The 235,763-nt window shown below is 58.3% G+C and overlaps 9 protein-coding genes across 43 annotated transcripts; 4 read left to right on the plus strand and 5 right to left on the minus strand.

Annotated features, from left to right (window-relative positions):
- Positions 1 to 15,290: 15,290 nt before the first annotated feature.
- ZFAND2A (zinc finger AN1-type containing 2A) lies at positions 15,291 to 23,391 on the plus strand. Of its 5 annotated transcripts, none has more exons than XR_011462658.1 (7): positions 15,291 to 15,703; positions 16,103 to 16,135; positions 16,726 to 16,824; positions 17,268 to 17,362; positions 18,900 to 19,031; positions 19,956 to 20,558; positions 21,152 to 21,288. XR_011462658.1 is itself a non-coding variant. In XM_070362845.1 (7 exons), the coding sequence occupies exons 2-7, from the start codon at positions 16,770 to 16,772 to the stop codon at positions 22,370 to 22,372; spliced, it is 519 nt and encodes a 172-aa protein (XP_070218946.1). In that variant the 5' UTR covers positions 15,301 to 15,703; positions 16,726 to 16,769; the 3' UTR covers positions 22,373 to 23,391. The 5 variants fall into 5 exon arrangements, 3 of the variants coding, with proteins under 3 accessions (XP_070218947.1, XP_070218946.1, XP_070218945.1); XM_070362845.1 differs by lacking the exons at positions 16,103 to 16,135; positions 19,956 to 20,558 and adding exons at positions 22,022 to 22,090; positions 22,357 to 23,391 and having other exon boundaries at positions 15,301 to 15,703; positions 21,152 to 21,303; XM_070362846.1 differs by lacking the exons at positions 16,103 to 16,135; positions 18,900 to 19,031; positions 19,956 to 20,558 and adding exons at positions 22,022 to 22,090; positions 22,357 to 23,391 and having other exon boundaries at positions 15,294 to 15,703; positions 21,152 to 21,303.
- A 5,366-nt stretch (positions 23,392 to 28,757) lies between these two features.
- CHLSN (cholesin) lies at positions 28,758 to 96,497 on the plus strand. Of its 6 annotated transcripts, none has more exons than XM_070362840.1 (5): positions 28,758 to 29,063; positions 40,335 to 40,478; positions 91,298 to 91,463; positions 94,392 to 94,473; positions 95,881 to 96,497. In XM_070362840.1, the coding sequence occupies exons 2-5, from the start codon at positions 40,439 to 40,441 to the stop codon at positions 96,058 to 96,060; spliced, it is 468 nt and encodes a 155-aa protein (XP_070218941.1). In that variant the 5' UTR covers positions 28,758 to 29,063; positions 40,335 to 40,438; the 3' UTR covers positions 96,061 to 96,497. The 6 variants fall into 6 exon arrangements, with proteins under 6 accessions (XP_070218941.1, XP_070218940.1, XP_070218939.1 ...); XM_070362839.1 differs by lacking the exon at positions 28,758 to 29,063 and adding an exon at positions 29,074 to 29,231; XM_070362838.1 differs by lacking the exon at positions 28,758 to 29,063 and adding an exon at positions 37,876 to 37,894.
- Positions 53,657 to 58,865, minus strand: GPER1 (G protein-coupled estrogen receptor 1). 3 transcript variants are annotated; one of them, XM_070363115.1, is made up of 4 exons: positions 57,257 to 58,865; positions 56,192 to 56,256; positions 55,771 to 55,823; positions 53,657 to 55,448 (listed from the first exon to the last, which is right to left on the minus strand). In XM_070363115.1, exon 4 carries the CDS (start codon positions 55,232 to 55,234, stop codon positions 54,170 to 54,172), a length of 1,065 nt encoding a protein of 354 aa, XP_070219216.1. In that variant the 5' UTR covers positions 55,235 to 55,448; positions 55,771 to 55,823; positions 56,192 to 56,256; positions 57,257 to 58,865; the 3' UTR covers positions 53,657 to 54,169. The 3 variants fall into 3 exon arrangements, with proteins under 3 accessions (XP_070219216.1, XP_070219218.1, XP_070219217.1); XM_070363117.1 differs by lacking the exon at positions 56,192 to 56,256; XM_070363116.1 differs by lacking the exon at positions 57,257 to 58,865 and having other exon boundaries at positions 56,192 to 57,239.
- Positions 66,284 to 76,299, minus strand: GPR146 (G protein-coupled receptor 146). Of its 6 annotated transcripts, XM_070363113.1 has the most exons (3): positions 76,164 to 76,299; positions 74,508 to 74,738; positions 66,284 to 67,633 (listed from the first exon to the last, which is right to left on the minus strand). In XM_070363113.1, exon 3 carries the CDS (start codon positions 67,625 to 67,627, stop codon positions 66,632 to 66,634), a length of 996 nt encoding a protein of 331 aa, XP_070219214.1. In that variant the 5' UTR covers positions 67,628 to 67,633; positions 74,508 to 74,738; positions 76,164 to 76,299; the 3' UTR covers positions 66,284 to 66,631. The 6 variants fall into 6 exon arrangements, with proteins under 6 accessions (XP_070219214.1, XP_070219212.1, XP_070219211.1 ...); XM_070363111.1 differs by lacking the exon at positions 74,508 to 74,738 and having other exon boundaries at positions 76,164 to 76,293; XM_070363110.1 differs by lacking the exons at positions 74,508 to 74,738; positions 76,164 to 76,299 and adding an exon at positions 74,942 to 76,063.
- A 1,573-nt stretch (positions 96,498 to 98,070) lies between the features above and the next one.
- CYP2W1 (cytochrome P450 family 2 subfamily W member 1) lies at positions 98,071 to 103,807 on the minus strand. Its single transcript, XM_070362634.1, has 9 exons — positions 103,634 to 103,807; positions 103,228 to 103,390; positions 102,814 to 102,963; positions 102,589 to 102,746; positions 101,050 to 101,223; positions 100,612 to 100,750; positions 100,304 to 100,488; positions 99,997 to 100,138; positions 98,071 to 99,882 (listed from the first exon to the last, which is right to left on the minus strand). The coding sequence occupies exons 1-9, from the start codon at positions 103,805 to 103,807 to the stop codon at positions 99,686 to 99,688; spliced, it is 1,482 nt and encodes a 493-aa protein (XP_070218735.1). The 3' UTR covers positions 98,071 to 99,685.
- A 5,852-nt stretch (positions 103,808 to 109,659) lies between these two features.
- Positions 109,660 to 113,155, plus strand: COX19 (cytochrome c oxidase assembly factor COX19). The gene is made up of 3 exons (XM_005910296.3): positions 109,660 to 109,805; positions 110,372 to 110,483; positions 112,865 to 113,155. Exons 1-3 carry the CDS (start codon positions 109,724 to 109,726, stop codon positions 112,938 to 112,940), a joined length of 270 nt encoding a protein of 89 aa, XP_005910358.1. The 5' UTR covers positions 109,660 to 109,723; the 3' UTR covers positions 112,941 to 113,155.
- A 9,576-nt stretch (positions 113,156 to 122,731) lies between these two features.
- On the plus strand, positions 122,732 to 157,623 carry ADAP1 (ArfGAP with dual PH domains 1). 2 transcript variants are annotated; one of them, XM_070363170.1, is made up of 11 exons: positions 122,732 to 123,063; positions 138,963 to 139,093; positions 145,496 to 145,587; positions 147,510 to 147,592; positions 151,998 to 152,110; positions 152,608 to 152,754; positions 154,587 to 154,670; positions 154,929 to 154,991; positions 155,327 to 155,395; positions 155,575 to 155,803; positions 155,884 to 157,623. In XM_070363170.1, exons 1-11 carry the CDS (start codon positions 122,982 to 122,984, stop codon positions 155,910 to 155,912), a joined length of 1,122 nt encoding a protein of 373 aa, XP_070219271.1. In that variant the 5' UTR covers positions 122,732 to 122,981; the 3' UTR covers positions 155,913 to 157,623. The 2 variants fall into 2 exon arrangements, with proteins under 2 accessions (XP_070219271.1, XP_070219270.1); XM_070363169.1 differs by having other exon boundaries at positions 122,734 to 123,063; positions 155,324 to 155,395.
- Positions 157,528 to 170,662, minus strand: GET4 (guided entry of tail-anchored proteins factor 4). Of its 3 annotated transcripts, none has more exons than XM_070363171.1 (9): positions 170,399 to 170,662; positions 166,728 to 166,806; positions 166,438 to 166,519; positions 165,959 to 166,108; positions 164,295 to 164,433; positions 162,992 to 163,132; positions 162,734 to 162,809; positions 162,404 to 162,476; positions 157,528 to 158,153 (listed from the first exon to the last, which is right to left on the minus strand). In XM_070363171.1, the coding sequence occupies exons 1-9, from the start codon at positions 170,548 to 170,550 to the stop codon at positions 158,068 to 158,070; spliced, it is 978 nt and encodes a 325-aa protein (XP_070219272.1). In that variant the 5' UTR covers positions 170,551 to 170,662; the 3' UTR covers positions 157,528 to 158,067. The 3 variants fall into 3 exon arrangements, with proteins under 3 accessions (XP_070219272.1, XP_070219273.1, XP_070219274.1); XM_070363172.1 differs by lacking the exon at positions 170,399 to 170,662 and adding an exon at positions 169,719 to 170,195; XM_070363173.1 differs by lacking the exon at positions 170,399 to 170,662 and adding an exon at positions 167,480 to 167,500.
- A 498-nt stretch (positions 170,663 to 171,160) lies between these two features.
- Positions 171,161 to 217,968, minus strand: SUN1 (Sad1 and UNC84 domain containing 1). Of its 16 annotated transcripts, none has more exons than XM_070363157.1 (24): positions 217,876 to 217,968; positions 208,513 to 208,649; positions 204,271 to 204,367; positions 200,658 to 200,807; positions 199,006 to 199,190; positions 196,071 to 196,097; positions 195,789 to 195,965; positions 189,787 to 189,966; positions 189,255 to 189,338; positions 188,921 to 189,067; positions 187,737 to 187,835; positions 187,130 to 187,223; positions 186,210 to 186,268; positions 185,913 to 186,058; positions 184,991 to 185,167; positions 184,185 to 184,271; positions 183,108 to 183,151; positions 181,327 to 181,462; positions 179,381 to 179,635; positions 178,762 to 178,846; positions 176,302 to 176,417; positions 175,043 to 175,210; positions 173,263 to 173,355; positions 171,161 to 172,909 (listed from the first exon to the last, which is right to left on the minus strand). In XM_070363157.1, the coding sequence occupies exons 3-24, from the start codon at positions 204,345 to 204,347 to the stop codon at positions 172,796 to 172,798; spliced, it is 2,700 nt and encodes an 899-aa protein (XP_070219258.1). In that variant the 5' UTR covers positions 204,348 to 204,367; positions 208,513 to 208,649; positions 217,876 to 217,968; the 3' UTR covers positions 171,161 to 172,795. The 16 variants fall into 16 exon arrangements, with proteins under 16 accessions (XP_070219258.1, XP_070219259.1, XP_070219254.1 ...); XM_070363158.1 differs by having other exon boundaries at positions 188,966 to 189,067; positions 189,787 to 189,969; XM_070363153.1 differs by having other exon boundaries at positions 189,787 to 189,969.
- Positions 217,969 to 235,763: the final 17,795 nt, after the last annotated feature.

Raw genomic sequence — 235,763 nt, forward strand, 5'->3', positions numbered from 1 at the left:
CTGTGCACCTATTAATCCACGAGCAAGGCCCTGCTCCAGGCGAGGCTCCGTGCGCGGCGAGGGGGACAATGAACGAGTCGTCTCGACTTTGCCGCCAGTGAGGCAGGCGTGAGCGTCCGCATGAAGACGCTGGGTTCTGGAGACTCGATATTGCTTCTCGTGTCTTTTCCCACTTCTCACCTTCAGAATAAATCTTTAAACAGAGCATTACCAGATTCTTCACAGAGGCAGGCTGCACAAAGCAGCCTCATCTTCTGCTGTGAGTACAACATCTTTTAAAATCTCCATCACAACTGCGGGCGTGTCTCCTCCCATAAATCTAGGCTGCCTGTCTCAGATCAAATTCCGGCTCTCAAGCAATTTCACAGCTAAATCCTCCCAAGTCATACGTAACAGTTTCTTTACAAAGGACATGAAACTGGCTGTGAGCCTTTACTGACTTACAAAGCATTTACCATTTTCCTGTTTTTAGAATCCTTATCCCTCTCAAGTGGGATTCTAAAAATACCAGTTTAAGCCATCCACTAATTTCTAATCCTTGCTTCTATTTCTATTGACATATGGACAGTTCAACTCCTAGCCTTTGTCCTTACTTGATTAAGCAATTCTAATCTTTTCCTGACAGTTTGATTATTGACAGTACGATCAAGTCTAACTGAATGCCAGGCAAGAAGGTATCCTTGCAAACAGAGGTCCCGAGACCAGCTTAGCAGCAGAGAGCCCTTTGGGTAACTCTTCTGTATTTTCTCCTCCCTTTCACTTTCTCTCCTTGGGCAAGAAATCACAATTCCTACCCTAATTGCTAGTTTAATATTTTTAAGTAAAAATTACTTCTCAGTTCTCCACTGCTACACCCTTCACGGTGCAGGTAAGGGTGTTCACATTTTGTTATTGTCTTTAAAGTTCTTCTAACAGCAGGTGGTCTGGGCGAACCACACAGGCTCCAGCCTCACCTGTAAACCAGTGTCTGAGACTCTGAGTTCACAATGTAGGGGGCCTGGGTTCAACCCCTGGCCAGGTAACTAGATCGCAATTCCACATGCCACAACAAAGACCCATGCATGCTGTGTCGCTTCAGTCGTGTCCTGTCCAACTCTTCGTGACCCCGCGGACTGTAGCCCACCAGGCTCCTCTGTCCATGGGATTCTCCAGGCAGGAATATTGGAGTGGGTTGCCTTTCCCTTTTCCAAGGGATCTTGCGGACCCAGAGATCAAAACTGCATCTCCTATGTCCTCTGCATTGACGGATGGGTTCTTTACCACTAGCGCCACCTGGGAAGCCCAGCTCAGCCAAATAAATAAAGATTTTAAAAAGAAAATGGTCCTTTGGAGCCAGATGACCTGCAGTGTGGGTGGTGATGAAGACCTTGCACTGAAGGTCGTGGGTTGAACTCTGAGCATCCCCGGCGTGTCCAGCGAGACAGCTGTTCCAGTTCTTAATGCTGTCTGCCTTCAAGACTCACTGCAAAGCTCCAGTAATCATGACAGGATGGCATTAGCAACATTAGACAAATAGGGCAATGGAGCAGAACAAGCACCCAAAACAGCCCCAGACAAGTATAGTCAGCTGGCCTTTGACAAAGGAGTGAAGGCAATTTAATGGTGGGAATGGTCTTCTCAACAAATGCAGCTGGAACAGTTGGATATCCACGTTAAAAAAAAATAAGAATCTAGGCATAGGCTTTATGCCTTTCACAAAATGAGCAAAGTCAATCAGCACTTAAAAGCACGTAATTGTAAAATGCAACACTAGAAACTTCTAGAATAGAAGAGAAAAATCTAGTGACTCTGGTCTGGTGATGATGGAGGGTTACTGTATTTTAAGCAGAGTGGATTCACAATGCTGTGTTGCGTTCAGGCGCACAGCTCCAGACTCTCTCCCGTTGTTTTATCATCAGGCGCGGACTGTGGCTGCCCGCGCTGCACGGCGAGCGCGCGCTGTCTGTCTGTCTGCGTGTGGCCGCGCGTGCGTGTGTGCACGGCGAGCGCGCGCTGTCTGTCTGTCTGCGTGTGGCCGCGGCGTGTGTGTGCACGGCGAGCGCGCGCTGTCTGTCTGTCTGCGTGTCTGTCTGTGTGTGTGCGCACGGCGCAGCGCTATCTGTCTGTCTGTCTGTACGGCGCGCGTGTGTGTGTGTGGCTGTCTGTCTGTCTGCGTATGGCCGCGTGTGTGTGTGTGCACGGCGAGTGCGCGCTGTCTGTCCGTCGCGTGTCTTTTTGTGTGTGGCACGGCGCGTGCTGTCTGTCTGTCTGCGATGGCAAGTGTGTGTGTGTGTCTGTCCGCTGTCTGTCCGTCTGCGTGTGGCCGCGCGTGCGTGTGTGACTCTCCCCCGGCCTCGTCGCGCCTCTGGGAGCCGTGTCTGTGTGCTGTGTCCGTGTGTCTGTGTCTGTTTTGTAAATAAAGTCATTTGTGGTGTTTTTTTTGGATTCCGCATATGAGCAATACCATACATTTGTCTTTCTCATTCTGACTTAGTTCGCTTAGTGTGATAACCTTTAGGTCCTCTGTGTTGCTGCAAGGGGCATTATTTCACTCTTGTATGTGGCTGAGGAACGCATATGTGTGTACACCACGTCTTCTTTATCCTTCCACCTGTACTGACTGTGGACATTGAGGCTGCTTCTGCGTCTTGGCCGTTGTGAGTAAGGCTGCTATGAGCACAGGTGTGTGTGCCCTTTCCAGTTATGGCTTTTCTCCTGACAGACGCCCAGGACAGGAGCTGCTGGATCATAGGGTGGCTCTAGTCTTAGCTTTTAGGGACACTTCATACTGTTCTCCAGAGTGGCCGCAGCAGGTGCAGGCCCATCGGCGTGTAGGAGGCTCCCTTTTCTCTACACCCTCTCAGCGCTTGTTGTTTGTGGACTTTTCTTTCTTCTTCCTTTTTCGGCCACGTCGTGGTTTGGGAGATCTTAGTTCCGGACCAGGGATTGAACCCGAGCCTCGTGCAGTGGAAGGGCAGAGTCTCAGCTACTGGACCCCCAGGGCACCCCTGCTCTTGTTTCTTGTGCCCCGGGAGGCTGATCTGAGGAAACACTACTCTGGTTTCATGTCCACAGGTGTTTACGTGTATTCTCTTCCAGGAGTTTTGTGACGTCGTGTCTTATATTTAGATCTTTAAGCCATTTCGAGTTTATTTTTATGTATGGAGAGAGGGTGTGTTCTAACTTCATTGATAATGTAGCTGTCAAGCTTTCCTAACACTGCTTGCTGAAGAGACTATCTTTTCTCCATTGTATATTCTTGTCTCTTTTGTCAAAGATTAATTGCCCAAAGGTGAGTTATTTCTGGGCTCTCTGTTCTGTTTATCTATGTCTATTTTTGTTGGCGATGACGTTTAAATACAACACCAAAAACCTGACCTATGAATGAAAATATTGATACATTGGGCTTTATTAAAATTAAAAACACGTGCTCTGTAAAAAACGCAGAAGGAAATGGCAACCCACTCCAGTGTTCTTGCCTGGAGAATCCCAGGGACGGGGGAGCCTGGTGGGTTGCCGTCTATGGGGTCGCACAGAGTCGTACACGACTGAAGTGACTTAGCAGCAGCAGCAGCAGCTCTGTAAAAAACATACTAAAGGGATGAAAAGACAAGTCACAGGCCAGGAGAAGATGTTCAGGAAGCAGTATCGTCTGATAAGGAATTTGCATGCAAAGGCTTCCCTGGTAGCTCAGTGGTAAAGAACCCACCTGCCAATGAAGGGGACGTGGGTTCAGCCCCCAGTCTGGGGGATCCCACATGCCTTGGAGCAACTAAGCCCGTGCACCACAGCCACTGAGCCCTGTGCCCTGGAGCCCGCGCTTCACAAGGGAGCAGCCCCGCACAGCCAGGAGTAAACAGTAATGATGATGGAGAACTTGCACCCACGCAGGATTCCTAAAGAGCAACCGGAAGGCAGCGAGCCCAACTTAAAGCCAGGTGGGAGATCTGAGCGGACTTCACCACGCAGACACGCCTGCGGCAAGTGAGTGTGTGACGAGACGCTCACGGCACACGTTTAGGGAAGTGAAAGCTCAAACGACCACGAGATACCCCTGCACACCTCTCAGGAAGGCGGAGATCTACACGGGCAGCACCAGACCCTGGGGACGACAGGGAGCAGCAGGAGCGGCAGCCGTGCTGGGGGAAGGGGCGGGTGGTCTCCCCACAGAAGCAAATGTACACCCACCACTCGACCCACCGGAACGGACAACACCTGCCCACACGGACGCCTGCACGTGAGCATTCACAGCCGCTCTAGTCGTTACTGCAAAACCCGAAAGTAACCCAGGCATCCTTCAGCAGGGGATGGAGAAGCAAACCGTGGTCCATGCAAACAGTGGAATGTCATTCAACGCTGAGAAGTAATGAGCCGTCAGACTGGAGGAGCCCTGAATGCACGTCGCTGAGGGGAGAAGCCAGTCTGAAAAGGCTACAGACCATGTGACTCCAACTCCATGGCCCTCCGGAGAAGGCAGAGCCATGGAGACCCTGAAACAGTGCTTGGCAGGAAGGACGAACAGGTGAGCACAGGGCTTCTGGGCAGTGAAGCAGCTCGGAATGATAACGCACTGGTGGACACAAGAGGTTGTCCTCTTTGTTAAAACCCACAGAACCGAGCCACACAGGGAGAGAGCTTGAACATAAACTATGGGTCTTAGTGAATACTGGTGTATAGATATTGGATCATCAATTGTAGCAAATCCACCTTGCCAAGGCCAGATGGTAATAATCGGGGAAATTGTACCAGGGGAGGGGGAGCCTAAAACTGTGTTGGAAAATGAAATTTGTAATTTAAAAAGACAACCCCTAACCGTGGTAAGCTTTGGGGGACCATGGGTGGTCTGGAAAGGTGGGCAGAGCTCCCCGTGGCTGGAGCCTCAGACACCATAGCTGTCTTTGGGGTCGCCGTCATCCACGGGGTGAAGGACAGTGGCCCCGGGCAGAAGTCAGTGACGTGGCCGTGCTCTTAGGGGCCGGGAAGGAGACTGGAGGGTCAGGTCAAGATCTATGCAGAGGCACATGGGCAGGCCGCGGGAGGAGGGCTCAGACGCAGGTCACACACGGTCCCCCCAGGTGGCATCCACCTCTAGGAGCAGAGCGGCTTGGCGGCCGGGGGCTCGAGGTGGGGCACGTGGGGCCGCCGGCACGGGCTCCCTCCCGCCACTGAGCCGGAGGCATCCGCTCCCCACGGGGCCCCGACCCCATGCCTCCTCAGAGAGGCTGCCCGCTGACCTCCGGAAGGGGCTGCACACGTGTTCCTGGTGGGGTTCGCCTTTCCAGCAGCAGAGCCTCGGCACCACTGCCCGAGCCACTGACACAGGCCCCCAGCGGCACCTCAGAGGAGGGTCCGTGGCAGCTATGGGGCCCGCGGGCCTGTCTGGAGGCCCATCACCTGCCCTGACGATGGAGGAATGGCCTGGCAATTAACCGCTACGATCAGTGTGTGTTTACAGCTTCAGCTGCTGGCAGAGAAGCACAGGAGCTCTTTCCAAAGGAATGTCTGGGGTTTGCTGGTGCTTCTGGGGCTTGGGGCTGGCAGGGGCTGCTGCCCAGGGGGTCCGCACCTGCTTCCCCTCCGCCTCCCGAGCACACGCGCTCGCCCGAGCCTCATGGCTTCTCCCCCTCTGGCAGAACTCCCAACCGCGTCACAGCGTCATGAAATGGCCACATCGACGCAATTCGGCTCGGTGCGGGCTTGGCCGTCAGCAATAGGCAGGACGATCCCTGACCTCGAAGGACAAAGTCTGCGAGTGTAAGTGGCACGGGGTTTGAACCCGAGTCCATCTGGGGAGGACCTTGAGGGCTGGGACCTTCCTTCAGATCCCAGACCATGAAAGCTTCCCCTCACGCCCTGTGACACCGGGGCACACGGACCCGCAGGCAGCGGCCACTGACCGCTGGCGTGGCTGAGCTCTGCCCCAGGAGTGTTGCCTGAGAGGAGGGGCTCCCTGGGAGGGTCCCCCACTCTCCCGCCGCCCACGTGCATCCGCAGCAGTGACCTCCCCCTTCTCTGCACCTTCATCAGCGTCCTGCGGCCCTCTCCAAGGCCTGCCCCAGCCCGCCGGCTCCCATGGCAGCTCCTGGGACGGCTCCAGCCAGGGACGTGCTCCCCTGGAGGATTCCCAGCCAGGTCACTGGCTTTGTGTCGTTCACTCTCTGCCCAGGCGCTGCTCTGGGTTGGACTCCTTTAAAAAAAATTATGTTTTCACTTTTGGCTGTGCTGGGTCTTCTCTGCTGCACGGGCTTCTCTTGTCGCAGAGCAGGGGCTCTGGGGCACACCAGCCTCAGAAGTTGTGGTTCCCGGGCTCCAGAGCACAGGCTCACGGGCTTAGCTGCTCTGCGGTTTGTGGGATCTTCCCGGATCAGGGATCGAACCCGTGTCTCCTGCATTGCCAGGCGGCTTCTTCACCACTGGGCCACCAGGGAAGCCCTCTTTCTATGGTTTAGTGTGCACGTTTTCACTCTCCCTGAAGCTTACAAACTCAAATCATATGCTCCGCCCACAACAGCACCCAGCAAAGCATGCTGTTTGACCGAGTCTTCATCAGACCCCTGGCTGGGTGGCCTGAACACCCCCTAGACTAAAGGGTGAGGCACAGACCTCCCTGAGGCATGGCAACCAGAACAAAGGAGAACCCTCCTTTTCCTCTAGGCTGCAGTGGGAAACTGGGTCCCTCTCAATTTCAGGCTAATGTTTGTGGATTAAAGAAACAGCGTTGCAGTCCCAGCCAATATGCATGGATTCAAATAATGAACAAGCGGAGCAGCCAGCCGCCACACACACTCCACCCCGTCTTCAGAACGGAGCTGCCAGGGTACAGGCAGCTTTAATATTTCAGGTGGCGATTTGGGGCCAGCCGAGGGGCCAGCCTGGGAAGGAATGCTGCATCATGGGAAGCCAGGCTGGTCGCCAGTGACTCAGAACCCCCTCAGGAACCAACACGGGGGAGACGAAAGGGTGGCTTTGCATCGTTGCTGCTGTTGGCCCTGGACTGTGCCCTGAGTTCTTGTGGATTTCAGGCCAGGGATCCCGAGGCTGGAGGGACTGGAGGCGGCTCAGATCAGAGCAGCAGTTAAAAACCAAGAACACTGTTGATACAGGAATGCTATCAACTGTCAGTGATAAATTAATCAATAGGTTTTAAACAAATATTTAATTATTTGGCCACACTGGGTCTGAGTTGTGGCAACTGGGATCCTCACTGTGGCATGTGGGATCTAGTTTTCTGACCGGGGATCGAACCCGGGCCCTTGCACTGGGAGCATGGAGTCATAGCTACTGAATCACCAGGGAAGCCCCAGGAGTGATTTAAGAAATGGAAAATTGGGGGGATCCTGGTCAGAGAAGTAAAATTAAAAAAATTTTTTAACTGATCACTTTATGTTTTCTACTGAAAGATTAATGACAGAAAGGGTAAATTAGTGAAGTCACTGTTGTGTAATACGATAGAAATGAACATTTTCTCGGCCCCTTCGGCCCCCCGCCCACTAGAGTGTGTGCTGTGCATCGCCTGACCAGCCTCCTAGGAGACAGCATTCCGCTCTTGTTTGGCTGTGCCTGGAGGCCTGTGGGATCTTGGTGCCCCGACCAGGGGCTGAACCTGGGCCATGGCAGTGAACGCGCGAGTCTTAACCCCTGGACTGCCAGGAAACTCCCCCGATTTCCTGTTTCTTAAATGAACTGTTGGGACTTCCCTAGCAGTCCAGTAGCTGAGACTGTGCTCCCAGGGCAGGGGCCTGGGTTCAGTCTCTGGCCCGGGGACTAGATCTCCCAGCAGCGGAGACCTGGTGCACCCAAGAAAATGAGCAAGAAATATTTAGAAAACGTGTCAACTCTACTTACAAAGGTACAACTTACGAAATTGCCTTAAGTCACAATTATCTTGAGGGGAAGGGTTTTCTTACAGCTGGGAAACATAGATTAAAACCCAGTAAATATTTCACACAAACATCAAAAGGTTATGACCATATTAATCACTTCAGTCCTATGTGACTAATTCTTGATTTTAATCTTCTGGTAACAGTTTTATGAAGCCATCAGGTTTTCCATTAGAATTCTTTAATTTCTTACCCAGTTCAGCAATATGATCTGAAAGTTATTGGAAATTTGTACTTGTCAAAAGGGTTTCCCAAGTGTCAATAGTGGTAAAAAACCCACCTGCCAATGCAGGAGATACAAGAGACGCAGGTTTGATCCCTGGGTTGGGAAGATCCCCTGGATAAGGAAATGGCTAACCCACTCTAGTATTCCTGCCTGGAGAATCTCATGGATGGAGGAGCCTGGTGGCCTACAGTCCACAGGGTTGCAAAGAGTCAGACTCAACTGAAGCGACTTAGCTTGCACGCCCATACTTATAAGTCCTTTCTATGAATCTTTTTGAAGTGTTTTTTTTTTTTGCAAAAGCATCAAAGTGCTCGTCTAGATTTGCGATCAAGATGTTTTAGCTGCAGTTACAAAGGTTGCAGCACGGTGGAGTTTCGGGTTAGTGCAGTTCACGAGGTGCTTTCCTGTCCCCCCAGAAGTCATGAGGGAAAAGTTTCACTTCCCACCCAGCAGAGAGGGTGGCTGCCCCTCCTGTTCTGCTCAGGATACAGCAATCGGGTGCCTTTTCAACAGGCAGGCTTGCAAAAAGAGCAGAAGCTTTGTTATCTGCAGACAGACACAGCTTCATTTTCAACTTTTCGCACTGAAATCATTTCAGATCCCGGGAATGTTGTGCAGACAGCTCAGAGGACCCCGAGCCCCCCACGGCTTCCCCAGACCCGCACGTCTGGAAACCAGGGGAGGAGGGTTGGTAACGCCGCTAAAGGAACTGCAGGTCCGTCTGGGTTCCAGGTGTCCTTCCAGGTGTGCTGGGGGCTCCCCTGCCTGTCTTCCATGGGCAGTGAGTGAGGAGACACACACAGCCCACAGCAGGGTCTGCAGGGAGCGGGACTGGGCCAAAGACTTGTCTCGCTGGGAGGAGGAGCATTTTGATCTACTCCCATCATGTGAGCGACCACAGACCCCAGAGGATGGGACCCCTAGGGTGAAGGGGGATCACGCACAGCCTTGGCCGCTCAGTCAGTGGAGGACTGACTCTGAAAGGAGGCTTAAAATGTCCTCACAGAAAGAAAAGGAAAAGAGGGGCTTCCCTGCTGGTCCCGTGGTTTGGAATCCACCTTGCAAACCTTGCAGTGCAGGGGACGCAGGTTCTATCCCTGGTCAGAGAACTGAGGTGCCCTGTGCTGCAGAGCAACTAAGGCCCAGAGCCGCAACCACCGAGCCCCCGCGCTCCGGAGCCGGCGCGCCCCTGCAGGGTCCATGCGTCACAAGTACTGAGTCCACGCGCTCCGGAGCCGGCGCGCCCCTGCAGGGTCCGTGCACCACAACCACCCAGCCGGCGCGCCCCTGCAGGGTCCATGCATCACAAGTACTGAGTCCACGCGCTCCGTAGCTGGCGCGCCCCTAGAGGGTCCATGCATCACAACCGAAGACCCTGCAGGACACAAGGAAGACGTGTGCAGGAACTAAGACCCGACGGTCAAATAAATAATTGAAAAGAAATACCTCACGTCTTTTTTAAAGGCTTATAATTATAGATATTTATAACCATTGTTTGTGTTTACATGTTGAGAAAAGAAAAAAATTTAAATGTGGAAAAGGAAAAGTCCTTACATGGGTGTTTTCAGCCCACTCTCACTGCATCACCTCTTCTAACGTTGCATGTGCACCTCCAGGCCTCCAGGCACAGACAGAACTTTACATGCACAGTTACCACCCAGCAGCCACTCAGCCCGGACTTGCCGGGCAGTGAACAAAGCACTCTGCCAGGGGGTCCTTCTGACAATACATGGAGGATATTGGAACTGAAGCGCTTGCTCGGGCTTATTGTCAGAAGCTGGAGCAGACAGGAGTCACGTGACCCAGATTCCAGGATCAGAGGGGTCTCCTAAGTGAGATGATATCGCATCTCAAAATTACGGGATGGGAGGAGAAGATGTGAGGTCATCTCTGCTGCATGCAGCTGCTTCCCGCTTGCTGTGGAGTAGGACAGGCTCCTGCTGGCAGAGCGGCCTCCCTCGGGTTACGGTCGTCCCCATCTCTTGCCCAAGGGTGTGATAGGCAGATGCACATGTGCATTCCGGACTGAGAGAGCCCTGCCTTTCTGGGGAGGGCCTCTTCCCACTGTGTGTGAGCCTGGGGGGTGTCTGCCGCGGTGGGAGCAGCCCCACACGTACATGACTAGGGTGACCTTGTCTCCTGCTTTTGCTGACGGAGTCCCTGCATGTGCCTGCTGTCCCAACAGAATTACCAGGAGCAGCCCGTTTTCACTCTCAGAAGCGTCTCAGCATCACATTCGTCACCTCGAGTGTCACCCATGAGAGCACGTCAGCATGCCCCCGCCTCTGTCTCAGACGCTGGGGGGCTGGCGCTCCTTCCCCTAGCAGCCCCACCCACCTCACAAAGCAGACGGCCCATCTGAGTTCCTGGACCCCGGCACATCTCCAAGCAGGAGCCAAGACGCTCTCCTTTGGGGAGCCCCCGTTTTGAGGGGGTTCCTGTCGCCCACAGTCATGAGTCCTGCTGACACAGCCTTGGCGTGGGCAGCCCTCCCTGCCCCCAGCCCGCTGCCCGCCTTCAGGTCCTGCGGGAGCCTGCCCTCCCCGCGGGCCCCACCTCCCCCGTGAGGCTTTCCTAGACACCCGGCCGCACTTCCCCAGGCTGGCTCTGGGAGAGTGTCCTCTGAACCCCAGTGATTATAGCCTCTGGCCTGCACGCTCACAAGCACAGTGTCTACACTTGATGCCCCGTTGTCTCGGGGTGGAGTGGGGGAGCTTTTTTCCTCCAAGATCCTGACTCTAAGCCCCTGGGAAGGGACAGGGACCCAGGTGAATCTTTTATTTTCTTGAGGCCAAACAGGATGCTGTGCACACAGCAGGCATCCCATCGATATTTGCTGAGGATATGAATTATAAACGTCAGGATCACGTTGACTGCGTGCCCGGTCAAGGAGATCGTGTCCTGAGGGAAACGGGCGGCCCAGAGTTGCCCGTGTGAGCAGCTGGACGGGCAGGCGGGCGGGGCAGCAGGTCTTGCCGCCTCCTCAGGCACAAAGGCTTCTCCGGCCTGTGCCCCGAGGCCTCCTCCCGATGCCATGCATGCCCCTGCCCTTCGCCCCCCGCCCCGTCCTCTGAGGGCAGCAGGGGCGGTGTGTCACAGCGTGTGAGAGGCCTGCGACCCACGGGCCCTCCCGGACCCTCCCCCTCCCTGGCTCCTCCCTCTCGCTCCCTCTCAGCCTGGCCTGTGTCTCCCTCCAATCTGTAGACACTGGGCGCCTGGCCCTCTCCTCCACGTGTGTCCTTTCCTGAGGCAGCCCGCACTTGTGGGTTTAATGGCCATCTTTACACTGATGATTTCCAGCCGCCTTTTTCCAGGCCGACGTCTTCTCGGGGTTCCAGACTCACACACCCACGTGCTTATGTGCCAACTTTTCTCTCTTGCCCACAGCATAGTGGATATATTCTAGACTGATTCCATGTGTCAGAACGCTTTGGCTCAAAAAAAAAAAAAAAAGCGAGCAGCACCTTGCAGAATGAGGATGTACACTGTTGTCCTGAGGCCAGGAAACTGACCGTGGGCTCAACAACGTAACCATCGACCCGGGCTCTCCGCCTTTTGCTAGGCCGCCCCCAGTGCTTGGCTCGGTCCTTAAGCTTTGCCCTACAAATTAGTGAGAAGGCTACTTTCAAGCACCACAAAATCATCTTCTAGCAGCGGGCTATGTCCTGATGAGTATCTCTTTCAATAGGGAGGAATGTTTTCCAGGAGCCCCTCCCCTGGACCACACGCTCACGCCCTGCCTACGAGGGGAGTGGCGGAGGCGGGTAAAGCCCTGCATTTCCAAGGCGTCTGTGGTCACTGTCATCTCAGTCCCCTGGGCCTCAGCCACAGCCTCGTAGCTGCCCTCCAGCTTCTGCTGCAGCCTCTCCTCCACCAGTCTGTCTTCCACAAACTGCGGCCGCACGCTTGCTTCCAAGTGCAAGGTGCACGGCACGCACGGCGCCAGGGTTTCCTCTCCTCCCTCACCGAGACGCCTTCCACCGTCATTTGGGGTGACGGTCACGCTCCATGAAAGCATCTGTCTAGCCACGAGAAGCCGCTACTCAAACGAAGACCCGACATGGCCAAAAATAAAAACACAAAATATGTTTTTTAAAGTTGTTGTTCAGATTTAAGTTTTAACCTAATCTTTTAAGAGCTCGTAGCAAGCCACAGTCTTAACAGAGAGGCTTTCAAGCAGAGGAAAGGGAATCATGAAGCCAAGATTGTGAGATTCACCTGTAGAGCAAGAAAGCAAAGGTAATGACGCGAGAGAAACGCCCGCGGCGCAAGGAGAGCGCGACTGCCAGGGCTGGGGTGGCTTGCTGAGCTTTCCTTTCTCTTCGCAGTCTGTCTTGGCTGCACTGGGTCTTTGTTCCGGGCCCGCGGGCTCAGCAGCTGCGGTGCACAGAGGATCCTCTTGTGGCGGCTTCTCTCGTTGGGGGCACAGGCTCCGGGCCCGCGGGCTCAGCAGCCGAGGCGCACAGAGGATCCTCTCGTGACGGCTCCTCTTGCTGTGGGGCACAGGCTCCGGGCCCACGGGCTCAGCAGCCACAGCACACAGACTTGGTTGCCCTGCGGCATGTGGGATCCTCCCAGACCAGGGATCGAATCCCACGTCCCTGCATTGGCAGGCGGGTTCCCAACCACTGGACCACCTGAGAAGTCCCTTGGAGCTTCAACAGGGAGGACACGGAACCTGTGCTGCTGCCTGGATCCCTGAGAACCAATCCCCTGCACAAACTGCAGCCCTCAGACGGTACACGGCTGGCGAGGAGGGGGATAACCTGAAGGCAAGCGGGCTCCACGCTTGCTCTCCCACCCGACCTCTATGCTGGTGCAGGGAGAGCGCGGTGCAGGACGCCTGGGGTGTGGCCAGGCAGGACAGGGCCTCAACTGGTGCCCTAGAGCCACGCCCCCCCTACCCCGCACATATGCTACAGGCGCTCCCCAGCCCCACACACTCCAGTGTGGAGGGCAGAGAGGGTCACTGAACCCGAAACCCGGGGTCAGGACAGGCTGACGTGAACTCCTGATCAGAGGTCACGACGGAAGTCCTGATGCCAGCAGGGGGCGCTCGCACGTGACCAGAGGCTGTGGCCAGGCTTCCCCTCCCTGCACTGCCATGGGGTCAGCCATGCTTCCCTGAACCCCGGTGCCACTGAAGGAGACAAGAACGAGGGGTTACAGGAAGAAGCCTTGAAATGACGGAGGTCACGAGAGGAACTGGATCTCAACAGACTGGACACTCAGTGATGGGAAAGGACACGTGTCTGCCTGGGGCAGGCGTCTGGGGCTCCAAAGAAAAGTGGAGTTCAATTTTAGAAAATCAAGAAAGTTGAAATTATTTTTCATTCAGTTGCATAAAATATATATTTTATAAGTGTTCCCTGCCCACCCCTCAAGGTCTTGTTTAAAAGTTTTCAGCACTACCTCTCTGTACTCAAAAGTCTGAAATCTTTTCATGGCCCTCGGGGTCCTGATGACCTGGCTCCCAGCTGCCCCTCCATCCTCACCCCCAGCCGGTGCAGGCAGCACAAGGGGGTCAGGAATGTGGACTCCGAGGTGAGTCTGAATCCTGGCTCCTCCTGAGTGTGTCCCTTGTCAGCTCTGCACCTGTCTCTGCAGGTAAAACGGGCCACAACAGAGAGCTGGCGGCAAAGGACGCTGCTCCCTTGATAGATGGCAGTGTGTCTAGACATGCACTCGAACTTCTGGAGGGCTGTTGACTCGGGCTCTGAGGTCTGCCTCCCCTCCCATCCGCCGTTGTCACAGCACTCAAGGCCCTTTGTCCCCAGCTGACTCTCAGAGGACACCTCAGGAAGCCCTTAATTGTGATGTGTGACTAACTCAGGTGTACAGTGGTCACCTAACTACACTTGGTGGCATCTGTATTTTAAAAAAAAAACAACTTTATTTTTGGCTGCACTGGGTCTTCATTGCAGTGCCTGGCCTGCTCCAGCTGCAGTGACCGGGGCTGCTCTCCACTGTGGAGTGCAGGCCTCTCATCGCAGCGGCTTCTCTTATTGCGAGCACAGGCTCTAGGGCGTGTGGGCTCCAGTCGCTGTGGCACATGGGCTCAGTAGAGCCCAGGCTCAATCGTTGTGGCACACGGGCTTAGTGGCTCCGCGCAGTGAGATCTTCCCGGACCACGGATGGAACCCACGTCTCCTCCATCGGCAGGTGGATTCTTCCCCACTGAGCCACCAGGGAAGCCCAGCATCTCTTTTTAGCAATGCAGGTGTTCAGTTAATGACCAAACAGCTGTATCTGAAACCTGACTTGATGGCCTTGTTTTCAGGATAGTGTGGTGTGGTCTTGGCCAGATCAGGGCCAGGAAGGGCTGAGGTGGGCCAGACGCTCACCTGTTACACCCTCAGGTGTCCACTCACGTCTTCTCCAGACCTTCCCTGAAGTTGAGGTGAATTCTGATTCTTCCTTAAAAACTAAATGGACAAGGGAAATTGTTCACAAATGAAAAAGTGGAGAAACTTGGCAAACGTGAGGCCTGGGTAGTCAAAATGAACATCTCCCGGGGTAGGATGGGGTGCGATCCTGCGCTGGTAATGAGCGCAGCACCATCCTGTGGTCACCACCAAGGAAACGGGACCTGCCAGTCCTGAGAGTCACGTTATACTAACGAGAGTCTGTGACTTTTAATAAAACCCGCTGGGGACAGGACGAGACTGACAGTGTAACAGCAGATGAGCTCCTGGAGCAGAGACGAAACAGACACGACAAAAAGCCAAGCGGGGTCTGCGCGTGGGACCTTAACGTGGGGTCACCACCGATTCCGCGCCTGAGTGGCCGGAGCGGTCACGGAGGGAAAACAAGCGGGCGACAGGAGTGGGGTGACGGGGCGCCACGGCGACAGGTGCAGGCTCTCCAGTGGCCCAGAGCAAGGCTGGGGAGACGGCGCACACGGAGAAACGCGCGGGCAGGCCACCCTGTGGTCTCCCCGTCTGTGAACTTGCCCTCTTGCTCAAGTTCACCTCTGACTCCAAAATCAGCGCCTAGCTGCTCTCGCCGCCGCCCGTACGGACAGCTCTGCGGCTCGGGCGCCCCGCGCGGGGAAACGCCCCGCCGGGCCCAGTGCGCCCCCGCGGACTCGCCTGGCCGTGACTCGGCAGGTCCGAGAAGCCGCTCGACCGTTCGAGAAGAGGCGAGGTGTGGGCGGGCATCAGAGGGCGCGATTGGCCGGCCCGTGGTGACGTGTCGGCGCGCGCCGGGAACGCCTCGCTGCGGCAGGGCGCGATTGGCCCGGCAGGCGTGACGTATCGGGGGCGCGCCGGGAACGCCCGGACGGCGGGAGCGCTCGGGCCGGGCGGCTGCGGATAAATGGCCCGGAGGCCGGGCGCCGCGATGCTGCTCCTCGGTGGGTTCGGGCGGGCCGCGGTCGTCGCTCGGGTTCTGGTCTCCGCGTCCCTTGGCCTCGTTGGCCGCGGCCGACGGCGGACGGGAGGCTCAAGCTCTCGGCCTCCGCCGCCTTCTACTCTCCTCGGCGGCTGCCTGGGCGTCTTGCAGGGGCCGGCCGGGGGTCCGGCTGCAGACCTCGGACGGCAGGGCGCCCGTGTCCCAGCACACCGGGGCTCTTGCTCCACGGACGCAGCGCCAACAGCGCGACCACGGCGGGACTGAGGTGGGTCTCTGGTCGGTCCTCGATGGAGCGGTTCCCGCACACCCGCTCGGTGTCGCTGACCCCTGGAGCCCAGAGGCGCGTGCGAAGCTGCAGGGGGAAGCCGAGCGAGCGGGTCCTGGGGAAGGAACTCCAGAAGAGGAAATGAGGGGCGGGCGGGGTGAGGCCGGTGTTAGTGACGCTCTAACCCGAGGCCTGAGGGCAGGAGCGGGCGTGAGCCGTGGCCAGAGTGTCCCAGGCACCGCGGACACCCCTGGGAGCGGAGAGAGCTGCCGGGCGAGCCCGGAGAAGGCCCTGGGGACGTGGACTCTGGGAGGGACCAGAGTCCGAGAGTGGGTGCCTGATGGGAGGGGAGCCTGTGAGGCGTCCCGGGGACTGACTGCAGCTTTCTTTCAAGTGCAGTGGCCTCGCCGTTTCTATACGTGTTTTCCACTGGTGAGTTAACTTCTTGCCCTTCCCCCGGTCAACTCCAGGTTGATGGTCATTAAGGAATAAATTCTAAGTAAGACTCAATGCATCAGGGAGTTAGAGAGCAAGAGGGGACTGAGTCGAATCTCTCCGGGTTAGTGCAGTTAATTAATGTGATTTAGCACCTGGTAACGGAGTTTAGTTTATGTCAACAAGTATATTCAGTAGATGAAATTGGGATTTAAAGTTCACCAAGGCTGTAACTTTCTTTGGCAACTGTGCAAATTGAATATGAGATGTGCTTATCAATATGAATCAAAATATGGATTAATGAAAACCTAAATTCGGGTTGAGCTTCATAAACTAGAAATTAGAAGGACTGAAAAACACCCTGTCTTTTAATGGGGTTAATTCTGAAGGAGCTGGTACTTATCCGAAGACGCCTATTTTCTTTTTGCTACAAGACAAGAGTTGTGAGGCTTTAGTCCCCTGTGGGAGCCCAGCTGACTTGGGCGTCTACAGTGTGTGTTTACTTTGATCAGCGGTACGGTATAAATCCTGGTGACTGAAATTCAGGCCGTTGTTGCTTTTCTCCTAAGTTTTTCTAATTCTCTCAGGTCACGTTTCGCTCTGCTGTCTGTGTTTTGGACACATTCTCACAATGGAGTTCCCTGATTTGGGGAAGCACTGTTCAGAAAAAACATGCAAGCAGCTAGGTAAGCACTTTTAAGAGAACCTCAACAGAAATTGGGCGTTTTGTCATCTGCTTGCCGGGAGAACTGGCCGTTGTCTTCGTTGGCTGATGTTCTTTGGGTCTTGGCCTTTGTGGCTCTTCAGTGATGAGATGCTGGCCTGAGGTTGAGGTTCTGTAGAGCCAGGTAGGAGGCTGGCTGCCTGCGCTGGGTAGACGGAAGAGCGCTGCTTAAACACTCAGGTGCCACCTGAGCTGGGATCTCTCTGGAAAGGGCAGCTGTACGGTTCCGCAGTGCTGCTGGCATTGTGGAGGTCACGGATCCCGATTATTTTATTCTCTTATGACACCTTGAGGATGTTTGGTAGGCGTTACATGAACTCAGGGAAGGTAAATACTTGTTTAATAACGATGTATGATTCTTTCTAGTCTTTAAAGCACTCTACTGTTTTTTGTTTTTTGTTTTAGATTTCCTTCCGTTAAAATGTGATGCGTGTAAACAAGATTTCTGTAAAGATCATTTTACCTATGCTGCACATAAGTGTCCCCTTGCATTCACCAAGGTAATCGATCATACTTCTTTCTGAAGATTCTGATCCTCCCTCTCCAAAGCCGCGCTGCCCGAGGTAGTGGACGCGAGCCACACGTAGTGGAAGCTCAGCTGGAGTGAAAGGAGCCGTGAAGGCCTATTGCTCAGTCACACCAGCCTCGTTTCTGGCCCTCGGTGACCGTGTGCGGACAGGGCAGGGAGGAGCGTCCACCGTCCCAGGAAGCTCGGGCTGCGCAGCTCGAAAACCACAGATTATTCTCGGGGGTTCCTGGAATCAGTCGTTGTAGCCAGACCTTCAAAGCTTACTTAACATGTTAGAACATTTAGTTCCTTAACACACCAAGGGAAAAGTGCTCTGTCTTCCTGGGCCCTTCCCAGTGCAGGGCTTGACGGGGGATCCATTTGGGGGGAACTGTGCACACTCTATTTCGGAGTCACTTCGCAGCCTTGGCCTCCTGCCTCAGTGATTCAGACGGGACCTGGTGGAAACTGGACTGTGACTGAGGGAAGCAGACCTGCCTAAGCCCAGAGGTGTGAGACCTGGGTTGTTGACATTTCAGGAGGTCCCAGCCTGAGCTCACTTGTTTCGGGTGCTTCCGAGAGCGGTTTTCTGAGGTCTTTGGCCAGCACTCTACTGGCTCCCCATGGCGGCAGTTCAGAGGTGCAGATGATGCATTTCAGGCTTTGCCCAGTGTCCGCTGTGGTCTGGGCCCTCACTGATTCATGGGGCTGGGGGAGGGTGACTCATGTTCGCCCAGCACCAAGGATCAGGCAAAGCTGTGGTTTTGTTGACTTGACCTTCATGTTGCCCTGGATGGGGTGAGTCTGCCTAGAGATGACTCAGCGTTGCTTGCTTCTTAACTCGCCCACGGGCCAGCTGCGGGAGCGCCCCTGGGTGGCGTTCCAGCTCCACTCCCAGGCACTCGGGGGTTACCTGTCACCCGCCCACGTCAGCGTCACCTCAGAGCGCTCCTGCGTGAAGCCAGCTCAGCCTGCCCTGAGGGATGCTAACGGTGCTAGGCGCTCCGCTGGGCGCCTGCTGCATCCTTCCAGAGCCCCCGTCCTGGGCTTGGCGGGTGACCACGCCTGCCCGTGTGGGCAGGGCGGAAGCCCCTGCTGCATCCTTCCAGAGCCCCCGTCCTGGGCTTGGCGGGTGACCACGCCTGCCCGTGTGGGCAGGGTGGAAGCCCCGTGAGCATCAGGAGGGCCGCTGGCAGGCGTGGCCGGGGCTCCTCTCCACCGGCATTTGCTCCCGGCAGCCCCGCCCGCCTTGCAGGCATCAGGGCAGCTTCTCCGCTCACTCCTGGTGCTGGACAGATGGCCCTGCCATCCCAAGACTGGCTATCCAGACTGCCCGCCCGCTTCCCTCCTGGGTGGCCTCACCAGCTCTCCTCGGGTCGTCTCTGCGGGCGGGTGATAGTCCGTGGTGCGTTGGCTCCCCTGGGGTCCTCCTGTGAGGGCGACCCCGTGTGGCGGTGCCGCGGGCCTTTCGTTGTGTGCCTGAGCTTTGGTTCCTGATCAGCCCTGTCATCTTACGTTTGTTGCTTTAGGATGTCCGGGTCCCGGTGTGCCCACTCTGTAACAGCCCCGTCCCAGTGAAACGGGGGGAGATCCCCGATGTGGTGGTAGGTGCGCACATGGATGGAGACTGTCGGCGTCCCCCTGGGCAGGAGACGGCGAAGGTGAGGCAGGGCTGCGGGTGCCGCTTCCTCCTCCAGGGAGACGTTAAACCCTAACGATTGTTGAAGGACAGGGAGGCCTGGCGTGCTGTGGTCCACGGGTCGCAAGGAGTTGGACACGACTGAGCGACTGAACAATTGTTTTTCCTGGATTGTGAGCGGCGTGGGTTTCCACAGTTCTACAAGCGTATTTCCTCAATATCAGGGTCTACATTAGGATTTGCTCTCGTTACAAGAGTCTTACTGTTTCTCCGAAGGTGGAAAGTTAGCGCGGTTTCTAGGAATCCCTGCCCTTGTGCGCTTTTTTCCTGAGCTCCCCAGGAGACAGCGTAGCATGTACTGATGACATGCAGACCCCAGTGTGCGTCTGTCCATCCATAGCGGGCACGGGGCCGCCTGCCTTCCCCGCAGGCTGAGCGCAGCCTGTGTGCCGCGGGCGCCTGTCCCGTGGGGCTGCTGCGGGGCCCTGGCGCCCTTGCTCCAGCGGTGTTCCTGGCGCTCATGGGCGCTGGCGGTTTTCCCGCTTCTGCTGCTGCTCGGGGGCGCCCGTGAGCAACCGCCCTCCTTGTCCCGTGTGGCAGCCTCACGCTGGCTGAGCCTCACAGACTGGGAGCCCTGGGCCCGCACCCACTCTGGACCGCACTCCTCCTTGCTGGCCCTGCTGGGCTGGCCTGTTCTCCCCTAAGTTCCCTTCTCTGTGTCCCCCGTGTGGGTGCTCGGTCCTGGGTCCTGGTCAGTCTCAGGCTCACGGCGGTCAGGGCAGCTCTGCTGTGGGGAGGGGGTCTCCCGGAGGCACAGCTGCCTCCTGGCCACCCGCCCCCCCCCAAGCCTCCACACTGGCTCGCAGGGTTTCACGTCTGCTGAGTGCGTCCTGCATGTCCGTGAGCTTTCCCTAAAGTCGGGGCTGTTCCCGTTCATCTTTTGCAGTTTTGCGTTAATCCCTTTTCAGAACATCTCTTGGCGGTCACTGTAGAACTTCAGGCGGAGTCTGAGCCGCCACCGGTGATCACCTCCATGTCTGAGGAGCCCCGGGCTGGCCGAGGCCCTCAGCAGACAGTGCGTGGCAGCCTGTCCCGCCCTCAGAGGGGAGGCTCTCCGGCCTCCTGCACGTCCCCGAGCTGCGTGCTCCCCGGGCCAACCCAGGTGGTCCTCTGGGATGCGGGCCGTGTGGCCCCCTCTCTCGGCCTCCAGCACAACTCCAGGCCCCACTCCTGTGAGGCTGAGTCACCGTCTGCAGCCGCGGGTTCTGGTTTCTGACCTCAGCCGTCTCCAGCCTCGGGTTCTGGTCTCCGGTCCTCGGCCGTCTGCAGCTGCGGGTTCTGGTTTCCGGTCCTCAGCCGACTGGAGCCGCGGGTTCTGGTCTCCGGTCCTCGGCCGACTGGAGCCGCAGGTTCTGGTCTCCGGTCCTCGGCCGACTGGAGTCGCGGGTTCTGGTTTCTGGTCCGTGTCCATCTCCATGTGCTCCAGCCGCTCCCTGCTTCCTGCGCTCAGTGCAGGACAAAATCGATTGACAGCCTGGAACAGGAGAAGGTGAAGCCTGCCCTGAGCCTCCGCCCCAGGCCCTCTGATCGGGCCTCCCCTCCGCCCCGTGCCCCCCCAGCCCCCACATCCGCGGCCCCTGCTCGGTCCCCGCCGGCTGCTCCTTGCTGCCCCCTGTGCTCAGCCACTGCTTGCCTCGGCGGAGGGCCGCCCCCGGCTGCTGGCCCTGCCTCCTCCGTTGCACCTGCACAGTTGGGAGTGCCTGGCAGCTTACGTCACCCAGAGGCCCCCCGATGGAGCACAGCCCCTGCTGGCCCCGGGGCCCTGCTGGCTCCCCTCGCGCTGCGTGGCCTCTCCCCGTGACCCGTCTGCCCCACCCCCATCTCATTTCTCACTGGGAGCATCCCCAGGCATCCCACGAGTCCCCAACACGAAGTGCTGGCTTTGTATTTGTCGTCTGTTAAAAGTTTGCTGCGTGCTTAGTTAGTATTGTTTACCTGACAAATCTCAGTGAAAGCCTGGCGCCTGCATACTGTTGCGCTAAGAACTGTTTCTGGTTTGAGGGTTAAGGGTCTTATTCGGGGCTTGCTGAGTGATCGCTCAGCGAGGCGGTTGGGACACTGAAGTGACTTGTGCTTCCGCAGGTGTTTACGTTCCGCTGCTCCAGGGAGGGCTGCAGGAGGAGAGAGATGCTGCGGGTGGCGTGTGAGGAGTGCCGCGGCAGCTTCTGCCTCCAGCACAGACACCCTCTGGACCACGGCTGCACCCGCAGGGGCCCCCCCGGCAGCTTAGCCGGGTGAGGACGGCCTCACTCACCCTACGTGTTGGGACCACCTGGACCTGGAATTGAGTCCCATGCTCGGCTGTGGGGCTGGAATATTCACTGTGGGGTTTGGATGAATATGATCTAAATTAAAAGTGGACTCAGAATTGAAGCTGGAATCTAGTCGTCTGCTGGGACCCTAGTTCTGAAGCTAGAAGCTGTGCTCATGGTGCGGGGGGCGGGTGTGGGCTCCTTTTCGGGGCCATGGGGAGGGTCTGCCCAGGAGCCCCTTTCGTGGAGGGTGATCCCCGTCTCCCTGGGGCCCCCGGCCTGCAGACACATCACCCTGATCTCTGCCTCCCGTGGCGTTCTCTCTGTGCGGTGGTCTCCAAGTGTTCCCTTGGCAGCCCAGCAGTCTGTGCGGCCAGACAGTGACCCCCTCCCTGCACTGTGAGCCCAGCTTCACACACCACCAGCCGCCTGCCCTCCCCGTGGGCCTGGGTTGCCACACTCCGGCCGCCTCCTGATGGCAGCCCAGCCCCTCTGCTGGCTGGCAGCCAGGAAGCGCCCTCGGGAACGTGGACCATCCGCCCCACCTGCTGCAGGAGGAGTGGGAGTCCCCTGCCGCCTCCTGTGACGTCTCTTGTGGCGTCTGCCTGAACCAGGCGGAGGGTCCCCTCATCCCTGTGCATGTGGCCTCCGTGCTAGAGATGAGGAGTTGGTGGAACGCTGACCTGAGCCTTCCCCACAGGTGCTTGGAACCCAGGCCGTCGGGGGCTTCCCGCGAGGGGCTGGGCAGCTGGCTGGCCCGGCACTTCAGGTACGGCCCGGGACAGGTCGGGGGGACGGCCACGCTGAGCGCTCACGGTGCGGCTCCTGCCTGGCCTCTGGGGCTCTGCGCCCGGTCCTGGCCAGACGGGGGAGGGGGTGTGCGCCAGCCTGCAGGCTCCTCAGCCCCGGGCGACCCCGAGAGACGCTTCACCGCTGGGGTCTGCAGCCCTGTGGGTGGTGGATGTTTTGTACGTGACCACCCACTTCCAGTTAATCCAGACAGACTTAAAAACGAGCTGTTTTCTTCTCTTTCAGGTTCAAAGTAAAGTGATGGTGTGACTGATCCTGCCCAGACTGGCCTGTTCTCTTGTGCTACCTGCACTTTATGCTCTAGCAGGCCCCTGCTTCCCACGCGAGCAGCTCTGGCCTGGGTGTCAGTCAAGGGGCTTCCGTCACTCAAACCACCCGCAGCGGGTCACACGACGTCTTCCCATGTGGCTCCTGTGGTCGGTCCTCCGAGCCCAGTGGAGGGGCGCCGCCCCCCGTTGGGGTCCTTGTCCAGGTGGCCCCTGCTCCCCGCTCCTGCTCCACTGAGAGGACAGCCGTGACCCTCTGACTGCAGGCGTTGAGGTGACGCCAGGAGAGTCCTCGTCTCCTGGGACCTCGGGCACCAGGAAACTGGAGGAAGAGAAATGCTGTCCGGTTGGGTCCCCAGTGTAACCCACAGGGCACGCTCCCACACGGTTACCCTTTGTCTGCTAGGTTCAGAGCCTCGGTACGCTGGAGGGCGGTGTGCTGGGTGCCCGTCTGCAGGCGGGTGATGCTGCTGTCTGTGGCCCTCCTCTGGTTAGCAGTGGCAGGTCTAGGCCGCTGGCTCTCCAGATGTGCCAGGATGGCCCGGGGGCCTGTGAGGAGCGCAGCCCCGGCCCTGCCCGAGTCCTGATGCCGTGGGGCTCGGGGCCACGTGCGAGGAGCGCTTCCTGGGCTCCGGCTCTACTCCGCGGTCACTAGCGGGACGGGGGAGCCTGGTGGGCTGCCGTCTGTGGGGTCGCACGGAGTCGGACATGACTGAAGCGACTGAGCAGCAGCAGCAGCCGGTGTGAGGAAGAAGGGTTGATGTCGGGAGCTTGAGTGTGTATCTTCTCAGCTGCAAGTTTTATGACATCTATACACAGATCACGTCTTTCTCAGGAGAGGTTAATGTCCAAACTGAGGCTCTGTAGAGCTGGGTTTTGAAGATAATACCAAAAAAGAAAAAAATCTCGTTACAAATATTTACAGGTTGAAATAGTGTTTTGGATATAATGGGTTAAATAAAGTGTTAAAGTGAATTTTACTTGGTTTTGTTCTGTGTTTTAATTGTGGCTACTGGGAATTTTAAAGGTAGGTGAGGCTTGCGTCATGCTTCCGTTAGCACTGTTCTTGATCATCCAAACTAAAGGACAAAAATGTGCTGCACTATCAGTGATCACCAACTCACACAAGTGCACTCGTGTTTCTCAGCTTAAACGTGGAATGTTTACGTGTATTTAAGACCTTTCTGAGAAGTTAGCGTTTTCTTGAAGGCCCTGTGTGAAGAGACGTTGCGATGGTGCAGAGGTCGAAGGTCAGGACGGCAGTCGTCGCCGGGCAGTCCCTGCCGCTGTTGACGGAGGTCAACGTCCCCCGGGACCTGGGTATGTCGCTGCCCTCATGCTTTGCTCCTTAGGGAGCGTTGCTGTGCTGGGGGGCGTGTTTCAGAGATCGGTGAGAGGTCCCAGGTTGGCATCCAGGAAGTTACACCAATTTCCTCCCCATCGGTTTCCCTACACCGCCATCAGCTGTTTCATGGGCTCAGTGTTCTCCTAATGTGGTGAAAACGTGGTGTCGTCAGCGGGTCTGCCTTGATGAGCAGAGTTGAGCATTAGTTCTGAGAATTCCTTGTGGACACGACCACGTCCCACAGGATGGGAAAGCCACAAGTGCATTTTAAGTTTTTGTAGGAAGCACTGATGTCGAGAGTTCTATGACCGCGTCCCAAAGGATGGGGACGCCATAGGAGCATTTTAAGTTTTGTAGGAAGCGCTGATGTCGAGAGGTCCGAGTGCCGCTTTCTAAGTGTCGCAGGTCTGCGTGCGTCTTTGAGAGAAGGCTGTGCTCACTGCCTCAGCTGCTCAGAGTGACCTTGAGCGCGCTGTGATCTTGGCCGTGGTTCCTTCACCTGTGAGTGGCAGCCATCTGGGATGGGGCAAGGCTGGCGCTCAGCCTCAGAGGTGCCCGAGGCACAGGGCTCGCCAGGTGTGCAGTTTCTACCTGGGCCTCCGTGCCCGGTGCTGGGCACACCACCGCCCGGCTGCAGGAGGAGGGTCAGGCTGGCCTCAGCAACTCCACGTGTCTCTCGAGAGGGTCTGGCCCATGTGGGGCAAGGGAGAGCCTTGGGGCAGCTGAGTGTGTTCTCCCGCCACCTGGGGTCTTCAGCACGTGCAGCCACACCCTCCCTGCCGCTGTTGTCCTGCCTCTGCGTTACGAGCAGCACGCAGGGCCAGGCTGCCTGCCCAGTGCTCTGTGTCCAGTGACCAGTCCTGGCGGCCAAGCTGGTGCAAGGCTGCAGTATCAGACGTGCCCACAAGGTGTCACCAGAGGGTCTCTGAGAACCAGGGAGCCGGTGACTAGACCTCTTTCCTGCGGGCAGCCACGTCGGGCGACAGGAGGGGCACGACCAGTCCACCAGCCCCAAGTCAGTCTCTCAGGTCGTCCGTGTTCAGAGGGATTGGGGTTTTGTAAGTGTATTTTTAAACTAATTCCTGTTGGCTTTACCTGCTTTACAGTGTTGTGTTTCTACTGCACAGCAAAGTGGGCGGCTGTGTGCACACATACAGCCTCTGTTTTGGATTCCTTCCCAGGTGGGTTACCACGGCGCCCTCAGTAGCACTTCCCGCGCTGCCCAGGAGGTTGCCATCAGTCACGGGTGTCGTGCGTCGTGTTGATGGTGCCTGCACGTCAGTCCCCATCTCCCAGTCCTTGCCCACCCCTTCCCCCTCAGTATCCATGTTTGTTCTTGATCAGGCTTCCATATTCATTGTTTGCTCAATGCCACGGCCTAGTCTGGAAGGTGTGTTCTGAAGAGAGTTTCTGAAGCGGTCTCCGTTTTCCAGGTTTGAAGCTGCACAGCGAGGACTGTGGACGTGGGCCCAGCCCTGCAGCTGTCCTGAGACGGGGGTGTCGCAAAGGCGGCGGGAGGGAGTTGAGTGTGAACGTCTGAGGGTAAGTGCTGACTTACTGCTTTATTTCACTGCAAGGCTGCAGTCAGCCACCGCGGTGTGCTGCGCAAGGGGAGCGGGTGCTGTGGAAGAGCGGAGGGGAGCGGGGAGGGGCTGTGAGGGCACCGGGGGCCGCGGTGGGGGTGCGTGCAGGCGGGTGGTCTTCAGTCCTCCCAGCGGCCAGGTGAGTGAGCTCGGAAGTGACCGTGCCCCAGCCAGCCTTCCCGTGAGACTCCAGCCCTGGTGCCACCTCGGCCCGGCCTGTGGGAGCCCCTGAGGCCAAGCACGGAGCTAAGTCACACCCATGTGCCCACCGTGCAGATACTGTGAGATCATAAATGTGTGCAGTTTTCAGCTGCAGAATTGTGTTGAAACAGTGCTGTTGAAAACTGCACAGAAATGGTGCTGTGCAGAAACAGCCCACCACCGGAGGGGCCACGATGGAGCCGCTTTGCTGCTGTCGCTCGGTCCCCTTGCGCTGGGAGGCGGCGTGGGCCACGTTTAACATGGCCGTCACTCATTTACAGGGTGACGTGGAAGTCGCTGGTTTTGAGTGGGGCCCAAAGGAAGAGGTCAATTTGTAGTACAGATGGTCCTGCACTTGGGTTACGAAACTCGGAAGACCTGAGGATCACACGCCCGGCTGAGCAGCTCCGGATGTACTGTGGGCACGGCAGAAGCGCAGTTGAGGCTGAGCCCCTGACGGGGGCACCGTGTCAGCCCGTGACTGTGGGACCCTGGGCCAGATCCATTTCACCTGCACCATTAATCAAAGTCGTTTTAAGACTTTCTCTTCCTCGAGGCCTCACGGGGCCTGGATGATGAGATGCTCACCTGAGTTGTTCCCCAGGAGCTTGGAGTCAGCTGGGCCGGGTTCCAGCTGAGCTGGTTAAGAGTGGACAGGACTTCCGAGCCTCCAGGGGGCAAGCACGAATCTCCTCTCCACGACCTTTGACATCAGAGCTGAGAACTTCACCTTTAGTCTCTAAGTGCCTCCACTTTTGAACATGCAGAGGCCTGTGGCGAGGTTAACACCTTCATGGACCGAGATTATCCCAGCTTTTTCCCATCTCCCTGCACTCCCCACCCATCCGACTTCAGGCCGCCCTGCTGCTTTATCCTGTAAGTACTCTGGGCCCCTTGCCTTCGAGGAGGTGGAGCTAAGGTTTGTTCTTCCGTCTCCTTACTTGGCTGATTTCCTGCAGACTTCAGCATTTTGGCTAGCTGTGCTTCCGGCAGAGTGAGCCTGGTCCGGCAGCGGCTGGAGCAGTCCATTTTCAGATCCACGAGGCTCTTTTGGGCGGGTGTGTCAGCAGCCCAGTGCACACTGACGGTGCTGATTTTTTCTTGGTTTTCTATCCCATTGTTTGTCTCCTGTGTATGTAGCTATTTTCTGTTGACTAGCGGTCATGCTATATGAGCAATTACAGTTTGGGGTGTGAGACTTGGTGGTCTTCTAAACTTGACCTTTTCTTCTTTCAGCCCACAAGTGGCACCAGCAATGAATCCCGAATCACTTAAATGCAGTTTCAGAAACTGAGATGGAGTCCAGGTGGATTTTATGCACTGCCTGAAAGAGCTGGGCTCTCTGTATATTCACGCCTATAGTGTAGCCTTTCAGGATTTCAACCCAAAGGTGGGACGCTTACAAGAATCCTTCCTCTTGGCAGCCCTAAGCCTGCAAAGCTGACAACATCTTTGTTCACCTTCTCAGCCTTTCCAGCTGTTTTCTTCCGGAATTGAGTGAAAAACGGTCCTAACTGAAAGGCTTACTTCTCTAGGTTTCCCCTCTTCCCCTTTATTGGCCTCATGTCATCTATCTATCTATATATATATATGTCTTGTTTTGTATATATGTTTTTTTAAATCATTTTTTCAGCTATTTTCAGTGGGAGGCTTTCTGGAAATCACCTCTCCCTGTTTCCAAACCAAGCTCTACTGCTTCGGGCGGCAGTAAAGCCGATCTGCTGACACTGGGTCGCAGTGAAGGAAAATGCAGCGATTGCTGCAGGTGCCGAGCAAGGAGTCCCAGCAGCTGGTGCTCAAAAGACCTGCATTCCTGAAGGCTCTCGGGAAAGGTTGATAAAGACATTGAGGGAGAGGGCTGTGGGGTGCGTGATCAGCTCGTGGACAGTCTTCTAATTGGTTGGTGGTGACATAACCAGGACTCAGCATCGTCAGTACCCCAACCAGTGGGGGTCTGCATGCTTGTGGGCAGCACACAGCTTGATGCCCTCAACTGCCACGGCTTTCAGCAGCTACAGAACAGCTAAAAGGACATGGCTCAGAACATCACCTAGAGCTCTTGAGGGCACTAAGGGTCCTCGACTGTGTTTAACGGCCATTATTTCATCTTGCTTGAATGTTTTCCTTTCTGCATTTTCTGACTTCTCAGATTATTCATTTTTAAAGTTTTCTACAGACAAAGTGGAGGCAGTGGACATGGAACGGGGGAGTCCTGTACTGGGAAGGTCCTGTAGGGTCCTGCTCGCTGACAGACCTAGGAGGCTGAGGCTTTTCTACAGACAGAAGCCCGTGGAGGACACGGAGTGGGTAAGTGGGTGGAGTCTCTTCCCTTCCAGAAAGGCTACATAGGGTCCTGTTGGGTTACAATACACGATAACCATATTTGTATTTTATACTCTATATTGTTTAAGCTTGTATGTGAATGAGAACTTCATTTTTCAGTGATCGTGAAGCCAGTTGAAGTAGCTTGAAAACAGAATGGTTCTTCCTGGAGTCAGTAAATTTGAACATGCTTACCGGTGGCCCAGTCTCCTTATGTGCGTGAGAGGCAAGCAAGGTGTCTTATACAATTAGAAACAAGTTAGTTGTCCGTAGAGAGTGAAACTAGAAAGTCCTGGCTTGCTGCCCTATCTTCCACCCCAGGAAGCTCCCTTGATGGCACAACCCCGTCCAGCTGTCCCCACCTCACTGTCCCCAGCTTATAAATCCTCCCAACCAGCGGTGGGCGAGACAGTTCAATATTTCTAAGAGCCGAAAAATAATTTAACTCGTGGTTTCATCGGCATAGCGCCGCCTCAGACTTCAGACGCCCGGGCGGTTGGGCCCGCGTCCACGTTTATCCTCTCTCCAGGGACCTAACCTGGGTTTACAGGTGTCTGCAGACACACCGCTGCACCGGCAACTTCGCGAGCAGGCGCAACGCTGTGAGCGGGGAAGTGGAGGTGGTCTCAGCAGAGACGACAGGACGGGGTGTTCCCCTGCCCCACGTTCTGCTCTGTGGACACATCGGGCGCGGTGACACACCACATCCCGAATAAGCACCCTCGAGCAAAGCTCCCTCAAGTTTCAAAACCCCCAGTTCACACACGGCCGGGGCGGGGGGGGGGGGGGCGGTCAAGATGACGTCCAAGTTCAGGAAGTGACTGTAGCCCCTTCCCAAAACCCGGGCATGGCAGATCCCAGGAGACCAGGCCCCGGGGCGAGGGTAGGGGACAACCTCTCAATCCTGCGCCCACTCTTTAAGTGACAGCTTAAGACTAATTCTCGTGGACCGACCTGCGCTATCCGCTTTGAGCTGGGGAACCGGCGGGCGCCACCCGCGAAACCGGAACGCGGAGGGTTGCCGGGCAACCGGCGGCTCCCGGCGCCCAACAGTGACGCCATCGGCCCCGCCCCACCCCACGCGGCCGCCCCGCTCCATTGGCCAGAGGGGAGACGGAGGCATCCCTCGACCAATAGGCGGCGCCGCCCCGGGGGTGGGACCGCGTTACCTGGGCGTCGCGTCTGCCGGAAGCCGGCGTCGACGGCCACGCGCAGGTAGGCGAGTGTGGCGCGCTGAGTGGGTGAGGCGGGGGGGGGTCCCCGCGTGGGCGCGGGGCCTCCGCGGCCGTTGGGAATGCGCGGGGGACCTGGCCGTCTTCCTTTCGGCGGCCTGCCGAGGGCGCGGGGACCAGGGCGCCGGCCTGGGGTCCCCTCAGCCCCCTGGTGAGTCCCGCGTGTCCGCGCGGCTCTAGTCAGAAACAGCCCAGAGCCAGGGAGGTCGCCTGAGGTGGGTGGGACGCCGGTGCTTGTGACGGTGCTTGCGATGGCGCGCGACGCGGCGGGGAGACGTGGGGCGGGGCGCGGGGCTGAGGAGGGGAGGCAAGCCCCGGGGAGGGTCCCGGCGGAGGTGGGCCGAACCCGGCCTAGGTATTTCACGCACCCTGCCGAAGGCGGCGTCGGAAACGGCCTGGAGGGGCAGGGGCGGAGAACGGTCGGAGACTTTTGAATGATCCGGGAGGAGGGGCGGCGCAGGTCCACTTCTGGGTGTGCTTCGGGAATGGGGTCAGCGGCGTTCACCGTGGGACGGCCGGGTGTTTGCGAAAGAGGATCTGTGGGTGACACCAGGGTTTTTGGCTTGAGCTGAAATCTTCATTTTACCGGATGGCCTTTGGGGGGACAGACCTTGCCAGGGAGATCAGGCTTGCGGAGGGTGATGGGCAGTGTGGATTTGACACGTCTCCTGTGAGACAGTGTGTGTGTCGGTGATCCACAAGGTTGGCAGCGTGGTAGTGCGGCTCAGTGAGAAGCGTGGGCGTCATCAGCCCCCGGCTGGTATTTAAAGCCGCAGGGCTAGGTGAGATGAGGGGAGTGAGACTCAGTAGAGAAGAAAGGAGGCCTGAGCCAGGTGCCCTCGTGCATCCTCGGGCAGGGAGGTGAAGAGGTGGGAGGAAGGCCAGAGAGTGTGGGGGGGGCGGGGGCGGGGGTGGGGAACGGGGAGGAAAGGGCCGTTGGGAAGAGGGGCAGGTGTGTGGCAGATGCTGCTGTGAGGTCTGGTGCCTGCAGTCAGGGACGAACAAAGCCGTGCTGGACTTGGCCTAATCGATGAGGCCCCATTTTAATCGACGGTAACTACTGCACAGGCGGAAGTCCTGCGAACTGAACTCGTCTTGGATTTGTGCAGGGAGAGGGTGTTTTAAAGGGAGGGTGGGGGGTGCAGAGGCGGCACCCGGAAGAGAGGCATGGAGCTGGAGAATTGCAGTGAGCAGACGCCTGCCCTCCCGCTCCCCACACACAGGTCCTGCCTTCAGATGTTGGTAGCCTCTAGTTTTCTCAGGCAGGAGCTTGTCAGGGGGGCAGAGTCACTGTAAGTAGTCACTGGTGGCCCAGCTGGTAAGAATCCGCCTGCAGTGCGGGAGACCTAGCTTCGATCCCTGGGTGGGGAAGATCGCCTGGAGAAGGGAAAGGCAACCCACTCCAGTGTTCTTGCCTGGAGAATTCCATGGGCAGAGGAGACTGGCGGGCTACAGTCCGTGGGGTTGCAAATAGTCAGACACAACTGAGTGACTAAGCACAACATAGCCCAGAGTCACTGTAAAGATGCGGCCCTGAGCTGCTAGAAACTGTTTTCAAGTCTTTACAGGCCCAAGTTGAGGCCCGATGAAGGGAGGGCTCAGAGGAGGCTGGCCAGTTTGGTCGGGAGAGGCTCTTAGCAGACGGGTGTCATTACTGGTCTCAGTTAGAGCCTCTGGCCAAGCCAGGCAGCCGCCCGATGAGGGAGTGGCTGGGAGAAGAAAGCAGCGCTGCCAGTGGGCAGCTCCTGAGGGTTTTCTTGTAGAAAACAGCAGAAACAGGGTGGGGAGCGTGTGGAATCAGAGTTTTCAGATGTGAGACCTCGTCGTTGACTCTACAAGAGAGAAGGTCAGCCCATGGGGGAGGGAATTGCTTAGTGCCAGGAGGCCCCTGGAGTCAGAGCCTGTAGAGGCTCAGGTTCTCCACTGTAGAAGGGAGAAGAGAGAGTCCGTGTGGAACTTCTGTAAGCTCAGTGAGCCATTGGGAATCAGCAGAGGAGGGGAGGGTGGGTTGGAGGACTGAGAGCCAGTGAGTTGAGAGGATGAACTGGTCATCTGGGTGCCTGGCCGCAGTCAGAAAGCAGGCTTTGCTGGGCATCCTTGGGGGCGGGTGTTTCGAATGTAACGGGAGACCGATCGGCTTGGTCCTGGGGCGTCTCTGGCCAGGCAGCAGCAGGAACTGGAGTTGGGGTTCACTGGGCAGGGAGCTGAGTGTGTCTAGAGAGGCACGATTGTAATGAGGTAGGAGCGGGCACGAGAGGGGCGAGGGGCCTTAGCACATGTAGGGACGTGTCGAGGCAGTGGACTGCAGGTCCTGCGAGGCTAGAGGGTCCCTGAGCCCCAGGGCACCCAGAGGTCCTGGCTGGCAAGAGGCAAGGTGGGCTTGCAGGGGAGATGCTCAGTTACAGGCTTTAGGTCACAGGAGCGGGGGAGTGGGTTCAGGGAGCAGAAGCTGGAGGCTGTTCGTCCTAGCGGGGCTTGGCATGGTCCGGGTCAGGTGGGTGGGAGCATGGCCGTGTCCTGGCTGCAGGAGCTGGGGCTCCGGGCGCTGGTTCCTGTGGTTCCGTCCCAGGGACCTCCCTGGGTCTGCCGGCTCCCATCAGAGGTGACTTAGACGCGCCAGGTGAGCGGGACGTCGGGGGCTATGAGTGATGCTTGCAGATCTTGAAAAGGGTTTTGCCTTGAGGCGGGTTTATTTTTCCAGGCCCCTGGGTCTTCTCTTCGGCGCAGCCAGGCGGCCTCAGCCTGTTGTCACTGCCCTGTCTCGTGGGTGACCACGGCCCACCAGCGCTTCGCCGTCTGCCTCCTGTTGGTCTGACCTGGCTTATCGCCTTCTGTTGGTGGGCTATTTGCTTGTTTCACTAAACACTTTTGAGCTGATATCTTAAAATGTCTTTTTTTTTTTTTGGCTACTCCGAGTGTCTTGTGGGATTTTTTCTCTGACCAGGGATTGAACCCGGACCCTCAGCAGCGAAAGTGCAGAGTGCTAACCAGTGGGTCACCAGGGAATTCCCCCAAATCTCTTTTCTTTTATTGTAGAAATCGCTGGAAAAAAAAAAAGGAAAAATAAGTCTTTTAATTCTATCCCCTAAAGTGCTACTGTCTGAACATATTATCTTCTGTTTTTCTCTTTTGTGCACATCTGTGCACAGTGGTTCTCATGGATGAGGGTCGTGTTGTGCACACTCTGGTTTGTGGCCTGTCCTTCCACTCTGTGTTGTGTGGTGAGCACCCCTCGAGGGAGGAAGCAGCGGATCGCGGGCGAGTTCCGTGGCTGCCAGCATCATCCGGTTCATAGTCTGCCGTTGGACACTTACCGTGTTGTCCGCTTTTTAGTGTTAGAGGTGGTATCATCCTTTATGTCGGGTCATTCTCATCCTTATATAAATCTCTGTCCATGATTATTTCATTAGGGTAAGTTCTTTTACGTGGAATTACTGGGCCAAAGCATTTGATTAAATGTTGCCAAAGATGATCAAATTACCTTGAGGATGGCTGTACCAATTTACTCCCCATCCGCAGGGCGTGGTTCATGTCCTTTTCATCATCCTCCAGCTAACACTGAGTAATATAATTTTAAAAATCTTTGTAAAAGACATTTAATCTGTCAGATTAAGTCAGTGATGTGTGCGTATGGCCCAGCAACTCGGTGGTCCTGGGCCTTCGCATAAACCGGAGGCAGCTGCTGCTCAGAGGCAAGCGGTGCCGGCTCCCCTTGCTTCTCCTGGATTTTCTGCAGGGCGGGCAGGCTGGGTGCCTTTCTTCTTCTGTGGACTCACTGATTGTCGGCCAGGCCTGTTGATCTCCCCTGAGAGGCGCGCCTCAGCGTCCTCACACGCCTGTCCTGCAGGCACAGGGCGACAGGGCTCCACACGCGTGAAGCACCTGGAGCGGGACCCAGCACGTGGGGAGCTCTGCGTCAGCGCTGGTTTTAGTGGTGACCACAAGGACGATCAGCTTTAACACCGCCCCCCCGCCCAGACCCTCCCCACCACCAGGTACAGGACATCTTACATTGGTGTTGCTCGTAGAAATTAACCCGAGTCACGGGGAGTTTTGCAGAAAGGCCTGTAAGGAGAGAACACACAATGCAGGGTCCTGGCGCGGTGGCACGGCGCCGCCAGGCCACCCACGAAGGACCTTGGCGTGGTGGCACAGCGCCGCCAGGCCACCCGCGAAGGGTCCTGGCGAGGTGGCACAGCACAGCCAGGCCACCCGTGAAGGGTCTTGGCGCAGTGGCATAGCAACACTAGGCCACCCGTGACAGTTGGTGGACAGAGTCAGGGCCAGGAGGTCCCACCTGGCGGGAGATGCGAGGAGCACCCTTGACGCTGCAGAAATGTTTGCTGGCGTGGTGGAGTGGGAGACGGGTTTTCCCCTTCATTTCAGTTCAGTCACTCAGTCGTGTCTGACTCTTTGTGACCCCATGAATCGCAGCACGCCAGGCCTCCTTGTCCATCACCAACTCCCGGAGTTCACTCAGACTCACGTCCATCGAATCAGTGATGCCATCCAGCCATCTCATCCTCTGTCGTCCCTTTCTCCTCCTGCCCCCAATCCCTGCCAGCATCAGAGTCTTTTCCAATGAGTCAACTCTTTGCATGAGGTGGCCAAATCACTGGAGTTTCAGCTTCAGCATCATTCCTTCCAAAGAAATCCCAGGTCTGATGTCCTTTAGAATGGACTGATTGGATCACCTTGCAGTCCAAGGGACTCTCAAGAGTCTTCTCCAACACCACAGTTCAAAAGCATCAATTCTTCGGCGCTCAGCTTTCTTCACAGTCCAACTCTCACATCCATACATGACCACAGGAAAAACCATAGCCTTGACTAGACGGACCTTTGTTGGTAAAGTAATGTCTCTGCTTTGGAATATGCTATCTAGGTTGGTCATAACTTTCCTTCCAAGGAGTAAGCATCTTTTAATTTCATGGCTGCAGTCACCGTCTGCAGTGATTTTGGAGCCCAAATAAATAAAGTCTGACGCTGTTTCCCCATCTATTTCCCATGAAGTGGTGGGACCAGATGCCATGATCTTCGTTTTCTGAATGTTGAGCTCTAAGCCATCTTTTTCACTCTCCACTTTCACTGTCATCAAGAGGCTTTTTAGTTCCTCTTCACTTTCTGCCGTTAGATGACTTTCTGTCGTCTGCATATCTGAGGTGATTGACATTTCTTCCGGCAATTTTGATTCCAGCTTGTGCTTCTTCCAGCCCAGCGTTTCTCATGATGTACTCTGCATATAAGTTAAATAAGCAGGGTGACAATATACAGCCTTGACGTACTCCTTTTCCTATTTGGAAGCAGTCTGTTGTTCCATGTCCAGTCTAACTGTTGCTTCCTGACTTGCATATAGGTTTCTCAAGAGGCAGGTCAGGTGGTCTGGTATTCCCATCTGTTGAAGAATTTCCCACAGTTTACTGTGATCCACACAGTCAAAGGCTTTGGCATAGTCAATAAAGCAGAAATAGGTGTTTTTCCGGAACTCTCTTGCCTTTTCCCTGATCCAGCAGATGTTGGCAATTTGATCTCTGGTTCCTCTGCCTTTTCAAAAACCAGCTTGAACATCTGGAAGTTCACGGTTCACATATTGCTGAAGCCTGGCTTGGAGAATTTTGAGCATTACTTTACTAGCGTGTGAGATGAGTGCAATTGTGCGGTAGTTTGAGCATTCTTTGGCATTGCCTTTCTTTGGGATTGGAATGAAAACTGACCTTCTCCAGTCCCGTGGCCACTGCTGAGTGTTCCAAATTCGCTGGCATATTGAGTGCAGCACTTTCACAGCATCATCTTTCAGGATTTGAAATAGCTCAACTGGAATTCCATCACCTCCACTAGCTCTGTTCGTAGTGATGCTTTCTAAGGCCCACTTGACTTCACATTCTAGGATATCTGGCTCTAGGTGAGTGATCACACCATTGTGATTATCTTGGCTGTGAAGATCTTTTTTGTACAGTTCTTCTGTGTATTCTTGTCACCTCTTCTTAATATCTTCTGCTTCTGTTAGGTCCATACCATTTCTGTCCTTTATCGAGCCCATCTTTGCATGAAACGTTCCGTTGATATCTCTAATTTTCTTAAAGAGATCTCTAGTCTTTCCCATTCTGTTGTTTTCCTCTATTTCTTTGCATTGATTGCTGAGGAAGGCTTTCTTATGTCTTCTTTATTCCCCTACAGATAGCACTGAGGCTTTATGTCTTTTCACTTACAGCAAATAACTTGGGATTAGCAGGTTTTTTAAAGTATATTCCCAGGGTGTGTGACCATTACCACAGGCTGATTTTAGGACATGTTTCTTCTCCGGACGAAGCCTGGTATCAGTGGTCACCCCCCCTGCGCCCCTCGCCCAGCCCCAAGCCCCCGTCAGTCTCTCTGTCATTTGCTTACTCTGGACACTTCACGTGCACAGAATTACGCCGTCTGGTTTTCCACGACAGGCTTCCTGCCCACGAGCCTTTCACGCTTCGTCCATGGAGCGGGTGTCCGTGCTTCTGTTCTGCTGAATCATAGCTCATCCGCCAGTTAATGGGCCATCTCGGTCGCTTCCCCGTTACGGATACTGTGACTTGGCGCTGTGGACAGCTGTGTTCAGAGTTCACGTGGGTCTGCTCGTTTCCCGGATTACGTCTGTCTGTATGTCGTCCTGGGCCCCGTGACTGTGTGACTTTTGAGGCACCGGCAGGCTGCCCCACAGAGTGGCCACGCCGCGTTCTGTGCACCAGCAGTGGCGCGGGCCGGTCTCTCATCATCACCGACACTCCCGGGTCGTCTGATGCCGGCCGGCGTCGTGCTTATGAGGGCTGTCTTTGGATTTGGGCTTCCCTAATGAGGACCAGTGCTGAGCTCCTTCATGGCTCCCTGTCCAGTTGTGTCTCTTCTTTGGGGAATTATCTGTTCCAGTGCTTTGTCCATTTTTAAAGTGGGTTGTCAGCCTTTTTTATGGAGTTATGAGTTTTTCATTCATTCTGGATACAAGTCTCTTGTCAGATATGAATTGCAAACATCTTCAGTTCTGTTGGTTGTCTTTTTACTTTCTGGCTGACATCATTTATAGCACAAAATTTTCAATTCTGACACATTCGGTTTATCTTTTTTCTTCTGCTGTGTTTTTGGTGTCACGATGAAGAAACTGTTGCCTAATCCAAGGTTAACTTTGGCGTGTGTGTGTGCTAAGTCACTTTAGTCGTGTCTGATTCTTTTCGACCCCATGGACTGTAGCCCACCAGGCAGGAACACTGGAATGGGTTATCATGCCCTCCTCCCGGGGATCTTCCTGACCTAGTCATCGAACCTGTGTCTCTTACGTCTCCTGCAGCGGCCGGTGGGGTCTTTACCAGTAGTGCCACCCGTGAAGTTTTACTTCTGTGTTTTCTGAGAGTTTTGTAGTTTTAGCTCTACATTTAGGTTTTGATCCATTGTGAGTAATGATTTCTATATGGCGTGAGGTAGGGGTCCCGTTTCATTCTACATGTGGCTGTCCAGAAGTCCCAGTGCCCCTTGTGGAAGAGATTGTTCTTCCCACTGAATCATTGTGGCCCCTTGTTGACCATAAATGTAAGAAAATGTCATTTCCTACAGCAAATATTCCTTGTCTCAAAGGTCTGCATCACCATCTCTTGGGACTATTAAAAGAAACCTTTATATAGTATGGAAAAGACTTTTCTCCCCATTTTTAGCAAGTAGACTTAGTGATTAAGCTTTTTAATGATAGCTCAGAATGAATGCAGATCTAACGTAGCTTACATGGTAACCGGCGTGTAAACATTTGCTAAACTTCTCTTGCTTCTCCAGCAAGGTAATTGGCTGGCAGAGCCCTTTGTCTTTTCAAAACCCTGGGTCAACAGTCTCATTCTTTCGTGGTTTCTTCTTACACTAATGGGAGCTTGTAGCCTCTGGCTTGGGGCACTTTCCTAAGATAAGGGTGAGCGTTGCGCCTGCAGTTTTCGACTGCACGGGGGTGAGATCCTCTTGGTGTGCTGGAGCCATCGTGGGCCCCAGGGGGCAGAGGGCCCGCTGCCCTGGCTCCGCGTTCTCTCGCCTGTGGCCTCTGATTGTCTGGCTTGGTTGTGGGTGCAGCTTGGTACCATGGTTCACCTCTCACTTTCCTCTCCAGACGTGGAATCTTAAGGTGCTCTGGCTGTTTTTTAGAGAGAGTGGTTTCTGGGTCCTTTCTGTTACAGTCACCCTTTTCGTAATCGCCACTTTCTGTAGCCCTTTCCTTCATCCTCGTTTCCTGACCTGTTTGTCTCTCCATGAGAACGTGAGCGCTCAGGAGCGGGTCCTCTGGGCCGCATGGTCCAGTCTGGAGCAGCCCCTGCACCTGGTCGGCACCTGTGTGGGGAGACAGTGACTGGCCAGCAGCGGGGGGCGGCACCTGCCCGGGGGGCTGCTGGTGACCTGGGCGCGTCCTCCCTGCTGACATCCTGGTGGCATCTGTCCATCCGCGCCGCGCTGAGTCTGCAGTGAGACTTATGCCTTGGGCGGGGCAGGGCAGGCAGGTGGCCCCTCGGGTGGCGCCTGGCCCCGGGCCTGGGCATGTTGCAAGTGCCCCCTCTGTCCATGTGGCCCCTCAGAGAGGCCCCTGCCGCCATCTGAGTCTGCTGCCTTTCCTGGCACCTGCTCACCCCACCCGCTGTGCTTTCTTTGCAGCGTTTGTCTCTGTAAAAGCATTGACTCGTTCACTCCAGTGGGCCTGGACTTCACACTCGAAGGGAAGCTTCTCGATCAAGGCTCTTACTTCCCTTGCTCTTTGCTCTGTGTTCAGCCTCCAGCAGCGCCTGGCACAGAACCAGCCCTCGATAAACACTTGTGGAATGAGTGAGTTACGTGTTTGAGCCCCCGTGCGGGAGTCCAAAGTGTATTCTGGTGTCCGAGGGAGAAGGCGATGGTTTGCATCTGTTCCGTGCAGGTAGATGTCCGCAATGAGCGTACCTCTATTACAGAGACACGGTGTACGCGTCGTGTGTGTAAGATGTACATGTCACGTGCACGTCTATGTAATAACACACACACACGTAAAGATACACATATAAATGAAGCCAGGGGTGAGTTTAGAATGAATAATACAAAATACATTCTTGTAGTTTGTTAGAATAAAAGTTGATTCTAGTGGGACTTGTAGATAGAGTTTTAAAGGACTGGTATTTTTTTTTTAGATGAAGTTTTTCAAGTGTAAAACCTTGATAAAAAGCAAAATAAAACTGAGCTGCAGGGGTCCGGGAAAGCCCCTTGCAGCCCACCCCAGGTATAAAGGTGGAGGTTGGTGTATGCGTCAGGCATTTGCCTGTGAGTCCGTGTGTGGTTTTCCCTGTTGTTTTCTCAAACACGTGATTAGACCGTCCTGGCGTTCTGTCCCACTTGCGTCTGTAGCACTGCTGATGGGCTTCGGTTATTGGGAGGGAATTCCCTCTCCTGGTTTCTGCTGAACTACTCATCCCTGCTTGATCAGTGTGTGAGGAGGAGCGTGTGTGTGTGTGTGTGTGTGTGTGTGTGTGTGTGGTGTGTGTGCTTTGCACCAGGTCTGTGTGTGTGTGTGTGTCTGTGTGTGTGTGTCTCTGTGTGTGTGGTTTGCACCAGCTCTGTGTGTGTGTGTGTATCTGTGTGTGTGTGTCTGTATGTGTGGTTTGCACCAGCTCTGTGTGTGTGTGTCTGTGTGTGTGTGTCTGTGTGTGTCTGCATTTGTGTCTGTGTGTGTGTGTGTCTGTGTGTCTGTGTGTGTCTGTGTGTGTGTGGTTTGCACCAGCTCTGTGTGTGTGTGTGTCTGTGTGTGTGTGTCTGCGTGTGTGTGTGTCTGTGTGTGTGGTTTGCACCAGCTCTGTGTGTGGGTGTGTATCTGTGTGTGTGTATCTGTGTGTGGTTTGCACCAGCTCTGTGTGTGTCTGTGTGTGTGTCTCTGTGTGTGTGTCTGCCTGTGTGTGTGGTTTGCACCAGCTCTGTGTATGTATGTGTGTCTGTGTGTGTGTCTCTCTGTGTGGTTTGCACCAGCTCTGTGTGTGGGTATCTGTGTGTGTGTATCTGTGTGTGGTTTGCACCAGCTCTGTGTGTGTATGTGTGTCTGTGTGTGTGGTTTGCACCAGCTCTGTGTGTGTGTGTGTCTGTGTGTGTGTGGTTTGCACCAGCTGCCCGAGGCCTCCACCCCAGCACCTTGTAGCCTGCACGGCAGGATGCTCACGGCGTAGCTGCTGCAGCTCAGAGACCGTCCTGTTTCCAGCTCCTGTTGGGCACCACCTGCAGGGGCAGCAGGTAGGGTGGGGGTGGGAGGAGCAGGTCATTTTCTGCGTCTGGCCCGGGGTGGGCTGGGCCTTGTGGAAGGCCTTCTAGACCCCGCCCCTCGGAGGTCCCTGCAGCCGACGCCCCTCAGGTGGGAGGTGCTCCCTGCGCCTGCCCCACTCCTCCAGGCTCTGGCACCTCCGTGGTCTTCCTCGCTCTCTCAGTGTCTGGTCCCACAAGGAAAGCTGGTTCTGGAGTTCACGGGCGTTCTTCTGTCCGTACGAGGAGCTTGAGGTAGCCCTGCACTCGAGGAGACAGAGCAGACCTTCTCAGACCCATGTTGGTCCTTCACAGAGGCCCGTTGGGGCTGCTTCCACCGCCATGGAGGTCACCCTGAGTCGTCCGGCCACCTCCAGCCGCGGGTGACCGAGGCCCGAGGGGCTGCCCGACGGCCACCTCCAGCCGTGGGTGACCGAGGCCCAAGGGGCTGCCCGACGGCCACCTCCAGCCGCGGGTGACCGAGGCCCGACGGTCGCCGCCAGCCTGTGGGGCAGCAGCTTCCCCTGGGGGAGTGTGAGCTGACCTTGACAGTAGAAAGCGGGAGTGACGCGAAGGTCATTAATTAGCGAATAGACCAGTGTTCGCAAGTTTTGGAAAATTGGCATCCTGCCACTAAAAAGGATATTTCTTTTCCTATTTTGGGGGGTGGGGGCGGCACTGCATGGCTTGAGGGCTCTTAGTTTGCCGACCAGGGATCAAACCTGTGCCCCAGAGCGGAAGCATGCATGGCGTCTCAGCCACCGCACACCAGGGATGTCCCTTCGTTTACTCTTAGAAGCCTGCGTTCATGCTGTGACGGGAGCTGTGTTACATAAACACTCAGAAAAACTGGACACACTGTAAGCTGTCCACAGGCGATGGAGAGGGGGGGTTGGGCTTTGTAAAAATGACGGCGTATTTCCCATACTTCCTGAACTAGCTCCGTATTTCTTTTATAACACCCTGTTCTCTCTGTTAATGAGAATTTTTATTTCCTGTGTCTTTACAGTTTGTCTGTTGCAAGATGGCAAAACAGAAGAGAAAAGAGAGCGAAGTGGCAGAGAAGAAGAGCAAAAAACTGAAGAAGGTGTCGGCTGTAGAGGTGCCAGCGGCATGCGCGGCCCTGCCGGGCACCGGGACTGCCCCTGCCGAGGTAGGTGAGGTGGGCACGCTGGCCTCGCCTGTCTCCGGACCTGGGAGGGCACTTGGTGGTCACGTGGCTGGTGTCGGGGTGGACAGTCCCCGGCAGACATGCACAGTGCAGACGCAGCCATGGGATAGGTCAGAGCCGCAGGAAACCGCAGGTTAGAGCCACAGAGCTGCCCTTTTCAGCCTCTAGACCTTGGGGTGCTGGGGGTGCCGGTGTGATGGGGTTCCAGTGGCCCCGCGGGGTACCGGGTGGTGAGGCTGCATGCAGCTGGGCCTTGAGGCCCTCGCACGGGGAGGGGCCCTGGCCTGGGGGGTCTGTGTTTGTTTAGAGGTTACATCTAAACGTGTTCTGAATCCGGTCAGGAACGTGTCTTGTCTAAAGCTGCTGCCGCCGCCACCAGGCTCTGAGTGTAACTTTTCTCTGTGCCGAGCTGACTCTGACCCAGTGTGTTGTTGATCAGACGGCATCAGTTGTCACAGGTCCTGAGGAGTCATTCGACAGCAAGTGACAGTTGATGGACACACCTCTCTCTCGCCCGCGTGGCAGGTGAACGTGCCTACCGGGGCGGGCCTGAGCAGCCTCCGGCCCTTGGGTCACCCGCGAGAGCGCCCAGGGACCACAAGGAGGGCAGCGTCGTCGGCGCCGCCCCACGACGTGTTGGGTGATTTGGGGCCGTGGTCAGACCTCCCTGTGAGGATCTGCTCTTAATCAGCCACTTGAGTGGGGCTAGTCTGGTCTTTCTGGGAGAACGCGATGGAAGCCCGACCTGGCGGGTGGGGGGCTTGCTGGGCTTGCTCACTCTGGGGAGCTGTGTCTCCAGCTCTGTCTCTGTTTCGAGCCTGGGCCATGTGCAAGGCTGGAAGTCTGGGCGCGCAGCTGGCCTGCGTGTGCAGTGAGGCCGGCAGCGCCGTGTGGGGCGGGGCTCATGCAGGACTGTCGGGACCCCAGGGCGCTGTCCTCTGGGCAGCTCTGTGTCCTGGGGAGGCACGCCCGCGCCCCCCTCCACGGTGGGTGGGCAGGCGCAGGTGCTGAGGGAGGGACCCCTGGGTCGGGGTCGTCTCAGCTGTCGCTGCCCTGAGTCAAGGTGAAAGCCAGGCCAGCCCTGGGGACCCACCGTCCCGGGTGCCCCTTTCCTGCCTTCTCCTTGGTGCCCACCTGGCCAGGCGCCCCCGTGCCCACAGGCTGTGCTGAGCTGGCGGGCCGCGTCCCCGGCCCTGTGTGTGCTCCTGCCTGGGCTCGCGGCCAGCCGTGTCCCCAGGCCCGTCCTTGTCGTCCTCGCCTTCTCTGCCGCTGGGGCCCAGTTTCGTCAGTGCTTCTTGGTGTCCAGACCCCCGATGGAGACTGGGCTTTTCCAGCTATTCCAGCTCCCGTTCAGGGTCCGGCCCCGAATCCCTGCAGAAACTCAGGACACGTGGATTTCTCCGGCCTGTTCCAGGATACAGTGCTGCTGTTTCTAGTCTCTGAAATGAGCACCACACTGTCGTGCTTGTGACGTGTGACTGTGTTGAGATTTCCCGCTCTTGGTGTCTCTGCTTGCCGGCTGCTCGTCCCTAGCAGCACCGCGGAGCCGCCCGGGTTTGTGGTGAATATGCATGTGTGGTACATCGCTCAGTCGCGTCCAGCTCTGCGGCCCCGTGGACTGCAGCCCGCCGTGGGATTCTCCAGGCAAGAACACTGGCGTGGGTTGCCGTGCCCTCCTCCAGGGGATCTTCTCACCCAGGGATCAAACCTGCATTTCTTGCACTTCCTGTATTGGCAGACAGGTTCTTTACCGCTAAGTATGGCACAGTTTACAAGTTCTGCCTAAGACCAATAATGATCCTTAAATTCAGGTGATTTTTTAAAAAGTGATCATTTTTTTGTTATTTAAGTGCTTGTTGATTGAAAGATTTGGAAAACAAAAGCAGGGAGAAGCTGGCGTTTCCCTCCCCGCAGCTGAGTGCGGTCCCATGGGGCCGTGCTCTGCAGCTTCCTCGTTGGCCCCGGGGGCGCTGGGGAGGGGGTGTCTCCGGCAGCCCCTCGCCCCGCCCCGCCCGGCTCCGGGCTGGTCTCCAGGGTCATCCTCTGAGGAGACGGATGCTGCTTCCATGAGACCACATCCTGGTTCTGCTCATCAAAATGCTTCTTCACCCGCTGGGCCTCTGGTTCTCGTGGGAAGCCGGGGAGCCGCCGGGCCCCGCCTTTTTAAAGGAGGGACCCCTCCATCTGCGTGGGGTGGGTGATGGGAGCCTGTGGAAAAGTACTGCCCCGCCCGCCCCTGCTGGGAGCCCGAGGAGCTGCTGTGCTCCCGAAAGTGCCTTCCGGGGACCCACAGGTGCCTGTGCAGTCACTTCCCACAGCATGGCCCCTGAGCTCCCGCCGGGAGGGCTGAGGGTCCCCAGGGGGGTGCCCCGCAGCAGGGCCAGGGGTACCTGGCTCGGGCTGTCCCTGGCGCGTCCCTTTCTCTGTCCCCACTGCCCTGCTGTGTCGGTCCACAGTGCGTGGCGTCTCTGCAGCTGGGCCCGTCCGCTTCTCAGTCCCGGTCGGCACAGGTCACCATATTGACCCAGGGCATAGGGGAGCAGGGCCCATGGCCACGAGTGCCCCCCACCCCTGTGCTGGGTCTGCCAGCCATGTGGCTGGCTGCTTCTGTCGGGTGGGGCCCTGCCCCGCCCTGCCCCGCCCTGCCCTGTCCTGTCCCAGCCACTTCCTGGTCCTCCTGGAGGGGCTCATGATGTAGATGCTTCGCGGGTCTTTCTGTTTCAAGGGTGGTGCTTGAGTCATGGGTCCTGGGGTTGGTCCATCTGCCCTTCTCATAGCTTCTTAACTCTCCCTGTGAGCTGGGCGGATAGCCCCTTCCAGACGGTGCTCCGGCTTGACAGGCAGGAGGACGTGTCCAGGCAGCATGACATGCGTGGAGGTGAGGGGTCTCCAGGCCACGGCTCCCCCACCCTGGGGAGATACCAGCGCAGACACTGAGCCACATGGCTGGGGCGAGACGCCCCAGGGCAGCTGTCGCCCTGGAGCCAGTACCGGCCTGCCACCAGGGTCGCGGGCACCTAAGCTGAGCTGGCCGCCTCGCGCCACTGTCTCGACAGGCTGCCTGGGGATGGGGTCAGGGGCCCTGTGGGCTGTCAGCCCAGCCCTCTGCTCTTATCTCACTAAGACTAGTTCTTTATGTTTGCAAAGCCTGTTTCCATTGACAGAAGCGCCTTGACCTTGGGTTCTTGGGGCCTGAGGTGCCAGGGCAGAGGTGTGAGGCGTTGCTGGTCTCACAAGGGGGCTGGCCGGAGAGGCTGGGTCCTGGGTACGGTCCCCAGGTGGCTGGGGCGGGGAGAGGCCTCACCGGGGTCCCCGACTGAAGCGGCACTGCGCCCCACCCCCACCCCCGCTCCGGGCAGTGCCGTGTGGGTGGTGTATTGACCCGCTGGCCCTCTGCCCGCGTGACCGTCGGGGGTGGGGAGGCCCACCTGTGCTCCGAGCACGGTCCATGTGCCCCCAAGCCCGGGCCCCCGTGTCCTCACGGGCCCCGCTGACCGGTGATGGGGCAGCGGGCTCCTGTGACCTCCCGTGTGCCTGGGGGGACGGAGGCAAAGCGGGGCCTCTTGGCTCCTTCCTTTTAACCTGGAAGAATCAGATAGGAATTCTGTGGGCATGAAGCCCACATGTGCTTCATAAAACCATCAAGTGAGGCTGTGAACTTCCTGGCCTTGAGAATTTGCTCAGTAAAGTGACTTCATACCAATGGTATTTGCCTCAAGAAACGTCACTGGTCTGGCAGCGGACTTGTGGTGGTTGTCAAGTGCGGGTGAGGGGTTGCCGGTCTGTTTTCTTAGCAGCAGCTCCCTCTCCCACTGTTCTCGTCTCCTGCTCTGTGAGCACAGAGCGCTCGGTGGTCAGCCGCGGGGGGCTGCGAACCGTGGGCTTCCAGAGCTGAGAGGGTTGCGGGCCTCGGATCCTGAGGGCAGAGACCCTGAGGGCGGCCCCTGCCCCGGCCCCCTTGCCCCTGAACTCACCGCACACTGTGTGACTGCTTCACACCGAGGTCTCGACACTTGGACTGTGGCCAGTTCGGGGCTGTTCTGGATGTGCTGTGTGCAGGGGCCTCTGTTTCTGTTTTTCCTGGTGGATTCGTAGGACTGGGAGCATCTCCGGAAGCGTGTGTTACGAGTCTGTGCGGCTGCCAGTCGTGGGAGAGTCTCCGAGTGCTGTGTGCTCGCCAGTGCTTGCCGTGTCCACCGCGTTTGCAGTCTTGGCCTCTCTTGGGGGTGTGGTTGTGTCTTACTGTGTGTGTAGGCTTTTTTTAAAGCAGCTTTATTGGGGTATTGACAGAGTAGACTGCAGATTTCTTTATTTTTGAATCTTACTGAGGTATGGTTCATTTACAGTGTATTCAGTTCTGCTTTACAGCGAAGTGGCTGAGTTGGGCGTACACATGTCTCCCCTCTCCCCTCCTTCCCCATCGTGGTTTATCGCAGGACAGTGACTGGGGCTCCCGTGCTGCCTGTGCATCGGGGTCCTGTTGTCTGTCCAGCCCCGTGGGAGCCTGCAGGCCCCAGCCCGGCCGGCCCTCCCGCCAGCCCCTTGGCGCCGCAGGTCTGCTCTCTCTGTCTGTGAGTCTCTCTGTTTCACAGCGAAGTCTGTGTCGTGTTTTAGGCCCACGTGGGAGTGATGCGTGTGGTGCTTGTCTCTCTGACCTCACTGGATACGGTGATGTCTACGCCCAGCCGTGTTACTGCCAGTGGGTTCGTTCATTCTTTTATGGCTGAGTGGTATTCCACTGTGGCGCCCGTGGTAAAGAATATGCCTGCCAGTGCAGGTTCTATCCCTGGGTTGGGAAAGTCCCCTGGAGAAGGAAACGGCAGCCCACTCCAGTATTCTTGCCTGGAGAATCCCATGGACAGAGGAGCCTGGCGGGCTGCAGCCCGTGGGGTCGCAGAGCCGGACGCGCCTGAGTGAGGACGCAGTGTCCGTGTGCGTCCGTGCCGCGCCGTCTCTGTCCGTTCATCTTCTGGTGGACGTTAAAGTCAGCTCCTTGTCTTGGCTGCTGTGAACAGCGCTGCAGTGGACACTGGGGTGCCTGTATCTTTTCAGATTAGTTTTTTCCAGGCACACGCCCAGGCGTGGACTTGCTGGATCAAACCACAGCTCTGAGTTTAGTGTAAGGACCCTCCACGCTGTTCTCTGTGGGGGCTGCTCCAGGCTACACTCGCGCCATGTAGGAGGGTTCCCTCTTGTCCACACCCGCTCCAGCATTTGCTGTTCCTGGACTTGTCGACGGCAGCCGTTCTGACCAGTGTGCGCTGGTGCCTCAGCCGTCTGAGGTCGCGTCGGAAGCTGCAGACACTGGGGGCACGAGTGCTCTGTACCCAGTGCCCCTGTTGATAACGGGCTGTGGCGTCACACCCAGGAGTGGCGTCAGTGCCGCCCATGAGCGTGCTCAGACACCACCAGCTGTGCACGCGCGTGTGAGTGTGTTTCTGCGCAATGTGACCGCAGGTGTCACAACCCAGCCCTGCTGTGACCAGCGGCTCCCAGGGCCACAGGGAAGCTTGTCTGGAGTCCTGGCTTTCACTGGTGCAGTGCTGGGAGCATCCACGGGTGCGTGTTCCTGTCTCGGGGGAAACAGCTGGATGTTACCGCCGGTCGTGCGGGTCACGCGTGTGCAGCTGTTCAGGCCGCCGCCCCCTCCACGCCCCTGTCGTCCATCGTTGGCGGGGGGCTTGGGCCGGCTTCTCCGCGTCTTCCAGCGTTTGCCGTCTCGCGGTGCTCACGTTGATGAGGACGGCCTGACTTGTCCCAGGAACGGGCAGACTCTTGCTTTTCCAGGCTTGGAGAAACGAGTGCTGTTGTCTTTATTAACCCTTGGAACTGCCGGGCAGGTGTGTGACGCACCTTCCTGGCCTGCTGGCAGCGCCATCTGCTGCGTCCACGCTAGACGCGGCCCTTGCCCCGCCTGCAGTGTGATTGCGGGCCCTTTTCCAGGACGTCTTCGGGGCTGCGCCCAGGGCCCGCGGTCTGTTGGGCTGGCTGTGAGCTGTGGGCCTGCGTCTCTGAATGGGCTCTCTCGGTCTGTTGTTGCCTCTGGGCCTTGGGGTGGAGCTGGAAGCCGCCCAGTGCCCCCAGCCCCGGGCCCTCTGCCCTTCTTCCCAGCCCCACGCCCGCCATCCCCACGTGGTGTCTAAAGCTCGAATTGCCGCCCCGTCAGCAGAGCTGTGTGTGTGAGCTCTGCTTCCTCGTGGTCAACAGAAAATAACTCAGCAAAATGTAATTTAAAAAAGCAGTGTTTATTATTTTTCCTGAGTTATACATGGACAAATGGATAAAACAGAAAAAGGAAATAGGACCATGCAGAAGCAGCCAGGCAGGAGCCGTGCCAGCCCAGGGGGACTGCGGCTGGCACCGGGGTGGGCACGACGCCCTGCGTGGATGCTCTATCTTTTCCGTGTGTGAGGCGCCACGCCAGCCCTGGGCGGTACCACACCTTCCAGGTTTCCTAGTGCGATTAGGTGAGAAGGTCACGCGTGGTTGTTGCAATTTCACTTCCTCTGCTTCCTGCCTTGAGCGGCTCCTGGCTTCTTTCTTGCGAGCTGCCTGGGTGTTTTTACCGGCTCTGTTGCACAGCTCACCGTCTCCGTATAGATTTGAGAAAACATCTCTGCTGAGAGTGCTTTGTCCTAACAGTTCAGATATTTTTCCAGCTAAGTTATTTGTATGGCTTTGAGCCTTAGACAGCTCTGCGGCCAGCTGCCCAGCCTCCCCGACGTGTGCTGGCCCTCTGGTGCCCGGGTCAGTATGGGAAGGGGGTTCTCCCGTGAGCACTGGCTGTCGCTTGCTGTAAGACCTGGAGGACCCCGATCCCCAGCCCCAGCACCGGACCATGGCCTGTTCTGTCCCCTCCAGCAGCCTGTGTCCGGGACCAGTGTACCTGAGACCCGGCTCCTCACCACTGCTGTTCACTGGGTTCAGCTTCCCGCAGACCAGGCTGGGGGCTGCCTGGAGAGGCTTCGCGGGGGCGCCTGAGTGAGCAGCTTGGCCTCCGGGCCTGTTCCCTTCTCCCCAGAGCAGCCTCTCTGCCGCCGCCACACCATCTTCCCTGCGGTGGAGGGCGTCCTGGGTCTGGCCACTCCCACCCAGCCTGTGCATCCGCCGCCTTTCCCACTGACCACACGGCTCCCGACTTTGGTCCGTCCGCGGTCCCAGCCCTGCTCCCTGCAGTGTGAGCAGAACCCAGCCTGAGCCTAAAAGGTTCCAGCCTCCGTCTGCCTGCCCCTCCAGCCGCGGGTGGCCAAGACTGGGCCCAGAGCTGTCCCCTCCCCCAGCTCAGACCTGGGACACAGAGGGGCTCGAGGGACCTGGGGGCTTCTCCTGGGGGGTCCAGATCACCCGCTGGTGCCCAGAGGCGCCTCAGGGCCTGGCCCCATCCGTCCCTGCAGGCCCACTTCCCCCTCATCACCCCTGCGTCTCAGGACGTGGGGAGCAGAGCCCCTCGTCCCAGGAGGGGCTGCTGTGTCTGCCTTCTGAATAAACAACATCAGAATCATCAAGGGAAGTTTCAAAGGGCCCAGTTCTGCCCTTCTGCCCCTACGCGTCCCCTCTCGGTCCCTCCGAGGTGTATCTGACAGGCTGTGTATCCTGTCCTTTCTGACATCGCCCTTGATGTAACCTTTAAAGGCAAAGCCCCCCCCGCTTTATCGGCCCACTGGGCCTGGCCCGCTCCCATCCCCGTGCGGACGCTGTGGCCGTGAGGCGTGCAGAACGCACACCGGCTACCTTGCCTCAGGAGGGCCCCTCCCTGTGCCACGCTCCTGGAGGCCCCGGCCTGTCCCCCACCCTCAGCCCGGGGCCCACTTTCCTGGGGTCTGCCGTGCCCGGGCTTTGGGAGGGGGCCGCAGTCCCTTCCTGAACTTGGACGTCACCATGACCCCCGGCCATCTGTGAACTGGGGTTTTTAAAGCTTCAGGGGAGCTGTGCTCAAGGGTGCTTGTTTGGGACGTGGTGTGTCACCACACCTGCCCCCGGTGTGTGCAGAGCAGAACGTGGGGGCAGGGGAACACCCCATCCTGTTGTCTCTGCCAAGACCACCTCCACGTCCCCGCTCGTGGGAGCCCCTTGGCTTATTGTTCTCGAGAGTTGACGCCACGTTTGTTTCAGGAAGCTAGCTCCATCAGAAGGGTCACTCCTAACTGTAGAATGTTACTCAGTGGCCCATCAGATAATGCACTCGAGAAAGTTCTCTAATTTTGGGTCTGAAATGCCAGAATGGACAGATGAGGCCCAATATTTGTTCAGTCTTTCAAAAGTATTTTTGCAGTGGAATGAAAAGAGCTCCCAGGACGGAGTGCTCACAGCTGGGAAAACAGTTGCTGCTTTGAAGACGGTTTTCCCAGGCACAGGGCTCACGTCTCCTGCTGCGAGGGGCAGAGATGGCGTCTGGTGTCAGCGGAGGGCTCCTGGCCAGGGCCAGACCGTCTGAGCTGGGCCGCCCCGGGGAGCACGCCTTGAGGAACTTGGAGGAGCTCATCCCACAGATGCACACCTGAGGCAGCAGGACGCACCTGCACGTCCCCGAGGCCCCAGCCTCCAGGTGTCAGCCCACTGAGCTTTTGCTCAGAAGCCACATGTTAGAAGGCAAGTGGGGTTGAGGTCTTGGCTCCCAGTGACCTCTGCCTCTGCCTTTGAGTCCCAAGCCTTTCCTGGCCCGGCCTGTTCTTCAGGGCTGAGCACGGTGGCCACCAAAGTCGGACACCTCCACCCAGCAGCCCTCCTGGCCTGGAGGCGCAGGGCAGCCGGAGCCAGGCTCCACCTGCTGCAGGGCAGGGGCAGAAGTGCGTGATGGGCGTTCCTGGGCCTGGGGTGTGTGTCTCAGTGCCAGGACCTGGGGCTCAGCACGCAGGACACAGACTAAGGCTAAGGACAGACGTGTGTCAGGGTACAGGCCGACTGCTGTGACCCAGAGCCCCCACAACACAGAGCCTGAACTAGAAGCGGGCTCTCATAGCAGAGGGGACGGCTCCGGGACGCCTGCAGTGGCTCCCCCGGCTGCTCAGGCCGGAAGGCTGTCCCTTTTGGCATCTTGACCTGGTTCTCCCTCCCCAACCCCGGCCCCTGGCTGCTGCTTTTTTTTTTTTAAGATTTTTTTGGATGGGGACCACTTTATTTTTCGGAGAAGGCAATGGCACCCCACTCCAGCACTCTTGCCTGGAAAATCCCATGGACGGAGGAGCCTGGTAGGCTGCAGTCCATGGGGTCGCTAAGAGTCGGGCACGACTGAGCGACTTTACTTTCACTTTTCACTTTCATGCATTGGAGAAGGAAATGGCAACCCACTCCAGTGTTCTTGCCTGGAGAATCCCAGGGACGGGAGAGCCTGGTGGGCTGCTGTCTATGGGGTCGCACAGAGTCAGACACGACTGAAGCGACTTAGCAGCACTTTATTTTTAAGTCTTTATTGAATTTGTTATGATGGTGCTTCTGCTTCTGTTTTTTTGGCCACGAGGCATGCAGGGTGATAGTTCCCCAACCAGGGATCGAACCTGACCCTCCAGCCCCCATCAGGAGCACAGAGTCTTAACCACTGGGCGGCCAGGGAAGTCTCCTCCCGCTTCCCACCACTGCTTTTGGAAAACTATTCATGGGCGTTTCCCAGCCAGACCCTGGGTTGGCGAGGACCCTGGCGGATCCCGCTCTGTCACTCTCCTCCGCTCCCTCAGGCTTCTGGGGACATTGGTCTGGAAGGCCTGTTCTTCCCGATGTTCCCCGTTTTTGAGGGGCCGATTTTTGCAGGTATTGCTCCAGGCAGAGGTTGTCAGGCTGTCCGGCAGGGTGGCGGCCTCCTGGGCAACCTCACTGACTTCCTCAGCTGTGTGTGTGGGCGCTCGACCCTCCTGCTGACTCCGCGGATAAGTGGGTTCAGCGGGTGGCGGGGCGGGGGTGAAACCTGTGAGTGGAGACAGTGGCCGCCATGGTCTTCCTCTTCTCTGGGTGGTTTGCACTGTGGAGTCAGCAGAGAAAACTGTCCCGTCAGCTGCAGAGGGAGTGTTCTGAGCAGGGCTGAACCTCCTGTCTGGTTGGCTGTGGGAGCTGATCGTGCCCTCCATGAGAGAGCCCGAGGCTCCTGGGGCGGGGGGCCTGTGGGGGCCCACATGCCTCCCGGGTGGCAGCGCGACCAGTCCCTGGGCTGACGGGGACGGCGCCCTTGTGGTGACTGGACTCTCCAGGACTCCCTTGCAGCTGATCTCGTGATAAGTTTTAGAGTGACTTCACCCACTGACGAGGCTTGGAGTCGCAGTCAGGGTTCCCTCCTCTTTTGTTCTGTGTTTCTTTAGCCTGTAAAACCCTTGCTCCTGGATGAGATCCCCGCCCTCTGGACAATGGCAAAATCCAGACCCACTCAGAGCCGCTGGCTCTCTGACGGCACCGAATTGGGTGTTTCAGGTGAGGCTGCAGTGGGGCCCATAGGCGCGGGGACCGCCCAGGACGGAAGGGCCTTTCCTGGGCTCTCCAGCCGCGTGGAGCCGTGTCGGCCTCGGCGCTGGTGTTGAGGTGCTGGGGCGGGTCCTGCTCTGATGGCTGGTGCCCCCGCTTCCTTGAGACACCCCCCTCCCCCGTCTTCTGGCCCCACAGCCCTTCCCTGCGGGCTTGCTGGTGGGTGCAGGCCTTAGAACGTGCCACAGGGCACGGTGGGCTCAGGGACTCACATGCCCTTGACCCGGAGGCTGGTGGGCACTCAGTGGGGAGCAGGGCTGGGCCAGCGACTCTGCCTTCCTCCTGCCCTCCACTGTCCTTGATGTGGTGTTCAGAGGCCTTAGAGACCTGAGCGGAGGCGCTTCTGTGCAGCTGCCCTGCTGTCTCAGGTGCCCACACTGCGCACACACATGCACTCCACACCCATCAGGTGCCCACACCCAGCACATACACTCCACACCACACGCCCCGTGCTCAGCCCCAGTGTGCACAGCACAGCACACACCCCGTGCTCACCCCCAGCACGCACAGCACACGCCCCGTGCTCACCCCCAGTATGCACACCACACCACACACCCTGTGCTCACACCCCGTGTGCACATACCACACGCCCTGTGTTCACACCAAGCGCGCACACACCACACGCCCTGTGCTCATACCAAGCACGCACTCCACACCACACGCCCCGTGCTTACCCCCAGCATGCACACCACACCACATGCCCTGTGCTCACCCCCAGTACGCATACCACACACCCTGTGCTCACACCCAGCGTGCATACCACAGCACACGCCCCGTGCTCACCCCCAGCATGCACACCACACCACATGCCCCATGCTCACCCCCAACACGCACACACCACACACCCCGTGTTCACACCCAGTGTGCATACCACAGCACACACCCCATGCTCACACCCAGCACGCACACACCATATGCCCCGTGCTCACCCCCAGCACGCACACCACACCACACACCCCGTGCTCACACCCAGCATGACATCACACCACACCCTCTCTGCTCACCCCCAGTAGGCACAGCACACCACACGCCCCATGCTCACACCCAGCATGACATCACACTACATGCCCTATCCTCACCCCCAGTATGCATACCACACACCCCGTGCTCACACCCAGCGTGTACACCACAGCACACACCCTGTGCTCACCCCCAGAATGCACATCACACCACACCCCCTGTGCTCACCCCCAGTGTGCATAGCACACCACACGCCCCGTGCTCACCCCCAGCATGCACACACCACACACCCCGTGCTCATACCAAGCATGCACTCTACACCACACGCCCCGTGCTCACCCCCAGCATGCACATCACACCACACATCCCGTGCTCACCCCCAGCATGCACACCACACCACATGCCCTGTGCTCACCCCCAGTACGCATACCACACACCCTGTGCTCACACCCAGCGTGCATACTACAGCACACGCCCCGTGCTCACCCCCAGCATGCACACCACACCACACACCCGTGCTCACACCCAGCACGCACATCACACCACACCCCGTGCTCACACCCAGTATGCACAGCACACCACACGCCCCAAGCTCATTGCCACCACAGATGCTGGGCCAAAGTCCAGCCCCAGTTCCCACCCCCGTGGCTGCTCCGCGCCCGCCCTTCCTTCCCCGCCATGTCTGCTTCTGCCGCAGCAGCTCTGCCTTGGGAATCAGCGCTTCATTAATGTGCTCGATTCCTAATGGTTGAGGATCATCTCAGGGTTTCTCCCCCACACCCATGGGGTAAAGGGCCAGCCAGGGGGTGCTTTAGGTCCCCCGCTTTCCCTCCGATGGGGTGGGTGCACAGCCCAGCTTCTGCTGACATGAGTGCTACCCTCCTGCCACAGGGGCGCGGGCCTGGGTTGGGGGTAGGTTAGGGAGCCCCAGGCCTCTGGGAGGTCACACTGGGTGCTGAACCGGCCTTTGTGCCAGCTGCTCCCCGCTGCTGGGCTCCTTTCCGCCTGGGAGAGCAGTGGTGCCAGGAAACAGCAAAGCCATCGAACGCCTTGATTTTATCTTGTGCCTCTCCTGCCAGAATGCTTAGATCAGCCTCCGCTGTCAGACAAACGCTCTGAGAGGGCGGGTATGAGCACCAGGCTCTTGGGTGAAAAGGGGCTCGAGAGCACCAGTCCGGGAAGAGCCCTTTGGCTAAGTCGGAGTCTCTGCCTGTACCTGCCCGTCAGACTGTCCAGGCTGCCTGTGCACCTCCTGGGTTTGCTGGAGGGGCCGGGACAGGCCTGGTTCTCTAACACACTGTCTCCCCGCCCCCGCCCACCCCCCCAGCTGGGACCAGAGCAGGTAAGCACGCCACGCCGGGGCTCCTCCTGCACCGGGGACTCGCCAGGGTTGGGGGCTCGATACGAGCGCTCAGCTCCTCAGATGGGCGTTCACAGGGGAAGCGAGCCTCAGTGAGGCGCCTGGTGAATGCAGGTACTTGCTTGGAACAAAGACACTTTTTGGAGGTTTGCACCCGTGAAGAACTGTTAGAATTAAAACGGGCTCATCTCCTGTCACCTCAACGTTGTCCAGCATTCCCGTGAAGGCCCCTCCGAGAAGCTTATCCTGGTGCCCGGAGTGTGCAGCGTACGAGGGGTGCCCTCCACATGCTGGGGGCATCCAGGGCTCAGACAGCGTCGTCTGGCAGGGGGCTGGCCCCCTGACACAGGGTGTTTCTCTTGTGAGGAAGGGGTGGCTCTGCGGCTGAGTCTGAGTGCCCCCTCCCCCGCAGGGAACCCGTTAGATGGAGAATTCAGAGGCGTTGGCGACAGTTTTATTGACAAAAGGCTGAGCTTTCAGGTTTTCTTTCTTGTACTTTAGCAAACAGGGTCTGTCTCCGTCACCACTGTCACCTCCGTGTCTCAGAGGCAGGCTCTTCACATGCCTGCCGCGCCCCACCCTTCAGGAGGTGCGGAGATGCTGTGCACAGAGTGCCCCCAGGTGTGGAGGGAGGCGCAGGGCCGTGGTGCACACCCGCGGTGGAGCGCGCCCCACGCCTCCAGCTCACCTCAGCCCTGAGTTCCGTCCCGAGATGGCGGGTTTACGGCACGTCCGCCTGGAAACAGGGCTGCCTCATCCCAGCGCCCTTCTTTCTGCTCTCCTTAGGGGCTTCAGAACCGTCTGCCCTGGGCCCAGCGTGTGCCAGAGGCAGGGGGCGGCTCTGTGGGAGCGGCCGGCGGACAATGCCCCAGGGCCGCGTGGGGCACGCCGTCCACCCCTGCGGCCCCTACACGGTGCTGCTGAGCTTCACCTCGGCCTGCTCCGTGCTGTCCGGGACCACGGCCTTCAGGGCCGCGTGGCAGAGGCGGTTCAAGGCCGACAGGCCGGTTTGCTGCTCTAGGTAGAGCCGCAGCTTGTCGCGGAAGGTCTCCCCGAGGAAGCTGTAGATGAGCGGGTTGAGGCAGCTGTTGGAGAAGGCGGCCAGGTTGACCACGTGGCCGGCCAGCGGGTGGGCGTGGCGGGGGGAGCGCTGGCAGGGCGCGGCCCCTGGCGGCACGCGCCGGAGCAGGTGCACGCTGATGAAGACGTTCTCGGGCAGCCAGCACACGAAGAAGACCAGCACCACGGCCAGGATCATGCGCAGTGCCTTCTGCCTCCGCGGGCGCAGGCCGCGGTGCCGCTGCGCGCTCACCAGCACGCGCACGATGAGCGAGTAGCAGAGGCCGATGACAGCGAAGGGCAGCAGGAAGCCCAGCGTGACCTCCAGCCACTGCACCTCCCGCACGTCCGCGAAGCAGAAGCACGCGTCCTCGCTGTGCTGCAGGTGGACGGCCGTGAAGGGCACCAGCGTGGCGGACACGGAGGCCATCCAGATGAGGCCGCAGCTTAGCCGCGCGCGCGGCTTGGTGCGGAACGGGCCGCAGCGCACGGCCTTGGCCAGGGCCAGGTAGCGGTCGAAGCTCATCCAGGTGAGGAAGAAGACGCTGCTGTACATGTTGACCTGCAGGAAGAGAGACATGAATGTGCAGAGCGCGGCGATGTCATAGTACTGCTCGTCCAGGTTGAACACCTCGATGAGTGAGTCCGCCACCAGGATGAGGTCTGCGGCCGCCAGGTTGATGAAGTACAGGTCAGGGATGGTCATCTTCTCCCGGAAGCGGATGTTCACCACCAGGATGAGCAGGTTGCCCACGAAGCCGATGGGGAAGAGGAAGATGGTGTACAGGCAGGAGAGGAAGAGCCCGATGGCGTACTGCTGCCGCTCCGAGAGCGCCGCCGAGCCGTTGGCCAGCGCTCCCGGCAGCTCCAGCCCCGCGGCCGTGCTGTTGTAGGCGCCCGGCAGCAGCTCCATGTCCAGCCGGGGCCCCCAGAGGTGGCTGGCCTCTCAGGATGAGCTATGCGTCTCCCAGAAGCCCGTGCTGAGCAGGAAATGCATCTTGAGAAAGAGGTGGCGCTCCTGGAAGTGAGCCAGGCAACCGTGAGGCCAGAGTGGGTCCCCGGGCACCTGTGCAGCCAGAGGCTGTGGTCCGTGTCCGCGCCAAGCCCACGCCCTCACTCTGGGGCACCTGGGAAGCGAGAGCAGAGGGTCAGCGGGCACCAGGGCGCGCCGGCACAGGAGAGCACACGCGCTTGCGGGCTGGATGTGTCCCCTTGGCCTGGAAGGTGGCTGGCCCTGAGCTGGAGCAGGGGAGTCACACGCAGAAAACACTCGGGTTCTCCCGAGGCTCCAGGGCCCTGGGCCTGAGGCCCGCCAGAGACGGCTCGGGAGGGAGCGGGGCGGGGTGTCGGGGTTGGTGGGGAGCCTTAGGAGGATGAGAGGGGAAAGGTGACTCTCTGGAAGAGAGTGGACCCAGCACACGCCAAAGGTGCAGCCGGGTTTGCTCTTACAGTTGCACAGGTGGAAGGAATCCAGTGGTTCTGGCCAATCCTGAGTTCGGGTGCTGAACACGAAGTTGTTTTCATAACATGAAATGAAAAAAAAAGGTCATTGTTTCAGGACCTAAAATTTAAAATTTGTCTTACTGTTTTGTCAGTTATTGTAAAACCAAAGGTATCTCCTTACTGCTCCTTGCAGCCTAGAAGCACTGAGACCTGGAGGCTGGGAGAGAAACCCTCCCGGACCTCTGCTTCTGCCAGTCCTGCCCTGGTGGCCGCCAGCGCCCAGCTGGACACGGGCTCTGCTCATGTACTCCCTGAGCCTCTGGGCAGGGCCTGGGGTACCGGGGCATCCCGGGCTGGGGGGGGCGGCCAGGCAGCAGGGTGGGAGGGAGGAGCCCTAGCAACCCGGCCTGGAGAGTTTCCGCCTCACCTGCGAGATGGTTGGGAATCGTTTCCAAAGTGTTGCCAAAGCAACAGACACTTCCTGAGCGAGCGCTTGAAAACACCATTAAAAACAAGGAAAGGAAAGAGAAATCAGGACCCCGGAGTCAGTTATTTTAAAGAGACTCAGTAACCTCTGCTTCTGGGGTTGATAAACTGGATCTTACTGGTGGTTCTGTGTTCTCTATTCCTCTTTGGTCGGTAATCCCAATTTGAACCAGATAAACGCCATTGTTCTCGGATCCCATCTGTAGTGTTTAAAGCCCTTGTTTTTAAATTTCTTTGTCCAAGCTGCTTAGACTATTTGCTTTGTTCTTTTAATGTGGGAATTTGGGAAGCTTGGGGCTGATCTCCAGAAGTTGAAGGCGAGCAGAGCCCGTGGGGCACGCCCGGCCTCTCCCCGGTGCTCCCTGCTCTCCTCTTTCCCGAGTGAGTGCTCGTCCACCCTTGACTGTTGCTCCTGTTTCTGTGCTAGTCTTGAGAAAAGACCGGCGTGAGTCTTAACTGCTGACACACTTTCCTCATGAAAGCTGGCCATGAATTTACAGACAGAAAGGTGAGTGTTAAACAATGGGGCCTTGTCTTGTTTCAGATTGCCACCGCTTGTCCAGATCTAGAAAAATTAGCCATGTTCTTGTGAGATCTGTTGTGCTAAGTGGCTCAGTCATGTCTGACTCTTTGCGACCCCGTGGACTGTAGCCCGCCAGACTCCTCTGTTCATGGGATTTTCCAGGCAAGAACGATGGAGTGGGTTGCCATTTCCTTTTCCAGGGAGATCTATTAGCTATGTGTCTACATATTAAATTAACCTCAGGCTGGTGGGCAACCTCACTGAAGGAGAAAGGAAAGTGCCAGCCGTCAGAGGACAAAAACCGTTCACCATCCCCGCTGTCCTGTGATACAAAAGAACCTTCCCGCTGAACCTCCGTATTGAAGTCCCAGGGTGGGTGCCCGGATTGTCCACATCGGCCCGGCCGCTGTTCACCACCCCAGGCGAGCGCGCCCAACCCAGCCGCCTGGCCCCTGTCCACCCCGGCGCCTGGGACCCCCTTACCTGTGCCGCCTCTGGCCACCCGACGTGCGTTGCTCTGAGCAGGCCTGCCCCGTCCCTGGTCCCTGGGAGTGGGGCTCAGCCGGCCTCCCGAGGGCTCCCTGCGGGGGAGCAGCAGTGACTCTGGACTTGGGGTGGGGTCAGGGCCTTGGCGGGGCTCCAGCGGGGGGCGGGGAGGAGCAGGAAGCCGCAGCGCCCGGCCCTCGGCCGCCCGCCGCCTCCGCCGCCTCCGGCCAGGCTTGCCCCTGGCGGCCACAGGCTTTATAGATGGCCGCGGCCTCCCGCAAGTCCGCCTGTAACCCCTTTGGTGCCGGTCTTTTCCTTGCCCTGCGGCACTGAGCTGGGTCCCACCAGCCGTGTGCCTGGAAGTTTGCAGTTGACTGGCTTTTCTTCACCTGCTGATACAAACTTTCTTTTTAACTTTGAAGGGACTGTAAGTGGGTCTTGTTTATCTTTCAGAGAATAACTATTATTCTTTGTCGAAGTTTACATATTGTTGCTTGTTTTAGCAAGAGACTGCCTTTAAGACTAACCACTAAATTTCCTAAGTTTAGAGAATAGTGTGTGAATTATGCATAGAGAATTTAACCTACGAATCTCTCAAGATATTTGTAGACAGAAATGCAAACCCAGCGAGCAGTGAGGAGGCAGGTGAGTTCCAGGCTGGGTAGCATTTCCTACTGGAGAGGAGCCAGCTCAGCTTCCCCGCTACCGCCCACCCCCCCCCCCGGCCCCGCCTCCTCCGAAGCCCCTGGAGGGCTGGTCCTGCAGCTGCTGCGTAAGACCCCTCTTCCTGACCCGTCCCAGTGCCGACCGAGCACGCGCTCCACCTGCTGGCGGCTGGGAGAGGCTGGCAGAGCCGCCCCAGCGTCTGGGTGCGCAGCTCTGGGCCAAGGATCTGCGGGCGGGCGTGAGTTCCGTGGTTTTCATCAACACTGCATTCTAACCCATCTCATGTCTTCCTCTTGGTGTCTTTTTTTTTTTTTTTATCTTTTGGGATTTTTTTTGAAGCTGTATGACTGAAGTCTGAGTGGTCTTTGGATGACGGACAAATGAGGCAGACTGCTGCAGTGTGAGCCTGGGGGCGGCGCGCGTGCCTCCCCCAATCGGAGGGCTGCTGAGGAGCGGGAGTATGGATGCGGGCGGGCTCCCAGCCCCGCGCTGCGCGCTGCATCCTGTGAGTGAGCTCCAAGGCGTTAGAGTGATGCTGACTTGACATCCTTCAGGTGTATGTTTTAGGACAGGTTCCCATTTCAGCAGCTTCCCAGGTGGCGCTAATGTTGAAGAACCCGCCTGCCAATACAGTGGATATGGGTTCGATTCCTGGGTCGGGAAGATCCCCTGGAGGAGGGCATGGTGACCCACTCCAGTGTTCTTGCCTGGAGAATCTCATGGACAGAGGAGCCTGGCGGGCTACAGTCCACGGGGTCACAAAGAATTGGACATGACTGAAGCAACTTAGCAGGCACGCACCTATTTTCAGCAGAATACTGTGTTGAATTTTTTATGGAAAAATCCTGATATTCAGGGTTCTTCCCAGCTGTGCTTCTGATAGGCTCGCCTGTTAAAGGATGGCCCAATAACATAAATGGGGTTGATCTGATCTTAGACCTATTTTTGGCCAGCTGCACACAGGATGGTTTCCACACTAGAAATGCTGGAGACGCCATCTTGAGAGAAATGAGTCATGAGAAAGTACAATTTCCTCTCGAGTTAAATAAATAAAGCACAAATTCAGGCCCTGAAATAGCCGAGCCGCGTCACTACCGCACAGCCGCTCCCTCCTGGCGGGAACACAGCCTTCAGCCCCACCTTTGCGACCTGAGCACGATACCCTGACACCCGGTGTGTCCCGAGCTCACCGGGGCCCCTGGGCCGGGGCTTCGGGCTCACCATCGGGACTGAGCTGGGGCTGCCAGGCCACAGGCCCCGTGTTCCTGTGGCTGCGAATGGGTAGGCGTCTCCCCTCCTGCCGCTGCTGAGTGTGAGGGCCCGGCCCCGCGTGAGAGGCCTCAGGCCGTCGAGCCCCGTCGGTATTCTGCGGGCAGGCCTCCTGTGAGGCGTGGGGAGCGTCTGTAACCGTGAACACCCAGCCTTGAACGGGCGCTTCCTCAGTGCTCGCGGCGCGGCCGACCCGCTGCCGGGGGCAGAGCTGCACAGCTGAGCGCGCACCTGGACGCGATGAGGGCGGTGCGCGCGCGCTGGGCGGGGGAGGGCCGGGCTGCCCTGAGTTAGGCAGGCTTCTGGGCCCTACCCGGTTCTCGAGGTGGCTGGGCGGGCCTGGGAAGTGATGAGTCCCGGGAAGAGTCAAGCCAGGTAGCACTGGAGCGGGGTGGGTACAGGGACCCCCAGGCCTCCACCGCCAGCATCCTCTCCACCTCCTGCCCCGCCCCCCGCGCTGACGTTTGGACAGATGGACAAGTGCCTTTGAGTCCCGCCCTGCCGCGGGTGCGCCGGGGAGGGGTCCGCGGAAGGTTTCCAGGGTGGGGCTCGAGCACGTCGGTTTCCAGCCCGATCGAGCGTCCTGCTGGTCTCACCCGGCCTCTGCCTTTGGGGACCGGCGGCCGGAGCGCGAGTGGCTTGGGGCAGGGCGTCACCGCCTTTGGACCCAGAAATTCTGACCCTGCGGCCTCTCTGCGGGGTGGGGGCTCTGCTCGAGTCCTGGAGGGAGGACTTTAAATAACTGCACAGGCGTAGGCCGTCCCGCCGGAAAATCACCTTATTTCCGTGTAAATGTCCCGGCTTCTCAGGCTTTAAGTGGGGAGAGAACACTGCTGTGTGTTTAGAGGAAACTGAAGGCAATAAAGTTGGAAATTGTTTCCACCGAAGGCCAAAAGGCAGGTGGGGCAGAGGCGCGCGGTGACCACAGGCCGCGCGTCAGGCCGCGTTCTCCTCTGCGCCCGTGGGTTTGCCGTGGCTCTCCTCCTCGCTGTCTGTAGCTCTGGCGTGTGCCTGTCACACGTGCCCGCACACGCGTGGGTGACGCCGACGCCCTGTGTGCACTTTGCGTGGTGTGTGTGTGCGTCGACGTGCTGGCTTTATTCTGGCCCACAGCGAGCCGCGCCCGCGTCCTGACGCCGCTCTGCACCCCGCGCGTGGGAGCCGGTGGTCTGCACCCGTTGGCTCCCTTGGGCCAAGGCCACGAGCGATCGCCCCGGTGCTGAGGAACGCCAGAATTAAGACGGACCACCAGACTGTGAGGAAGCGAGCTGGCCCGTCTCTAAGGCAAATCGGAGAAAAGGCCTCGTGAACGTCAAGGCCAGGTCGTCGCACAGCAGTCGGTGTTTCTGGCCCCGGGGCCTGCCGTGGTCTCTGCTGGTGGTGTGGGCAGGGCCCCGCGACTGCGGCTGTCGGCTGTCACGCGGCCGAACCTGGCCGCACAGCGCCTCCCGGCTCCGGCCTCGGACCTGATGGGACAGCCGAGGCCTGCTGCTTTCCGCGTCCCGGCTTCGAGTTTGGAAGGGTAACAGGAGACGCTAAGATGCTTTCAGGAAACCGCCCACAGTTCCCTGCGCCCCCTCCCACCTGTTCACTCCCCGCCCCCCAACTCCCACCCGCTCACACCCTGGGCTCCACTGCCCCGCCCCGCCCCCCAGGAGAACCCGGGCAGACAGGGGCGTGACTCTCTGGAGTTGGGCGCCCCAGCAGGCAGACGCCTTGGCCACACTTTCTCCATAGATTTACTCAGCTGAGGGGGCTTCCCTGTGGCTCAGCTGGTAAAAGAATCCGCCTGCAATGCAGGAGACCCCGGTTTGATTCCTGGGTTGGGAAGATCCTCTGGAAAAGAGATAAGCAACCCACTCCAGTATTGGGTTTCCATTATGGCTTGACTACTAAAGAATCCACCTGCAATGCGGGAGACCTGGGTTCCATCCCTGGGTTGGGAAAATCCCTGGAGAAGAGAAAAGCTACCCACTCCAGTATCCTGGCCTGGAGAATCCAATGGACTGTATAGTCCCTGGGGTCACAAAGAGTCAGGCACGACGCAGTGACTTTCACTGAGTTGGCTGCACGCTGGTGCAGGCCTGACCCCCCCCATGCTGAGCTATGAGTCCCCGACGGCGCCGGGTCACTGGTGTTTCAATGTGAAACACACCTCACCGGTGTGCCCACGGTGAGGTCTGTGGTCGGAGGGCATCCACCCTGTAAGTGCGACCCTCCTGGGATGCGCGGCATCCTGGCTGCTGGGGGACGTGCCCCGCAGGACTCCCAGTGTGGACGCTCGGCTGGCTGGGTGCTGTTGGGTCCTCTCTGGGTTTGTTTTCTAGAGGCAGAGCTGCTATCAGAACCTGCAGGTGGGTTTTTCACTTGAACATGAGTTTCCTCTTCTTGGCTGAGTTTTTAAGGGCGGGCTGGCCGGTTCTCAGGGAAGCGTTGTCAGTGTGTGAAGCCTCCAGTGCCCTCCCACGTGCTGTCCACCGGTCCACCTGCCCGAACCCTCGCTCGGAGGCTCTCACGTGAGGCTCAGAATTTCCTGAGGAGACGGCCCGCCTGGCTTATTCTGGTGCCAGTTTCAGGCCAAGGACTGGGCCTTCTGGGGCCCCTCCCTCAGCCTTGCAAAAGGGCTGCCAAGGTCCAGCCTCAGGGTCCCCTGAGGGCTTCGGCAGCCCGGGCCCTGCGTGGCTCTCCACTGCGGCTCCTGAAATAGCCCTGAGAGGGTCTAGGAAGCCGGCCCTGCTCACCAGGACTGCTTCCTGGGGCTAGAAGGCTGGTGGTCTGTGTGGGGCGTGGGTGGGCTGCGTCCCGGCTTGCTGAGTCTTCTCCAGCTTCTTGGGGCCTGCCCTGCTTCCTTCCAGACCCGCGTCTGCGCGGGGGAGGCTCGTGTCCGGCCGGGGGCGCCCCCGAGTGCTGCGGACATTTTCGTGGGCGCTAGCTACCCACCACCCCTCCCGTGGGCTCTTGTCTCTGGGTTTTGTCTGACAGTCCTGAGCACGAACCTTTGCTGTCCGCTTGTCCCGGTGGTTCTGCGTCCCCTCTGCTTGCCTATAGGGGGCGCCCCCTCTCCTGCGAGTGCTTTTTCACCGCGCTGCCCTTTGGCCTCCGCCAGCTCAGATTCTACTGCCGTCGCCGGCTGTGTGTTCTGACGGGCCTCAGCAATCGGGGGTGTAACCTTGAGCCCAGCGCTTGTCCCACCAGCCTGCTGGCGTGGGGGAGCACCCGGCGGCCTAGCCCTTTGCTCTTGGCTGGCCCCTTGCCCCTTTTGTGCCCGCCGGCAGAACTGGCTTTTTAGGGCCTTGCTGCCTGCAGGTGTGTCCATTGCGGGCCCCTGTGGGGGCTGAGGGCCCGGGTGAGGCACGTGTCCCCGTCCAACTGCACGGCGGCGGCAGAGCGGAGGGCGGCGGTCGGAGGGTCGGGACGCGGCCCTGCACCCCCCGGGCGGGCCGGGCCCTGGGGCTGCGGAGGCGGCAGGGCGGGCCGTGCGGTGCACACGGCGCGGCCCTTGCAGGCCCCTCCTGGGTGGGATAACGCCCGCGGTTGCCTTCCTGGCCTTCCTGACGGGCTCTGCTCCTCTGCCCAGCGAGCGGTGCGCTGCGTTACTGAGGCGACTGGGGGTCAGAGACCGCGCGGAGCCGGCTGCCTCCTGAGAGCCGCACCGTCTGTGGGTTCAGTGCCCCTGGGCTGTGCATGTGCATGCCGGGCGCGCCTCCACGGCCCGCCCTGGGGGCCTGTCTTATAAAGGCAGGATTTGCTGTGGTCTCCGAGGCCCTGAGGATCCTGGGCCAGGGCGTCCGCGCAACTCGGCTTCTGAAGGAAACCCCTGGACGGGACGTGTGAGCGGCGAGGCCTCCTCGGGAGTCGGCGCCGCGCGCTGGCAGCCGCCGCCTTGCGCGCAGGTGGAGGGCCGCGGCGGCCACCGGAGGGCGCCGCGCGAACACGCCCGCTCCGCGCCCGCGGTCACTGAGCCGCCCGTTAGCCCGCTTGGAATCGGAATCCCATCGGCTTCCTGCCTCGTGGCTCTCGGGGCGGCGGGTGCCGGCGGTTTGGCAGTGCCCCCCCCCCTCCCCCATGGAACAGCTGGGAAACCTACACGTGGAAAGGAAGTGCCCAGTTTTGTGTCCCGCACGAGCAGTGTTGACGGAAGGCACGGCTGTGTGAGCAGACACCCGCCTCCCGGAGCCCTGGCCCCCGCGGGTGTGTGGGACCCACCCACCACCAGCCCCGTGGACACACCATGGGCCCTCGGACAGCTCGGGGTTTATCTGCGTCGGACTTAAGACCTGCGTGGTGCAGGGTCAGCCCTGACCAGTACAGAGGAGCCACGGTGTAACCAAGAAGGCTGGAGTTTGTTTAACTCATGAGGGGAAAGACTTGTTTTGTTATACCTCTATGTGCTGTTTAGCTGACATGTGACACACCCCAAGAAACACACATTAGAATCCAGAAATTGGCTAATAAGTATCAAGTAATTTAATCTTCAAACGTGTGGGTTTTCTTCCCCAGTTTCTAAGACACACCTGCAGTAAATTCAAGCCATCTGGGCAGATGTAACGGGTTAGAAATGAGAAGGCCCCCACATTTCCCAACTGATTTTAATTTCAAGAACTTGTAATTTAGCACCTTAATGACTTATTCCTGGTTTGTCCTTTGTCAGGTCCTTTTTATAAAGAAACAAATGTTTGAGTTTTTTAATTAAAAAATTATTTAAGTCTTGGCTGCGCTGGGCCTTCGCTGCTGCACACAGGTTTGTTCCTAGTGTTGGTGAGCAGGGCCACTCCCTGGTTGCAGTGCACGGGCCCCTCACGTGGGGCCTTCCCTTGTCGCTGAGCACGGGCTGCAGGCGCACAGGCTTCAGCAGGCGCAGCACGAGGCTCGGGAATCCCGGCTCGCCGGTCGCAGAGCAGGCGCTCAGTAGTTGTGGCCGCGGACTCGGGCTCCGCAGCACGTGCGATCGTCCCGACCAGGGATCGAACCCATGTCTCCTGCATTGCCAGGAGGATTCCTACCCACTGTGCTACCAGCGAAGTCCTGACTTCTTGATAACATTTGCCACAATTAGTAAAAGACCCAGTTTCTTACATTAAGTTTTATAACCTTCATGAAATAAACCCAAGGTTAAATTCACCTTTGGGGATCCTGAGTAATGAAGCATGGCAAGGTAGGTGTTTGTCTGTTGACAAAAATAATATCATTAAAACCACATTCAGGGACTTCCTGGTGGTCCAGTGGTTAAGACTCTGTGTTTCCAATGCAGGGGCTGTGGGTTTAATCCCTGGTCGGGAACTAAGATCCCACATGCCACACAGTCAAAATATATACATACTAACAGCAGTCAAAATATATACATACTAACAGAGTTGTGTTTTTTTGTTTTTGGTTTTTGCTTTTTAAAAGGACAGAGTGCAGGGTCTACCTTGACATTTTCCAAATAGCTCCTCATTCTCTTCTAAATGCCTCAAGTCTATGTACGGCCATACAACCCGGAACCTGCCTGATCTCATTGAAATGGTTCAAAATTCATTCAACTTTTTTAGCAACTGTGGCAGGAGTACTAGGAATCAAACATACTCGGGCAGCAGGAAGTGACCGAAGTTCAGCACGAGATCGTCAAGCCAGCGTCCATGGAAGTAGACTGTTGTGGTGCCAGTGGCTGAGGCGGAGGTGGGCTTGCTCCTTGATTGGGGGCAGAGGGGGGTCAGGACGCAGCAGCAGCAGTGGCGGGGTCTGCACCTGAGCCCCCGGCTCACCCTCTGTCATCAGTAGAGGTGGACGCGGGACAGAAACCTGTGGCTGCTACCGTATGACACCCTTCCCCCAGAGGTCCCCAGAGACCAGCCAGCTTTCAAGCAAAGCCACTGAGAAAGCGAAATAAAAAGTGATTTTAGGCCCCCTGCGCTGTGGGGAGCCAGCTGGGCTGGGGGTGGGGCAGTGGACAGAGAGCTGCGCCCTGGGCTCCCCTCCTCCAAGGAGCCCCTGGTGCGGGGGAGAGCCGCTTCTCTCTACTGGCTCCGGGACCCTGAGGAGGGCACCCATCACCCCTCAGCACGGCTGCTGCTGTCTTGGGATCCCTATGGGGGGACATGCTGGGGGAGCGGGGGGCATCCGCCTGAGGCCCTGGGAATTTGAGGAGAGCTCCCACCAGGCCCTGGGGCCCTGGAGCAGCTGGTGGGCATCTGTGCTCGTCACTGCCAGGAGGGCCCAGAGACCACCGATTCCTGCTGCTCCGTCCCCCAAGGCTTACTGCAGCCCCAGAGTCCAGCGTGTCTGTAGTTCTGTACGGGCCATCAGCCTGGAGGGAAGTCAGTCTGCAGGTAGAAAAGCACGCACCTGACTCTTGGCTTGACTTCCCAAGAGACTGGGGCCACGTGGGGCCGTTCCCCCAACAGACATCGCCGAGAAGAGCAGCTTGGCCCTGGGGCAGCTGGCGGTCAGTGAGCACACCTCGAGTGTTTACGGCAGCAGCCGGGCGGGGGCGGCGCCCAGCATCGTGTATGTCTTTTGTCTGAAAGACGTCCTACAGGGACTGCAGCCTTCAGAAACAGACCTTTGCTTTTAGGGCGTTTAGGGTTCACAACAGGGTTGGGGTGAGGGGCTGTGATTTCTTTGTGAAGACATGGGGAGTGGAAAGGGAGGCGCCCCGGCGTCCCTAACAGCTGACACTGACAGAAGGCGGGGTGTGGGAGAGGGCGAAGGGTGGCGGGTGGGCTCTGCAGCCCCGTGAGCCTTCCTGCCCAGATCCGTGTTTCCTGTGGGCAGGCCCGTCGGCTTTGGGGTTAGAAATCCTAAGAGCATTTTCCTCCCTTCGCCTTATTGACACTCAACTTTTGTGCACACTTTCGGGAGTCATTCAGGACAGACCCTCACTGGACCAGCGCCAGCAGGGGCACACCTGGCGGCCGCAGACGCCCCATCCGGCCCCTCCCGCCATGCCTGCGTGTCCCCGGAAGCCTGCAGCCCTGTTTTGCCCCGTGGCCGCGAGGCTCGCCACCTGAGTGGGTTTGCGTTTCCTTCATTTTAATACCTTCTGACTTTCCTATCAAACGTCTCCTCATAAACAGAAGGGGGGAGGGCTAGTATTTTAACAGTACAAAGTTATAAATACTGGTGTTAGGTTTTCATTACTTTGTTTGAGGCCGAGGGGAAGCAGGCTGTTGCGGGCGCGGACCTGAAAGGTGGGTGCGGGAGGCAAGCACACCCAAGGGCGGCCGGGCACCAAGGACACGGCTCATCCTCACACTGGGCCCCTGGGGAACTCCAAGGGGCTGCATCCGTTTCTGCCTCGTCTCCAGGGGCAAGGGAGCAGGGGCTGGAGTCAGCATCGTCGCCTGGATGCCTGACCTGGGAGGAGGGAGCAAGCCTCGGGCACCGGACTGGTCACTGCGCGTTGTGCTTCCGGCCAGTGCGGCTCGCCCCACCCCGGCGGTGCCCGTGGAGCAGCGTCTATGCCGTCACCGGCTGCGCCCCTGCTTGGTCTGGGGAGCAGTTCTGGTGCCCACGGCGCAGCTTCTTCACCAGCCGCCGCAGCTTGCCGGGGAAGTTCCTGTCGATGTGGCGGTACAGAAGCGGCACCACGGCGCTGCTGGCGAAGGCCAGGAGCCTGCACAGGCCCTTGGCGAGGAGCAGCGTCCCCACGTGCTGCCCGGCCAGTGGCTTCCCCCGCGCCGCCAGGACCGTGCGCCCCAGGAGCATCAGGTAATGGGGCGTCCAGAGCCCGAACTGCGTGCACGTGGTGGCCACCAGCAGCCTGTGCGCCGAGGGGTCCGGGCGGCCCGCGTCCCGGTCGAGCGGCGTGTCCTCCTTGCGGACCCGCACCAGGAGCGCGAGCGCATAGAGTGCGGCCAGGCCAGGCACCAGGTAGCCGACGAGCAGCATGATGGCGTCGGCCGCCGCCGCGTCCCGCATCCGCGAGCACTCCACCAGCCGCGCGGCCACGTGGCTGCAGATGTGGAAGAGCAGGGAGGAGAAGCCGGCGAGCAGGGCGCCGCCCCAGACGAAGCCGCACACGTGCCGGGTGTTGTAGACGCTGGACATGTAGGTGCGCGGCAGCGCGCGCTCGATGTAGCAGTCCAGGCCCAGCAGGGCCGTGGAGTACAGCGTCACTAGCGCCGCCACGTTGAACAGCACCAGCAGCGAGACGTGCACCTCGCTGCCCAGGTCCCAGGCGGCTCCGCCAGCTGCGCCAGGGCCCAGCAGGTGCGCAGGCGCCAGGGCGCAGAGCAGCAGCCCGGCCGCCGCCATGTTGGCAAAGTAGACGTCGGGCATGGTCATGCTGCCTGGGTCGTGCAGGTTGGCCAGCAGCAGAAGCGCGTTGTAGCCCAGGCCGAGGGGGACGCCGCCCAGCAGGTAGAGCAGCGACAGCGCGGACAGCGCTCTCTGGACGTGCAGGCAGGGCAGCGGGTCCTCGCCGTCCGTGCCGTTGAGCGGGCAGCTCCACATGGCGGGCTGTGGGAAGAGCAGTGCGTGAGTCCTTGGCGACCACAGCCCGTCCCCCGGCCCCGAGGCCGGCGGAAACGGGGCTGTGCGTGTTTTCTGCGGCCGAAGGCGTCATTGCTGGAAGCTGTGAGGGCTTTAAAAGCCTCGCGCCTCCTTGACCCTGTTTGCCGGGAAACCCACAGCCCTGGAACCATAAGGCGCCTGCTGCCACCTTGTGGCGCCTGGGCCACGTGAGAAAGGCCTGTAGAGGAGAGCTGGGGGCCTGGGGGTGGACCCAAGGCCTGGCCCGGCGGCCCCCCTCGCGGGAACCTCAGCCTTCCTGAGGCTGCGGCAGCCCTGCTGGGCGCATCCTTCCTTACCTGCACTGACTGCGGAATCCTATGACACCGCCCTCCACCCCACCGCCGTCTGTGCCCAGCAACCCGCCTCCCTCGCGCCGCCTGGGCAGCGCTGGTGTGCCGTGCCAGGGCACTGGGACACCTGTCCTGAAGACCAGCTGCCGCTGGAGCCCTGGGAGGGGCCGGAGGTGGTGGGAGGTGGTGTGCACGTGCGCCTGGCGTCCTTCCGGTCCTCTGCCTCCCGGCCTGGCAGGGTCGGGGCAGGCGGGCGCTAAGGTCTGGGTGGGCCTTGGCGGGTGGAGGCGTCTTGGTGGTGAGGGAAGGACAGACTCTTGAGAAACGCGAGTCCCGTGGGGGGGAACTCTCCACGCCATGTGTCCTGAGCTCACTGGGCCTCCTGGTCTCAGAGCGAGGCCAGCAACCCTCTGGGGCAGACCTTGGCCTCCCAGGTCCAGGGGCGAGGGAGGCCCCACCTGCCCTTAAGTGGCCAGGCCCCAATCCCGCGGGAGCGAGCCTAGCGTGGGGGGCACAGGGGGAATGACATGTGACCTCCCCAGGTGATTGTTTGCCAGCCATCGAGACGGAGCAGGCACCCGCCTACAGGGTGTATGCCTGCGACTCCCCCCACCTCCCCGCCAGACTCGAAGGGGTCAGGCAGGAGCCTCGAGGGGCGGGGGCGTCTGTATCTTAACGAGCCACTGAGGCAGCGGCCGAAGGCCGGGGACAGGACTGCTGAGCACCGGCTGCCTGCCGGCTTCATCACCTCCAGGGAGGGCGTCTACTCTCAGCCGCCGCAGGGACTCGGGTCCCTCTCCGACCTGGGGTCCAGGGTGTGGGAAGGAGCCCCAGGCAGGGCCGGGCCTGAGGGGTCCTCGGAGCCCTTGTCCATCCTCTTCTAGCCGATCCGCTGCCCATTTCCCTCCCGAAGGCCAGCGGGCTCCTGCGCGCTGAGCAGAGGCCTGGGCAGTGCTGGGCCGGGACGCTGGTCCACAGAGCATCCTGTCGGTGCCTGACCAGCCCGAGACCCAGCCCCCGCGCGGCCGCCTCGCCCGGCTCCCGCCCCGGGCCTCAGTCCCTCCGCTTCTGCCGGCTGTCCCCACTCTCTCCGGTACTGTTTGCCGGCGCGGTGTGCTCCTCCGCGAGGCGTGGGTGCGCACGCGCCGCCGCCTGGTTCTCGTGGTGCCCGTCCTCTGCAGGCAGCAGCTGCGCCTCCTGTTTACAGCCAGTTCGGAGCCTTGAGAGTTGTGTCGGGAAGGGCCGGCACACGGGAAGGGCACCCTGCCCACGGGCTCCCCGGAGGCCCGACAGGGGGGTCTCCTGGTGCGTCTGCCCCTCGTGGGGGTCTCCATACACTGGAGGGCAGGTTCGGCCAGGGTAGGCTGAGGACGGAAGGGTGGCCCTCTGCGATGTCGGGTGGGCAGTGGAAAGGGCCCCACGGGCTCCTGGGCCGAGGGAAGCGGGGGACGTGCTGGCAGGGGCCCTGCCCCGCTGGAGACTTGCGCAGTCCTTGGGAGGCGGTCACGCGGAGCAAATCAGCTCAGAACTTTTTTCAAGAGCTCAGGTGCTTAAATGGCCAGCTTGGTTGACCCGAGAGGGGCTGTGCGTGTCTCAGCGGTCAGCGCTGAGTTTAGATTAAAAACCCACCCGAGCTGCTGTGTCCTGGCAGCTCATACACACAGAATTTGGAAACCCTGCCCACAAACTAGACAGCTCTGTGTGCGTCCTGTCGGCCTCCGCGGCGAGGACACGGCTGAGTTCAGATGCAGCTCACGCACTAAAGGTGGCGGTTTCCTTGCTTTCAGCCTGTCTTAGCTTTTTGTCCCCGTGTTCTTCCCAGAGGCCCCTCGCCTCTAGGTGTCACGCCTGGGGGTGCGGGTGAGAAGGGCAGGAGGCAGACTGCCGACGTGGAGGGGACGAGGCACTGAGATGCTTGCTGGGGTGTGTGGCGCCCATGGGCTCTTGGGAACCCGGAGCAGCAGCTGCGCCCAGCACCCCCAGACTTGCCGTCAGCAGCGGTCACTTTGGGACGGTCTGCCCATCCCGGCTGTGGGGCAGCTGGTCAAAGCGCGAGGCCTCTAGCTGGTGTCCCTGCATGTCCGGGTCCCTGTGCTGCCCCTGTGGATCCCCACCCCCACTTCCCTTTGTGCTCTGGCTCTGCGAGTGCAGGAGTCTGGGAACAGGCTCCCCTCCCACTAGGCCCCGTGAGGAGGGGGCCTGAGAACAAAGGTGGCCCCACCCTCCACACTGGCTTAGGCTGGGCTGGGCTGGGCTGTCTTTCCAGTTACCAGCTCTGTTCACTTCCTTCCTGAGAAAGGGGAAGTTGGATGGTGGCCAGAGACCAGGATTCCAGGCAGGGCCCTCTGTGGTCCTGGCCCTCCCAGGGGCGGGAGGCAAGGCCAGGTGGGCCCTCAGTGGCTGGGCCCTGCCCCCTGGCACCACGGGCCCTCACTGTCCCTGCGTAGCAGGGCTGACGACACCGCCTGTGGCTGCCCGTCACCCGCTGCAGCTCTGACCGGTGTCGTCAGTAGGGCCCCAGGGGCAGGAGGGGCCAGGGGCCCAGTGGCCTTGTCCATTCTGGTCCTGTCACCCTGCCCTGGGGCCGTCCTGATGACACCAGAGCTGCGCACTGCCGCACGCGGGCCTCCTGGCTCCCCGCCTGCCCTCTAATGCACCCCGCCTGCCTCTCCCACCAGCACCCCTGCCCACTGCCCACCCACTGGACACGCACCTCTGCAGACCTGCCTGCAGGCGCCCCGGCCGGCGTGGCCGCCTTCCTGCCATGCTTGGTGGAGCCTCCCGGACCTCTGGGCCCTCCTCCACGCCTCCCTACAGCAGCACCCACCAGGTGCTGTCCAGGGCCTCATCATCCGACAGGGCGTCGGGGGGCCTTGACCTCCCGCCCACCCTCAGCCCTGCCTCTGCCCGGCCAGGTCCGCGCCTCCCCCCAGGCCTTCTGTCCCCCTCTGCCCGGCCCAGGGAACATACAGGTGTGCGCGTCTGGCTGAAGACATATCCCCTCACTCTCGGACCCTCACCTGTGGGCACCCCTCTTCTGTGGCGGGCGTGCCCAGCCAGGCCTGCAACCAGCCTTTGTCCACGGAGCAGGGGCGCGCCTGGCACGTGCAGGCCTGTGGCCGTGGTCTTGCAGCAATGCCAGCAGCAGGACTGCCCAGCCCTGACGTCGTGTGGCCTGGGGTGGGAGGGCTGGTGGGCTCCAGCATCCTGGCTTGCTCCTTGGTCGTTGAGGTAGTCCGGCGGTCACCACATCCGGTCTCTCCCAAGGGGATTAACTTGACCTGAAGGTGATTTGCACCCCCCACTCTTTGAGAGTTCTGTCTGTTCTCTCTGATCATGCTCCTGGGGCAGTGGCCCTGCCTGGCCCCGGGTGACTGCCACGCGGCCAACTTCCGGATGGTCCTGTTCCAGGGAGTGGAGATGTCTTCACAGCCTCGCGCCAGGGTGGTTCCTGCCTAGGGCCAGCAGTGGACTGAAGAGGGGAGCACGGCCAGCCTGGCAGAGCAGAGGGTGCCCCGCCCGGGGAGGGCACCTGACTCCCAGGTGGACCCTGACGTGAGTGCAGGCTAGCGGCACTGCTGTGGCATCGGGGAGGGGCCCCTGCTCCGCTCTGGACTTAACCAGGAGCTCCCGAGACGCGACATGTCCTCCGTGGTGCCTGCATGGGCGCCGGCCACGCTGACCCAAGCCGGCACGCTGGGCAGACAGGGCCGTGCAGCACACGGCCTGGAGAGGGGTCTGGCGGGCGGCTGGGCCACGGGGCAGATGAGCCGACGGGCCAGCCTCTGCTCGGTGCCCGGGACTCTGAGCTGGGTGCTAGGGCGGCAGTGAGGCAGCCCCCGCCCCCTCAACCCCCCGCGCGTTGGTGATGGGGACAGGGGACACGGTGGGGGCTGGTGGCAGGCCCCAGGGAGGGGGTGGCATGCAGGCTGGGTGCCCGTGGGGGATATTGGGCCACGGGGCGCGTGTCTAAGCCCCGCTGCACTGAGGGCCGCCTGCTCTTACGCTCTTGTCCTCTGGGGAAGCAGCTCGATCGTGTCCCCTGGCCCGACTCAGACCTCCCCTTGGGAGGGGCGCACGCTGCCTGGTGAGGGCTCCCATCCGCGGGCCGCGGACTGAGGACCAGCCTCCCCGGGCGCCCTGCCCACAGCTGCCTGGCTTGGGTCCCCGGTCAGGCTGTCGGGAGGACGGAGTGAGGGGGTGAGCGTCCCTCCCTGGTGCTGGGCATGGAACGGCGGGTCCTCGCCTCCCACACATTTGCGCTGCTGTGCTGCCTCCCTCAGACTCTGCCAGCTGCCGTGTGGGGAGAGGAGACGGGGGAGGGAGGGCAGAGTGCGTGAGCAGGCCCAGGCCAAGGGCAGATTCTCACGGGGATGGGGGGCGGGGGGTCCTGCCACAGCTCAGCAGCCCCAGGCCCCCAAGGCTGCTGTAGGAACAGACAGCGAGTCTCTGGAGCTGTGCTTGCTGAGCTGGGCTCCCAGCCCCTCGGGGTCCGGGCAGGTCCTCCCTGATGGCGCCCTGCTTACAGGCGCCCTGTCTTTCATTCCTTGCCGGCAAGGACCGCACGCCTGGGTTAGCTGCTGGAAGTATTTTGAGGCCAGATGTCAGCATCTTTTCTCCTTGGGCCTTTTTAAAAAAAAAAAAGCCTAGAACTGCATAAACTAACCCTTCAAAAGTGAATGTCCACAGGCAATGAAAAGCCTTCCCCAAACGCAGGGTTACAGCCCTGTGATCTCCACGGAAAGAGGGGGGCCAGGAGCTCAGCAGAGCAATGGCGGGCGGGGGCCATGATGGGCAGGGGCTCCCCAGTGGCCCTGTGTGCACACAGCCTGCCCAACTGAAGCACCAGCTAACTCCCCTCCAAGGTCGCTGACCTCATCCCACTGCACCCCGTCTGTTCCCGCCTGCCCAGAGCACCCCAAAGAGGGAGCTCTGTGACCGGTGTCCCGCAGCCTGTGAGATGGCCTCAAAGGCCTTTCCCCAAGGCAAACATGAGGACCCACCGGGCAGAAGGGCTGGCAGAGCCCAGACCGGGAGCTGGGCACAGGGCCCCGAGGCCACGGCAGTGTGTCCTGGTGGGCACCGGCCTGGCCTGCCTGCCTGACATCCTGGAGACCCACTGTATACTTTGCCTGGACTTCAACTGAGTGCTCTGGAGCCATCATAACGCTTTGAAAATGACTCCTGAGTGTTTATTTCCTTTTGCAATAATGGGCAGAGGCTCTAGCTACAATTAACATCCAGCTAGAGGAGCCAGACACTCCGGAAAAGCTGATATTTTCATCGGTTTTCAACGTAGAGCGCTTACGCATACTGATTGGTATCACAGACGCTGCGCCTTCCTGGGCTGCGATAAGCAACGGTTCATTATACACTTGGGGTGTCTTGGTTTTTGTAGCCTGTTGCTTTTTAAGGTTCTGAATTAGAGAGCAGTGAGCGTGAAGCAGGTGGCGTCTCCGGTTCTCCCGGGAAGAGAACGGGCTCACCCGCCGGTGGGGAAGGGCTGCGGGCAGGGGAGCAGCCGGCCGGGTCCTGGCCTGCCCGTGGCCCCAGGCTCTCCCTGGAAGGATTTGAGACCGTGTTCTCTGCTTGTGGAGCACTAGTTCCTTGGCTTTTTTCTCTTATTGTCCCCTGACTAATATTTTGAGGTTACCGCTCCTTCCAGTACTCTCGATCAGGGGAAAACAGACTAAGAACAGACCCGTCTCCGCTGGCACCCAGTCGGGCCCCTGCCCAGCCTGAAACTGGTGTGCTCTTACCTGGGGGAGCACTGGGAGCAGAGCCGCAGATCTTATCGCTGCCTGTGGTTCTTTCCAAGGGAGGAACCAGCAGTTATTTTTGCTCCTTACACTTGGTCTAATAGTAACAGTTGCTTCCTTGGCTCTAATTAAAACTGGGAAACTCCTGTGTGCTCTCTGCCCTCCCACCACGTGTGTGGGAGGAAGGAGACCCCTGTGGGACTGCACAGGACACCTGGCCCTTTGCACCCTGTCCTGCTGCTTACTCGTAGGGGGTTCTGTCCACAGGTCCCTGGGGGGTGGAGTAGGGACCTGAACTCTGCCCCTTGACAGCACTGTATTTTTAGCATCTCAAATTAGAGTGAAAATTCACTTTTTACGCCTTACACTGAGGCCCCCTGTTCTGCAGCACCTGTGAGACCCCACGGACACCTGCTGCCGCCCAAGCGCCAGAGAGGCTGCAGCCTGGAGAGAGCTGAGGAGGCGGCAGCCCCACCCCCAGGACTCGGCCTGGTGGGCAGCAAGTTGTTTGCTGAGGTTCCCAGATGACATCCCAGGGCCTGGAGGGTGTGGCTGCCGCCTCCCCAAGGAGCGCCTTCCTCTCAGGCCCTGGAAAGTGGCTGGCCCCTCGTCCCACCTGGAGTCACGCATGCGTATTTGCTGGCAGGGACCTTGGAGGTTTGTCCCTCTTTCACTATATAATAGGTTTAAGCATTATAATAGGTTTAGGGCTAGTGATGCTAAAGCTGAAACTCCAGTACTTTGGCCACCTCATGTGAAGAGTTGACTCACTGGAAAAGACTGATGCCGGGAGGGATTGGGGGCAGGAGGAGAAGGGGACGACAGAGGATGAGATGGCTGGATGGCACCACCGACTCGATGGACGTGAGTCTGAGTGAATCCGGGAGCTGGTGATGGACTGAGCGACTGAACTGACTGCGGGCTCTCCTGACGGCTCAGCGGTAAAGAACCTGCCTGTCAAGGCAGGAGATGCAGGTTTGATCCCTGGGTTGAGAAGGTCTCCTGGAGAAGGAAATGGATACCCACTCCAGGATTCTTGCCTGGGAAACCCCATGGACAGAGGGAGCCTGGCAGGTTGTAGCCAGGGGGTCGCGAAGAGTGGGATACGACTTGGTGACTAAACACTGATAAGCAGTTCTACGTCCTAGCCTAAAACCCCACCACTCATACCCAATGGACATACGTGCCTTTCTCCCGTCACCCACCTGCCAGGGGCTTCTGAGTTCCATGGGCCCCAAGTCAATGCAGGACTAATGCTGGGCTCGTCTCTCCTCTGGGTGTTTCTGTGCCCCCCACGGCGGCAGGACAGCAGTGGTCAAGGGCAGGGCCTGGCCCCAGCTTCCTGTCCATGACTCGGCACAGTATGCGTGCACCAGATGGGAGCTATGATGTTTAAAAGCCTGTTATCTCTAGAGGCTTTCTTCATTTAGCAAGATAGCAGAGGTTCCAGTTTGGAGCGCCAGACCCGGCAGGCCAGGGAGCCTGTGGCTGTCCCCAGGGCATAGTTATTGCCAGGGCCTCTGTCTCCTCTCAGTGGCGACCGGTGCCCCAGTGAAGACCCAGCTGAAACGGCAGAGTGTCTGGTCCCCCTTATGTGTGAGCAGCCCAGAAGCGTGGTCAGTTATTGTGTCCACACTCTGGCTTCTGCAGAGGCCTGGCCAGCAGGTGCTGGCCGCTTGGGGACTCGAGGCCAGCCTCACTAGGTGCCGCAGACACAGTGGGGAGGAGGGAGCCGCTGCTCTGCCAAGATTTGGAACTGGTTGTTGGCAGGTGGCCTGGGGCTGCCAAGCGAGTGTGCATCCAGCAATGAAGGGACAGCCCGTCAGGTCCCGACTCACCCTCTGTCCCCCCAAACCTTGGTTAGATGGCCGGGACCAGTGCCCCACTGAGAGAACCCAGCCACCGTGCTCCTGTCCTTAGCTTGGTGTTAGGTTTCTTGTCTCAGGTCAATGGGCGCTCTGAGGCTGGGGCACTGCCTTCTCAAGTTTTGAAGGAGCCTCCAGGCGCAGGGGTTTTTATCAAGTGTCCTAGGACACTTGATATCTCCATTTAAATGCTGTTCCAGAAATTCCCAAGATTTTGTAATCATAAAAAGGACGAAAGTTACAGCCACCGAGACCCAGAAGCAGGCGGTCAGCCCCCCGCAGGACATGTGAGGAGCCTGTGGTGCTGCCGAGCCGCCTACGCGGCTAGCGGCTCTCAGCGGCCCGGACAGGTGAATGACCGCAGGGCAGCGGCCCGGCCGGCCGGGCGCCGCGCGGCTGGAGGGCAGCCACGGGAGGGGACAGCGCCCGGGCGGGGCCGAGGGGACTCGGGAGTCGGAGCGGAGAACCAGCCCCCGGCCGCCGCGTCCCCGCGCCGCTCCCCGCGCGGGCCGAGCCCCCGAGTGTGCCCACCGCCCCCACCCCGAGTTCGGCGCCCACTCACCGGCTCGCTGGGCCGCGGGCCGCGCAGTCGCCGCGGGAGCGGGGAGCTCCGGGCTCCGGGAGGCGGCGGGGCTCACGGCGCGCACGCCGCGCGGGCCTGTGTACACACGTGACCGCGCCGCGCCCGCCCCGCCCCCGAGCCCGCCCCGGGCCCCGTTCTCGCCCCGGCTCCGCTCTGGCCCCGCCCCGCCCACCCCGGGCTCCACCCTGGCCCCGCCCCCGAACCCGCCCACCCCAGGCTCTGCTCTGGCTCTGCTCTGGCTCTGAACCCGCCCTGCCCCGGGCCCCGCCCGGAGTCCCCCCACCCCGACAGCCTCCCGGGCCGCCGAAGGTCCGGCGCGCTCTCGGCTGAGATCCGCAGGCGGGCCGGCTCGCTGAGTCAGACGCGCTCTAATCTGCAGGGGACAGACACCCCGCCCTCGAAGGTTGTAATCGGGGCCTGCCAGGCGCACCTGCTCCTCTGCCCCAAGTGTGTTTGCTGGCTCCACGCTCACCCCTTACTTCCTGGCTTGAGGAATTTCTTCATAAACAACTGGCCACAGGAAAACCATTTAAAGAGACAGTGCACTGTTTGCAGCCTAATTAATTCCGTAGCTGCTGCTCTAATTAGGTGTTGGAAAAGCGACAAGAACAAGGTCGTTTCCTCTGCTATAAGGCTTGTGCTGTAACTGCTCCTAGCAACGCGTTCTGGCTCCGGCGGTAAGAACATTGGTTTTGGACAACCCAGGTGTGCGGGTTGCAGCGCTAACGCAGGTTCTCTGTGGGACCAGGGGCTGACGGAGCAGGGAAATGAGCATCGCGGCTGAGGCTGGCCCTGGGTGGCGTCAGGGTCCTGCCTGCCGGGCTCAGGCCCCCTCCTCAGATTACCCGGCTTCACAGGACAGCTTCCTGACCACGGATCAGAGAGGGAAGCTGGGGGTCAGCTAGGGGACCAGATCGCCTCTCCCTCTGTCACAGCCGCTTGTAGAACCCTGGGGCCCCCACCCTCCCCTTGGCCCTGTTGCCATTACAGTAACCTGCTTCTCACCCCAGCGCCGTCCTTGTGGCAGTGGGTCGCCAGCTGTGGAGGACCGGCGGCGCAGGTTTCTGTTCTGCGCCCTCAGAGCAGCCTTTCAAGGTGTATGAGCCACGTTTCACCAAGTCTGAAACTCCATCAGTGCTGCGTATACCAGAACTTTATGGACCATTACAAGGAAACAGTCTGATGCTGTCCATTGTAAGAAGCATGTTGATCTTAGAGTTGTTAAAGTGAGGAGCCATGCCTTACTGTGATGGAAGACAGTGCTCTCCTCTTTTTAAATCATACTGAGGCTCAGAACTTAGGCAGGGTGCCCAAGGTCACACAGCAGAGAAGAGCCAGAATTTGCAGCCAGGTGGTCTTTGCTTTCTTAGGCCTTTGGATCCTTCTAGCAATGCGATTAAGGAATGTTGTTACCTCCTTTTCTGAAAAGCCTTGGAGCCCAGAATTCCAAGCCAGAGACCCTAGGATGCCAGGGGTGCTCTGCACCTGGCAGAACTGTGATCCTAACTGGGGAGAGCAGGCCCTCTAAGCCTTGGGTCGCCCCACTGCCTTATCTGCAGAGAAAGACTTCCTTCCTCCACCACGCAGGCTCCTGGCCAGGGAGAATGGCAGAGTTTGTGCATGTCTGAAGATCTCTGACACGACATGATCTCCAGCCAGGCTCAGATCAGCGTTCTGTAGCTGGGAATATCAACGCGCTCCGTGGGGCTCAGCTCTGTGGCCTGCTGCCTGTTGCTCCTGGGGCTCAGGCACGCCTGGGCTGCTGCACCATCCTGGGGGCAGAGCTGCGGGAAGCTGGTCCTGCTCCCGGGGTTTCCAGCTACATATCTAGGGTTGACTTTTGAGAACCACGTGGAGTCGGCCTCCCCACTGTTTCTGGTGATGCCTGGGAGGAGCTGTCCTGTGCTCCTAGACCCCAGGCCTCTGCCATTGTAGCCTCACAGGCCGCACTTACAAGGCTGGTGCCCTGAGTGTGCGCCACACGGTGGATGAAGGGAGACTGCAGCCTGGCGCTCTGCTGTGGGATGGGAGGCGCAGCCGGCCCTCCCGCTTGTCCTGCAGCAGCAGTGACCATGGGGGGCTGCACACCGGGGGCTCCGGGCTGCTGGTCAGGGGCTTGAGGGCCACCTGATGCCAGGGCCACCCCCTCTGTTGAGGCAGGAGGGTCTTCCTTTTGAAGATGCACCTTTTCAGAAATGGCACACCGATGGGGAAGTGTGATTCTCTGTGACATGTGAGTCAAGGGCAAGGAGTGTGTAAGTTCACCGGTTAGTTCTGAGTGTGACTTATGGAAAGGTCACGTGTTTTGACATCTCTGTGGCTCTGTTGCTGTAATGTCTTGTTGCTCAGGCCTGGGTCATTGTAGTCGACTTCGATGAGGAAGCCGGGGCGGGGGAGCCTGGAGGGACTGGGGTAAACGTGAGTGAACGGCTGGGCCCGAGGAGTCTGTGTGGCCGTCCTGGGTCATCCCCCTGTCTGTGCAGCTGCCTCACTACTCCTGGTCTGCATGACCTGCCGCCACCCCCTCACCCAAGTCCAGTCCCATTCGGCCTCTGTCGGCACCTCTCTGTCCTCCTTGGAAGCAGATCTCCCCATTCCTAACACGGGAAGCGCCGAGGGTGGGCCCACGCTGCACCTCTCCCTCTGTCACAGCTGCTGTAGACCCCTGGATCCCCCACCCTCCCCTTGGCCCTGTTGCCATTACAGTAACCTGCTTCTCACCCCAGCGCCGTCCTTGTGGCAGTGGGTCGCCAGCCATGGGGAAGACCTGGGTGGGGAGACGAGCAGCTCTGACAGGTCAGTGCGCTGACCAGGCCCGGCCCCTGGGGGCCCCTGGCTGGCCCGAAGCAGGCGCTGAGCCGAGGCTCTGGGGGCGCCCAGGAGTCAGCAGCGGCTCCTGGCCCCTGCGCTCTGTCTGGCCTGAGGCTGATGGGCACCCTGCATGCCCAGCAGCCCTGGCATGGCCTTTGTGGCTTCTTAGGTCTGGAAGACACGGCCCCTCCCAGGAGCCCCAGGACCACCTAGTGGCGGCCGGGTGGGAGTGGGGGGCCTCTCTGGCTCTTAGGTGTTCCCGTCTGCGCGTCCAGAGGACCTTCCCCCGGTAGGTGGGCCCCCACAAGGACCCTGCTGGAGAGAGCCTGGCTTCCCGTGGGAAAGGCAGTCCTCCCCACGCCAGGATCCTGACTGAGGCCTTAGGGGACAGTGGGTGGGGGTCTTCGTTTTTGCCCCCTAGGACCTGTCGAAATGAAGGTGGTTGGGGGAGGGGAGCTGGCAGACTCCCCTGCACAGGAAAACTTGGGCTCAGGACTGAGGCTGGGTGCCGGGCATCTGTACAGGCTGGCTGCCCACGCATTGGCCCCACTCCTTCTGCCCAGGATGGACGGCCGTCCGTCACTGAGCTGCGCACTGGATTTCAGGATGCAAGGCAACGTACAAAGTCAGCTGTGTTTCTGTGCATTAGCCGTGAGCGCTCGGGGACTGACAGTGACCATGGCAGTGCAGCGCTGTTCCCACCCGCCCGGCGCTGGGCTGGTTTCCCTCTCCTTGGTCCAGTGGTAACGTTGGGGTTTTCCAGGGAGCCCTCCTTGGTGCCTGTTCCTCCTCATTCTCTTTCCTAACCCCACGTAAGCAGCTCTGCCTGCCATCATCCAGGAGGCCAGAGGGCCGCCAGCCTGGCTCTTGGGCCCAGGGGTAATGCCTCCTAGAGGGAGAGTGCCCCCTGGTGCTCTGGCAGGGTCTGAAGGGTGGGTGTGCATGCTTGGTGGGCAGCAGGGGGAGGTGACGGGGAAGGGTGCGGGCGCCTGTTGTGGCCCCTGGGAGCTTGGTAAGGATGGTGCCCCTAAGGTTGCCCCTAAGGCTTGGCAAGTGCCACTCTGGCAGGTTTAGAAATTTCCAAATGAATCTTTATTAGTGGTAAACAAAAAAGCAGTGACAGTGTGGTTTGATGGAGGGAGAGATATGTATCTGAATAGCGACCCAGAAGCTACCCTGTAGCAGCAACTTGATGTTTGACAGAGGTGCAAGAGTAAGTTAAAGGAGGAAAAAGGAGCTTCAGTGGAGAGTCCTGATGACAAATGGCGCTTCGGTAATAGGACATGCGGAGAGGAAGAGGTTCAGGCTCCTTGGGTCCTCCGTGTTGGCCGTCGTCCTGCCTGCAGCAGTAATAGGACATGCGGAGAGAAAGAGGTTCAGGCTCCTTGGGTCCTCCGTGTTGGCCGTCGTCCTGCCTGTAGACAGGCAGTTGTGTTTCTTCCTTTCCAGTCTGAGCGCCTTTGATGACTTCACTTCCTTGCTTTATCGCACAGGCTAGAACTTGCAGAGCTGTGTCGAATAGGGCCAGGAAGAATGGTCTCCTCACCCTGTTCCCAGCCTGCCAGGGGAGGGGGCCAGTCTGCGTGTTACTTGCCACGTCGAGGAAGCTCCCCTCGTTACTGGTTTTCTGAGAATGCACGTCAAGAGCGGGTTTCGCACTGTGTCATGTGCTTTCCCGTGTCAGTGGACACGGTCATGTGATCCGTCTTCTTTAGCTTTATAGATTGATTCTTGGATATTAAACCAGCCTGCATTCTCTGGAATAAGCCCCACTTGGTAACCGTGTATAATTCTTTTTATATTTTGCCGAATACAGTTTTTGCATTTGTATGTATGAGATTTTCATCTATATTTTTCTTTCCCTTTTTTTTTTTTGGTACTATTTTTGTCTGATTTGGTATCAAGGGAACATTGGCCTCATAGAGCAAATTGGGAAGTGGTTTCTTTGCTTCCATTTTCTGGAAGAGATTGTGTAATTGGTGTTGACGCTTCTTTAAATGTCTCATAGAATTCCAGGGACCCATCTGGGCTTGGACACAGGTTTCTGGAGTCAGGCCTGCCATCACTTGTCACTTTAGTGACGGCCAGGGCTAGTGGGCGGCTGCACAGAAGCCTCCAGAAGTACTTTGCTTCCTCCTCTCGCAGACTCTGCTCCCCTCCCCCTACCCCACCGGGGGCTGGGGCTCCCCTCACACCCACACTCACAGTTCCCACCCGCCACCTGCCTCCGCGCAGGCCTGTGGAAGCTTGTGGGCGTCCCGGTGGGTGTTCCAACCCCCCTATAGCATTTCCTGTGGATTCCACCGGGGCTTGGTTCTGGGAGGCAGTGAGGTGGCGTGCCCGGGAAATCGCAGTCAGGTCAGCCAGATGGTCTGCTTGGTGATGTCTGTGTCAGACGTGTTTATTCTTTCCTTAATGACTCAGAATGAGCCCCATGATCTTGGGGCACTGGCACCCTGGTTTTGAAAGCTTACTCTTACTGCCTCGAGGGAAGGGTTTGGTTGCACCTTCACGCTTCTAGAACTCCAGCCTGGCAGAGTTGTTCTGCCCCCGCTCCCCATGCCCCTAGCCATCCTGACTTTTCCTCTGCCTCCCGTGGGACCCTGTGCGCTACCCCTGCCAGGATATGGGCTTGCTGCACCCCTGGCCTGGGCCACCTCTCCCCCAAATATCCACACACTGTGCCCTCACCTCCGAGTCTTGAGTGTCACCTTCCTGACGCCGTTTTCCTTGACCTGTGTCCTCCTATAACTGCTTTAAATTACAGAACGAAGATAAACCCGCTCCCTGTCTGTTGCACCTAATTTTCCTTCTTAACGTTATAGCCTTCCAGTGCAGCCTCCCTGCAGCCAGGTGTCTTGGTTCAGGCCGTCACAGAATACCATAGGCTGGGTGGCTCAGAAATAGCAGGTTTATTTCTCACACTTCTGGAGGCTGGAGGTCCAAGATCAGGGCACTGGCGGGTTTGGCGTCTGGTGGGCTCTCGTCCCAGATCTCCTCGCTGTGTACTCACTCTTATGGCGGGGAGCGGGGAGGAGCTCCATGGGTCTCTCTCATGAGGGCACCCATCCCGTTCAGGAGGCCCCCACCCTCACCATCTGATCACCCCCCCAAAGGCCCCACCCCCTGGTGCCATCACGGGGGGTTGGGGTGGGTAGGAGTATAATACGGGGGTTCTAGGGGACTGGAGCTTGGTCTGAGGTAACAGGCATTTTCATCTGTTCTGGTCCCCACAGTAACCTTAGCACTTAGACTATCTGCTGTGAAGATGTTGCTTAACAAGTATTTGTGGAATGCTTCCAGGCCTGCGTGTACCCACGCTTCCTGACTGGGATCTGCTGGGCCAAGTTGGAGGGGTGGTTCGAGGGTAGACCCTCAGGGTAGACCCAGTGCTTCTGCCAGAGTCACACGGTAGGCAGGCCTCTCGGCCATGCCATCCCACTCCACCAGCTGGACCTGGTCCACACAGGCCCCTTTCTCTCAGGGTTCCTACAGTGAGCCCCGGGGTGGTGAGTGTTGCCACACCTGTGCTGTCTGATGCAGGCTCGGGGTGGGCAACCGGGGGCAGCTCGACCGGGAGCACCTGCTGGGGATGAGTTTCACCTGCTCTCTGCGAGGCCCTGCAGGGACCCTGGGCAGAGGAGGGCCTGCGAAGGGGCTGGACAGGGAGCAGGCAGACGTGGCCCACAGCACACCCTTGACCTGTGTGCACGTGGAGGTGACGGGGGGCGCGAGATGAGGGGTGGGCACAGAGCTCCTCCTAGACCGCACGTCCCCGGGGGCAGTGTCCTCGGTGGCCTCGGCCAGCTCCTCCTCCCCACCCCAGGCCAGCTCTCTGCTCTTCCCGTTCTGTTCTCGTCTTTTCCCAGTCTCCCACGGTGGCCCATTCGCATCACCAGGACAAGCCCATGGGAGGAGGAGACCAGATCAGGGGTTCTCGGGTCAGAGGACTGACACAGGAAGTGCAGAAGACCCCAAATGGAGTCCATTCCACGAAATCGGAGATCGTGAAAACTGGTGGTTTACATTTCCAAGCCTCAGTTTCCTTCTCCGTAAAGCGAGAGTACCGATGCACGCATCCAGGGATTGAACAGGATCACAGAGGTGAGACCTCCTAACACCGAGGCGAGACCTCCTAACACCAAGGCTGGGCTAGCGGCAAGCCCAGTCCTCTGTTCTGCTCCCCCGACCCAGCTCTGGCCCAGCCCTCTGTGATCCTGCCCCCACCGGCACCACCGAGCCCGCCTGTGTGTGGACCCGCCTTGGGTGGTGAGGAAACGGCCCAGAGGAAGAGCACAGAAAACGCAGTCTTGGCTCTGGACCTTGGAGATCCTTATCAGGCCGGGAAGCTGGGATACCTACGCCCAAAGCGGGAAGCCCACACCCGCCAGCGCACAGCGAGGGAAATGAAGAAAGGCTGCCAGCACCCTCAGCAGCCAGGGCCAGCGTGTCCTCAGGCCAGGGGGTCCCCGAGCAGCCCCTGGACCCAGCCCCGCCTCCAGAGCGCACGCGGGCAACTAGGAAGGCTGGCCTGCGGTGTTGTCTCGGGGGCAGGGTTCCTGCATGCATCGACTCTGCAAGCCTCCACTGAGCACCTGCTTTTTGTCAGTCCCGGTGGTGGGCAGACACATCCCCACCCCCGGGCAGCTCACAGTGTGGGGGTCGAGACACTGATCAGAGGACTCCAGGGTGAGTTCAGTGGGTGAGGCAAGAAGGCCTCCCTGAAGTTGGGGGCTGAAGTGGCGCTCCAGTCCGCGGGCAGGACCCAGCCTGTGGTCGGCGCGCGTGCGTCCGAGGTGACTGCACCGCGTGGTCTACCTGCTCCCCTGTGCGCCCCGCCAGGGGGCCGGGCCCCTGTGCACTGAGGGGAGCTGGCCTCTAGACTGTTGCTCCGGGCCTGTGGCCCTCGGCCTCGCCAGCCGGTGTAGACCGGCCCCGCCCGCCCGCGGCCCCGCCCACGCGCCCCGCCGCGCTTGCGTCACCGCCCACGCGCCAGCAGCCCCGCCTTCGCGCCCCGCCGCGCCTGCGTCACCGCCCAGCCGGCTGGATCTGGTTCCAGCCGAGCCCGGCCGGCCTGACATGCGCAGTGCGCGGGCGCTGCGGCGGCCAGGAGGCGCCGCGCTCTCGGCTACACTTGGCGGCCGGGGAGCCGGAGGTCAGTGCTCGGGGCCGGGAGGGGGCCGTGGGGGGTTCGGGGGCTCGTCCCGCGGGGCGGGGGCGGCGCCCTGCGGACCGCGGACTCGGGGCGGAGGCCCAGCCGGCCTGGGCGCGCTCGTCGCGGAGCGGGCCCGGGCCCTGAGCTGCGCCTCGGCCCGTACCCCTGCCGCCGAGGCCTAGGGCCCGCTGCCCCCGCGCGAGTTCCGGGACCCCGCGCGTCTTCTCGCTCTGCCGGCAGGCGGCGTCTGCACCGCGCCCCCCGGGCTGTCCCCTCGTGGGGCCCCGCACTCGGGCCTCCGTAGCCGGAGGCCTCCGTGGCCCCGCGAGGCCCGCCCCCGCAGCGTTAAATGTCAGGGCCTGGGGGCGGAACCCGCCGGAGCATTTACCGCTTTGCTTGCGAAATCGCTTGGGTATGAGTAACTGGTTACTTGGCTCTGTGACGTTTTTTTAATTCATTGTTACACTCAAGAATTCTTGGAAAGTGAGAAAAAAGCCAGCCAGTAGTTCCCTAGTGTTTTGAAGTGATGGGGGAAATTACATTTAACAAGCGAAGTGATGAGGTAGTAACGTGCTTTCTTTTGTCTTTTTCCCCGAACAGTCCTCATTCTGGTGCCTGGAGGGCCACCGGGCCCCCCAGAGGCCCGGGTGGAGGGGTCCGCACTCGGCCCTGGTCGTGCAGGCTTCTCTCCGAAGGGCCCGGGGCTCGGGAGCCGCTGAGGAGGACTGTCCAGAGCCTGCTGGGTCGCCGCGGGGCGAAAACGTGATCGAAGATCCTGTGCAGAAACGTGGGGCTTTGCTTTGAGGGAAGCAGTGTCGCAGTGGGAACCTGGTGCTCGGGCCCACCTCGACTGCGCGGGCAAGAGGTCTTGTACGCATTTCTTAAAATGAGTCTGGTTTTCCTTTAAACGACAAGATCAGGGCTGCCAAACTAGGAACAACTTGGCCGATTTTTCGGGAGTAGCTGGGAATGACGCTTGACGTTTCACCCAGCTCTACCGGTGCTGATTGTTCTGCCGGAACAGTGTTTCCAGGTTAAACGCAAAATGCAGCCTGAACCCCTCGCGGGCCTCACGTCTACAAAGATGAAAGGGCAGCAGACTCTGTAGGGCCGAGGCGGGCGGAGCCGTGGCCAGCGGAGCGCAGCGGCTTCTTTGAACACTGGCAGTGGAGCCCCGGTGACCTTTGCCTTCCGATAGCTGGGATGGCCCACGTTAGTTAGGCTGTTGACTGAGCAGAGGGCAGCGGGGCTGCAAGCCTGTGTGGGCCTCCCAGTAGTGAAGGTTTCAGGGAGGGTTGTACATTACCCTCGTTCCTAAAAGCCGAGGAAGGCCCACGGGGCAATGCACTGCATGGACATCAAAGCTCCTGCAGAGGACGGCTGATGCCGGCGTGCTCCCTGGATATGGGTGAGATCAGCCTAGAAGCCTGGCCGAGATTCTGGGAAGCGATGACGTTTGGGGGTTCATGAGGATGCCTGCCCCCTGTAGCTGGGAGGGGCTGTGGGGGAGGAAGGGGGGCAGGCAGCCTCTCCTGTCCTTAAAAAGCCCTGAAGCCTGGGTGAGGAGCCAGGTTTCCCCCGTGAGTCAGTGGACGCAGGCGGCTCCTGCTAAACCCTGTGAGAGGACTCGCTGGCCCAGCTCACCGGGGAGCCCGTGGCCTCTGGAGGCGGAGTTGCCCCCAGACTTGGAGCTGACGATGGGGCCTCGCCTCAGCCCTGCCTGGGAGGGCTGGGGGTCTTCCCGACACTGCGTGTTGTGTGCTCTGCGGCACCTCTGCCGAATCCCCGGGGACCATGTGGGCCTGCACGCAGCGCCCTGGGGGGCAGGTGCTGGGTGCAGCAGGTGACCCGTGTCCAGGCCCTGGGCCTCGCGGGGTGGTGCTGCCTGTCTATGTGCCTGCCAGCGGGCATGCTGCTCACTGCCCCCACTGGCTGACCGGTGGGGGGAGGGGGGACTTGTTTGCATTTTCGTTGCACTTGGCTCTCCTGTGACAAGTCCCGGAGGGCTCCCCCATCCCCCACGGCTCCTCCCCAGCGTGGGGGGCGGGGGGTCCTGCCTCCCAGCCCTCCCCCAAAGCTCTAGCCTGGCTTTGCTCCCTTGTCCATTCACGGGCAGGAGCAGATGGACGGCCTTTGGAAAGGTAGAGTGAGTGAAGTAGCATTTGCAGCATTTTAGGATTTTCTGTTTCCGGAAATCGAATCTGATCTTTATAAACAGGGTTTCCGTCTCAGGGGGTTCATACCAGGCCTCCCCTTGGACACGGGTTGGGGTTCACAGTCTGTTCTGGCTGGGACACCACCACCACCACCCCACTCCTGGCCAGAGGAAACCAGAAGGTGGTCCCAGCACAGCCTTGGGAGGTCCCTCCCCCCACCGCCGCCCCACCCCCAGCTCATGCAGGCTGAAGCTCTGGGGGCCTTGAAAGGACTTGTCCGGCTGGTCACCGGCTCCCTGGCTTCGGCACCCTGGTCTGTGTATCCTGTGTCTTCTGGCTTTTCTCGTGCATGTGGACATAAACGTTCATTTTAATTTTGGGGTCACAAGAGAAGCAGAATGAAAGTTAAGTCTGTGATCCCTGGTGCCCCCAGCCCGCTGAGTGTGCCTCCAGGCTCAGAGCCTTGGTTCCGAAGCTGGTCTCTGACAAGGGCCAGTGTCTCCCACCCAGGTGGAGAGCAGGTCCTGCTTTCGGCGAAGGCCGCAGGGTTTGAAAAGTTTAATGTGAAAGACCCTCCCCAGAGCCCTGGCTTGTCTGGGAGGGCCGTCAGTCCATGGCTATGTTGAGACCCCCGAAACCCTCCCCTGTTCCTCTAACTGAGGAGCTGGTCTTGTGCAGGATTTGTGTGTGTGTGTAAAGAGGATCTGATGTGTTTGTCTTACTGTCCGAGCCCTGTGCAGAAGAGGCTGGAAGGGCAGGGGTGGGCTTGGGAAGGGGACACCCTTCCTAGGGAGAGCCCAGGGCCCTGTGAGGTGTCAGAGCTGCAGACTTGGGCTGGGCCTGGCGGGGTCTGAGTGCGGGCTCCGTCTCGCCGGTTCGGGGCTGACTGGGTCTTAGCGTTTCCTTCCACTGTACATGTTGCCAGTCGATGAGAGCGGCCCCGGGGTAGGGGGCTGCGGGGCGGGGGGCAGGGACGTCTCACTGTGTCCCCTCGTGTTCCTGCGCCGGATGGGTTGATGACGCAGGGAGGCCGTGTGCTGTAATCTGGTCTGGTTCCCTCCTCTGAAGGCCCTGCAGCGTCCGGATGGAGGGCCCAGCTCCGAGGGCCGCCCAGCCGGGGCAGCCGCTGTCCCTGTCCTCCAGGAGCTCACTTGGTCCGGCCGTGCGCTCCTCGAGGCCAGAGCCCGCGTCTGCTTCCCGCCAGCACCAGCGCCTCTGCAGGGCCAGGACCCACGGCAGCCCTGCGTCCTGTGCTTCCTAAAGTTGTTTGGAATTGTTTTAACCAGGGCACTGCAAATAAAAGAAGGGCAAACAGCACTTTCTGAATCAGCAAAGGTCACTCAGCATCATGCTTTGGGGGAATGAGCCCGTAAAGAACCCAACGGTTTGTACCAGCATTTTGTATTTTTAGGGGTAACTGAAATATCTGTATCTCCCGTGTTTCTGCTGTGAGTGTGTAGGGAGGCTGGGTGGAGGGCTCGTGGCGTTTGTTGCCGTGCAGGTTTTATAATTTCAAAATACAAAGTTTTATTAAAGTACCGTAGGAAACACTCTTTCTTGTTCTTTATTTTCGGAAAAGGAAAGTAATTGGCTACTGCGAGTAGCGCTCGGTCGCTCAGTCGTGTCTGACTTGGTGAGGCCCCGCGGACTGTGGCCCACCGGGCTCCTCTGTCCCCGGGATTTCCCAGGCAAGGACACAAGTGGGTTACCATTTCCTCCTCTACATTGCGAGTTACCCTTTTGAGTTTTAATAATTGCAGTAACGCATCTGGTGAAAGTTCAGTTCTCAGAGTGGAGCAGTGTCCCCTGGGAGCTGCAGACAGGGACCGGGCTTCCTGCCCGGGATGCCCGGCTTCAGACCGGAAGGAAGAGTGGGCTGTATGGCCTGGGGAGGCCCCCGGCCTGCAGCCCTGAGCTCTGCGAGAGGAGGCAGGGCTCCTGGCCTTGGCGATTGTTGGACAGAGAGAGACCTGTGGTTGAGGAGCACTCTGGGCTCTGAGCAGTTCTGGAGAGTTGTGCCCTTTGGGGTGCTGTCCGGCCTGTGGGCAGACAGCCGAGCAGAGGACTGGACTCTGCCGCCCACACACACAAACACACCAGGGTCACTGTGACTGTGACCCCAGCCTTCACACCGGGGCGAGGTCTCGCCTTACAGCTCAGACCTGGTTCACGCTCATATGTTACTGACAAGGACTTTTAACACACCTTTCCAGTTTACTGATTGTGTGGGGTTGGTTGAGAGGTTTCATCCAGACACAGCATGTGGGTTATGGGCTGGTGGGTGGGGGTGCTGCCTTGCAGCTGGCCGGCCCCCACCCCAGCCTCCCCTGCCCCTATATCAGTGGTCAGCCAGGAGCAGCCCCCTTCCCCCCGAAATCCCACTTGGGGGGCATGTCCTGCTGGCCCAGCCGAGTCCAGGCACCTGCGGGTGCTGGCGGGGCAGGGGAGCTGGACCCCTGGGCTGTGCTGTTTACAGCACGAGGCTTCTGGGGCCCATGTGGGTGATGGGCACTGCCGTCCCCCGACCGGGTCGGCCCACCCCAGGGCCCCCCAGCTCCTGAGAGTTGCTGGAGAGATCTCACCCCCACTCCCAGTGGGGCCACAGCCCCACCGTGAGGCCTGGGGGGTGGCTTGAGACCAGAGGCGGGCCCAGGCAGCTTGGGATCTCTTGAGAGTCTAAGGAAGAAGAGCCCGCCAGGCCCGTGCCAATCCGAAGCCATGGTGTAACCCATCAGCATGACATGGTGAGGGCCCACAGCACAACCCCCACTCAGGCCTTCCCAGCTGACCCTTGCTTGGCCCCTCTTCAGACCCGGGACCCTCAGGGTGGAGAGGCAGACTCCCTACCCCCTTCCCAAACATCAGCGCCTCTGGACGAGAGCCGACAGAGGGTCCAGGCTCCGGTGGGAACCCCTGTGTGTGGTCTGGGAGGCTGAGGTGGTCCAGGCACCCCACATGGTGGGACCTGAGAGGCCCCAGGGAGCTACACTGACTGGCTATCTCCACATGCACACGGAACTCTGGAAAGCCTCCCCTGAGCGTGGCACGGGATCAGGGTGCAGGAGGGCCACAGAGAAGGGACCCTGACCCAGCTAGCAGACCCCTCTGCCCTCCTGGATCTGTGCTGGGCCTGCCAGCCTCCTTGTGGCTGAAGACTCTGCTCCCCGAGGTGGAGGGAAGGGAAGAATGGCTGGAAGAAGCCTATTTGTAACCAGGACCCTTGGCCACCTGAGTGTGGGCAGCGTGCCAGCCTTCCGTGTGTACTGATGGAGGAGCAGTTGGACCCTTCAGGCCCCCCACTGCCCCGGCCTCCCAGGAGTGCCTGGGTCCATGTCCCGCCCTCCCAGATCCATGCTGGCTCACATCCTGCTGCTGCTCTGCAGTGGGGGCCAAGTCCCCTGCCAGCCTCCTTCCTGCGCCCTCCATAGGGACAGCGGCACCTCGGGCCATCATGGGGCCCACGGGGCTCCCCACGAGCCCTCGGGGATGGGCACCCAGCTCCATTCCTGCCAGGTCTCTGATGAGGGCGTCTCCTCTGGCCTGGGGGCAGCAGCCAGCACCCCGTGAGATCAGATGGGTGGCCGGGGCCCCCATGTCCTAGGAGACCTCCTCCTGTCCCTTCCCTGACCTGCCCGACCTGCTGGCCTCCCTCGGGGCTGAGTGTTGGCCCGTCCCCAGGACCTTCCCCGGGACTTGGGGCTCAGTGGCCAGTGTGATGCCCCCTATGTGGCTCAGAGGGGCCAGGCTTCCTGTGTCCTTCAGTGTGGGCTTCTCCATGAGCCTGGGGGTATCTCCTAGACCCCAGCCTGCTGCACTTTGGATCTGTGACAGCATAGATGGGCCTGGAGCCCATAGTGCTGGAATAAATCTCTGTGATTTCACACACGTGGGATCTGCGACACAAGCAGGCAAGCAGGAGGATGCAGAGGGCAGGGTGGTGGCTACAGACTGGGGAGGCAGGGGTAGGGTGGGGCGGTAGGAGGGTCAATCCCAGGGGGCAGATGGAAGCCAGAGGGCCAGTGGTGAGTGCTTCCCAGGCGGCGCTAGTGGTAAAGAACCAACCTGCCAATGCATGAGTCCCTGGGTCGGGAAGATCTCCTGGAGGAGGGCATGGCAGACCACTCCATTGCTCTTGCCCAAGAATCCCATGGACAGAGGAGCCTGGCCGCGTATACAGGCCATAGGGTTGCAGAGTCAAGACACTACTGAAGCAACTTAGGGTCCTCAGAAGCAGGAACTCACATAGTGTTACAAGCCAGTGTTACTCCAGCAAAGAATGTGCTGTTGTAAAAATCTGATTTTATTCCGTCAGCAGGAATCTGGCCGTGACTGGTGTTGGTGTTTTAGGCACGGATGTGATTCTTAAAGCGCGCACGCGCCCTGGGGCAGCCAGGTCGGGGCCCTGCTGTCCTGTCCTCCGGCTGTTCTGGAACCTGCCCCCACCCCAGGGAAGGCGCCTCCTGTGCCGGTGGGCGGCGTGTCTCACGTCAGGGCTGCCGGGAGTTACAGGGTGCAGCCCTGAAGCTCCACACAGGCGGGTAAACCCCAGCTGATTCCAGGAGAAGGCGGGAGCAGCTGGGGAGAGCATCTCTCTTGTTTTAGAAGATTCCGGAAGGAGCGGGTGTGGCGTGGGAGCAGAAAGGGTGTCAGGGGTTGGCATCTAGGAGGACCCTGCCTGCCAGAGGCCCCACTGCGCCTCACTTTCTGGGGTGCAGGCTCTAAACATGGGGGTGTGCGGGGGCAGCGCCCAGGGCTCCGAGCCTGCACCCCACTGAAGTCGCCGAGTCAGCTTCCGGGGAGGTCCGGCAGTGCGGGGTGGGGCGGGTTGCATCACAGCCCTGGCGCCCCCGCCCCTCCTGCTGTCCTCAGGCCTGGGGGCGGTCCTTGCAGGCACGTGCAGCTCCCCCAGGTCCGGGGCAAAGGGGCCTTGGGGGTCCCAGATGCTGTGCTGCCCCCTCCGGACGCCCTCACGGCGGTTCCTGCGCTTTTAGGGGTCCGCGTCCCCGTCCCGGAGGAGCAGAGGGTCCTGGAGAGGAAGCTGAAGAAGGAGCGGAAGAAAGAAGCACGGAGGCGGCTGCGGGAGGCGGGCATCGCTGCGGCTCCAAGCCCAGCAGTCAAGCGCTCAGGGGCCGCTCTGGCCCTGGAGTACCTGTGCAGGTGAGTGGGGTCGGGGCGCTGGGCCTGCATCTCATCAAGAAAACGAGGTCAAGCGAGCACCGGACAAGATGGTGGTCTCAGGGTTTCCTTGAAAGGCTCAGGGGCACATGGTGGAGGTGGCGTCTCAGTGCCACCATCGGCCATCACCCCATCACCACCCCGTCACCCCATCACCACCCCTGTCACCACCATGTCAGCCATCTCTGTCCTTCGGTGTTCCCACCCTCAGCATCGTTACCACCCCCACCGTCACACACACTGCACGCTTCCCTCCAGGAACTGTTCTTTCGTGGGATCCTGGACACCCAGCCAGGAACTGGGGTTGGTGGCCCGGAGCCAGTTCAGGAGCAGGGCTGCTGGGGGCCCTTGGGGCGGTCTGGGAGGGCAGACAGGCCTGTGCATGTGTGCAGAGTGAACCCAGAGGTTGGCCAGGAAGGGCGCCGTGCAGACAGTGGGATTCTGGAGCCGCCTTCTTAGAAGGAGCTGCTTTGCCCAGGCTCCCTGGGGCTTGGTATAGGGCAGAATCCTCCCCATCCCTAGACAGGGCTGAGCCCTGGGAGTCAGTTGCAGGGCAGCCATTCCGTTCAACTCCGCTCCCCTCCCCTCTCCTTCCCTTTCTTTTCCCCTCCTTTGGGGAAATGCTAGAGCCTGGGGACCCCGCCCTGGGCCTGGGCAGGGCTCACATGGCCCTGTTGGACAGATTGGGGCCTGCCTTCCCCCCAGCCCATCAGAGCCGGGCACAAAGTGGGGGCAGGGAGCCTTGGCCCTGCTGGGATTCCTCGCGGGGCGGGGGCACGCTCCCCACTGAGACTTGCCTGCTGCCTGTAGGAAATCCACCTTCAGCCACCAGTCCTCGCCCTGCAGTGACCACCCTTGACCGTGTGGAGCCCAGGGGGCAGGAGCCACCTGGTGGAGCAGCCTTCCCTGACCCTGGGCCTGGGCTGTTCTCTGCGAGGTGGAGGGTGCCATTGGGACCGGGCCCCTCCTTTACACCTGGTCCCATCCAGGCGCTTCCACCTGCAGCAGCAGCCACAGACTCGGGGCCCACTGGCACTTGGGGGCAGCTCTGAAGATGGTGGTCCCAGGGAGCAGGCGGTGGACCCACCCTCGATCCCTGGAGGACCAGCTTCCAGTGGTCGCAGGAGACTCCTCACTCCTGGGCCCTGCCCCATGGGTGGCACCTGAACTGGCCTCTGCTCGTCTGGGAAGAAAGAGCATCCTCGTGCGGGCTGCTCACGGGGCGGCAGCCCCTCTGGGAGGTCGGGCTCAGCCCTTACTGCCCCCCCCACATGCACACAAGAGCCAGTACTTCCTCCCTGCTGACCTCTGACCTCACTGCAATCACACAGATCCTTCATCTGCAGGTCCTCCCCCACTGGGGGCCCCGGGTCACTGGGGCGATGTTCACGTGGCCCTGGTGTGTCTGCGAGCTGCCTCTGGGTTTCTTTGGGGCCCCACACTCCCAAGGCCCCAGCCCAGTGCCCAGTGCTCCCCGAGGACAGGGCATCTGGAGCCAGTTCAATGCCCCCAGACCCTGGAGCCACCTCTGGGGCCCCGCTGACCACACGGGCATTGAGTTGACTGTCAGGGAGGAGGCATTGCTTTGGGCAGACACCCTGCTTGTCCACGCCAGCAGTGAGGGGACAGGGCCGGTGGAACCCCAAACCCTCTGACTTCTCAGGAGGGACCCTGAGACGCGGAGGGAAGTGAGGTTTTCAGGGGAGGTGAATGGGCCAGGGCGCAATGGGGGTGGAACCACAGTTGGGGGCGGGGTGGGTGTTTCTTTTTCTTAAAGACCTATCAGCTGTAGTAGGAGGCAAACCCCTCCGGGAGGAGAACTCTGTAGAGTGGGGGATGCAAGGGGCTGGGCCCCCACAGCGGGTGCGGCCAGCGGGCTGGCGGGCGGGGAGGGCGGGCAGCCTTCCCGCGGACCTGCTGGGAAGGCGGCTCACGGGGGCCCCGCCAGAGGGCGCTACGCCGCGGGGACCTTGCCCTCCACCCGAGAGTCGCGTGTCTCTGTGTGACTGTGTCCCCCTGGGAGGGAAGCGCAGGGGAGGGCCCTCCACTGCCCCAGGTGGACGATGAGAGGTGGCTCCCTGATCACCACCATCGGAGAGGTCCCAGGGCAGCGGGGCCCCCTCTGGGTGGCCCACACGGGCCTTCCCCCACCCCCGGTCGTGCCAGCAGAGGAGTGCGAGGGGATGGTGGGGGACCGCTGAGTCCCTGGTCTGGTGGCCCTTCCTTGGGCCGCTTCTAGGCCGCAGCCGGGCCCGCGCGCCCCTGTGGGTGCGGAAGGCTGAGCGGGGCCCTGTCTCGGGTGCACGCGTTACGGGGTCCTGCAGCCAGGGAGTCGCCCTCCGCCCCTCCCACGCAGCGGGCAGCACCGCGCCCCAGACCTCCATCCGCCTCGGGGCCTCCGTCCCAGCGTTCGGGCCTCCCCTGGGCTCTGGGTCGGCCTAGGGTCTGCCCAGTGTCCTGGTCACCCGGGGGCGAGCGCATCCAAGGCCACGGGGACCCCCGCATGGCCCTCGAGGTCGAGGGGTCCTGGCTGCTCCCTGTCTCCCCTTTCCCATCCTTCAGGTCAGGAAGGCTGTGCCTGCCCCCCTGGTAATCCGGGTGACCCTGCCTCATCCGTGTGTCTAGAAGAAGGACCGAGTTTGTTAAATTCAGTGTATTCCCGTTAGAATCATAAAACAGTGGCCACGCAGAGCTGAAAGTGGCCTTGTGCCCCCCTGGGCCTGATATCCCGGCCGAGGGCCCCCAGCAGGCAAGCAGAAACCTGGCGGACACCTCTGCGATTCCGCGCCCCCACCCCCACCCCGGCTGCCCTCCCTGGCAGGATCCTCTGCAGACGCCCTGGCCCTCATCAGGGAGAGGCCGCCGGCGTTTCCCCTTCGGGACCTGAGCCGCCCTGTCCTTGCTCCCCAGCTGGGCCCAGAAGCGCGAGGACTGGAGGTTCCAGAAGACGAGGCAGACCTGGCTGTTGCTGCATATGTATGACCGCGATCAGGTGTGTGTGGCTCCTCCCCCCGGAGGTGGGGAGGCCTGTACACAGTCGGGGGCCAGGGGACGCTGGTGCACACCCAGGAGGCTGAGGTGCGGTCAGGCCTCTCCGTGATGGAGGGGAAGGACCGGCTGGCAGCGCCTGCTTGGGCCACACTGGGCTCGGCCTCCCTCCAGGGGTGGGGAAGTCCTCCCCTTCCCGTGGCCTGTCTGTGTTAGGAGGACAAGGAATCATGGAGCTCATGGAGGCCGCGTGGGAGAACCCCGCTGAGCCCTCCGTCTTCCAGAGATGAAACTGGGCTCAGAGTGAGGGACCCCTGGGGGTCGGGGACAGAAGGCTGCCGGCTTTGCCCAGCAGCCGGACTGAGCCATGGGGCTCCAGGCTCCCAGCGCGGGAAGCGGCTGCCACTCCAGGAAGGCCGCGGTCTGTGTGCTTGGAGGTCCGGTCCCCTCTGCCCCGCCACGGCTCCTCTGCGGTGCGCATCTCCGACGATGGGGCATCCACCAGGCAACGGTCCTGCCATCTCTGCAGAACCGCGCTGGCCCGGGACCTGCCCTCGTCTCTTCTCTGACCTGACCCGCCCGGCCCCGCGTGCTCACAGAGGGCAGCTGCGTGGCACTTGTGTGCCCGGCATGGTGGGCCGGGCGTGGCCAGTCCACGGTGGCTTGACCCCTGATTCCTTCAGTGACGGGCGCGTGCCTGGGGGCTGCTTTGAGCTGGGGCAGCTGCCGCATGTCTCGCGCTCCCTGCCCCTCAGTGACCCTGTCCGGAGCCTCTCTGTCTCCTGACACCTCCCCGCCCCACCGCAGCCCCGCCGTGGACTGAGAGCTCCGCATCAGCCTAGACCCCCCCGAATTTGGACAGGCTGTAATCCGTTTCTGTGGAGCTGTCGTATCCACCGTGACGAGCATCAGAGTCATCCCGGTTATGAGGGGCTCCACCGGTGGGGACGTCGAGGGCCGCCTCTGCGTGCAGGGGACGGGGTGGAGACTTCCGTGGAGGAGTTCTGAAGTCTGTGGGGCGCCAGCCGCTTCTCAGGTGGACCCCAGCCCCTGTTTCAGCCCCGCCCTTGTTCCTGCTTCTAGAAGAGCCGCGCAGCGGCTAGGGGTCGGAAGGGGCTGAGCAGGACTCCTGGGTCTCAGCCTAAACTTCCTCTTCCTGAGACCGGGCACCCTCATCCATCTCCACCCCAGAACGCTGTCAGCTTTTCCCTGGATTCTCTTTGTCCCAAGAGAGTTCTCTCTCTAAAAATGATCTGCCTACTGTTAGCAGCGTTTCAGAGGGCCGACGTCTGCCAGCCCCTGGAGCGTAAGGAGAGCCTGTGCGGGGAATGGGGCCGCCGTCTGGGAGCCTGGACACCCAGTGTCTCCGAGCTCCACCCGCCGGCCCTGACGACATTCCCGCCCCTTCCAGGTCCCTGACGAGCACTTCCCCGCCCTGCTGGCCTACCTGGAGGGGCTCAGGGGCCGCGCCCGCGAGCTGACGGTGCAGAAGGCGGAGGCGCTGATGCGGGAGCTGGATGAGGCGGGCGCCGGCGCCCTGCCGCCCGGGGGGACCCAGCGCGCCCGGCAGGTGCTGCAGCTGCTCTCCTAGCGGGTGGCTTGTGGGCACCTGGGCCCAGTGGACCCCAGCGAGGGCAAGGGCCCTGCGCCCTGGAGGGCCCGCCTCTCTCTCTCTCGATTCCTCGACCAGGGACTCTTTAGAGGGGATGACGAATTACCTCCTCCACGGTAGAACGAGGTCACTCTGAAATGACCTGGTCTCCTGGTGGCCCGCAGGCTCCCACGGACGGTGCTTTTTGCGGGAAACGTCTTATCTTTCTACCAGGACTATCCTAGAGGTCAGAGCTGGCCTTTCCTGTCAGCTGCGGCCCATCCGCGTGGGGGCGTGGCCCCCTCCTACATCTGATGGTCCCTCCTGTGCCTCTGCTTGGCCACCTGCCTGCCTTCGCTGACGGCTGGGCTGGGGTCCGTCGTGCCTACCCCTGGCTGTATTTCAATAAAAACAGGCCCCTGGGGGCCATGGCTCATCATGTGACTTGTTTTCTGCCCAGGGTCGTGAGTGTGGGCTCTGTGGCCTCCCTGGGGTGATGTCTGGGGGAGCCCCTCGGGTGGAGCTTCTGACCGTGGGGCTGACATCTGCTCTGCAGCCCGAATTTCCAGGCGCCGGCAGGGACCTAGCACTGCCCAGTCCTTGGTCCCCAGTGGAGCGCCCGTGTTCAGGGAGCGGCCGGGCCGCCTCAGACAGTTGGATGGATGTTGGTCCACCGGGTCTGGTGCTCTGCCCGTGGGTGGTCGGCGTCCAGCGATTGCGGACATGCTGCTGGGGCCGGGGGTGAGGTGACTGAGGACACGAAGCTGTGGTGCTCTGAGCCCTGGGAACCAAGCCTCCAAGATGGGCCACGGGGCATGGAGGTCACAGGTGGAGCTCCCACCTGTTCCCCACAAAGATTCATGCCTACTAGAGCTTCAGCCCAGAAACGGGGTTCCCAACTCTACCACACAAGGACACCCCTGGGGTCACCGTGGTTCCCAGTCACGTCCGGGGCCTCTGCCCACCCACCCCCCAATCTCTCCGCTGTGCCCAGGGCGAGGCATGTTCTCTCAGCCCCGAATCCAACGCCTAGGTGTTTCAGACCGACAGGAAGAGGACACAGGACTGCCCTGGTGGGCCAGTGGTGAAGCATCCACCCCGCAATGCGGGGGACGAGGCTGCAGTCCCTGGCCAGGGAAACTAAGATCCCACCTGCCTCGCAGCAATTAAGCCCTTGAGCGCTGGAGCCACTGACGAAGCAGTCAGTGCACCACCACAAGTTTCCTCCTGACGGGATGGAGGCCCCGCGAGCTGTAAGTGAAGCCGCCCTGGAAGTCACTGACTTCGCTGAGTTATTCGGGGGGGAAAAAAGGGAAATTGCCAACTTAAAGCTTCAGCTCAGGATGCCGTGAGCCGGGGGTCACAGCACAGCCTGACCTGCACGGTTGTCAGCTGCCCTCTGCACACGCTGTCCCCCGGGACCTGGCCATCGCTCAGGGTGCAGGTATGGGAGGCCACGGGACATTCTGTCTCCCTGGAGCCCCTGACCCTCCAGCCTCGGGCCTGCTGGAGCCCCCTGGTGGGACTTGGCCAGGGTACTTTCGGCAGGAAGTCCGATGTTCCTGAGTCTGAGGCTCCGCCAGCCTCGGGGGGTGACTAGGATCAGGACCAAAGCCAGCAGCCTCCGCCTCACACCCAGAGCCTCAGGTCCTGGAGAGATGGGGCTGGAAAGTACACGTGAGCCCCATGCCACCAGACACACGTGCCCCGCCCCCACCTGGGCACGCGTGCCCGAGCAAGTTAAGAGTTAAAACCAGTCATGGTGCCTACAAATTAGGAACGCTTTAAGTTAGTGGTTCAGTTGGTGAGGAATCTGCCTGCAATGCAGGCGACCCGGGTTCTATCCCTGGGTCAGGAAGATCCCCTGGACAAGGGAACGGCACCCACTCCAGTATTCTTGCCTGGAGAATTCCACGGACAGAGGACCAGGCGGGCTACAGTCTGTGAGATCGCACAGAGTCGGACACCACTGCGCGCCCGACTTCCTTTATTTTTAAGTTCTGGGGAAAAACGAGATGCACGCAGTCGTGGGGTTTGGAAATCAGAGCCGGTCCTCACGATTCCTGACCCTGGAGGAGGTTCAGGGACTGGGGGAACCAAGCCCCATTTCCGAGAGGAACCGCCCAGGGCCCCCCCCCCCCGCACTGGTGAGCAGTGCGCCTATTACTGATTTGACGGCGGGCAGGTGGGGACCGCTGCCCTCGGCTCCCCTGGTTTCCAGGAGCACAGGGCACTGGCCTGGGGTCAGTGGGGCAACGAAAGCCTAACCCAGCCAAGTAAAGAGACAAATCCAGAGAAGAGAAGGACTTGGCGGCCCCCCCACCCTGCCCTCCCCAGGCCCACTGCCACCACGGCGCCCACAGCCCCGCCCAGATTCTCAGGAAGCTTCTCCCTCCCCGCCTCTCCCCCCAAGATGTGTGTGCTGACCGCTGTGTCCTGGGTCGTTCCATTTGAACCTCTGGAGGGAAACGCGCCTTGTCACCCAGTTCCTCACCCCGCCCCTGTCCTGCTCACCAGCTCACGCCCCGAGGGCAGCCTCCCCGTGTGGTCACCGACACTCAGCACGGGGAGGCCCTACGGCCCCAGCCGGGAACCAGGACCCCATGCCTCCCTTGGTCCTGTCGGTTCAGTCGGCGAGCTCTGAGCTCCAGGAGGGCGGAAACCATGCCTTGATTGCCTGTGTCCCGCTCGCAGAGGTGGTGTTGGGCCGGCAAGGCTGTGATCTCAGCTGACCTCCTGCATGCCGCCCCCTGCCCCTTGACCCTCAGAGTGCGGCCTCCACAGAGATCAAGAGCTGGCTCGTGGGGAGGGTCCTGGGGGATTGTAGGTCAGGAGCTCTCAGAGGAGGCCTCCCTGCAGACTCCTACGACCTGCCCCACCCCAGCCTGGCTGACCCACTCTGGGCAGCGGCTCTCCCTCGACTGGCCCATGGCCCACAGGGCACCCAGGAGCCCTGAGAACAGGGTAGGGCCTGCAGGGGTCCTGGTGGGCCCAGGGCCTGGTGCAATGCAGAGCAAGCCGGGAACGCTGGTCCGAGGTTGGCCTCTGGGTGGACGTCGCCATGGGGCCCAGCAGCCCTGGCTATCTCCCTGCACCCCAAGTTCAGGCAGGTGACACCCCTGTGCCTGGCACGTGTTGGCTGGTGACGCAGGCCCTGCTGGGGAACCGGATGAGGGCCAGTGGGGAGGGGAATATGGGAGAGGGTGCAGCAGGAAGCCCGAGGTGCCTGTGGGAATGTGGGGGTGTGGCACCTGTTGAGGGGTTCCTGGAGGGCTGGCAGGGGACCTGGTGTAGACAGAGGCAGCAGCAATGCCCAGGGTCTGGGGGCGGAGCGGGAGGGGACCCAGCTCTGCCCTGGGCTATGGGGCCTGGGAGCTGGAGAGGAGAGCCAGGCTGGGAGGGGCCCTCGGGCTGTGGGGGGGGGGCACCCCATCCCCCATGGTGCCCAGATGAGGCTCCCTGGCCCGGGACACACAGCCCGTGGTGGCTGCAGAGAGGCTGGTGAGGGCCTGCGTGTCTGTCCGTCCGTCCTGTCTCCATCACCCACAAGCCAGAGCAACTCAGCTTCCCCCCGACCCCAACCCCAGGGCCCTGGGAGTGTGTCACACAGCCCAGGCCTCTGCGGTCAGCGCCCCTGCAGCCTGGGCATGGCGCACAGCACCTGAGCGGATGGCCGCGCGGTGAAGGCAGGGGCAGGCGTGGTGTCCAGGGCGGCGACGCTGAGGCCAGGCGGGGGCAGCAGGCGGTACCTCTGCAGGAGGCCCGCGAACAGGAGGAACAGCTCCGACCTGGCCAGGCTCTCCCCCACGCAGACGCGGCGGCCTGCGGGGAGACGGGGCGCCGGTGGGTCCCGGAGGCCGTGGGGAAGCCCCGAGGGCGGGGCCCTGAGCTCCGAGGCCCCGGGGACCAGGCCACCGCTGGCAGGGGCTGCAGTACCTGCGGAGAAAGGCAGGAAGGCCGGCCGCTTGACGAAGCGCCCGTTGGCGTCCAGGAAGTGGCCCGGGTTGAACTGGCGGGGCGTCTTCCACTGCGTCTCGTCCAGGAGCACGGAGTTCAGTAGGGCCAGCACGGGTGTGCCCTGTGGGGGCGCCAGGTGAGCGGCGGGGCTGGCTGCTCTCCGCAGACCGGGAGCACGGGAAGCCCTGCTCAACGTCTGTGTCCCTGCGACCCCGTCCCAGCCCCATCTACCGCGGCCGAGAGCAGAGGAGGCAGGGTCTGGGGCGGCGGGGCCTGGCCCTCGCACCTTGGGGAGCAGGTAGGGGCCCAGCTGGGTGTTGGCGACCGTGCACCGCGGCGCGTGGGGCAGCAGCGTGATGAAGCGCTGCACTTCGTGCAGCACGGCGTTAGTATAGGGCAGGGCGTGCACGTCCTCTGGCCGCGGGAGCCGCGCGGGCCCCAGCACGCGGTCCAGCTCCTCCTGCACACGGCCTGCGGGCGAGACAGACGGCCAGCATGCCGGGGCCCCGCCCTGCGCCCCGGGCCCCGCCCCGCTGCGACCCCGGCCCCGCCCCCCTGCGCCCAGGGCCCCGCGGAGACGCGCCCCCGGCTCACTCTGCACGCGCGGGTGCTTGCCCATCAGGAGGGCGGCCCACTGCAGCGTGGCGGCGGTGGTCTCCGTGCCGGCCATGACCATGTCCAGGACACAGGCCACCACGTTGGCCTCGGTAAACAGGCCCTCGGGGTCTTTCTCCTGCAGAAGTGGGCGGGGCCGCGCTCAGCTGGAGGCAGGCTCCATGGAACCCCCAAGAAGCCAGCCCCCAGCTCGAGAAAGTCGTCGAAGACAGGAGCCTCCTACGTCGCGGGCTCACGCGGCCTCGCAGCCGCCCCGCTTCTCAGGTGAGGTGACCGAGGTTCAGAGGGGCCCGGCCAGGGGATGGAGGGGCATGGCCCAGGATCGGTCGGCTCCATCCCCAGCCCCTCTCCTTGAGGCGGGGCCCCAAGATTCCCCCCTCCCGCGGCCTCTTGGGCGGGGGCGGGTCTCGCCCACACCTGGCCCTGCTGGATCAGGGCGTCCAGGTAGCTCTGCTGTGGCCCTCGCGGGGGTGTGCGGTGCCGCCTCGCCTCCAGGAGGGCCCTCAGGATGGCCCGCACCTCCTCGATCTTGCGCAGGACCGGCCGGTGCAGCTGGAGGAGGGCCCCGAGCCGCGGGTAGAGGTTGAAGAGCTGGGGGCGGGCAGGGCCGCGTGGTGAGGGCTGAGGGCGGGCCATCCGCCCGGAGGTGAGGCCACCTGTGCGGACCGGCAGCGCCCCAGGCTCCTGGCAGAGGTGCCACCCTCCCTCTCCCTCCCCATGGGACCGGCAGCCCTTGGGCGCGGAGGAAAGCCTCCACCTGGGTGCGCAGAGGAGGGGCCAACTGACAGGTAACACACCCGGGGTCCTTGCAAGTCACAGCAGGCGGCTGTCACCATGACCCCCCCTCCACACCCCCCAGAGAGGGGGAGAGGGAGGCAGGGCTGGCTGCTGCCTTGGAAGTCACTGACTTCGCTGAGTTATTCGGGGGGGAAAAAAGGGAAATTGCCAACTTAAAGCTTCAGCTCAGGACGCCGTGAGCCGGGGGTCACAGCACAGCCTGACCTGCACGGTTGTCAGCTGCCCTCTGCACACGCTGTCCCCCGGGACCTGGCCATCGCTCAGGGTGCAGGTATGGGAGGCCACGGGACATTCTGTCTCCCTGGAGCCCCTGACCCTCCAGCCTCAGGCCTGCTGGGGCCCCCTGGTGGGACTTGGCCAGGGTACTTTCGGCAGGAAGTCCAATGTTCCTGAGTCTGAGGTTCCGCCAGCCTCGGGGGGTGACTAGGATCAGGACCGAAGCCAGCAGCCTCCACCCCACGCCCAGGGCCTCAGGTCCTGGAGAGATGGGGCTGGAAAGTACACGTGAGCCCCATGCCACCAGACACACGTGCCCCGCCCCCACCCGGGCACGCGTGCCCGAGCAAGTTAAGAGTTAAAACCAGTCATGGTGCCTACAAATTAGGAACGCTTTAAGTTAGTGGCTCAGTTGGTGAGGAATCTGCCTGCAATGCAGGCGACCCGGGTTCTATCCCTGGGTCAGGAAGATCCCCTGGACAAGGGAACGGCACCCACTCCAGTATTCTTGCCTGGAGAATTCCACGGACAGAGGACCAGGCGGGCTACAGTCTGTGAGATCGCACAGAGTCGGACACCACTGCGCGCCCGACTTCCTTTATTTTTAAGTTCTGGGGAAAAACGAGATGCACGCAGTCGTGGGGTTTGGAAATCAGCCGGTCCTCACGATTCCTGACCCTGGAGGAGGTTCAGGGACTGGGGGGAACCAAGCCCCATTTCCGAGAGGAACCGCCCAGGGCCCCCCCCCGCCCCGCACTGGTGAGCAATGCGTCTATTACTGATTTGACAGTGGTCAGGTGGGGACCGCTGCCCTCGGCTCCCCTGGTTTCCAGGAGCACAGGGCACTGGCCTGGAGTCACGTGGCAGGTGAAGCTTGGAGCCTCTCCTTGCTGCCACCTCGCTCCCTGCACCCCCCCCAAGGCCAGAACATCGACCTCTCACCTGCACACTCGGCTTCCCCAGGAGGACCATGACCTCATCAACGAGGCCCAGCAGGGACAGGAACACAGGATCCCGGTAGTCGAACCGCTGGCCGAAGAGGAGCGTGAAGGTGATGTTGGAGGGAGCCCAGCGGAGCAGGGCCAGCGGGAAGGGCCGGCCTGCGGGTGGAGAGCGGCTTCAGGGCTGCGGGACGCACGGGGCAGAGGCGCCCAGGCCCCCACTCACCTTCGTAGCTGTCCAGCTGCGCCGTGAGGCACCTCAGCTCCTGCAAGACCTTGTTGGCCACGGGCGCCCTCCCCACACCCAGGCCGTGGAGGGCACGTACGGTGAGCTGGCGGGCGGCCCGCCAGCGTGGGCCTGAGGAGAAGAAGACGCCTGCGGGCCGCACATGCCCGACGGTGAGCGGCCCTGGGGCAGGGTCCCGGCGGACCCTCAGGCCCCCCCAAGACCCCAGCCCCCACCTCCAGCTGCCTGGCCAGGCCTGCCCGTCGGTGTGCCCTGCCTCCGTTGCTCTGGGCCTGCCAGGCGGGCACCCTGGCGCTCCCCCTGGGCCTCCCAGGAGCACTCACCCGTGCCGCAGACAGGGACAGGCCCTGCGGGCCCCACGCATGCGGGCACCCTCTTCCCGCACACACCTACCCCCGCCTCCATTGATGAGCTGGAAGATGGCAATGGGGGGCCGGCCAGCCAGCTCCTGCCCGGTGCCCACCAGGGCCTCCTTCACCGCCTCGTAGCCGGTCAGCACCACCGTCTTCTGGTGCCCAAGATGCACAGTGAACACCGGCCCATACTGTTTGCCGAGCTGGTGGGGAGAGGCAGAGTCCATCCGCTGTCCCACCCCCAGGTCTCTGGGGTCCCTCACGCCCCTCCGGTCCCCTCTGTCCTCACCACTCCCCTGCCCATTCTGCAGATGGGCAGACTGAGGCCTGGGGGTGGGCAGTGAGTCTCTGTGGATCACACGGTGGAGTAGGGCCAGCTGCTGCTGTCTGCTGGCAGCTCTGGCCCCAGCCCGCGGACGGCGGCCTCCAGAGCCCCGTGGACCCACCTGCATCAGCGCCTTGTCCTGCTGTGCCCCCCGCAGCAAGTGGAGGTTCCCGACGAGGGGCAGGGGGCGCGGCCCCGGGGGCCAGCGGGGGGCTGGGCCTGGGGTACCGGCCCTGGCGCAGAGCAGCCCCCAGAGCGCCAGCAGCGCCAGCAGCGCCAGGAGCAGCAGGGCCATGAGTCTGGCGGGTGGCGGGCAGCTCCCCTCCCGGTGCCGCCTGCCCTGCACCTTATGGGCCTCACGGGAGGGCGTGCCGGCACCCCACCCTCCCGCCACCCCACCACCCCGAGAATGTGGAAGGAGCAGTTTGCAGGGACAGCCAGGCGCTTAAAGCGACAGGCGCGCGAGGATCGTGGGGGCCAGCCTGTGCCAGGGGTGGGGGACCGTCCGGGGGACCGGCGTCCAGTTGGGCCCTCGGGGCCTCCTCGGCCCTCGCCTTGTTGGGAGGACACAGCGCGGTGACCATCTGCCCCCCACAGGATCTGCTTCTGTCCCGTCTCCCCACCAGAACCAGGGGTCCAGGGCCTTGGGCCCCACCCTCCCCAGGCTCTGAGCCTCCCTCCCCGGGAGCCCTGTGGCCCCCCAAGCCCACCAGCGCCTGCGTCCATCCAGCACCTCTGTGTCTGGGCCAGGGCGGGCATCAGGTCTACATGGCCAGCGCCCCGAATGCCAGGGCTCCAGAGCCTGACAGCAAGCTTGCCAGAGTGGCGGTGTGCCCCTTGGGGGCTATTGGAGCCCGGCCCCCGAGCAGACGTCACTGGCCTCCCGGGACAGGGGGGCGTGAGGGCATGTTGGCTGCACAGAGAAGCCCAGCCTGCAGGCAAGGTCGCTGGGGCAGCAGGTGCTGGGTTTATGAGCCCTGTCTGTCTGGGCTGCACTCTGCTCCAAAGCCTGGAGGCCCAGCTGGGAGGGAGGAGGCGCCCTTTGGAATTGAGCTCCCAGGGGCCGCAGGGCCTGTGGCCCCAGAAGCAGCTGGGCTTGCGCTGGGCCTCCTGCCCCAACGCAAGGCAGGGGGATCCGCCTCCCCGCCGCTGGGCCCGGGGACAGGCCTGGGTGACATCAGCGCCCCGACACCCACCCCAGAGCCAAGGCAGCCTGCGGGCCCTTTCCCCTCCCAGCCTCCATTTGCACACCTGCTGTGATGGGTGCTCACTACCTCAAGGCAGCCTGTCCAGATGCACAGCCCCGGGGCTGTCAGGAGGGTAACTGTTCTCTGACCACTCAGTCTCTGGGTCTTTTGGGCTGAGGAGCTGTTCCCAAGGTCCCTACCGGGTGCAGAGGCTGAGGGCCTGTCTGCCCAGGACAGTTCAGGTGGTTAATTCAGCGTGTGTGTATTGAGTTCCTGTGTATTACCAGGCTCTCTAGGAGCTAGGGCTGCAGGAATGGGTGCTACAGGGATCCTGAAGTCCTCGCAGCCCAGTGGGGGCGGGCGGGGGGCATGTGGCCGTGACTTTGCGCACAAATCCCCTCGGGCGTTGGAGCTGGAGTGTGGGTCTCAGGAGGACGGGCGTTCGTGAGGAGGGGACAGCTTGTGCGGACCTGCAGGGGCGGCGTGGGGCGGGGGCCCTGGCAGCCCTGGGTCATGGCCGCGGAGCTGCACCGGGGGCCCAGGCTCGTGGGATGCGCAGTGTGGCTGCGGGACTGGAGGGGACCACGCATCCCTGTCGGGGGCTCCGCTCCGGGTTGGTGAAGCCCGTGCCCAGGGGCCTGCTGGGCGGGAGCCAGGTCTTGGTGCTGCTGCTGTGCACAGGGAGCAGGCGTGGCCCCGGAGCTGGACTGAGCTGCGGGGAGGCCGTCTCAAGACCCATCCTGACGGAGCCACCCCTGGCATCTGGGAGTGGGCTCAGTTGGGTGGCGCAGTGGTCCGCGCCCCAGGGGTGACCTGCTGAGTGACCTGCTGCTATGCCTGTGTCCCGTCCAGTGAGGGGGGCACCGCGGGGAAGGTCCTGGGAAAACCCAAACTGGCTGGAGCAGGGTGCTGGATCTAAGGATGTTCCTCCGACATTCACGTGCACCCAGAGCCTCAGAACGGGGGCCTCTTTGGAGGGCGGCTCTTTAACCCAGTCACCTTGCCCCTCGTTCGGTGACAGAGGCAAGGGTGGGGGCCACGGCCACAGGCCAAGGACCCGGGAACCGCAGAAGCCAGCGGAGGCAGGAAGGACCCCCCTGGAGCCATCTTCGGCAGGTGCCCTGCCCTCTGGCCTCGGGAGCTGACTGGGTGGTGGTGGCATTTCCCACGCCCCCGGGCTATGTCCGTTGTGGGGGCAGCCCCGGGAGGCCTTGGGAGCCTTGGGATAGTTCAGAACATCAGCCCACTCCAGAAACACGGCAGACGGGTCACACGGGTCCTTTTTGGGGTCGCCATCTAACTGCCTGCTGGGCGTCACTTAGTCCCCCAGGAAATGGGGGTTCTCTCTATTTGTGGTCTGTGATCGACTGGGCCCAGAGGCCACCAAGCCGGCCAAGAACAGGACAAATGCAGGTGACCCCCCGTAAACACACAGAGGACTTCTGTCTCATGGAGGAGGTCGCCCCAGAGGCTCGGCTCTGCTGTCCCGTCAGACGTTAGCGCGTCCTGAGCCTGCTCGGTGGGCTTGCCCGGTGCTCTCTCCTCTGACTGGATGTGCTTGTTGGCGTTTGCACGTTTCTCTCTGAAGCAGCCTTGCGGTCTCATCCTGTTCCCTCGTTAACAGGCAAGATAAAGCTCGGCCGTGTGCTCCGTGCCTGTTAGTCTGAGAGCCTTTTGAAAACTATGCTTAGACAGCAGAATTTATTAACGTCAAAACACCAGCAAGATCTAGGTTCAGGCCAGGGTTGATTCAGGGGCCCGGTGACGTCATCAGGACTCCGATGAATTCTCCTCTCCCTTGGGTCTGCTGGTGGCGTTCTGGGCTGGGGGGGGAGTGCGGGTTGTCAGGCAAGTGGCGTTCCTGTGTCTGCTCCTGGCGGCCAGGCGACCGCCTGCACCGAGGCTCACCTCCTCCCAGCTGCAGTCCAGGGGGCAGTTCTGCCAGCCCCGTACTGGTGCTCGAGCAGAAGCCTGGGAACTGTGTGGTCAGAACCGAGTGGCCGGGGTCACCTGGGGCTCAGGTCACACCTGGCCTGACGCCTGAGGTGCAGGTTGTTCCCTAGAGGGCTCTGGAGTTGCACACACCACACTTGGCCCCTCCATCTACTCCTCGGCTGAGATGGCATCTTCCAGTGGCAGCTCCCAGCCCACAAGCTCTCCATCTACTTGGCCCTCAGCCATGGCAAGCCGGGGACTGTGCCCTTGAATCTGGGTAGGGGATAGTGCCCGTGGTGGAGGCAATGTTCTGAGACTTTTGAGGTAGACCATGGAAGCCGTACGGCTTCCACCTGTTGCTTCTGGGATCCTTTGTGCAGGACGCAGTCAGCATCCTGGGAGGAAGCCCTAGGAGGTGGGTGGAGGGCCACAGGGGCGGGAGCCAAGGCCCCCAAGACCCAGGCCCAGCATCCAGCCACGCGTGCTCAGTCCTGAAGGGCTTCTCTATTCTGAGGTGTGGTGGCCCCAGCTGATAGCCCGTGGGGCCGTCTCCACGCAGCCTGCCTTCTCCCCGCGTTTCGGAGCACAGTGGATCACTGCTGTTTCACAGTGGTGAGTCTGGGCTGTTCGTTACACAGTGGAAGAAAACTCACACGGGGGCTGTGTAACCCTGGGCAAGCGGCTTGCCCTCCGTGTGTCTCTATGTGTGACATGAAGATAGTAATACCTGAAAACTGCATTCATTCGTCAAAAATCATTTGTAACTTCATTTCGCAGTTTATTTTTGGCCGCACCAAGTCTGTCCCACGCACAGGCTCCCTCTGGTGAGCAGCGGGCTTACTCTTCGCTGCAGCGCTCGTGTTTCTCTCTCAGGGGCTCCTTGTGGTCCGGGGGCTGTAGCCGCGCCGGCCTCCGTAGTTGCAGTTCTCAGGCTTTCGAGCGTGGGCTCAGGGGCTCCAAGGCACGTGGAGCCTTTCCCGACCGGGGATCGAAGCCATGTTCCCTGCGTTGGCAGGGGGATTCTTACCCGCTGGACCACCAAAGAAGTCTCCCCAAATATTTTTAATTAACTAATTAATTAAATTTTTGGCTATGTTGCATGGCTTATGGGATCTTAGTTCCTCAAGCAGGAATCGAAGCCAGGCCCCAGGCAGTGAAAACATCAAATCCTGACTACTGGACTGCCAGGGAATTCCCTCTTCAAAAGATACTAACTGAGCAGCTGCTGTGTGCCAGTCACTGTGAGCCCAAGTAAAGCAGCCCAGCATGTAAGAGGGTTTCCAAAAGCAGTATTCCCTGCTTTTTGACCTAAACATCTAATGAACTGCTAAACATCTCCTATGAAGCAATAACTGCTTGGCAGGCTGACACCTCCTGGTCACTGGGCCTCGGGGCTTCAGGGGTCTCCCAGGGCCGCCTCACAGAGAGGAGAGGTGTGGCAGCCTGGGTGGGGAGGAGCTGTCCCTCCCACCACTACGTGGTGGATCTAGTCGCAGGGAAAGGTGCTATTTTCGAGGTAATAAACGCTTCTATTGTTCACAGCCCTGGAACATTAATGAGTAACCCCGGGGCCCCTGGCTGCTGTGGTGTCAACAGTTGATATGACGGATCGAGGAACAGGCACAGCTTCCTCCTGCATTTGCTGTGGGCCCAGAGCCCCAGGCCAGCCCAGGCCCAGGCGACAGGGCTGGGCTTTCCCTGCGCCGCCATGGGCCCGCCCTGCGGGGCCCTCCTGTTGGTCTGCTGACTTTGGTGGAGCTCTGGGCGGGCTCCCGACAAACAGGGTGGAATCCCGCCTCAGGAGTGCAGTGCGCCACGGGGGGCCTTGCGAGTGGCTGAGGGCATACTGGATGCCTTCTGCAGAAGGGGCATCCGACCCAGGCCCTGTGGGGATGGAGTGCTGCTGGGACTGGTGGGCAAGCCCCCGACATTGCAGGGGGCAGTGGTGCTGGGCCTGGGGGGAGACTGCTTGTCCAGGGGGCCAGCTGGTGACTCTGTGGTCCTGAGCCCCCTGTGTGCTTATGACTAGGGTCTGGCAGCACGTGGCTGGCGACAGGGACCGCTACGTGGGTGGAGTGGATGCGTGAATGGGGGTTGGAGCTCAGGGAAGAATCACAACCGGGTGGAGGGCGGGCGGGCAGCCACCCACCTCCATCAGCTCTGCCCAGGGTACAAGGTTGGGAGGAGCCCTGCTGCAGGGAGCTGGTGGCCCCCGACCCAGCCCTTTCCCCGTTTTCACTGTTGCTGTTTTTAGTTTTTACTGTTTACAATAATAAGTTAAATAATATATTTAATTATCTTATCTGCTGAATTGTGTCCCCGGATTCACATGTTTAAGTCCTAGCTGCCCCTACCTTAGAATGTGACCTTTCTGGGAACAGGGTCACGGCATATGTAATTAGCTAAGGTGAGGTCATGGGGGTGGGTCCTAACCCAATAAGGGTACATCCTCATGGAAGGATGAAGTGTGGACACAGACACACAGGGAGAGGCCCCGTGGTGAGGCAGAGGGGGTGATGCGTCCACAAGCCAGGCGGCACCCAGAGTTGCCGGCAATCCACCAGCAGGGAGCAGACACGCGGCTCTCGGATGACTGGCCCCCAGAACTGTGAGAGGAGGAATTTCTGTTGCTCTAAGCTGCCCAGACCTCTGCAGCCTCACGGGGATGCAAAGACCCCCCTCACCCCTGCCAGGGGCAGCCTTCCAGGAGCGTCCGCCTGCCCTCTGGGCTTCTTGTGGATTGAAGCTGTGTGTCCTTGGGCAAGTTGCTGACCCTCTCTGAACTTCGTTTCCTCGTCCTAAATAGATGACGGCTGAACCCTCTGCCATTGTGTTGCCTCGAGGATAATAAGAAACCCGCCGCGGAGCAAGTGCCTGAGGGTCCCGGCCTTTCGGAGCCCGGGGGCGGGGCCTGGGTACGAGGGGCGGGGTCTCGCTGCTGAGGGCGGGCCCTGTACCCCCAAGTCCAGGCCCATCAGGGGTGGCTCGCCGCTCGACGTGCTCGGCGCTCCCGCGGGGCCTGCTCCGCGATCGGCCGGCCGTCCTGCGTACGGCGCGCGTCGCGCTGGGAGAGTCTGGGTGCCGCCATCATGTCGACAGCTATGAACTTCGGGTCCAAGAGTTTCCAGCCGCGTCCCCCGGACAAGGGCAGCTTCCCGCTCGATCACTTCGGTGAGTGCGGGCGGCCCGGACTGCCCGGCCGGGCCCGCACAGCGCTGGGCCGGACGGTGGTGCCTCGCGGCGCGGGCGGGGCCTCTGAGGCTCGGCGCGGCCCGGCGCCTCCCGCCGCGGCCCGGGGCAGCAGCGGCCGGCGAGAGGGCACGGAGGCGCCTGCGGTCGGGCCGACGTGCCGGCAGCCGCATCCTCGGCGGTGTGGGGCCCGCGGCCCGGTTCCGCGGGCGTCTGGTGCGGAAGCGGAGGGCGCTCCTGGTCGCCGCAGCTCCGCGGAAGCTAAGGCTTGGAAAATGGGTTTCGAGTGGTTCTTCATATGCCCGTCTTTTACCGAGAGGTTCCAGACAAAGGGCAACGTCGGCGGGGAGCTCCCGGCGCCGCCGCTTGGACGCCCCCCTTTTCCTGCCCTCGCTCTTCCCCCGGGAAGTCTTTTCTCCTGTGTTTCCAGAGTGTTTCTGAAGGAAACTGGTTTCCCGAGGAGGAGGAGGAGGGCCGCCTGTAAGGTTGCTGGGCGGGCACGTCCTGTTTTCACTTTAAAAAGAAAATACTTTTCTGTTTCGTTCCAGGTGAATGTAAAAGCTTTAAAGAGAAATTCATGAAGTGTCTCCGGGACAATAATTTTGAAAATGCTTTGTGCAGAAATGAATCAAAAGAGTATCTGGAGTGCAGGATGGAAAGGCAAGTACCTGCCAGCCGTGATTTATGTCTTCTCCGCCCACCGTGTCTCCAGCTGAGATGTTTGTCCCAGGAGGCCTCACCCAGGCCTGGCTTCTCCTTGTGTTTGGACCCGAAGGGCTGCCTGCCTGTGAAATTGAGGCATTTCGGAGATGAGTTGTACTCAGAGTTGTTGGCAGCCGTGGGAACCTTTTCTCCAGTGATAGCCTTGGACGTGATTGCATTCCTCACAGTTTTCTCTTTCCAAATGTGTGATGTGTCATTCAGGTTTCACAGTCGTACATCATAAAAACGCTGACTGAGTCAAAAGATTTGTGGGTACAGAGCTTATTTCTTTAAACATTCTCAGAACATAAAAATACGTCCTGTTTTGTTCGACGTCCGCTCAGAGCTGTTTGTAGCGTTGACAGGCAAGACAGTGGGCCCGAGAAACGGTGAAAGACAAGTGAGTCTTCCCGTCTCACCCGGAGTTCACAAGACCCACCTTTAAGCAAAACAAAAACTCTTCTAACTGATCCGTTGAGATTTTACTGCAGAAGTACCATTGTAAAGCTTCATCAGGAAAACATGTAACCCGTTATTGTGTGCTTGGGTGGAAACTTTCATTTCTGCCTTTTGAGCCCGTTGTTTGCTCACGAAGGAACCCAGGCCGTCAGAGGCCTTGTCTGAAGACAGGCTGACCAAAAGCAGTCCACTCTGGGCCTGTTTTCAGTATTGCCTTAACAGACTCAGATGTTCCCCTCCCGGCAAGCTCCGCTGTGCTTCTTGGACCCCAGGTGTGTGGAGGGTCTGCAGACATTTGGGATTTTGAGGGAGATGGGCCTTCTTGGTGCTTGGCCCAGGTGGCACCCTTCTCCTGCCTCGTGAGTCACACAGGCTCACAGGTGTTGTGGGTTAACGATGGGCCGGCTCTGACATCTCTACATGGTGTGTTGGCCGGATCTGCATGCTTCCCTCACTCTTAAATCGAAACACTGAACTCAGTGAGTCTCTTCTTGGCACTGCTGAGCCTTGGTGACAGAGTTTGGAGCTCGTCTCTGCCCTGTGCCTCCCCAAAGCTGGGGTCACCATCCCCAAGTCGGTCATCCCTAGGCCGGCACAGGGATGCCTGGAGTGTTCAGCTGCTTTGGTTCCAGAGCCACTCCTGCTGTGAGAGAGGCCCTCCTGGCAGGGCCCGCAGAAGGGCTGTCTTTTTCCTGTTTGCCTCTGGGCCTCTGAGGAAGGCCCGCAGATGGGAATGCATCAGCTGCTCTGTGGGTTCCATGATTCAGGCGGCATCACTGGTTGGTCAGGCTGCATTTGGTTGTGAGGGGTGTATGTGTTTCTGACTTGGTCCGTATCTTGCCCACTTTCGTCTGCATCACTCTTTTAAAAAGCTTCTTCCCTTCCACTTTTTTCCTTTTTGCTGATACCCACACCTTACTTTTGTGTACTTCACACGCGTCTTTTTAAGAACTGGACCTCGGTAGAATTTGTCAGTTGGCTCACACGGGCCCCGTTGGCCTGGAGTGGATGTGTCTGCTGCTGAGGACGGGGCTCCGCTTCCTCACGGCAGCTTCTGTTAACATTGGGCTTGCACGGTCAGCAGAGACACAGCGAATCCACGTGGGATCCAAGACCTCACGTCGGCCGGGCCTCCTGACCTGGTGCGGAGTGTAGAGCATCTGGTTCTGGGAAAGCGCCGGGCCTGACCAGGTGCGGCCCAGGCGCTTCCCCCAGGAGGGCCCGTCCTGACCTTGCCGCTCCCGGGCTGCTTGTCCTCGGCCTGTGGCCTGTCCTCTGCCCTCGCGGTCCACAGTGCTGCATCTTCAGGTCCTCCCGTCTCTTTTCATCTTTTCTTTCTGAGCAGAGGCAGCCAAGGGTCTCTGATTTTAAGGATCCTGGGATTAGGTTGGGTCCCCTTGGATAATCCAAGGTGGTCTCTCTGAGTTGGCTGATGGGCAGCCTTGTTTGCTCAGCAGCCTTAATACCAACCCCCTGTCGCGCTGGAATCAGATCTCACTCAGATTCTAGGGGTCAGGGCGTCACCTGGGGACCCTGGCCCTGTCAACCACGTTGTGTTTGAGTGGCCGATTCTAAGAACCGTGTCCTGACAAGGTGTAGTGGGAGTTCGTCGTTATTTGCCTCCTCGGGTTTCAGGAGCGTCTCATGCATTCCGTGACTGGGGGGTTAGTGTAATCTGTTGCCAGGTAGGTTCCGTGAACTGGTGTTTGTGACTCTGGGGAAGTTGTCCTAAGGCCTGTTGCCAAGCCTCTGGGTTTGTGGGTGTGGCGGGCAGGGGCCCAGGGGCCTGCACACGGGAGCACGGCAGGGTGGGGGTCTGAGGGTGCTGTTCCAGGAGGGAGCGGCGCGTGGACCCTGACAGCTCTCACTTTTCCTTTCAGGCAACTGATGGCACAGGAACCCCTGGAAAAGCTGGGATTTGGAGATTTGATTGATGGGAAGTCAGACAAAAACTGAGCTGTGCCAGGGGGAAGCCCGCAGCTGTGTGGGGTTGTCTGGACTCCTGCCGCCCCAGCAGCGTGTTCATAGGTACCGTGGCTCAGAAGGGGACTGTGGGGGTGCCCGCGAGATGCCGCTCGGAACCATGCCAGACGCCCCTCCCTGGTGGATGTGCCTTGAGGCTAGGAAATGGGTCGTCTTCTGAAGCTCCCGAAAGGATTTTGGAAAAGCGGTGTCCCTTTTGGATCCCTGTTTCCCTCAGGCTTGTGAAGGTTTACCCTAAGTTCGCGTGGGTGGCAGGGCCCCCGGCGAGGTGAGGTGCCAGGTGGCGTCTGCCCACCGAGAGGGCACTGTGGGCGCCAGTGAGCTGCTGGGTTCACGTCACAGGCTGTGTGTGTCCTTTCTGTGCTGGTAGCGTTCAGCCCAGCTCATTACGGAGAAGCGACGTAGGCGTCAGGAAGCCGTTCCTAGCAAGTGGGCTGCTCTTTGTACTCACAGCATATACTCTGTTCATCTCCTTTTCTTTTCCTTTTTTTTTTAAACAAAAACAGCGGATAAGCCTGGAAGGGGAAACTGGCTTTTGACGTATCTGACTTCTTGATTTTTTTCTGGTGATGCCTGAACACCACGTGTCTTTCTGAACCGTATTGGGTGACACTTGTACAGTCAGATGTTTAGTTTCAAGAAGTCATCTGCTGTAACCGAGGAGCGGGCCGTCTGCCCTTGTCAGGCGGGCACACAGCGCCCTCTGGCGCCTTTCCTCTGAGGAGCGGCCGAGCCTACAGCCAGCCCCGCTTCTTGGCCGTGAGGGGTCAGGGCAGCGTGGGCCCGAGTGCTGTCAGACCCCAGGGTGCAGACCCCAGGGCAGTGTTTCTGGGGCGCCTTGTCGTAGGTTCAGAACCTCAGTGGAGACCCTGGACCTGCCCTGTGACTGCCTCCCTGGCCCCCAGTCAGCTGAGTTTTGTCCCGGTGTGGCCAGTGGGAGGGGGTGCCAGGAATACCCAGGTGAGTGCCCTGACCCCCTCCTGCCTGGTGGCCCAGGCCAGCTGTGGGGAGCCCTCTTGCCTCCCCGGCCACGTCCAGTTGTCTGCATGGCGTCCCTTCCTCGGTCCTGCGGGCAGCCGTGCTCGCTCAGGCCCTGCCCTCGCTCCCTCCAAGGCCGGCCGTCTGCCGGGGGCTCTGGCCCCGCTGGCCCTATGGGGGTCCAGCCCCGGCGCTCCGTCTGTGCTTTGTCACTGTGCAGCATCGTCTCTGTCTACGCTTCCAGCTAGTTTATGAAAACCCTTGCTTTTTATCACCAAAGCGAGCCATGGAAGTATCCAGTGTGGCGTTTCACATGTACAGGGTTACTCATTGCAGCATTGTTTGTAATTGTAAAGCTTTGGGGTGACCTGGCCACCTGTGCTTATTCCCGACGCAGGGCCCTGGGTGGCTGCAGGAAGGGCTGGGGGAGACCACGGTGTGCCCTGCATGGCCCTGCAGGTGGTGTGAGAGGGAACTCGGGGCCCAGAAGGCAGCGTGGCGGGAGAGGGCCGTGGGTAGAGAAGCAGATGTACGGAAGTGTATGCAGAAGCGTGTGCATGCACTCATCTGTGTTCATACGGACATCCCTTTGCTCTGGGGCCTGGGGGCCTGGGGGACCCCTGGCAGTGAGGGGCTTGCCTAATGGCTGACTGATTTGAGCCTCTCTCCAGCAGGAAGACCCAGGGCCAGAAAGTCCATTTGACCCTGGGTCTTCTTGTGTCAGACAGTAAGGAGTTGCCGAAGCCTTGGTGGACTTGTCGGGAGCGTGCAACAGGGCTCCCAGTGGCCTGGTTGGCAGCAGCAGGAACGACTGTTAGGGTTTGGCCACAGCATCAGTTCCTGCCTGGGAGTCCCTGCTGAGGGAGTCACGAGTGGAGCAAACGTTCCAGCACAGGAAGGGGACAGCCCTCCTCCCAGCCCTGGCCCGTGTGGAAGGACGGGCCATCCGGGCATCGGTGTGTCTGGAGGTGGGTGGGCAGTGTTAGGTGGAACGGGTTTGCCTGTTCTGGAGGACGCCCCAGAAAGCACTCAACCAACAGCCGAAACCTCTGGGATGTTGCCCGTGGCACCTGCCCTGATCTGCCCCAAGGAGGAGGCATCACTGCTGTTTTCTCTGAGCGCATCACCTCCGTCTCTGAGGACACACCGATGTGCCCGGCCTGAGGGCCAAGCCTGGTGTGAGGACCCACGGTGCCCTCCCCGAGGACGGGCGAAGGGCTGCTGGTTGGGGCTGCAGGTCGGTCACAGCGTATCATGTCTGTGCACACAGGGTGTCCTCGGGAGAAGCGGGCAAACTCTGGCCTGCTTCTGCAACTTTTGGAAGTCCGGAGTTATTTCAAAATAAAGAATTAAAAAAATGTTCAGTGCTCATTTCTTTGTAGTTGAACTTTGTACATGTATGACTGGGTGAATTTGCATTTTGAAACACATTTGGAAATCCCACAGAGAATGCAGCTGTGGTGGCGTCGGGAGGGGGCTCCGGGCCGGAGGACACCGCACGTGGACCATGGGCTCCTCACGGAGGAGCGGCAGCTCCCGCAACCGTTGCTAAGAATACGAGGCTTCCTCTGGTCCTGCCGAAGCTCCCGTGAGGTGTTTTTGGTTGCCTGTCATTTGTCAAGTAAAGAATGCCTTTTACTTGTTGTGTGTACTTGTCTCGATGAGCCAGTGATGTTACTAGAGGGCCCCTGAGACAACGGGCAGAACGTCTTCCAAGCGCCTTCCTTAGGATGATGTCAGGGCAGCCTGACGGCCACCGTCAGCCCGGGCCTGCAGCCACCTTCCTGAAAAGCGATGCTGATGGAGCTCCTGGGACGGGAGCTGGGGGCGCAGGGCCGGGCCCCCCACCTTAAGGAGCAAGCCAGCTCCCTGTAACAGCTCTGGAAACTCGAGTGGAGGAAAACAGGTGGGTGGAATACATTTTACTCTGTTTAGGGAGGCAGTGCTTTTGTTAAAAAAAAGCAAGTTAGGTTCCTTCCCCACTAACAGATCAGCACGGACTCGGTGGCTTAAACAACACAGTCATGCTGCAGACTGGAGGCCTCATGTTCAGTAGCTCCTGCGAGCTGGCTCCTTACGAAGGTGCTGGGCAGAGTCCACTTCCTCCTCTCCCAGCTCCTGGAGGCGCTGCGCTCTGTGGCCCGTCTTCGTCCTGAACTGGTGGCTTCTCCCTCCCAGACTGCCTCCTCCCCCGTCCTCTCTCTGACCCGGGGCCCCCAGCTCCCTCCCGGAGGGTCCTTCGTGATGACGTCGGGCCCCCCAGGCACGGGCAGCTTAGAACCAGGGGACACAACAGAGAACCCTGCTTGTTTTATATCCGTGAACTGCTTAAACCGGGGGACACAGAGAACCTCGTTTGTTTCATATACATGAAGTGCTTAAACTGGGGGACACAGAACCCTGCCTGTTTTACACGCGTGGCTCACGTGTGATTGTGTGCGGCGCTTTGCGGTGCGCGGTGGTTTTGATTACTCAGTAGACGGCCTTCAAAGGAAACTGAAGGGTGTGCGCGTTGACCTCACTCCTGCTGCAGAGAAGCCGTGGCCTCTGCCCTCCCTGCGTCCTGGACAGCGCGCCCCAGGCGCTCAGGAGGAGCGGGGGTCTTAGGTGGCTGCTCTCTGTCCTTGGGAAGCACGTGGCGGCAGCAGGACCCCAGAGCAGGACAGCCCCCACCATACCCGGGGTCTGGGAGAGCTTCCGGGACCGTGTAGAGTAGGCTCCAAGCCGGCCCTCAGCGAACAGGGCTGTCTCCGCGCGGTGCACAGCGCGTGGCTGTTTTTCTTTGTGTTTATAACAAGCATCTATCATTTTTATAGAAACAATAGGAACATCAACCAGGGGAACAGTCTTCTGAAGGTGCCAGGCCGTGTTACCAGGCTCCGGCTTACCACGTCGTGGGGGTGGGGTCAGGGTTGGCGTGTGGAGGGGGCCGGCCGCCCCGTGACAAGCTGGGGTTGGGAAGGGCCTCTCCCTCCGGAGGCCGCGGGGCACAGACTGTGGTGGCGTGGCGGCCCCTGCTGGCCGGTGGTGGAGCTGCAGTGCCTGAGGTCACCTGCGGGAGGGCCGTCCTCTGGGGCCCCCAAGGGCTCAGCGAACATGCAGTGGCCTCCACACTCTGGGAGTAACACATCAGGCCAGGGCTGTGCGTCTTTGAGGCCCTGGATACTCCTGATGCGGGGGCCAAGCTGGAGGCCCCAGCTGAGGTCCAGCCCCCCTAGCCCCTGCGCCCCTGCTCACCCCGGGCTCAGGGACCAGTGAGGGGCTGCGGGGGCTCTCCGTCCACACCTGCGAGCTCTGTGCCCAGGGGGCAGTGAAGCCCCTGCAGAGGAGACCACCCTGGGGCAGAGGGCGCTGGGGGAGGGTCAGGGCCGGGCTTTTGCCCAGCTCTGTGAAGAGTCCTGGGCGTGATGATGGGGGCAGGGTTCCGGAGAGGAGACCCCCTGTGCACGCGCTGGTGGCAGCTCCCCAGGTTTGGCTTCTGACCCCAGCGCCTGATGGTTGCCATCCTCACGGCCCTGGATGGGCTGTGGTCAGATGGTGGCTGATGCCCCTCTGACACCATACCCGTGTGCCTGGCACATGAGCCGGGTGGGGGCCGGGCGGGAGGTGGGGGACCCCCACGGGGCCTTGGCAGGCGGCAGCTCAGGAGAGACTTGGGGAGACAGTGCACCAGCGGGAGCTGAGTCCTCTCCCAGTCTTGGAGGCGGGGGTCCTGGGTCCTCCTGGGTGGGAGGCTCACGGCTCCCGGCCCAGACCCTGGGGCAGCCGTAGGCCCCACCTCTCGGTGGGCGGGGCAACCGAAGACCCACCTCTTGGTATGCAGGGAAGCCGCTAGGCCCCACCTCTCAGTGGGCGGGACAGTAATAGGCCCCACCTCTAGTTGGGAGGGGAAGTCGGTAGGCCCCACCTCTCAGGGGGTGGGGCAGTCGGTAGGTCCCACCTCTCGGGGGCGGGGCAGGAAGCTCCTTGGGGAGGGCGTGTGGGAGGCTGAGGGGCGGACAGGGTGGGGCACAGACGCACAGACCCTCCTGGGGAAGGCCAGGACCCCTCACACCCCGCCTGTCCCCCTGTCCGCGGCCTGACTTGTCCTGTCCCTGCATGTCAGCCCAGGACCTGGCCCTGCCATGTGCGCAGCCTGCAGGGCCCGGTGAGCTGAGGGCTGCGTGCACACGGCTGAGGACTCCCACCGCCTCGCCCTGCAGATGGGACAGGGTCCCTCATGCTCAGTCCACTGACAGGCCTGCGGCCTGGTCCTGCAGAGAAGCCTCAGGCGGCCGGTGAGCAGGGCCTCGCAGCCTCGGCTCCCCACCCCTGAGGACTGCTGACCCGTCCATTCCGCCAGCCTGGTGGCTCAGCACGGGCTGGAAGCGACAGGTCAGAGGCCTTGGGAGCACCCTGGCACGCCGTGGGCGTCACGACCGGCTGCTCTCACCGACCGTTGCGGTTCGTCCGGGCTGTAGCGCTGTAACGCTGCTCTCGTTTCAGCGGCCGAGTCCTGCTCCCCTGTATCCACGCCTCCGCCGACGGACAGTGGTTGCCCTGCTTTGGCTCCTGTAAGGAGCGCTGCTTTGAACGTTCAGGTACACGTTTCTGAGCGTATGCGCTTTCTGTCTCAGGGGCGTACTTGGTGGAGTGGGTGATGCTCTGTTTATGGGTCCGTGCTGGTGCAGCCGTCCCGCGTCTCCCGACAGCCGTGATGCTGGGTACGTGCATGTCTGTGTGTCTTCCTGGGAGAACGTACTGCTCGGGTTCTCTTCCCACTGGCTTGTCAGAGGTCTTTGTGAGTTGAGTCACGCTAATTTGTGAACTTTAAGTCCCTGGCTGGATGTCAGTGCTCAGAGAGCCGGGGACATCACCGCAGCTGCAGCCCACTCCCCAGCCCGCACCCGGGCCTCCCCCGGCTCCCACGCCCGCCCCAGGGGGCACCCTGGGAGCCCAGGTCCTCCAGGAGCACCGGGGGTCCTGAAGACACGTCCTCCTGCTACATGCTGGTTCCCTTCAGGATACCAGGCAGAAACTCTTTTTAAATGTCCCCACACCCACTGAACGAGCCCTGGAGCTCTACCCCCATGGAGACCCCACCCCCCCATCCCCTCTGGGGACCCCCCCCCCAGACCCCCTGGGTTTCTAGGCCAGTGCCGCTCGTAGATGGAGACGCAGTCCTGGTCCCGGGACCGTCCCCGCCGACCCTGGCTGTGGTGCGGGGAGGGGTGCACACCCTGTGCACTGAGGGTCGCCTTACTTTGGGGTGTCGCTGTGTTTCCTTTGCTGGGGTGGGGCTGGAGACTGAGGCTTAGGCTCAGGAATTACACAGGGTGAGGGCTTTAAAACAGGAACTGTGCCAGCCACACCGGAAGCCGCCACTCATAGCCAGGCGTGTCAGCCATGTCTCTGTGCGTCTCCCACATTCTGGGAGGTGCTTGCTTCCTCAGCCCCCGGAGTCCCCGTGGGAACCTGGCCCTCAGCTGCCACCCAGTCCTCAATGGAGGACTGACTCCGACCCTCCGGCTCATCCACTCCTGGGAAACCCCGTGGGGTTCCCGGCTCAGGTGTGGCTCAGAGCAGGCTGGCCGGGGATGGAGGGTACAGGGAGGAACGCCCCACGGGCCCCCCCAGGCCCAGGAGGGTTTGGGCTGAGCCAGCTGCTGGCTGGGTTCCTGCCCTGCTCCGGTCTTGCCCAATGCCAGCCCGGAACCTTGTGGTTGCTCAGCCCCAGCCACGACGTGGCCGGGAAAGGCTGGAGGGCAGTGCCTGCTTTCCCTCCCTGACGCACCCCAAACCCAGGTCTTAGGCAAGGGTGCTGGTGGGGGTGGTGGACACGGCCTGGGGCTCTCCGTTTTCTCCCCTTGGTAGACAGGTCCCCGCTGCTCAGGGCTCTGCACAGAACAGGCATGCCGAGGGTGCTGTCGAGGGCCCGGCCTCCCGGCAGGCCCCCTCTGGGTGCCCTGCCCCGCCCAGGCCGGAGTGCCAACCCCTCTGCCCTGCAGAAGTCCCTCAGGAGTCTGGGCACTGCTGCCAGGAGCTGGTGGCCAGCATCCCGTGGGGCGCCCACTTCAGCCCCGGCGCCGCCTCCTGGCAGCCATGTTTCCCTGCCTGTACCCGTCGCCCTACAGCTCCTGGGGCTCGGGCCCCGCCTCTCCGGCCCACCGCCCTGCAGCCCCTGGGGCTCGGGCCCCGCCTCTCGGGCCCGACCCTCCCTGCCCTCCACCCCATCCTCGTGACTTTCCCCCCTCCTGCCCGGCCCCCCTCTGCTCAGCCCTGCTGGGGGGCCCGCTGCGGACTCCATCGACTGCCCCAGACTCCGTCTCCAGCCCTCAGGAGGACCCCTCCCTGGGTCTCCCGGGCGCTTTGGCGCCCTCCCCAATCCTCAAAGCCATCCTCAAGCTACAAGGCTCTGAGTCCCTGGCATTTTCCTGTCTGTGTGTCCCCCAGTCACCCTCATGTGCCCCCTCCCCCAAAGCAGACTGTGGTCACTCCCCTCGCTCCCGTCCACTCAGCACAGGGGCCCCCCCAGGGCCCCACCAGGACCCTGGGCGCTGGCCTCCGGCCCCTCCGACAACCCCAGGACCCTGGGCGCTGGCCTCCGGCCCCTCCGACAACCCCAGGACCCTGGGCGCTGGCCTCCAGCTCCTCTGACACCCCCCTGGAGCCTGGGCAAGGGCCTGTTGGGCATGGCCTGCCCAGGGCTGTGTGTGCCGTGCGTCCTGGGAGCCCCACACCAGCCCATTGCACCCTGTGCTTCCCTTCGGCCTGGGAGCCCAGTCAGGGGCTGCAGAACTCCGTCCTGCCTGTCTCTTTAAGGATCTCACGTCCTGACCTCTGTCCTTGAATCCACCTCCCTGGACCATGTCCTCACCCCCATAGTGAGATGGGACGACAGAGAAGGTGCCCGCCTGCTCCTCTCCTGCTCTTGCTCCGAGCCCCTCTGGCTTCCTGCCCCCACCCATCCCTCCTCGACCCTCAGCAACCCTATCGCTGGAGTGGGGGGCTCGGCTTTTTTGTCCCCCAGCTGTGTGTTCATCCCAGTCTTTCCACTTAGAAGCCACGTGTGGCCTTGGGTGTGACCGAACAGCTCCATGCCTCTGTTTTCAGAATCTGTAAAATGGGGATTAAATAGGAAGGGGTTTGACCTAATGCCTGATGTAGGATGGAGAAGGCAATGGCACCCTACTCCAGCACTCTTGCCTGGAAAATCCCATGGACGGAGGAGCCTGAGGGCTACAGTCCATGGGGTCGCTAAGAGTCCAACGTGACTGAGCGACTTCCCTTTCACTTTTCACTTTCATTCATTGGAGAAGGAAATGGCAACCCACTCCAGTGTTCTTGCCTGGAGAATCCCAGGGACAGGGGAGCCTGGTGGGTTGCCGTCTGTGGGGTCGCACAGAGTCGGACACAACTGAAGCGACTTAGCAGCAGCAGCTGATGTACGGTAAGTGTCAGTGAAAGTCACTCAGTCGTGTCCGACTCTGTGACCACACCGACTGTAGCCCACCAGGCTCCTCTGTCCAAGGGATTCTCCAGGCCAGAATACTGGAGTGGGTTGCTGTTCCCTTTTCCAGGAGGTCTTCCCAACCCAGGGATTGAACTGGGGTCTCCTGCGCTGCAGGCGGACGCTTTACCATCTGAGCCCCAGTCAGTGAGGAAGTTGCTATTGTGACTGAGGCCAGTTTGTCTTCATGAAGCGCCGTCCCTCACTCTGCTCTGTGGCAGATACTGACCCTGGCATGGGGACCCCGAGATGAGGACACCAGCCGTCCCTCCTGGAAGGGCGCCATCTGATGGGGGAGACAGGGGCCAGTCCAAGCACACGGTGATGCGGGACCTGTGGTTTAGAGACTCGCGCCCAAGTGGGCTCCCGTGTCCTGCCCGGGAGACCCTCAGGGCTCTGGAAGCATTGTGCCCCAGAGGTGGCCAGAGCAGGCCTCGGTGGGCAGTGCCCACGCCGCCTCCGTGGGGGGCGAGGTGGCAGGTCCGCCCCCGTCCAGCGGCCCTTCCCCTTGTCCTGGAGGTGCTCTCCTGGTTGTGGGCCCCCCGGGACTCCAGCACAGCATCCAGCTGAGACCCTGGCAGGTGGAACGCACCCGCAGCGCCGGCCTCCCCGCGGACTGACCGGCCGAGGACTGTTCTGGGAGAATGCTGGCAGTTGTTGACAATGGTTGGCTCAGTCGCTGGGGTCGGGGGTGGTGGGGAGGCTGTGGTGTTTGCTGTTTGTTTCTAACCAGCTGCATCGCTGCATTCATAATTTAAGAAGAAAACGGAAAGAATCTGAACAAACAGGGACCCGTCCCCTCCCCTCCCCCACGCTGTCCTGGCATCTGGGTGCTGGCTTCCTGACTCAGAAGGCTTTATCCAGAGCACCCTTCTCCCCCCACAGCCCGCCCCGCCTGTCCCCGCTGGGTGCAGAGCGGGGCCCTTCTGTGGCCTGAGCGCCCACCGCACTGGGGCTTGTCACCGGCCGGCCTCTCCTCTGAGGACAGGGAGGTGGTCCTCAAGGCCGCGCACGCACCCCTTCCAGCAAGCATTCCCTGCTTGCCCGATGGGCCTGGCCCGCTGCCCCTGGGGGCACAGTAGGTGTCCAGGCGCTGTCAGGGCGATTAACCAGGAATGGTCCCACTCCCACCGTGGCTGCTGGCGTCTTGCCCGGGCAGGTGCGCCCGCTGCACGGGGATAGGGTGGGCGGCGGCCCGCAGACCGCCCCTGCGGGTCCCTGGGCGGGTCCCGGGAGCGCGGGCTGGGGCGTCGGGCCGGCGCGGGAGGAGGCCGTTCGCCCGCCCTTCCGCCCGCGCCGCTGGGGGCCGCCCGCGGGCCGCGCCGGCCAGAGCGCGCCGTGCGCCCCGGGCCCCGCGCCGGCACACGCTCGGCGGCCGCGGCGGCGAGGAGAGCGGCGGCGGCGGCGGCGGGGCCGGGCGGGCGGCAGGAATGCGGAACCGGCGCGCGGGCTGAGCCGCCCAGGATGGCGCAGGGGCGGCGGCAGCGGGCGGCCTGCGTGGGGCCCTAGTGCGGCGGAGCGGGCGCTCCCCACCCGGCGTCGCGGCCATGGCCAAGGAGCGGCGGAAGGCCGTGCTCGAGCTGCTGCAGCGGCCGGGGAACGCGCGCTGCGCCGACTGCGGCGCCCCGGGTAGGTGCGGGCCGGCTGGGCGCGCCGGGGTGCTGTGGGCCCGCGTGGGTGCGGGCCGGGGCGGCTGCGGCCGGGGCCGGGTGCCGGCCTGGATGCCAGCCCCGGGCCAGGGAGGGGTGTTGCGGCGCCCGCAGGGCTGGGGGGCGCGGGCCGCGGAGCCTGGCTCCCGCTCGGGTGGGGCGCGGGCCCGGATCCCGCCAGCCCCCGGCCCCCGGCTCTGTCGCCGCCTCCCCTCCCCCAGGCTGCGTGTCTTGTCACCCGCCGGCAGCCGCCGCCTTGCGAAACCTGGGGCTCCGCAAAGAAAGAGGAAATCGCGCCGGGAGACGGGCGGCAGGGAGGGGATGGGTGAGCGGGGCCGAGGCTCCTCCGCGGGGATGGAGGGTCCGCTGGCGCCCCCACCTGCGGTGACGTCATGGCCCCTGTCTGCAGCCGCCCTCCGGCCCTGCGCTGGGAGCGGGGGAGGAAGCACCTGCCACGGCCACGTGGACCCGCTGGGAAAGGGGTCGCGGGGCCCTCTCGCCCACAAACCTCGCTGCCCTGGCAGGTGGCCAGTTCAGGTGGGGCCCTGGGCAGGTGCCGTCTCCCAGCGGGCATCTCCTGGACTTCGCTCCTGGGTGGTGCCTGCTCTGGGGTGATTTCCTCGTCGCCGGAACCCTGGGGCTAGTGTTCAGGGATTGGCAGGAAGAGAAAAGGCTTTGCTCTCAGGCCCCGGGGACCCTGCTAGTGAGCTGGTCGCCCCTGGCTGGTCGTGGCTGCAGTGGGGGTGGGGCAGGAACAGCCAGGGCGGCCCCCGGCCTGCAGGGAGACACTGGGTGCTCCCTGGGGCGCCTAGCCTGAGCCCCTCAGAGCAAACTGAACAGCGTGTAGTGGCTGAGCCCCTAGAGAGGGAAGGTGGGGACTCTGGACATCGGCCAAACAGGAACCACTGGCGTCCCTCAGAGCAAGCCCAACAGCGTGGAGTGGCTGATCCCCCAGAGAGGGAGGTGGGGACACGGACTCTGGACATCGGCCAAACAGGACCCACTGCCCGGCTCTTGGCCACTGCTCGCCCAGTGGGCTGGGAGGGGTCTCTTCCCTCCTGCCCCCTCCAGGTGCCGGGAATCTGCTGGGAGAGGCCGTGCTGGGCTGGAGCGGCCCCGAGGGGAAGCAGTGGCAGGCTTCTCTGGAGGCAGGCAGGCTGAGGGCCTTCCCCACGGCCTCCCTCCGAGCCAGCTGCCCAGGGCCTGCGGCTGTGCGCTGAGGCTGCATAGCCACTGCCTGCTGCTGCTGCCCTCCTGGCCACCCCACCTCTCTCTCCTGGGTCTGTGTTTCCACTTGTCAGGAGCGTGAGCCATGCCAGGGAGTGGTCTGGGGAGGAAGGCAGCCCGCACCGTCTCCTTCCAGGCCTGGTCTGAGGGGCCGGGCCATGGGGCCAGCCTGCCCAGAGGAGATTCTTGGGACATCGAGCCTCCCTGGCAGGAGGGAGAAGGGGCCTCCTTTGCATAGTGGTCTTACAGCCGCTGCGCCCGCCCACCCACTCGGCCAGGGGCACTCTGCCCCCGCCCCGCGGGCATAGGCACTCGGGAGGGCCGGTGCCCAGCGTTGGGCCACACCTCTGCCCTCCAGACTCGATCCAGGACCTCAGATCCTCACCTCGTCTGTTCGGCAGCCTGAGGAGCAGCCAGGACGTGGGCCCCGGTTTTACAGCTGGGGACACCAGGGCCTGGAGACCTGGAGCTGACTCAGTGGCGTGGGCCTCAGGGGGGACTGCTGTCCGGGTGCCCGGCCCCCTGGCCTGTGTCACGCCTGCCGTGTCTCTGCTGCAGCCCCACGGCTCTGTCCATGGTTGGGGCCGCCCTGGGGGGCTGCTGTGGCCTCCTGTCCCCACTGCGGCCAGCTGGCCGACTGGAGCCCTTCCTGGCTTTGAAGGGGGCCCAGAGGAGGACAGCGCCCTGGAGTGGCTGGTGCTCCTGCTTGTCTCCGCCGCAGCCCACCCAGAGCGGCGCCTCGGGGCTGGGGGTCCCCAGGGCCTTGGCCCCCCAACCGCCAGGCTGTGGGGATAGATTTGGGCAGGTCGCCACGCGAGGGCTGCTGGCAGGGAGGCCGTCTGGGGGTGGTTGCAGCCCCCAGACCCTCCAGTTGTCTGCCCCAGAGTGGGCGCCGCTGCCCTTGAACACAGGGCCTGGTCTGAGGCTCCTGGAGGCGCTTCTCACTGCAGGCCTGCGTGGGGGGCCTCCGTCCCAGAGGCAGGGGGTGCTGCACTTCTTTCCTCCGGGTCACCCGCCTCGTTGGTCACCTGCCAGGTGACTGCCTGGCCTCCCATAGGCAGGAAGGGCGAGGCCTCCACGCATTCCCTGGGCTGAGGTGTGGGTGGTCCTCCTGTGGGGCTTTGATGCCTGTCACCTGGACCACCAGGTGAAACCAGTTTTGACTGGTGAGGTCTGGGCTTGTCAAGGAGCGCTTTCTGGGAGTGCGGTGCGACGTGGAGACCCTCCTGCTAGGGGCCCGGGGCTGGGGGCCGGGCCTCACTGCTCAGCCGGGACTGGGGTGTCTGCCTGCCAGACCTCAGAACAGGAGGTCCGTGCTCCACCCCAGGGGGCTTCAAGGCAGAGGTGACTTTTCAGACGTTGCTGTGAAGCGGGGCAGGAGCGCCCAGGCTGGGAGGGGCTCTGCAATGTGGCTTAATTTGGGAGAGGGTCCCCTGAGAGCATGGCGGGCAAGGGGCTGCTGAGAAGTGGGCTGGGCAGATGGTCCCTGCTCCCTGGAGGCGCAGCCCGCTTGGGCTTTAGGTCGCTATTTTTTTCATCGTGGTGAAATACACATAAAAGCCACGCTTTCCACTCTGTGCAGTCGCCGCTCAGCGGCGTTAAGTGCATCCGCGTTGTGGGGCAGCCGTCACCACCGTCCGTCTCTCAGTGCGTCTTGCGAGCTCTTTGCATCTTGCAGAACAGAGACCTGTCCAGGTAAACACTGCCTCCCTCCTCTCCCCAGCCCACAGCCTTCCCTTGCTGTCTGTGGACTCGACCCAGATGAGTAGGATCACACAGGATCCGTCCTCCTGCGTCTGGTGTATTTCACTGAACACAGCATCCTCAGCGCTCACCCTGTTGTGTCTGGAGGCACGGTTTCCCGCCTCCTTTAAACAGTTGACACGTCACTGGCTGCGACGTCACATTAGTCTCAGGTATAAGCACAGCGATGCGGTGCTCGTGCATGCCGGGAAATGGGCGCCACAGGAAGTCTAGTTAGCACCCCTCATGCAGGGTCTCTTCCTCGTGACGAGGACTTTTAAGATCTGCTCTCTCAGCAGCTTGCAGGTGTCCGCAGGCCTCGTTGACTGTAACTGGAAGCTGGTGCTTTCTGACCCCTCTTCACGCAGCCCCACCTCTGACAACCTGTTCTCTCTCTCTGTGAGTGTGGGGCTTGGGGTTTTGCTTTTTAGGTTGCGCATGTTAATACAACATTTGTCTTTCTCTGTCTGGTTTATTTTACTCAGCATAATGCCCTCAGGATCCATCCACGTGGTCACGAGTGGCAAGGTCTCCTTTTTGACGGCTGAGTAGTATCCACGTGTGGCAGTGGCACGTCTCTATCCAGTCATCCATATCTTCACTGTGGTAGATGGTGCTGTAGTAAACATGGGGATGCAGATATCTTTATGAATGCATTTTCATTTCCCTCAGTAAAATATCTAGAGATGAAGTTACTAGATTGTAAGGAAGCCCTATGTCTAACTTTCTGAGGAGCCTCCGCCCTGCTTTCTGCCTGCTGCTAAGTCACTTCAGTCGTGTCCGACTCCGTGCGACCCCATAGATGGCAGCCCACCAGGCTCCCCCATCCCTGGGATTCTCCAGGCGAGAACACTGGAGTGGGGTGCCATCGCCTTCTCCGGCTTTCTGCCTGTGGTGCCGCCCAGATGTGCCCTTACACCCACTGCCGCCTTGCATCCTCGTCTTCGCAGGCTTGTTATTTCCCGTCTTTTTCTTGATGGCTCTTCTCACAGGTGTGAGCTGACACCTCGCTGTGGAGTTCACCTGCGCTTCCCTGGTGCTTAGTGCTGTGAGCGTCTCCACACACCATGGCATCTGCACGTCTTTGGAACAGCGTCTCCTCAGAGGCTTTGCCCACTTTTTAATTGAAGTGTTGAGTCTTTTGTTGTTGGCTTGCTATCACATGAGTTCTTTGTGTATTTCTGGATGTATTTAGACCCATTGTTAGGTACATGATTTACAAATACTTTCTCCCACAGATTGCCTCTCGATTCTGTTGACGCTCTTGCCCTGAGGAGCCTTTAGCCCCACTGGTTTATTTTTGCTTTTCTGCCTTCGCTTTCGGTGTCAGACCCCAGACTCATCGCCAGGACTGGCGTCAGGGAGCTCGCTGCCTGCGCTCCTCTAGGAGCCCTGTGGCTCCAGGCCTTGCACTCACGTCTTCAGTCCATTCTGAGTCGATTTCGTAAGACAGTGGTCCCCGTTCATTCTTTGCACGTGGATGTCCAGTTTCCCGGTTTACTGAAAACACCTCTGATTTCCTTTGTACAGTCTTGGTTCCTTTCTTGTAAATTAATTGACCACATAGATGTGGGCTGATTTCTAAGCTCTCTGTTCTGTTCCATTGATGTGTATGTCTGTTTTTATGCTAATACTATACTTTTTTGCTACTCTCTTGATTACGATAGCTTTGTAACAGTTGAAATCAGGAACTGTGATGCCTCCAGCTTTGTTCCTCTTTCTCAAGTGTGCTTTGGCTGTTTGGACTTCGAGGTTCATAAACATGTTAGGATGGTTTGTTTTGTGGTGCCATTGGAGTTTTGACAGGGGTTTCTGTAGATACCTTCTCTGACACTGTGGATGGCTTTGGGGAGTGTGGACGTTCTCATAACGTCAGTCCTCCCCATGCTGAGCGCGGCACGTCACCATCCGTCTGTGTCTCTGGCTTTGGGGAGTATGGGCGTTCTAACGTCAGCCCTCCCCGTGCTGAGCGCGGCGCGGCTCCATCCGCCGGTGGCTCCATCCGCCGGTGGCTCCATCCGCCGGTGGCTCCATCCGCCGGTGGCTCCATCCGCCGGTGGCTCCATCCGCCGGTGGCTCCATCCGCCGGTGGCTCCATCCGCCGGTGGCTCCATCCGCCGGTGGCTCCATCCGCCGGTGGCTCCATCCGCCGGTGGCTCCATCCGCCGGTGGCTCCATCCGCCGGTGGCTCCATCCGCCGGTGGCTCCATCCGCCGGTGGCTCCTGTCTGGCGTCAGTGTCTTGCAGCTCTCAGTGTGCATGGCTTTCGCCTCCTTGCCTAAATCTGTCCCTAGGTGTTTTACTCTCTTTGATACAGTTGTAAACGTGCCGTTATCTTACTTTCTCTCTCTGATGTTCTTACTTGCTTTGTTTTTGGCTGTGCTGGGTGCTTGTTGCCGCCTGGGGTTTTCTCTAGTTGTGGCGAGTGGGCTCTGTGTCCAGTGGCCGAGTGTGGGCTTCTCGTTGCACCGGTTTCTCTTGCTGCAGAGCAGGCTCCGGGGCACTTGGGCCTCAGCGGCGGCGGCTCCTGGACTCTAGAGCACAGGCTCAGGGGCTGTGGCACAGGCTGGTCCCTGCATGGCGCGCGGGGTCTTCCCGGCTCAGGGGCTGTGGCGCAGGCTGGTCCCTGCGTGGCGCGCGGGGTCTTCCCGGCTCGGGCTGTGGCGCAGGCTGGTCCTTGCGTGGCACGCGGGGTCTTCCCGGCTCAGGGGCTGTGGCGCAGGCTGGTCCCTGCGTGGCGCGCGGGGTCTTCCCGGCTCAGGGGCTGTGGCGCAGGCTGGTCCTTGCGTGGCGCACAGGGTCTCTCGGGTCACGGCTCGCTTGTTTCCCTGTGTTGGCAGGTGGAGTCTGTACCGCTGAGCCACCGGGGAAGCCTCTAATTGTGTGTGTTGTTGTTGTTGTTTTAGTATAAAGAAACACAACGAATCGTTGTATATCGATTTGTATCCTGCAACTTTTCTGAACTCATGTGATAGTTCTAGCAGTCTCTCCATGGAGTCTTAGTCTCCCACGTCTTATGTATTGTCATCTGCAAACAACAACAGTTTTACTTCTTCCTTTCTTGTTTGGGTACCATTTATTTTTCTCGCCTGTTTGCACTGGCTAAGGGTGCCAATACTTTGTTGGAAAACAGTGGCAAGACTGGGCACCCTCGCCTCGTCCCTGGTCGTAGAGGACAAGCTCTCAGCCTTCGCTGTTGGCTATGACGTCAGCGGAGGCTCGTCACGGCCTTTGCTATGTTGGCGTGCACGCCCTCTGTATTCACTTTGTTGAGAGCTTTTATCATAAATGGATATTGAATCTTGTCAAATGCATTTTCTACACCTGTTGAGATGATCATGATTTTTATTCATTTGGTGTATCACATTGATTCTTTTGCTTCCCTGGTGGCTCAGTTGGTAAAGAATCTGCCTGCAGTGCAGGACACAGAGGAGACTCGTGTTTGATCCCTGGGTGAGGAAGATCCCCGGAGGATGAAATGGCTACCCACTCCAGTATTCTTGACTGGAAAACCCCATGGACACAGGAGCCTGGCGGGCTACAGTCCATGGGGTCTCAAAGTCAGATGCGACTCAGCGACTGACCCACCGTTGATTGGTTTGGGAGTATTGAACCGTCTTTGCATCCCTTGTGAGAGCTGGACCATAAAGAAAGCTGAGCGCTGAAGAACTGATGCTTTTGAACTGTGGTGTTGGAGAAGACTCTTGAGAGTTCCTTGGACTGCAAGGAGATCCAACCAGTCCATCCTAAAGGACATCAGTCCTGAATATTCATTGGAAGGACTGATGCTGAAGCTGAAACTTCAATGCTTTGGCCACCTGATGCGAAGAGCTGACTCACTGGAAAAGACCCTGATGCTGGGAAAGGTTGAAGGCAGGAGGAGAAGGGGATGACAGAGGATGAGATGGTTGGATGGCATCACCTATGCGATGGACATGAGTTTTAGCAAGCTCTGGGAGTTGGTGATGGACAGGGAAGCCTGGCGTGTTGCAGTCCATGAGGTCACAAAAAGTCAGACACAGCTGAGTGACTGAACTGAACTTGCATCCCTAGAATAAATCTCAACTGATGATGGTATATGATCCTTCTAATGCATTGTTGAGTTTAGTTTGATAACAGTTGTTGAGGATTTTGTATCAGGGATATTGGCCTGTGATTTCCTTTTTGTGTATCTTTGTACAGAAAACCAGGTATCCTTACGTGATTTTGGTATCAGGGTAATGCTTGCCTTGTACAGTGAGTTTCAAAGTGTTCCCTCCTGTTTCTGGAGGAGTTTGAGAAGGACTGGTATTAGTTATTTTTTCAGTGTTTGGAAGAATTCACCAGTGAGGCTGTCTGTCTTGCACTTTGGGTTGTTGGGAGGTTTTTGATTATGAGCTCAGTATCCTCACTAGTTATTGGCCTGTTCAGATTTCCTGTTTCTTCATGATTCAGTCTTGGCAGGCTGCATGTTTCTAGGAAATAATCAGTTTCTTCCAAGTCGTCCAATTTCTTGATTTCTAGTCTCATGCCACTGTGGTTAGAAAAGACTCTGGACGCGATCTCAGCCTTCTCAGATTGGCCTTGTTTTCTGGCCTAACGTGCGGCTGACCCTGGGGAATGCCCGTGTGCACCGGGAGGACGTGCTCCGTGTGGCTTCTGGACGGAACTTCCTACGTGTGTCCACAGCCTCAGGTGTTGGCCAAAGCCGGAGTTTCCTGACTGGTTTTCTGTCTGGATAATCTAACCACTGGTGAACATGGGGTTTAACGTCCCCCCTCTTACTGTGTTGCTGTCTTTTTTGCCCTTTATGTCTGTTAACATTTGCTTTACATTTTTGGGTGTTGCTACGTTGGGTACCTCAGTTCAGTTCGGTTGCTCAGTCGTGTCCGACTCTGTGCGACCCCATGGACTGCAGCACGCCAGGCCTCCCTGCCCATCACCAGCTCCCAGAGCTTGCTCAGACTCATGTCCATCGAGTCAGTGATGCCATCCAGCCATCTCCTTTGGGGGCCTAAATATTTGTAAATGTTTGCATCGTCTTGTCGGGTTGACCTCTTTATGTGACGCCCTTCTTTGTCTCTTACTGCAGTGTTTGTCTCAAAGTCTTTTTTTCCTGAGTATTTTTTCCTAAGCACTTTCTTTAGATTTCCATTTCCTTCCCTCTTAAGGTCAAATCATACTCCATTGTACGGATGGACATTTGCTTGTGCGTTCTTCTATCGACGGACACTTAGGCTGTTCCCGCGTTCCGGCTGTTGTGGACAAAGCTGCGGTCAACGTGGGTGAGCAGACGTCTCGGGAGTCTGCTTTCGGTTCTTCTGGATTCACTCAGAAGTGGCCTTGCTGGGTCACGTGGTTCGTTCTTCTCTCACTCTTTTGAGTAATCTCATGCCGCTTTCCAGAGTGGCTGTGCCGCTTTCTGTGCCCACCAGCCGCTCACGTGGGTTTGAGTGTCTCCCCGTCCCCGCCGTCTCTCGTTTTGGTTTGGGGGCAGCAGTCACCCTCCTGGGTGTGAGGTGCTGTCTCACTGTAGTCCTGATTTGCATGTTCTTAATCATGCATCATGCTGAGGGTCTTTTCATGTGCTGCCTGGCCATTTATATATCTTCTTTGGAGAAATGTCTTTTTAAATCCTTTGCCCACTTAGAAATTGGATTGTTGTTTTTTCGTTGTTGTTGAGTTTGGGGAGTTCTCTATATATTCTGGACATTAATCCCTTATCAGATATATTATTTGCAAATATTTTCTGTGTTTCTGTGGTTTGGCTTTTTACTTGGTAGATAGTATATTTTGATGCACAAAATTTAAAATATTTTCGTGAGGGAATTCCATGGCAGGCCAGTGGTTAGGACTGAGTGCTCTCACTGCTGAGGCCAGGGTCCAGGCCCTAGTCAGGGAACTAGGATTCCACAAAGCCGTATGGATGACCAGAACAAAGCTTTTCTAATTTTCATGAAATCCAGTTTGCTTATTTTTTTCTTTTCTTGCGTTTGTCCTTCGGTGTCATATCCAAGAAAGCATTTTCAAACCCAGTGTCATGAAGGTGGCCTCCCGTGTTTTCTTCTCAGAGCTTTGTTATTCCGGCCTCACATTTAGGTCCCTGATGGGTTTTGAGTTGATTTTCGCGTGTGGTGTGCGTCAGGGTCCGGGTCTAATCTGCGCGGGATAGCCGACGTTCCAGCACTGTTTCTTGGACAGTTTTTCCCATTGATCTTGGCACCTTTGTCAAAAAATGATTTGACCGTATATGTGAGGGCTTATTTCTGGGCTCTCTATTCTGTTGGTCTCTGCCTATTTTTATGCCAATATGTTTTGATTATGATTTGATTACTGTAGCTTTGGAGGTCCCTTCAGATTGCATATGAATTTTAGTATGGGTTTTTCTATTTCTGCAAAAAAAATATTTTTGGAATTTTGATAAATATCGCATTGACTTTTTAGATCGTTTGGGGTAATGTTGGCATTTTAACAACATGAAGTTTCCAATCCATGGACATATGATGTGTTTCCTTTTATTTATTTCTTCTTTAAATTCTTTCAGGACTGTTACGTTGTACAAGTCTTTCTCCTCCTCGGTTAAGAAAATTCTTAAGTACTTTATTCTTTTTGATGCAAATGTAAATGGCATTACTTTTGTAGTTTCCTTTTAAAGTTGTTGTATGTGTATATATATAGCGTGTGTGTGTATATGTACAAACGTGTGTGTACATTCAGTTGATTTCCTGCGTGTGAACTTTGAATCCTTTGCTTAACTCATTTCCTAGTCTTTGTGGCTTTTCAGTGGGGTCTGTCTATCTCCCTTTGTATAAGGCCACTCCGTTGGCGAATGAGGTGGCTCCACTTTCACTTCTTCCTTTCCAGCTTGGATGACTCTCACTTCTTTTTCTTGCCTGATGCCTCTGGCCTGAGCTCCCAGCGCTCTGCTGAGCATGCTGCTGCAGTTCCCACTCTGGTTTCTTTGTGCGTCTCGTGTGTTTTGTGGAACACCAGCCCTTTGAATCTAATAACACGGAGACTCTGGGGTGGGTAGCCACTGCTGTGCTCAGAGCTAAAGCTGAGTGGAGCCGATGCCATTGATGTGCAGACCGCCCCTTGAAGCTGTGAGGCTTCCGCAGGCTCTGGAGTGCAGGACCAGTTCTGTCGTCCGAATCTGCCAGCACCATGGTTCTCCAGGTGGAGAGACTCCGGGTGCTCCCTGCCCCACCAGCTTCCTAGAATCTTGTCCAGGATGGGCCCTCCATGACGGCTGTCCAGGACAGCGTGTAGGCCTGGAGGTGGCCAGCAGAGTGCCAGCCTCGCCTGGCCCACGGCAGCCCCACCCAGAGCCAGGGGCTGGCTGCGGCTGACCTTGGATCCGCCCCACAGCTGGCGCTGCCCTGCCCATGTGTGAGTGTTGGGGTGCCTTGCCCTGCGCCTCGCTTGAGCTCTGCGCTCTCATGGGGGTGGTAGGTGGGCAGGTGGCCCTGTGCAGAGGCCAGATGGGCCGCGGGTGCAGCAGCCCCTCCTTCCTGGAGGTCAGGGAAGATGCCGGCCACTGGGATGTGGAGGATGAGCTTTTGGACTGTTGGAGGCCATGTCGAGGCTGCTGCCGGGAGCGGGCGGCGGCTCTGGGGACAGCGGGGGAGCTTGGGGTCACCTCAGCTAAGGGCCGGCCTGGGGTGGGTTCAGTGGGAAGCAGCCTGAGCCGTGTTGGGGGGCCCGGGGGAGGGGAGCTGGAGGACACTGTGAGCCCTGGGCATGCCTCATGGGGACCCAGCCAGCAGAGCATTCGAGGGGCCACGGGGAAGGGGGCCCCTCTGTTATGGAGGGGCAACTCGGGGTCACCAGTTGGTGGGGCCCGGGACGGTGGGAGCTGCCCTGTGGAGGGAGCAGGGCCCCCCTCGCTGTGACCAGGATCCCCAGAGGAGGCAGCGGTGGAGGCACTTCAGTCGTGGGGGGAAGCTCTGATGGAGGGCCGGATGCCCCCGCCTGTGTGCGGCCCCAGGATAACCAGCGTGCCTTTTGGGGCTGGGCTTCCCCTGCCCGTGGGCCCCCTGGCACAGGCCTTGGTGAGAGTGGGCGGCATTGGGCAATGGGGGGCCGTGGAGCCTTGGCCAGGCGGTGGTCAGTACAGGGCCCCCAGGTGGGGGTGAGCGGCCTCAGTGACGGGAGCGTGTGGGTGCAGCTGGGCCTGGGGCGCTCACTGGGGGAGGCTGTTGCTGCGGTGTGACCTGCGGACAGGTGGTACCGTGGCTGCCAGGGTCCCCTGGTCACGGGGGCGCAGCTCCTCTGGAAGCAGGAACCCGCCGGGCCCCGCGAGCCTCGCTTGTTGCCGGGGGAAGCGGAGAGGCCGTGTGTCCAGCGCCAGCACGTGGTCTCGGCGGTGCCCGCGGTACAGGAGGGCCTCTGCGGGGCGGGGTGGCAGGCGCGGAGGGTCCCGGCCGGGGAAGCTGGTGGAGGCAGGCCACTGCGGAGTGAGTGGTGGGGAGGGGCCGTCAAAGCCTGGAGACGCTGGGAAGCCTGAGGAGCTGGGTGTGCCGGCAGCTCGGGTGTGGGCAGAAGGGCCGGGAGGGGCTGCGGGAAGAGGGGGAGCCGTCCGTGCGCTGGGGACGCGGGCGGCGAGCGGGCGCTGGGCGTGCTGGCAGCAGACTGGACTGGAGACGCCCGGCACTCATGGAGGTTCTGGAGCAGAGAGGGCAGGGCGGGGCGGCAGAACGGCCAAAGCTGCTTCCCTGTTTGCTCTCCTTCACCTTTGCTGCGGCGACACTCACGTGAGGCAGAGCTGACCATGGAAAGAGAATTCACGGCCTTTAGAACGTTCCCTGGTTGCGTGACCACCGCCTGCGTTGAGCTCAGATCTTAGGGCCAAGAGGCCAGATGAGAAGCTGGAGGGCCCCTGGTGGGGTGTGCGTAGCCTGCAGGGGACTGTGGGCAGGGGACCCGCGGCGGTGCCTGCTCCAGGGGGCCAGGGTCTCAGAGGGCACGTGGAGGTGCTTCTGGGAGGCGAGGAGGCCCTCGGGCTCGAGAGGGGCTCTGACCACTGGGTCTGGCCGCTGCTGGGAGCGATCCGAGAGAGAAGGCAGTGGGGCCCGGCGGGGAGGCCATGCCAGGCCCGGGCGCTTGCCTCTCCGGGGACTGGGCGGGAGGAGAGAACGTGTGGCCACAGACAGGCACTGAGTGCCCGCTGTGTGCAGCGCCATCTTTAGTGATGGAGCAACCACCCCCCAGAGCTCGGGCTCCAGCGGGAGGTGAGGGTGGACACCCCAGTGGTGCTGGATGCGTGGGGGGCAGCTCAGCAGGGGGCGCCTGCAATGGGCGTGGGCACTGGGCCCCGAGGCCAGCGCCCATCCCCCGCCTTGGTGCCCCTTGGGCCTCTGCCCAGAGCTCAGCCCTCCCCGCTGCAGCCCTCAGCCTTGCCGGGCCCCCCAGCGGGCTCAGCAAGGGGCACACCTGCTCCTCCCGCCTCAGCCCCAGGACATGTCTCACCTGCCCTGGAAGAGCCAGGAAGCTGAGTCACGCGGAGTGTCCTAGGAGAAGGCAGGGCAGGTGGGGCAGCTGGGGGGCAGGAGAGGCGGGTGCGGAGCTGGCGGCCTGGGGCAGAGTCTGCCTGGCCCACGGGTCTGGTCACCCCTGTGCAGGAGCCCGGAGAAGTGTGGGGCAGCCCTGACCCCTCTGCCACGGGGCCCTGCGCTCCGGCAACGCTGGCTGTGCCCTTGGCCAGAGCTGCTGACCCACGGCCTCTGCTGGGGACACAGGTCCTGGCGGCTGAGTCCAGGCCGTTGGGAAGGGAGTCCCCACGTTCTGGGTGCACAGAGGGGCAGGGCAGCCCCTTGCCCTTGGGGCAGGGCCGGGGCGTGCCCCCCAGAGTAAAGCCGGGCCCAGCGTGGGGCCCTCTCCCGCCCCGCGCCCTCCGCCCTGGGGCCCTGGGCTCAGGGTGAGGCTCTCGCAGACGTGCACACCCCAGCTCCCGCGCCTCTCCTGGTGCTGGCGTGGGGGGCGCCTGACCGGCTCTCCTGCTCGGTGCCCTCCACCTGGGGCCCTGGGGGCACAAATGGCCCCCGGGAGCCAAAGGTCTCCCCTCCCCCAACCGCCCCTACCCCCCACCTGGGGCTTTTGGCCGCAAGGTGGGCATCGAGCCCCCCCAGGAGACTGTGCTGAGAAGCTGCTTCCAGGAGGAGGGAAGGGGTGGGCGAGTGACTTGCTGATCTGCTGAAGCTCAGACGCCCAGACGGACCGGAAGTGGTCATCAGTTATCCCCAGAGGGGCTGCAGGGTGCCGGCTCCCCTGAATAGCCTCACACCCGCGCAGCCCCACTTCCTGTTCTTGTGGCTTTGGAGGGCTGGGGCAGTCACTCTTCTGACCCCTGAGGCCTTAGACTGCTGTTCAGTCACCCCCAGAATGCTCCCCCCAGGGTCTGAACCCTTCTTTAAATCACTTGATTGGAGCGCCTTCCCGGGCCCTCCAGGGACGCCCTGCTGCTGCCTGGAGGATTTGAAGCCTTTTGCAGGGCAGAGGGCAGACAGGCATGCATCCGGCCAGCGGCTGACTCGAGTGCCCGTGCTGTGGGCCCCGGGGCAGGGGTGGCCGCTGCCTCTTCGCCCAGAGGTGGGGGCACACAGAGGGGCACTCCCGCAGGCAGACTGTGTGCTCCACAGGCTGCAGTGTGGAGGCTGCCGGCCGAGACGCCCCTGCCTCCAACTTACTCGAAACCATCTCCCTGCCCCGGCGCTGCCCAGGCAGGAGGAGGCAGGAGCCGTCTGCTCCCGAGATGAGGACAGGCTTCCTCGCAGCCTGGCCGCTGGGCAGGGGCCCCTGTGGACGCCAGCTAGTGTAGCCTCCTGGCACCCGCCCGCTCTGAACCAGGAAGGTGTTTCTGGGAGACCTGGGCCAGCCGCCCGCTGCTGTGTGACCTCAGGCCCTGCTTACAGCTCCCTGGGCTTTGTTCCCTTGTCCTGTGTAGCTGGTTTGACCGCGGGGCTGCAGCCTGGCAACGTGGCCAGTCGTGGCCAGTGAGGGTGAGGAGGCTGCGGACCCCAGGACCCCAGCGGCTGGCTCTGCATCCCGAGCGGGTGTGAGAGTCTGGGGGAGGCCGGAACGCGCCTGCGGGTGCTCCTCCAGGCCCGGCCACTGGATGCCCATCCGGGAGGACGCAGGAGCCACCGGCCCTTCAGGCCCGACCTTCCTGCTTCTCTGCTGGGATGGGGCTGGGGCTGTCGACGCACAAGCAACACCTTTCTTGGGTGATAGTCAGAGGCTAAAGGGAGCCCTTTTGCGTGTGGAAGAAGTAGCCACTGTCACCCCGAAAGGCCGTCACCCCGAAAGGCTCTGGGGCGGGTGTGATGGAGCTGCAGGGCCGTGAGTTCTGCTGGGCCGGGTCCCAGAGGGAGGCCAGGGCGGGTGCCCAGGAGGGAGCTGTGGCCCTCGCCCTGCCCTGTGCCCAGGCCCCCACCTCGTCCCCGCCCCGGTGCACGAGGGTTCCTTCTCAGAGGACGTGGGCTCCCCACGAGGGCCCCGGTGCGCCTCGCCCGCGGGCCTGCTGGCCTCCATCCCAGCTTCCTCATTTCCTGCAGGGGCCGCGCTTTGGCACAGAGGGCGTGCTCCTGGAAGGGTGGGGGGCACGGTGGCCATGCAGGGTGGGCCGGGCGCTGGGTGCAGCCTGCTCAGGGCCCTGGGCAGGCGCTTTCCTGGGTCCTTGGCGGCAGCTGGGTGAGGCTCGCGGGGAGCGCTTCTGCAGATAGGTGTTCTTTGAGGTCCCACAAGCCTATGGAGAGCAGTCACCGGCAGGGCCCTTCTGTCCAGGAGCCTCGGCTCTGGCGGGCGTCTGGGGCTCCCTGACACGCAGTGCCCCTCCCACTGCTCCCGGGAGGCTCAGAGCCAGGAGCCGGGCGTTCTGCTCCCTCCCCAAGCCTGCCGTGTCTGGTCCCAGGGTCCCCATGCACCGAGGGGCCCAGGACCTCGGAAGCCTGGTCCTGTCCGTGGGCAGGCTCTTGCCGCCAGAGCACCTTCCCAGGTCATGGTGGGGGCCGTGGGGTGGGACGTGTCCCTGACGCCCCCTCCCAGCGTCTGTTTGGGGGCCAGCGGGTGGTCACAGAGGCCTGGGGGGCACAGCTGAGCGGGGCCTAGTGGCCCAGGGGCCATGCCCGGGGCGCCACCCTCCGGCTGGAGAAGCCCCTGGGGTTCCACCCAGAGAACTGACGTGATGTCTGTGGGCCCTGCAGTCAGAGGTGCAGCCGGGGGATGTGGGCAGCGGCCAGGAAGCTGGGGGTGGACAGCGGGTGTGGGGAGGATGGGGCCCTGCTCACAGCCCTTCCGAGCTGGCTGAGGCCTCGGGTCCAGGCCGCCCCCGCGCCGGCTCTGCTTGGGACCCGCCGATGTGCAGGGGGAGGCCAGGGCGGGGCTCCTGGTGGCCTCAGAGAGCCAGACCCTGTCCTTGGGCCGGGCACTCCCCCCCAGCCTGTTGCCCCAGCTGCAGCAGGAGCCTCCTCCCACAGCCACTGTCCTGTCAGTGGCCAGAGGCCCTTATTAGGGGTCAGGGTGTGGCTGTGCCCCAGCCCCCCAGCCCCCAGTGGAGAGTCTGCAGAGGCCAGGTTGAGGTCCCTCGTAGAGACACGGCAGTCTTCCTCCTGAAGCTTGTCTGTTCCGTGTGCCACCTGCGCTGAGAGTCTGGGGCGGAGCCCCGGCTCCCGGCTTCCAGTCTCTCCCCTGAGGCCCTCGGGGGAGCTAGCGTGACGGGGGGTTCCTGGGACGACGGGGGGCTGGTCCTCTGTGGGGGTGGCCGGGACCCCTGCTTGGGGCCCTCAGACCCCGTGAACTTGGTGTCCCGTCCTCCTCCCATCGCTCCAGTGAGGAAATGAAGCCCAGGAAGGAGGGTGGGCGTGCAGGCCTGTGGGCCGTGGTCCAGCGCCCAGTCTCGGGGAGACCCCCCTGACGTCTGGCCTTGTCTTGCAGATCCTGACTGGGCCTCATACACCCTGGGGGTGTTCATCTGTCTGAGCTGCTCTGGGATTCACCGGAACATCCCCCATGTCAGCAAGGTCAAGTCCGTGCGCCTGGACACCTGGGAGGATGTGCAAGTGGAGGTATGGCCGGCCGGGTGCCGGGGCGGGGGGTGCCCGCTGCCACGGCGGCCTCAGACCCAGCCGGGTGCCGGGGGGGGCCTGCCCGCTGCCACGGCGGCCTCAGACCCAGCTGGGTGCCAGGGGGGCCTGCCCACTGCCATGGCGGGCCTGCCTACTGTCACGGCGGCCTCAGACCCAGCCGGCTGCCTGGGGGGCCTGCCCGCAGCCACGGCGGCCTCAGACCCAGCCCGCAGCCTGGCCCGGGCAGGCCCCTACCTGCCTGGTGCCCTGGGAACCCACATAGGCCCTTGTTGTCAGGGTTTCATGGGTAACTTACACAGAGTTGCAGAAGGTGACAGAAGTCAAGCCCTTCACCTGCTGTCCACCCACAGAGTCCCGGGCCCACCCCGGCCTCCGTGCCAACTCAGACTCCGCAGGTACCCTAGCCAGGCCGCCCGGTGCACACGGACACACCGCATGGCTGGCAGCACCCCCACCCCAGACCGGAGGGCGAGGCCGCACTGACACAAGCCCGCAGCACGTGCACCTCGTGAGGAGGGAGGGGCAGGGAGGCCCCAGAGAGGCTGGGCCGCGCTGGGCTAGGGGTGAGGAGCGAGTGGGGTCCGGGATGAGGGGCTCCAGCCCCTTCTGCTCTCTGCTCCTCCGCTCCCGTCGCGACCTCGAGGGGCCGGCAGGGCTGGGCCTGCAGGGTGCTGGACCCCCGCCCCGAGTCCTGGGCCAGCCCGGCCCGGGAGGCCCAGGGTGCGGAGAGCCGGGCACAGGGCCCTGGTCTGTGCGTCTCGTTTCATGGTTTTCCCTGAACTTTATTTCTCTATAGCACATGCTTTAAAGAAGCTTTACTGAAACACGACTCGCACGCCGCACAGCTGCTCTTTTAAGTGCACTTCAGCCGAGCTGTCCCGTCGTCAGCTCTAGAGCTTTCCCATCACTTCAGGTGGAACCCGGCCCTCTGCTCCACCCCTGTCCCGGGCCTGAGCCCCCGCCCGCGTCCTTCCCCCTTGTGAGGCCGGTGACACCCACCGTGCGGCCGGACCCGGTCATGGGGGCGTGCACAGCTCTGGGAGTGCGGGAGCCCTGCCGAGGCTCGCTGCGGGGGTGTCCTTCCCAGACAACCCCTGGGCCACCGGGGCAGCAAGGCGGCCTCCGTTCCTGGAGGGGACGTCGGAAGGCTCTGACTGTAACTTCCAGGATTCTGCCAGGCTTCCCCTCCTGGCCACGCCGCAGGCCCTTCCCTGCCCTTCCCCACCTTGGGGGCCGTTGCAGAACCAGGTGTGACCTCCGGGCTCTGGGCTGGCCCCCTGCTGTCACTGGCGTGGGCTGCTTCCTTTGTCGGGGTTTCACAGAGGCGGGTTCGCGGCCCTCAGAGACAGTGAAGACGTTTCTCGCAGGTTGTCCTGACTTTGCTCGTGGTGGTTTTCACGGTGGAAACTTTCAGATTTTGAAGTGATCAAGTTTATCAGCCTTGCCTTTGTGGTTTCAGGGTTTACTGCACACCGAGATAGGCCTGCGTTGCCCTCAGTTATTTTTACTCGGAGCAGCCTGATCTTTGCTGCTCACACACCGCGCCCCTCGCCCTTCTAGTCTACGGTTTGGTGGCTTTCGTGAATTCTCAGGGCTGTGTGACCACCGCCATGATCTAATTTGAGAAGGTTTTCATATCCTCAAATGAGCCCGCACCCACTGGGGCCCCTGCCGGCCCCCGTCCTGGGCCCGCCGAGAGAGGGGCCCTGCCTCCCCGCGGCGGGCCTGTCTGCTCTGGGTGCTTCGTGTCGGTGGCTTCACCGTGTGGTTCCAGGCCCCCTCCCTCTTCTCGCTGAGCATTGATTTCTAGACTCATCCCTGCTGTCGGGGCGTCAGCACTTGACTTGTCACCGCGAGGTCACGCGGTCGCGTGGGGGCCACAGCTTGTCCGCCCCTCACCAGCTGCACGCCTGGCTCGTCTTGTTTTCCCAGGCCTCGGGGTGACCGCCTGACGTCTGAGGGTCGGCGGGCTCTGCCCACCACAGCGCCCCAGCCTGCCGGCAGCACGCGAGGACTGCAGCCCCTCCGCGGCTCGGTCTGGCCTCAGCCCTCCTCGGGCGTGCGGGCGTCTCCTCGCGGTGTCGGCCCCACCTCCCTGGGGATCAGTGATGCTGAGTGCTGCTCATGTGCTTCCTGGCCATCTGTGCATCTTCTTTGGAGCAATGTTCATTCAGATCCTTTGCCCACTTTAAAAACAGATTGTCTTTTGATTACTGAGTCAGGAGATGTGATCACTAAGCGCTTTAGATTCTGGACACAAAACCCTGCGAACAGATTTAGTGTTTGCAAGTAATTCTTCTCGTTCTGTGGGTTGTGTTTTAACTTTCATGTTGAAATGGTATTTTTAAAATGAAAAAGTATGGTTTATATTTTTAAGGAGCTATCTATAATTTTTTAAATCATTGAGGGGCGATGCATATAAAATCCATTTTAAAGTGAGCACGGTGGGACATATATATGCTGGAATATTACTTGGCCCTAAAATAGAATAAAAGAACGCCACTTACAGCTACATCGACGAACCTAGAGGTTATCCTACCAAGCAAAGTAAGTCAGACAAAGACGAATGCCGTATGATACCACTTACAGGCGGAATCTACAATATGACACAAATGAATCTCTACGAAACCGAGAGGAGCTCACGGGCGTGGAGGACAGGCTGTGGCTGCCAGGAGGGAGTGGGCTGGGGAAGGGGTGGGGGTCCGGGGTCGGCACGTGCACTCTAGTGCCGCAGAGTGTTAAGCACCGTCCTGCCGTGCCGCTTGGGGGCTCTGCTCAACGGCAGAGTACAGATGCAGGCACGTCTGTGCCTTACCGCTGCGTCAGAAAGCAGTGCAGTGCTGTAGATCACCTGGACTTCAGTAAAGTGAATTTTTAAAAAGTGAATAATCCGGAGGCAGGAACGTGCAGTGGGGAAAGGAGAGTCTTCTTCTATGAAAGGTGCTGGGAGAACTGGGCGGCCCACACCGCGGGTCACACCGTGTACAAAAAGTGAGTCAAAATGAATCAAAGACCTAAATGTTTAAGACCCCAAACCATACAGCCCAAACCGTTCACAAGCTCTTGGCTGTCAGTCTCAGCAATATTGTTCTGGGTCTGCCTCCTCAGGCAGGCTATAAGAGCAAAGATAAACAGATGGGACCGCAGCAAATGAAAATGCTTTTGCACAAAAAGAAAACTATCAACAAAGTGAAAAGCCCACCTACTGAATGGTAGCGATGTTTGTAGATGATGCGTGTGTTAAGGGCTATTGCACAAAATGTACAGAGAACTCATACAACTCAGTATCAAAAAGAAAAAACAGAAAGTGTCCAGTTAGAAACGGGCGGAGGACCTGGACAGACGCGTCTCTAAGGACACACAGCTCATCACCAGGTGCATGAAAAGACGCTCAGCGCCAGCGTAGAAACGCTGATCCAAAAATCAAAACAAAAAAAAGAAACGCTGATCCAGACTGTGCTGAGGTGCCCCCTCACGGTGCCAGGAGTGGCCTTTGTTAAGAGTCTGCGGATAACGGGGGCTCGCCTGGCGGCCCAGCGGTTAAGACCCCACGCTTCCAGGGCAGGGGCCGTGGGTTCCATCCCCGGTAGGGGAACTACTGAGATCCCACGTGCCACGTGGCCAAGAAAAAAAGATTCTATAAATAACAAATGTGGAGAAAAGAGCGCCTTCTGCACTGCTGGTGGGAATGTGAACTGGTGCAGCCGCTGTGGAGAACGGCGTGGAGTTTCCTCAGAAAATGAAAAAGACACCCACCTACCTTATGATCCAGCAGCCCCACCAGGATGAGGGCTCCCCTGGTGGCTCAGGCGGCAAAGAACACACCCACAGCGCTTCATTCCTGGGTCGGGAAGATTCCCTGCAGAAGGGAACGGCTGCCCACTCCACTGTGGCTGGAGAATTCCATGGACAGAGCAGCCTGGTGGGTACAATCCCACTAGAACATTTTTAATCAAAAGGATATATGTACTCACGTGTTCCCTGCAGCATGAGTTATAATAGCCAAGATGTGGGAGCGTCTACAGGTGACTTGATAAGGAAGATGTGTATTTATACCACGGAATATTCCTAAGCCAGAAGAGTGGCATTTTACAATCTGCAACAACAGGGGTGGGCCTGGAGGGTCTTATGCTAAGAGAAACCTGTCAGACACGGGAAGACGAGTCTGATCTCACTCCCCTGTGGAATCTGAAAAAGACTCCGACTGACAGGCACGGGGACAGGCAGGTGGTTGCCGGAGGGCAGGGCTGGGGGAACAGGAGACTGAGGCGCCGATTCCACCCTAGGACAGATAAGTCACGGGCTGAACGGCAGCGCACGGTCCCCAGCCCCGTAACCGGCGTCCCACGACCCGAACAAGAACACCAGGTCTCACGCCTGAAACCAGCTCTGTACGTCAGCCTCCCAGCTGCGAAAAGCAGATAAAGCACGTCCACAATCCAGTTCAGCCGTCGCCTCCAGCTGCCAGCACATCTGTGGTCCTCAGCTCGGGGAGCCCCTTCCTGAGACCCCAGGGCGGCTCTCCTGTCTGGATTCGCCCGTCCGGGACATTGCACAGCAACGCGGCCCTCGGCTGTCTCAGGACCTGGGACGGCTGCTTCTCAGGAGCCTCGTGTTTTTAAGGCTCATACCCCTTTTCCCTTTCCTGATGGGGTCCTTAGAAGCACAGGAGTCTTAAGTTCCGGTGAACTTCTGTTGATTTTTTTTTTTTTGTTCCTTGTGGTTTTGCTGTCGCCTCTAAGAAACCTTGGGCTTATCTGATAGCTTTAAGAAGCCTGAGAGAAACCTAAGGGCTTCCCTGGCGGCTCAGCTGGTAAAGAATCGCCTGCGATGCAGGAGACCTGGGCTCGATCCCTGGGTTGGGACGATGCCCTGGAGAAGGGAAAGGCTACCCACTCCAGTATTTTGGCTTGGAGAATTCCACGGACTGTATGGTCCACGGGGTCGCACAGAGTTGGACGTGAGAGCGACTTGGCACACTAAGAAACCATTCCCAACCCCAAATCCTGAAGATTTCCTTCCATATTTCCCTTGAGTCATGTTTTAAATCACCCTGTGATTTTCATCCATCTTTTTTAGCTGTTCCGCGTGGTCTACAGGGTCTTAGTTCCCCAACTAGGGATCAAACTGCCCCCTCCACTGGAAGCTGGACTGCCAGGGAATTCCCTTCGTCTACTATTTTGATTGCTTAACTTTGGAAATTCAGCCTCTCATGAAGTTGGAGTTTTGTTTTGCTGAAAGGCATACCCCCTCTTCTCCAACGGTTTCCAGTTTCTCATTGGTTATCAACCCCCATCGATCTGAGACGTTACCACTTCTGTGTACCAGCTCGTCCTGCTAAACCTGTTGATACTGGACATTAGATCCCGTTGGATCTGCTTCTGGACCTGTGAGGTTTTCTTGTTGGCACAGTTTGACTCGGTAGCTTTATAATAGGCTTTAATGTCTGCTAGGAAGCATCTTCCTTCTCACAATTTTCTTCTGCTTGTTAGCTTTAAAGTGAACTTCAGAATCATTCTAGCTCTTGAAAATTCTATTCCTGGTTTTCTTTTTTGAGAATTGCTAAAAGTAGATCAACATAAGGAGACGGCTTTCTGTCTCCCTCACCCAGAGCTGGCGTGTCTGTTCAGCGTCTGCTCTGCTCCCGGGGGTGCTCGGGGGCTTCTCTGTGGAGCCTGAGGGCCCTCACCCCGCTGGCCCTCAGCGATGACGTCCGGCTGCTGTCCTCAGCCGGCCTTGGGCCAGGCGGGAGCTCTGTGCGGAGAAGCCTCTGCTTTGAGGACCCCACGTTGGTCCCAGCCTTCGCTGAAGGGCCTCATCGTTTTGTGGCTCTTGCCGGTCATCCTGTGCACCCTCGGCCGGACGGTCCTCGATGCCCTGACTGAGAGGGTGGGCTTGGAGCCCCGGGGACCTGTGCCACCCCTGGCCCTTGAGGCCCTGCGGGAAGCCCCCCGCACCAACACCAAGGGCTTCCCCTCCGGCTCACCCAGCTCACTCCACCTCAGGGCCTTCGCTCGTGCTATTTCCGTGCCCAGACTCCCCGCACACCGGCTGCTCCAAAGACCCCCGTCGCCCCCACCCCACAGGGCACCCTGTCTGCATCCCGCAGGCTCGTTCTCTGCTTGCAGTGCCCTGCCTGGTCTCTGCAGCCTGGCCGCCTCACAGGACGTGGGCTTCCGGGCTGGTCTGGCCTCTGTGCCCCGGGACCCGTGGGATCAGATGTGGGGCGGGGGCGGGGCCTCCCACCTGAGGGGCCCTTTCTGGGGGGCCGGGGCCCCACCGCCCGCGGGGAAGGGCAGTGCCCAGCTCCCCCACCCCGTGGCCAGCCCCCCTGCCCCAGGTCAGCTGTGGCTCGGGGCCCTGACACCGTCTCTCTTGCAGTTCATGGCCTCCCGTGGGAACGCCATCGCCAGAGCCACGTTCGAGTCCAGAGTGCCCCCCTTCTACTACCGGCCCTCGGCCTCCGACTGCCCGTGAGTACACAGGGGCCCGTCCGCGCCGCTGCTCCGCGCCGGCCCGTGTCCAGGAGCCCTATCCAGGCGCCTCCCGCTTCATTTTGGTTCCTGGCGTGGTGGCGGTGGCGGGCAGGGTGGGGACAGCTGGCCTGGGCTCCCGGGCGGTACAGGTCCCCGCGGGAACCTCAGCCTGGGTCCAGGGGTCCTTGTGGCACCTCCGGCCGTCTGGAGGGCTTGCTGGGCGGCCGCTCCTGCATGCGGCCCACCTGGCTCGGTGCCCAGGACATGGACACGGGGAGGGTCAGGGGCATGACCCCACACGATCCTAGTCACCAACCTCTCTGAGCCTCAGGTTCCCTGTCTGCCCACCCCGTGGGCACTCCTGGGCTCCACTGGGTTCCCAAAGGTTCCGGAGGTCACGGGAGGTGTTTGGGGTGAGGTTGGGACCCCAGCCCCTGGGGGAGGCCCCCATGTCGGGCTCTGCACCAGCTTGGAGAGGAAGGCCCTGTGACGAGGCTCCTCTTGGACTGTCCCTCTCTTGGGATGGACGGCAGGGCCGCAGCCTGCCCTCAGCCCAGGCCCCCGCGTCCGGCCCCACCCCTGGGCGGCACCTCCTCCTTGGTGCTCAGTGCTATCGCCCCGACTCACTTGGTGAACCCCACACCCCGGGGACCCTGCCCGCGACACCGGGACCCGGGCTGCATGCAGGGCTCGTGTGTTCCTAGCTCTGCGCAGATGAGGGCTGGGAGATGAGGGGGCTGCTGGCTGCCACAGCGGGCTTGGGAGCGGTGACCCACCTGAGGCGGGTGTTCAGCACCACCAGTTCAGACCCCGCTTGACAGGTGGGGAGCCGGGGCTGACCTCACTCTGCACACCGCGTCCAGCCCTTCAAGCCCTCGTGGGCAGGGCCCCTTGCTCGGCCCCGCCCCTCCTGGCGCCCCCGACCCGGCCGCTCTGCCCGGCTGTGAGTCTGCAGGTCAGCAGCTCTCCTGCGGTCAGCCCACCTGCACGCATGGCTGCGTCCCCACTGAGCCGGCGCCACGGACAGAGTCCCACGGGCCTGGTCCCTGCAAGGTGCCCCGGCAGGGCCGTGTGGTCAAGGCCTCTCGGCTGACCTGGCGGCCCCAGCGGGAGGGTGCTCTGAATCCCAGTGGGCCCCACTTTCGGGAAACCTCTACTGGGTGCAGGCTCACAGGAGCCGAGCCCACTCCATTCCCCAGACGCAGGTGCTTGGGTCTGCCGGGAGGGATGGGTCCTGGGAGAGGCCCCTCACTGGGCTGGTATCAACAAGGGAACCTGACCAGGCAGCCATGAGACCAGGAGGGTATGGGGGCTGACAGCTGAGCTCACCATGGAGGCCACGCAGCAGTGGAGGGAGTGTGGATGCCCATGTGCACTGTGGAGTGCCGTGCAGGGGTGCACGGGGCGTGTGAATGCCCGTGTTTGGTGTGGAGTGCACCTCCAGCTATATCCACTTAGTGGAGGGGCTGCAGCAGCCTCCCACAGGCAAAGGCTCTGGGGTGCCATTGGGATGAAATAGGTGGTGAGTCAGGAGGCCAGAGTCTGGCCCGAGTGGGGTCTCTGGACCCGGGGCCCTCCCCGCCCCCTGCCGTCTGGGGAAAGGGAGGATCAGGTCCCAGGGAGGCGGTCAGTTGTAGCAGCAGGCCCGTGACCCAGAGCGGCTGGGGACCCAGCTCCCTTCCCGTGTCCCTGGTGCCTGACCTCGGGTTTGGGGGAGGTCAGGCCAGCACCCCGTTTGGCCTCTGTTGGAAGCTGGCCCCTCCTGCTTCCCATGCGAGTGGGGCGGGCTGGGACCCCTGCTCCTGGCAGCCATGGCCTGGGGTGCCCCCCTCAGTGGGTGAGCCTGGCCCGCCTGCTTGTCAGAAGTTCACCTGGGCAGCTCTGGCCAGTGTCACCCAGCACGTGCCCTCTCTTCTCAGACTCCTGCGGGAGCAGTGGATCCGGGCCAAGTATGAGCGGCAGGAGTTCGCCCACCCCGAGCGGCAGGAGCCCTACTCTGCAGGTGAGGCTGCCCGCAGCTGGGCGTCCGCCCCCGCCCCCCCCCCCCAGAGCTGGAGCAGGGCCCCAAGGAACCTGGGCGGCCGCTTCAGTGTCTGGGCCCGTGTCCGTCCACCGGCCCTCAACACCGGCTGGCTGACCTGGCCGCAAGGGCCCTACAGCTGCTCACAGCTCCGCCCTGAACCTGCCTGAGGGTGGGGCTGCCCAGGGCCCTCTGGGGGCTGTGCCTTTGCCCCCCGCAGGGCGGGTGGGGCTGTCCGCAGGGGTGTGGACAGGCCTGGGGCCCACGTGGGCCTGGAGAGGGTGGGCCAGGCCCCGGGGGCTTGGTCAGCACAGGGGCTTCTGCTGCTTTGACGGGGGCCCGGCCCCCACACAGTCTGTCGGCCGAGGGGCTCTGCGTGCGCCCCGCTCCTGCCTGGCAGGCCCTCGCAGGACTGGCTTGTGGCCTTGACTCAGCTGCCCGAGAGCCTCGAGCTCGTGGGCGCAGCTCCCTGTTCAGCCCCAGGACTCACACTCGTCCTGCCTGAGGCCCCGGGACGCTCACCCCACAGCCCGTCTCCCGTCTCCCAGGTACAAACCCCTCAGGGGTCTGGAATGTGTGGCGTGTGGCCTCGGTTCAGAGGCAGAGGCAGGGTGTCGTCTGTTCCTGCATCAGGACCTCTGGCTGTGAGGGTGCAGCCCAGCGGGCGTCAGGCAGACAGGAGGGTGGGCTCGCAGTGGCGCTGGCTCCAGGCCCAGCCTGACCCCAGAGCTCAGTCAGCGGTCAGTGCCCTGAGGACGCGGCCCGTTTCCCCTGGTTCCGCCTCGGGTGGCAGCAGCCCCCCAGAGGAGGCTTCCCTGCGGCAGCTCCAGACTTCCCGCCTGGGCTGGGAACACCCTCGCCTCCCACTTCCCCCGGCTGCCAGGAGGCGCGCTGGGCACGGTGTGGGCCTCGTGGGGGACAGCTCCCACCAGGCATCAGCTCCTCTGCGGGAGGCCACCCCCCTTTCTCCGAGCACCCGGCCCCGAGTAGGGAGGCCCTGGCCTTGGCTGCGTCTCTGCCCCCGGGCTCAGGGCAGTGAGCCCTGGCCAGGCTTTCTTCTCTTTTCTTCAAAGCCAGCACCCCCCAGAGTGTAAATGCCACCGCCTCGAGCCCTGAGAATCCAAGCCTGTGGTCCCCCAGCCCCCTCGCCCAGTGGAGCTCTGGGTGCCCTGAGATTCTCAGAAGTGTCCCGGGGGTGCAGGACCCCATGGGAGCCCTCTGCAAGCCCCCTTGGGGCAAAGCCCCCTCAGGGTACCGTGGGGAGGTGCCCAGCACTGCCCTGAGTGTGGCCCTGAGTAGCCTGTCTTGTGGTCACGGTAGGGCTTCCCTTTCCAAGCCTGCCTCCCCAGGTCTCCCGGGGAGAGAGTGGTGGCTAAGGACACCCAGGGCACGGCTCCCCACAGCTGCCCACCTGGCTGGCCGGAGACCCTGAGACTGGAGCCCTGCCCGCACTGTGCCGCATGGAGGGGGCTAGGCCCGAAGCCCCCAGTGTCCTGCCCCTGGCCCCCACCCACACCTCCCTGTGCCCCTGTCTCTCCCCAGCCCTCGCCTCCCTGCAGTCCAGAGCGGTGGAGCAGCTGCCCCGGCCGGTTGTCTTCCTCAAGGTGCAGCCCCCTGCGAGGAGCGCCGGGGTTCCCGGGGGCCTCTCCCACGCACGGGGGGCCGACACACCCATGGCCGCCAGGAAGGGGGCCCGCGGCCCAGAGGGAGGGCGCATGGGCTGAGCCGGGCAACCTGAGCAGCTGCATGGGCAGCGTGTGGGGTCTGCAGCGGGTGGATGCCGCACGTTCCAGGATCCAGGGACCCGAGCGCGAGGTGGGGTGGGCATCATCCCGCCCAGAAGCCACCATGGACAAGGTGCCCGTGAGGACAGAGGCACAGGGGTGACTTCCTGGGTCACGGTTGGCATTCCCTGGGACGCTGACGTGCCCCCGTCAGGCAGGGACCCCAGCATGAGGCCGCGGCTGTGGGCAGGACCGCAGGCGCCAGCCCGGCTCGATGGCTCTGCTGTGGCGGCAGGCGAGGCAGTAGGTGCCCCCATGCTGCTCTTGGCCAAGGTCCGGGTGTGGGAGGCACTTGCCCTGAGATAATGTGGCAGAGATACGGGGTGCCTGGGCCAGGCCGTGCCTCCCGCTGCCCACAGGCCCCTCGGCCAGCTGACCCCAGGTCCCGGCTGCTCCTGGCTCTGTCCCCAGACCGTCCCCGCCTGCACCGAGCCTCAAAGGCCGCCTTTCACAGGCAACAGGGCCCCTGTTGTCTCGAGGGCCGCCTGTCACAGCATGCCCGGAGTCACAGGTCCAGCCCCTCGGAGACCGAGGCCCCAGGGCCGCGGGGACGTGTGTGTTGAGCTCGACGAGAGGCTGCACAGTGCTTGTCCCCTCGGGGGACGGTCAGCCGGGGAGCTGGCTCCCGTGTGTCATCCCTGGGGTGGGCAGCACTGGAGCCCAGAGCCCCTGCCCGCATCCTGGCTGCTCCGCGCAGGGCTTGCTGAGAGGGGTGGCTGCTGAGCGGGGGGCAGCCCGGCTCCTCCAGTGGCCCTGCGTGGGGCACGCAGCTGGCACTCAGTAAATGCTGAGTGAACCCTGTGGCCTCTGCCCTGGCACTGGCCAGCTTTTTGGGAGCAGACGGTCATGCCGCACGCAGCCGGGGCCCTAGTGTGGGCTGGGAGTGGGTGCTGCTCGGGGCCCCTGGGCTGGGCCTACTGGTGGGCGGGTGGCCGGGGGCCCGGCTTGGAGCCCAGGGCGTGCTGGGTGGCGGTGCCCGTGGCAGGGCCTGGGCTGCTGCATCCTGTGTCACGGGGCAGGGGTGCAGAGAGAGCGTGGCTTGGCCGCGGGCTTCAAACTGTGGCCTGAGAGCCACCCATGACCCGGGGGCATCGGAGGCTGGCGAGTGCCCACCCGGAAACACCGTGGCCACACCACACACCCAAACCCAGGCCTCCTGGCGGCTCACTGCTGGGCCTGGGGGCCCGTCCCGTTGGGCTGGCCGCGGCAGGTCAGCGGGGTTGGGGTGACCGGCTGGAGCTCCATCGGGGCCACAGCAGGGATGCCCCAGCCCAGGCCGGCCGAGGTGCTGCTGCCCCCTGGTGGGCCTGGCCAGCAGCTGCACGCTCGCTGGCCAGCGGCCTCGGACAGGACTCCTGCCGGCCTCAGCCGCATCCTCGGCAGAGGGGTGACCACAGGACGGTCCTGGAGACCCGTGTGGGGCCACGAGACCGCTGAGTGCGTGTTTGGCTGGCCGTGTCTCGTGTGGACAGGGTGCTGGCTGGGACCATCCTCGCAGAAGAGCTGTTCCTCGGGCGCTGCTCTCTGTAGCTGACTCAGGGTCGGGGAGGCCAGCAAGGGGGAGCCTCGCCCTGGTGGAGCGCTCGTTTAGTCAGCACACGTGCCAGGCTTGACCTGGGGGCGTGGTGGTGGCCCTGTCCTCCGGCACACACGGGGCACCAGTGCTGTGTGCAGGGCATGGGGGTGGGCCTGTCCCAGGCTCCAAGGCGGCAGGGGCTCTCCGAGTCGTGGGGGGTGGGCGGGGGCCCCACCTGGCCTGTCGCACTGCAGACTGAGAGGGCCAGCGGCCCCAATGCCAGGAGGCCGCCTTTTTATAGATGTCTGGAGCGCAGAGAAACGCCCCGTGTCCGTGGTGTCCAGGGTGGGCGGCGGGCAGGGAGCTGGAGGCTCCGGGGTCAGCACCTCGCCACGGTGTCCCGACTGGGACAGCTGCAGCCTGCGGTCATGGCCAGCAGAGGGCAGCACCGGGCACGGCCGGCTCAGAGGGCCAGCTGGGGGCCCTGACCTGTGACACTCACCTGGGGGCCCAGTTCTGACCTGTGACGCTCACATGGGGGCCGTGACCTGAGACACCCACACGGGGGCCCGGCCCTGACCTGTGACACCCACACGGGGGCCCAGCTCTGACCTGTGACGCTCACATGGGGGCCCCGACCTGTGACGCTCACCCAGGGGCCCAGAACAGGCAAAGGGGAAAGAAAGGGCAAGAGGGGTCGGGGCGGACGCAGCCCCTGTTGTCCGTCTCCCCCGCCGGCCGCTGTGGCCCTGACCCCAGTCTGTACCTCGGAGCCACATGACAGAGCCTGGGCCCGGAGGTCAGGGCCGGCTCCCCGGGTCTTGGCCGAGGCCGTCGTGGCATCGTGTGTCCGAACTCGCCTCTCACCCCGCCCTGTCTCTCTGGGCCCGTGGTGCCCTCGCGTCTGGGTGTTTGGCCACCGCCAGGCCCAGGCCCGCAGAACCTGTGGGCGCCACGTGCCTCCCGCCCACCCAGCAAAAGGAAGAGGGCGGCCCGGGGTCCAGAGACACTCGGGAACCCCCCGGACAGGAGTACGAACACCCGCTCCCCTCGTTGGGGCGGCTGTCCAACCATGCCCTCCCCCCAGGCTACCGAGAAGGCTTTCTCTGGAAACGCGGCCGGGACAACGGGCAGTTCCTAAGCCGGAAGTTCGTGCTGACGGAGCGTGAGGGGGCCCTGAAGTACTTCAACAGGAGTGATGTGAGTGGGTTCAGGGGCCAGCCCCCCACCTAGGCCTGGCACTGTGGTGCCACACCGCCAGCTGTCCCGCGCTCTCCTGGGAAACACTGCCCCCGTGGGGATCCTCCGCCCGCCGCTGGTCACAGCCACTCCCTCTGGTGTGGGTGATGCTGGGGGCACTCCTAGGCCCTCGAGGGACAGGGGACTGGCACCCTGCAGGCACGTCAGGGGGACCCTGGGCAGTGTGTGGAGGGGCTGGCCGGCCCTGCCCGATGGCACCGGGCATCTGCAGCCCCACGACAAGGAGAGGGGAGAGGTCAGGCTGGCAGGGTGGGGAGCAGGAAGGGGGCACCCGGCCTAGCGTGGGGTGGACCACAGGGCCCACCCTCGCAGCTCCTGGGAAGCCCAGCCCAGAAAGTGTAGGTAACTTGCTCAGAGCCACAGGGCACCCAAGTGTGGGGCCAGCACGCAGAGCCCGCCATGCCTGCCTAATGCTGAGGCCTGGCCCTGCTCCCCAGGCCAAGGAGCCCAAGGCCGTCATGAAGATCGAGCACCTGAACGCAACTTTCCAGCCGGCCAAAATCGGCCACCCGCACGGCCTGCAGGTCACCTACCTGAAGGACAACAGCACTCGCAACATCTTCGTCTACCATGAGGACGGGAAGGTGGGCGCACAGCTGAGCAGTGGGGCCGGACCACCCACACTGGCCGAGGAGAGCCTGTCCGGCCGCCGGACCGCCAGCGTGGCTGCCGTGGGAGCTGGCTGGGCCCCGTGGGAGAGGGGACCTAGGAGCCCCAGGGAGAGGAGGGGTGGCAGCTGGCGGAGCCCTGCCCCAGGGCGGGCATCTGCGTCCCCACCTGGCGAGGCTGGGCCTCCGAGCAGACCCCCAGGCCTGGCCTCCGTGTGTCTCTCTGGCATGATCTCCATGCGCCCGGCCGTTGTGTGGATTGTACACAGCACACAGTCTTTTGACGCTCAGTATTTTAAAATAACCATGTTTCCCTTCAGCCGCGTGTGCCTTTGGGGTCATAGTCAGGAAGTCGCTGCCGAGTCGTGCCGTGGCCCCGTGTTCTTGTAAACTTTACTGTCGGGGACTCACGTCTCAGTCCTTGATTCGTCTGTGGTTGAGTAAGGGTCCAGCCTCATTCTCCGGCGTGTGGACATTCATTTTCCCAGCAGTTGGTTTAAAAGACTGTCTTCTCCCAACGGCCGGTCTTGATACTGTTCCAGAAACCAGTGAACACGCGAGTTCGTTCCTGGGTTCCCTGTTTTAGCCCATCCTGGGTTTCATGTTTTTGTCTTTTAATTTTACTGAACTGTAGTTGCCTTACAGTGTGGGTGTCTTCGGACTCGGTCACGCACAGCTCTTTCTCACGTTCCCGTCCGCTACGGGCTGTCACCGGGTGCGGGATAGGCTCCCTGAGCTGCACAGACCTGCCCTTACCTTCCTGCAGGCTCGTCTGCCGGCTCACCCTTCCCACCCCCTCCTCGGCAACCGCGGGTCTGTTCTCTGCGAGGCTCTGTTTCCTGAAAGCTCGTTTCTGCCGTGTTTAGATCCCACGTGTTAAGTGACTTCGAACGTGTTTGTCTTTCCTTAGTTACTCTCTGGGTGCAGCCATATTGCTGAGATGGCGTTCATTTTGTTCTAAAACGGCTGATCGTGTGTGTACAAATCTTCACCCACTCATCTGCCCGTGGACACACAGGCTGCCCGTGTGTCTCCAGACGAGTCTGTCTGAGTCGGTTTCCTCTCCGCTCCCAGGAGCAGGCTCGTACGTTTTTGAGGCCCTTCCACACTGCTGCCCACGTGTCCAGTTTACGCCCACATGGGTGATGGAGCCCCTGCCCCAGCCTCCGCAGCAGGTTACCTGTAGCTGCCCAGCGTCGGCCGTCCTGACTGTGCGAGGCGGCGCCCCGCTCCAGTTTTGACGTGCGTTTCTCTGATCGCTGGTGATGCTGACCATCTTTCCATGTGCCTCTTGGCCACCTGTATGTTTTCTTTAGAGAAATGTCTGTCTAGGTCTTCTGCCCGTTTTTTGACTGGGCTGTTTTTCTGTCACTGAGTTATATGAGTTGTCCGTAGATGTTGGGGAACTAAGCCCTCATCGGTTGCCTTGTTCGGACATTTCCTCCCCGCCTGCGGGCTGTCTCTTCATTTTGTTCAGTTTCCTTTGGAGTTTGATTAGGTCCCACTGTTTCTTTTATCTCAAGTGCCTTGGGAGACTGACCTAAGAATACTGGTGCAGCTGGTGAGAGCAGGCTGTGCGTGGGTCCATAACAGACGCGCCTCCTTGGGCCAACGTCCGGTCATAAAAACAGCCGCGTCTGAGGAAAGGCCCGGAGCAGCGGGGCTGAGGGGCAGCCCGGCCGCAGCCCACCGCCCAGGCCTGCTCCGGGGCCGTCCGTGGGCACCCACGCTGGCCCTCGGGCCGCAGGCGGGCGGGGCTGGGGGGCGTGGCGGCCCTGGCGCGGCCCTCACCCCGCCTCTGCCCCCAGGAGATGGTGGACTGGTTCAACGCACTGCGCGCCGCCCGCTTCCACTACCTGCAGGTGGCCTTCCCGGGCGCCAGCAACGCCGACGTGAGTGGCTGTGCTCCCTGTGACCCCGGGCGGGACGTGTGCCCTTGGCCGGGATGGGCGGCTGGGGGCTGACCGAGGGCCACGCGGCCCCCAGAGACCCTGGCCGCCAAGTGGCCTAAAGTCCCTGGAGACCACGGGGTTTTGTTCCTGGGGGTCTCAGCGTCACTGTGGAGGGGGAAGGAAGGCGGGGGGGTGCGGGGCGGGGTGAGTGGGCAGGCGGGGAGGCCCCCAGGCCCACACCACGTGGTTCTGCCCCAGCTGGTGCCGAAGCTGTCCAGGAACTACCTTCAGGAGGGCTACATGGAGAAGACGGGGCCCAAGGTGGGTCTGACCCAGCGCCCTGGACGCCTGGGCCTCACAGCGAGGCCCCATCCTCGCCACCCGGGGCTGGGCGGAACACAGTGGGGGTTAAGTGCCGGCAACCCCACCGTGTGTTTCGTGAGCGTGGGCTCCACTGACCGCGCTCCTGGGGCGTTGGGTCCGGTCTGGTCGGCTGCGAGCCCTGCCTTACGCCCCTGTGCACCCGGGGTCCCCGCTGCGGGGCGGGGCGGGCAGGCATGGGGCCCAGACTCCAGGACCAGGTGGCACACCGGGGGAGGCGCGGCCTCGGGCCGACCTGTGCCCTCACCCCGACCTGTGCCCTCACCCCCCAGCAGACAGAAGGCTTCCGCAAGCGCTGGTTTACCATGGACGACCGCAGGCTCATGTACTTCAAGGACCCGCTGGTAAGGCCGGACGCGCCCCAGGCCCCTGAGGTGTGGCTGTGCTCTCCCACCACCGCAAGGCGGGCGGGCTCAGGTGGTCTGCTGGGTGAGCTAGGGGGCGGGCCAGGCTGGGGGCTGCACGCAGCTGAGTGACTCAGGCAGGAGCAGCCGCCCCGTGCAGCACCCCGGTGCCCCCCCAGGACGCCTTCGCCCGCGGGGAAGTCTTCATCGGCAGCAGAGAGAGCGGCTACACGGTGCTGGACGGGCTCCCACCATCCACCCAGGGCCACCACTGGCCACACGGGATCACCATTGTTACGCCAGAGCGCCGGTTTCTGCTGGCCTGCGAGACGGAGTCGGAGCAGCGGGCGTGGATGGAGGCGCTCCGGAAGGTGGTGGACAGGCCCATGCTGCCCCAGGAGTACGCAGGTGAGGCGGGTGGGCCGGCCGAGGGGGAAGCCTGGCGGCCCCACGTGGCCGTGACCCTGCAGGGCCCTGTCCTTTTGCAGTGGAAGCCCACTTCAAGCACAAGCCCTAGCACGAGAAGGTCCCGGAGGCCCGAGGACTCTGGACTGCCCAGACGTGGCTGCAGGAGGCCGCGGCTAACGGGGCCTGAGCTTCAGCCACGAGCACCCGTGTCTCTGGAACCCCTTTGTGGGCTGGCCCACCCCCCATGGGACACCCACAGCCCCCCCACTGACCTCTGCCCGCCAGACCCCCGTTCCTCTAAGGACCAGCCCCAAGCTGCCACTGCCCACCTGAGCGGGAACCCCCCCACCGCCAGGCAGCTGGGCTGTGGGGACAGAGCCGGCCTGCATGCCCCTTCCCAACACGTATTTATTGAAACCCACCGTGTCTGTCCTGGGGGCCTGGGGGCCAGAGCGGCAGCCGCGGACCCCACCCATCCTCAGTGAGCTGACCCACATGGATGCGTGGGTCTGGGGGGTTGGGCCCCCAAGGCAGGAGCCCCAGGGCCTCGGGCCTCAGGCCTGGCTGCCCCTGGGCGCCTGCCACGCCGGCTCAGGACTCCGCGCTGACCGTGACCCCCCGGTCTCTGCCTGCCCTGTCTCTGACCCCTCGGAGGATGGAGCCTGGGCCGAGCTCACATCTGCAGCCCAGCATGATGCCGGACAGTGGTAACCGCCCCAAGCCTCCCTGTGTGCCCGGGGTGGGGGGGCAGGGCCGTGGTGGAGCAGGACGTGTGTGGGGGTCACCGGCAGGTCATCTGGGTGCTGTCCTCTGTGGCCACATGCTCCCAGGGCACCTGGACCAGCTGCTGGGACCGAGAGGAGGGCACCGGGCCTTGGCCTGGCCTGTGGGCCCACAGTGGGCCCTCTTGTGAGCCGGCCTGCCCTTGCACCTGCGCGAGCACCCACAGTGCAGACTCGTCACAAACCTGGACCCTGGGCAGGGGCTGCAGGGTCCAGCAGGCAGCACAAAGCCCCCTTCACCGGGGCCACTGCCAGGGCTCGCCAAGTCAGGGGTCACCAAGATGGCTGGGCAAGGCGAGGACCGCTGTGAGGTCACCCAGGGCCAGAGCTCTGTCTCCCCAGACCTCCGGCGGCTCCTCCAGTCCTGGTCCCGGGGAGCCCAGGTCCTCAACTTCAGAGCAGGCAGGAGGGCTCGCCCAGGGTCCCCAGATCTTCCTGACCATGCAGGGCTGCCCAGGACTCAGCCTCGGGCCCTGGGTTGTGGCAGCCTGCTCTGTCGGTGTGGGCTCTGCACACCTGTGTCTGTGTGTGTGCACGCCCATGTGCTCTGCCAGAAAGCTCTAGAAAAGAACAGCTGCATGACCAGCCAGCAGGGAGACTCTCTCAGAAAAAGCAGAACCCACGAGGCGGTGCGGAGTCAGAGGCACACAGCCCGCGTGCAGGCATCACAGCATCTCCTGCTCGGATGAGACCAGGGCTCAGGGCACCCAGCCCCACCGGCCGCTCACCTGTCCGCAGATTTAAGTACAACACTGTTTATACCTAAAACCATGACACTCTCCCAACACTGGCCACTTGGTGCCACCCACCAAGGACACACTCCAGACAGAGCTGGAAAAACACTGGTCCCAGCGCCCGCGGGCCTCACGGGGCATCCAGGCCGCTTCTCCCCGCCCACACCCGGCCCCAGGAGCTCCCTCAGAAAGGACCACTGCTGCTGAGCCCAGTATAAAGGATTTATTTAAACTCAACAATGAACACAAACCTTCCTTTAAATTCCATTTTTACAGTAAATAAAATTGTGTACTGCGTTCCTTCCCATGCATGATCAGCGGGTATTAATCTACAACTCTTATTATAATTGTGAAAAAATAAAGTGTTTCCCCTTTTGTAACCGTCCCGGGCATCTGGTGCAGCGTCGGTGAGGCACAGGCCTGCTCGTCCCGGGCCGCTCACCTGCATAAACCCGAGCCGTCAGGTCACGGCCTCCATCACCGGCGATGGTAACGCCGCCCCATGAAGGTGGGGGTCCCGCAGCCTCCTGACGAGAGCCGTTCTGGTGGCCGGGCGCCCGGCTGCCCAGCTGTCCCCGGGACACGGTGGCCGGGCCCCCCGCCCCACTGAGCCCTCCCCAAGCAAACCAGACACGAGGGCCGGGAGGAGGCGCCGCAGGGCCTGCGCTTTATTGGGGTCATCAAGGTACACGGCCTGGCCTGGGCCCCCGCGCGCCCCGGCCCCGCTGAATCTGCGGCTCCGCGGGCGTCAGTCGAGCTCGATGGGGCTGCTGTCGTCCTGGCTGTCCTCGCCCTCCTGCTCCGAGGAGCCCATGAGGCTGCTCAGGAGGTTCCCTGGAAGGGGCGCGCGCCGTCAGCCCTGGCCCCGCCCCGAGGCCCCGCCCCTCGCCCTCCTCCCGCCCGCCCGCCTGCCCGGGGGCCTGCGGGCCCCGCACGGCCACCAGCACAGGCCTGGAGGCACCAGGGACCCAGCGGCGGCTCGCTCAGGTCGCCTCTCCAGTGCCGCAGGGGTAAAGGGGACGACGGCTCTAAAGCCACAGGCAGCGACCAACCGCTGTCAGCTGTGGGCCTTGCTGGGCCAGACGCTTCTTTTCACCTAGTTTTTACCCAAAGAACCACTCCTCCGTTGATACAGGCACAAAGTTTATCAAGTGCCCAAACCCAACCCACAAAGGGAACAAGAAAGGGCGTGTGGTGCCCCTGGGGTGCGCCCGCCCCACGGCGCACTCTCGGACCCAGGACAGGTTCTGCGGGAAAAGCAGGACTGCTGACGAGGCCGAGGCGAGGGAGGGCTGGACGCGGCCCCCGCGACAAGTGGCCATGGTGAGAGCCCAGAAAAGGGGAGCAGCCCTCACCCCGTCACTGACACGCCACACAGACTCCACCTACAGGTCAAGTCCAACCTGTATCTAAGGGGAAACAGCCTCTCAAATGATCTGGGAGACCGAGAGCTTTCCCCATGGCAGCCCCGTTTGACGACGCTCACCCCAGCCTCCCTGCAGAGCCCCATGGGGCAGGCTCACCTGCGGTGGCCTATCGGGCAGGGGACGTGCCGAGGGACTCGCTCTCCCGGGCCTGTGGCCCTGAGGCCCACAGCAGCTCCAGAGCAAAGGACAGGGGCTGTGGGCTCATGGAGAAGTAAGTGACGGCCTGTCTGTGAAGTTCCCCCCAAGGAAGCTAAGACAGGCTGCCTGGCCTGCATGTCCCCGGGGACAGTGGCGGGGCCAGCACATCTGGACTCTGTGAGACACGCTTTATCTACTTAAAAGTAAACCTAGAGCGTTAGCGATGTCAAAACCCAGGTCTGAGTGCAGGACTCTGCTGGCCCCTGCCCTGCTGGAGGGCAGGTCAACCAGGACTCGGGAGTCGAGACAGAGGCAGCAGGACGGCGGGGCAGGACAGGGAGAGGCCTGGCCCCGAGAGGCAGCGTCCGGGCCTGCACCCGCCAGCGCCAAAGACACACACTCCCTACACGCTCCAGGCTCCAGCAGAGGGAGTCCCAGAACCTCACAGCTTCACTGGTCAAACTGCTGAACTACGAGCACCCGTCCGTCAAATGCCAGAGCCAGAAAGACACTACAATGAAAGGAAACTACGAACCAACGTCCTTTATGAGCAGCGATGCAAAACCCCCACAAAACACTAGCAAACCAAGTTCAGCAGCGTGGTGAGACTCAGGCACCACGGCCAAGTGGGGTCTGCTCCTGGGACGCAAGGGTGGCTCAACATGTGACAGTCAGTCAGCGTGACACAGCACGACAGACAGAGGAAACCGACCAATGACCATCAGCTGACACAGAGAAAGCGCTTCACAAAGTCAACACTCCTGAAAACACTAAGAAAGGAAACCATCTCACACGGCGACGTGGTAACAGCCATGTATGAACCCACAGCAAACATCACAGCAGTGACACTCAGAGCTCCTGCCCCGAAACCCAAGGACTGCTCCCACCACTGCTCCCAACTCGGCATGGTGCGCCCTGAACAGCTTGCACTGCGTGTGCTCACACTGAAGCCCCACCCGACCTGCAGCAGGCGGAACCCACGCATGGTGGGCCAGCTCTAAATTACACACCAGCTTTTGACTGCTCAGGGAATCAGCGCCCCCTCTCCACACTGTTCAAGGGTCAACTGAACGTGAAGTTCTAGCCAGAGCAATTAGGCAAGAAAATAAAAGGAATTACAAATTGAAAAGAAGTAAAATTATCTGTCTGCAAGTGGTATGATTTTACATGTAAAAATTTCCAAAGAGTATAAAATAAACAAAAACAATTCTATTTACAACAGCATCGAAAAAGAATAAAACAGTTAACTAGCTGAACCAAGGAGGTGAAAGATTTCACAATGAAAAGTGTGAAACGTTTCTGAAAGACACATAAGTGAAGACACGTCCCATGTTCCTAGATAAAAAGACTCAATACTGTTAAAATGTCAATACTACCTACAACTGGCAACAGACTGAATGAAATCTCAAATCCCCAAAATATTTTTTTGTGGAAATAAAAAACCCATCCTAAATTTCACATGGACTCAAATAGCCAAAACAATCTACTTTCAAGGGACTCAAATACCCAGAACAATCTTGAACAAAACTAAAGTCTCGCACTTTTTCATTTAAAAACTTGCTATAAAGCTACAGTCATCAAGATTGGGCTTCCCAGGCGGTGCTAGTGGTAAAGAACCCGCCTGCCAGTGCAGGAGACCCAGGTTCGATCCCTGGGTCAGGAAGATCCCCTGGAGAAGGAAATGGCAACCCACCCCAGTGTGCCTGCCTGGAGAATCCCATGGACAGAGGAGCCTGGTGGGCAAGAAACAGTCTACTGGTTTGCAGAGAGGCAGACAATTTAGTAAGTAAACAAATCAGTGTGGTTCGAACATAAAGACACGCCTCAACCAGTGCAAGAGAGAACCCAGAAAGGAACCCTCAAGTACGTGCTCAAAGATTTTTGACAAGCGGTATCGCCCACTCGGTGGGGAAAGGACAGTCCTCCCAGCATGTAGTGTTGGGAAAACTGAACATCCACACACCCAACAACAAAGCCGGATGGTTACATACACAGACCACCACATAAAAGACCCCTCAAACTGGATCAAGGACCCACACGGAGGCCTCAGCTAACAGAATTCTTACACCACAGGGCAAAAGCTTTGTGACACTGAACTTGGGAGACGACACCAAAGGCACAAGCAACAAAGAGAAACAGACGGACAGGATGGAGATTTAACACTTGCATCAAACGACATTCCAGGGGTTCACGTCGACGTGCGGCGGAAACCAACTCGATACTGTAAAGCAGTTACCCTCCAATTAAGAATTTAAAAAAGACGCTCCAGGGGGTAAAATGGTGACGAGGCAGGGGAGGCAAGAACAGGCGGACAGAGGGTTTTCAGGCAGCACGACAGTAACGGTGCGTCCACGTCTCCGCACGCTTGTCCGAACTCACAACAGACACCAGTGACCCTGACGTGCCCTGCTCTGGCGCTGAGGCCCCGTCAGAGCAGGCGCGTCCTGACAGGCGTGCCCGCTGGAGGGGGAGGCTGCGCCGGGGTGGCGGGGGTGCTTGTGTGGAACCCTCCTACCTCCCTCTTAATCTTGCTTGGACATAAAACTGTTTTTAAAAAAAGGTCTTAAAAAAAAGCCAACCCACAGAATGGGAGAAGACAGCTGCAAATCACGCATCTCGTGAGGAATCAGTACTCAAAGCCAGGGAACGACATGAACAGACCTTCACCAACGGCCGACAAGCTCGCGCAAGAACCACAAGGTGCTCAGTCACTGAGGAGACGCAGCCGCCCGGGGCGCAGGCCCAGTGCCCACGCACAGGGCGCCGCTGCCAGCCAACAGCAGCAGGCGCGGGGCACGCGGACGCGCAGGTCCCGGCCCCTCAGCCCCGCCGGCGGCCGTGCGGGACGGAGCACCGCCGTGGGAGGAGGGTGTGCGCTCAGCGTCACACGGCCCAGCAACTCTGCTTCTGGGGTCCCAGGAGCACCGAAAGCAAGACCTCACAGAGATGACTTGCACACCCACATTCACAGCGGGCCAAGGGGAAGAACCCACGCACCCACCGACTGGACAGATAAACGAGACGCGGTCCATGCGCGTGACGGGCCACACGTCACCCCAGGGAGGAAGCGAGTCACGGCACCTGCCGCAGCCGGCACCGGACACACCGCGACTGCGCGAGGGCGGCCCCGGGCGGCGTCGGCTCACAGCGCCCGGCAGGAGGCGGGGGGCTCGGGCTGGGGCCAGAGTCTCGGCGTGGGACGGTGGCCAGGACCAGCCGCCCACCGCAGCCTCACGGCCCCCACGGCACGGCTGCGGTGGGCAACGGCACGCAACGTGCGCTTTCCCACAAAACACACCCGGCTTTGACTCTGCGGCCAACAGGAGCCCAGGGGAGAGTATTCATCGGGGCAACAGGCCCTACAGCTCTGCTCGGGAGGTGGAGAGCTGGGGCCACCGGGCGGGGGCGGGGGGAGATGGGCCAGCAGCCCTCCTGCCAGCGTCGGACATGCTCCAGGCCCTGGACGTGCCCTGTGCTCTGAGCTGCACCCACGGGCCCCCCACCCGTGAGCCCCCTCACCTAGCAAGCCTCCGTAGGATGACGTCTGCTTGGGCGGCACGCCGAAGAAGAGCTGTCCTATCCTGTCGAGGTACTGCGGGGGGCGGGCACTGAGCCGGGGCTGTGCCCGGAAGCTTCTCCCCCAGCCCCTCAGCTTCTCCCCCCCATCCCCCCAGCTTCTCCCCCCTTCTCCCCCCCCCCCAGCTTCTCCCCCTTCTCCCCCCTCCTCCCCCCCCCAGCCTCCCCCTCTCCCCTCCCCCAGCCTCCCCTTCTCCTCCCCCCCCCCCCTCTCCCCTCCCCCCGCCCCCCCCCCTTCTCCCCCACCCCCAGCTCCCCCTCCCCGGCCCGCACCTCGTTGTACATGGGGTCCCGGCGCAGGGACGGCTGGTACTGCTCACACAGCACGGTGAACACGGTGAGCTTCCCCCTGGAACAGGAGGAGCCACCACACTGATGCTACGCGGGACCACAGGCATCGACCACGGGCATCGAAAAAGAAACCACACACCTCCACACACACTCCCACACGTCTCTACACGTGCCTCTGCACACCTCCAGTGCCTTCACACAACCACACGCCTCCACGCACACACCTCTGCGCACACTCACCCATCTACGGCCAGCAGCAGAAACCAGATGAAGTTGAGCAGGGGCTGCACGAAAGGAGGCCCGCCCTCGATGGACGGGTGCTTCTGCGTGTACGTCGTGAACACCACCGAGGCGCTGCTCTTGTTTTTTAAACAGAGAAACCTGGAAATAAGAACATCGGTCAGTGGGTGCACCCAGCCGCAGGAGGAGCAGACGGGGGCACACGCCCCCGCCCCGCCCACCTAAGGTGCCTGCCAGGCCCAGCGCAGGGAGCTGGGGTTGACAGCGTGGGGACTGACTCCAGAGGGCACCCAGCCAAGGTCAGCAGAGGAGGGAGGGCAGCAGCTCCCTGAGCCCGAGCGCCTGCCTACCCGGCCGGTGAGCACACGGGCTGGATGCCGCCCAGCACCGGTCTCCTCCCTGTGGAGGACGTGTCTACGGCCAGATTTCAGCGCAGTGTGGGCCCACGACACAGCCAGGTGGGCAGGGAAGGGCGGAGGCCGGAGGGGACATCGGCACCGCGCACAAAGCTGGGGCCAGGGTGCTCCGCACGGTGAACAAGCTCTGTTCTCAGAGTCGCAGGCTCAGCATCAAGTGGTGCTGGTGGGGCTCCGAGGCTCCCTGTCCCCCAGCTCACGAGACACAGCCCGGCCGAGGCCTGGCCACCACATCTCAGTCCTCTCTGGGAAGGTTAACCTCATTCACAACAGTAGTGTGTCTGCTGGGGGGAGAGGCTGGGCTCCAGTCACCTCACGTGAGCCCCCCGCAGTGCTCACACCTCCAGCAAGTCTGCTATACCACAGTGTTCTTAAAGTAAATTGTCCAGAAACACAAAAGAGAAGACTCAACTGGGGCAAAAGAGCAAAGATACAGAGCTGGGTGGGAAGCTGGCTGGTGACACCCCATCACTGTGTCTGGACACACGAAACGTCTGGGAAGACAAGCCGCCTTTCAACAAAACCCGTGTCATACGGACACTTCACGTCCCAGGGTGGAGCTGAAAATTCAGTAAACATGTGTCCCACCAAAAGAGCAACTCCCTCCCAACCAGACGTGATGGATAAATGAGAAAACAAAATCGATGGCAACAAAAAAGCAACTTAAAGCATAAAAAGTGCTTCTACTGTCAAGAGAAACATCACAAGTTGACCTGAGAGAGCGCAGGTCTGGAGTCCCCAGAGGTCAGCGGCAAAGTCACGCTTGGGGACGTGAGCCGTGTGTGGGATGCCAAGTGACTTCAGACCTGTCCTTGCGTGAGGTTCGGCCAGAGGCCGGCCCGGGACCCGGGGAGACCACACACGAGGGGGGGATGGTGGGTACCTACTGGAGGACAGCCTGGGCCACGAACATGTCCACCTCGCTGCGGAAGCCGCGGGCCGTGGAGTACTCCACCAGCATGTTGGCGCAGCCCTCGCCGTCACTCGAGTGCAGGAAGTGGTACCGCGACTCGCAGTAGTTCTGTTCTGCGGACAGAGCGCGGGGGAGCGGCCATGAGCGCGCTGTGCACACAGGGCCCCGTCCCGCCAGCACACTCCACCTGGGCAGTGGACCCAGTGGAGGCCAGACTGTCCCCTGCACCGTGGGGACAGCTGGGAACGAGTCAGGGAGGCAGAACCCGAGGCCCCCGGGAGCGCAGCACGCGGGATGGAGCCCAGGGGCCCTCTGCCCACGCCTGCCATCCTGACGAGGACGCAGGACCGGACGCGGGGTCTTTGGGGACCAGCCGTCCTCTGCTGCTCAGCTCTTCTGAGCCTCTGACGCTACACTGGCTACTACCCTCTGGGTGGGTAACCCCAGTCCCAACCTGCCCAGTTTCAGTAGAGGACTGGAGCTGTGAAGGGGCCCCCTGATACACAGGCCCCCCACTCCCCCAACCCACCTTCCAGCCAATGGCTCCCACCCAGAGCCACTCAGCTCCTACCCAACTCTGGGATGTCTGACGCTCCTGTCTACCGTCACAGCTGGGGGTGCTGATGGCACCCAACCCCAACCCCAGACCACCCAGCAGCTAGCGCTGGCGGGACGCCCAGGGTCAGTGGCACAGAGGCCGAGACCCAGCTACAGGGCAGGGACCCTAGGTCCTACTCACGCGCCACACTGGGCCCCTCTCCTCCAGAGGAGGCTCCACGGCTTCCAGTTAAGCCTTCTCCACCTTCCAGCAATTCCCCAGCCCAGTGCAGCCCCAGGTCACAGCCAGCTCCTGGCCACCTCCAACACAGAGCTAGTTCCGGGGTCTCCTCAGTCTCCTCTCCTCCCAACCCCAAGAGGTTTCACAGCCTCCAGGTGAGAGGAGAAACCTGGCAAGTCTCCAGGGCCCTCCAGCCCCGGGCAGGCAGCTGCACAAGACCTCAGGGGGCCAGGGCTCCTACTGCCCTCGCACAGGACGTTGGCCCCGCCACACCGCCCCCCCGGAGGCTGCCCATCGCAGGGGGGCCTGCAAACACCCCTGAGCACAGCCTCCCATGTGCGCAGGGTCCTGCCAACCTCACCCACCGTCTGTGCCTGAGACCCTTCAAATGCCCAGATCTTCAACTTCAAACCTTTAATACACGCGTACCAGAGCTACACAGCTCCTAACCTCAGCAAGGCCTCTGCACGGGCGCCGGCCGCACAAACCGGGCTCCGCAGACCCGGGCAGGCCGGGCACGCAGGCGGACGAGGCAGTGCAGAGGGGCCTGCGGGCCCAGCCAACCCGCGGGCACAGCCCGGCCCAGCGTGTCCAGAGCAAAGTGGCCTCTAGCCGAAGTCTTCTGAACCGCCACAGGCGGGGGCGGACAAGGCCGCCCGTCGGTGCGGTGCGACAGCCCCTGCCCGCGGCCGCCACGCGTCCACCCGGCCCCGAGGACTGCCGCTGTGTTCACGGGTCAGCGACGCCCCGCCCGCGGTTGCCCGTTTAGAAGAGAGCGGTGGGTGCGGACGAGCCGGCGGGGGCGGCGGATGCAGAACCCAAGGCCCGCGGCCTCACGGCCGCCACCCAAGCACGCCTACCTTTCCACAGGGTGAGGGCCAGCAGCTGGTGGAGCCGGGGGTGGCCCAGCTTCCCTGACCCGCCGCTGGACCACTTGAGGGCTCGGGACACGAACGCCACTCGCTCCGGGGAGTTGGGGTCCATCAGGCTGAACAGCTTGGCCAGACTTTCTGCAAACGACAGCACACAGGCCTGACCCGCAGGCACGCGCGCCGCTTCGGCTCTGTACCGGGCGTCTCAAAGAAGTGAAAACCCGCCACTTCCGGGTGCAAAAGCGAAGCAGCGCAGGCACGGTGGTGGGGCCCTGGGGCTGCCCGCCCTCACCAGGCGCCTCCCCAGCGGGGCCCGCGAGCCGCGCCGGCAGGCGGGAAACGGGCGGCGGATACGCTGCGCCCTCCGCGGGGTCCGTGCAGGCGTGAGTTTATGAGCACTTGAACGCGCGCGTGCAGATGTGCGTGCGTGCCTGCGCGCGTGCGCGGTAGGGCTCGCGCCGCCTCACCCAGCAGCTCGTCGGCCACCTCGACCTCCGCCTTCTCCAGCGACTCCAGGACGAGCATGGACAGGTCAGCGGCGCTGTTTTGCTGTGAAACGTTAGGGAAGCTGGTCAGTGGGAAGAGAGGCTCCTGCCAGTTTTCAGAAGGCGGGAAGGCTGGCCGGTGGCTCTGGCTGCCAGTTAAAAACCAGTGACCGACCGCACCTAAGAAACAGTTCGGAGCACCGAGGCGGGCCACGGGCACGCTAGGGCCGCCCTCCAGACCTCTCCCTGGGCGCTCCGCGCTGACGGCTCACCTGGCCGTGGCTGAAGAACAGCAGGGCCCCGGAGCACATGAGTTCGCGGGCCTCGGCGTGCTTGCTCTGGGCCATGTACCTGCGGGAGAGAGGGCGGGGCCGTCAGGTCCCACCACACAGGCCCGCTAAGCTCGGCCACCCCGCACCCCCGTCTGGTGACAGCGTGCGGGCACCCTCTCCGACCACAGCAGCGCCTCCCTGGAGCAGGGCAGGGGGCTCAGCAGAGGGACCAGAGAGGGGCTGGGGGCCACTTCCGGCTTCATGCACACGTCTGACCGTGGCAAAAGGCAGGGAGAACCTGGCCAGGGCCACGCGTCGGGGCCGATGGGCTGCTAGGCCGTCCCCTCCACCCTGAGTGCTTTCCACCGGGAACGCATCTCACTGGGGACAGGAGTTGGGAAAAGCTGGCTTCCCAACTGCAGATGGACAGGAACCTGATGGGCAACGAGGTGCACACAGAACAGAAAGGACGCTTCCTCCACAACCAGCGAGACAGAGATCCGGGGCGGCAGGGTGGCCCACCCGGGGCCTGAGCCGAGCACAGGACACCAGGTCCACTGGCCACGTGTTCCTCTCAGGGACAAACAGGCAGGAAACCCGCCCAGCCGGTCAGACCTGTGTCCCAGCCCACACAAGCCGAGTCAGAGATGTGAGAGGTGTGCGGCCAGCAGGCACGCAGGAGAGGAGACACGGGAGCCCGGCTGCCCTCCGGCTCAGGCCGGGACCAACCACGGAAAAGGGCTTTTATGCACCTGGCTCGGGAGCAGCAGCCTCAGCCTCAGCGCACAGGGTGGGACCAGGAAGAGAAACCCACAGCCGGAGAAGCACCCAGGGCACCTGCGGGTGTGGGCCGGGCATGGACACGACACAGGGCTTCTGGAAAAACAGGCCCTTGCACAGCCATGGCACAGACGGTCACACAGTGGGCTCTGCTTCAGGGACACGACAGGCTCCGGATCCTCCCCCTGAAGCACAGCTAGAGATAAGCACCTAAAAAGCCAGGGAGGGACGGGAGGCCCGAGAGGCAGACAGGCAGCTCCGGTTTCCAGTGACCACAGCCACACAGTCCTGGGCAGCCCTGCCCGCGGGAGAACAGCCAGCCCCTTGGGTCTGGAGCCGCCTGCTGCTGGAAACCCCACAGCAGTGACAGGTGCCCCAAAGCCTGACGTGCTTTCTGGACGCCGCAGAGGGACGTGCCTGACCCCCTCCTGTCCCGGCAGAGAGAAGGCTGAAGAGACAAAGGAGCGCCCATGGCACCTGGGACAGAGCTTGGCCTTCCTTGGAACCAGCAGCTCCTGCCCTCCTTGTGCAGCACACACCCTGTAAATCCAACCCAATTCCTCTCCCTCTCCTCAAGCTGCTGGGGGACACAGTGTAAGTGAATTAAAATAGCACAGATTGGTGCATTTATCCAACAGGTGAATGGATAAGACGTGGCCCACCCATACAACGGAATACCGCCCAAAAATAATTAATTAGTGACACGTGTAGGGGTGAATCTTCAAATGATCATGCTAAGGAAATTTGAAAAGTCAGATAAAAAGAGTACATACTATATAATGCTACTTACATAAAATTCCAGAGAATGCAAACCCATGTTTTATAACAGAAATCAGTGGATGCCTGGGGGCAAGGGGTGAAAAATTCATTATAAAGGCAGAAGAGAAAGCTTTGGGGCATGAGGGGTATTTTCAGTACTTTGGTGATAATTTCTTGGGTGAATACATATATCAAAACCCATCAAATTGTACATGTATGTAAACGCTTAAAAGCACTTATAAAAAGACATTAGAAGAGTGAAGCTGACTTCTTTGGAAGCTGCCAGCCACGCAGAGCTCTAAGCCAGGACTGCAACTGCAGGTCTGAGCATGGATGGCACCCTGCAAGCCGACTCAGCTGGGCCCTCTGGATGCCCACTAACGCCACCCTGCTTGGGTCCACAGCTGACCATTCATTTCTCAGGAGTCCTGAACACGTGTAGGAGCCCTCAAAGACCAAAGAGGAAGCCAAGACTTGGAGAAGACCTTCAGCAAGTTGTCCTGGGTTACAGGTCACTGAGCAGAGGGGAAATGTGAATCCGAGTCAAGGCAGGGCTGGTGGTCACCACAAAGCAAACTCTGGGCACAGGGAGGCCTCTTCAAAGCTAATCAACAATCACGTTCCTGGTATAGCAGTGACTGGAGAACTGGCTCAAAACAAGGAACGCTGTGTTTATTTTTGGGACGATCCAGTTTTGCTTATTAATCACTGGGGCAAATATTTATATACAAATCCCTGAGAACAGCAAGCACCTGGCAAATCTCAAGCGCTACAAAGCTCCCATCCTACAGATCTGATTGGCTGAGCTCCGGGCAGAAGGCTCCGCGTTACAGACTTTAAACCTGCTTACACCTTTGGCTCATCCCCTGAAGGACAATTAACTCCCTCCTACCTGGTCCTCTGGGCCACCGAGCCCAAACACGACCTGAGGCAGGCACACTCGCACTGCGTCCCAACCAACCTACAACCAAAACAAAAAGTACTACCAGAGTTTCCAAGACACTGATTCAACTTGCTGTTAAAAGAAAAAATTTATATCTAGGCCTAAATGGTGTAAGGCAGACCTGACTGCCCATAAACATCACAGCAAAATATTTGCCATCCTGCGACAGTTTAGGAAAAAAAAAAAAAAAAACATTCCGCAGAACAGATTAAATCCTCTAAAATTATCTTTAAATGCTAACAAATGGCCCAAATGTTTTCTGGCAAGAAACCTGAAGGCTGATTGCATTTGTGTAATATACAGGAATGCCTGACACACGCAGGAACAACTAAGAAATCACAGCGGTAGCTGTAGTGACAGCAGAAACGGTGAGACACGCTGCAGTCCAGAATAAAACCGAGCTAGGCAGCGCACGGACAGCTCCTGAGGCCACACTAAAACCGACATCGTATTTAATCCAATACATCCGAGCGGCGCTTCACCGTGCGATCAGCAGTTCCTGAAGTTACCTGACATTTTCTCTGCGCTGAGTTTTTGAAGGCCGAGTTTTTACACTCACAGCCCATCCTGAGGGACTCAGTCCAGAAGCTCAACTGCCGCACGTGGCCAGCGAGCCGCACAGGCACAACCGGCTTTATGGAAACAGCCGGTTTAGTAACAAGGTGAGCAAGGGCGACACAGCCAGAGGAGAAATATGTTTACAGCCTCGCGGCCGGACCCGGGGGGAGCAGAATCGTGGGACTCGGGGCGAGGGTTTCAAGCTCAACGGCGCTCAGGGCGGGGGAGGGGGAGAGCGGCCGGGCCAGGGTCCGGAACCCGGGCCGTCTGCATCTCGGTCGCGGTTTCGGGTTGGGTCTGGGGTCTCGGCCGGGGCTTTGGGTGGGAGCACGGGTCGGGGGGGTCCAGTCTCGGGCGGGGCTCTGTGCCGGGCTCTGGAATCCGCGGGCCCGGGCCCGGACTGGGGCCCCGGAGGTGGGTGAGGGGCCGCGGCGTCGCTCCCAGGCTGCGGCCCGCCCCCGGCCACCTCGCCGCCGCCCGCTCCCACCGCCCAGGCGACGGGCAGCGGCGCGGACCAATGGCTGTGCGGGGCGGCGCGGCGCGGCCAATGGGGGGCGGCCGGGGGCGGGGCGCCGGGCTCCGTGGCCGGGCGGAAAGCCCTGGAAGGCGGCGGCCGCGGCGCAGCGACTACCTGAAGAAGAGGGTCCGGTACATCTGGTGCGCCTCGTAATAGTCGCCCTTCTCGACGCTGGCCCGCAGCTTGCCCTCCACGCGCTGGACGCCGCCGCGGTTGCGGGCACCGTTCCGGGCGCTCTCCTGCTCGGCCATCGCCGCCGCCGCCATCGGGCCGGCGCTCCGCGCAGGGCTGACGCTGTCGCAGGCGCGGTCGGCAGCGCCTCTCGGCTTCCGTCCCGGCGGCCTCCGGATGCCCTCTACGGTGGCCCGCGAGGAGCCGCGCGCTGCCGGGGAGGCGGGGCGCGGGCGGGCACGTGATCGCGGGGCGGGACGCGGGGACGGCGGGGGCCGCGGGCGACGCTGCGGGGCGGGGCGGCGCCACAATGGCGGCGGCCGAAGCGCCGCATGCGCCGTCCGTCCGCGAGTGCGCCGGGAGGGCGCGCCCCGCAGTGACTGCGGCCGCCGAGACACTGAAGCTTTCCGGGGAAGACCGTGCTCCCAGCCCTTCACCGGGGTGCCGGCGGCTCGGAGTCCGGGGACAGCGCTCGACCCCGCCGCTGACTGCTCGCAGGTGGTCCGTGGGAAACGCGGAGACACGTCTGCGCCTAGGGCGCGCGGCGAGGACGCGCACGGCCGCCGCCAGGGGGACGCGCACGGCGTAGGCGCGCACGCGCGCCGCGAGGCTGGCTACCCGAAGACCCCGGCCCGAAAGGGTCGGAGGAGGGGGTCGCTCAACGCGCTGTGTCTCCCTCATCGCCCCGGGCAGAGACGAAGCAGGTAGAGAAAAGAAACATACTGTTTATTATTCATTTGAAATGTCACATGCACTTTTAAAAATTAAAAGTCTTTATTTAAACATTTCGGTAGCGTCTTACCAATGGTGGCAGCAAAGAAGCTCTACCAAAGACAAGTATGTTGAAAAGCATTTACAAAAATACATTGCACAAAGTCCTGTCTAGCATCTTTAAAAATAAATATTCAAAATATTTCCACCCCATCTCCCAAATTTAGCTTTATATAGGAAATTTTTATATATTTATCCTGTAATATATGAAACGTGTATACATTTTATCCAACTTAACTGCATAGGCATCAATTTCAATTCTAACAAGAGTGAAAAAAAGGCTAGTTTAAGTAGTTTTGTATATTTGAGGACTGTTGTGCAATATACATAAAACTCTTCAGAAAACCAGTCAGCACCATCATTTTCTTTTTCTGAAAATACATTTATGGTACACCAAAAAACTGTCTTAACCCAATAAAACTTAAATAATTTTTAAGGTAAAACATCTGTAACTTTAAGTGCCTTGCAGATACCTCATTTATAAAGTCTGCTCAGTAAAATAGTCTAAATATTAAATATTAATTATAACCAAAACAAAGAGAATGGCCAAGTCGTAATAAAAGGCAAATCCAACCACAGCCAGTACAAAGTGCTGCTGTAAGAAAAACATCACCAAATGTCCTGGTTTCATGAATTTGCCACACAGGACAATCTCCTTTAATAACCATAAGTGGAATAAAAACATAAGCCTCTGAAAGACAGAGCATGTTAGTGTTCGCTTGTCAGCAAAATTCAAGACAAAACCTGAAAATATCCAAAAGATTGGATTTCTTGGTTCCTATTCATAGTGTGAAGTGAAACTGCAAGGAGAATCCGATGGGATGAGCCCAGTGGAGACCTGAGAACTCTATTTACATGTTTGTATAGATCCAGACCATCCCCTCTCGAATCAGACACACTTCAAACCTGTAACAAAGGGAAACTCTCCAGGGTTCCTGAATGGATGATGGAAAATCCTTCTCAGAGGTGGGAGCACACTAAGCAGGAAACCCCATTTTCATCACTTTTGCACCGGGTGATATTAAAGAACCAGTTATGCCAACAGAGGAGCTGCTCACCCTAAAGGCAGGGAGTTCAGCTCTCAGCTTTGGTGACACCGTTCTTCCCTGAAAGACGTGTGCTGGGTTGAACACATATCTGCTCCCAAAGGCCCTTTCAAGGGGCTGGTGAAGGCTGCTGTCAAGGCTTCAAGAACACTCCAAACTTTTAACTTCCTTTGCTTTGTTCCTGATGTCAAGCAAATAGTTTTATGTTCAAAATCAAAGCCCCCCCACCCCCCAAAAAACAAGTGTCTGTGTGACCCATACATTCAGATGAATCTCCAGAGGCCACCTGCAGCTGGCAGGTCTCTGAACCCGGGAGCCAGCGTGCAGTGTCTCCCGGGGACGGAGCAGCGAGCTGGGAGCGGCTGGGCAGCACGCATCATCACTCCACCCCGTGTCCTGCCGGTGGTCGGCGTGTGTATTTCAGGGGTGACTTAATGCTGTACTCTGCCTGAGTCCATGAAGGATTCCAGTGTTCCAGGCGGTCTAGTATATACAAAATGTACAAGAATAGTGAGTCATCTCTTTACTCAATAGGCTCTCCATGAACTCTGAACCGGTAAAGACATGTGTATTCAGGATGGCCCCAGTTAGAAAAAATCCGAAGTTCCACTATTTGGAAAGCTCTTTCCGGTTTCTTCTGTAATTGAGAGGAAAAGAAAAAAATCACACATTTCATATTAATACGCCCAAGCCCTACCACTTCCCCAGCTATGAGACTTGAGATTAAGTAGCCAAGTTGGAGATTAAAGCTTTTAACATGAAATACATCATCACAGGACACAAAGTTCAGGTCATCACGTATGACACACTCATGCAGAACAAGTTACACACTAAAAAGGCTCACTCAGGAACAGAGAAGCTAGGAAGCTCGGGTCCACTTGTCAGAGGCCGGCCCTCACGCCCCGTGGGCAGTTCTGTAAGTATCTGTGGGTCCCGAGGCTGGGACTGTGGCAAGGGACCCCGGAATGTGCAGGACACACAAGGTCTTACCGGGACCACGAACATCTGGAGTGATTCCCCTTCCTGATCGTAGGTGAACCGTCCCAGGAGCTGCCCTTCTTCCTGATACTCGTTTTCTAACCCCTGAAACAGAACCATCTAGTCACTAAATAAAGGGAAAAGACAATATGGTAATGGGGTGGGGTGGGGGCTGGGGATGATGCTTCCATTAAAGCAGGGACAAGGCCCTCCCAGGAAGGCCTGCTGTGTGCTGGGCATTTTGTTATGAGCTTCTCACAGACCACAAAGCCTGTGAAGCAGGCAGTATTTTCCCGTTATATAGATCAGGAAAACTTAGGCTGGGAGAGGGCAAGCCGACCAGGCAGCAGACCACACTCGACACCCACATGGCCCACTGTTGCCCTCCATGCTCCAAAGTGGAACCCCAGGGCACCTGATGAGCATGGGAAAGGAGAGAAGGCCAGCAGAGTGAGGTCGACTCACTGCCAGAAAGAGGACGGTGGGTGCCAGGGGCTGAGGGGCGGGAGCCGGTGTCTGTGGAGACCGTCTCCGTTTGGGAAGATGAGGGAGCTCTGGAGAGGGCGGTGGTGAAGGCTTTCCACAGGATGAATGTGCCTAATACCCTGAACTGCACACTCAGAGATGGTTAAGATGCCAAGTTTACGTTCTGTGTATTTTACCGCAATAAAAAAGTAACCAGTAGGAAAGAAGTGACTATTAGATGTCTGTTTCATAAAAGAGAAAAGGACTTTCTAGGTGTAAAAATGCCATGGAAGAAATTACAGGTGATGAGCAGGTGTGACTAAATATGGAATTAAGACTGGACAGTAGGAAGTGTATCTGTAACAGAACAACTCAGGATCAATGTTTTCATATTAAAAAGCTAAAATATTCATAAGGAAACCAAGATACCCAAAGATAAATGAATAAAGACAAAACTAAACTCTACAAAAAAGGAAACATGCATGTGCAATACAATCATGAAGATTAAAATAAGAACCACCGGGTTAGCGCAAATTTAAAAAAAAGACTTAGAAAGGGAGCCGAGACGAGGGATGCCTCACGCTGACAACACGCGCGGTCGGGTGAGTCGAAGGCCCCTTGTGCCCCCGAAACATCACGCTGCCCTAGTGTCCTTCTGGGGAGTCACTGAAGAAGGAAGCCCACTGTGGGGAGGCGGGCACACGGATGGGCACTCTGGGGAAGCGGCCCAGTGCGCAGTGGCAGGAAGTGATGCTCCAGCGTGTCCAGGCGTCAGACGCTGCTAAAATGCGCACACTGACGCTAGCTCACGGACAAATTCTTAGGGTCGATTCGCCTTTTTAGGGCAGGAAGTGAAATTTTATGAATGGTGTTGCCTCAAACTGTGCATTTTTTTTTGCCAAGCTACGCAGCTTATGGGATCTTAGTTCCCAACTGGGGCCTGGGCCTGGCAGTGGAGGCACAGCCTCCCGCTGGACGGCGGGGAGTGCCCTCAGCTGTGGTGCTCAGGGGAAGCGCCAGTGTTCACGGTGGCGTCTGGGGCGCGGGGACCCGGGTGTCCTTTCCCCAGCACCCTCACCGTGTCCTCACCGCAGTCAGAACACAATGCACAGCTGAGCGACGAGAGGCGAGTCCTCCCGCAGCCTCCCTCCCTGGAAAAGTCTGGGAACGTCTCCCTCCACGTTTACTGGATACTCAGAGGTCAGCGGGCAGAGGGAAGGACCAAGGGGCGACGCCGGTAGTGTACTCGCGTCACAGCCTTCTCGGGGCTCAGTCTGGGAGATTCCCAGAGGGCTGAGACGGGGTCTCGGGGTTCGGGTGCACTCACGTAAACCGCAAAGTCCTTGGGGGCGCTGGTGATGCTGCCCGTGGGCGACAGAGTCTTTGGTATGTGCTCCAGGGTGAAGGCGGTCGGGCGGATCGTCATTGACAGCCTCACCACCAGGTACCCCTGGGAGCCTCTGAACGCCCAGCAGTTCCCTGGGTAGATGTCAGGCTGCGGAGAGGCAACACTCATACTTAATGCTGAACAAGCTCCTGCCACTTGAAACAGGAGTGCTGAGAGAACACGGGCTAATACTGAAAAAACAAGCCACGCAGTGTTTGCTGGTAAGAAGCGGTCATGAGTAAGATCAGAAATAGGAAGTGAGGAAAGGCATCTGTGACTTCACCCCGAAGGGCCACGTGTGCAGCACGAGGTGAGCGCCTGGTCAGGTGAGCCCGTGGGAACGGGCGGCACACAGCACTGTGAGCGCCTCGGATGCAGGGAGAGACCCTGTTCCCAGAGCAACGAGAAAACCACAATTCAAGCGACACCTGTCACCACCTCTCACCTTGCAGACAGATTATAATCCCCACCAGACAAAACCCGCTCTATGTGCTGGGGGTGCACACCCCGCATGCCGAACCCAGAGCAGCAGGATGCAGCCCCTGGCATTTGCGGAGCGCGCACGCAGCCACACTCTGGCTGAACGGGGAGCCCATGTTCACGCCCTGTGTGTGGACACAGCCCCAGACAACAGAGGTGGAGCACTCCCCGCGAGAGAGGGCTTGTACTGCGGTGGAGGACCCTGCAGCCCTCGCCCGGGACCATCTCCCACCCACCCCAGTACCCCGTGTGCATCTCCGCCTCTCCAAGCGCACCAGCCGCCCACCCTGCGCCTGGGGCTCTGGGTCCCCGGCAGGGTCCTTTCCGCCTGCAGAGAGGCCAGGCTCCCCAGGGGGCAAGCCAGGCTGTGCCCTCTCAGATAGGCCTGGGTCTGAGCCGTAGGGGACACCCCCGAGAGACCGTAAAGCCCAGCACAGGACGGCATGGGCAGCCTCGCCTGCGGCAAGTCCAGAAACAAGCAGAGCCAGCAGAGGCATCAGAAATCGCCTCTGCGTGAGCGGGGGTGATGGGGACCGTGAGGTGTGGGACTCTGCTCCTGGGTCTGGGGCCGCTGCATGAGGCGCACCCTGGACTGTGGACTCGGGACTTGCACGCTCCAGCCTGCAGCTCTGTGGAAGCAGAACACGCACACCCCCAGTCACAGCGGCACCACCTGCTCAAGGCCAGGACATGCACGCGTGGCCCGGACGCCTGCTCACCTGGATGGCCACGCGGGGCGACTGGGAGAAGTACCAGAGCGGCACGCCGAACAGGCTGATGAGTGCGGTCTTGGTCTCGTACGTCTCGGAGCAGCGGGTACTCAAGACGCTCCCCCCTGCAGCAGAGCACAGACGCGACTCAGCGCCTCATCCTACTGTTTCGGAAGTAGCATCACTCCCACCTCAGGGGTCTGTTTGTAATGTTCTAAAAATTCTCACGTTTCTAGTCATGTAAATAATCTTACATGAAAATCAGCTCCAATCTTACTTTTTTAATATTTACTTGACTGATGGGGTCTAGTTGCAGCACTGGGGAGGTTCACTCACGGCTGTGCTTGGCCCTCTAGCTGTGGCGTGCAGGCTCCAGAGCACAGGCTTAGTGGCTGCAGTGCTCAGGCTTAGCTGCTCTGCAGCGCGTGGGATCGTCCCAGACGAGGGATCGAACTGTGTCCCCTGCACTGCAAGGTGAATTGTTAACTACTGGACCACCAGGGAAGCCCCTCCATTCTTAATTTTACTTTTTCCAGATTCAGAGTCAACAGTTCAGAAATGTTTTAGGACACACAGTCCTACTGCCAAGAAGACACTGGGCTCCCTGCCTGCCACGATGGGGGCGGTGACTCAATGGATTTTTGTTCTCATTTTAAAATAAAGAATAATGAATCTAACCAGGCATCAGCGTTACCTGACAGGGGAGTTTTCAGATGGCCTACCTATTGCTGGGGTAATGGGAAGTGTCTGCCAACAGGACAGGATTTCTATTTGGAAATAAACAAAAATGCTCTGGAAGCAGATAGTGGTAACTGTTAAAACATGGTAAGTATACTAAAAGCCACCCAACTGTACACTTGAAAATGGTGAAGTCTGTTATACGAATTATATCTCAATAATTATAATAAAAAGTGTTAAAAAAAAAAAAAAAGTCCAATTTTCCTCTCAGTAGGACATGGGATAGGATGTTGGTGCCAAAGCAGGTCAAAACAAGTTGGTGTGGGAAGAAACATCAACTAAAATAAACTAAAAAGAACACAAGTACGTGATTAATAAATCCAAGCAGTCCCGAGCCGTCTGTCCGCTAGGAGCCAGCGGCGCCTCCGCCGGATGCACACCACCACCCCGGGGACACCAGCAGACATAGCCCCGGCCCCTCTCAGGGCTCCTCACCTAATGGGAGAAGCGTGCATGGGACAGAATTTTAAACAAGAAAATAACGTGATTTTGATCTAGCTGATCAGCCGGTCCAAACTTCTGAATTCTTTTTAAAATATCTTATTCTCCGTCTAAAAAAGTGTCTCCTTAAATACAGTGACTCAGTTTTTTCACTTAGGAAGAGCCAATAAATGCTTTGTTCAGTACCAGAACATTCAGTTCAGCCTTCTCGGGATGAGGAGAGTTCTGAATCGATGGCATACCAACCTGTGAGGACTTACACCTCTGAGAAAACATGGCAACTATTGGTCCCATCGAACTGGTAAAAATCATGTGATGTCTCTGAGTTGTCAAAGTTTCCTCAGAAACCACTGAATTTCAGAACACAAAACTACAATCACTTAAAATATTCTAAAACAGTCATTCTAAACACCAGCCGCACAGCAAGCACCTTTTGGACGCCTCCAGCAGGAGCAACAGCCCACGAGGGTGAGTGAGGGGAGGCCCCCGGCCCCACCAGCGCCCTGCCAGCTGCCCTCAGCCCTCCCGCAGGTGCTCACACGGTTACTGGCACGTGCCAAGAACCTCTCTTCCTCCGAGAGACCCTAAACGTTCAGAAAACCAAGATTTTCTCCAACGCGTCTGCCGCCAAACGCTCCCTGAACTGACGTGACGCCACTCCCGTTTTCACACGCATCCCCTGTGACCCCGGGTGCTGTCCTGGAGGTCACCGAGGGCTGGCGACAAAGGTCCATGGGCTCGCCGCCTCGCTGAACCACAGGCTGGCCCTTCCAGTGCACCTGGCCCAGGGCCACGTCCACGCAGCACCTCCGACAGGCCTTCCTGAGAAGCCGGAATGGTGCCCGTCCTTTCTACCCACCAGCTGTGGCTTCTGGCATGGTAATGGCCATTCTTCTGTCATCTGTCTCCCCCTGGAGAGGAGGTTCCGGGGGGCAAGGACTGTCCGATTCACTGCTGTGTCCCTGACGCCCCCAACGGGCCTGCACGTGGCTGACAGGGAGCACTACTGTCCCGGGACAGTTTGAAAGATACTCTACAGTCAGTGGACTTCTATACTTTAAAAAACCCACACACTTTACAACACACAAGACTGTAAGTGAATAACCAGTAGTTCTGGGGTTCTGCCGCCGCGTGTCATCTGGCCGCGCACCCCCACAGCCCGCACTCCGGGGGAGCTGGCCCGTCTCCAGCAGACCCCAGGGGTGCGCCTGGAGTGCCACTCCCCCTCAGGCCGTCGCGCGCTCTCTCATGCCCCCGTCCCTGCTCTTGACGGAGGAATCGGGCACTCACCCCCGGACTCCAGGGCGAAGTCCACCATGCCCGTCTTGTCCTGGGAGTACAGCTTCAGGGCGTTGTTCACGATGACCCGTGCTTGCTGGGCAGAGGCGGCGCCCACAGGAGCAGAGACAAGACTCGCACGTTAGTGAGAGACAGACTTTCAGTGAGCTCTATGTGGGCGCCTCAGCAACGCCAGACTTGAGTCCTGCTTGTGACCTCGGGGACCTTGGCGAGAGGGCCAAAGCCAGACACCCAGGCTCAGACCCGGCACAAAAGGCTCAGAGCCAGAACCCCTGGTGCCATAAAAAGTGGACAAGCAAGGGACAGCATCAGAGACGGCAACTGGGATGGCACTGTGGGGATTTCCGTGTAATTCTAGAAGGGGTGTGGCCACCCAGGTAGACAAAGTCTTTGGGACAACAAGGTTAATAAAGTGTAAAGCGTAATCCTTCCAAGAAGTAGTCTGACAACAGGAAACCTGCCCCCACACCCGCTTGGAGTTGAGGACTTTCCACACCATCGTCACCCTTCAGGAACCACGCCCAGGCAACAAGACATCAGCATCTGCTAGCTCAATACCTACATGGGCAGCTTCATCACCATGTGACTTAAACACTCCTCGTCTACTCACCGCTTCTGTTATTCCCGAAATGCCTGCTCCGCTCACAGCAGACACTATAGTTTCGGAGGTCGGCATCTGTCTTGTCACAGAAATGTGGTGCGTGATGTTCCTCAGGATCTGCAGCTCTAAATCTCGTAGCAAAACCTGCACATCATCCTTGCTCACAAACTGAGCAGACAGCTTCTGGAGCAGCCAGTCGACAGAAGAATCGTGCTCATCCCCAGAGAATATGAGTCTGAGAGTCTCTCTGATCTGGACATCCACCTAGAAACATCATTGGTGAGTATCATGTGAATCTATTGTTTTAGATCAATCTTTTCAACTCTTCAATAACCTTAGATACCCAGGAAAGACCACACAGCTGACCAAAACCCATGACAGAAACGCGACACAGTTCTTCCCTTTCATACAAGATTTAAGAACCCTCCAAAGATGCTGGGATACATTCAAGGAGCAGGGACAGAGGTAAGCAAGTCTGGGTGCCCTGGGTGCCCAAAAAGGGGGCTGGAGGGGGCCCCACCCCAGGTGAGGTGCAGAGACAACAGGGCCCCGTCTTCAAATTCAGCCTGAGAAGCTAACAGTCCCATACACAACTGCAGACGTGACTTTACGCAGGGAGGAAGCATCTGGTGCAGTGTTCCTACAGACACCATGGTGTGCACATGCTCCTCTTCAGGCTCCAGAGAATGAGCTCGGGGCAGAAGCACATGGGAAAGCGCAGCTCCTGTGATGCCGCCAGCCAGCGACCTCCCCATCTGCGCACTCTGGAATGTTCTACCACACGTGTGAGCCGCCACCCCGCCTCAGGGCACTTCAGCACTAACGTCACAACGCTGCTCGTGTGTCCGTGGCCCCTGCGTGGGCTCTTTCACCTCTGCACCCGGGTCCCAAGAGCGGGGCTGCTTGTCTTCAAGACAAAGTCTCTGCGACCCATGACCGTCTCAGGGCCTTCCCCCAGGAGCTGCAGGCCCCTGTCCCCCAGGTCCCCTGCAGGGACGGTCACAACCCCACCAACCTGAGGACCGAGGAGCAGGTGTTCATGCGACTTGCAAGCCCACTCAGGGAGACAGGTCGCCTGCTAGGGTGGGCTGAGTCTATGCTACACTACGCTAAGTCACTTCAGTCGTGTCCGACTCTGTGTGACCCCATAGACGGCAGCCCAGCAGGCGCCCCCGTCCCTGGGATTCTCCAGGCAAGAACACTGGAGTGGGTTTCCATTTCCTTCTCCAATGCATGAAAGTGAAAAGTGAAAGTGAAGTCGCTCAGTCGTGTCCGACTCTTAGCGACCCCATGGACTGCAGCCTACCAGGCTCCTCTGTCCATGGGATTTTCCAGGCAAGAGTACTGGAGTGGGCTGCCATTGCCTTCTCCAGGGCTGAGTCTAGTGACTGACTAAACCAAAAACACACTGCTTCAGGGCTCTAACAGTCGTGTTTTACCGCAGCCGCCGTGTGCTCTGCAACAGTACACCGTTACAGTTGTTCACGTATTTATCGGTGTTCATCAGCCTCGGGGCTCCTGGCACCACAGACCGACCTGTCCCCTGCCCGCCCGCCCAGCTCAGCAGAGCCTGCGCCTCTGCAGCATCTGCTCTCACCGCCCGCAGCTCTGCGCGTGGGGCTTCTGCTTCTGTGCGAGCATGGGCGGCCCCAACGCAATGTCCTGACGCACGGATGTGAGGCACGAGCGTCTGCTCTGGGGACAGACAGACAAACTGCCCCCTCCACACAGGCGCGGCCTTGGAGGGAAGACAGGCCTGGCAACCCACACTTCGTGTCACTGGAGTGGAGGGAACTCGAGGGGAGCTGAGTTTTTTAATTATTTCATTTAACATGTTCAGAAAACTTCAAACATAGTAAAATAAAATTTTTAAAGAAAGTTGAAATTAAAAAGACTTAAGGCACCAACTCAGTGTCTCTATTTTCCACAACAAACATAAAAGCTGAGGCACTTGCCTTCTCACGGATGGCCTCAGCCTTCTCACAGCCGGCCTGCCCACGCTGCCAGCTGGACAAGTCCGCTTTCAGGTGCCCCAGCTCCTGCTCCAGACGCCCAACCAGGGCAGGCAGGCGCTGCTCCTCGCCAGCCCCACTGCAGGGGAAGGACGGCAGACAGAACCGTCAGGGAGAGGCCCCGTCACAGGGAGGGAGGCTGCCAACACCCCCTGCCCCCAGCACACGGCAGGTTCAAGTCAAGGGCCCAGGGACTGTTCCCACCTCAGCGTCGGCGCACACGCACGCACACACACACCAGACATACACACACCCCACACACACACCCCCCACACACACAATCACACACCACACACACACACACACCCCACACACCCCACACAATCACACCACACACACACACACACACCCCACACACACACAATCACACCACACACACCCCAAACACACACCACACACACACCCCCCCCACATACACACACTCCACACACATACACACACACCACACACATACACACACCACACACAAACACCCCCCCCACACACCCCACACACACAATCACACCCCACACACCACACACACACCACACAAATACACACACCCCACACACACAATCACACCACACACACACACACACCACACACACTGCCCGGGCAGGGGCCGGACCCACTGTCAGCAGTGGTTATGCCTCCACTGGGGGCTGGGCACCTCCTACACACCATTTAATATGTAAAACCTACCCCTATCTCCTTAAAATTCTGAAAGACTTCATAAACTCATAAATGAGGCTATGTTTATTGGTAATCATCATAAAGTCAAGAATGAATTTTTCATGCTACTAGGAGAGAAAACTTAAACTAAAAGTATGGTTTCGGGGTTTTAACAATCCTATTTTAATGCAGCCATTTTATGTTAGGAAACGGTAGTGTTCCATTTATCTTGTTTATAGGCAGGTCCCACTGCACGGAGAATCTCACAAGAGTGCCCTCGGGGGTGAACACTGCAGGGTCTGCACGGTCTGTCAGAGGGGCTTTGACACATAAAGGCCCTGAAGGAGAGTTAAAAGGTCTGCCACTCACACCGTCCTGAGGCCTAAAATCACGACACAGGACCCACAGACACACTGGGGCCAGAGACAGGAAGACTGGAGGTCAGAGCTCCCCACCTGTTCGCTTCCAAGTGAGTTACTGGAGTAACAGAAGGGTAGCAGCAGCGGGGAGAGCCAGGGTGACAAAACCAAGTGTGTGAAAAAGACAGGCAGCTGTGAGGCTCGCAGGCAAGGGAAGCCCCGCACGGCTGAGGGCGTAAACGTGCACGGGAGAGGCAGCAGGGCGTGAGGACCAAACGCGGTGCCCTCGGAACTGCCGAAAGCCCAGGGCTCAGAGGAGGCCCAGCCGCGCCGCAGCCACAGTGGCTCGGAAGGCAGGTCTCCTCAAGGGGCTGCCGAGCAGGGCCCAGGGCTGTACTGAGGTGCCCCGGGGTGAGCAGAGGCCCCGGCAGGAGGCCCACCACCCCCACGGCCGCTCCTTACCCTGCCTGGGGTGGCCCTCCAAGGCGCGTCCAGGGACGGAGGCTCCCCAGAGCACACAGGGCCCCGCGTCTTTGGTGCTGCGCGGAGGTGGATGGCAACAAGCCTCCCCCAGCCTCCTCCATCCTCAGGTGCCCTGAGAACCTCCCAGGAAGACAGCGGCTGCAGCTGACACAGCCCCCGTGCTGAGACGGTGTGGCCCACGGGACACCGAGGAGCCCAAAGGCGGGAGAGGAATTACGTTAAACGTCCTACCTGGCTGTTCTTAGCTTGGCCTGCTCTAGCTCCTTCTGGATGGCCTAAAACGATCGAGAAACTGTTTAAATACACAAGTTATGCGCCAACTTTCCAGGAAGTCACATACATGACTACATACATGTAAATAGGAACAGACACACATTTATCTGGGATTCTCCCCCTTAATTTAAAGCCCATCCCTGGCTGCTGGCAGGCAGGTGAGGGATGTTTACTTTACTTTTCACAGCAGACTTTAAAAGACACACACTGTCCATTCAGAGGGGCACACAGTTCACCTGGGAGCGGCTTGACAGATTTTCAAACTAAGCAGCTCCCGTAACCAGTACCCAGGCCATGAAGCCAGACTCCGCCAGCCCCAGCGAGTGCCTTAAATGTGGCAGGGCGCGGAGAAGCAGGTGGCAGATTCACACACGAAGCCGTGCCTCATTAACACGGTTTGTTCACAGCCATTCACAGGTCATAACTGGACCGAGGCCCGCTCCATGGCAGCAGCAACACACGCGTGGGACAGCCACGGGCTCTCCTGCGGGGGCCACGGAAACTTCCAACTGATGAACAAAGTAAACCGCCTGCCTCGGACACTGTCTGCGGTGAGCCCCACCCCGAGAGCTATGGTCTCCCCTGAAGCAGCGGGCCACCCCTCTTTCAGCCACCCCCAGGCCTCCCCTCTCTGCCTCCTCGACACCTGAAGAGACCGGACTTCCCCTGGAAAATCCCTCTGCACAGGGTCAGGGTGCTGCTCCTCTCCCTGTCCACACACACCACCCTGCAGAGAGGGGGGACGGCGAGGAGAGCCTGCCCAGCCCACAACTGGCTCAGACCCTTCCCCTCAAAAGACAGCTGGGAGCCCGTGAGCTGGACACACGTGGGAGTCACTAGAGCAAGACCGCAAGCACCCAGGGCTCAGGGCGCAGGCAGAAATACTGCTGTTTAGCCTCAGAGAGGACGGCAGCAGACGCCCTAAGGCAGCACCTCCAAGAGAGGCTGGGGACGTGAACACAGCGACGACGGGTGACTTCTGTCAAGGAAACCGCGCTGCTGGGGCTAAAAGTGAAAGATCAAGTGCATGAATACCTCAGATCTTTCTGTCAGTTCTCCAAGTACATCTTCCAGGCTGGAGATGCGCAATTCATGCTCTTGGTGAAGCGTCACATAGTCAGTCTTGAAAGGGAAAATGAATGAAAAATGGCAGAGAAAATTAAGCAGCAAATAAGCCCAAACCTGTCAGCCAGGCCCTGCCGTTCCTCCACAGCACAGCCCGCCACAGCGCCCCGCAGGGAGGACGTCCTCTCAGCCCGCCACAGCGCCCCGCAGGGAGGACGTCCTCTCTGGGTCTAAGTTCAGACATCTGAAACCTGCCCTACGGTGGTTTTGAGGAAAACGGACTGACAATTATTTCTTTGAGAACCAAACAGATAAGACATGAAACATATATATATATAAAAGCTCATGGTTCCATAAGGACTAGTAGCTGCTCTTAACTATCTCATGATCTTGAGATATTTTAAGTAACAGCTTTGAGCAAATTTTCAGTTCAGTGATAGTAAAGTTTCGTGCAATTGTGTTCAATCCACTCATGAAATAAAATGCAGGCCAGGGACAGCCATGTGTCCAGCTGCAGCCTGCGCCCCATCCTGGGCGACACCCACAGGCCTCTCTGCCTGCCCCACCCTGTCCTCAGATGGGGCTTCTCCTCGGGAGTGGCAGGAGCACCACAGCACCGGCCACGGCAGGCCAAGGACCCACTGCCCTCCCTGCAGCGCCCCACCGCAGGGTCCACCTTCTCCCTGTGCCTGAGAACCCCCTGGTGTCACTGTGGAGCCCAGGAGCCCACCAGCACCAGCCCCCTTGAGACGCTGCCCCCGCCCCACACTCCTCACCGGGGGTGACCCCCCTTCACTGCTGCTGTCCGCCCGGTCCACCCGAGCCTGTAGCTTCTGGAGCAAAGCCACCAGCTGTCCCAGCTTCTCATCGTGTCTGTGACACTGTCCCGACAATGTGGCCACCTGCCTCTCCACCTCACTCATCCGATGCCAGTGGAAGGCTTCATTGCCAACCTGGAGAGTAAGAGGTTCCAAAGGAGACAAAAAGACAGGACAAGTCCAGACAGCAAGCAGAGCGCTACAGGAAAACGCCAACTACAACTCACACAGCCCGAAGGAAAAGACAGAAAAACGTTCCTCTTTAGTGAGTTCCTTTACATGGCAGCCTATGGGTGGTTTTTATTTTCTGCTTTATGCTTTCTACATTTTCCAAAGTAATGAAAACTTTTTAAGTGAAAATGAACTAAATGATGAGATGAATTGAAATACACAACTCCAATGAACGTCACAGGCACTGCATTTTCACAAGCGAAGGTTCTGTCCACGCACCTTCCTAACTACACAGAGGAGCCCGTGCTCCCCTGTGTCTGTATCACACTTGGGTAATTCTCAAAGTATTTCAAACTCTCCACCAGCAAAAACATCATATGATTCATTAAAGGCTTAGACGATGGTTAACATTTGTTAACAGTGAAGTATTTTCAGTTAAGGTCTGTACGCTGTTTTTTCAAACGTAATGCTGTCGTACATGTCAAGTACCATAAGGTGAACACGGCTTTCACGTGCACCAGGAAACCAGAAAATCCGCGTGATACTGGAGCTAACACATTACTTGAGGTGTGCCTGTATGCATTACTTGAACTGTTTCGGGAACAGGGAAGGAGCCCAGCTGAACTGCCCTGTCGTTTACAAGGAAAGCAGAACTCGCTTGGGAGGACAGACTGGCACTGCCAGGGAAGCGGGTCTCCTGACTGATTACCTGCAGAGGCTGGTTGGGGTGGGAGGCAGCAGGTGTGAGCGTGGTCCCGTGGTCATCCACTCTCTGCACTCTGTGGCTGTGGGTCCAGTTTAACAGAGGCAGGAGTGAAAAGATGTCACCCTGGCCCCACAACAAAACACCTGCAGCTGAAAGCAGAGAAAAAGCACCCGTACACACCTGTGCACACGCTGGTCTTCAAATGGCAGACATTTAAATGCTCTGTTTTTTCACTGATTCACATACATGTGCACGTGTACATACTAGTCATGTAAGATAACAAAGTTAAATTGTACTTACCTAGTAAAAGTAACAGTGGAATGAGCAAGATTAAAAACTTGCAAATATTTCGAAGGCACCTAGGAATGAAAAGATATAACTTGGGAAAAGCGAAAAGCAGGGCTCACCATACTGTCTGCCCTCGCTAGGTAATTTTATACAAAACATACCCCCTGCTCTCATTTTGGAGAAGGCGATGGCACCCCACTCCAGTACTCTTGCCTGGAAAATCCCATGGATGGAGGAGCCTGGTAGGCTGCAGTCCATGGGGTCGCCAGAGTCGCACACGACTGAGCGACTTCACTTTCACTTTTCACTTTCACGCATTGGAGAAGGAAATGGCAACCCACTCCAGTGTTCTTGCCTGGAGAATCCCAGGGATGGGGAAGCCTGGTGGGCTGCTGTCTATGGGGTCGCACAGAGTCAGACACGACTGAAGTGACTTAGCAGCAGCAGCTCTCATTTTAAATGGGAAGTGCACAGGCCAAGAAGTGCAGCCAGCTTTGTGCACAAGGTCAGTAGGTGCTACAAGAGAGCCTGCCCACGTGGGGCTGTCCTCAGGGCCCACGGGAACAAGCCAACAGGTCATTAACTGCCAACACGCTGGGCTGGGTGCACAGGAGGGCACTCAGGGGCCGTGGGCACTGGCCCACGGGGGCACCCTGGTGCCAGGGTGAGTGCACCAGAGAGGGAGCCAGGGGCCCGGGCCTAGCCCTGAGCACCCTCCCAGTCGTGTGCTCCAGGACGCGCTGCTCAACCTCCGCACACTGGTCTCCTTGACAACACCTGCCTTTCCCCTTGCACAGGAGTGGCTTGAGCAATCATTTAAGAATATGAAAGCACTTTACAAAATATAAAATGGTTAAGTCAAATGAGATCATGAAATCAGCACAAAATCAGCTCTTTAAAACACCCAGCTGACATGGCATCGGCTTCCTTACCTTGTAAGAAGAAACACATTCAACCAAGAGATCAAAGTCACAAACTGGTACCATCCAATCCCGAGCCACCAGAACACTTCAGACGCTGCCTTCCCTAGAAGAGAAAACACCAAAGGTCCTGTGGAGAGTTTTTACGAAGAGCAAATTCCTAAAGGACCAGTTTTGTGAAGATAGGCCAGAACCACGGGAAATGTGTTAACAGACACTCGAAAGTCTATCAAGATGAAGTCAGGGATGAAGTATATAGGATGATGCTTAGTCACCACAGCAGGAATACCCATAACTCAAACAGGAACATAAATAAGCCACAAAGCAACACGTTGTACACAAGACACAAAAGGGAACACGAAGTCCATGCGCTCGCAAGTACAGCAGAAGCAAGCAGCTGGACTCACACAGAACCCCGAACTCCGAGAAACAAAGAATGCCCATGCAGCTAAAATCACAGGACTGGGAGCATTTCTAACAGAGGGCAGAACACGCTACATGAAGGACAAAAGCACGGAAAGCGAAAACGAAATGTTTACTTGGTGAGGTAAACAGTTTATTGCAGGTGCTTAGCCGCCAAAAGCCCAGAAGCGCTAACACCGAAGGCCAAAGTAAGCACCTGGGGCGGCCGTGGCCAAGCAGAGCACCGACAGCAGCGTCCGGGACACACGCCATCCTGTGGCTCCGGCCCTGTGCAGCGCCTGCCCCGAGAGCTGACCTGTGCCGGAGAGGACGAGGCAGGAGAGGCGCCTTCAGACACCAGCCCTGGTCCCGGGGCAGCAGCGGACAGCGCCCGTCTGCACCACACCCGCACCCGCACGTCGGAGCCCACAGCCTCCCCTCAGAACAGCCACTGGCTGGTTAGGCCCAAGCAGGACGCTGATACTGACTCATGAGGCCCCTGCCCCGGGTCGCGACAGTTTTCCCTCCTGCCCACGGACACGCAGGACACAAAACGCAGAGGCTTCTCATCAGCCTGCGGGGCTGGCTGGCAGCTGCCCCGCACACGTGTGCAGTGGCTGCGGGCAGAACGTGTACCAGAAAGGCACTGCAGTCACGTAAAGGAAGTAAACGCCACGCGTGCCAGCAGCTAATAGGCTCTGGGTGAGACAATGGCTACTCAGACACCGGAATGAAAATCTTCCCACACTGGTGAAGAATATCTTGGAATCAAACCAGCAGCCCCACTGGGTGACAGAACAAAACACAACAAACTTTATGCCCAACGTCACACCGTATCTAAGGCAGGAAGCTGCTTGCGAAATCAACTGTTCCCGTTTTTTAAGGTTAACCGTGGAAGTTAAACACTCACACAGCATGTGTGTGTTGACTCCCGAAAATGTTAAGTGATTCCAACTCAGCTGATGTGTAAAGACACATGGTGTTAGAGGCTTATCTTTCTTTTTTAATCTATAGCTTTATGTTTATTAATTAACAATGAGAGACAAAAATTTTTGAAGTTCAGCTTTTTAAAAAGACTAGCGCCCCTCTGCCAAGAGGCTGGCAGGCACGAGCTGGAAGCACGGCCGTCTCTGCTGCGTGGGCCGCACAGGCTCCGGCCCGGCCCCGAGTCCCGGGTGACAGCGCGCACCCAGGGCCCGGCCTCTTCTCAGCCGCTCAGTTCACCTGGAATGTGCTCCTCTCCACACGCTTCATTTACACTAGATACACTTGCAGAGAAGCTTTTCAAGAATGATAGTCTCCATATTTTAAACCAAAGTTACCACTCTCCCGTCAGTTTCACTGAGCCCTTGCATTTCAAGCACAAAGAAACAGTAAACAAGGAGCACCCGTGACACTAACTCACGACAGAGACGTCAGAGCTACAAGGCAAAAGCGCCAGACAACCTGCGCGGGACAGGGCGAGCCCCAGGGTCCCTGCCAGCCCTCCTGGCCTCGAGCGGGTGCTGACGTGCGTTTCCAGGTGCTTCCTCCCCTTACACTCGTCGCCTGCAGGGGTGGGACAAGCAGTTAATCGGACAGATGGACATACACACCCTGTCGATCTCAATGGTGCGCAGCAACGGCCATTTGAAACGAGCAGGAAACTCAATTCACGCAAAGTCCCAGCCAGTGCCGCCGGTGCTGCCGGCTCCCGGCCTGAGGGCCGCGGGCCCCCACGGCCTGCCATACTTACACAGCGACGCCCCGTTTGCACGGAGGTGGCCATCCTCAGCCAGGTGCACGCTCGCGTCCATCCTCCCACAGTGACTGGAATGAGCTGCAACACAGGCGAGAGGGGCTGAGCCGGACGGGCTCTGCAGGGCGCCGAGGGGCTGAGCCCGACGCGGCGCTGCAGGGCACCGAGGGGCGGGGGGCCGCCTGCCCGGACATGCCCGCCAGCACACACGGTGGGCCTGCTTCGGTCACTCTTGAAACATCATTCTAAATGCTATTCAAGTAATTTTTTTACTTTAAAAAGGTCATAAGAATAAAAAAATGAGCGTATTAACTTTTTATTTACTGTTTAAATGCTGATCGACATCCAGGAAACACCCAGAACTGCAGAGACAGAGAGGTGCAGAGCAAGGCTGAAAGCAACAGAGAGAGAGAAAGGCCGCACAGGTCAAGGAGAGGGCGTGAGGGAAGCGTCGCGTGGGGAGGAGTGTTTTTTCCACCTTGAAAGTGCTCGATTTGGTGGAAAAAGGAGGAAAAAATTATTTAAATACCTTTTGATTCATGGCTTTCTGACTCATAGCTTTTTGATTCACAACTTTTCAATTTGTAATTTTCTGATGCATAATTGAGCTTCATTAAAACCACTTGGAAAAGTTGCACCAAGGAGGCACAGGACGCCGAGGTGCGCACGGCCAACGACCAGATGCCATCCCCGCAGCCGGCGGCGCGGCCTGCTGAGAGACCGTGAGCAGTCACTCTTCTGGCAAGGCAGGGCGACACGCTTCAGCTAAGGAGGGACCCACCTTTTTTTTGGCCATGCCATGCAGCTTGTGGGATCTTGGTTCCCCAACCAGGAACTCTCAACCTGGGCAGTGAAGACTCACGGTCTTAACCACTGGACAGCCAGGGCATTCCCTGGAACCCGCTTTTAAGTGGGGCCCTGCTCGGCAGAGCCGCAAACCAGCCGTCCCCGAGGGCACTGGCAGCACCACGAGTGTCTGTCCGGCTGCGGTGAACACGGGCTCTGAGAACACCGCCGCCTTCAGGAGCCAGCAAAGGGCGTCTGCCCCGCCCTCTGGCCCAGCAAGCCCACTGCACTAGCAGCCGCAAGAAGCCCCTCGGAGAGGAGCAGCCCCTCACAGGCGCTCCGACAGCTCATGCAGCAGGGGACGAGACCCTGCCGCGGACACTGAGGCTCCGTGAACCACGGGCGCCTGGTGGAGGGCGCCTGCCCGGCTGTGGCTTCCTTTCCACAGCACCTAGCACGTCAGGACAGACACTGCAGCCTCCGGAACCTACATCATGCAGGACGGCGTCTACAAGTCACAGTGGCTAGAAATTTCTATCACTAAAAAAGTTTCTTCACTGAGTGGCGCCTGAAGAATGAGGCTCGTTCCTGCTCCGTGACAACCACAGGGCGGCCTGGAGATGGGCCTGCCGGGAGCAGGGAGAGGCAGCCCCATCCATGCACCCCCACTCAGCTCTGCGAGGCCAGGGCGCACGCATGGAGCCACGGGGACTGGAGGGATCTGAGCGCGAGTGATTTAGGAGAAATAAGGTCAGAGCTTCAATCCTCTCCCCACATGGCCTGAGTAAAGCAGTAGGCTACTTGTGAAATGGAGGTATGAACCAAAAAAAAAAAAAAAACAAACCTGGGACCAGAAACCCCCGTCAGGTCAGCTTTGTGCTCCTCCACTCACATGCCTCTGTGTTTGACACCACAGTGTAAACTTTATACAGAGATTGGTAAAAATAGAAAAAAAATCAATGAGCAGGTTAATCCATGGCCTGTTTCACTGATTATCAAAAATACCAAAATCCATTTTTCATTCATCAATTGGCAACATTTAAAAGAACAAAAATAAAAGACTCCTACTTAGCGAGAGAACATGAATGGGGCCCTCAGCTGGCCACGCGGGAGAGCGGTCCTGGGCAGTCTGCTGGGAGGTCAGTGGGAACGGTCTATGTAAACTGACGCTATACACAACCTGTCTTCAGCGGCGATAAGGGTGATTCAGAAGCTGCCAGCTGCAACAGTTTTTAAGTATATTTAACTGCTGACTTTGTTTCTGCAGAGGACAGGCTCAGTCAGAGCTGCTCCTTCTCAAAGCCGGCCAGCAGCATCTCAGCTGCTCTGCAGAGGCCGAGCCAGGCCATCCACTTCAACCTCAGCTGCTCAGGGCCACAGCCCTCCGATCCTGAAGTCACCTGCCCCTCTCCCAGAAGCATAGCCATTCTGTCCTTCCTTCTCTAAAGACTAGGCCTGGTTCAAGAAACAAAGTTCTGCTCAAAGCAATTGAGACAACCGATAAATTTTCAAAGGAATGACTTTCCATCCATTCATCCATCCTTCTTTCCTAGGTTTACACCTGCTACTGGAGAACAGACGCATCGCCTTAGGCAAGAGAAAGAACACAGAAGCCTCTGTTTTCAGTTTTCAGTTCCCTGAGTCCTCCTGTGGGGTCAGCCCGGGGGCCAGGCAGGCCTGAGGGGCCAGCGGGCACACAGGAGCAAGTCCTGGCAGAGCCGATCTCCACATCTCCAACACCACAGGCTTCTCGCGCAGACACCGATCCTCAGGGCAGAACTGAATCTGCTCATGTGCGCGAGTCTTAGCATCCTGCTCTGTTGAACACTGTTCAATGTCCAAGGAAAGCATGTGCAAGGCTTTTAAGGCCTTTTTGATGGAGCCCAGAAAATCATAGTTTTTCTACAATGCACTCAACCTAAATCAGGTTTCAGACTCAGAAACTGCACGGCTCAGGCGAGACGCACGGCGTGTAACACAGCTATGCTGCTTCGGGCCTGCCTACCCTGAAGGCTTGTGCACGAACTCACACACACCCAAAGAAAACACAGTTTGTAGAAGTGTACAAACAGCAAAGCCTGAATGTCCACCTCCATGCCAACTAAACAAATTCCGATACAACCATAAATGCAACATTAGGCATCAAAAGAATCTAAGTTCATGGCAGCTACCGTTTAAAATGGAACAGCCTCTAAAACCACCTACTGGAAGCAAAGACAAAACCACTCCATGTCTCCGCAGGAACATGAAAGCGAAATTTAGGCAGTTACACACGCTGAAATGATACTCCAAAATGGTAGACAGTTATGTTCATGTTATGTGACTTTCTTGCTTTTTCCATGATCCAGCGGATGTTGGCAATTTGATCTCTGGTTCCTCTGCCTTTTCTAAAACCAGCTTGAACATCAGGAAGTTCATGGTTCACATATTGCTGAAGCCTGGCTTGGAGAATTTTGAGCATTACTTTACTAGCGTGTGAGATGACTGCAATTGTGGGGTAGTTTGAGCATTCTTTGGCATTGCCTTTCTTTGGGATTGGAATGAAAACTGACCTTTTCCAGTCCTGTGGCCACCGCTGAGTTTTCCAAATTTGCTGGCATATTGAGTGCAACACTTTCACAGCATCATCTTTCAGGATTTGAAATAGCTCAACTGGAATTCCATCACCTCCACTAGCTTTGTTTGTAGTGATGCTTTCTAAGGCCCATTTGACTTCACATTCCAGGATGTCTGGCTCTAGGTCAGTGATCACACCATCGTGATTATCTGGGTCATGAAGATCTTTTCTGTACAGTTCTTCTGTGTATTCTTGCCATCTCTTCTTAATATCTTCTGTTTCTGTTAGGTCCATACCATTTCTGTCCTTTATCGACCCCATCTTTGCATGAAATATTCCCTTGGTATCTCTAATTTTCTTGAAGAGATCTCTAGTCTTTCCCATTCTGTTGTTTTCCTCTATTTCTTTGCATTGATTGCTGAGGAAGGCTTTCTTATCTCTCCTTACTATTCTTTGGAACTCTGCATTCAGATGCTTATATCTTTCCTTTTCTCCTTTGCTTTTCGCTTCTCTTCTTTTCACAGCTATTTGTAAGGCCTCCCCAGACAGCCATTTTGCTTTTTTGCATTTCTTTTCCATGGGGATGGTCTTGAACCCTGTCTCCTGTACAATGTCACGAACCTCATTCCATAGCTCATCAGGCACTCTATCTATCAGATCTAGGCCCTTAAATCTATTTCTCATTTCCACTGTATAATCATAAGGGATTTGTGAAGAAGCCTGAGCGCCGAAGAATTGATGCTTTTGAACTGTGGTGTTGAAGAAGACTCTTGAGAGTCCCTTGGACTGCAAGGAGATCCAACTAGTCCATTCTGAAGGAGATCAGCCCTGGGATTTCTTTGGAAGGAATGATGCTAAAGCTGAAACTCCAGTACTTTGGCCACCTCATGCGAAGAGTTGACACATTGGAAAAGACTCTGATGCTGGAGGGACTGGGGGCAAGAGGAGAAGGGGACAACAGAGGATGAGATGGCTGGATGCCATCACTGACTCAATTGGACGTGAGTCTGAGTGAACTCCGGGAGCTGGTGATGGACAGGGAGGCCTGGCATGCTGCATTCATGGGGTCACAAAGAGTCGGACACGACTGAGTGACTGATCTGATCTGATCTATGTGACTTTCACCTCCTTAAAACAGCAGGAGATTCAGGGTGAGGGTGAAGGTCCCTCCAGAAGGGATACCAGGCAGGGACCGAGGAGGAACAGGGAGGGGACTGAACTTATCTTCGCTACTTAAAGATTTCCCAATAAGAATGTAAGAAAAAAAAAGAAACTCTTGGGGTGGGGTTAACTTATGATTATTACGCATATTTTGAGTAAATATGCTCATATAACAGATTCCACACAGTGTGACCTAAACCACACAACAGAGGGAAGGGCCTCCGGGTACAAGTTACAAGTTATGCTAGTTTTCTTCCTTGCACACCTCTCAAGTTTTCAAAAGTTCTTTGATACATGTTTCACTCAAATAATTAGGAACAAATTTTTTTCAAAGGTAGTAAGTTGGCACTGGCTCTACAGAGCACTGTATGATCTAAAACAAGGAGCACAGTAAGAACAGAAGCCCCAAGTATCCGTAACTGGTTTTCTCCCCAAAATACTCAAGACCAACTTAAGCAGGAAGTGGGGTGAGTATCCAGAAGCTCCCTCTGAAGACCCCACCTGTGGCGCAGGGGGCTCAGGCCACCATCCCCAGCTGTCAGGACAAGTGGCTGGCTGCCAGCGACAGAGACGCAGCCAAGGGCGAGCGTCAGACACGACCACAGACAGGCGATGCCGAGGGCAGCGTGTGGGGTGACTTTCACCCTAAGGAGGGCGGTGCACTCCACACAGCAACGGTGACCTTCAAATGCAGCCTCAATGCCCGACATGCAGCACATCAAGTGTGAGGCCCGGGCCCCAGCCCGAAGGGACTCCCAAAGGACCAGTGGCTCGGGGGCCAGGCCCAGGCTCTGTCACTCGCCGGCAGGTGTCTGAAGCTGGGTGAACCTGTTTCCTGGTCTGTACGACGGGGGTGATGGTGCTAACATCGACCACGACAAGGGGCACAGCTGTCCCGGGGGGCTGCTCTGAGGGCTGGGGAGGTCACGGTGCAGAGCCCTGGGCAGTGTGAGAGCGCGGGACGCGGGTCTCTGAGGCACCCACACATGACCCCGGGACCAATTCCCTGCCCTTCCCCTCACAGCGTCCCCACTGTTTGGCAGCCCTGACGAGGGCAGGAACACAGCAAATGGCAAAACAGAGCGCCCAGCCACAGGATAAGGTGCGGAAATGGAACTGAGAGTCAGCCTCGGGCCTTTCTCCTTCATGGCGAGACCAGCACAGGGGCGCCGCCTGCCCCCCAGCACTGTCCCCTCCCAACCCTGTCCGCCTGCACAGCGTGTCCCCCAGCCCTGCCAAGCAGACCAGCACTCAGATCACACAGACACTGGACCAAGGGGTTGGGAACACGGCAACGCATGTTTCAAGTCAAGGGCTCCCAGCCTCCCACACCTGAAGGCGAAGAGCAATCACAGCGGCTGTGAAGCTGCTGCAGGGGCCCCTCGACCAGGCGGCTCCCAGAGGAGCCTCTGTAGCTGTGTTCTCCGTGGGGACCTGGAAGACGCCGACTCTCTCTGGCCAGGTACTGATCAGAATCGATAAAGCAGGCACACGGGGGCCCAAGGGCCTCCCTTTGCCAGTCAGCAGTGGCCCCGTAAGACCCTCTGCTGTACCTGCTGCCCTCCCAAAAAGGCTGGTGTGCCATGTGCCACCTAGCACTCCCGTGCTCTAGTGGGCTGTCCCCGTGGTCAGGACGGTGACCCACAGAGACCAGAGACGGCCTGCGGCCCGCCGCCTCCTGAGGCACCTGGAGCCTGTGGCCCTTAGGAAGGAAGAGTGCGTCTGCACGGATCGCACAGCCCTGCAGGTCCACTCGGAACAGGGTTTCTCCTGCTTACGCTGAAGTTCAAACGGACCGACTCTCAAACACTCCTAGGTACGAGACCCACCACATCAAACGCAGGCTGGGAGAGGAGGAGGAGGAACAGAGCTCATTGGTGCATCTCTTAAAGGATAACTTTGAGCTCCAGTCTATGGTAAAACAGTGCAGACCATGAGGCCTTAAGACAAGGCTGATAAGAAGAAAATGAAATAGCTAGTATTTGGACGTGAACTCTTCCCCTCACTTTTAAAAGAGCAAGACTTACGTTTCTGATGCCTGTCCCTGGAGTAGATCCTAGAGACCGGGCCATGGGCTGCAGAGCAGGCGGTGAGCGCGCCCTTGCGCTCCGCGAGGAGGCTGCACTCGCTGCACGTGTAGCCGTTGCTCCCGGCCGCCTCTGCGGCCACCTCGCCGTTTCCCTGAATGGCGGCTTTATTCCCACCTGGAGTTTGCAAAAGAGATGGAACCTGCTTGTTACAATCTGAAGACACCTAACTAAAACCTCCACCCTGAGAAATGTGGGGAAGAAAAAGAGGAAAATAATTACCTTTAAGATCTCCGTCATCGTCAAGACCTAAAAAACACATTTTTTTGCTGTTGAGCTAAAATGATCAAAACAGGACAAGATGCACACAAGCAAAAGTAAAGGTTACAATGGTTCATAAATGAGCATCATGGCCTGGTCAAGACTGACTTCCTACAAGCCTACAATTAACGGAGCTTCCTGAGGTACCTGCAGACGTCTGCTTTCCATTCCAGGAGAAAGTGCACCTCTGGGGAAAATGCCTACACACACTCTGTCTCACACGCTTACACACCCCTCCCTCATCTTACACACACTCACCCCCCATCTCACACACACTGACACACGCCCTCACACACATTTCACACACACCTCCATCTCTCACACACTCACACATACCACCCTCCCATCTCACACACATGCAAACACACCCCTCCCTCCTCTCACACACAATCACACACCCATCTCATATGCTCACACACCCTCCATGTTACACTCACACACACCCCATCTCACACAGTCACACACCCCTCATCTCACATGCTCAAAACACCCATCTCACAGTCACACACCCCCGTCTCAGACACATACCCCTGTCTCACATGCTCACACACCGTCTCACAGTCACAGCCCCCGTCTCATAATCACATATTCCTGTCTCACAGTCACATATCCCCGTCTCACAGTCACATCCCCTCGTCTCACATGCTCACACCCCCCGTCTCACAGTCACATATCCCTGTCTCATGCTCACACACACCCCCCGTCTCACAGTCACGCCCCCCGTCTCACATGCTCACACACACACCCATCTCAGTCACACATCCTCATCTCACATGCTCACACCCCCGTCTCACATGCTCACACACCCCCGTCTCACAGTCACACCCGTCTCACATGCTTACACCCCCCATCTCACAGTCACACACCCCCGTCTCAGTTACACTACCCCGTCTCACATGCTCACACCCCCGTCTCACAGTCACAAACCCCGTCTCACAGTCACACCCCCCGTCTCACAGTCACACACCCCGTCTCAGTTACACTACCCGTCTCACCCCTCACCCCCAGTCACAGTCACAAACCCGTCTCACAGTCACACCCCCGGTCTCACAGTCACACACCCCCGTCTCACAGTCACACCCCCTCGTCTCAAAGTTACACTACCCCGCCTCACATGCTTACAGCCCCCATCTCACAGTCACATATCCCCGTCTCATGCTCACACACACCCCCGTCTCACAGTTACACTCCCCCGTCTCACATGCTCACATCCCCGTCTCAGTCACAAACCCCGTCTCACACGCTCACACGCCCCGTCTCACAGTCACAACCCCCGTCTCACAGTCACACACCCCCGTCTCACAGTCACACCCCCTCGTCTCACATGCTCACACACACACCCATCTCAGTCACACATCCTCATCTCACATGCTCACACCCCCGTCTCACATGCTCACACACCCCCGTCTCACAGTCACACCCGTCTCACATGCTTACACCCCCCATCTCACAGTCACACACCCCCGTCTCACAGTTACACTACCCCGTCTCACATGCTCACACCCCCGTCTCACAGTCACAAACCCCATCTCACAGTCACACGCCCCGTCTCACAGTCACACACCCCCGTCTCACAGTCACACCCCCTCGTCTCACATGCTTACAGCCCCCATCTCACAGTCACATATCCCTGTCTCATGCTCACACACACCCCCGTCTCACAGTTACACTCCCCCGTCTCACATGCTCACATCCCCGTCTCAGTCACAAACCCCGTCTCACACGCTCACACGCCCCCGTCTCACAGTCACACCCCCCGTCTCACAGTCACACCCCCCGTCTCACAGTCACGCCCCCCCCATCTCACATGCTCACACCCCTCGTCTCACAGCCACAACCCCCGTCTCACATGCTCACACACACCCGTCTCACAGTCACACCCCCTGTCTCAGTCACACACCCCCCATCTCACAGTCACGTATCCCCGTCTCATGCTCACACACACCCGTCTCACAGTCACACACCCTCGTCTCACAGTTACACCCCGCCGTCTCACATGCTCACACCCCGTCTCACAGTCATGCCCCCCCCGTCTCACAGTCACACCCCTGTCTCACAGTCATGCCCCCCCGTCTCACATGCTCACATCCCCCGTCTCACATGCTCACACACACCCCCCATCTCACAGTCACACATCCCCATCTCACATGCTCACACCCTCGTCTCACATGTTCACACACTGACGTCTCACAGTCACACGCCCCTGTCTCACGGTCACGCCCCCCCCACATGCTCACACCCCCCCCACCCCCGTCTCACATGCTCACACGCCCCTGTGAGTGGAGGAGCAGGCACTCGCCTCTCTGCTGCCCAAGTGCTACTCCGCTGGTGAGCAAAACAAAACCAACATGCGCGCGAGGCCTCCCCAGACCAGCACAGGCTATTTTTAGAGCCGATCTGATCTCCATATCTCCTCAAAGGGGCAGCCTGAACGTCAAGGAGACACTGCAGCTCTCGGCCCCCCAAAGCCAGGGGCCCTGCGGCCGTCGCATCCTCTGCAGTGAGGACGGGGCGCGCTGCTACCACTCAGGGGATCAGGTCACAGCTACATCGTCTCTGGAGTCGGTCTGTCTTCACCAGGTGCTTTCCGAGGAGTCAGAAACTGCGGCCCAGAACCTGAAACCACGCTGCTGAGTTTACCAGTGACTGCGTGTCAACACCGCACAGAAGTCCCGCATCAGATGGTCATGAGCCTGGCCCGAGCCCTCCATGCCACCTTCTGCAGCAGGACACGCGCTTGGCCAAGGGAGCTGGTTTCCTGGCATTTCCAATCTGATTCAGAGGAAGGCCTCAAATGTTCCCTGGGCTGCCCCCACCAGGAAGGGGCAAAGCGACAAACTGGCCACAACACCCCTTCTTCTCAGGACAACTGGAGACATCACCAGAGACAACTCACCCCAGAAGTGGTCCACTTTGGTCTGCTCACGGATCAGAGACTCATCCAGCACAGGAGGCCGCAGACAGGCCGAGGCCTGCACGGTGCCCGAGCCGCCATGGCTGACAGCCGAGGACAGGACCTTCCTTGAGCTGTGGTGGATGCTAAATGCCGACCTGTGTGCGCTGCTGCGCTGTTTGGTTAGTCTAAGAAAGAAACAGTGAGGAACAAGTCTACAAACTCTGTCTGGCAAATACAAATGATTGCGTTTTACCAACACAAAATCTTTGCCTGACAATGAAGTGTTGTTAAAGTAACATTCTCTTACATCCTTCCTGCTATATAGTAAGACACCTATTAATCTACAATAGGAACTAAGCTGGGCTCCGATAACTCCTTTGCAAATTGTAAGCACAGGTAGTTTTCAGATTACTTAGGAGCCCATGACCCCTGATAGCTCAGTTGGTAAAGAATCTTCCTGCAATGCAGGAGACCCCAGTTTGATTCTTGGGTCTGGAAGATCCCCTGGAGGAGGGAAAGGCTACCCACTCCAGTATTCTTGGGCTTCCCTTGTGGTTTTGCTGGTAAAGAATCCGTCTGTATGTAATGTGGGAGACCTGGGTTCGATCCCAGGGTTGGGAAGATCCCCTGGAGAAGGGAAGGCTACCCATTCCAGTGTTCTGGCCTGGAGCATTCCATGAACTCTATAGTCCATGGGCTCTCAAAGAGTCGGACACCACTGGGCGACTTTTACTTCGTGACCCAAAAGGGGTTCAAACTTAAAAAACAAGTCACGGCACCACAGGCACATCCTGCAGTTTCTCAGTCACAGTAAAGATGGAGTCGCGTCCAGCGCACCGAGGAGAGGCTGTCACCACATCCTTTCTGCACTGGACTCACTGCGACGATGGACAGGAAGCCCATGAAGACAAGCTCCTTCCCCTGCACTCCAGGGACGGAGCAGAGACAGGAAGGCCCCCCGAACACACACCCCAGGAAACCTGGTCCTGGAGTCCCGGGCACAGAGCAGCAGATTGTCAGAACCAGGGTGCCCACAGGCACACCAGTGTGAGCCCCGCGTGGCCGCAGGGGGCAGAGTGTGCGAGTGTGTCCTGTGGACGGGGAGGCAGTGCCACAGACGCCCATGCCCAGCCCTGCTGTCAGCCCAGAGGCCCGTCCTCTCTCAGTCAGCAGTCCCACCCCTCGCTCTAACACGAACAACGCCACAGCAGAGCTGCTGCTTTCCTTCATCTCTAAACGGCACAGGGATCGCACACTCCTTGTGCACAAGTAAGCGACAAGCGTCTGGAGCGATCAGAAATCAAGTCAACAAGGTAAAGATCCAAACTCAGGCTTGTGCCTGTCGGTCCACACAGTTTACAGACAGGCTGAAAGCACTGACGACACAGATGCCGCAGGGCCGCGTGACGGGCGGCAGGCCTCCCTCCCCACTGGGAGCCCGCACGCGGACGAGGGGGAACACTGCCCGCAAGCAGGGGTGTCCTCGCCGTCTAGACCAACGCCAGACAACCCACACAGCCCAGCCCTGGTGTCAGCCTGGTCCCCAGCAGAGCTGCAGCCACGTGAGCACCTGTGTGCACGCGCAGTGGTAAACCGCCAGCAGCGAGGGTCTGCAGGCCAGAGCGCGGAGCGCCGGTCCCCATCTCACTCACCTGGCCGCGCCGTCCCCAGCGGGGCCGTCCCCCGCCGCGCGGGCTGTGGTGACCAGGCGCAGGCTGCGGCGGGACATTCTCGGAGAATCAAATACAGGATCCAACTTGTGTTCAGTCTCGAAATCCAGAGCATCAGAAGAATAACTTGAACTAGAAGGAAAAGACCTCGTCAGAGATAAACACCGATTACAGCCCCACTTTGAAAACAAACTAGCAGAACGTGCAAGCTGGTGTGAATTTTTAAAAACAGCCATTAGGACGTGAAGCTTTTCCTACAAAGCAAAAGCAAGCTGGGACCAACTCGGCCCACAGCTGACACGCCCTCCACGGGCTCTGACCGCAGCCCCTGCCTGGGGTTCAGGTCTAGGGCCGGTTCGCGAAGTGCGAGAGATGCGCTGGTCATTGCACCTCACCATGGCCACGAAGTCAACCCTGTCAGAAGACTACAACCTTTACTGTTAACAGCAGACCCTGCCTGATAATGCAGATATTGAGACAGGGAGCCCAGGAAGCTGCTGAATAATCAAACAGGAGGAGAGGAAAAGCCAGTAAGGAGCCACCAGCGCCACTTTGCTTCTAACTCACCGTTAGGTCCAGAGACGAACGGTACAAAGAAAACCCACTTCCATGTAATTACCTTAAACCAAAGCACAGGTCTTTCTGCGCTGTCAGCAAGCTTCCCAGATCCGGAAACAGGAGTGGAGAACCTGCTCAGTGCCCCGTGGGGGCGGGGGCCCTACAGACAGTCCAGCCACTGTGCAGGACAGTGAGGACTCCACACCTCCAGGAGGTGAGCTCACACCCCGGCAGGAAGGAGGAAGGTGAGGGAGAGGCCACAGCTGCCACCGGGAGCAAAGCCGGGGAAAAGTCAATCGCAGCACAAGGCACAGGGTGGGGCTGCATGAACTTGGGCCCGGGTGCAAACAAAGGCCTCCTGGAAGCTAGAGGGGGACCTGCTCCCCGGAGACCCTGGGCAGGCCCAGTGGTTAATCTGCAGGAGATGGAGACTCTGGGGACACCTGGGGGCATGTCCAGAAGGCAGCAGAACAGGCCCAGTCAAGACAGCAGACCCCAGGACCAAGGGTGTGGACATCCGGGAGCATCTGAGTAAAGTAAATGGACTTTACATTTCTGCAATTTACTTTATATTATAAAAATATTTCCAGAGGCGCCCCTGGTGGCTCAGTGGTAAAGAATTTGCCTGCCAATGCAGGAAACACGTTTGGATCCCTGATCCGAAAGATCCCATGTGCCACGGAGCAACTAAGCCCCTGCACCAAACTACTGAGCCTGTGCTCTAGAGCCTGGGAGTCACAACCAGCTGCAACTCCTAAAGCCGTATGCCTTAGAGCCCGTGTTTCACAAGAGAAGCCAGCACAGTGAGAAACTTGCACATCACGACTACAGAGCAGCCCCACCCTCCACAGCTAGAGAAAAGCCCGTGCAGCCACAGAGACCCAGCACAGCCAGGAATAAAGAAATACAATCACAAAAAAATTTTCAGAATCAAGCTCAGCGTAAACTTAGATCTGACACTGTGCTTAGTCGCTCAGTCGTGTCCAACTCTTTGCGACCCCATGGACTGATGCCCACCAGGTTCCTCTGTCCATGGGATTTCCCAGGCAAGAATACTGGATGGAGTAGGTTGCCATTTCCTTCTCCAGGGGATCTTCCCAAACCAGGGATTGAACCCAGGACTCACGCAATGCAGGCAAATTTTTTACCATTTGAGCCACCAGGGAAGCCCACTGGTGAGCTTTAGGTCTGACACTGAAAAATGTTAAACCAACAGAAAATCAGTACAAATAGCTTCAAGTTGCTGTATCTATCTGAGGCATCACCTATAACTTAAGGAAAAGGTTCTTAACTTTAGAGGCTGGAGTGGAGGCTACACTAACCCACACTGAATAGAGAGGATGCTAAGCTCAACGTAATCTTAATACAAAATACAGTTATTACTTTTCTTCCAAAATTACTTTACATAATTTTCTTAAATGAAAACTGTGATTATTTCAAGTCAGAATTCACCATGTAGATGTGGACCTACACCCTCCACCAACTCCCTCTTCCGAGATGTGGGCCTTGATCCCCAGGGCACTGGGGTTTCCATCTGGGCTGGCTGAGGGCCAGATGGTGCCTGCCGCCCATAGAGCTCTTGAGCCTGAGTCTCACACACCCTCCCATGAACGGGTCCTCTCTCAGGCGCTCCTCCTGTGCCGTCCCAGGCTGCGAAGTCACCCTTGCCCCTCCCTCGTCCCCTTCCTCCCGTCAACCACAAGGCCTCCAGTGTCCCTCCCAAACCTCACCCCCTGCCCAGCACTGCCCGAGCCCTGCCCCCATGAAGTCTCAGCTGAATGTCTGCCAGGCTCTGCAGAGCACCGTCCCCATTCTCAAGACCCGCACAAACCTGGTCCCACCCCTCCGGGTGGAAACCCTTTGCTGATACCCGCCCCACCAAGAGCCCCACCTCCCAACACACCTCAGCTCACCTGCCTTTCCCACTCCAGTCCTCACCCAGCCCATGGCCCTGCTACAGTGCCCTGACTGAAACAGAGTGCTGCTCTCCCGCGGGGGAGCTCCAGGGAAAGGGATGCTTAAAAACGGACCATGAAAACAGATAAAAGACTATAAAAACAAAATTAAATGAGTTATAAAAATTAAAAATAAATTACCAAGAATTATTTTTATGCTCCACAAATACAGAATAAGGAAGAGCTTTACTTGAGTTGGCCCACTCATTTCGTTCTATTTACTATGGACTTTCCATAAAAACAGTGCGTTACTATGGAAAAGCATGACACGATCTAAACTTGTGACTAGAAACTCAAGTCATTAACTACCAGGCTTGACTAATGCTGCTACGAAGTATGCTTCTTAAAGTATCTTCCAATTTTAAGTTTCGATCACATTTTTAATTCTTAGAAGACAAGCCATGGTGAAACTGACAGCATCCTCCTTGTGTGCTCTGAGCACCTTGCCGGGATACAAAGGGTTTTCTGTCTGCTAATCAAATCCTCACCAACCTAGGAACATCTGCCCTTTGTCACTGGCCCATAACTTTACCATATTTAAGTTTCATCTCAACCGTCCTTTCTACCTGGTAAACTAGAAAAGCAAAGAGCAAGTCAACACCTCTTAAGACTCAGACTTCCAGTCGCAGCACGAAATCACAATACAAATAAAACCAGGAGACTCAGCACTACATCTGCCAGAAGCCGTGCTCCAGAAACCGAGGCTTCACCAAGACTCTGTTCAGGGTGCCTCCTCTCAAAGGCAAATCACTTTCCAGGTTACTTCTGTTAACTTTAAACTGCTCAGCCATCAACATAAATCACAAACCCCAACATAACCACACAGATGTGCTCTTGAGACCACAGCCACCTGGGTGGAGGCTAAAACAGTCATTTGCAGTGACGAATCACTGAGTCATCAGAAACGTTTGGTTTTCAAAAAAACCCTCATAGTTTCCATGTCAGTTTAGCAGTTTTGTAAAACCAGAGCATAACATAAAGTTCACAGACATTTTCACTTTCAATACAAAGCAGCTGGGTCCAAGTATGTAAGAGCCACAACAGCCCCACGGCATTCAAGACCACGCACACGTGCAGCTCACCTGAGTGCATACGTGTAGCCAGTGTTCTCAGGCACACACTGGGGAGGAGTGTACATGTGGAGCCGAGAAAAGTCCATGTTCACGGTCTCAAAGCATACTGCAGAGAGTGGGAAAAGCAACACAGGCTGTTAAAGGCTGGGACACACAGAGGAGCCCTGTAGCAACGGACTAAAGCGCTGCCACCAGCACTTTGATCAAACAGGCCAGTGAGAAGTGAAAGCAGGATTGGTTTTTTCCTTTTAAGCAAAGGAGACAAGTTTTCTCATGGCTCCAAGTCCAGGGTGTAGTTCGTTGTCAGACTGAGTTCCCTAAAATGATAAATCTACAAAAGCAAAGGGGGAAACCCTAGACCGACTGACTGAAAATGAAGAGAATAGAGAGAGTAGCTCAGAACCCTCTTCAGAGCATATTTTTAAAATTCGTGAAGGTGTCAAAACATTCTCACGCCTTGGGAATAAATTTTTGTTGTTATTAAGTAGAACAGCACTGACTCTTGCTCCATGGTCAAGATCACCCCCACGCATTCCTCGAAAGTGAAGTTTTTAATTATACAAGTGCCTCAGAATCAGAAGACTGCAGGCTGAATAAGAGAGAAGCTACAAGCTCTGGTTACCCTTTTATTTTTCCGCAAAGAAAAACAAAGATTATTTTTAAATTAAAAAGTTTTGAACATATTGTTTTCAAGGCTGTCATCTAGATTTCTTTGAAATGACTCAAATTTTCCTCTGTCTAAAAATACACACTTCAAAAAAAAAACAAAAAACACTACCACACCCTCACAGGAGTAACATGAATCTTAATCTGCTGCTCAAAAACCAAGGGAAATAAACCTGGACAAAAAAACAATCACGCATAAACAACTGATTTCTATAAACTAAGCCAAAAGTACTTAAATTCACCCCATATTCTTTTAAACAATCCCGGTAGACTTTTAAAAACTACGTTCCCATAGAAACAAACACCACTGTTTACATGTTAAGACTGTCACCGTGACTACTAACTTCGACACTGCCCCGCTGCTACTGGGGACCTGGCTCACCCGCCCAGGCAGCACACGTGCCAGACAAGGACAATTCACTCTATTAATAGACACCTGGAGCTCCCGCTGCAAAGAGCAGTAACTGACGCTGAGCTCACATATGTGTTCAGTACCTGCCCGGGCCTCCCTGCGTCCCACCGGCAGCGGAGCTCAGGTTCGGTGCGGGTTCCGCAGGCGGGGCCACACCCAGCGGAGGGTAACAATGGCTCTGCCGGAGATCTGCAAGCAGCAGCTTACCCGGCAACAAGAGGAGCACCAGCAGGGCAGCTGCTCCCAGCCCCAGCTTCCCTCCCCAAGCGGCCTTTCACGTCGCTGTCTACCACCCCCTCAGTACCACCCCATGTTAAAGCTGTTCTCGCTGCTGCTTTTGTTTTAATGACAGTTTTATTTCATCATTTCCAATCCTGTACCTTTATAAAAATTATTTTATTTATTTATGGCTGTGCTGGTCTTCGCTGCTGCAAGGCTTTCCTCCAGTTGCAGTGAGCAGGGGCTACTCTCGCTGCAGTTGGCACAGGCTTCTCACCGCAGCGGCTTCTCTCGCTGTGCGTGGAGCAGGGTCTCGGGCGCCCAGGCCCAGAGCTGAGGCGCGTGGGCATGGTTGCTCCTCGGTGCCGGGATAAGGGCTTGGACCTGTGTTTCCTGCTTTGGCAGGTGGAGTCTCCACCACAGAGCCACCAAGGAAGCCCTGCTGCAGCTGATTTTGACCAACGTCTCTACAACTCGTATTCAACGCATCCTAGAGGACTGAGTATTTGGATCCGTTCACACAAAGTCGTATGCAAAGTTATGAACGACCAAGTGGCAGGTGGCCGAAAGCCAAGCGGCACTGAAGTATCATGACGATGACATGCAGACATCAGAGCGCCCGGCTGAGACCAGGGCTGGACTCTGACGGGTCTGGGCTTTGACCTGAGCTCTGCCACGAGCTGACTGGCCGCCTGCAACGGCTCCTCATATTCAGGAAGCTGCGAGAGCGGCGGCAGTGCTCCAGGCAAGGCCACTGAAGGGCTGCAAGGAGGGCCAGCCCGTGACTCAGCACAGAAGAGCCTGGGGAGGAGGCCACTCGGAGAACTGATAGCCTTTTTACTTTATGCTATTTGCAATTTATCTATAATACTTTCTAATTTCATTTAATTGAAGTATACTTGATTTACAAGATTTCAGGTATATAGCAAAGTAATTCAGTTATACATACGTACAAACATATATATACTTAAAACACATACACACAAAGTATTTTTCATCCTTTTCCACGATAGGTTATTACACGATATTGAATACAGTCCCCTTTGCTATACAATAGGTCCCTGGTGTCTGCCTAGTACAGCCTTTTTATTTTAAAAAAGTTACATCAACACGTTCTCACATTTTCACCTATCTAAAAGAGAGCTTACTTTCTAATGATAACAGTGTTTCCAAAGCTGCCAGAGGCAAGGACCAGCTGCAAGCTCACCACTCAGCCTGGTTCTTCCGATCGCTGAGACAGAGGAAGCTGAGTGATGCCACCCTTGTCAGCCTTAACAGAGGTCTTCTGCCACAGCTCAGAAAGAAAGGGGACTTCTTGTCTCTGAAATAAAACTCTATCCAAGAACCAAGTGCAGCTACTGGCCATCAGACGAGTTTCCTACCACGAGCAGGATAGGGTTACAGCAGAGTGACCGAGCAAACGTCCTACGGGCGAGAGCACAGACACAGGCTGGGTGCCAGGCCCGGGGAAGGCTTCTGGCTAAACGTTTCATGAGGGGAGCTTCAGACGTAATGGAACGCGGAGGGTAACACCGTGAGAGCGCTGGTGTGGACACCCACAGCTCTAGGGAGACCAGCCGTGGCCTGGAGGAGAGGCAGGCGGGGGACGGAGGAGAGAGGTCTTGGCCCGAGCCGGTCGGACCTCACGGCCACAAGGGTGGAAGGAACGGGAACCTGTGGTCAGGGCTCTTACTTTTCCCTACTCATTCCGACTTCACTCCTGTAGGCACACAGACTTTGTGTTTAGTACACACACGTAACATCATCTGCAGAACCCAGCCCTGACTAATCAGACCTGCGGCCCAGGGAAATGCCGCCCTGGCTTGACTGCCTCCAGCGCCCAGAAAACCCCTCTCCACGCAGATCCTTCCAAAGCGACAGGTGGGTACAGAGGCCGCACCAAGCTCGACTCAGAAACGCGCTGCAAGGGGTGAGGCGTGCTCCCCTGAGCTCAGTGCGGACGCGTCACGGGGCACAGAGGCTGCTGCTCCTCTGCACACCCAGCTTCTCCTCTGCCACCCCTGCTGCCTCACTCTGCCTCCCTGGACACATCATGATGTGGGTTCACAACACGCTAAAATTAATCTCTAGTTCTTTTCATAAAACACGAACATTAGATAAAATTACAGAATAAAGTAAAGCGAAAGAGAATTAAACGATACATGTAAGGCGATGCCTGACACATGGCAAATACTCAACAAGTAAGCTTTAATTATTTTGTGGAATACAGTTACAAAGTCTGTTTTGTTTTTTAAAGAAGGATTTTTCCCTTTGTCTTCTGAGTTAACAATCCCCGAGATGGAAGAGTCACTCACCCCGGCCTCAGTGAAAGAGAAAGCCCGATGGCAGCTCAGATGGCCACACGGGAGCCAGCAGGCAGGAAGGCCAGCCCAGCCTCAGCTCAGCAGGACCCCCAGCAGCGGTCTCCCTGCTGCAAGGCTTGGCGTGTCCCCAGAGCCGCTCAAGGCTCCTCTTACACCATCGCTACTTCAAGCCTGAGTGTAACCTTAGAGTCTTCCCACTTGCAGCAGGGCCTGAAGGTGGCCTCAGCCTGTGACTTGAGGGAGATCAGATTTGCATTTATAATCTGAGCAGTACAGAAAGAGCAAGTGAAATAATGAATTGAAAATGTTTTCATCAGCATCAGAAAATGCTGAAAAGAATTCCAAGTCAACATTTTGCAAATGTGTGTGTTCATGAGGAACAGGCTGCACTGTCCCCACTTCTGTAGTCTCTCAGGCCACACCCTTCTCCCAAAGCTGTCACCACCGGGCTGACCTCTGCACGGCCACGTGTCCTCTGAGCCCCAACTGTGGACACGGGGGGCGCACAGTGGAGCCGGCTCACGCCAGGGCACCTGCAGGCCCAGCAGGCTAGCGTGGGGGGAGGGAGGGGGTGCTCCCTTGAGCTGCCGTCTGAGTGGAGGCGGCGGGGGAGGGGGGTGCAGCGCTCACCTCGGCAGACGCAGCCCGGAATGGAGAAGGGAGCTCAGGTGTCGCCCTCTGCTCCTGTCCCAACGGCCACACACGTAGGCCAGCCCGCACGGGCAAAAGGAGGTCCTCTGTCTAGACTGCAGACACTGGTCTCAAACCTAGGAAATCAAACAAGCGTCTTTACCAACATGTAGATCCTAGCGGGGCTTTCAAGTATGAGTTAAGATGCCTCATCGGTGACACTTGGCTTCCCCTGTAATGCTCTCCCCTGGCCCAGGGCACACTGCAATATTTACACCATATGGGAGACATGAAATACAAAGTTCAGTTTTTGTTCTTGAATGTTTTGGTCAAAAGTGAATTTTAGTTCTACCAGGACATATAATTTGAATCTCTACTATTTAGAATATTTGTACTCATCTAATAACAATTTAGAAAACATGCCCGAAAAATATTAAAAATTACAAGTCACATGGTTGAAAATAGATTGAAGCAAATGGCAATACCAAAGAAAGAAAATAAAACTGTTAATAGCCCTGAAATAAATTAGCACAAAATATTTTCTTAAGAAATGCTATCAGTTCTAAAATAAAACTAGAAAAAAAATCAAACTGTGAAACTGGTCGGAGCATTTCTTCTCATTATTACAAACTGCAAGCACCATCATCTAGTAGATACTTTTTACTAAACCATGCCTAAGACCATCAGAATGTGCTCCAAAGGCACTGTGTTTATCAAGGTTTCTAAGAACTGATGGGGTTGCTGACCAAGTGGGCTCAGCCCAGAAGTGAGCCCGACGGACACAGGCTGACATGGCTTCCCTGCACAAATCCTCAGGAACAACACAGCTGCCCTGTCAGCCCCCACCGGAGTCCCCTGTGAGCACCGCACCTCGACCTCAGGAAGCGTGGCCGTCCAAGGGGACGCCGGACGCGCTGGACTGCACCCTCCCCTCTTTGGGCGCAGGCCGTGTCCGAGGCCCTGAGCTGAGCTGAGGCGGAGGCTGCACTGCCCGCCCTGGCCCTCGCACCCGCACACGAGGCCCAGCCTCACTCCCACCAACCCTTCACCACCCAGGGCTTGGCTGTCAGCGTGCACCTGGGCAATCCGGTGCTTCTTTATCACATGCCTTGTACAGAAGAATTTTAAAACTAAAATTCAGAGGTACCCTTTAAAAATTAGTACTATAGTGATTTTAAAAAAATCAGTACTGTATCTTATTGGTGATTTTGGCCTCACCGCAGGGCATGTGGGATCTTGGTTCCCTGACCAGGGACTGAACTTGCGCCCCCTGCAGTGGGCTTAACCACTGACTGCCTGGGAAGCCCTGAGTACTCTGCTGCTAAGTCGCTTCAGTCGTGTCCGACCCTGTGCGACCCCACAGACGGCAGCCCACCAGGCTCCCCCATCTCTGGGATTCTCCAAGCAAGAACACTGGAGTGGGTTGCCATTTCCTTCTCCAATGCATGAAAGTGAAAAGTGAAAGGGAAGTTGCTCAGTCATGTCCGACTCTTCGAGACCCCAAGGACTGCAGCCCACCAGGCTCCTCCGTCCATGGGATTCTCCAGGCAAGAGTACTAGAGTGGGGTGCCATTGCCTTCTTCCCAAGAGTACTCTACTTGAACATAATCACTTTGCTCAGATTTAATCCTGTTAAAACTCCTAACACAGAGACTAAAAATATTAGTTATATTTCCCTACAGATTAGAAATAAACATAAACTGGCTTAGACATTATTGTTTTCCAAATATCATGTTCAATGTAATTACTTCCACAACATAATAAACAGGAATTGGCATTACCTACCTGTTTTCATTTTAAGGAGGCAAAACACTGCTAGTTTATGGAAAACTATGGTTTATACTAGAATACTTAAAAAATGATCTCGTTATTTAAAACAGCGAATCAGAAACAAATGAGTATAACCTAAAAATATGTGAAAGACCTTCACAGAACATTGTTTTTTTTATATATATACTTGAATGTATTTTTAAAACTTCAAGAAAAATACTACACTAAATTTAATTGTAAATTACAGAGAATGAGACTACCCTGCCTGGGCCTGCTCACGTTTCCTTTTAAAAGAATAGGTGATAATACACGTATAACTGAGTCACTTTGCTGTACACCTGAAACACAACACTGTTAATCAACTAAATTCCAGTACAAAATAAAAAGGTTTTAAAAAATAAATAAGGAGTAGGTTTTGGTCTTATAACTTAAACAATTAACCCAGTAACTATTATTTTCAAAAAGAAAAAGAAGGCTGGTCTCCATCTGTGAAGCGGTGTGAGGCGGCCAGACCTGGGGTTCTCGCTCAGCAGTGGGAGCCTGGCCCCCGCCCTGCAGCAGGCCTCGGCCCGTCACCACCCCACCTGCCCAGCGCCATCTGGCTGGAGGGTGGGAGCACCCAACAGGAGTCGGGTATTACCAGCAGCAACTCTGTACTGACAGCTTCCAGCCAAGATCTGAGGTTTCTTTTTTCAGAAATGATGAAATAGGAAAAGAGGCAGGCTAGATAGCTTTGTTTACATAATAGCGGAGTTTTCGGGGAAATGACTCCTCCTATGTGAAGATGCATTATCACCTGCTTCCATCTCCCAGTGATATGCACTCGATGGTTTTAATAAAGCCTGTGCTTCCTCTCACAGGGAGATCTGCCTCAGTGTTTCAGCAAAGGCAGCTCACTTTCTGCCCGTTACTGTAAAGGGTTTTTCTTCTTAGAAGACAGAAAACATGACCCCACAGTTCTCAGACCCAGACTGCACTGACTTTCCTTCCAGTGGTGCGGTCAGAAGAGATGTGCCCGGCACCTCCCCCGGAAAGAGTTCCGTGACAGCGAGTGACGGAGGGCCTTCCGGGACAACGCCGGGTGGTGATCCGGGGCCCCCACACCCCATGGGGCTCCTCGGGACACCAGAGGCCACTCTGGCAGGCGAAAGCCCTCTGTCTCATCCTGCAGGCGGCTTGTCTCTTTCTCCCCGTTGCACAGGAGTTAGGTGGCATGCCTGGGCTGGCCCCGTCTGTTGCTGAACAGACGTGTGTGATCGGCCCAGGCTCAGCCCTCCCCTGGAAGGCCTTCCTAACCCAGAGCCCGGGACAGGCTGTCATGGGTTCTGCTGCCCACGCAGATCTGACCTCCGCACTTTCCGCCATTTTTAACTCATCTAGTCCATCTGTTGCTTCTTTGTATACCTGAGGGAGGCATCTGATTCTACTTCTGCACGTCACCCACTGAATTCAAGGGGAGCAACCACCGCCCCCCTGGAACAGCGGTACCCTCCCTTGGGCCAGTCCTCCGCCCCCCGACCATCTCTCGCTGGCTTCCTGGGAGCGAGCACCCCTAATTTCCCCCTAAGCAGTCTTGCCTTCTCAAGCCAGAAAACTGCCAGAATGGTCCCAAAAGAGATTCAACCATCTCCTCCCTTCAGACCCCATGGCTTCCAGCACCTACAAACGAGACCCCTGTCCAGGGCTCCATCTCCCACCACCCACATCACAGCTTCACTGAGAGCCTGGTCCCAGGTAGCCCTCTCCCTCTGCTCCGTTTAGGTACAGCTCCAGTGCCCTTCTCTTGTCTGGGATGCCCTCCTGATCCTGATTCCCACTCCCTTGGTCTCCTGCCACCCCAACTGCTCCCGGCTAACTTCTATGCACCCTCAGGCTATAGCGGAAAGACCACCTCCAGGAAGCATCCAAATTATGTGCCAATTTTAGAGCTCCCTGGTGTTTAACCACATAGGAGAAATATGCTGTTGATTAATGAGTCTTTTTCTCCAACTAGACCGTGAACTCTCTGAGGGTAGGAGCTAACCCTGACTCGTAGAACCAAGGAATATCACACAGGTGCCTAGAGACACGGGAGAAGTCGTTGCTACCACACTGCTTTGCCTTTAACCTGAAAACACTCCTTGTTCCCCTCATCCCTCTCTCGGCTCCCCCCTACCCCGTGTTGGATGAACTCCTAAAGAGCAGTGCGGCTCCACACATCTGGTCCCCACACTCCTTCTCCTCATTAACCTGAAGCACTTCGTGTGTTTCCTCATTTAATCAGAACTGTGGCGTCTGCTGCTTCATTTCCAACTATAACTGGGAACAGCCAGAAACAATAATCACAGGATTTTACTGCTACTATAAAGGTAAACACTCGATCCACACCATTTCGAGATCACCCTTTTTAATGCTCTGTCCTCCTGCATGTGAAGTACCGGGCTAAAAGTGAGCGTTCACCAGTACTAAAAGGGTTTGTAGCATAAACAGCAAGTAAAGAAACCTTTAAATAGATGTTTTTCATATTTTAGATAAGGCTCCCATCTTCCAATAATATTAAAGATCAAACAAAGAAAATAGAATGACTAAGAGCAAAGCAACTGGGAAAAGCACTCTTTTGTTTTGAAGCCGTGTGCGCCCTGGGGAACCCCTCACGCCACCGGGGAGCCACTGATCTGCGCTTAATTACTCTCACACGACTCAAGTCTCGCCCCTGCAGCTTTACTCTGCACAAATATCTAAAACCATCTGTCACATGGTTCTTAGTCCCTAAACTAAAATTCAGTCAATAACGGTTCATGGAGTGCCCCTCTGCCAGTAAATGAAAAGCAAAGCACTCAACTAACAAGCAGGACTACAGATACAATTCCAACTGCAAAACTGACCGATGAATCACACAGGCCACTTAACAGAGCAGTAAATTACAGCACTGATTATAACAAACAGCAGGTTATAAACAGCACCACTGTGGTCTATACTTTGTCCATCCTAAATTTATTTTGGCCCAAAGGAAGTAAAGTTTCAAATGGAGCCAGTCTAGTCTCTTCTATCTGGACATCGAGTGGGCTAAGCTGTCCAAAATAGCAACGAGTTCCAAACTTAGGAAAAAAGGGAGGAAGCAAACACAGGTGTTTTCAGTCAAGAAGATAATACTGCGGCCCTCCTGCAGGAACCGCAGAGCACAACTACTCTCTGAAATATTCACAGGAACATCACATGTGCTCGACTGGAATTACTGTTTCGTTCCCACTGCCCTGCAAACCCCAATGTGGGTGCTCAAATTTCGGGTGTGTTCAGGACCTCTTAGCTTGAGTCAACAGTGGGCCCCATGAAACACCCTGCAGTTGTCCGGGTTCTCACCTCCCCTTGAAATACAGAGGTACGGACAGGTGTTGCAGTGCTGAAGCTGGCTTCATCCTGTCACTACTGCTACCAAAAGTGCCTGGCATTTACTGAACAGGAGGAAAAACAATAGCAAGAAACTTGGAAACTAGAAAACAGATGGATGAATGAAAACTCATGCAGGCCAGAAACAGCGAAACCATAAGCTTCAATGAGGAACACTGAGAAATAGCCCAGTTTTCATCATGGAACCCTAAAAGTCTGAAGATGGTGACACCTGTAAACACTTGGAAGTAAGGACGTAGAGCGGAATCAAAATACAGGACGAACCAAACAATGAAAGTCCGCTTAAGAAGCAATTAGGCAAAACCACGTGATCATCTCAACTGGAGCAGGAAAAGCATCTGTCAAAATCCAACAGTTCTTCGTGACAAAAACATTGAACAAACTAGGAAAAGAGAACTTCCTCTATCTGACAAAGGGATTTGGCAATGGCACCCCACTCCAGTACTCTTGCCTGGAAAATCCCATGGATGGAGGAGCCTGGTGGGCTGCAGTCCATGGGGTCGCTAAGAGTTGGACACGACTAAGCGACTTCACTTTCACTTTTCACTTCCACACATTGGAGAAGGAAATGGCAACCCACTCCAGTGTTCTTGCCTGGAGAATCTCAGGGACGGGGGAGCCTGGTGGGCTGCCGTCTATGGGGTCACGACAGAGTCGGACACGACTGAAGCGACTTAGCAACAGCAGCACAGCTAACACCACACTCTACGGTGAAAGGCTGAAAACTTCCCCCTAAAATCAGAAACAAAACAAGGACACCATTTTTCCACTGCTATTCAAGATTGTACTGGATCTAGCCAGAGCAATTAGGCAAGAAAAAGAATAGATGGCATCCAAATTAGAAAGCAAAAGTAAAACTGCCTCTATTCACAGGTGGCATTATAAAAAATTTTAAAGAATTCACAAGTCTATTAAAACTAGTAAACTGAGCGAAGTTAAAGTTGCACAATACAAGATCAAGACACAAAAATAAGTTATATTTCTATTTACTAGAAATATACAATATTAACAATCTAAAAATGAATAAACAATGAATAAAAATGAACAAATAATCTAAAAATGAAATTAAGAAAACAACTGCTCTTAAAGTAGCAACAAAAAGAGTAACAAATTTAGTCAGAGGTTGTGAGTTTGTTCCTCACCTGGAGCACCAAAAAAAAACCAAACAACAAAACAGTAACAAACTTAGTTGAGTAAGTTTAAAAAAGTATAAGACCGGCACACTGAAAATGATAAAACACTGCTGAAAGAAATGAAAGACACAAATGAACAGAAAGAGAGCCCCACTCAGGCGCCAGAAGACAATGGTGTTAGCCAAACAATACTCGCCTGAGCAAGAACAGACTCAATGTGCTCTCAAAATCGCAAAGGCTTTTTTTGTAAATGGTAAAGCTTATATTTAAATTCATATGAATTGCAATGAATCCCAAACAGCCAAAAGCAATGCTGAAAAAGAACAAATTTGGAGGACTCACGTTTTCCAATTCCAAAACTTACCTCAAAGCGTGTGTTCCCGTCACGACGACAGAACGTAAACTAACAGGACGGAAGTAACAGCCCAGAGACAAAGCCCACATTTATGTCAACTGATGTGCCACGAGGCTGCCAGCTAGTCAACAGAGAAAGGGCAGTCTCTTCAACAGGTGGTGTTGGGACATCTGGACATCTACAAGCAAAGCTGGACCCTTACCTCACCCCATATACAAAAACTGACTCAGAATGCATTAAAGGCCTACATTTCAGAGCTAAAACTAGAAACGCTTAGATTAAAAACATAGAGATTTGCCTCCATGACCTTGGATTTGTCAAGTCTCTTAGATAAGACACCAAAAGCATGAGCAACAAAAGAGAAAATAAATGTGGCTTCATCAAAATTAAAATTTTTGTGCATCAAAGGACACCATCAACAGAGTGAAGAGACAACCCAAAGAATGCAAGAAAGTATACACAAATCATGTATCTGAAAGGGTCTAGCATTCAGGAGATGTAAAGAACTCTTACAACTCAAAAAGGCAAATAAGCCAACTACAAAATGGACAAAGGACTAGAATGGACACTTCCCGAAAGAAGACATATAAATGGCCAACAAATACATAAAAAGATGATCATCATCAGTTACTATGGAAATGCAAATCAAAATCAAACTGACACACCACCTCACAAGTACTAGGATGGCCATAATAAAACAATGCAAAATGGAAAAAAAGTGTTGCAGAGGATGTAGAGAAATTGGAACCCTTGCACAATGTTGGTGGGAATGTAAAATGGTGCAGCTACTGTGGAAAATAGTTTGGTGGTTCCTCTACAAATTAAATACAGTTACCATGTGACCCAGCAATTCCACTCCCAGTTACTGATATACACCCCAAAAATGAAAACAGGTGCTCAAACAAAAATTTGTAGACAAATGTTCATACCAACATTATTCATAATGGACAAAAAGTGGAAACAACTCAAATGCCCACTAACAGATGAACGGATAAGCAAATTGATATATTTGTACAATGGAATATTATTCAGTTGCAAAGAGGAATCCAAGTTCTGACGCACTCTACAACGTGGATAAACCTCAGAAACATTCTGCTAAGTGAAAGAAGTCAACACACAAGGTCGCATACTGTAATAATCCATTTGTATTAAAAAAAAAAAGTCCAGAGCAGACACATTCACAGAAACAGAAAAAAAACCTTAGCTGCTGCCAGAGGCCACCTAATGGGTACCGGGCTTCCATCTGGGATGATAAAAAAGGTCTACAACTAGACAGGGGTGATGGCTGCACAACACTGCGAACCAACAACGCGAGGTGTTGTACAGGTTAAAGCGGAAATTTTATGACGTGTATTTTTTACAACTTAAAAAAAAAAAAAAGCAGTTAGCTACTCGGCATGGATCGCCTTCCTGCCTCCCCCCAGAAAAGACTGGAGCATAAAACCAAGGGCTCGCTAGACCAGCAAGTAAAGGGCAGTCGAGTTCTAGAATGCCTTCCTGAAACGGGGGATAAGAGAGCATTTCCTCTCTAATTTGTAAAGCCCACAGCCATGGTCTTCCACTCTTAAAATGAGGCAGGAGATTGGGAAGCCCTTCTCTGGACCCTAGAAAGTCCAATCAAAGGGCCCAAGGGCAGCGACATTGGGTATGGCTCAAGGAAACCCAACCCGCCCTCTCAGCCAGCAGTGACAGGACCAGAGCAGGTGCACGGGGCTCCCCGAGGGCTGGGCAGGGTCCCACTCTCAGATGCCCTCATGTTGCAGGACAGGAGGACGCAAGCAAGCCAACACTTAGGCCATGGACGGAGAATGAGACGCCAGGGCATTCAGAAACACGACACAAAATTTTAGAGGAAAAAACAGTTAACGACCAAACCTCCGGGAAATGTAAAATCTGATGACCAAAACAAAACGCTCAACAAATGAGTCAGGACATTAACGAAATCTAGAAAGTCAAACAAGACATCGGTGGAAAATAGGAGATAAAGATGACCAATCAAGAGGTCCAATGCCCCAACACAGTAGCATTTCCAAACAAACACACAGGGGGAAAAAAAGAAAAGAAAAAAAAGAGGGAAGAAAACTATCAAAGCAAATAAATCGAGCAAATTAAATTCTCCAGAACTTCCCAGTCACCCCGCGTTTTAGACTTAAAGGAACTCTGAAGGGTCCGAAGAAAAGGACGAAAACACAGCAGGAGCGCTCACGTTTCGGAGCCGCGAGGGCGGGGCGAGGGGACGCGCCGGGCACGGAGGACCCGGCGCGGCGCCGGGCACCAGGCCCGGCCCGCCCGACGTCGGCCCCCGCCTGCAGCGGCGGGCACGCGCGACCCCGGGCCGGAGCGGCGAGCCGGGCGTGCGAGCCGGAGGCGGGCGGGGGGCGGGGGGCGGCGGGCCGCGGAGCGGGCGCCGAGCGGGCGCGGGGCGCTGAAGAGGCGCCGGGTGAGGCGCGGGGCGCCCGGGGCGGCAGAGGGGACGCGGCCAGAGGGGGAGCGGCCTGGGGGCGGCCCCGAAGAGGGTCCGGCGGCGCCGCGCACGGCCCGCGCGCGGGGACCGCCGCCTGAGGAGGGGGCGCGGGGTCCGCGGGGCTGACGGGAGGCCGCGGCCGTTGGCGACCCCGCCGGGGCCCGCGGCCGCCCCTGCCCCCGCCGCCCGGAGGGGCGCCTGGGCCCCGGCCCCACCGCGCCGGCCCTCCCGCCCCGAGCCCCGCCACAGCTCACCTGACTCGCGCCGCGCTCGCCGTCGCCGCCGCCGCCGCTGCCTGAGGCCTTGTCTGCACCGCCCAGGCCCGGGAGACCGTGCCCCTGCCAGCCAATCGCTCGCCGCGCCGGGGAGAAACGCAGAAGCCCACCAATCGCGGGCGCGCCTCTGGAAGCTCCTCGGCCAATGCAGAGGCGGCCTCCCTAGGGGCCCACCCAATCGACACCGGAGGCCGAGCCGCGGGCGGGGAGGTGGGCGGGCCCCCAGGGCGGCGCGCGCGGGGACGGGGCGGGGCGAGAGGGCTCCGAGGTGGCGCGCAGGGTCTTCGTGCCGAGCGGGACCTCGGGCGCGGGAGTCGCCCGTGTGGGCTCCGAGCAGCCGGGCCGCCCTCCCTGCGACCCGCACCCCCGCGCCGCGTGGCTGTCTCCGCGCCCCCAGCCCCGACACCCCGTACCCATGCGGCCTCCGAGCTCCGCCCGCGTCCCTAGGCGTCGCAGGTGCGCTCCTCCGAGGCGGGCGGTGGCGGAACCGGGCTCTCAGGCCGCTGCCCCTGGGCCTGCGGAGCACACGTGCGCCTTCCTAGCCTGCAGGCTTCTCCACCCACGGATAACAACAGGCCACTCTCCGGTGGAGTTTTTCGGTGTTTGAACCCGACCTTTTATTATCTCTTTGCGTTTCAGAACCGATTTGCCAGGTAGATAAAGAAGCTGTTACTATCCTACTTTACAAAAGAGGAAACGCGGCTCCAGCAGGTTAGCGGGTGAGGGTGAGAAGACTTTGCCAAATTGTCCTCTCACGAAAAGACTTCCAGCGCGGCAAAGAAAAAACCAGTTGCGAGGGCTATTTAATGAGAACGTATTTATTACAGTGATAGCAGTGGACTAATGCAGTGTTCGCTGGCCGTCCGTGTGGGGTTTACTAACAGAAAAGATGGCCTTTTGCTTCTCTTGTTTTACTAACTCAGCACAGGGGCTGTGACTTTAGGTGAGGTCGCAGGAAGTCACATCCCCGGTATAAATTTTCCAGATGCCTTTTTATAAGCAGGTTAGGTGGTCAGTAGGAGCAGTGCTGAGAGAGGAGAGAAGGTTGTGTTTTTTGTGTTTTGTTTTGAGTGTCGCCTGGGAGGGCCGAGCGGGAGTGGGGTGTAAAGCAGGGGGAGGAGTGGATTGAGGAGAATAAGTATCTGGATTAAGTCTAGGCCTGCCAGTTGTCCACAGTAGCTACCAGCCACATGTAATTACTATCACTGGAGATGTGGCTAGTTGAAATTGAGGTGAGCTGTGCATTGTATAAAACACACAGAATTTTGAAGACTGAAGTATGAAAAAGAAGGTAAAATATCTCATTTAAAAATATTGCTGATTTGTCAAGTTGTGATATTTTGGATTTTGCTGTTTAGTCGCTTAGTCGAGTCTGACTCTTTGTGACCCCACAGACTGTAGGCTACCAGGCTCCTCTGTCCATGAGATTCTCCAGGCAAGAGCACTGGAGTGGATTGCTATTTCCTTCTCCAGGGAATCTTCCTGACACAGGGATCAAACCCTTGTCTCCAGCTTGGCAGGTGGATTCTTTACCACTGAGCCACCAGGGAAACCCAATATTCTGGATATGTTGGTTAAATAAAACATCTGTTGTTCAGTCACTCGGTCATGTCCAACTCTTTGGGACCCCAGGGACTGTAGCACACCAGGCTTCCCTGTCCTTCATTATCTCCTGGAGTTTTCTCAAACTCATGTCCATTGAGTCAATGATACTATCCAACCATCTCATTCTCTGTCATAATATCAAATTAATTCCATCTGTTGCTCTTGAGTTTTCAGCGCAGCTTCTAGAAGATGCGAGGTTTCACAGGTGGCACGCGTGGTGTCCCTGGCGGATACCGGTGCAGGCAGCGGGGCACTACTGGATAAGGATTCCACGTGGAAGGCAGGCCACAGTGTCCGTCTTTTTCCTCCCGATAATTACAAAACCACCGAGGCCAATTTACAAGAAGAAAAAATATTTCACCAGCAACAACAGACAGGGAAGGATGCAAACCCACATGCCATAAGGCCAAAGGAGGGGAAGAGGTGCTGGTGGGGCTCTGTGGAACCCCCAGTACCTAATGAAAGGGAGCTCGCAAAATCCTGAGGGTCCTGACAGGTAAGCCACCACCTGCCAGGTCAGAGGGAGAGAGTAGAAGGCCCTGCTTGCCATCCTGGGCCCCGCCCCTACCGCCCTCAGCCTCATGTGCTCACCAGGCAGACCTCCAGGCTGGGGAGTGGGGAGCACAGCATAGGGGTGGGGGACAGGAAAATGTTCCCAGCTGAAAACAACAGAAACACTCCACAGTGAAAGAGAAAACAGGCGGCCCCTGAGGGCAAAAGCAGCGCTGACAGCCCCCACCTCAGGCCCCAGCGATGGGGGAACGCAGGACTCCGCTCCTTTCTCCTCCACCTGGTGGGGGTGGGCTGTGGAACCAGGGACAGATCCCTGGTGGAAGGAGGTCGAAACCGGGGACAGAGCCCCTGGTATCAACTCAGGCACACGCCTGGAGGTCTTCCCTGGAGGGACTGTGTCCCCCCGGCGGCTTCTCTAGTTTGTGTTTTGGCTGGTGGCTATCAGCCTGTGGGTGTGAGGGAGTCCACCTTGCACCGCAGCTGCCCTGCGCCCTTCAGCGCAGCTGCAGAGACCTGTAGAGCACCCAGCCCTGCTTCTCGGAGCCGAGGCCCACGCTGGCGCTGTCGGGGGCCGTGGGAGTCCTCCGCTCTCGCTGTGCTGGCCTTGTCCCCCCGCTTTCCGCTTTCCTCTGCAGGCCTCTTCCTCCAAGAAGTCTTCCCCACTCACCCCACCCACCTGTGTCTCCAGTGTGTCCACCTAAACAGCTTCTGGGGTGCTTCCTCCCAGTCTCCCTTCTCCTTGGGATTGCATTAATTTAACATGTTTTCTGGATGCCTACTGTGTGTCCCATACTTAGTAGGGGCTGGGATCCACCACTGAAAATCAAATTTGCTGCCCACCTGACCCCTATATTCCAGGGGGAAGAGCCATGTGTAACACTTGTGTTTGAGCATGTGTCTTATGCTCACAGAGCAAGAATTCACAATTCAGAAAAGCAGAGGAACCAGAGATCAAATTGCCAACATCCACTAGATTATCAAAAAAGCAAGAGAGTTCCAGAAAAACAACTATTTCTGCTTTATTGATTATGCCAAAGCCTTTGACTGTGTGGATCATAACAAAATGTGGAAAATTCTTCAATAGACGGGAATACCAGACTACCTTACCTGCCTCCTGAGAAATCTGTCTGCAGGTCAGGACACAACAGTTAGAACTGGACATGGAGCAACAGACGGGTTCCAAATCGGGAAAGGAGTACGTCAAGGCTGTGTATTGTCACCCTGCTTATTTAACTTATATGCAGAGTACATCATGTGAAATGCCGGGCTGGATGAAGCACAAGCTGGAATCAAGATTGCCGCGAGAAATATCAATAACCTCAGATATGCAGATGACACCACCCTTATGGCAGAAAGTGAAGAAGAACTAAAGAGCCTCTTGATGAAAGAGGAGAGTGAAAAAGTTGGCTTAAAGCTCAACATTCAGAAAACTAAGATCATGGCATCTGGTCCCATCACTTCATGGCAAATAGATGAGGAATCAGTGGAAACAGTGTCAGACTTTATTTTTTGGGGCTCCAAAATCATTGAAGATAGTAACTGTAGCCATGACATTAAAAGACGCTTGCTCCTTGGAAGAAAAGCTATGACCAACCTAGACAGCATATTAAAAAGCAGAGACATTACTTTGCCTACAAAGGTCCATCTAGTCCTGGAAAAGCTATGGTTTTTCCAGTGGTCATATATGGATGTGAGAGTTGGACTGTGAAGAAAGCTGAGCACCAAAGAATTGATGCTTTTGAACTGTGGTGTTGGAGAAGACTCTTGAGAGTCCCTTGGACTCCAAGGAGATCCAACCAGTCCATCCTAAAGGAAATCGGTTCTGAATATTGACTGGAAGGACTGATGCTGAAGCTGAAACTCAATACTTTGGCCACCTGATGCGAAGAAGTGACTCCTTTGATGCTGCAAAAGATTGAAGGAAGGAGGAGAAGGGGATGACAGAGGATGAGATGGTTGAGTGGCATCACTGACTCAATGGACATGAGCTTGAGCAAGCTCCAGGAGTTGGTGATGGACAGGGAGGCCTGGCGTGCTGCAGTCCATGGGGTCGCAGATTTGGACACGACTGAGTGACTGAACTGAACTGAAAAAAGCAAAACGGGTGGAAACACTGGTTTCTAGATGGGGAGCGGGGATGCTTCAGTCAGTGTGAGAGGATCACAGTGAGGGAAGCTGACCTGGAACCTTTATTCATTTTGATTTTTGGCCGTGTTGGGTCTTCGTTTCTCTGAGGGCTTCTCATTGTGGTGGCTCCCCTTGCTGCAGAGTGCAGGCTCTGAGGAGCATGGACTTCAGGGGTTGCAGCGTCTGGCTCCAGAGCAGAGGCTCCGTGGTTGTGGCGCTTGGGCTCAGTTGCTTGGGGGAGCTTCCTGGATCAGGGGTTGAACTCGTGTCTCCTGCATTCTTTAGCACTAAGCCACCAGGGAAGGTCCTGATGTCTTATAGTCAGATTAAGGGAGGGAAGAAACAGCTCCAAAAACAAAGCCAGTTCAGAAAACAGTGCTCACAGTGTCATATCTGTGCAGAGACCAGGGTGTGAAAGGTGCTCAGGAAATGATACACTGTAACTGAAAAAGGCAGCTTCTCTGATTTCATGTGTGTGTAGACACACAGGGCACAGAAAACTGTTGCCAGTGATTCTATCCAAGTAGGGGCATCGTAGATTGTTTTCCTTTTCTTGCTTGAGTTTACCTGTATTTTGCACAAAATACTGGGAAATTTTTAGAAATTTTAAAACTTTCTAAATGTTAACATTTCTAAATGTTAAACCATGGAAAAAGTACAGACTTGTACTTTTCCAGTTGAGCTCTTCCAAATCCTGAAAGGTGATGCTGTGAAAGTGCTGCACTCAGTATGCCAGCAAATTTGGAAAACTCAGCAGTGGCCATGGGACTGGAAAAGGTCAGTTTTCATTCCAATCCCAAAGAAAGGCAATGCCAAAGAATGCTCAAACTACCGCACAATTGCACTCATCTCACACGCTAGTAAAGTAATGCTCAAAATTCTCCAAGCCAGGCTTCAGCAATATGTGAACCGTGAACTTCCAGATGTTCAAGCTGGTTTTAGAAAAGGCAGAGGAACCAGAGATCAAATTGCCAACATCCGCTGGATCATGGAAAAAGCAAGAGAGTTCCAGAAGAACATCTATTTCTGCTTTATGGACTGTGTCAAAGCCTTTGACTGTGTGCATCACAATAAACTATGGAAAATTCTGAAAGAGATGGGAATACCAGACCACCTGATCTGCCTCTTGAGAAATCTGTATGCAGGTCAGGAAGCAAGTTAGAACTGGACATGGAACAACAGACTGGTTCCAAATAGGAAAAGGAGTTCGTCAAGGCTGTATATTGTCACCCTGTTTATTTAACTTACATGCAGAGTGCATCATGAGAAACTGGACTGGAAGAAACACAAGCTGGAATCAAGATTGCCGGGAGAAATATCAATAACCTCAGATATGCAGATGACACCACCCTTATGGCAGAAAGTGAAGAGGAACTAAAAAGCCTCTTGATGAAAGTGAAAGTGGAGAGTGGAAAAGTTGGCTTAAAGCTCAACATTCAGAAAACGAAGATCATGGCATCTGGTCCCATCACTTCATGGGAAATAGATGGGGAAACAGTGGAAACAGTGTCAGACTTTTATTTTTTGGGGCTCCAAGATCACTGCAGATGGTGACTGCAGCCATGAAATTAAAGATGCTTACTCCTTGGAAGGAAAGTTATGACCAACCTAGATAGCATATTCAAAAGCGGAGACATTACTTTGCCAACAAAGGTCCGTCTAGTCAAGGCTATGGTTTTTCCTGTGGTCATGTATGGATGTGAGAGTTGGACTGTGAAGAAGGCTGAGCGCCAAAAGAATTGATGTTTTTGAACTGTGGTGTTGGAGAAGACTCTTTGAGAGTCCCTTGGACTGCAAGGAGATCCAACCAGTCCATTCTGAAGATCAGCCCTGGGATTTCTTTGGAAGGAATGATGCTAAAGCTGAAACTCCAGTACTTTGGCCACCTCATGCAGAGAGTTGACTCATTCGAAAAGACTCTGATGCTGGGAGGGATTGGGGGCAGGAGGAGTAGGGGACGACAGAGGATGAGATGGTTGGATGGCATCGCTGACTCGATGGATGTGAGTCTGGGTGAACTCCGAGAGTTGGTGATGGACAGGGAGGCCTGGTGTGCTGCGATTCATGGGGTTGCAAAGATCTGATCTGATCTGATCTGTACTGTAGGATAATGACTCCATCCTAAATTAACAACTATGAATATCTTTCTATCCTTCCTCATTGAAATTTTATTTTTAAAGAAAAAATTTTAAAAGAAATAAAACTAGATTCCAGATGAGTGACAACCCAAATGAGAAGGAGCACTAAGACATTGAAAGAAGAGACTGAAGGAAGCTGTTTTCCCAGGGTGGGGCAGCGTTTCTCAAACCTCCAAAGCACAGACCTTATGGCGAAACATTGATGGGTCTGACTCCATCAAAGTGAAAGACGTCTGTTCAGCAAAAGATACCGCGAACAAGTCAGCGGACAGATAACAGGTCAGAAGATATCTGCTGTCTTTAAAACAGACCAGGAGTTGTGACTGATTAGAATATTCAAGAACCTCCTGCAACTCAGCAAAGGAAAGAGAAAGGCAAGAGGAAAATGGCAGAGAGTGGGAACAGGCAATCCACAGAGACAGGAACGTCAACGCATGACAGGGACACGAAGAGCTGCTGCGGCCCATTAGTAGCCAGCGAAATGCAAATGCAGGCAACTCCACACCACGCTACCCTCACCACACTGGCAGCAGTCAGACTGGACAGCAGCAAGCACGTGTGGGCCTGTGGAGGGTCCCTGGAGCAGTCAGGGTCCCAGAGACAGGAAGGAGGAGGTTGGGCACCGGGGACTGACGGAGGGGTGGGGTTAGTATTTAATGGAGACAGGGTCTCTGGGAAGGCGAGAAAGTTCTGGAGACAGACGGTGGTGATGGTTTGCACAACAGTGTGAATATTCTAGACACCTCTGAACTGGACACAGAGAAGCGGTTGAGATGGCAAATGTTACGTGAACTTTAGTATAATTTTGTGGCATCTGGAAAGCTACTTCCCATGGAAGAAATCCTCCCATTGATTATAGAATTCACCTGCTTGGGGGCTTCAACCTGTCCCGAGGGGGAAGGGCAGCTTGAAAATAGGGCCCCGGGAAGCCGAGGGGCAAGAATGTAGGCCACTCCAAGTGTGGGCACAGGCATCAGGTGTCCAGGCATCCAGGCTTGGGTGACCAGGCATGAAGGTCCTGGGAGATTTCAGCTTCCCGGGGGTCTCTCCTGCGCCCTCTGCAGCCCCCAGCCCCCTTTCTACCCCTGTACCTGGCCTCGAAACCACTAGCCTGCCCTCTTTTTCTAAAATTTCGTCATTTCAAAAATGTATAAATGGTATCCTACGGTGAGTTGTTGGCTTTTTAAGCCCAGCAAAATTCCCTGGAGATTCACCCCCGTTCATGTGTTTATCAGTATCTGTATCCTTTTTAATGTAGAAGAGGCTGCAAACGCAGCAGGGCTAATTGATGGGCGAAAACGTGAGTCCTGTCCTGGTAAGCAGGAGGCCTTCCCTCCACCTGTCCTTCCCTAACAACATTTCTCTGGACTCGACTCTGCGGACGCCCTTCTTTCTTGCGGCAGGAAAACACACAGACGAACATACACCGCACGCTGAGCAGCAGCGCTGTTCTGAAGCCATGACACCCCGACTCCAGCCTCACTCGCGTGATGCCGCCGCCCCTGTAGCACCAGGGTCAGGACTTGTGGAGGGCTGTTCCCAGTCTCAGAAAGCGCCCACCTGCCTGGTAGCTGCAGGCATGTGCTGGTGACTGGCTGTTTAGCGTCAGGCCCTTTGCATCTGTGCATTTATCACACATGCTCCCATGTCTACATGTCCATTCTTGAACGCCCGAAGCTCACTGGAAGCCATGGCAGGTGAGCCTCTCCTCCTCGGGGACTGAGATGGGGAGTCACAGCAGGAGTCTTGAGTTCTGTTGTCATACAGTGTCTGTTCCTGGGTCACTGTCACGAGCTGCAAGGAGCGTCGCGCAGCCAGCTGCAGCCAGTCCATCCGCTTGTGGCCTCTTCAGAGGCCCTTCAAAGGCTGGAGAGAAGCACATAAAGCTCTGTCTTCGGGCAGGCTGTCTCTCCGGTCTCATCCCTGATGAATTTCCAGACCAGAGGCGGGCACTCCTCCGTCAGCTCTGAGAGAGAAGCTTTGACAGCAGACCAGCATGTGAATGTCTTTTCTCTGAATGCAACAAGGACAGCTTTCTTGTGGGGACTTTCTTAAGAGGCTTCTGCTTCCATTTCTGTAAAGTCAGAAATCTTGTTACTGCACGTTCTGAGGAAAGTGAAAGGTGACCCAACCTTCCTTGTGAAAAGCCCAGTATCAGGTAAGCAGGGCTCACCTTTATTTGCAGGGTTGTGTACACGGGCTCAGAGGACATTTAGCAGCTAAGGTCTGTTTGTTTCCTTGGTAAGATCACTGACTGATGGAGTTTGCCAGAATCCACCTTTGCACTAGCAACAAACACACAGACGGAAAGCACAGTTGGGTTTGTCTGTGGACCAGATCTCAACGGTCTCGTTAAACTCTTCCCAGACATCAAGAGGACGATCTGGGGCTTCCCTGGTGGTCCAGTGGTTAAGAATCTGCCTTCCGATGCAGGGGATGCCGGGGATGCCGGTTTGACCCCTGGTCAGGGAACTAGGACCCCATGTGCCACGGGGCAGCTAGAGAGATGCCCGAGCACCACAATGGAGAGCCTGCCCAGCACTCCTAAGACCCGATGCAGACAGAAAGGAGTAAATAAAAATTCAGAATTAGAAAATAAAAAGTAATTAAAATAGGGCTTCCCTGGTGACCTAGTGGTTAAGAACTTGCCTTACAATGCAAGGGACACTGGTTCGATCCCTGGCCTGGAAAGATCCACATGCCACGGAGCAATTAAGCCCGTGTAGCCCAGGGATGGAGCCCATGTGGCTAGAGCCCGTCTCCACCACAAGAGAAGCCTCTGCAATGAGAAATTCACGCACTACAACAGCTCCACTTGACAGAACCAGAGAGCCTGTGCAGCAATGCAGACCTACCACAGCCAAAAATAATAAATCTTAAAAAAAGATTTGAAACTCCTTACTTCCAATCAAAGTAGCTAAGAGCTGAAAGAACAGTCTTTTTGGTCCCAAATTGTGCGGGTCTTAGGCAGCCCGTGGAAAGTCTCCTTGGGGTGAGAGGTGAATGGTCAGCTCTCCTCTGTCAGGGCAGGAGGCACATTTCTTAGCATAGTCTTACTTCTAATCTCAGAATGTGGAAATGTCACTTTACTCAGCTCCATAGGGCATGAAGGGACGTGTCCCCGATCTCACACAGCGGCCCCAGACTGTCTGTGGTCTTGGGGAGACAATGAAGTTGTGGCTGGTTTACAAGAACTTTCCTGTCACACCCGGGACTTGAGGTCAGTCCCCACCTGTGCCTTCCGCCCTGTCCATCTGAAAATCCAGATCAGATCCATGTGACCCTCCCCTTCAGACACTGTACAAGCAGCCACACTCACAACCACAGTTTAGAAAACGTGTTTAAAAAATTTTACAAGCCCATAGGCCACGTTAACCCCATCACCCAGAGAGAGCTCTCACAAACGCTCTCCTGTCTATCCTGTTGTGCTCTGTGCACATGCGTGTGTTTTTATTAACATAAAGCGCGTGCCCTGTATATGCCCTTCGGCGGTCTGCTCCTGCACCTCACACGCATGCCCCTGGACATTCGTCTCTGCCCACAGAGGTCTCAGTGCAGAGAAGAACTGAGCACAGGCAGCTTCTCTTCTCACCAAAGGCTTCATCGAAAGGGTTAGCGGAGAAGCACAGAAAGGCGGTGGGTGGGGACGGGAGATGAGAGCATTCAACAAATTTGGGGAAGTGTGGGCACAGGGAGCAGCATCCCAGAATAGGAGCACTGCGCAAAGGCGGGGGCTCGTCTGTTCTGGTCTCAGAGGCTCAGGGCAGGTGGGGCTGGCACTGGGGATTACCCGAGGTCCAGGGATGAACAACTGTTCCCTCACAAACCCAGGCCACAGAACAGCTGGCAACTGGCCTGGCGCCCCAGTCCCAAGGCCAGGCTTCTCTTAGAGAAACCAAGCAGACTGCTTTTAGAGGGGGTGGGGCTCCTCCTGATAACACTGACCCTCAGACAGGACACTCCCTCAACCTTTCCATTTAGGGGAGAGGCCTGTCAAGGAAACTAAGTTACCTGGAGTAACTAAGTAAGTTCTGACCCCACTGAGTGATGAGAAAGATTCAGAGGCAATGGAACTCTTCGTGCATTTCTGGTGGGACCGTCAAGTGGTACAACTACTTTGGGAGAGAGATCAGCAGTTTATTATAGAGTTAAACATACACTTAACAGGCCATCCAGTGATTCCGCCCTTCGGTATTTACTCAGGCAATATACAGATGTATGTTCACACAGAGACTTGTAAATGAATGTCTTTAGCCATTATTCCAGAGAAGGCAATGGCAACCTACTCTAGTCCTCATGCCTGGAAAATCCCATGGACGGAGGAGCCTGGTAGGCTGCAGTTCATGAGGTCGCTAAGAGTCGGACATGACTGAGCGACTTCACTTTCACTTTTCACTTCCATGCATTGGAGAAGGAAATGGCAACCCACTCCAGTGTTCTAGCCTGGAGAATCCCAGGGACGGTGGAGACTGGTGGGCTGCCATCTATGGGGTCACGACAGAGTCGGACACGACTGAAGCGACTTAGCAGCAGCAGCAGTCATTATTCAAAACTGAACTGGATAAACCCAAATGTCCCTCAGCTGATGAACAGATAAAAAACTATGATACAATGGGATATGACTCAGCAAGAAAAATGGAATGAACAACTGATATACGCAAAAACATGGGTAAGTCTCAAAAACACACGCTGAGCATGACAATAAATGATACTGTAATCTGTAATGAGAGAAACCTGATCAGGGACTGCCCAGGACCTGTGTGTGGAGTGGGGTTTGACTGGGAAGGGGACCAATAAAACTGTGGGGAAATGTTCTATACATTGACTGTGATGTGATTACACAGTTGTATATATTTGTCAAAACTCATCAAAATATACACTTAAAAATGGGACCATTTCATTGTATATAAATTAAACCTCAGTAAAGTTCATTTATGGAAAAAGAGACTTAAAAGGTAAATGGTAAAAAATAAAAAGATCAATAAGATACTTAGAAAATAAAGTAAAAAAATTGTCTTAGGACACAGAAGAAATGACCCAAAAAGAAGAGAAAGAGGAGAAAAAAATAGGTAAGAAATGATGGAATCGTGGGGGATGTGTCCAGGATGTTTAACTTCACATACACAGAAGTTCCAGAAGGAGAGAATAGAGAAAACGGAAAGAAAGCTCTTAAATACAAACAAAAAACTAGAAAATGGAAGGTCCCCTTGAGCACAGAAAAGGGTGAATGAATAAAAAGATCCCCATTTAGACCTGTTCTTGTGAAATGTCTGAGTATTAGGGATAGAGGTTTCAGAAGCATCTGAAGATAAAACTCGTGACTCCGCCAAAGGAATGACTATCAAACTGTCAACTGTGAGATAATGACAGGGCTGGGCCCTCAAAATGCTGAGGAAAAATCTGGGATCTAGAAACTGATGCCAAGTTATGAGTGCAAATTAAAAGCCTTTTTAGATACAGAAAGACATCCCCTTCTGAGGACATGCTTAAAATGTACTTCAGCATATGAAGCTGGAACCAAGTACAAGGGAAAGCAAGGGACTGGTGGGCCATGCGTGATGTCTGCAGAGACAGCCAGGCAGCAGGTCTGGACAGAGACTGGGGCTCGGAGACAGACAACTCCAGGGGAAAAGACAGGCTTTGGGAGCTTCTACAATCTACAAGCAAAGCATGAAAAAGCATTTTCAACCCATTCAAACTGTAAAGACCAATCCTGACAATACTCAAGCAAAAGTTTGGGTGATGGAAGGTGATGGAGGTGGGAGAGGCAGAGGAAAGGACAGGACCCGTCTTCCGTTGGGGGGAAAGAATACCCTGCCATCCAAAGCTCTTGGGACAAAATACAGAGGTTTAAGGATTGTGTATTAATGCCACACAGGTACTCAAGGAAAACGTACAAGAATAACAGAATTATAATAAAAAGGTCGTGGGAGGAGACATGAAGGGTAGGGGAGAGTATGTTCTCCACCCTCACCTGCTGCGGTCCTGATGGTCTGACTCACGCTGTGTGTCTGACCTCGCCTCTCACCATCCTCCTCTCACTCATCTGTAAGCTCCTGTCCTGCCTCCCTGCTGTTCCTCCAAGTTGCCAAGTTTGTCCCTGCTCACGGCATTCGTACCTGCCAAGCCAGTAGAGACAGGCTGGGCAGCAGAGATTCCACAGAAGCCCATCCACCCCAGCCACTCTGAGACGCCAGGGTCAGCCCCAGTTCTGAAGGCCCCTTGCTCACCTGGCCCACGAGAGCAGTGAGTTCATCTTCACTGCCTGTGTTTTGTATGGTCTGGGGTTCCCATGTACTCTGTCTCATTTCTCAACGTCAACAGTGTTCTATCTTATGCCGACATCACTTGTTTAAGGTATTTTGGTCAAGTTTCTCCACCATGAAGTTACTACTAATCCCTTTGTAATTAAAAAATATCTTGGGGGAGATATTTGAGTAATAAGCTGTCTCAAAACTTTTGGCTGTTAATCTGAGGAATCATCGGTAGCTCTTGTTTGGGACAAGTATTACCGTGGTGTTTGCCTAATGTCGATTTTCTATTTCTCTCATTCCTACTACATCTATCGGAACATTTTTGTCTCCTTCCTCCCTCATTCTTTTTTCTTTTTGGCTGCACCACATGGCTTGTGGGATCTTAGTTCCCCAACCAGGGATTGAACCCAGGCCCTCTGTAGTGAGAGTGCGGAGTTCTAGCCACTGGCCCACCAGAGAATTCTTTTTTTTTAATGTCACTAGGGACTCGTGGATATTTACATTATTCTGTAACTCACAACCCAACAGTTTTGTTATTAATTTTGCCAGTCACATAGTTCCAGCTTTGGCCAGTAGGAACTCCTTCAGGTTGCCTCCTGAGTCCCCATCCTTTTTGGAGCCATTCCTTACTTTCTGGCAATGCTTGGACTTTGCCTGACCTAGCCCTGGGATCAGTCACTTCTTCAAGAAGCCCAGGTATGTGTGTGGGTGGAGCCCTCTCTACCCCAGGCCCGAAGGAAGGAAGAGAAGGTGTGGTGAGAAGGGCGGGCACTCCTGCCTCGCCCACTTCTCCCGCCCTATTTTTCCCTTCAGGAAGGATGTTGCTAACAGGTGCGGCGGGCTCTTCACGGACTGCGCCCCGCTGGAGCCTTGTCAGGACCCCCACTTGTGTTTGGGTACAGAGTTTGTACTCAGAGGGGCATGGCTGGGTCTCAGAGCGTCACCAGAAGGGGATACTTGCCAACTGACAAAGGTATCTGTGAGCAGCACCCCCGCCCCTGTCCCCTCCCAAATCTCTGGGTGCTGGAGGACGGTGGGAGGGGAGCCCAGTCGGAGGACTGGGAGTACAGTCCCTGTCGGCTCGAAGACGTTCTTACTGAGTCAAAACCCTAGGACAAGAAGAATGAATTTTCCCCCAGGTCATTCTGGTAGTACTTGTTTCAGTTCTGACGTTTTATCGGGCATGAATTAAAACGTGCAGCTCAAACTGGCTTAAGCTAAACACGTTTCAGCGACTCAACCGAAAAGACGTGGCTGGACCCCAGGTGCAGTTTGACGAGGCTTCTGGCTCCATTTTTCCTCAGAAAGCAACAGCAACATCATCCCTCCCTAACTGGAAGACCAGCCACTCAACACTGTAGACGTCAGCGCAGTGCGCCGCTCATCTGCAGTGTCCGGGCGTGGCCGCACCCAGGCGGGAGGGGGAGCGGCCGGGGTCACGTGATCCAGATACGGCCAATCAGGGTTCCAGCTGCCGCCGGAGCGCAATGACGCAACGCCTCTGCGCCGCCGGCGCCCCCAATTGGCCGGGGCCGGGTCACGTGGCCGCGCCCTCGCCGCAAGCGCCGCGGGGAGGACCGCTGGCTGGGACCTGGGTGTCTGAGTCGCGGGGTCAGTGGGCCCTTCGGTGCGGCGGGGCCGGGCGCACATGTGGAGGTCACGCGAGTGCGGGCCGGGGGCGCGGCGGCTGGCCGCCGGCGCGGATGCAGCGCCCGTCAGCGGTCGCCGTGTTGGTCGCACTTTTCAGGCGGCGGCGACGGCGCGCACCTGCCTGACGCGGAGCCGCGAGCGGGGTTGGGGTGGCCGCGCACCCATCGTGAGGGCCGGGACCGCGGGTCCGAAACCCGTCAGCTCCCGCAGCTGCTCCGCAGCGAGCGTCACAGCGTCGCGTGCCCCGGGGCCGGAGGCCGGCCGTCGGGACCTCTGGGCTAAGGCGGAGCCGGCTGGAGAAACCTTGTCGCTGAGTTGTTGGGCGATACGGCTGTCCTGTAGGGATTTTATATGCCAAAGCGAAATTCCTAACTTTGGTTTCGTCATTAATTGTCATCAAGGATTTCAAGCCATGTGAAATGTTCACAGTTGTTTCTGAAAGGTTAATTCTACCTCTTTAATCACGGGAAGAGGTACAGGCCAAAGCACTTCCATGAGAGGCCATGAGAGGAGTTAGTTGCTAAAGGTGTCATCACACACGAAGACCAAGGTCACCAGGAGGGTCGTTTCCATTGGGTTTGCTCGCCACAGCCTTGGCAACTGGAGCCGGGCGAGCAGCGAGACCCATGTGTACGCGCTTGTGAAACCCCAGGTACGCAAGGCCTCAGACAATTGATCCGGAGGATGAAGATCCCAACTCAAACGCCTGTCACTGGGAGGCTGGAAAAGGGCCAGCGTTCTGCCCCAAACCCAGTCCCCCTACAGCAGTTTAAAAGGCCACTGTTGTCCCATTTTACGTTTGCCAGTCTCACTGCCTTTCTTCACTCTCAGTCTTAGCCAAAACTGTCAACTCAGTTTGTAAAGAATAGAAATATGAAGGAATTAATGTAAGCCTAGAGGGTAGAAGTGCCATCAGTTAGGCAGGAGGAGGGCACCTAGGCTTCTGGATGGGCTCTTCTGTCTGGCTGCCATTTGTTGTCAGCCAGCCAGGGCACTGGTTGCCTCTTCAAATTATACTAAGACACTGAGAAAACTCCTAAGAACAACAGGACAGGTGCTTTTGCATTTGGGTTCCAGACCTGTGTCCCAGCCAGCTCCTGAAGCCATCATTTGGTTATAGGAAGAGTCACAGAAAAGCAGCTTAGACCACTGCGGGTTCAGGGCCAAAGGAGCGGGGCTGAGAGGGTAATGCTTGAATGGAGGCTACAGCTCCCTTGCTGAGATACCAATTGTCATGTACTACAGCCCTGCCATTAACATTATAAATAACTCAAGTCTGGGAAACAAGAGGGGAAAAAGTGTATCCAAAGCCCATCACCCTGAGTACCACCCGGTAATTGCTCCTTTTGTCTGCATCACCCTTCTGGACATCACCGACGGTTTAAAGTTCTGGAAAAATCAGGAAGAAAGATTTATCTTTAGAGAGGATTTAATTTTCCAGGCTGGTTGTAAGGTAACTGGTAGTGGAGAGGCAAGCCTTTGGTAACACAGCACCATACTTCCTGTTCCTGCCTGGAGGCAGCCTCTGAGAGCACTTAGTCTTAAGCTTTTGACTTCCAAACTCAACCAATGATTGTTTCTAAAGTTTTGATACTTTCAGTTATGAAAAAGTTCACACAAGATACACACATGTACACACACCAGTAGCGCAGAGAGGAACAGGTACCTAAACATCGGTCACTGATTTGGTGGTTAAGAGAGGACTGTGGAAGGACTTTGCCGTTCTAGAAGTCCAGCAGAAGATGCACTCCTCACACCTGGCTGGCTGCCAACTAAGGTCTGAGTGTGCCACCCGCCTCGCAGTGCTTGGCGCCTTTTGACTGCTGCCTTCTGTTGTGTGGACATACCACAGTTTATCCATTCATAATGTCAATGGACATTGGATGATTTCCAGTTTGGGGCTGGAATAAAGCAGCTATGAACACTTGGGCACAAGTCTTTGCATTTTCATTTCTCAATGAGACAAGTTTTTGGTAAACGTTTTGCTTCATCCTGAACGTCCTTCCCCGGAATTCGGCTCTTTTTACACAGAATAAATGTGCTGACAAAAGCCAAGATAATCACCCACAGTCAATTTGAATTTCTGATTTGGCAGTTAAGTCTCAGCTGAGATATGCTTTTGACTAGTGAACACGTGCATAACAAAAGTAAATTCAAAGGTATCAAAAGGCACAGACCCAATTTCCACTCCAGTCCCTCAGCCCTACAGGTGTCCTCCTCAGATGACACCACCCTTACCAATTTCTTTTGTAACCTTCTAGAAATGTCTTCTGCACATAAAGCATATATAGGCAGCTCCTTCTCTCCTTTCACATATGGTGCATTCGTTTTTAAAAAAAATACTTATCTGGCTGGTCCGGATCTCAGCTGTGGCTCCATCTCTGCTATCTGTTGCAGCACGTGGGATCTCTTGGTTGCAGCATGTGGGATGTCGTTCCCTGACTGGAGGCTGAACGCAGGCTCTCTGCACTGGGAGTGCGGAGTCTCGCCCCTGGCCCACCAGGGAAGTCCCTACACACACTGCATTCTATACACAGTGGTGCTCCTTGCCTGTTACAATTCATTTCAGAAGTTAACCCCATACTGGCACATATTGGGCTGTCTCTGGCTGCTAAAAGTAAGTGTTTCATCTTCAGCCAACCAACTCACCCCTAGAAGGATGTCGTATTTTCATGTAGGTCATGGAGAAGAGATTTTAAAAGGAAGTAAAACTTGTTTTTGAACCACAGCATGGGTTGAGGCAAATAGAAAAATTACCTTTAAGAAAATAACCTTTTGACCTTCTTAAATTCAGGAAATGAAACCTTGGTTGAGCAAAAATTTCCTAGATACAGCATCACCAGCACATCCATAAAGGAACAAATCTAAAAATTAGACTTCTGGGAATTTCCTGGTGCTCTAGTAGTTAAGACGGCATTGTCACTGCAGAGGGCCCAGGTTCAATCCCTGGTTGGGGAACTAAAGGCCCCACAAGCCACGGGGTGTGTTAAAAAAGACTACTACCCCTTTATAGGCTAAGATTGTGTTGGGTGCCCTGATTCGCTGCACTGCTGCCTCTGCATGGTTCCCTGAATGATGCATGGAAGCAGAGGCGCAGCGCGGACACCGCCATGGCAGCCGGGCTGGACAGCAGTGGGGGGCGCCCAGCCCCGGCCGGCCTCGTGAGAGGCGAGGGGTCGAGCATGCGGTGTCCTCCTAGCCAAACTCTGTTTACTTTTGGCTCCCGTGACACTGACTGACCAGAGGCAGAAGATGGGGCTTCTTGCTGGATATGAAAACGCGTGCTCTCATGGCAGGAGTCCCCAGCCTGTCGTCTCTGATTTGGTAGGTCTGGACCGAGGCCAGATAACATGCATCTCTGACAGGTTCCAGGTGGTGCTGAGGAAGGACACGCAGAGGCGGCAGAAGGCAGCCGCGGAGCTGGGGGAAGACCATCTGAGGGAATCCGCCATGCCTGTAGCCATCAACCCAAATGGCCTTCAGAACCTGGGAGGGCACAGGAGCGGATATCAGGAGTCGTGCTGCCTGGGCCACAGCGACCCCTGTGCTACAGGCTCAGCTCTCAGCCGTTCTTCAGGCG

The sequence above is a fragment of the Bos mutus genome, chromosome 25 (genome assembly GCF_027580195.1).
Source record: "Bos mutus isolate GX-2022 chromosome 25, NWIPB_WYAK_1.1, whole genome shotgun sequence".
Lineage (NCBI taxonomy): Eukaryota > Metazoa > Chordata > Mammalia > Artiodactyla > Bovidae > Bos > Bos mutus.

Coding starts and splice junctions, on each gene's coding strand:
- ZFAND2A (XM_070362844.1), top strand. CDS start 16,770: ATGGAGTTCCCTGATTTGGGGAAGCACTGTTCAGAAAAAACATGCAAG. Junction 16,825..17,267: donor AAAAACATGCAAGCAGCTAG/GTAAGCACTTTT, acceptor TTTTTGTTTTAG/ATTTCCTTCCGTTAAAATGT. Junction 19,032..19,955: donor CTGGGCAGGAGACGGCGAAG/GTGAGGCAGGGC, acceptor CATCTTTTGCAG/TTTTGCGTTAATCCCTTTTC.
- CHLSN (XM_070362838.1), top strand. Junction 91,464..94,391: donor GCCCTGGAGTACCTGTGCAG/GTGAGTGGGGTC, acceptor CTTGCTCCCCAG/CTGGGCCCAGAAGCGCGAGG. Junction 94,474..95,880: donor ATATGTATGACCGCGATCAG/GTGTGTGTGGCT, acceptor CGCCCCTTCCAG/GTCCCTGACGAGCACTTCCC.
- CYP2W1 (XM_070362634.1), bottom strand. CDS start 103,807: ATGGCCCTGCTGCTCCTGGCGCTGCTGGCGCTGCTGGCGCTCTGGGGG. Junction 102,747..102,813: donor GCAGCTGGACAGCTACGAAG/GTGAGTGGGGGC, acceptor CTCCACCCGCAG/GCCGGCCCTTCCCGCTGGCC. Junction 100,139..100,303: donor GCCCCTACCTGCTCCCCAAG/GTGCGAGGGCCA, acceptor GCGCCCCCACAG/GGCACACCCGTGCTGGCCCT.
- ADAP1 (XM_070363169.1), top strand. CDS start 122,982: ATGGCCAAGGAGCGGCGGAAGGCCGTGCTCGAGCTGCTGCAGCGGCCG. Junction 154,671..154,928: donor CGGGCGCCAGCAACGCCGAC/GTGAGTGGCTGT, acceptor GTTCTGCCCCAG/CTGGTGCCGAAGCTGTCCAG. Junction 155,804..155,883: donor GCTGCCCCAGGAGTACGCAG/GTGAGGCGGGTG, acceptor GTCCTTTTGCAG/TGGAAGCCCACTTCAAGCAC.
- GPER1 (XM_070363117.1), bottom strand. CDS start 55,234: ATGGAGCTGCTGCCGGGCGCCTACAACAGCACGGCCGCGGGGCTGGAG.
- GPR146 (XM_070363108.1), bottom strand. CDS start 71,315: ATGATCAGAGAGAACAGACAGAACTCTCAAAGAGTGGGGGGTGCAAAT. Junction 67,634..70,997: donor CAGAAGAGGGGTGCCCACAG/GTGAGGGTCCGA, acceptor CTCTTCCCACAG/CCCGCCATGTGGAGCTGCCC.
- GET4 (XM_070363171.1), bottom strand. CDS start 170,550: ATGGCGGCGGCGGCGATGGCCGAGCAGGAGAGCGCCCGGAACGGTGCC. Junction 166,807..170,398: donor TACCGGACCCTCTTCTTCAG/GTAGTCGCTGCG, acceptor TCTCTCCCGCAG/GTACATGGCCCAGAGCAAGC. Junction 162,810..162,991: donor CTGCTGCTGGCCGTAGATGG/GTGAGTGTGCGC, acceptor CTCCTGTTCCAG/GGGGAAGCTCACCGTGTTCA.
- SUN1 (XM_070363153.1), bottom strand. CDS start 204,347: ATGGACTTTTCTCGGCTCCACATGTACACTCCTCCCCAGTGTGTGCCT. Junction 189,970..195,788: donor CAGGGACAGGCATCAGAAAC/GTAAGTCTTGCT, acceptor ACGGTCTCTCAG/CAGGCCGCGCCGCCGGCTGC. Junction 176,418..178,761: donor CTTCGCCCTGGAGTCCGGGG/GTGAGTGCCCGA, acceptor GCTCTGCTGCAG/GGGGGAGCGTCTTGAGTACC.
- COX19 (XM_005910296.3), top strand. CDS start 109,724: ATGTCGACAGCTATGAACTTCGGGTCCAAGAGTTTCCAGCCGCGTCCC. Junction 109,806..110,371: donor CTTCCCGCTCGATCACTTCG/GTGAGTGCGGGC, acceptor GTTTCGTTCCAG/GTGAATGTAAAAGCTTTAAA. Junction 110,484..112,864: donor CTGGAGTGCAGGATGGAAAG/GCAAGTACCTGC, acceptor TTTTCCTTTCAG/GCAACTGATGGCACAGGAAC.